The following is a 285,663-nucleotide window of genomic DNA, read 5'->3' on the forward strand; positions in this document are numbered from 1 at the left end:
GCTGAGGAGGACTTGATGCTCAGGCCACTGCATCCTCTGGACGGTTCTGGGTCTCCAAGGTGGCAGCTCGGTGACCAGTGACTCATCATGGTGGCACGGGCCACAGACATTCTCACCCTGGACGTGAAGGGTCAGTGTGAGCCCACTCTCTCCAGTGCTGTTTGGGGCGGTGGGAGTTGGAGGTGAGCTGGGGGTCCTCAGGGGTCTGCGGTGGGCACCACGCAGCAGTAAGAGGCCGCAGAGTGGACGTTGAGAGACAGACTATACAGACAATGGCCAGACCTCGTATCCAACAGGACTCTGACCCACCACCGGCAGCGACCAGCCCAGGAAGCGGCCTGTTCTGGTCAGACTTGCAGGACGTTAGCCTGCTGTCTCTGGCCACAAGCCAGGCAGCCCCACTGTGACTCCTGTGACCGCCAGCCAGGACTGGACCGGTCACTGACAGCTTCCTTGATTCCATCCTGCTTCCAACTTAGTACCAACCGGGGGAGCCAACCCCACTCCCCTAACCAGTCACCTGCGACACCCCCTCTAGTGGCCACCCAGCCCCCCCACCCCGACTCCTGGGCCCCACTTTCTCCACTGGGACCTCCCCCACCCCCTGCCTGCCTTGGGGGTCTCTGCCAGATGCAAGTGCCAGCGGCCAGCCCCCTGCTCGGCCCCCTGCTCGGCCCTCTGCTCAGCCCCCTGCTCAGCCCTCTGCTCAGCCGGCTCTGCGTAAACAGCCTTGTCCCCGTGTGGGGGTCTCTGTGTTTATTCCCACAATGCACATAGCACTGGGGACGAAGCCGTAAGAACACAGAACTTATGAAAACCATGTGAGCGGCACATCCCAACGTCGCTGGCGCGAGTTTAACTCACACGCACGTACATGTGTTCACCAAAAGCCGCCACAGCCAGGGCCTGAGAGCCCCAAACCAGATGCCACCACAGACCTCTTCCTCCCCAGGGAGGGGACCGGAGGCCGGCGGGGTGCCGGCGACGTTCGGGGTCTGGATCTGGGTGCCGACCATGCAGGTCAGTGAACCTGAGCGTCCCTGTCCCCGCACGCGGACGGTCGGCGTGCTGTTTGGCACGGGCTCTCTCGCCTGCCTATTATTCTTCCATTACGGGTTCACTCGGAACCCGTGCCCAGGAAGGATCGATGCACACTTCATAAAAGCAAAGACGCGCAGGAAACACTTAGAACGGCGGTCCCGGGAGGGACAGGAAGGGGGAGTGAGGGGGTGGGTCGGAGAGGAATAAACAAACAGACAAGAGAGGCCCCGCAGGGACCGGGAATCACAGGCCAGGGGCGGAGGGCAAAGCGGCAGACTCCAGCCGGGGTGCAGGGAGACCCGCAGCGCCGTGGCACCCCCTGGGGGCGGCCACAAGGTGGCGCTGCGCTGGGTGCAGGCGCCCTCCCTCCTCGGACTGCACGCGTGCTCACGTTCGGAGTCTCGACAGTGGGACCCTATGGGGCGGGGCCCACACGGCAGGTCTCCCGGCGACCTCCATCAAAGCTCTAGACATGTAACAACGTGGACCCAAGTGACCCCACGTCTAGGGACGCCCGGGCTGAAGGGCTCACGGGCTCGCACAAGCCTGACCTCCCTGGGACTGTCGCCGCCGCGTGGTTTGTAACGGCTGGGGATGCGGGAAACACGCGAGGACCTCTCGATGGCAGACTCCCAGTGACTTTGGTGGAGGGACTGCCACACCCAGACCGCGGAGGTGGCAGCTTCGGAAGAAAGTACCAGGACAAAAGCGCAGGACGGGCCGGCAGGAAGAGCCGGGGCCAGACGTGAGGCGTGACCGTCCCCGTTTCTGAAATGCAGACATGTTGTACTACATTCATGCGCTCACAACCAACCTGGCAGATGCCACTCCGCGGGTGGCACCAGGGCCGGGGCCGCCCCTCCACGTCCACAGGGTGGCACCAGGGCCGGGGCCGCCCCTCCACGTCCGCTGGCTAACGTGTATTTTCTTGGGACAGGCGGCCACCACTGTGGCAGTCTGCAAGGACATCTGGTGTAAGGGCGGCCCCATGTGGCAGACCTCTGCCGGGCGGGGGTCAGGTGATCCCTGTCCCCAGAGGGGCTGCAGTAGATGTCCCACAAGCCTCGGCGGTGTCAGTATTCATACATTCAGAGGAGACGCGGCTGGAAGCGGACAGAGGGGCTTTCCCCTCCCCGTCCCTGTCGCCTTGTCCCCTCCGTGTGAACCTGACCCGGCCACGTCCTCCCGCTGGCTTGCTGGCAGGTCGCAGGTCCCGGAAACGGACAGGAGCACCTCCAGCTCCCTGTCCAGAGCCTGTTTCCGCAGCTGCTCTCCCCGGCACAGCCCCAGCTCCCTCTGCAGTCACACGGGGAGGCCTGTGGCGGCACATCCATGACAGGCCATCGACCTCGGAGGGGACAGTGCAGGGTGGGAGGGGGCTGGTCTGGGAGGAACGGGCTCTTTGGTTTCTGGCGTCCGGGCCTGGCCGGGCAGCTCCGCTCTGGGTCCGGAACACACCAGGCCTACCCCCTCTCCTGCCCGGCTTAGCAGACCCCTCCTCTTCAGCACTCAGCCAGCGAGCACTGCAGGGGGCAGGAGCAGGAGCCGGCTGCCCCCAGACCCTCCCTCCAGTCCCTGTGCATCTGGCTTGGCATGGAGTCACTTGTCGGTTATGCCCACGGCCTGGGCCCACCAAGACTGGCCATGGTGCTGACTCATCTGTTACCCTGGCATTCAGATGTGGTGATTGGAGGAAAGGAGGGAGGAGGGGAGAGAAGCTGGAAGGGAGGAAGGAAAAGAGGAAGGGAGAGAAAGGAGGTGGTGAGGGAGGAGGGAGGAAGTCACCTAGCAGGTCAGGACAAGGGCAGTGACCTCTCTCCCTTCAGTCCCCACTTCCCTCTGAGACTCTGCTGGTTTGCCCCCAGTTGCCCCCCAGGACCCTCTTTCTGCCCAGCTAAGAGGGAGAGACAGCAAGAGCAGCACCCGCTGAGGCCGAGGGGGTGTGAGAGCCCGGGCACCACCCCTTCTGTCCACACATCTGGAGGCACACGTGCTCAGACAGGCCGAGGACACCGGCAGCTTCGAGTCCTGGTGGCCCTGCCTGAGCCCACGGCACAGCTGTCCTTACATCCCCCCCCCCCCCCCCCCCCCGCCAACGAGGAGGACAACCACCACACTCCATTCCGGGCGGCGGGGGGCTGCAGTGGTCGGCGTCCTCCACAGAAACACCGTGGGCTGTGACACATGGGACCACAGCCGGTGACCCGCTGGAGGGAGCACTGTGGGCCCGGAGAGGTACTATCAGCAGCTCAGCTGTCCCCGAGGAGGGTCAGAGGCAGCTCCCACGGGGAGGGACGTCTGAGTCAGGCACTGAACCCTGCAGGACCGGCAGGTGCCACCCACCAGAGAGGACAGGCTGGAGACAAGAGACCCTGGAAGGGGTACAGCTGCCCTTCGGTTTCCTCACCTGCAGAAGGGGAGTGAGGACCCCTTCCTGGAGTGCAGCGAGGCTCGCCTGCCCTTGGGGGATGGGGGGCTGCCGCCCAGGGCCTCCTGCTGCAGAGGCACAGAGCCGACCCACCCCGTGCCCTGGGTCCCACGGCCAAGGTGTGGAGGACGGGAGGGCGGGGGAGAGGCTGCACCTCTCCTCCGAGACCGGCACTGTGATGGGGTGCGCGGGGAGCCAGAAGGGTCTCCCGGAGCCAGCGATGGCCCCGGCCTCCCCCCGGGTTCAGAGCTCAGCAAAGACAGGAACAGAGGGCCGAGGACTCGGCGACGAGAGGCCGGTGGGGACGGGGTGGGCTCCAGGGAGAGGGGAGCAGGCTCTGCCCAGCAGGTCCACCCTGGCTCCAGAAGACCATGGGGGCAGGCCGGCTGATGGCGCTCTCTGCCTGTCACCGGGTTGGGCCTCAGCTCCACTTACCAGACGTGTGACCCTGGGCGAATCACTGAACTCCTCGGGGACTCCGTGTCCTCACCTGGACATGGGGACAGCAGCACTGCTTACTACTCGGGATGGCCTGTGACTCAGATGAGCTCCCACGTCGCCCACTCAGCACGCGCCTGGGCTGGGAAGGAGCGCCTCTCCCTGTGCCTCCACCAGGCTGCCGACCCCCCACCCGGGGGGCACAGTTTCTCTTTCCTTAAATTAGATCTAAAATATTATATGTGCTTTGGGAAATACCTAAATAAGGCAGTGACTAATCCCGGCGGGAGACTTCCCTGATGGTATTCTGAGCAGCGTTCTATTCCTTCTGGCTGTGTTTCCATTCACATTTTTCTCCACACACGCATCACGCAGCATGAATAATTGTGCCTTTTGCGTTTTCTTTTTCCACTTAAAATGTAACCATAAGCATTTTCTAGGTTATTAAGTTTTTTCATTACCACCATTGTTATTAAAAGGATACAAAAATTTCTAGCACGTACCTAGGTAACTCATTGATTACCCTTTATTGTATCCAGAGGTGTACTGCTGTAAATGATTCTGATAAGTAGCTTCCTGCTTATTTATTTCTTTGTTCAAATTCTTTTTCCTCCTTAATTTCCCAAAGTGGGTTCCTAAGCCAAGCAGGAAGGCTTTTTTAAAACACTAACAAATCCCTTCCCCAAAGCTTGTTTTAATTCAGCTGCCTAAAAGCTGGGTCGCGGTCACCTCCACCTGCATGGGACCCCACAATGTGCATGTTGGGGGGCTCCTCGCAGCCCTGGTCTGCATCTCTTTCCTCTGTTTTCCCTTCGCTCTGACTCCTGCAAAGTCGGGGCTGTGACGTCGTTTCCTCGCGGGCAGAGCTCAGAGGCAGACGCTGAGGCCCTCACCACTCAGAATTAGCAAGTGACGGCTTTTTCTTCAGGGTAAGAAAGTTCTTACAGGTCTCAAGCTCTTACAGTCAGCGCTGGAGATCTCTTTATTCTGAGAACTGAGACACGATGGACACCAGCCTCCTTCACACTCCTGCCCAGGGCTGCAACTCCAGGGCACAGCCACCCAGTGTTTTCACTTCTGCTCCTTAAGTGTCCATAAAAAATCAACCCCAGGCCCTGGCCGGTTGGCTCAGCGGTAGAGCGTCGGCCTGGCATGCGGGGGACCCGGGTTCGATTCCCAGCCAGGGCACATAGGAGAAGCGCCCATTTGCTTCTCCACCCCCCCCCTTCCTCTCTGTCTCTCTCTTCCCCTCCCGCAGCCAAGGCTCCATTGGAGCAAAAGATGGCCCGGGCGCTGGGGATGGCTCCTTGGCCTCTGCCCCAGGCGCTAGAGTGGCTCTGGTCGCGGCAGAGCGACGCCCCGGAGGGGCAGAGCATCGCCCCCTGGTGGGCGTGCCAGGTGGATCCCGGTTGTGCGCATGCGGGAGTCTGTCTGACTGTCTCTCCCCGTTTCTAGCTTCAGAAAAATACAAAAAAAAAAACAACAATAAAAAAGAAACAAACAAACAGAAGAAAATCCACAGAATTGCTTTGTGTTTTCAAAATGTACGTGAACAATAAAAGGCATAAATTTGCAACTTGTTCCTTCCCGACTGTTGCATTAAATCAAACTGCAACACAAAACAAAAACACCTTCTCTGTGACCCACACAAATGGCCATCCCTCCCAGCTCCTCTCTTCCCGAAAACCAGGTTCATCCCGGGCCAGGGAAGAACATATGGGTGTTTTTCATTCCTGAACCCACATGGCAATGAAAACGCCACACTTGCAGGGTGCAGCCAACGTCGTTCCCAGAGGGAAATTAGTAGTCTTCACATTTTACATCGGAAAAGGGAGACTGAAAACTAGTGAGCTACGCATTCAACTTCAGAGATGAAAATAACAACTCAACAAACCCAAAGAAAGTAGAAAGAAGAGGACAAGTGAATGAAACAGAAAACAAAAAAATGATTAAAATACTCCACAGAGCCAACATCTGTTCTTTGAGATGGTTAATGGAGTATGTACATTCGTCTCTGGCTGTAATTACCGAGAAAAAAGATAGAATATAATAAACATTTGGAATAAAAGAATGGATATCGATATACCACAGAATAAGATGCCAATAAAAATTTGATGGGAACCTTAACAAAAATACATTTAAAATTTTAAATGTGATGGATGAGTTCCAGAAAATAACCATAATAATTGAACTTTACTGAGAAAAAAAATATTAAAATTTTGAAGAGCCCCACAATTTAAAACAAGGCCTAAGGATCAATAGTTTCTTGTAAAGGAAGCTTTAAGTCTAAACCACTACCATCCTATCCAGATGTACCCATTTGGGTGACCAGTATAACACTGGGGCCAAAAGCAGAGGAGCCGCATGAGGAAGCAGCTTATCTCGCCCGTAAACAAGGATGAAAAGACCCTAAATGAAAGGCCGACAGGCAGTTTCCAGCCTCCCAGACACATCTCTGTAGAAGTAGGATGCAAACATCTCACAACCAAGACAGCTCGGTTCTGGGAAGGCAAAGATGAGTTACCTTCGTAATCCATAGGAATGATGCATCGTGCCATCAGATTAAAGAAAGATGACTGAAAACCAAACAAGGCTCTGGACAGTTGGCTCAGCGGTAGAGTGTTGGCCCAGTGTGTGGAAGTCCCGGATTCAATGCCCAGTCAGGGCACACAGGAGAAGCACCCATCGGCTTCTCCACCCCTCCCCCTCTCCTTTCTCTCTATCTCTCTCTTCCCCTCCTACAGCCAAGGCTCCATTGGAGTGAGTTGGCCCTGGGCACTGAAGATGGCTCCATGACCTCTGCCTCAGGTGCTAAGAAGAGCTCAGTTGCTGAGCAATGGAGCAATACCCCAGATGGGCAGAGCATTGCCCCTTAGTGGGCTTGCTGGGTGGATCCTGGTCAGGATACATGTGGGAGTCTGTCTCTCTGCCTTCCCTCCTCTCACCGAATAAAATTTTTAAAAAATCTTAGCAAACTAGAAATAAAAAGGCATTTTCTTAACTTGAAAGAGTATATGTAACAAAAATCCTACAACAAATGTAATCCATCCAATCCAAACTTTAAGAATTAAGACTCCCCGCTTCTATTTAACATTGTACTAGAGAGCCTACCTAATGCAATAAGGCAAGAAAAAGAAAAAAAAAGTATAAGAAAAAAAATAACCCTTATTATTCACAAGCAACATAACTACATAGAAAACCCAAAGGAGATCTACAATCAAATCAGTAGAAATACAAAGAGAATTCAAAAACACTTTTGGACTTGAGCGCTACATAGAAAAATCAATTACATTTCTTTACACCAACCACAACAACAAAAAAAGAAATGTAAGTTTAAAAAGATAACATGCATAATAGCAACACAAAAACATTAACCACCTAGAAGCAAATCCAATAGTATGTGCAAGACTTTTACGGGAAAATAATTCTCACCATGGTATGACACATGCACAGCTAAGCTCCACCTGTTGAGTACACAGCTCTCTGAAGTTTAAAAACATACACAGCCGCGTAAACACCGCCACCAACAAGGCAGAGAGCATTCCCATCACCCCAAGCTGCCCCTGTGCCCCTGAAGCTGTCACCTAGGGCCCGGCGTCCTGTGTGCCCAGTGGAATGTGTACGATACTTAGATGTAGGCCTTGTCCTACATCAAGGGCCTGAGCAGAGGGGACAGTGGTCACAGAGGCCGGGATAGATGGGGGATGTCCCACAAAAGGGACCCTACTGGATAAGAAGGACCACAGGTTCTCAGGCACCGAACAGTCTGGATGTCTTCTGTGTAGTGGGGCCAACAGCCCTCCCCACGCCCAGGGGTGTCGTCCACCTGACACCCTGATGCAGAGACAACTGACGGTATGTGCCCACGTCACAGAGCACATGGGTGACGGCACTCCCAAATGCTCCGCCCCTCCACCACAGCTGAAGATCCCCCTCTGTGCCCCCCACAGACACTTCCTCCCCCGCCCCCCACCCTGGAACTGTCCCTCCAGGTCTGTCCTTCTGTCCAGAGCCCAGCAGTACACAGAGCATACGCAGACAGGTGAGTGTAGACATCCTAGCGGCACTTAGGAACGGCTCTAAGTGGTCAGGTGGAACAAGGCCTCGACTGTAAATCTAGATTCCATCAGACGCGGTGACGGAAGGCAGACCCCCCCGCTGGTGGCTACAGCGAGCAGAGACACACACACACACACCCCCCGCCGGAGGAGGAGCTGGGGTGGGGTCATCGCAGACCTGGCTGCCTCCTGGCCTCAGTCCCAGGCTCCACCAACAAAGCACCATGTCCCCAGCAGAAGGGGTACCTGCCTCTCTAGCCCTCCCCACCTTCAAAGACCCAGGTGGCCTTCAAGGGAACGGAGGACTCCATACCCAGTGCCCCCTGTGCCTCAGCACTAGGTCATCGGGGGCCGGGCCTGCCCTTCCCGAGGCCCTGGTCCTGTGAGAGCCTCCAGAGGGAAGGGTCTACTCAGTCGTGGGATACAATACAACCTGCTTGCACCGATTTGGCAGAACCGGTACCTAAATTTTTGTTGAGTTTGGGAAACCAGCTGTTAAAATGGCCCTTGTCATCAGGGTTCTCTCTAGGGTGGGCACCTGGGCAGCCGTCCAGTGTGGAAATCAGACATTTACATTCCTGACTCTTTTTTAATATTCATTGGTGCAACAGCGTGTTCTAAGCGCCTGTAGTCATGTTCATTCCGTCCACAGGTGAAAAAATTGCCAGTGAGGACGCCAATCAAGAAGCAATATGAAAATATCTTAAATAACAGTTTTATTGTTTTTGTCAGGTATTATTTTTTTCATTAATATTTTAAAACTCTTTCTTATAACAATCTAGTCCTGTGCACCCCTTTTATTGTTCTTATTTAAGTATCAAATGCATGAAATAATATACTATCTTTTGGTATATTGTTTTCTTACGCTTAAAATGATCATGAAGGCAGAGAACCGCTCGTTAAGTTATTTGAAGCCCACCGCTGGCCGAGCCACGCACACTGTGTTCCCGGTGGCCAGCGCAGGAGAGGCGGGGTCTGGCTGCGAGGGGAGTGGGCGGCTGGCGGAGACCGGGCACCCTCAGGCCTCCGCACACGAGCTCTCTACTCTCGCTCCTCGGACGGCGGTCCCCCACGAGGCGGCCTGTTGGGCTCCCCGGTGCTCCCCTGGGGTCCTACGGCCCTGCGTGGGGACAGCAGGCTCCTCTGTCTCCCAGCTGGGTCATGACCATCTTCACGGCAGAGGACAGCTGGGCTCAGACCATCTTCCCTCTTACTCGCTGTGTGACGTTAGGCAAGTCGCTTAACGCCCCTGAGCCTGCTTCCTCGTTTGTAAAATGGGGTTAATCCCAGCACCTAACTTACATGGGTTTTACTTGAGATTCACTGAGCGGATACAAATAAAGTGTTGTTGATGGCTTTCCTGTCCGTGGCCCCCGTGCCCAGGGTCTCTCACACACTTTGCCCTGTGCTCACCTCATGTGGCCTCTCCCTGGTACTGGTGTCATTGCCAAGCGGCGAGGCAGAGGCTTCAGTGCCTGGACCCCAGAGCCAGGCTGCCTGGGTTCACATCCCAGCCGACCCCCAACTCCTCGCCTGCTGTGTGACGTCAGGTGGCCCCCTTAGCCTCTCTGTTTCTACAGTGTCGATGGGGGTGCCCGTGCGTTCTCTGCAGAACTGTTGGGGGACAAAATATCTGATGTGGAGACAGTACGTGGCAAGCCCTCCAGAAGTCACTGTCACCGCCACCGATAGAAGTAACTCCTTCCCCCCTCCCTAGTAAGGCTGGGAAGGAGGAGGGAGGTGACGGAACTGCACCAGGAAGCCAGGGGCCAGGGGGACAGGGGACAGGAGAGCGAGGGGACTCTGGTTGGCGTCAGAGACTGATGAATGGAGCTGGGTCACAGGGGTTTCCTGAGCCCTGCAGTCAGCCACAGATACGGTGCTGGGGCCGGAGGGGGTGCCGTGCAGAGCAGGATGCAGGGACAGACGGCCCGTCATCTGTCACTTCCAGCAGCGCCGCCAGCATCCCCTCCAGAGTGCCAGCGTAGCACCCGAAGGCAGCACCAAGACCGCATCTAGGGTCCTGTCTTCGAGGGACGTGGCCCACAGGGGGGCGTCTGACGGAGAGGGGCCGGCGCCAGCGGCCAGCTGCCTTTGTGCCCACATGCCAAGGTCCAAGCTCTCCAGCTCAGAAGGCAGCCAGGTGCCAGCTGTGCCTGCCCCAGCCCGGATACCACAGGCAGGCCCGCGGCCAGTTCCCGACCCACCCCGGGCAGGTTAGGTCCCAACAAGGCGGCTCCGGGAGATGACTGTGAGCTTCCTCATCCCCTCATAACAAGCCCTGAGCATGTGCCCAGCACAGGGGGCCCTGGGCACGCAGGGGGGAGAGACAGGCTTGGGCCCTGGACCCTGCTTCTTGGAACCCACGAGACACCAGTCAACGCTGCCTCCGCATGCTCTGGACGGCCTCCTAATCACGAGAAAGACGCGTGCAGCCAGCTGTGTGACGAGGGAAGGGCTGCAGCTCGCACCACGGAGCCCAGGACAACTCCCGGGGCCACACCCGGACCCTCCACCTGGAGCCCAGGATGCAGGCCCACCGGGCGAAGGCACCCCACAGTTCCCGGCCAGAACCCCCAGCTCAGGGGCTGGGCCAGCGGGCTACAGGGAGACTCAGAAACACCCACCCTCGGTGGGTGCCCCCCAATGGGGGCAGGGTGGAGCCAGGCTGGAGGGGACAAGCAGAGAGACTCACCAAACAGTGGGGGGCCCTGCACCCCAGCCCCCAAACATCCCCTAAGTACAGCTCGGGGCCAGGCTCTGAGCTGATTAGAGGCCCGCGGCTTCAGAGACACAGACCACACAGAGCCCTGGTGGCTGGTCCGCGGGCCGGGGCGCTTCCTGGGAGAGCAGGTGCACGAAGGGTGCGTCAGGCTCAAGCCACAGTGTTCCAGGCGGGGGAGGCTGGGCGGAGGGCAGGGGCTAGCGGTCCTTGACCCTGTCCGGAGTGTGAGGAGGTAGACGGCGGGAGGAGGCCGGAAGGTGGACAGGACCCAGGTCATACCTCACACATGCATTCACTCCCCTGACCTTCAAACATTCCTGTGTGTGTGGGGGGGGTCTTATCCCCATGTACAGATGAGGAAACTGAGGTCCAAAGGGGCTCAGAAACTTGCCCAAGGCCATTCAGCTAATACAATGACCAAAGCCTTGGTGCCTGTCAGGCAATGGGGAGCCACTGAAGGTTACTGAGGGAGGGCATGGCCTGGTCCCCTGCGCAGCGCTGGGTGGGGAAGGCAGGGAGGATGTGGCCGGAGGTGGAGACCTTACACCTCGCGGCATAAGGAGCAACAGCACCCGGACAGCAGAGCTGGCAACTGCGTTTCTGCAGCCACAGCACAGCTGTGCCAACCCTGAGAATGCCAGGAGGGGTCCTAGGGCCTCTGCTGCCAGACCGGCCAGTGCCCACTTCCTCCCTTCTTCTCGGAGCCACTTCCTGGTTCAAAAGCCAGGCTTTGGGGCTGCTCTGAAACACAGGTGGCATTTTCAGAAGTCCCCGTTTCACCTTTGCAGGGGGCGGCGTGCCCCGCCACCTGAGGCTCTGTCTCACCATTTACCTGCAGATAACCTTCAGTTCCGGGAATGCGGGGTCGCAGGGCAGGAGATGGAGGCCGGGGGTGTCGTCTGCTGCTGGGTCTGCGAGAAGAACAAATTACAGAATTCCTATTCATTTTCTATTTAGTCAGAATTTGAATTTCAAATCAGGCCCCGGGTGGATTCAGAGCGACTGTGGCCTGTCTCCCAGGGCCTGTCACTTGATGTCCAGTCCCCCCCCCCGCCATGGGCCCACTGGCCCCCCGCAGCATCTGAGTGGCTTTCCCGGGGGAGCCCAGCACATCAAGGCAGGACGCGGAAGCTGGGCACCGGGACAGGCAGGTGGTCACGCCCGCGCTCTGCCTTCCAGGCCTCTCCCTGGGTTTCCACACCAGTCCTCTGCCCCAGAACCTCACCGATGTTGCGTTTCTTCCAGCTTCACTGAGATATAAGTCTCTACAATGTATATCATGGGGATTGGATACGTGTATAACTTGTGAAAGGATTCCCGCCCATCTACTTAATCGACACACCCATCACCTCACGTCTTTATTACTTTTTTCTTTTGGTGAGAACATTTAAGTTTAAGTCTCCTAGCAACTTTCTGTTACACAACACAGTGTTATCGACCATAGTCTCCATGTTGTCCATTACATCCTCGGACCTCATTCATCCTACAGCTGAAGGTTTGCCCTTCGCCAGCCTCTCCCCATTGGCCCAGCCCCAGCCCCTGGCAACCTCCTGCTTCTCTGTTTCTGTGAGTCTGCCTTTCCTATAGGCTCCATGTGCAAGTGAGATCGTGCAGGATTTATCTTTCTGTATCCGGCATATCTCACTCAGCATAATGTCCTCCAGGTCCAACCATGCTGTCACAAAAAGCAGGATGTCCTTCCTCTCACGGCTGAATATATTGGGACGTGGCTTTTTTCCGATTAGTTTTGCTGAACTTTGCCGCCTGCCGCCATCTGGCTATGCACGAACCGAGAGAAGATCCACGCGTTCACTCTGTGCGTTCACCTGTTTCTGTGGCCCAGCCTAGACCTGGCCTCTGCTAACTGAAGGCTCTCCAGACACTCTGAGGCACTGAGACATCAAAGATACTGTCACCTTACAGTACGACCTGTCCCTGGCCCCTCCCACCGCTCTCACCGTTGGCAGGTGCCCTGCCCTCCCGAGCCTCATTTTCCTCTCCTGTGAAGCGGGGACTCCCGAGCATGGCAGAGACCTGGCTCAGGCCTCCTTGTGATCTGAGGAGCATCCGACTGCCTCAGCGGCACTCAGCTGGTATTAACTGAGCACCTCTCATGTGCCAACCTGTCCTTGGGGGGTGGGGGCAGCAGGGATGGACATGACAGTGAACAGACCCACCCCCCTGTCCCCGGAGCTGTCATGCCAGCATGGTGGTTCTCAAATAGAGGTGTTTTGTCCCCCAGAGGACACCTAGCAACGTCTGAAGACATTTTGGTTTTGTTTTGGTTTGGTTTTGCAGGTGGAGCTGCTGCCGGCATTACGTGGGTGGAGGGCAGGGCGGTTCTGGAATATCGAGAGGGACTCAGGGCACAGAATGGCCACCACAGAGCTCTCCAGCTCAAATGCCACAGTACCCATCCTGGGGGGGGAGAGACGGTGAGGAGGTGCCAAGCGCTAAAGGGTTTGCCCCACACAGGAAGTAAGGGCAGGGCTCCGCCTTCCCCAGCACAGCAAGAATGGGGCTCTGCAGGGAGGAATAGGCCCCAGCCTGAGACCCAAAGACAGGCTGTCCGCCTGGCATGGACCCAGGCCAGAGACAGCCCACAGCAGCTGCCCACGGGACCTGGAGATGAATGGGGCCGAGTTCCCACCATCAGGGCTCCCAGCCTGGCAGAGGAAACTCACACACTGTGGTCTGAGGCTTTGGCCACCTGTGGGCTGCGTGCTCCTTGGCAGATGGTGGCCTGGATCTCTCTCTGAGCCTCAGTTTTCCTGTATGTAAAATGGGGACCGTGGTGGAATCTACCTCCCTTCTGTGACTGTTTCAGGGTCAAATGGGACCAGGCCACAGGAAGTGTTCACTCAAGGGTCACTGGCATTATGCTTCAGTGGTGGAGGGATGTGAAAGGTTCTGGGATACTGAGAGGAGAGAACGGGGAGTGTGCCGTTGGGAGGCAGAGGAGCTCAGAGACACTTCATCGGGGAAAGGGGACCCACCTGGGGTCTCAAAGGCTGAAGTTCACCATGTGGATAACACCAACAGGGAGGGGACACAGAGTAACCTGCTAAGTGGGTGTCACAGGGCAGGGTGTGTGTGTGAAGATACTGAGAGACAGGAAGGGACAGGGCCAGCCATGACACCCGAGAGGGCTATGGGGCCCCACGGGCGCGAGTGCCGGACCTAGGACCCACCTTCATCCTCGCCTCCTAACAGCCTCACAGCCTGTTCTCAACTCAGCCGTCCAGAAGGAGGGACAGAGGTGGTCCCTGCAGATTACCTGCTGCAGCCCCGTCCATCACCTCCTGGCCTCACCACATCCTCCAAGGACTCGTCCTCCGCTGTACGGACTTGGAAGCGGCGTGCCCCACATCCGACCCGAGGGCGCCGCCTGGGGTTGGGCTGCCTCACGCCCCTGATGTCCCTCCCAGGCAGGCCTGTGTCACCAGCATGATTGCCAAAAGCTAATTTTTATTTTTAACGTGTTAGAAGGTGAGCGCGCTTCACACCTAACAGTCCTGCAACCGTACGTACCTGCTCTGCCCGTGGCACGCGGCTGAGCCTGTTTGGTGGCACAGGCCGCATAGCCCTCCACCTGTGCCCGCCCCGCTGACTCGTCCCCTCTCGGAGGACGGAACCGTCAGGAGCCCAGAGCCGCTCCCCACACAGGCCAGGGGCTCCCGCTGTGGCTGCAGCTGCGGGGTCCCCAGGCACCGAGGCCACCACCTCCAGGAGGCTGTGCAGCGCAGGTTCCAAAGTACTGGCACCGCTCGTGCCCCCACCTGCTCTGGACAAGCCAGCTGATTGGTCCACACACCTGCCACTGATTGGTCAGTGCCAAGGCATGTCATACGCACCTGGCCAATGAGAGTGAAGAGAGGCCTGCCCAGGGGCATGCTGGGAAATTCCATGGATGACTACCTCTGACCCTGACCATCCTCTGTGTCTGGAAATGAAGCTCCAGCCACCTTGTGAGCCCAGGAGAACCGGGCGCAGCAGAGAAACACCACCCCTACACTCACCAGCACGGGGCTGCGCTGCCCGGACTGCAGACCGCCACGGGGCCTGTGGGTGGCCTGGTGGGTTCAGTCCTTCCCAGTTGGCTTGGCTGTTCCCTTCATGCTGCTGTTCCCAGCCTCGCGCTCCGGCAATCGCGGGGTGACTCACTCTCCTCTTCAAATCCTCTTTCTGCTGAAGTCAGCCGGAGCCGGTTTCTGCTTCTTGCACCCGATGACCGAGGAGAGCCTGCGCAGGGGCTGTCTGCGCTAGCGCAGGTGCCCAGAAAGGAATGGGCAGGGCGGGGCTGGGGCTCCCAGACTTACCCACCACCCACCCTCTCGGGCGCGACACCGATCTGACTCTCGGCAGGGGTCAGATCCCGAGTGGCAGGGTTCGAATGCCAAGCAGAAGAATGTTGACTTTATTCTTTTTTTCAATTACAGGTTATATTCATTATTATTCTGTATTAGTTTCCGATGTACAGCATTGTAATTAGACAGTCACGTACTTTACAGAGTGGTCCCCTCTACCCCTCTCCGATATTTCCAGTACCCAACTGGCCCCGTACATAGTGATTACAGTATCTTTGACAATATTCATGGTGCTAAATGTTGACTTTATTCTTAAAGTCACGAGGTTTTGACCAAAAGAGTCATTTATGGGAATGTACCCTTTAGGGCAGGGGTTGGGAACCTATGGCTCACGAGAGCCAGATGTGGCTCTTTTGATGGCTGCATCTGGCTCGCAGACAAATCTTTAATAAAAATAATAATAACATTAAAAAACATCAAATTTTTATTGGACAATGCGTAACGTACACGGGTCGTTGTATGGCTCTCACGGAATTACATTTTAAAATATGTAGCATTCATGGCTCTCTCAGCCAAAAAGGTTCCCGACCCCTGCTTTAGGGAGTTTGCTTGGACATGGTATTTAGGGGCCCTGGAGAGGGAGTCTTGGTGTCCTCTGAGCTCCTACGGTGAGGTCCCCACCCCATCTCAGCTAAGCCACACCTACCTCCTCTGGGAGATGATGCCTTTTCCAGATGAGAGGGCCAGGACTCAAATAGCAGAAGGGACTGCCCAAGAGCCCCCAGCTGGTCAGGGGCTCAGCAGGGATTCTGACACCAAACCCAGGATTTCTCAGCCACCCCCTGCTGCCTCCCCCCTGCATCAGGAGAGGGTCAGTACCAGGGCTGCTCCTGCCAGTCATCCATGCTTCTCCGCCCAGCAGCAACGTACCTCTGCCATGCCCAGCGGCCAGCAACCAGGTCACCAGCTTTAAGGCTGGCTGGCCTCACGGCTGCTGAGGCTGCTGGGGACATTCCATCTTTTTATGCTACGTTAACTTAAATGAAGCTTTTGCCAGATGACCACCCCCATCTGTGTGTAATAAAGCATGCTGCAGGAATTTCAGAGAATTGCAGGAACAGCGAGGGAGAAAAGGCCAACTCTATCGCGTTCTCAGGCTCAGGGTCAGATCTCTGGCCCTGGCCCTGGCCCATCGGACAGCTGCACTGCTCTGCGGGGGCCACAGCAGAGGGGGTTGCAGCGGGGGGCAGCCAGGGAAGCCTGTCCTCTGGCCTGAGCAGCTTGCCCAGGGTGTGGGCATCACTAGGCTTTTGTAGAAACCCAGGGACAATGACAAAGCAGCAACAATTCCGGCGACCTGCAAGGGCCCGGCACTCTGGGGGTAGATACAGCTCCATTCTCTCAGTCACCCCCTTATGTGCATGCTGCCCTCACCGTCCCCCTGGTGCAGATGAGGCCGAGGGCAGCCCAGGGGTACTGGGGGACTTGTTCCAGCTCCCGCAATGGGCAGGGCCTGGACCTGAGCCCGGAGCTGTCTGAGTGCACGTTCCCTGCCCTGCCCCTCACCATGTGAGCACAGCATGAGGAAAAGGCTGAGGTGACCAGGGAGGCTTCCTGGAGGAGAAGATGTTTTCACCGAGTGCTGAAGGGGATTAGGAGCAGACAAAGGCCTTTTCCAGAGAGAGGAGAAGACAAACTAAGACACAGAGTTGAGCAGCCAAGAGGACAAAGCCACAGGGAAGAAGGGAATCCCTTCAAGCCCCCAGGAGTCTCCCCAGCACATCCCGAAGGGGAGCAGGAGAAAGGCTCAGTCCGAAAGGAAGAGCTCGTGTTCACTGTCCCGTGGAGGAAAGCTCTTGGGCAAAGATTTAAAAGTTCTCTTGAAAAAAACAGCTTCAGTTTCCAAGCTGCATTTTTGGCACCTTGTTCCCTGAGGCTCTGGGCACTTGGGAGAATGACGCAGCAGGAGGTGCAGGCATACGGGGGGGGGGGGGGGCAGGAGAAAGGAGGCCTGGCAGGGGTTCTCCGAGGGGCAGGCGCCACCCACAGAGGGAAGGACAGGGACACCCCGAGTGCCTGCGAGGTGTCAGCACCCTGGCACTGCAGCACATGCCCCTCAGTGGCTACTTGGACCGGGTGACACCTGAAACCCCAGGCCACCTTTTAGCTAGCCACCATGGACAAGGCACCTGCCAGGTGCATCCCAGGCACCATGCTATGTCCTGGGGGCAAAGGAGCCCAACCTCTGCAACCCGTTCCACCATCAGGATAACGCATGTGCTTCCACTCAGAAAGGAAGGTAGCTCGGAGAAACTGACGGCAATCAATAAAGCAATGGGGAAGAGGGGACATTACTCAACTAAAGCCATCCCTGCTGGGAGGAGGTCTGTGTGCACAAGCCCAGCTGCTGGCAAGGGCGAGGGCAGTAACAGGCAAACGGTGGCCCCGCGCAGTTGGTTCTGTTTGTCAAAGACTCTAGGTGCCCCCTCCTCACTGGCACTCAGACACAGGCCTGGAGGAGTTCATAGTCCCGTGGAGAAAGTGACACAGACAGCATGTGTGGAGGATACTTCTCTGTCCCCCACCCCGGCTCTGGCTTGGGGCAATGGCGTGTCAGAGGGTGGGATGTGAGCAGAGGCCCTGAGTGCGCCTGTATGTGGCCTCCTGAGCTCTGGTGATCCACCCACAGGCCTGGCCTCCAAAAGGAGACACATGAAGGAGACCAAGGCCTGCACACAAACCGTCCTGACCCACAGCCTTCACTAGGGCTGCTGCAGCCATGAGTGGAAGATAGCTACTTCCTGCAGGAAGCCACCTAATTTGGGGGGCACTTTGTTTTCCAGCATTATTGCAGCCTTGGCTGACTGATACATAGTGACAACATGGTACAATAATTGCTTGGTTGGAGGCATACCCAGCTGAACTCAGACAAAGCTCTGAGCAGTCAGGAGGGCTTCAGAGAGGAGGTGACGTGTGGACTGAGCCTTGGAGGATGAGCATGAGAAGCAAGCAAGAAGATGCTCCTGGCAGAAGGAGGAAGCACAGAGGGAACCAAGGAGGGGCAGAGCGTGAGGGTGGGGGGGAAGCTGCACTACGAGGTGCTCAGTGCCACCAGAGCCTGTGGGACACGAAAATCAGCGGCCAGAACACGGCAGAACAGGAAGCCCACGCCGTCCACGGCAACCAGGAAGCCTGACAGTAATCCTTCCAAGGTGAGTGGTCCGGCCACCGCCGCTCTGCCCTGGGAGACGGTCCATTGTCCATGGACCTCCACGGGCCCTGGCACAGTGCTCTGTGCAGAGGGAAGCTGCTGGCTCGTGAACGGCCACCTGTGAGCCGGGTAATGAAGAGACAGCAGCAGTTCATTCCTGGGGTGAACTGCCCGCCTTCCCCTGGTGCAGCTTGGGGAGCCCAGGGATGGCCTCAGGGGTTAAACTGACAAGCCCAGGGCTTCCGTTTCTGACTCCCTCGAAAGCCCAGAAAGCTTTACTCCATTCCATGTTCGTGTGTCCACAGGCGCACCCCTGTCTAAGCCTGGGCTGGAGGCCTGAAGACACCATGTTCCTGAGGGGACACCTCCCTCCGCTGGATTGATACTGGGGGGTTCCCCGGTGGGAAGGACTGGGCGGCAGAGCCCCCGCCTGCTACGCCCACTGCCCCACCATGCCGCTCACACCAGTCCCGGCGTACAGTGGGGGAGCGTGGCTTTTCACCTCTGGAAGCCCCAGGTTGTAGGAAGGGTGGTCAGCACACACTGCTGCCCGGCCCCTAATCGTGGCCGAGTTCGCCACCTGTCCGTGGTGGACGGCAGGCCCCAGCCCCAGGTCACATGCCCCCTGGGGACTTCTCTAAAGCCCCAGGGAACGAGCAGTTGTCAATACTGTATTCTGAACTACGCCCCCACTACCACAACCCCAGATGACATGTGGTCTCCGTCACCAAGTGCAGCAGGGACAGGTACATTCACCTTTCACGGCCACAGAGCGTGGGTCACCAGCTTCCCAGCCTGGGTGGGCTAATGTCACCGCCCTCCCACTTCCCACGTCCATGCTTTGGTTTCGTTACTTGAGGGGGGGGGGCGTCCTGCCTCTGGGCCACAGACCTGCTTCAGCCGGGACTTCATCCTCCTGCACGCAAAAGCAACCCCACTGTCCACCTCGGAGCCCCAGACAGGGCTCGGCCATGCCGAATGCTGCTCCCGCGATGCCCGTATGCACTCGGGACCTGCCTCGAGAGCAGGACTGGCTCACGCACACGCACACACACTCACACGCTAACGCATGCGCATGTTTGCACATATGCACTCATGAACGCCTACCCGTGTGTGTGCTTGTGAACATGTGTGTGCACACATGCACTTGCAAACGCACACACACACACACCATGGTCCCCACATGCTCCCATGTCCCTCACAGCCCATCCCACTCTGTCGGGACGTCCGGGCTCAGGCCGAGTGGCCCTGCTGAGGCCACACTGAACAGCAGCTTTCTGTCCCTCTTGTCATGCAGGGCAAGGCAGGGCAGCCCCCTCCCCTGCTGAGCCCTCTCCACGCCCCTCCCCACATAGGCGCAGAGCCCCTGGCCGGGACTCCAGCGGGCTCCCCAGGCCGTCACTCGGCCCCAGCAGGCCCAGCACAGCCACACTCGCCCTGGGGCGCTCAAGGCTGCCCAGCTCCCCTATCTCTGGCTGCAGGTCCTGGTGGTTTGGGGCTCCCACTGCACCCCCTCGTCCTCCCCCAGGGCCCTTCCCCCGCCTGGGTCGGAACGCCACCACGCCCTCCCTGTTCATGGCCCCGGGTTCAGCCTCCTGCTCTCGCCCGGCAGGGGCGAGCACTTGGGTGTCTCCCTGGTCCTAACCCAGCTGTGTCTATGGCAGGTCACTAACCTCTCCGAGCCTCAGTACCCACATCTGAGGACAGGGACACTGGGCTCTGCTCCAGTCCTGCCCTCAGCCTTGGCCCAAGCACAGCGGGCAGGGGCCCGGGGCACTCAGACCTGCCTGTCAGGGTCTTCTCCTTGCCCCGTGGCAGGGACGTCACGGCCCCTCGACTGACAGCCCCACTGGGGTCACTGGAAGGGTGGGTGAGGGCCCAAAAGTCAGGGTGCCAGACAGGCAGGAGAGGAGAACTCGTGTCTGTATCCCCGGGCAAGGAGTGTGAGGGCCGGGGTGGTGTGGGCACTGGGTCTCCTGCCTGCCGAGTGAGCCCTGAGCACCACCTTGCAGCAAGTCCACTGTTCTGAGAGCAGCCCCCCTCCCCAGAGAACAGCCCTCCCCGTGTCCTGGGCTGGCTGCTGGCGGAAAGTCTCTTGCTTTTAACCTAATCTCCAGAGGGACCGGCTCCAGGACCCGGGTCAGGAAGGAGGCATGACCACAGCAGTGGAGGGGCGTAGACAGAAGAAGCCTGCTGGTCTGCAAAGTGCAGCGGGGTCCCCAAAGCCAGAGACACCCCATAAAGTCCCATGCAGCTGTGACCACCCAATTCTCATTCATACACTCCCCATTGAGCACACACACACTGGACGTCTGCATCGCCAAGTCCCAGCAGAGGACATCCTGGGTGACCACAGCGCTCAGGAGACAAAACTCACGCTGGCTCCTCCTCCCATGCTGCCACCTTCTGACCTACACACCTCCTCACAAAGTTGAGGTGCAGGCTCGCCTCAGGGTCCACAACCCCAACTCAGAGGCCTGGAGCTTGGGGAGCCCGGGAGAGGCAGGATGGAAGGGGGGAACCCAGAAGGCTCACGGGCCCCCGGGGCAGCCCTGGAGGAGATCCCCGAATCCCCGGCTCCGCACACTCACTGATGACGAGACCAGGGACACGGGGCTGAGTGCCTGGGGAGTAACTGAAAGGTGCAATCTAGCGGAAACCCATTTCCCCGCCAGCAAGTGTTTCCTACAAAACCAGCCAGGGAAGGGGAGTTTGAAATCAATCCCATCCCCCTGGGGCCTCTCTGAGTCTACCGGGATGGCTGGCTTAAGCACACAAACGTATTGATAGTCAGTCATTCCCTTAACAGCTGGAATTGAGACAGAGGAGGGATCGAAGGGACCAGAGGAAAAGAGGACAGAGGGAAAGGGGACGATAGGATGGGATAAACCTGAAGGGAAGGGGGGAGGACACCATAGGAAGGGGGGCAAGGGAGATGTTGAGGGGAATAGGGGGGAGGGGGATGCATTCGGGGAGACCCTAGAATCTATGTAAAAACAATTAATTAAATAAAAAAAATAGCCCTGGCCAGTTGGCTCAGTGGTAGAGTGTCGGCCTGGCGTGCAGGAGTCTCGGGTTCAATTCCCGGCCAGGGCACACAGGAGAAGTGCCCATCTGCTTCTCCACCCCTCTTCCTCTCCTTCCTCTCTGTCTCTCTCTTCTCCTCCCACAGCCAAGGCTCCATTGGAGCAAAATTGGCCCGGGCACTGAGGATGGCTCCATGGCCTCTGCCTCAGGCACTAGAATGGCTCTGGTTGCAATGGAGCAACGCCCCAGATGGGTAGAGCATCGCCCCCTGGTGGGCATGCCTGGTGGATCCCTGTCGGGCACATGCGGGAGTCTGTCTGACTGCCTCCCCGTTTCCAACTTCAGAAAAATATAAATAAATAAATAAATAAATAAATAAATAAATAAATAAATAAATAAAATGTCATGACATGTCTTTTCTATTAAAAAAAAAAAACAGTCAGTGAAAGCTTACTGTCCCAACCCTGCTCCACGCACTGGCCAAACACAGGGACCGGGACACACAGGGCCCCGCGTGACAAAGGGCAGCGGGGAGGGTGCTGTGGTCTCCGCTCCCTCAGTGCCGTGGAGGGGCAGCTTGGGGCTTGTCATCTGCCATTGTGATGGCCAGGCCAGCACACAGTGTGGCCCCGGGGCGGAATCAACGCATAAACAAGTGAGACGCGAGCTGTTACTGGCACCCCGTGTGCTGTCTGCAGCCCTGAAGGGCAGGAGGGGCTGGGCTGGCGGCTGCAGGATCGGAGGAGGCCATGACGCGGTGGTCGTGGCCGCTTGCAGGGGGCAGGCTGGGGCAGACGGACTTCTCGGGGCTCACCCTTTGTGCATTTTTAATTTTGTACAGTGTACATTGAGTTAGTTATTTACTTTTTTAAATATTCTAAACACGAGACCCGATGTTGATAATTAAGGGAAGCTGACGTTCACGACTTCTGGAACTACTATAACTGAGAGAGTATCACGAGGACAGGTGCCCAGGGAGGGGCAGGCGCGGGGCTCGCCCTCCCAGCGAGTGCGGCACTAGGAAGCACTGCACACCCGCGCCTGGCTGCAGGGATCCCATTGCCAATCCACGGCCGACGCTCCCTGTTTCTCCTTCACCAGAGTGATGGAGCTAGGACGTTAACCAGAACCACAGATGGGAGCTGGGTCCTGTCTCCCCTCCGCTCAGAACGATGCCATGACCATGTGTCCGTGCGGCGACCTGCACACGCATGTCCACAGCGGCACTGTTCACAACCGGCAACGACCGGGAACGACCCAAGTGTCCACTGACAGATGGACAAATGTACAGAAGCAGGCCATCCACACGGTGGAATCTTCCACGGCTGTAAAAAGCGCTGGACCCCTGCTACGACAGAGGTGAACCCCGGGAACGGTGCCCTGGGAGAAAGGCCACAGGGAGCTGATTCCAGGCACATCAAACGTCCAGAACAGCGAAGTCTGCAGAGACAGAGCGGATTCGTGGTTTCCTGGGGGAGCGGGAGGGGGGGCACGGGAGGGATAGAAAATGATAGCTAAAGGGTGCGGGGTTTCTTTGCAACATGATAGAAATATTCTTACCTTGACTATGGTGATGGTGATGGTTCACAACTCTAAACATACTTAAATCTATTTAATCGCCTGTTAAATGTGTGAATTATATGGCATGAGAATTATAACTCAATAAAGCCATTCCTTTTTTTTTTAAGAAAGCCACATGTGCTCTGGTCTCCCCTCCTCCTTCATGTTTTCCCACCACCTGCCCGCTGCTGGAACCAGCCCCCCAAGGTCAAGTCCCACCCTTCCTTCTCCTCTGGCTCTAAGGCCCCCGGGTGAGGGCCCCCCACACTGGGATTTCATCCAGCGCCCACCGCCCCCACTTCAGGCCACTGCCTTCCTTCCCCACTGCCCCCTCCACGGGACCGGGGCCTCTAGAACCAGGCAGTCTGCTCACACTGCGTGCGCTGCTGGCCAGCACTCCCGCACCGGACTGCACGCACAGGGGTGGGACTCCCCAGCCCCTAAGACAGGCTCTGTCTTCTGGGCCCCAGGATGACTCCAGCCTGTTCCAGGGAACCACACTGGGCCTGAGCATGGCTCCAAGGGTCGGCTGCCGGCCCGCACGGGGTGGGAGCTCTCTCCTGCCCTGGGATGGTTGTTCTGAGACCACAGGGGCCTGGGTGGGGCGCCAGCTTCCCCAGCTGCATGCCCCCTGTGAGGTGCGGCCACAGCCCGTCCGAGGAAGGCAGGCCCGGAGGCAGAGAGAAGAGTGGAGACAACACCAGCCCGGGTTCAGCCAGCTGAGCCCAGAGCCAGCCCCGCACCTGGCCTTCCTAGTTACAACAGCCATTGGCTCCTGGCCGGAGCCGGTGTGAGAGGGCATCCATCACCTGCAAGGGCAGCCAGGATGGTCTGGGACGGCTGCACAGGGACTCTGAGGACAGCTCGGTGGTTGGGCTCCGTAGCCACAGTGCTGGCACCGGCTTCATGACTCACCACCCAGGGGGACCTCACCAGGCCTGGCATCTCCCCACCCATGTGACGGAGCAGATACAGCTGCCGTCAGCACATGCGAGAGAGTGAGGAAGAAACAGGTGTGAGGGAGCGTGGGAAAGTCAAAGCACTGCTCGGAGGAATGCGCTGCCCCCCCCCATGGCCATGGGCAGCGCCTGTCAACTTCCCTCTCCCCCTCCAGACAGTGGCTCCTCCAGAACCATGTCCTCCCGACCTGTCCACCTGCAGCACCTGGCACCAGGCCTGGAGCCTCAAAGGTATTTTCAAAACCAGGGTGCGTAGGCCCTGGCCGGGTAGCTCAGTGGGTTAGGGCATCATCCCAACACACCGAGGTTGCAGGTTCAATCCCCAGTCAGGGCACATACAAGGATCAACCCATGAAGCATAAATAAATGCTGGATAGCTCAGTTGATTAGAGCTTCGTCCCAAAGCAGAAAGGTTGCACGTTCGATCCCTGGTCAGGGCACAAACAGGAACAGATGGATGTTTCTGTTTTTCTTTCTCTATCTTCATTTCTCTCTTGCTAAAATCAATAAATAAAGTTTTTAAAAATAAAATTAAAAATAAAAATGCCCGGGTGGGTAAAGACCCAAGAAAGCTGAAAGCCAGCAGGGATGCGCATGTGCACTTGCACGCACGGCGGGGGCTGGGATGGACGCGTGCACACCTGCACGCACCGCGGGGGCTGGGCGGATGCGCGCACACCTGCAGGCACGCACGACGGGGGCTGGGACGGACGCGCGCACTCCTGCAGGCACTGCGGGCCTGGGACGGACGCGCGCACTCCTGCACGCACGGCGGGGCTGGGACGGAAGCGCGCACACCTGCACGCACGGCGGGGCTGGGACGGATGCGCGCACACCTGCACGCACGGCGGGGCTGGGACGGACGCGTGCACACCTGCACGCACGGCGGGGCTGGGACGGATGCGCGCACACCTGGACCATTCACAACAGCCATGCTGTGGTAGCAGCCACAGGCCCGTGGACGCTCCGTCCACACGACAGAAATGGCTCAGCCCTAACAGGGATGGAGACTCTGACACCTGCTACGACGTGGAGGAACCTGGAGGCACAGTGCTCCATGAGATGGGCCAGTCGGAGCAGGACAAACCCTGTGCAGTTCCACTGACGGGAGGTCTCTACACGGCTAGAGACAGAAAGCAGATGGCGGGTCCCAGGGGCTAGGGGAGAGAGGAGGGTTCGCGTGTCACGAGGACAGAGCTTCGATTTGGGAAGATGAGACGCCCTGGAGAGGACAGAAGGGACGACCACACAGCTGGGAACGCACTTAATACCACTGAGCTGGACACTGAGGAATGGTGGTGACGGCTCTATGTTAGGTGTATTCGCCACAACTTTTTAAACACCTGAGAAGCAGGACTGGAAGTATATTGAATGGGACACATGAAGTGACTTCAGCAAATAAACAGGGAGGCCTCGCCACAGCTTACTTGCAGTGAAAATCGCTCTTGGCAGCACAACAGAAATGGTGATTTATTTTTTATTTTTTGGCCTTTGCAAAGCACTGGCCACAAATCACACCTGCTCTGCTAAATGCTCCCCGGCTTGGAGACCAGTCACGGAACCGGCGGCCTCGCTGCCGGTCAGCTGTGCCGGTGAAGATGGCAGGGAGAGGCTGACGTGTCCTTCCCCGGGGAGAACCTGGCCAAGCTGAGGCTCCGCGCTCTGGGAGTTGCCGGCGTGTGTCCGTGGCACGGCCGGAGGGGCCGCGGGCGCGCTGAGCCCGCTCTCTGGTGCGACCTCTCGGCCCGAAGAGCTCTCTGAACTGTGCACACAGCGACAGCAGCGGTCAGCCCTGGGGTGCGGACAGTGATCCCTTCACACTTTATCTGCTTGCGGTGGCTCAGCTTTTTCCAACTCGCGTGTTTTCGTTTTGCAATTAAAAGAAAATGTTTAAAGGAGAAAATTTCATTTGCATGGGAAGGTAGGATTCCATAAATCACAAACGGTACAGGGCTTGCTATTTACAGAGTGTAACAGCCCCTGTTTGACTGGGTCTTCCAAACGCCCCCCCCCCAGGCTCGCAGCACCCCCTGCAGAGGTCGGGAAGAGGGTGTTGTGTTGCTGCGATTTAGGTCACCATCCAATTAGAAAGTGATGAACTCGGTCAACCCCGGGGCTCCAAGTCCACGCTCAGCAGAGCCCAGGGCCAGCGGAGCACCTGCACTTCCGAACTCCCCGATCCAGGCCTGTCCTGTCACCTGGTCACCTGGTCACCTCTCACCTCCTCAGCCGGCACCTCCTTTCACACCTGTGCCATCACACCACCTGTGCTGCCTGCTTTGGGGAGGACTAGAACAGCCCGTCGGTGACTCCCTCTCCCCGTAAGACCATACCATGAGGGCGGGAGCCGGAGCACCTGCCCCCCAAACCAGGGCTGACATAAATGCGGACACAGGGGTGGGGCGAGATGAGAGGGACCAGTCAGCCAGCAGTGAGCCAGGAGGGCCCAGTTCACCCTCACAACCCCCCATCAGGGTCCCCGGGGCTAGAACAGGCTCGTTTAACAGAAGCAGAAGCCCAGGAACAGGGAGGTTAAGAACCCACCAAGGTCACAAGACTGGTGCAAGGGAGCTGGGATTTGAACCTGGCCGCCCAGCTCCGAAGCCCCTGTCTCAGCCACATGCTGTCCCACCTGTCCGAGGTGCGTGGGACTCACGAGAGCCAGCGCACAGAGGGCCCTGGTCCAGCCTGGGCAGGCAGGGCTGGGGACGCACTGTGAGCCCCAAGACGGAGAGGGGGAGGGGGAGGGAAGGGAGGGGAGGTATGAGGCAAGTTTTCAGACAGAGTCTGGAGCAGGGCAGGGGAGAGCAGGGGAGAGGTGAGCTCAGAGAGAAAAACAGGCCAACCAGGCCGCGCCCTGTAACACACTGCACAGAGACAGTGTGTCCCTAAAGACAACAGTGTATCCTAAAGCAATGGGGAGGCATGGAAGGCTTCAGGCAGGTGGTTGCCAAGGTCACCTCTGGCTTGTAGAGAGATGCCTCTGACTACAGCATGAAGGGTGGGGTGGAGGAGAGAAGCAGGCGGGGGGCAGCCACCCTGGAGCACCAGGAAGGCGGCTGTGAGGCTGGGCCATCCTGGACACCTCCTGGGGACTGTACAGCTATGAGACCATAGCCCACATAGTCCCCCGGGCCCCACAGCAGGCTCCGGTGCCAATTCTCTGCCCCTCGACAATGACCAATAAAGAAAAGACCATACACACGGCATCCCACCACCAGAGGACACAAAATGAGCACGTGCAGCCAGTGAACCCACGAGAGCTGTAGGCAGGGGCAGGGCACTCAGCACTCCAGTACTGAGCCAGAAAGGAAGGGGCTGCTATGGGCTAAACACCTGTGCCCTCCCCCAAATCCCCATGCTGAACCTCGGCCCCCAGGGGGGTGGCATGTGGTGGTGGAGCTTTGGGGCGGGCAGCGATGAGGCTTGGATGACGGCCTGAGGGCGGGGCCCCCATGATGGGGTTAGCATCCTCATAAGAAAGGAAGAGACAGCATAGTGAGAAGGTGGCCGTTCTCGTGCCAGGAAGAGAACCGACCAGAACCCCGACCATGTGGTACCCTGATCTTGGACTCCTATCTCAGAACTGTGAGAAAATAAACTGGCCCTCCCCTGGCCTGGGGCACTTTGTTACAATAGCTGAGCTGACTAAGACAGTCATGGCCAGAGCAGCCTGGGACATTGGCACAGGGCTCACCTCCTCACTGTGAGATTACACAACCCTGTGAGCCCAGCCCAGCCCAGCCCAGGACTTCTGCCCCATTCACAGAAGAGAAACAGGCTCAGAGGGAAAAGGTGACATGTTCAAAGTCACACAACTACTGAGAGGCAGACACCCTGCTAGGTTACATGTCATACAGTATGAGGCCGAGGTTCAAGTCCTAAACCACCCTCTCACCCGTTGCCCTGGGATACTGACTTAGCCATAAATTGGGAATGACAGTATTTATTACCACAAAGGGCCATTTCAACATTTCAGTGAAATTACAAATGTGAAATACTGTGGTAAATTGCAAAGTCCTAGCCATCTGTGAGTTGTCCCAACGGAGTTTCACCTCGGGAGCAGGGTGAACTTCTAGCCATCCTTCAAAGCCCCAGCTCCAACATCCCTCCTCTGGGAAGAGTAGCGTGACCCTTCACTGTGGGGTCCCAGCGTACAGAACTCAGGTGCAGCCTGTCCCATTGGCTGCGAAAGTCTGCAAACAGGCTGCCCCGCCTCCAGGCGGAGCTCCGGGAAGGTGGGCTGGGGGGCTGCCTCCATGCCTGGTCCCTCAAAGGGGCTCAGAAACGGCCGCTGAATCAGTGCAAAAGAAACTTGCCTTCTCCGAGTTCCTTCGCACATTGGACCCTTAAGCTCCGTGCTGTCTCCTTGTTGTCCCGCTTCACAGAGCCCTCCGTCCCCCACGTGAGCACTGTCCTCCCTCGCTTGGCGAACTCGGGGCCAGTCCTGCCGCCCCCGCGGATGAAATGTCAGCACAAGCAGCACGGGGCACTTCCCGGCGGCAGCTTTAAAACCAGTGCCTGACTCTTGTTCTCGTGCCCTTCCTCAAGAGCACGGCCGGTCCCAGCCACCTGGGGCCCGAGCAGGGTGAAAGGGACCGGTGCCCGCCCGTGGGCACGCTGACCCTCGGGCTTCCTCCCTGAGCCCCCAGCTCTGTCTCTGGTGTGTGGCCCGGGTCTGTGCGGAGCAGGAGGAAGTTCGAGGAGCTGCCACCACCCAGGTCAGTCCCAGCCGGTGATGGACAGGACTGTCCCTGCCTCCTGGGCTGTGGCCCGTGGCCGGACGGGTGGACACCCCTGCAGGGGCCCCGGGGCACTGAGCCGTTGTCCACAGGGGTCTCCTGCTCCGTACACCGCAGCCCGCCGCCCCGCCCACTCCCTTCCTCACCCCCCAGCGCCCCTGCGTCTCCTCCGCCCTCAGCTCCACCTGAACCGCGTGCAGGCGGACTTCTGCGTCCAGGCCAGCGTTGGGGGCACCGAACCTCACACTGGGGACGGGAAAGACTTCCTGCAAGGCCCTCTGCTGGCCCGTGGGGGCCGCGGGTCTGAGCAAGAAATAGGCCTTTGCCTCCAGCCCCTGGGTTGGGGGCCCTTTGGTCACAGCAGCGTAGCTTTTCCGAGCTGGGAGCTATGATCCCGGCTGCGGTTCGGGAGTAGGTGACCCTGCAGGAGTGGCTCACAGAGCTGTCCCTCTCAGAGGGCTGCTCTCAGCCACCTACTCTGTGCCAGGAGAAGGGGACCCTGTCAGGGACCACAGCTGCAGCCCAGGGCTCCTGTCTGCACGGAGCGGCAGAGGGCTCGCCAATCTCCCCCATCATTTCCTGGGGCCTCTAGTGGCCCCTGCAGTAGAGCTGGGGGGCAGCACACATGTTGGCCCAGCGTCCGGAACAGAGGAGTTTCCTGGGGTGTCCACACCCCTCCCTCACCCACTGCAGGAGCAGCTGGCAGTCTGCAGCATGCACTGCTGAGAACGGCCTTGGTGCCCAGGCCGCCCGCCTGGCGCGGTTCTGTCTGGGAGGAGGTCTGGGAGGCAGGGCGGGCGGGATCTCCTCAGCCCCGGGCCGGGCCGGTGGGTGGCTCCGGGGCCGTTTCCAGGCTCTGCGGTTTCCTGGCACTTCCGCGGAGGCCCTGGAGACCTGCAAGGTGTTTTTGGTTAAGAATCTCTTCCAGCTTTAATGAGGGTGAGAGACAGAGCAGGGAGCGGGAGGCGTCCTGAAGGCCGTGTTGGACCTGAGTCATCCCTCACCGCTATGGAGACAAGGACAAGCCTGGGGGTGGGGACGACTGCAGACATTTCCCCCAAGAACAACCTGAGAGCTGCAGACCAGTCGGGCCCCTGCGTCGGCCAAGCCTGCGGGCCGCATGTGTCTGAGCTTTCTCTACCGGCCAGCTGGGCCAGAGCAGAAGACATTCCTGGCTTGGACTTCCAGGGTCTGTTTATTTCCCAGTCTCCGCGGGGACGGAGAGTCCTCCTAGAGCTGCCAGGCCTGGTCAGGTGGGGAGCTCCCTGTCGTGGGAGGTGTGCAAGCCAGGGATGCCACCAACGTAGACAGGTTAAGGGGCCTCCAGTGTTAGTCCGGCCGGGGTTGCCTAAGTAACTCCTCAAGGGGGACCCTCCATGCTGGACCATCTGCCAGGGGAATGGGGTCAGGTGTGGACGCAATGCTTTGGCCCACTGTGTTTCAGTTCTTGTTTTTTTTGGCTAATGACCGATTCAACAAACACACAGGAGGCTTCGAACCACAGTGGGCTCATGATGACCAATGGGATTAGCCTTAGATTCAAATTCTCTCTCGTGTCCCCCTGGCTTCTTAAAAAGCTCTCCTCCGGCTTTGAGGAGTTTGCCACTTCCTCTCCCTCCCCCGTCCTCAGTGAGTCAGGCCACCTCACACCAACGCCGTGGCAGGAGATGAACACAATGGGTGCCTGGGCCACAGCTGAGCCGTGGCTGTCCTTGGGGGCTGTCCTTTGCAATTGCTCGTTCCCTGGGCAACTGATGAGGCTCTTTTTGCAGAGTTATTTCAACTTGACGTCTGTGGCATTTTCCTTTTTCTTTCTTTTTTATTATCTTCTTGATTGATTTTAGAGAGACAGAGAGAGGAAGGAGGGAGAGAGAGAAAGAGAGAAAGAGAAACTTGATTTGGTGTTCCACTTAGTTGTACATTTACTGATCGCTCCTGTTATGTGTCCTGACCGGGGATTGAACCTACAACCTTGGTGTTTTGAGATGATGCTCTACTGAGCAACCGGCCAGGGCCTGGTGGCATTTCCTTACCAAGAACATTCTTTCTAGTTTGGAGCCCGTGGCAGTGAAGTCTGCAGCCAGGTCATCAAGTCCTTGTTCCAGGGAAGACCCTCCATCCACGAACCTCGGTTTCTTCAGGGGGTGGGGTCAGGGGTGTCCCCTGTAGCCACCCTGAAACAAAGTGGACCAAGAATGAGACACAGCAACAGGAATGGGAGCCAGGCAGAGATTAATTCATCTAATTCATCTGTGTTCTGAGATCCAAAATAATGATCCAGTAAAACTGAGGAGACAAGTCATGCCCGCCTCCTGGGGTTATCATGTGGCTGGGCGCCTGGGCTGGGGTCTCCCTCAGGATCCTATGGAATCAAGGTGCTGGTGGGCAGGGCTCTCATCTGGGGGCTCCTCAGGCCTGAGGTCCTCGTTCCCTTGCTGGGGGCCAGCTGGGGGATATGCTCATGCTCTGTTCCTACAGGGCTGCCTGCCCGCCTTCTCACTACCCGCCCACCTGCAGAGCAGCGGTCACGACCTGCGTCTTCCTCGTGCTTTGAAGTTCTGACTTCACAGGCTGGATGAAACGCTCTGCTTTTCCAGGCTCGCCAAAGTCAAGCCCGCCAGATCGGCTCCGTCGAGGTCACGTGGCATGGGACTTGCATTACATCAGCAAAGCCCTTCACGGCATCAGCTGGACCAGTGCTTGTTGAAGGAGCCAGAGGGTGGGGCTCTTGAGGACGGGCATTCGAGTCCTGCCTACCCCACCTATTAGGCCCATGTTTGTTTAATTTTCTTATTTCAGAGGTTGATGAAGAATGAAAACCCATGCCCTACCTGAGGAATAATAATAACAATGACGACAGTGATGACGGTGATGATGGTGGGGTTTGTAGCAGCAGACGGACTCTACAGGCTGCATTCTAGCTTCTGCCCTGGCAGTCACACGGGAGCAGCTGAGACTAGTCAGGAGGAACACACAAGTGCTCTCCCTTTCCCACCTGCCTCACCTTGAGCAAGTGACCCAGCCAGGTGAGTGGTCAGCCCGCACCGTGGACTGACCACTAGAGGACATCTGCTCAGAGCCCGGCACCCGCCGCTCTGCTGTTAGGTACATCACACCCGAGGCCGACATGCTGTTGGACCATCTGCACCACCTTCGCCTGAGAACGGTTTGCTTTTTAAGCGCCACCCCATCCTTGTTGGGCCCACTAGTACCATCTAGCTTGGTCTCGGGCACCCCCTGGCTAAGCCCCCTCCCATCCCTTTGCTGGAAGAGTGTGCCGCTGGCTGGCCCATGTAGGAATCATGTGTGGAGCCAGCTACAGGACACGCCCACGCCCACACCTAGAGCTTCCTCTCCACGTGATGACTGGCACTGAGGGGCTCAAGTTCTAGACCTCAGGACTACCTGAGCCGCTCCCAAGAGCAGCAGCAAAAGCACACCCCGCCCCCAGCTCCCTTTGGAGCAGTTCCCAATGCGGCCATGAGGTGGCAGCACAGGCAGGCCTCACGGTGAGGGAAATCCCCTAGTTGTAATAGGGATCCATCCAGGGCATGGCCTCCTGGCTGGCCTGGACTGACCATGTACCCAGTGTGGTACCGACGCCTGGAGTTTGCCTGTCTTCGGACACAGCGGCTGTAGCTCTACTGATTCCCTACACTGCACCATGAGCTATTTACTGCAGGATGCCCACCTGATTTCCTCTGACCCCAAAAGCAGTTAGGAAATGAATATTTGTATCGTTTTTCGACTTCAGAATAAATATAATCCCAGTTTTACAGGTCAGTACATCAAAGCTAAGAGCAAGCAAGGGACACAGCCAATGAGAAACATAACACGTTGTTTTAAATTTTATTACACTTTTTTTTCCTTCTTTTTTCAAGTGAGAGGAGGGGAGATACAGAGACAGACTCCCGCATGCAACCCAACCAGGATCCACCTGGTGAACCCTGTCTGGGGCCGATGTTCTGCCTATCTGGGGCCATGCTCAGAACCCAGCTACTTTTAGCACCTGAGGTGAAGGTTCCTCAGTGCCTGGGCCAATGCACTCGGTCCAATGGAGCCATGGCTGCAAACCGGGAAGAGAGAGAAAGAAGGGGGAGGGGGGGGGAGAAGTAGATGGTCTCTTCTTCTGTATGCTCTGACCGGAAATTGTACCCAGGACTTCCACACATTGGAGCAATACTCTACCACTGGGCCAACCAGTCAGGGCCTACACTTTTGTTTTTTTGTGTTTAATTTTTGAAAAGATTTTTTTCACTTATTTATTTTAAAGAGGAGAGAGAGAGAGATAGAGAGAGAGAGAGAGAGAGAGAGAGAGAGAGATAAGAGGCAGAGAGCAGGAAGCATCAACTCCCATATGTGCCTTGACCAGGCAAGCCTGGGGTTTCAACTGGCGATCTCAGCATTCCAAGTCGACATTTTATTCACTGTGCCACCACAGGTCAGGCTACACTTAGTTTTTACTATAATATTTATAAAGTAAATCTAGACACTGTGGCAATTCACTGTAAGTACAATTAGGACATTTTTCCTAACCACTGTGGCCATAATCTTTTCCTAACAAAAGTACAATAAGTCATTATTATCTAGTACCGTTTATACTCACATTTCCCCCCACTGTCTCACCAATGTCTGGTTTTAGCTGATTTTTTCATACAGTCTGTACCTCCAACTCAATTGTGTCCCTCAAGCTCTTTTATTCCCCAACCGTCCTAATTCCCTTTTTTCCCCCCTCCAGGCCCTTAATTAACTAACGAACAAATCAGCGCTTTTCCCACATAACATCCTAAATTCTGGATTTGGCTGTTGGCCTCCAGCCGGTGGCACAGGTTTAAGAAATAGATAATATTGAACCTGACACACAGTAGGTGCTCATTCAACATTAGGAATGCTTAAGGGGCAGCAAAGCGAAGTAACAGAGGTTCGGTCTTCACGTATGTGACAAGCAGGCAGCCCTACACTTGGTAGATGACAGGTTCCAGCCCCGGGATGCTGGGGGACACGGCTACTCCAGCCCTCCATCCTGGGGGACACCAGAGACTGCAGCCCTCAGATCTCGGCACAGGGGACGGCAGGCCAGGCAGAGTTTCCGGGGGCTCAGTGAAGGGACAGCAGCTAAGGGATGGAAGAAGGAGGGAACCTCCCTTTCCAGCACCTGCGCTTCTTCGTGACCCGTGTAGAATGGCATGACCTTTGTCGGATTAATAGAAACGTTGGATTTATGAGCTTTAGCTGCGTCTCCACAGTGTTCCCAGGTGCTGTTTCTTACCTAGTTCGTTCCGTTTTGCGTTTTGTTCTGAGAAAACGGAAGGTGGGCGCCCAGTGCAACGAAAACCAACACGCGCGCAGCCGTCCTCCAACATCGGCACTGCTGACGTCGTGTCCCACTTGCTCCCTGGGTTTTCTTGCTTTTGTTTTTTAATAAAACTCACAGATAGCGATGGAGCACTCCGACCAGAACTTGACCCTGCTCCCCTTGCACCACCGCAGAGCTGCAGCGTGAGGGCTGCAGCCTCCAGGCCGCTGTTTCTAACGTGCTTGCGGGTGCCTGTCGCCGTGCTTTGACCCTTAGCCTGACCATCTGCATTCAACCAGCAGTGGGCGCTCTGTGCCGGCCCCGGTGCCAGGCGGCTGGGGCCGCAAGGTGAACAGACAGATGCCCATTCCGCCCCCAGGTTGCCTCCAAGAGCAAAGGGCGCCCTGATGCGAAATGAACTATCTTCAGAACCGAACACCTGCGCACACTTCCGGCGCCTGCGCCCCGCCCACCCAGGCTGCCTCCCCATTGGCTCTTCCCTTGGCCACGCCCCTCAAGGGGTCTCCTCCCACTATTTCCTTCAACTTTCACCTCCTCACTTACTGGGGCTCCAAAGATCTCAGACCTCCGCCTCACCCGCCGTGACCCACGGTTATTGGTGACTATTGCCCGTCTATCAAAGAACACTCGGTCGCGAATTGGTTGAAAAGAAGTAGTAGGCACAGAGTCTGCGCAAATTGCCGGACCCCCCCCCCAAGAGGGCGGGCCAGCGGGATCTGCGCATGCCCGGTACGTGCGCTGTGCCGGCGCGGGGTGGCAGTTATGGCGGCTCAGTGCGTGAGGTTGGTGCGGCGCAGCCTCCCGGCTTTGGCGTTGTCTCTTAGGTAAGAGGCGCCCGGCTGCCTTCGGCCGAAGGGCGCGGTCCTCGGTGCCGCCCTGTCCGGGTCTGGCCCGGGAGCGGGGATCGCAGGCCGCGGACCCCCTCGTGGGCTGGAGTGGAAGGGACGGCGCGCCCCGCTCGCCCGAGGCCCGCGCTGGCCGCCGCACCTGCGTCTCGGGACCAGTGTGCGGCCCCCACGTGCGCGCGCCCGGGCACAGACGGCCGCGGCCCCGGGGGCAGCGCGAGGCCGGGTCCCCATCGGCGCTCGCCCGGAAAGTTGTAGAAGCCAGGCTCGGGTCGGCGGATCACGGGCTTTTTCCACTCGGCCCGAGTTCCTTCTGCGCCTCCGCCTTTTCCGGGGCCTGAGGTCAGAAGTGCAGCGGAGCCTGCCCGGCCCGGCGCGGGAGAGGAGCTTGTTTAGACAAGGGCGGCGACTCCGCAGGGAGGGTACACAGTGCAGGAGCTGGGCTTCCTCGCCGAGCGCACTCACGTGCTCGGGGGCCCCGGCGGGCCGGCCACGTCACTGGTTGTGGACGGGGTCACGGCGTGGTTGCTTCCCTAGTAAAGTACATAAACAGGACAGGGGAGCAGTGACCCGCCTGGAGTACCTGAGTCATGCGTGGCTTTGAATTTGGAATTCACTGCCAGGCAGAGATGCCCAGTCAGCATGAATGTCCGTGGAAAGAGGCTCAAATGGGGAGAGGGGAAGGGTCAAGAGAGCTGAATTGTGGTCATAGCTCTTAGAGGAACCGAGCAGCTCTCCGAGACTCAGTTTCCCTCTCTGCATCCACGACCTGCTGCGCTGCTGCCCTCCTTCCGCTGGCGTTGCTTACAGGAACGGCCCAGAGGCTGTGACAGGCACATCCAGAATGCAGAACCACCAGAAAACAGGTTTCACAACAGCACACTCCATTTCTTTAGACTGTGAGCTTTTTGAAGTTACAGAAGCAAAAATACAGGAAGAGAAGGAGGTTATGGCTCTCCAATCCAGAGTGACAGACTGATGGCTCCTTGGTTCCACTCTGCGGAAGATCTCACATAGACCCAGGATTGTTGGGTGGTTCTACACACGTGGGTGGGGCCGTGTTTTGTGTTGCATTTCTTGCACACTGTTCTAGATTGTGGAAGCGACAGTGGATCCCACCAGTGCTTTAGTTATGGGCCTTCTGGTCCCAGCTTGCGCCCTGCTGCACTGTCGTTCTTATCCTCCTATGTTGTGTGTGCTGACAGCTTCCCTGCGCATTGAGGCAGCTTCCTCAAATCTGGAAAGGAGAGTTGAACGGATTTATTTTCTGATTGGATTGTGCCATAGTTAAGAAAGCTCCACTGGCCCGGGGGAAGAAGTCTGGGTTTTAAGACTATTCTAACATTTATTCATGGCTCTGTGACTTTGGGCTTATTACTTCACCTTTAGGATGCGGGGATCAGATTGGATAACACGTGAAGTCACTTCCAGGATGAGTTGTAGAGTTTGATTGTATTTCCCATGTACATACCCCATGCCTTCCTGCCTCCGTGCCTTGTCCGAGCAGTTCCCTCTTCCTGAAGCGGGTCTGTCATGTCCACTGACTGCCTGTGTGGGCCAGCCTGCCCTTCCAAGCCCCTCCGCACAAAGCCGGCCATGGTCTTCATTCCCCAAGGACAGAAATGATCTGCCCTGAGGCTCCTGAGGCACTTGGCTCCTCTTTTATCACTTTAACCCCCAGTTAGAGTTCTTTGTGTATAGATTCCTTTCTTGTGTGATGGTAAGTGCCCTATGGCAGGGTCTCTGTGGTGTTCATAGCTGTGATCAGCATGGGCTCTGGCCTGGCCTCTGATGATGGCCACGCCCCTGGTGATAGCCACTCCTCAGTATGAGGTCTGGCCAGGGGACCATAACTGGGCAGAAAGAGGCGGCGGCGAACAGCGCAGCCTCGGTTCACGGGTGTACCTGCTTAGGTCTGTCCTGCAGAATTTTCATAAATGGCTTCTAAATGTCATGATTTGTCTTAAGTATATCCAAAATAAATCTTTTTCTCCCGCAACAAGTCAGTAGCAAACAGTCTTAATTATCTCAGATTACAAAAATCATACCTCTGACTGGTGTGAACTTGAATCCAGGCCCTCGCCACGGCTGCTGTGCACAGCTACGAAGCAAAAGAACAGTGGGCAGAATTTAGAAGAGGACATGGGTCAGAGTGAGCAGAAGACAGATTCTCCCGCAGAGAAGACACCCGTGGAGGACAAGGTCAAGTTAGAGGAGCAGCTGAAGGAGACGATGGTAAGACTGACAGGCCCTGTGGGGAGGGGGGTCAGCTACATGCCACACGGGTTCAGGCATTTGTCCAGGGACTAGAGCTGCGTCCTGTAGCAAGATACTGCTAAAGAAGAGACTGGAACCCAAGTCCTGTGGCTCTGGTTCTGTCATGGGGCTCATCTTTATATACGACATTGATTATATTGAATTAAGACTTAAACGGCCTTTACAAAAGAGGACTACTCACCGAAGCTGCTTAAGCTGGATGGGGAGAGGGGCAAAGGTGGGGAGGGGGAGTATTATGGACAGTTAGTGACATGGATCGTTACTCCACGTAATGCGCAGGGGGCATAAATCAGTTCTTTAAGGATTTATGAGTGGTGATCCAGACACTTCCTATGTGCTGATGGTATTCTAATATATCTACGTATATCAGTGCTCACAACCACCCTCTGTGTTAGCTGTTAATGTCCCTGTTTACAGGCGAGGGAACTGAGGCACAGAAGGGTTAGGTCAGCTTCCCATGGTCCCTGGCTGCTGAGTGCAGAGTCAGGGTGTGCGACTGGGAGACCTTGCCCTTCGGCAGGGCACTGGCAGTGCCCGGGTGAAGACTGGGCAGACGGCGTGCAGCTGCCCTCACCCCCAGCGTCATCTAGTCCACGTTAAAAATGTAAATGCTCAGGAGATGAGTGTGAGCTACAGTAAGTGGTGGGAAGTGGGGACGATGCCCTAATTTAGATGATTATTACACAATAGACGTGGGACTGAGCCATGTGGAAGTGATAGTAAAAATACCAAAGGTTCGTTGATGGGCTTTTCTCTCTTCGAAGGGATAGAGGCCTGAACTGTCCACCCAGGTTTGTGGCTGTCTTGAACCTCCTCAAAGTGTGGGAACTACAGTGTGCCAGCCCCCAACTAGGGTGCCGGGGTCCCCCCAAGCTGCAGACCGTGCCAAAGCACCGAGGGGTCCTTCCTGGAGGGGCTATGCGGCCGTCTGAATCTGGAGAGAGTCGTTTTCTCTTGTTCTCTTCACAGCTGTCCACTGAGTCAGAATGGTCCTGGGGCCACACAAATACTGTCACCTTGACGTCCTACTCCCTGCTTGCCGGACAGTGACACAGGTGTCACTGCGAAGCTGCGTTACACTGTCTAGTCCAAAAGCTCAAACATAATCGCTGTTTGTATTCTGACTTAAGAGTTTGTTGTGTCAGACTGTCTTGCTGTGAATTTGTCCGATACTTTATTCATGTAAGTTTCCTTTTTTTTTCCTTTTAGGAGAAATACAAACGAGCTCTGGCCGATACTGAGAATTTGCGGCAGAGGACACAGAAACTGGTGGAGGAGGCAAAGTTATACGGTAACTTCAGACATTATGTGGTCATTGGTCTGGAAGGCGGGGTGGGGCGTACATGGGTAGCAAACAGCAAGATCAACCAGGCGGGACTGGGGGAGCCCTGATTTTGAGCCGGGTCAGTTCTGAAGTCTGTGAAGAGCAGAGCACGGAGCTATGACTGCACGCGGTTCCCTCAGTGAGGGCGGCGTGGCTGCTGGCCCACGTGCAGGCCTCGATGGGAACTGCAGGCCGTCCTGGCCATTGGCTTCTGCTGTCCACTTCCTCAGCATTACCAGCAGTAACGTCGGCATCACCTTGCCGAAGGGCAAGGTCTCCTGAAGTGCTGTGGATTTTTGTCACTGTCCTTCCCACTTTCTGGTGGAGACCCTTGAGGCTCCAGTGCCTGAGGCCACCACGTGACTGCTGGGCCGAGCCAGGCAGGCTTGCTTCCCTCAGAGCTGAGGGGCCTGAGGCCCAGCGGCCGCGGCTGCAGCCAGGGCCCCGGCGGAAGCAGGTGCCAGTTTGGTGCTCTTGTCATCCCTGACTTCCGTTCAGCGTCGGAAGCATTCTTTCGAAACTGCAAAAATTATGCAATACATTGCCTTGAATTTCGAGTGACTTTTCTAATGTTCTGCCTTCTGTTAGATTAAAGTGAAGGCTTGGGGTGTGTCTGGGTAGCTTTTACCCCACGGTGCCTAAGAGTTGCCAACGTTCATTGAGGACTCTGAGCTCATATGACTCTGTCTCCATAACTGCACTGGTGGATACTGTTCTCATCCCTGCTTTATAACTGAGGGAGCTGAGATCCAGAGAGGTTGTCGACCAAGACCCCACGGCAGCTGAGTAAGAGCCGGGGATGTGGCCCTGGCTCTGTGCCGCCTAGCTGCTGCACAGGGGCCTCTGCCGGCTGTAGCATGCGGAGGGCAGTGTGCTCTGCTGGAGCCGAGTTGTGGGGAGATGGTTCCGCAGATGTGCAGCCACCAGTCTGCAGACCTAATTAGCTTTTGTCTAAACCCAGAAGGGGGTGTTGATTTTTTCTTTTCCAATCAAGCCAGTGAAATGACCACTGTGAGTTGCCCACTCAGTTGGTACAGATGGAATGCAAATGCTCTTCTCTTTGTTCAGGCATTCAGGCCTTCTGCAAGGACTTGCTAGAGGTGGCAGACATTTTGGAGAAGGCAACACAGAGTGTCCCCAAAGAAGAGATTACAGATGACAACCCTCACCTGAAGAACCTCTACGAAGGGCTCAAAATGACTGAAGTCCAGATCCAGAAGGTGTTCACCAAGCATGGCCTACTCAGGCTTGACCCCGTGGGAGCCAAGTTCGACCCGTACGAGCACGAGGCCTTGTTCCACACGCCGGTGGAGGGGAAGGAGCCCGGCACGGTGGCGCTGGTCAACAAAGTGGGCTACAAGCTGCACGGGCGCACCCTGCGGCCCGCCCTGGTCGGGGTGGTGAAGGGGGCCTAGCTTCCTGTGGGGGGGGGGGGGGCTGGGTTTTTGGTCATCACTTGCTGTAACTGAAAAGGCGGGTTCATCTTGTCTCACCTAGGAATACGTTTGACCTTCCCCAGGCCATGTTGGGAGCTTGAGTGATCAGCAGGTACACAGGCTGCACAGTAGTTACTGGACTCCACATCAGCCTGGGCCTGCCTGTTGACTTTCAGTACTCGTTCACTAGTTCACACACTTCCAGAGCCTGGACTGTAGCGTATCGTGAATAACCCTGTATCTGATCTGCTCCAAGCCTGGTGACATCAAGGTATTGTAAATGAATAAAAGGTCGTGGGGAGTCCTGCCGTCTGGCCGCAGCCTGGCCGGCCCCCCTGCGCCCGTCTGCCTCCCTGTGGTGTGAGCTCGGACCACTCAGCCCACCACACTGCGCTCGGTGAGGGCAAGGCGAGGGCGTGGGCGCCGTCCTCGCTCAGAACACCGTGGCCCTGGTGCCCTGGAGGAGAGCGTAGGGAGTCCACTTAGAACCACTGTCAGTGCTGACGGTGACCAGCCCCAGCTTTCTTGGGCGGTGTGAAAGGAAAACCTACCTAACACTTCTCACCACTTTGCTTCGCCAGTAATGGAATTTGCAAAATCAGTTACTTTTGCCCAGTTGTTCACCTTGTTTAAATCTTCTATTCAGAGAGGTAGATGACCTGAAGGTATTTTCCCTAGTAAGATGGACTTGCTCAAAATCTGATGTGTGCATGCTTGCTAAATTTTAAATGTTAATGTTTAGTTTAAAATTTTTATTTAAGAAGATTAAAGCCCTAATTTTATTTTCCTACTTTTTGATAACTAATTCATGCACCTTGGTGGAGCTCCTCACTAAACAACTGTGACCTCGCTCTCCTGTTCTCTGCTCAAACCACATGGCTTTGTGTTGGACGCGTGCGCGCAGACATGCACAGCAGGCTGGTGCATGGCCGGCCTGTGGCTCAGGGCGGTGTGTCTGTCTGGGGACCGTGACGGGAACCGCACTCGGGAGCTGCTGTGGCAGGAACAGTCTGCAAAGGCTGACCTGACTTGTCACGGGGCCCTCCGCATCTGTTACAAACAGCAAGTTCCTCTCTTGCTGCCTGCGCTTCCGAGGGGTCCTTCCAGGATCGAAGGGCAGGGCTGCCTAGCCCGTCACTGCATAAAGAGACAGGCAGTCGCTTTACTTTGCTTATAACTCAGAGATGTAAGTAATATTCCCATAATTAAAATGTCAATTTATACAATTTCAAAATACTTTTCTCTATTTAAATTATTTGGTCACAGGCATATCCCAGAAATAAGGCTGTGAGTATACCCCCCCCCCCCCCAGGACTCGCCTGGGTAAGGAAAGCACAAGACAGGGACATGCAGTAACTCCTCCCTCTTCATCCGCAGCCATGCTGCTGACTCCAGACCAGGGGTGGGCTTCCCCGCCGGGAGCCAGTTCTCCCAGTGCCAGTCCTCGGTCACCAGGCGTGGGACAGCACTGAACCTCTGTACAGGACCTCCTCTGTGAAACCAGTTTTGTCACAGCCTAATGGCTATAAACGAGTTGGGCTCCTTTGGCGTCTTGGCAAGATGACGTTACTGGAGGACCTGCTGTACTATTTACACTGTAATTGTTGAGTCCTTACCCATCCGGGTCTCTGGGTCTGGCTGAGTGCGGCCTGGATCCATGCCCAGTGTGGACAGTCAGCCGGTCTGCTAACGGCGGCCCGGTGCGGATGCGCCTTCCTCTGGCTGCGGGGAGGGGGGGGGGGGGCTGCCACAGAGGGTTTCCTGCTAAACAGTTTTCACTGCGGAGTTGGGGTCGGGGGGAGAAATGGTCTGATGGGAGTGCTGTCCCCACCCTGCATCGGAAAGCTGGCTCAGAAAAGTTCCGGTTCGTGGACCAGGCGCTATGATAAGCAGTCAATGACACTATGTTCTCAACTCGTTTAATAAGTGAAAGGGCAGTAAAAACAGTTTCCATTTTAACACACCTTGGAATGCTGGCCGTCCAGAGTTTAGAATAGCTGAGTTATGGAACTTGACTGAAAAGTTGGGAGTTTAAATTTTGAAAAGACCTAATTCTGTGGGACTATGGTAACTAATATATTATGAAAATTAAATATAGAAGTGTAAAGGCTCTAACAGGGTTACGGACAGCAATAGCTGGAGGGGTTGGGATAAATGCAACCAATCTGAAAATTACTCTCCCCTTATAAAAAAGTGTTAATACTTAACATAAATTAATTATACATTCATTATGGTGTTTTAAAACAGTCAAGCCTAAATAAACTCTTCATACATCAAAGATAAACATCCTAGAAACCTTACACACAAAGTTTTCATCTGACAGCTCTTGGCCTGGGCCAGTTGCAGGGGTGTTCTGCTTCTCAAGCTTAAAGTCTGAAAAATCATTTTATATAGAAAAATAAGACTAAATTTAAAACCTCACCAAACTAGGCATCTGACATAGAAAACCCAGAAAAGACAACACCAGGGTAGCTAAAGCCGGTGGTTCTCCAAGGTTGGCTTGCATCCAGGCAGCCAGGCGGCTTGTGCCCGAGCTCCGGGCCCCGCCCCCAGGGTGGGCGGGGCCTGGGCTGCACTTGGCGGGTTCCCAGGAGGCTGACGCTGCTGGTCCAGAAACTGCGTGAGGACCCCTGGCTAAGGAACTTGTAAAACCTGAGCGCTGTCTCCCTCAGTTTGGTGGCAGACAGTACTGGCTCTGTCAAAGGCAGGCATCCCGCAGGGGGGCGCCAGGAGGAACATCAGGGCTCAGTGCCATTGTCGGGAGTCCCGGGCCTGGTGGACAAGGAGAGCTTCCCCGCCAGCGTGCCGTGGACACTGAAGCCACGTACACTATATTTGAAATGTTTTATTTAATGCTGAAAAAACTTACCCTAGGGGACAAAGACAAAAAGAAAGGAAAAGGCACCGTAACTATGTCGTCCTTGGAAATGATGAGGGTCTTTTTCTTTCAAATAACTTCACTTTAATGTAACTTCAGGCCCAGCATTCTGGGAGGTAAACAGTCTCACTAACTGTGGGCCAGAGAGGCAGAGGGGTGGCTGCTGGCGGGGTGCTCTCGCGCCCGCTCTAGAGCAGGCTTCTGGACCTGAGAGCCCTGAACAGCCCGGAAGACAAACAGCTGACCCCAGTTCCAAGGGAAGACACTGCATAAGAGGGTCCCTGAAAAAACTCCTAAACAGGGCTGGGCAGGGCCCCATCTGAGTCTGGTTCATGACAGTGACCCAGAGAAGCAGCAAAAGGGCCTTGGGGCCTGGACCAGCCGTGTGAGCCACCCCATCTCCTCTGGCCCGTCTGCTGAGTGCCTGAGGCCGCCCAAAGGCAAGGTGCTCAGGCAGGCTAGCGTGGTCAGGGTTCCAGTGAAAAGGGGACTTGAACTGTGATGGAAATCCTAGATGCTAACGCCAGAACTCAGAACTCAGCCGTGAACTTCCTATCCTGCATGTGAAATGCACAGCACGTACAAAGAGCAGCTGCCCCCGGAAGAGACCCGAGTCCTGGCCCTCTGCACTCGTCCTCCTGCTGCCACGCCCCCCACAGCCAGGTTCCCACCCTAGGGGGTGGGGGCTCTGCTAGAGCACACGAGGTAAGGAGCCGTTCCTGCCCTGGGACCCGGTCACGGCTGCCCACCAGCCTCTTCCTCAAGCTCCAAGGAAAGCTCGCCCATCCTGTGGCCTCCCCGCCTCCCCACCCAGCCCCTCTAAAGTGCCACGTGTCAGGGCTGAGCGGGAACCTGTGTTGCAGGGGAAGGCGGGCCAGCACAAGCGGTGTAGCAGAGGGGGGGCTCCCATAGGAAACAATCCCACCTCCTCACATGCTCCAAACTGAACAAAGGAACGCAGATCATCTTAACGTGCTACTTCCAGGACTAATGTACATGTGTTTCTCCATGATCTCATCTAAGACTGTTACTATTGCTTCTTTCGGAGACCATGAAAAGAATTTATACCCTAAAAAAACAAAACTCAAGTTGCTTAGAAAAGAAGAGTGGGGTAAAGCGGTTCGTGTCCCCTCCCTCACCCGCAGTCATTTTGGCTCAGCGCGGTTTCAGCTTCACTCCAGCTGGGGGCTGGGCTTCAGGAGGCGTCCCTGGAAATCCAGCCGCTCTCCGTGAGGAAGTTTAGAATCCTTTTCTTCAGAACCTTGTCCAGGTAGCTGGGAAGGCGGCTCTTGGAGGGGATGCCCTGCCGCTTCTGGACATGGTCCCTGATGATGATGGTCTTGGCGGTCACGTAGCGCGCGGGGCTCAGGTTGAGCGAACTGCAGAGCGCCTTCTCGCGGTCGGACAGCAGCTCGAAGCCTGGCAGGTTCTCGATGGCGGCGAACTCGCCGTCCTTGGCGTCCTCCCGGCCGCGCTTGGCGCCCGGCGCGCTGCGGTTCTCCTTGCGCCTCTCGCGCTTGTGGCGCGCCGCCTCGTACTCCGCCGACTCCTCCAGCTTGGTGATGCCGTTGCGCCGGTAGCGCTGCAGCTCCCGGATCTTGGCGCGCAGCAGCTTCTCTTTATGCATGTTCTCAAACAGGTCATCGAACTCCTTGCAAGACATGAACTGGTAGAGCGGCCGCAGCTTCAGCCGCAGCTCCCGCTCCTCCTTGGTGACCTTGCGCTTGGTCGCCTTCTCGCGCTCCTTCTTGTCCTTGCCCAGGAAGGCCGGCACCAGGTTGTAGTCGCGCGCAATGTTCTTGCGCCGCTGCCTCTCCCTCAGCTTCCGCACGTACATGTCCACATGGGCACGCTTGAGCTCAATCTCCACGTCGTCATCGTCATAGTTGACCGAGAGCCCGCTGATGAGCGTCTCGGCGTCCTGGTCGTACTCGATCTCGTAGTCATCCCGCAGCGGCATGTAGCCCAACTGCTGCTGCTCAGCCACCGAGATGTCTAGGGGAGGCAAGGGGGTGGTGAGGCTGGGCGAGAGGGGGCCTCCACTGGGGCAGGTGTGGTCTGTCACCCGGTTGGGGATGGTGTCGGGGATGCAGGCCTTCCCCAGGTTGCCGTGGATGTACATGCTTACATAATGCTCCATCACTTCCTGGGGAGTCCGGGAAGCTCCAACGTGAGCAGCCATGTCTTCCTACAACAACAAATGTCAGGGTCATTTCCAAAGTCAGAGGGTCAGACTCGGAGTCCGCACAGATTTCCGTAACATTTCACAAAGGTTACCTGGACTACTTCCTATTGCCAGCAAGACCCCCTCCCAAAACCAAGTCAACCACACCGTCCCGGGCCAGGCTTATCGGCTGATGTCAGCACTAGAAGAGACCTTCAGGCATTCCGCACGTGACAAGGTGAAGACCCAGAGCCGTGCACACTTGCCTGGGGTCACAGTGTGAGCTGGTGGCGGAGCAGAGACAGATCTGGACTGATCTAGTTCCTGAAACAGGACCAGCAGGGCCCACCTGGGACTGGCATTGTGCCCCTTCTCTAACCCTGCATTTCTGTGGGGTGGGGGGAGCTGTTTGTGAGTGGAACAAGACACAGGTGAGCAGGGCCACAGGGCACCAGGTGCACCGCCTCCTCCCAACACAACCCCTTCGTTCCCAGACTGGAGAACAGACTTGTCCAGACTTCACAGCCCAGGGCCCCCGACGACAGGAGTGGCCCCACTCCACCACACTGTCTGCCTCGGGACAGAAAGGGCTGAGCCTCTGACTTTGATGCTTCCCTGGCTCAGAAGGGGCACACCGTCCTTTCTGAAGTGGCGGCACAGGTGAGGAAGCACACGCCTTTTAAAGGGAACAGGGGCCTCATTTATGACAGCCTCCACCCCAGGCAGCGCTCTGAAACTCGGCCCTCTCCTGCAAAAAGGTAACCATGAACACCAGAGTTATTAATGGGAGGAAATTGTACAACTCCTTCAATCTTTTCCTTCTGCCAAGAGCCCTCTTCCTTAAACTCAACCACTAAAGCCACTTGAGAAAGCAGCTGCCCAAAATGCGCACTCATCCCCCGGCAAGCACTCAGCGCCCGCCCACAGCCTCCACGCCCCTTCCTCTTCTCCTGAGACAAAGCTGCCTTCCGCCCAGCAACGCTCACACCTGCAAGATCGAGGTGGTCTCTGCACCGCCACGGGCCAAGCTGGAACCCCAGAAACCAGCGAGGCCACGTGGCTGGGCTGACAACAGTGGGCTTGGGGAGGTCCGTGCTGGTGGTGCAGTGAAAAGACCCTATACCCGAGGCTCCTGTCAGGCACCCCTACCCCTACAGGCGCTCTTCCCACGGGCACTGGGGTGCTGGGGGCAGAGCCTAAGGCACAGGAACAGAGGCGGCCACCCTGGGACCTACCACAAGAAAAGGGAAGGTCAGAGCTAAAATTAGATTCTGGTCTTATGGGGATGAAATGTTCACAGGCTTCTTTAAGAGGTCACTATGAGCCACAAATCTATTCATTATATTTTCCCAGGAAGCATCTGGTCAGAAAACAAACTCCAGCACCTACTGCCACTCTGTGTGACCCAGGTAGCCACCTGCCGTTGCTGAACACCCAGTGCTGGGGGGTGCCACAGGGTGGCCAGGCCTAACCCACCAGCTTCTCCAGTGCTGCAGCAGCTAGATTCAGTTACCGGGGAGCTCCAGGCAAGGGAGCTGGTGCCGTTAGCGGCTTCACGGTCAGGAAGCCAAGCCCCGCGAGAGGACCCGCAGGGGCACACCAGCCACTCAGAGCATCATGGTGGATAAAACTTAAATCCAGGAAGAAAAGAAGGATTCTAAGTAATAAAATATATGACCACACCAAGATGATTTATTGGAACTTTTTATTTATGTCCACCACTACCACACTCGGGGGACAGAGAGCAGAAAATGGAAGCAGCAAGGAGCCTCTGGCAGGGGCAGGGGCTGCACTGTGCATGGCCGACACCTCCGCCCCCCCCCCCCCCCCCCCCCCCCCCCGCCAAGCGTCCTGCCGCTCCACACCAGTTCACTTTCCTGGGCTGGGCAAGCCGGTCAGCTGTGGACACTGAGCCAACACCTCGCGCCGTCCAGGTCCACTCTACAACAAAGGGGACTCTGTCCTCAGTGTTTACGAAGCTACAAATCTGAGGGGCGAGGGCCTTGTCACCAGGAGCCCAGGAACACCCATCATCTGCCTCAGCCGCTGCCTAAGGACAGCTGAAAGGCCTCACTAGGAGCCAGGGCCATCAGCTACTCGTGAAGGACAACTGTCCCTCAGGGGCCACCGTGTCACTTTAATCAGAAAGGCCCAGGAAAACAAGCAAGACCCTAATTGTCAAGACCTGTGAAAATGGAGAGTGAGAGCAAAATGGAACAATGTCAGTAAGAATGACAACACAGCTCTGATTCTTACAAGAATCCACAGAAGACAGACAGGTTCAATGAAGAGAAATTATAGTAAGGGAGGTATTTTAAAAGATGATTACATGTACTGATGGTCACACAACTCACTCACCCCGCCAGGGAGAGAAGTGTCCTGTCACCGCATCACAGCGCCACAGGTGACAGCAGCACTCTGGCCGCGAGGGCAGTTCTTTCCCTCACAGGTTCCACCACGTTTCTGCCTGATCTGGATGGATGGGTGAATGAGTGGATGGTGGACGGAGGGAGGGATGAACGGACGATGGATGGAGCTGGATGGACGGACGATGGATGGACGGATGGGTGGATGGATGGATGATGGATGGATGGACAGATGGGTGGATGGATAGATGGTGGATGGATGGATAGATGGATGGATAGTGGATGAACGAATGGACGATGGATGGGTGGATGGGTGGGTGGATGGATGATGGATGGATGGACAATGGATGGATGATGGATGGACAGATGGTGGATGGATGGATGATGGATGGATGGATAGATGGATGGATGGATGGATGGATAGACGGATGATGGACGGGTGGATGATGCATGGATGGACGCATGGATGGAAAGTGGATGGACAGATGGTGGATGGATGGGTGGGTGGATGAATGGGTGGGTGGATGGATGATGGATGGATGGATGGTGGATGAATGGATGGATGGATGGATGGGTGGATGGATAGTGGATGAATGAATGGACGATGGATAGATGGATGGATGGATGGATAGACGGATGGATGGATGAATGGATGATGGATGGATAGATGGATGGTGGATGGGTGGATGATGGATGGATGGATGGATGGACGCATGGATGGATGGTGGATGGACGGATGGTGGATGGATGGGTGGATGGATGGGTGGATGAATGGATAGATGGATAGATGGATGATGAATGGGTGGATGGGTGGATGATGGATGGTGGATGGACAGATGGTGGATGGATGGATGGATGGGTGGATGGATGGATGGGTGGATGGATGGGTGGGTGGATGGGTGGGTGGGTGGATGGGTGGGTGGATGGATGGGTGGGTGGATGGATGGATGGGTAGATGGATGGAGAGACAGAAGCAGCAGACGTGTATTTGGGAGAATGAGATGTAGAGAGAAAGTTCAACTCAAGTACGAGTATAACAGAGAGCACAACTGTCCACTGAACTGAGTTTCGACACTGCAGCCTACAGGAGCAGGAGACCAAGTGTGTTTTTTCTCCATGCTCTCTATTAAAAATAAAGAGAGACAGGTGCTGCTTCTTTAAAGTCCTTTGAAAACAGGGCGACAGTATCTCTAGAGAGTGAGCTTCCTAGGGAGTGAGGACCACACCGGTCTTCCAGCTGCTCTGGCCTCTTCACGCCTTCTTGTGGCTCCCGCGTGCTGGCCTCCAGCACCCGAGCAGGGAAAGTCCGGAGAAACTGTCGTCACCACGGGTTGGCCGGCTCCCACCCATCAGCCTCACTCAGGCTTCTATCGACGCTCCGGCCAGGGTCACCCCACCATTCTGCCCTGGGGGTCTCCACACACACTCAATGGGGCCTAGCTATCCAAGGCTCCCATCAGCAAACACACTGCCTCTCACTGGGCTGGCCAGGATCAAGGGTGAAATTTAAAAATATGTATATAAGGATGACGTAGATTTTCCTGCAAGCTAAACTCTGCCATTTAAAGGACAGTCCTTCACCCCAGGATTACGTCCACTCTGGGGCGCATTAAGATCATATTTCCTTTTGAGAAATGATGACCGATAGGTAGCTGACTGGAGCTTTAAACATTTCTTTAATGTCAGCCCCGGCCAGCTGGCTCAGTGGTAGAGCGTCAGCCCAACGTATGGAAGTCCCAGGTTCAGTTCCTGACCAGAGCACACAGAAGAAGAGCCCATCTGCTTCTTCCCCCTCCCCCCTCTTCTAGCTCTCTCTTCCCCTCCTGCAGCCAAGGCTCCATTGGAGCAATGTTGGCCCTGGGCACTGAGAACGGCTCCATGGCCTCCACCTCAGGTGCTAGAATGGCTCCGGTTGCAACAGAGCAACACTCCAGATGGGCAGAGCATTGCCTCATGGTGGGCGTGCCGGGTGGATTCTGGTCAGGCATATGCAGGAGTCTGTTTCTCTGCCTCCTCACTTCTAACTTCAGAAAAATATAAAAAAGAAAAAATGAAAAAAAAACCCATTTCTTTAATGCCCTTCAAGTTGGTAATTCTACATCCTCTTTCAAAATGAACTGTCTACAAAATATGAAGGCACACAGTACTCATCCATCATACTGGCCAGACACCTCCCTGTGCTCTCCAGGGCCTTTCAGACCGCCCCTGCCCATCCCCGATGGAAAGCCTCTTTCTCCAAGTGCAGAGGATCATTTCCTGAGTAACTGGATCCATTACTTCTTTGACCTCCCTGAGTCTCAGTGACACACGACTGCTTCACAGCACGGCGAGGAGGATCATGAGGGCACCCAGCTAGACTACTGCTTTCCCTCAGTGCTGGCCACTGTTACTTCCAGGAAGCAGTGAGCTTCATGCCCACAGCCTGTGTTCATCCTTCAGAACACAAGTCACCTCCTCCAGGAAGCCATCAATGATCCCCAGAGCTGGATTCGATTCCAGCTCAATTACTTACTAGCCGTTCCTTAGCCTCTCAGAGGGCTCCGTCAAGGTGGAAGAAAGACCGTGTCGCTGTAACAGTTAACGTGAGCATGCAGCACAAAGCAATCCCACGTGCAGTGTGAGCAGTAACACACAGTTTACAGAGGAGGAGAATAAACTGAGGTGAAGCTGCTCCCAAGGGCAGCAGGCCAGTCCACACTGAGCCTGTCTGAACAGCATGCATCTCCCTGCAGACACCACCGACCCTGTCCCCACACTGCCTCGTGCTGCAGCGCCCTGCACGCACCAGTCTCGGTGCCGGACACTTGACACCTGCAGGGCGCTGCCTACCAGGGGCCCTCTGTCCAGACAAGCACGTCCCAACGAGCCACCACGCCTCTCCCTGCACTGCAGCTCAGCCCCAGGCTCCGGGACCTGGGTGAGGGCGTGTGGCACCTGCTTCTGGCTGCAGAGAACTCCGTTCTGTCTCTGAGTACAAAGCAGCACCTTGAGCAAACGGACTAGCCTGAGCTTCCGGGCACGCTCGAAGCGCCACTGCACTCGTCCTCTCACATCCCTTCTCCCCTGCGGGTCCCAACGGGGAAGCACAGGCAGTGGCCTTGGGGTGGCTTTATTCCACAGGGGCTGCGGGGCTTCAAAGGGGCAGAGGCAGCTGGAGGACCCTCCCGCATGAAGCGGAGGCTCCTGGGCAGCGGCTCTGAGGGCAACGAGACCCCCGACAGCGAGGGGCATGGGCATTGTGGTGGCAGGAGGGGCAGAGGCCAGCACAGAGCCGGCAGAGGCTGTCTCTGACGGAGGGACGTGGCGCGACCTAAAGGATGGGCAGGCACTGTCCCAGCCCAAAGGGAAGACGGAGACAGAGCCATGGGGTCCACTGTCTCTGGAGCCCGGGCAGGGGCGTTCCTGGACTGACCCCTCACCCCTGGGCTCACGTCCAGAGCCGCGGGCATGTCTGCTGACAGGACGTGCTGAGGTGCGCCTCTTTCACAAGCTGCGCGATGCAGGCCCGCGGGGCTCCCTCTCATCTGACCTGGCGCTGGCCTTGCCACCTTGCAGGCTGGCTGTGTGGAGCTAGTGAGAACATGTGAGCAGGAGACCCAGGAGGGGCCTCCTAGGAGACGGTGCTGGGACAGGCCCCACATGGCCCTCAGTCAATCCTACGCCTGTCTCCTTTCCCTACTGACTGAACACAGGCTCCACACGCAACTCCCTGCCCTCTGCTCCGTCTGCACTGCTGTCACGTCCCGCGACACCACCACCTGTGGGTACCCACTCAGTCACTGGTCTGCAAGAGCACCCAGACAGGCTCCCCTGCGAGAGCACCCACGGGGCCAGGCCCCCCCCATGAGAGCATCCACGGGGCCACCCCGCGAGAGCACCCACGGGCTCCCCCCCCACGAGAGCACCCACGGGGCCAGGCCCCCCCCACGAGAGCACCCACGGGGCCAGGCCCCCCCTGCGATAGCACCCACAGGCTCCCCCCTACGAGAGTACCCACGGGGCCAGGCCCCCCCCCTGCGATAGCACCCATGGGGTCCCCCTACGAGAGCACCCACGGGGCCAGGCCCCCCCTGCAATAGCACCCATGGGGTCCCCCTACGAGAGCACCCACGGGGCCAGGCCCCCCCTGCGATAGCACCCACAGGCTCCCCCCTACGAGAGTACCCACGGGGCCAGGCCCCCCCCCCTGCGATAGCACCCATGGGGTCCCCCTACGAGAGCACCCACGGGGCCAGGCCCCCCCTGCAATAGCACCCATGGGGTCCCCCTACGAGAGCACCCACGGGGCCAGGCCCCCCCTGCAATAGCACCCACAGGCTCCCCCTACGAGAGCACCCACGGGGCCAGGCCCCCCCTTCGATAGCACCCATGGGGTCCCCCTACGAGAGCACCCACGGGGCCAGGCCCCCCCACGAGAGCACCCACGGGGCCAGGCCCCCCCTGCAATAGCACCCACAGGCTCCCCCTACGAGAGCACCCACGGGGCCAGGCCCCCCCTGCGATAGCACCCATGGGGTCCCCCTACGAGAGCACCCACGGGGCCAGGCCCCCCCTGCGATAGCACCCACAGGCTCCCCCTATGAGAGCACCCACGGGCTCCCGCTACGAGAGCACCCACAGGGCCAGGCCCCCCACTGCGAGAGCACCCACGGGGCCAGGCCCCCCCTGCGATAGCACCCATGGGCTCCCCCTACGAGAGCACCCACAGGGCCAGGCCCCTCCTGCGATAGCACCCACAGGCTCCCCCTATGAGAGCACCCACGGGGCCAGGCCCCCCCTGCGATAGCACCCACAGGCTCCCCCTATGAGAGCACCCACGGGCTCCCGCTACGAGAGCACCCACGGGGCCAGGCCCCTCACTGCGAGAGCACCCACGGGGCCAGGCCCCTCACTGCGAGAGCACCCACGGGGCCAGGCCCCTCACTGCGAGAGCACCCACGGGGCCAGGCCCCCCCTGCGATAGCACCCATGGGCTCCCCCTACGAGAGCACCCACGGGGCCAGCCCCCCCCAACGAGAGCACCCACGGGCTCCCCCGCGAGAGCACCCACGGGGCCAGGGGAGGGGGGAGAGGGGGAGGGGAGGGGAGGGGAGGGGAAGGGAGGGGAGGGGAGGGGAGGGGAGTGAGGGTTCAGTGGGGACAGAGTTCAGTCTGGGAAGAGGGAAAAGGCCTGGAGAGGACAGTGGTGACGGCTGCACAACAATGTGAATGCACTTGATGCCACTGAGCTGTGTGTGCACTTAACAATGGTCATGACGGTATAGATTCTATGTCTTACTATTTTACCACAATAGAAATAAACTTTTAAAAGTAAAAAAGAACAACTTTAAAGTGGTAGGCTTTAGTCCACATCAGTGGTTCTTAAGGTGGGATCCTAAGCCAGCAGTATCAACACCACCTAAGACTTGTTCGGAATGCACGTTCCCAGCCCCACCCAGACCTGCTACCCAGAGGACAGGCCCGGGGAGCTGTGAGCCCTGCTGAAGAGCAAGGCACTGCTCTGCCCAGCCCTCTTCACGGGGGCTGCTTTCTCCCCCTCCCCACCCTTAATAGCAACTCCCAACCCCACTGTCAAAACACTCCCTGGAGGGGCTTCCCCAGTCCCGCAGAAGGGACTCCTGCCTCAGCGACAGGTGGCTGTTCTCAGGGTTCCTAAATGCGGTTCCATGGCCCCACCTTGTTGGAATTCCCTGGGAACCTTTCCACAACCACCACTTCCAGACCTGCTCCACAGATGTGCCAGTGCAGGAGGTCTGGGGGAGTCCCTGAGAACCCCGAATCCTCAGATGATTCTATTACACAACTGGTGAGCCAATGACAGAGAAGGTTCTAGGCACAGAGTCATTCTCTCACTGCCCACCGCTGCTCCCTCACTGGTAAGTGAGGGCCTAGGAGGTCGTGTGGCCAGGACTGTGAGTCAACATGAACGGCCCAGCTCAGAGTGGGGTGCTAGCTCGCACCCAGGGACAGCTCCGACTGAATCAGCTTCAAAACCCCATCACACCCTGGTGGCCCGGAGCTCAAGGGTTTTCAAAATGTGACCCCACACACCCTGACCTGCCTATCCCCAACCTGAAGCCTCTGCTTCAGGCCCCCTGGCTTTTGCCTGGCTCCTTAGCACACCACACGCCTGGGACGTAGAAAGCCCTTGTCCAACCACCCTTCCACCTGGAAGGCCTCCTCCTCCCCTTTGCACCAAGCGAGACCCCGAGTCCATGTAAGCAGACAGCAAGGGGACATGGCTGTCTCACTTCTCCCGTTCCCACCACAAAGCCCAGGCTGGGGGTGGCCCCTGCCTCCAGCACAGGCGCTGACATGGAATGGGCCCTCAGGGAGTGCTGCAGGACTGACAGCGAGTACGGGCCCCACGCAGGGCCTACCCACACGCCTGCCATCACCCGGCCTTCTACAAGAGGGGAAGGCGCACTCCTGACACCCTGCGTGTCTCCACCAGTCAGCCTGAACACGCACACACAGGCACAAGGCCCGGCCCGGTCTACCGTCTACCGAGAACTTCACAGACATTTTGTTTCATTTTCTACCATTTTGAAATTATGCTGCAATCTCACAAAACACCACTTCTGAGTAATTTTGTATGATTTTCATACAAACAAGGACTTTCTCCTATGTAACCACATTATCACCATCAAATTTGTGAAATTTAAAAGATGCTGCCTGAGCAGGCGGTGGTGCGGTGGACAGAGTGGACCTGGGACTTGCCAACAACTCAAGACCCCGAGGTCCCCAGCAGGAGCGTGGGGTCATAGACAAGACCCCATGTCGCTGGCTTGAGCCCAAAGGTCATCTGGCTTGAAGCCCTAGGTGGCTAACTTGAGCAAGGGGTCACTAGCTCAGCTACCGCTCCCACCCCCACCCCCACCCCCGTCAAGGCACATATGAGAAGCAATCAATGAACAACTAAAGTGTGGCAACTATGAGTCTCTCTCCCCTCTTGTCTGTCTGTCTCTCTTGCTAAAATAATAAAAATAAAAGTTGCATTATCACTATGCAAACCTCTGCTCCCACTGAAGTTTTGCCAATCTCCCTAACAACATCCTTCATTGACCAAGGACCCAACTCAGGATCCTGTATTGTGTATAGTTCCACCCTGTTTCTCAGTCTTTGATTTTCCTCACCTGCAGGGCTCTGACATTAAATTGTGGACACACACACACACACACACACACACACGTCCTCTTTACCCACTCGGCCTGTGACAACCTGCACTGGCCATCCTCCCAACCACCGCACCTTCCTCACTCCACTCCAAGGCTGACGTCCCAGCTGGGAGGCCTCCCTCACCTCCTGGGCTCCGCCCCCCTCACGGAGGCCCTGCTCATCCCAGTACTCTACTCAACACAGGGCTTCTCCCAGCTCCCAGTGTCATGTGGACGCCCCGGGTGGGCACCCCCCCCCCCCGTCAGGCCAGTGCAGCTACAGAGAACCCACATGCTTTTAAAATTCAAAATCTAGTTTCAAAGCTAGCCTGACCCTCACCCACCCCCAAAGTCCATCTGATCACGACCTGCAGAGGAACTCTGGCCTTCTTCAAACTGCTCAAATGTCTGACAACCAATCAAGAAGTCTACAGCTCACCTACTACAGGCCGGAACTGTCGTAAAATAGTTCATGTTGGCATGTAGGTCTGCGTACGCGTTCCAGCAGGACCTGCACCTCTGGAATCTGCACGGCACCCAGCACAAAAGAACTGCCTCAAGGTTCTCAAAACCCCTGGTCACGTGACTGTGGGTCCCTGGTCTCGTATTCACAAGCACCTCTCCCCGCCTGTCCCCTCTGCCGCTTGTCATCAAATGCATGCACCCCGAGTGTCAGAGCCTGGCCACACGGCTCGTCCCCAAACCCTCCGGGCCTGTTAACATCCTTCAGCCACACCTGTTCCTGGAACAAAGTGTGGGTAGATGAGACCTTGGGGTATCCTGAAATAACCCACCGCCACGAACTCCACACAACACAGGACAACCCCAAGGTCACAGGTCACCCGCCAGCTGAGAACCAGAACGCAGTCTTGCCTTCCTCTGTGTCACCGTCCCCAATATGCACAAGGCCTTGCTGCTTACTCCCCACCTGGTCCATGAAGCCGGCTCCCACACACAGCAGGCCCCCGACCCATCCCACACAGCGAGTGCCCGAGGGGGAACCAGGTCCAGACTCCACTCATCAAAAAGCCCTTCCAAGCTAGCCATGCCTTCAGCTGCACTCAGAAGCTCCCACGCCAAGTCCGACCCACATTATCTAATGCTCTTACACTGAGAGGTCAGAGCCCAGACGTCGAAATCGACAGGCCTGAATCTAAACCTTGGCTTTAGCACGGGAAAAGCCGGGCCTCCTGGACTTCAGCTGTACATGAAGGAGTCCCTCCACAGCTGCTGGGCAGAGCACGGACATGTGTGTGCAGGAGCCTGGCCCAGAACCGGCAGGTGCTGAACACAGCACCCGTGGACCGTTTCATCCGCACAGCTGCAGCTCTGCTCAGAAAGGAACCACACATCTGAGCTGCATGTGACGAGGCGAGGGTCAAGTGGGCAGCCCCATAGCGCACAGCAGACACCGGAGCCCGCTGCGCTGTGTGGCCTGTCCAGGCAAGGTTAGCACGCAGAGCTGCAGCCTCCCCTGGAACAGCCCGGAAGAAGGCCCCGGGGCCACAGGCCCAGGCACCCCCTCCTCCAGCTCCGCCTCTCCTGACAGCTGACACGCTCTGAATGAGAACCTGCACTTTCAGCGGCCCTCCAGGGGACTCATGTGCACATTAAAGTTTGAAAGGTACTGCTTTAAACAAAGCTCCCTTCCAGCCCCATGCTTCCTCCAAAACGGTATCAATGTTTTAGTCCCTCGGCTTGTTTTTCTCTATTTCTCACAGTGCTGCAGGGAAGGTAGTGTAGACAGTGCAGCTAGGAGCACAGCCTCTGAAGTAAAATACCGAGTTCAAACCTGCTGCACAGGCTGCTGGGAACACAAGAGGCATGCATAGCACCCAGGGAGGGCCCGGCACCCAGCTCAGCAAGGCCCGGGCACCCAGCTCAGCCACCGGCACTCAGCTCAGCGAGGCCCCAGCACCCAGCGAGGCCCCGGCACCCAGCGAGGCCAGGGCGCCCAGCGAGGCCTAGCACCCAGCTCAGCGAGGCCTGGGCACCCAGCAAGGCCCGGGCACCCAGCTCAGCCACCGGCAGGCACTCAGCTCAGTGAGGCCCCAGCACCCAGCGAGGCACCTGGCACCCAGCGAGGCCCGTGCGCCCAGCGAAGCCGGGGCAGCCAGCTCAGTGAGGCCGGGGCACCCAGCAAGGCCTCGGGCACCCAGTGAGGCCTGGGCAGCCAGCTCACTGAGGCCTCAGTACCCAGCGAGGCCCCGGCACCCAGTGAGGCCCTCCGGTGCCCAGCGAGGCCTCAGCACTCAGCGAGGCCCCCCGCACTCAGCGAAGGCCCCGGCCACGTCAGCTCTTCTAGGTGCTACTGCAGATATGTCCTATAAGGGTGGTGTGGGAAAGGGATGTCTCTGAGGCACTGACATGTAACAAGAAAGACCAGTCAAAAACTGTAATTTGGCAAAGAGACCTCTAAGCAAAAGAAATAAAAAACGATCCCGGGGGCAGCAGCTGAGACCCCAGACTGCAGCAGCTACTGGAAGGCCCAGCAGGCTGTGAAGTGGAAGTGGGTCTGGGAGCCACTAACGGGATGTGATGTGACATGTCTTCTAAGACCACCCTGATTATGGTGTGTGAAACAGGCCACAGGGCTCCTGGCTGAAGCAGGAGGACCAAACGAGAGGCTCCAGATGTGGCCAGGGCAGGAGAGAAACAGTCTGGACTGAGGCTGTGAGAAGCAGTGTGATTCCGGAACAATTTTTTTTTTTTTCCAGCAAGTGAGAGAGAGAGACAGGGACAGACAAGAAGGGAGAGAGATGAGAAGTATCAACTCATAGTTGCAGCACTTTAGTTGTTCATTGATTGCTTTCTCATATGTGCCTTGACTGGGGGCTCCAACCGAGCCAGTGACCCCTTGCTCAAGCCAGTGACCCTGGGCTCAAGCTAGCAACCTTGGGCTCAAGCCAGCAACCAGGGGGTCATGGCTATGATCCCACGCTCAAGCTGGCAACCCCAAGCTCAAGCTGGTGAGCCAGCACTCAAGCCAGCGACCTCAGGGTTTCGAACCTGGGTCCTTAGCATTGCAGGCTGACGCTCTACCCAATGTGCCACCGCCTGGTCAGGCCCAGAACAATTTTGAAGACAGGGCTGCTGCTGAGCTGGACCTGGAAGGAGGAGCTGAGATTCATCCAGCGTGCCCAGGAGCTAAGCAGATACGGACAAGGGGTAGTAGTCTGACAGTCTCACAATGTCGTATGTGCTTAATACACACCAGCGAACAGCATTTCAGGACAAGGTGACGGCAGTTTCTGGAGAGTGGTGATCTCAATGCTGGTGCTTAGGTGAGAATGTGCAGAGCCCTGTCTAAGGAGTTGAGAGAGAAGTAAATAATCCAGGGTGTAGAATGAGTACTGGCCCCTGAAGACTGGCTCAGTTTACGGAAAGAACAGCAAAAGGAAATAGAAGCAGGATTGGTTTGGGGACAAAGGGAGCCTTCTACAGGAAGCCCGCAGGAGGGGAGAAATTCTGGAGAAGGGGCGAGAACGAGTACTGGTTCAGGAAAGAAGGGGCCCACCATGTGGAAGGGTCTGGAAAGATTCCGGGGATGGGGTGTCTCTCCTCCCTACTCCTCATGATGTCGGGAGGCAGCCACTTACCCTTTGCGATTCTTGGCCGGAACACAACCAGAGATTTTCCTTTTCTTTTTTTTTTTTTTTTTTTAATTATTTTTGGATTTTTACTTTCTCATACAGGCAAAAGCTTCCTCTTCCAGAGCGGAGAGCGCTCCTCAGAGACCGTCTAGGGAAGAGCACGCACTTCCCTCTCAAGGAGTGCAGCACACCCGCCCGCTGGCACGAAGGAATCCAGGCCAGCTCGCACCTTCTCCCGTGGGATAAAAGCCCCTACGGAAACCTTCTCATAGAGAGCGATGCCCGGGACAAACGCCTCCTAGCCAGGCTCCTTTGTGCAGTTCCTACTGCCCACTCCGCAAACCCCGTCCCGGGTGTTGTGAGTTCCCAGGATAGACACGGCCCTGGCCAGGGACACGGGCGCGCGCACACACGTGCACAGACAGCAGCACCAAGCAGGTGGGGCCGCCGGTGCAAACTCGGTGCCACCGGACTGTGACAACCCGGGGCGTGTGCGAAGCTTGTCTGGCCTTCACCTCGCCAGGGCTCCAAACGAAACCAACTCCTTCCTCGGTGCTCCTCCTGACCTGCCTCTGTCCGCCCGTTCCCACTCAAGTAGGGAGCCGGGTCTTACCCACAGTGCGCACGCAACACCTACGAAGTATTTCCTAAAGGTCAGGAAAATGGCTCGGTTGCCAGAAAGCCCCGGTCCAAACCCCTGCTTTGCTGCTTCCTGGCTGTGTGACCTTGGGCAGGTTGCTTAACCTCTCTGCGCTCCGGCTTCCCGTGCGCACTGTGCCCGCCTCGCTGGTGGCCCAGGGCGCTGTGCATCGAACGAGCAGGTGCGCGTCGCGTCAGGAGCGACCGAGGAGGGGACGAGCCCCAGCGCCTCCCGCCCGGGGTCCGCGCAGGGCCCGCCGCTCACCCAGTTTCCGAAGCCAAACTGCTCGATGGCATCCAGCAGCAGCTGCTCCTCGCGGCTGGTCCAGCCGCCCTCGGCCTCGGGCCCCCAGAGCGTGAAGCGCCCGCCGTCCACCAGCTGGTAGCCGTGGTAGCGGCGGTGGTGGCCGATCTCGGCGCCGGCCGAGAAGCACTCGGGGCACAGCTCGATGTCCTGGCACTCGGTGCAGCGGAAGCGCAGTGGGCTCACCTCGGCCAGGCAGTACACGCAGTACTTCTTACCGAGCTCCGCCATCTTCCCCCGCCCGCCGCCCGCGCCCGCCGCCGCCGCCGCTGCTGCTGCGCCCGCCGCCGCCCTCGGCGCAGCCCGGGCCGCTGCCGTGCTCCAGCAACCGCCGCTCGCCGCTGCCGCGCCGCCCCGCCCAGGCGCCGCCGAAGCCGGCCAGCCGGGCCGCGTCCCGCCTCAGCACGCAGGCGCCCTCGGGCCCGGCCCGGCCGCCACCGCCACCGCCGTCGCCCCGCCGCATCGCGCAGGCGCCCCGCTCGCGCCACCGCGCGGAGGCCCGGCTCGCCGCTCTGCGCCTGCGCGTTCCTCGCGCCGGCCGCCCGCCCCGCCCAGCGGCTCCCGACGCCACGCCCCAACCCGGGCGCTGGGAAATGAGCGGAAAGCAAGCGCGGCGGGAACGCCACGCCCCTCTCGGCGGGAGTCTATGCCCTCTCCCAATCAACGCCGCCGTTCGTCCAGTCACGACCTTCCATTGGTTGGAGTCCGCTGAAAGGCGGGGAGAAGCGGAAAAGCGTCGGAAAGACTCCTAGCCAATCGCCGGGCCCACCGCGAGCGGCCCTGGTTGCCCCTGGAAACCTAACAGCCTGCTGCCAGGTTCAGCTGCGCTGGCGGAGGCGGAGGGAGATGGACCGCCAGCTTAAACACACCGGCGCCTCTGAGCCGGAGGGCGAAGACGTAATGAGCGTAGTCTCCCGGCTGTCTGGGATCACGGCCAGCTCTGGTCCCGAGTCCCCGGCCGAGCCCCCGAAGCCGGAAGCCGTGGAGACCTCGAAGGAAGGCGCCGCCGCGGCCGAGCCCGCCGAGCCGACCGAGCCCGCCGAGCTCAGGGAAGGGTCGGCGGCCACCGATGTTGAGGGCGAGGAGAAACCTGGAGAGCGGGAGTGGCCGGCCGAGCCAGAGGAGCCAGCCAAGCCGGGGTCCGACGGCGGGCCCGAGGAACCCGAGGAAGAGAAGAGAAAGAAGGCGCCGGAGGAGGACAACACCGTACAGCAGAAGAAGAGGAATAAAACCCTGTCGTGGGTCTCTGTGCCGCTGTCCACGACCGGCCGGGAAGAGGCTGCGCCAGCCTCGGAGGCTGAGCGGGAAGGATCGGAGGAGGAGGCAGAGAGCGAGGGCGGCGAGGGGAAGAGTGGGGAAGGAAGCCGGGCGAAAAGCAAGTTGGGAGCGAACGGTCTGGACGAGGGTGAGGATTTGGAATGGACCGAGGAGGTGCAGAAGCTGCAGAAACAGCAGCTGCGCTCTGAGCTCCTGGAACAGTACCGCTCCCTGATGGAGAAGCGGAGCCTGTATCAGCGCTACAACATCTACCTGCAGCACAGGATCTTCGAGTCGCTGCGCAAGAAGAAGGGCCTGGACGCAGCAGCCGAGGTGCCCGAGAAGGGCACGGAGCCCGACGCCCCCGAGAAAGAGCAAGCCTACCTCCGCTATCTGGCCGTGCTGGAGGAGCTAAGGAAGCAGGAAGCCGACGACCTGGAGTGGTATCACCAGGAGCTAGACCAGCTCAAGCAGCAGTGCAATGAGAAGCTCTCCAGGGTGGAGAAGGAATGGCGAAGCTTCCAGGCACTCAAGAAGCAGGTGATGATACAGGCCATGGGCAGCTGTTGGATGAGGGGCGGTCGGCAGGCCGCCCTGCAAGAGGTGGAGCAGATCCAGGCGCTGGAGGACAAGAAGGAGAAAGAGATGAGCGCCGTGAGGCTGGAGAACGTGCAACTGAAGCAAAGCCTGGTGCATTTTGCAACCAGGATGAGAACGCAGGAGGACATGGCCGAGGGCCTGCTCCTCATCGACTTCGAGCAGCTTAAGATTGAGAACCAGACCTTCAATGAGAAAGTCGAGGCGCGAAACGAGGAGCTTTTGAAATTGCGCAACAAGGTGAACAACAACGTGCAAATCATCACCCACCTGAAGGAAAAGTTATACTTCGTGGATATTGAGAACGCAAGGAAAAAGTCCCAGCTTTTGGAAATTGAAACTCAGGTGGCCCTAAGGAGGGACCTGCTGACCAAGACTAAGCAAGTTCGGGACCGTCTGCGGACTGACAACATCAAGCTGAACCAGAAGTGCGGGCTGCTGGGCAAGGAGCCGCTCCTGCGGGACATGGAGGACAAGGTGGGCAAGAAGGAACTACTCAAGGAGCGCCTGGAGTCCCTGCAGCGCCACCACGCCGGGCTGGCTCTGTCCTGCCGAGGGGTGAGGCAGAAGATCCGTGAAGCCAGAGCCTTCCTTCCCCCCTGAAACGGCAGAGGAGCAGGGCCCACCGGCAGTTTCCACCTCAGCACACGTTATTCTTCGTTAACTTTTATTCTCCCTTTTATTTTTTGGCCCTTCTTTAAAAGGCCTATGATATTTAGGCTGGAACTACATTTTTGTCTTGTAATTTTTCAGCTTCCAAACGAGTGCTGAACACAAAATTGGGTGAGAAGTCAGGTTTTGTTTTTTTTTTTGGGGGGGGGGGGTGTATGTAAAATAGGCCCAGAGAAACAAACAACAGGTAATGTACCTGACTTCTCCTAACAGCTTTCAAGCCCTGGCTCGGTAGCTCCGTGGGTTAAGTAAGCAGCACCCTGGTAACGCCAACATTGCGGATTCGATACAGGGCACACTCAGGAATCAACAAGTTAATGCATAAATAACAGGAAAAAGCAAGTCGATGTTTCCCTTCCCCTCTAAAATAAAATTTAAACAGCAAAGCCGTTTTATCTGAGCAATTTCATAATTTCAGTGAGCTGATACTAAGGAGAACTATTCCTCTTCAATATGTAAGGAGGGGTCAACCAATGGGCAGGCTATGCCCAAAATTTCTGTGCTAGTTATTAAATCCCTTTGAATTTATTAAACTTGTAGTCCCGAGTCCGTCTCAATTCAAAGCTCACTAATCCCCTTAGATGAACCTAAAATTTTGTATGTAACTAGCCTAACTTCTGGTGCATGTGTATGTCTATAGATATAGATAGAGATACACACACACACACCTCCAGGAAACGGGAGAAATAATAGGGAAGAAGCTGTTCGCTGAAGAGAGGCTCAGTCTGCTTAACTACTGATGCTTGTTTCTAGCCCAATGACTGTCTTCAATTCTAATGAAATGTTCTCCTGGATCCTCTAAAGGAAGGCATTGATCTGTACCAAGAAATGAAATCTTGTTGTCTAGTGAAGACAATGATGGTTTTTAATTTTTTTTTTAAGACTTTATTCATTTTAGAGAAGAGAGAAAGAGAAGGGGGAGGAGCAGGAAGCACCAACTCCCATATGTGCCTTGACCGGGCAAGCCCAGGGTTTCAAACGGGCGACTTCGGCATTCTAGGGCAACACTTTATCCACTGCGCCACCACAGGTCAGGCTCAATGAAGGTGGTTTTGCCAGGTGCAAAATGTATGGGGTGGTCACTACTGACTGATCATACGCCTTTTGTTTTCAGGAAGGGAACAGAACCCTCATGTGGTTCTATATCAAATATTAAAAATACCTGTTATTCCTTGTGTTACTGTAAGAAAGTTCATGATAGGTCTATCTCCTTAATGCAGCATCAGTGACTAACATTTTCAGTTTTCCTTGATGCTTCTGGAGCTAGGGGCTTGGTTTTATTCTTAATCTTAGGTTAAATTTCTAGATGGGAAGCTTTGGTATTAAAAGTATTCTCCCATCCCTAACCTTAAGTGGGTCACAGGAAGGATACTCTATTTTTTTGGTGCTAAATACCTTTTATGAATATTAGACACCCCACTCCAGGCAGGTGACTCCGCTGGTCCTGACAATGTCCCAACAACCTTATCTTTGGATGGTTTTGTTTTCTAAAGTGTTTTTCCTTTGATGCCAATAAAGGTCAATTAAAATTCCTTTTTATAAAAAAAAGAAAAAAAAAAGAAAAAAAAAGAAAATAAGTCGGCATACCATCAAAATATTTTTTAGGTCAATTTTAAAGACCAATGACTTGCGTACAACAGAATCAGAGCTTGGCTTTTGTGTAATAAGTTATCTAAAATGTAATTTATTTTACATTAAATTGACTTTCCCCTTTAAAAAAATTTTCTTTTTATAGTCCACATGTTAAATACACTTTTTATAATAATATACTTATCCTACCACACAAATGTAACCATTTGCAAAAAGCTTTGACTTCCTATTTCCATTCTCCTTATCCTCTACAATTTTTCTTTTTTCTCTACCTGTTCATCAAGGCCAAAGTAAAGTAGTAAGTCACTGGCAAATAGCCTCCAACAAAAAGCAGCACTGTTCCTCTGTGGTTGGGAGACTTCAAGGTGAAACTAACAATATGCTTGGTGAAGGCACAAAACTGTACTGTTGGGTACCCAGCCTCCTGATTCACTATCAGTGGTAGTCAACCTGGTCCCTACCGTCCACTAGTGGGCGTTCCAGCTTTCATGGTGGGCGGTAGCGGAGCAACCAAAGTATAAATAAAAAGGTTTAAGTTCTATAAAGATTTATTCTGCCAAACTTAGCAAAAATCTGACATAAAGTACTTGGTAATTATTATTATATGCTTTAACTTGCTGTAACTCTGCTTTATTAATTTTATAAAGTAAAGTTACTTCCCTACTTTATAAATCACCATTACTGTGGAACCAGTGGGCAGTTAGAAAATTTTACTACTAACAGAGATACAAAAGTGGGCGGTAGGTATAAAAAGGTTGACTACCCCTGTACTAGAGGGAGAAGAGATACCTTCAGCAGATTTTGGCCCATTGGCAATTAATTATCCAGGTCAAACTAAACATTCCCCCATTGTCCTTGACCTCAGCGGAAGCAGGTTTTTGAGAGCACAAAGATAACAAAAGAAACTGAAGAGGCAGTCATTGTTCTAAGGAGTAAAGTTACCAATGCGCTTCAATTTCACTAATGCATGCTACAGTGTTACAATTCACTAGAGGTTAATCCTGATCATAACAAGGTTCTTCCTAATTAGATTATAGGAGATCTCTTCACCATGGAATAGCAACACATTCACAGATTGTTTCAGAGGGACCACCTTGAGGAAGCCTGCCACAGACCCTAAATCAGGGGTCCCCAAACTTTTTACACAGGGGGCCAGTTCACTGTCCCTCAGACCATTGGAGGGCCGGACTATAAAAAAAAAACCATGAACAAATCCCTATGCACACTGCACATATCTTATTTTAAAGTAAAAAAAAAAAAAAAAAAAAAAAAACAGGAACAAATACAATATTTAAAATAAAGAACAAGTAAATTTAAATCAACAAACTGACCAGTATTTCAATGGGAACTATGCTCCTCTCACTGACCACCAATGAAAGAGGTGCCCCTTCCAGAAGTGCGGCGGGGGCCGGATAAATGGCCTCAGGGGGCCCCATGCGGCCCGCAGGCCATAGTTTGGGGACCCCTGCCCTAAATAGTCCTCTCCCCAGTTTTACTGACATGCTGCCTCTAGTCCCGGGCCAGCCTTCTACCAACTGCTGTGTGCCTGTCTGCTCAGCTTTCTGCACCTCAATGAGATAAAGTCCCTGGAAGGCAAGGACTTGGGGCTTATTTCCCCTAGAAACCAGCCTAGTGCCATGCGCATCATCAATGCTCAATAAATGTGTCGAATATACTATGAATATAAAGCCAGTCTCGTTTTCCTGAAAGCTAAGCATTACTTGAATGCTTAATACATGTCAGGCGTTGATAATTCCTATGTTGGATTCAAAAATAACTACAGGTAGAAAGAGGAATCCTCAAGAAGTAGAAGCATTTTATGGACAGTCCCCCCCCCCCCCCCAACCAGTGGCAAAACCTAAACTCTGGGCTGCAGATGAACTTATATATATATATAAAAAAAATGACAGGGATGCAGGCCTGTCGTCATGGAAGGATGACCCTACAGGTACAGAGCTGTCCATGCAGGATGAGAAACCTCCAAATGAAGATTAGTTTTATGAATGCTAAAATCACAGGCAAAAAATTTTTCCTCTGTCAGAAAGTGCAGGGCCTGAAAAATGCAGGCCCAGTAAAATCTGAGTGAGGGGCTACATGGAAATTAGCCTTTTGGAAATGAGTCTGAGTCCAAAGTATCCCCTTCAGTGTTACAGGAGGTGGTCTTTGTTTTAACAGCACTAGCAGGCATCTGAGGACACACTTGTTAAACATTTATTTATTGATTTTAGTGAGAGAGGAAGGGAGGGAGAGAGAGAGAAACGGGGACATCCATCTGTTCCTGTATGTGCCCCGACCAGGGATTGAACTGGCAACCTCTGTGCTCTGGGACGATGTTCTAACCACCCACGCTCTGTGGCCAGGGCGGACATTTTTTCATCGGGAAATGAGAACCATTTCTGGTGACTTAACACATTTGGGACTTTTAAATTATGTAAATTTAAATACATGCTTTCTTTTTTTCCTAAGTTCATCTAAAGCTACAATTTAGATTTTGCCACTGGTTGAGGGTGTCTGTCCACAAATTAAGAAAGTTAATGCACCCCAATTTGGTGCTTTATATGCTTCAAGCTTTCAGAAAGTCAACGTCAGAGTGATGAACGGCACCCTGAATGGAGGACATAGCAGAAGCTAGCCGGAGCCGGACCAGCAGGAAGAGCATCGCTGAAGTTCATGGCTCCTCCCTCCCATGCAACATTCCTCTCAAGGGTCCTCTACTTTTCATTTTAAAAAACAGTGATTCAATAAGTGCATGTTTAATTAATAAACCGACACCCTCCCCAACTTTTCAACTCATGTGAAGTCTTCTAATATCTCCCCCAAAGGATGAAGGCAGATGCGTAAGGAGAATACAGTGTCGTGCTTGGGGACAAAGACTCCAGTCCCAGGCTGACCTGGGTTCCATTCTCTTCCGATTGTCACCTGGGACAAACACCACAACCCTCTAAGCCTCAATGTACTCACCTGTAAAACGGGGAAAAGGTCAGGATATGATAAAAGTATCTCTTTCCTGGGTGATAAAATAAAAATTATTTTCTTTGTGCTTTTCTGTAATTTACAAATTATATACAATGAGCATTTGTGTGTGTGTGTGGGGGGGTGTCCTGAATTTTAAAAATTCGAAAGTTCAAGAAAAGTGATGAACACTGAAAGTGTGCACATTGAGAGGAGCCCAACCATTTATGGCAACGTTCCTTTTAACGACACAATTCAGCAAGTTAGTTTAATCCTCACAAACCAGGGGCTAGGTGCTGAGTGTCCTGTATAACCTGAGTTACAGAAAAGTGAGGCTTAGAGAATTTAACTTCTCTTGTTCCTAATCCTTAGCTAGACTGCACCTTAAACTGGGGTTATTTTCGACTGGAGCAGTTTAAGAAAAACTGCTGAGACTGTGGAGTCAGCCGGGGGAGCCGGCTTTGACGTGTTGTTCAGGGAGTAGGCCACTGCCCCTCCGTCCACAGGGAGCCCCGCAGGGCTCAGGCGTCCTGGGACGTGGCAGCAGGGGCCATGGTGCTCCCCGCAGTCCTGGAGTTAAACCTGTGCAGACAGTGCTGGGGCTCACACAGCGCATGGCCCACCGGAGGACTTGCTTTGGCTCCAAGGCTTCCATCTGCTGGTCCACCTGGAAGTACCCTTCCGCTGTCTGCTCCGCCCAATGACCAACAGCTCCTCTCCAGGAGACTCAAGGAGACACGAGGGGCGAACAGGAGGGCGGCAGCATCTGTGACAGTCGTGGAGGACAGGTACAGGCACCACCATGTGACCCCGAGGACTGCTTCAGCCACCGCTCATCTCCGTGCCACAGATGGGAACCGGGGCACAGGCTGGCCCAGGAAGAGCCAGGGACCCCGCCCTGGGGCAGCGGGACACAGCACCGGGCTGAGCAGGCTGGGGGCGGGTTTCCCGGGGCAGGGGGAAGAGCCAGGGACCCCGCCCTGGGGCAGCGGGACACAGCACCGGGCTGAGCAGGCTGGGGGCGGGTCTCCCGGGGCAGGGGGAAGAGCCAGGGACCCCGCCCAGGGGCAGCGGGACACAGCACCGGGCTGAGCAGGCTGGGGGCGGGTTTCCTGGGGCAGGGGGAAGAGCCAGGGACCCCGCCCTGGGGCAGCGGGACACAGCACCGGGCTGAGCAGGCTGGGGGCGGGTTTCCCGGGGCAGGGGGAAGAGCCAGGGACCCCGCCCTGGGGCAGCGGGACACAGCACCGGGCTGAGCAGGCTGGGGGCGGGTTTCCTGGGGCAGGGGGAAGAGCCCAGAGGCTGGCACGGAGGAGGCGACGACCTGCTGGGCGGGGTGGCAGGCGGGTGGCAGACGTGGGGATGGGGGGAGAAGGGGCTACAGCTAGGAGCAGAGTCTCGTCTGACAGGGGCAGCCAGTCCGGGGCTCCGCTTCGGCTCAGAAGGGATGCACTAAATGCTCAGACTCCTTGATCAAATCACCAGAAATGCACCATGTCTCATTCACCTGATCCGACTGAGACTTAAAACCCTGAAACAGCATCATGCCTGCCCGAAGTCAAGCAGCCGCCCAACTTCGAAGTGAGGACTCCCAGTTTTAAATCAAACTGCAGTGACGTAAGTAACAAGTTTACATGACTTTTATTTAATAAAACCATATATTTACAATTCAAAAAGTCCTAACTTGATACATATTACTAAATAAGATTAAAGGTTAACTGTACACGCAATTAAAACATGATATGTAGCAAGAGTTATCAGGATTTTTCTATCAGCAAACTATTCAAAATAGTCAAAACTGAGCGGTTAAAAAGTACCTTTTAAAGTGAGAGTTGTTTTTAGAGGAGATTCCAAGCCCTGGTGGGGGAGCGGCTTTGAGCAGCTGGTGGCACGTAGGCCCTGGCGGAGGCCGGAGGCCGGAGGGTTCAGACTGCAAACCTAGGGCCCCGGGGGTGGGAAGCGTGTGCTTCCAAGGGGCGTGGCCTCGCAGCTTCTTTTCCAGTTTTCTTAAAGGATGATGTCAAAGAAGCACAGCCCCATGGTCTCAAGCAACCCTCGGTGGAAAGGGCCCAGGTGGCCACGGGCGGGAACTGAGAATGTCCAGGCCGCTGAAGGGGACACAGCAAACCAGCCAGACCTCATGGGGTCACTGAATAGGTCATGAAAACCTCTTCTGAACTAGAGATTTGGTTTCATATTCCAAATGGAACCTATTTAAAAACTTAACACGGAAAGGATGCTATCCAAAGAGGTGTCAAACTGACAAAGATCGTTAAGGTCTGGGCTGGAATGCACAAATGCATTCTGAAGGGGACCGCTTTCTGTCTGTCACGACTTAAGGAGAGTCTAAGAAAATATATACATCTTTCAGAAACAGAAAGCCCCCGTCATGGAACAGAACAGGTACGTCTGCAAGGGATGGCTGAGTCCAGGTTACATTCAGCGTCGTGGTGTCAGGGACCGGCTGTGTCCGGAAGGCACCACGGCCTCGGGAGAGACAGAACGCCTCGTCCCAGAGGTCGGGCACGTCAGCGGTTAAGGGCTCAGGCGGAAAGGGCATCCATGATGCTCTGCAGCCTCCCTGGAGCGTGCAGCGAGGAGATGAGGGGCAGAGGCGGCTCCACACAGACACACAGAACAGACGGGACGGGGGGCATGAGGACGGCCACAGGCTCGGCAGGTGCTACTGCACCCGCGGCGACGCCGGCAGACGTGGCCAATGCCCGCAGCCAGGCTATACCTTCCACCCCTGGTCTCCTGGCTGCAGGCTGCACGCTCAAAGCAGAGGGTGCTTCCAGCACCAGACACGAGACCAACCCTGGGACACCCTCAAGCGGGGCACTGGGGCTGAGAAGGGCCAGACGGAGGGGCCAGGCCCCACTGCGGCAGCACGGGCGGCTGGCTGCCAGTGCCCTTGAACCTGGTCTGCCCAGCATGCCCAGAGACCAACATGCCAATAGCTTATCACGTGAGAGCTTTCTTCTTAAGAGATTAGCTAGTCCTTTGGACTACTCTGTGCAAAAACTACTCATTTCTTTGAATCTGGACAACCCAAAGTTCTCAAAACTCGTCAGAGAAAATCTAGATCAAAAAAGGGTACGAATGAGCCCCGGGGAAACCAACTAACAGGGAATGGCCGGTGGAACGGGCACTAAGAATGTGATGAGACTGCCTGGGCCGGCAGATGTGCAGCAGGCGTGCGGCTCACTTCTCAGTCCTCTCAATAGTCTACCTTCAGGCCAAATGCACAAGGAGGGGCCCAGCGGCACTCCTGGCTGATCCTGTGGTCCGGGTGACAAAGGACTGAGCAGCCTTGTCAGCCCAATGGAGCAGCCCCCCCCCCCCCCACACACACACACACAGTGCTGTCTGCAGCCTGCACGGAAACCAGGTCTAACACCCTCCTTCTCTGCCCTCTGACTTAACTGGGGGCGGTCTCCACCAGTTTAGGAGCTGTCTGCAGTCCCAGGCCTTCTGCGTGTCCAGTCCTCCCTGCACAAACCTTCCTCCACTGCTGAGCAGGTGCAGGGAGCCGCCTCCGGAACCGTGGGCTCCCCCGGCCCGCGCGCTGCGTGGTGTCAAGGCAACATGGTACGATATCACTCCGCGGCGGGCGGAGTCCGGAGCTGCTGTCGGCACCCACCCACCAGAGCCCGCCTGCCTTTAATGCATCTTTGGTAGCTGGGATTTAAAAACAACCTGTTTCTAGAAAGTTTACCTCGACAACTCAATCATCCACTTTTTTCTTATCAAAATAGGTCCCTGGGAGCCGATAACATCTCTGAGGTCTGTCTCCCAAAGCACGTCTCACGCGCCTCGGCTAAGAAAGACTGTAGTGTCCCTTCCAGTAGCTGACATAAAAGCATCGCCATTTAATTAACTTCTGCTGGAATAAAGGGAGGGAGGCAACCGCTGCCCCGTTTTTAAACCACACAGAGTGCGCGGTGGTCGCCATGTCAACATCAGGTCAACGTCCCACTGAGCTGCTTAAGGCTGAGCCTTGGTCGCGTTCTTCAAATGTTTTGCTCGTTCTGTTTAAGGCCAACTCCAGCGTCAGGAATCAGACAGGAAAACACCCCTGTTGTAAGCTGCGGGGTGTCCATCCCCAAGGACACAGGTGCGCTGGGAGCTACGCCGGCGCCTCAGTGTCTCAGAGACGGGCTGCCTTTCTCCATCTCCCGGCTGTCCCTCTGCAGCGCGGTCAGCACCTGGGAATCACAAGGAGGGCGTCATGGCGACCCGCTACCCACGCTGAGGAAGATCCCGGAAGGCTCCCACGAACCCTCTGCCTCTCCTGACGTCCACCTCCCGCTCCCAGACTCACCGACTCACGCAGGGCTGCGCCAAGCCGTCTCTGGGCGAGTGCCCCCAGCCCCTCCTGGCAGTGGCGGTGCCAATGCCCCGGTGCGGGGACTGCAGGGCTCACCCTGCGCTCACTGCCACCGCAGCTGGGCTCCCGCCCCCTCTTGGGCTCCTCCTCTCTGCTCTCTCAGCTCTTGCTTAACCTTTATTTTTAAAATATTACATCCCAGGTCCTGGCCGGTTGGCTCAGTGGTAGAGCGTCGGCCTGGCGTGCAGGAGTCCCGGGTTCGATTCCCGGCCAGGGCACACAGGAGAAGCGCCCATCTGCTTCTCCACCCCTCCCCCTCTCCTTCCTCTCTGTCTCTCTCTTCCCCTCCTGCAGCCGAGGCTCCACTGGAGCAAAGTTGGCCCAGGCGCTGAGGATGGCTCTGTGGCCTCTGCCTCAGGCGCTAGAATGGCTTTGATTGTGGCAGAGCATCGCCCCCTGGTGGGCATGCCTGGTGGATCCCAGTCGGGCGCATGCGGGAGTCTGTCTGCCTCCCCGTTTCCAGCTTCGGAAAAGAACAACAACAACAAAAAATTACATCCCACTGTGACTGCTTAAAAACAGTGGCTGCAGTTCTTGAAGGCCCCCTCGACGCCCGCGCTCCACCAGGTGCGTCACGCCCGGTGGCTGTTCACTCACCACAACAATCGTGCTCAGGAAGCTTAACACCCATCACCAGGCACCCGAGAAACGGGCACCCACAGGAGTGGCCTGCTCCAAGGCAAACAGCTCAGATGGATTCAAACTCAGATCTGCCTGGTTTCTACTCCCAGGGAACATTTGAAGCACCCATGCTAACCCACGAGGGGCCAGGCAACATGCCCCCTGGACTGAATTACAAACTACAAGGGGCCGAGCAGAAACCTTTCGTGCAGGTTACAAACAGGCTGCACAGGTCTGAGGTAGATAAAAGTGCCCCCCACCTCTAAGTAAACTGGACTGCCGACCACACCCAGCATCTACTCGTCCTGGAGAGCTCACCGGGGTCCTCACCACAAGCCCGGCATTAAGAGCCAGGTGCACAGACCACACGTCCCACGGGACCTGCAACTGTGTAAAACTAGACAATGTTCACCCCACAGCCACCATCGGGATGTGTGTGTGAATGTGGGGGAGAGGGGTGTATGTTGGGGGGCGTGGCCATGGGGAAGACCAGTGACATGGAAAGGACCCAGCAGACCAGGACTGCACACATTGCAGAGCCAAGGCAAGAGCACAGCCCAGGAAGCCGGGTGGGACCTCTGTCCCGGGCAGCCTCCCCGCTGCCCCCCCCACCCCCCCGTGTCAGTTCCCTGTGCTTTCCATCTCAGGCACCTTTATAAAGGGGAGGGGGCCTGGTTTACAAAACGCCGTCCACTGCACAGCGGGCACCATGATGACACACTGGGGGTCCTGACGCCCAGCGCCACTGCAGACTGGCTGGCAGCCCCGCCATCCGACAGCCCAGAACCCCCGGCTGAGCCCAGCCCCACACCCAGGCCTCCAGAGCAAGGGCCACTGGGGAGAGGGCTGTGGACGGTGCCTCCTGAATGTTGCTGCCGAGTCCACGGGGGAGAGGGGAGCCCAGCCCGCTCACCTGAGCCCACTTCTTGTTCCGACTGTGCATCTGGACGGTGGCTATGGAAGCAAAGAGCTCCTCCGCGGGCAGGTCGTCGGGCAGCCTGGTGAGGAACTGGGCCATGTGGATGAAGTCCATCTTGGTCAGGATGTCCTCGAACAGCCGCAGGATGCCCAGGGCCGTGCGGAACAGGAACTCCTCCCCGTCGCGGCAGAACACGTCCCATATGCGGCAGGCCAGGTCGAGGGGCAGCGACTTACTGTACAGGGTGAAGATCCTGGAGGGAGAGCGGAGCGGTTCAGGCTCTGGATGGCGAAGAGAAAGGACTGCGGACAGCGTGTGTCCATCACCAACGCCCCGAGGCAGTCCCGTCCGTACTGAGACACACACACGGGGCCTGGGGCACGAGCACGAGCCTGCGTTCAAGCCGACGGCAGGGTGAACGCTTCCAGAGACAGCACCGTCGGCTTCCACACGGAATCTCGAACTCAGCGCGACTTTGGAGTTGCTGGTACTGATGACACCGCCACGCAGCGGATACTTATCAAGCACCTACTTCACGCTTGCTTCGTGGGTAGGAGCTGGGTATGAGGTTCATAAGGCAGAGAGAGTTTAGGGCAGGGACTGGGAACCATTTTGGCTTAGAGAGCCATGAACGCCACATATTTTAAAATGTAATTCCATGAGAGCCATACAACAACCTGTGTACATTACGCATTATCCAATAAAAATTTGGTATTGTCCCGGAGGACAGCTGTGATTGGCTCCAGCCACCCGCAACCATGAACATGAGCGGTAGGAAATGAATGGATTATAATACATGAGAATGTTTTATATTTTTAACATTATTTTTTTATTAAAGATTTGTCTGCGAGCCAGATGCATCCATCAAAAGAGCCACATCTGGCTCGCGAGCCATAGGTTCCCGACCCCTGGTTTAGGGTCTGGTGGGCAACAGAAACGGTGAACAGAAGTTTACAACTCGGTGTCCACACGTGCACAGTACTTGTGGAGAGTACTATACACTCTTCTTCTGAAGGGGTCAACAAAGGAACAGTGAATTTTTCCAAATAAATTTGACCGTGGATTACAAGAAACTGATCTTATATTTAACAATGCAAGTCATCAGATGAAAAAAAAAAAAAGAAATACAAATATGTATTCCCTTAAAAAGTGGTGATAATCACAACGCACACTGCCTGACAGACACAATCCCGAGGGACCCAAGTGTTACCAGGCTTACCCGTGTCTCACTGGGCCTCCTTCACACACGGCAGGGAGAGTCCAGGCTGAACGTCGGCAAACCGATTCCCCGTGAACCATCCCCTCCTCCAGCTGGGAGATGCAGCCTGGGCACCACCCCCAGGGAGCCCCGCCCCACAGCCCAGCAGAGTGCCCCTCCCTTCCTGGGCTCCCCTCCACCCGGGTGCTGCCACAAGCATACAGGCCCTGGGCTTGCCCGTCTCCCGTGGAGACAGCACGGGAGTAGGGACCCCGCCCTGCACCTCTCCGGCCGGAGCATCCAGCACGTGGCCATCTTGCTGAAGGAGCCAGTAATGGACAGGCTCCCACACCTGCTCTGGATGTCCCAGAGTGGCGGTTCTCAGGACCTCCTCCCCAGTACTGGTACTCACTAGAAGTGGTGACTCTTAACTGGTGGGGGACAGCCCTATCACTCCTGGAAAACCACTCTTCCTCAGACTTCAGTCTTCCCTTTGTGCCTGTGCCGGTCTGGGGGACCCGCGGGACCCGTGGGGACACCGAGCTCAGGCTCACACCGTGGAGTCGCCTTGGTCAGGAGGAATGTCATCAAGTCTCCAACAGTGGGACCCTCACCTTCCTGTAGCAGACACCACCAGGAACACTACCCTGTGTTAGCAAACCTGCACACGCGTTTCATGGGCACAGGCTTCCTGGCTGCAGTGACGTCCGGGATGCAGTTCAGCCCTAGCTTTCCCTGGCTGGGCGCTCCGCTGGGAAACAGCCTCTCCCCCAGGACCCAGAGGAGCCACTGGGCCCGCAACACACCAGGCCGACAGAGCCCAACAACGCCCAAGGCTACAGCTCGTCACAGATTTACAACTCGAGAGGATTGGAGGAAGCCCTAACAATTCAGATCTCACTCAACTCAGGCGATGGGACAGGGAGACCGATGTCACAGAAAATGTGCCCAGGTCCTGCCACTAGTAAGTGGTAGCGCCAGGTTTTGAACCCGACCCCAAAGCCCGTGCCCTAATGTCCAGACCACACAAGAGTCCATCAGGCGGCTCAGGGAGAGGTCACAGCAAAGCCCCCGCCCCCGCCCCGGAGCTCTGTCCCAGTTCAGAAACTGAGCAGTTACAGAGAGGCCGGGAGGTCTTCTGCTTCTGGTCTCCACCTCCAGAACCTTCTCCATCCTGTCTAGAGCTGTGGTTTTCAACCGCTGGTCCACCAGAAATTTCCCGCTGGTCCACAGATGAACGCCACCGATCTAAGAGGATGTGGGGTTTTGTTTTGTTTTTAATTAAGTAGAACTGACTCAATCCACAGTTACAACCTCTTCCTGCCAGTTCGTTCAGAGAAATCAAGCCTTCACGTCTTCAAAGCAGAGTCCCGAGGGGAAAGGATGAGGAAACAGAGCAGCGTAAGAAATTTCCTCAACGTGAAATTCTTCAGTTTGGGGGTGGGAGGGCTCCATCAACGAGCTGTTCCGAACTTCGTACAGTCAAGCCAGCATGTGAGCGACCCGGGTGCCGCAGTCACAGCCTGAGAGTGAGCGACCTGGGTGCCGCGGTCACAGCCTGAGCGCGCGCACAGCCCCCACACACCGGGCACTGCGCCCCCGGAGCTCTGCCCAGACCTGCGCTCTCCTGGTGCCAAGTGAGCAGTCAGCCCGTTGTCTGCAGTCATGCTTTGAAGTGCTGTCTGCCTGTCACTGTTCTCCAGGGATGAGGATACATCATAGCATCGGTCAGACAGCACTGCCTCCCCTCTGGGGCGGAGGGTGTGCTGACTTAACTGCAAGCAGGGGCAGGAGACAGGGACTGCCAGACTGGGCGTGCATGCACGTGTGAGGGCGTGCACAGGCACACCCTTGGAAATAGGATCAGCAGGGAAGAACGCATCACTGAAAAGTGACATCTGTCTAAAGTTCTGAAGAGGAAGCCACAAGCCAAGAGAAAGGGTCTGGAAAGCACCCACGTTTACAGGCTCTGAGGCGGGAACGGACTGGACAGATCCCAGGAGGAGCCAGGAGGCCAGGGGGCTGCAGCCACAAGCAGCAAAGGGGAGAACACGGAGAGGCCCTGAGACCAGGGCCTGGCACGCGCGGGGCCTGACGAGCTTTCTCCTGCGTGACGTGGAAACGAGTGGAGGCCTGGCCACAGGAGGGTCCCATCCACGGAATAGACACGCGCCTGTGGGGGAACAACAGCCACAGGGCGGCCACTGGAACCAGGCCCGTCAGAGCAGCGTGGCAGTGGCGGGCTGGCCAGCAGTCAGGAGAACCTGAAGGGACCCTGCAATGGGGTCGCCTGGCAGAAGACGGAACAGGACGCACGGACGCTGGGTGCTGGCTGAGCGGTTCCAAGGAAGGCGCTGTCATTTATGGAGACGAGGGACCTCTGGTTCGGGGGCGGGTCCAGGGCTGAGGGTTAGCTGTCATTTATGGAGACGAGGGACCTCTGGTTCGGAGGGGCGGGTCCAGGGCTGAGGGTTAGCTGTCATTTATGGAGACGAGGGACCTCTGGTTCGGAGGGGCGGGTCCAGGGCTGAGGGTTAGCTGTCATTTATGGAGACGAGGGACCTCTGGTTCGGAGGGGCGGGTCCAGGGCTGAGGGTTAGCTGTCATTTATGGAGACGAGGGACCTCTGGTTTGGAGGGGCGGGTCGAGGGCTGAGGGTTTAGACGTGTGAAGTTTGAGGAGTCTGACACCAGAGGGTGCACGAATTCACCGAGGTCAGGGGCGGCTCCACGCTGGCGACAGTGTGCGTGCGGATAGCGCCCCAGAAGAGAGGGTTCCAGGTCAGAGGGCGAGTGTCCAGCGCTGCTGACCCGTGAGACAGTCGGAGAACTGGTCCCCAGGCTGTACTTCACGCAGGAAAGTGTAAGTCATGCCACGCTTGATATCATTTACCATTTTTACAGACTGACATGGAGTTATTAAGGCCTTGAATGCCTTTATGGCTTAAATAAAATGTGCTTTTTAAACAAAGTTTTTTTAAATTTCCACCTGGCCAATGTGTCCTTCTCCACATCTCAGCCGGTGCTAGGCTGTTTCCATGGCCTCAGACCTCCCCTTTCATGGGTCACCAGGCAGGGACGGCCACCCGGCCACCGCCCCTCTGCCCCCGCTGCCCCCCCAGCCCAGAAGACTCAGCGAGCCTTTCAGCACCAGGCTCCCAGTCCAGGGCCGCCCTGAGAGCCAGGACCCGGACTGCAGGGACCTCTCCGTCCCGGTCTCCAAGCAGTGAGGGAGGACCTCTCGGCTGCGTCTCCCGCTCCCTCCATCACGGAAAACCCTTCATCACCACCAGCTTTCAGACGCTTGGCTGGAAATTTTACACATTTAGATTCAAACCCCAGCTGTGAACAGGACACACAGACAACGCTCTCCCGCCTCAGGCTCAGAAGAGTGGCGAAGCAGCTAGCTCCTTGCAGCCTCTGAGGAGCCAGCCCAGCCCCACCCCGGAGCTGACACCTGACCCAGGGCTCCGTCTGGGTCCCCCAGAGCCGGCCACGGGATATAGGACAGCCCTCGGAGCGCCCCCATCCTGCCCTCGGAGCGCCCCCTGCCCCACCCCCGTGCCCTCTGGGCTTGTCCTGCTGCAGCTAGGGCCAGCTGGGAGGAACAGGATGGGCGGAGCCAGCCCTCCTGGCTTCCCTGGTGCTCCTCCCATGGAGGAGGAGAGCACTGCATATTCATGAACTGTATATAAATATGGTAATGTTGGGCAGAAATTCAACTAATGCAAATTAACGTCTTCTGTGCTGCTGAAGCAATGAGGTGGCTGTAGGTTTATCAGGACCCCAAGCGCCGGCTGTATCTGCTTCCCCCACAACGTGTGTGAGGGGTTGACAGGACAGGGGTTTTCTGGTCAGGCCTTCACCGTCCCCAGAAAGCACCGCATCTGGCGACATCTGCTCTGGCTGCCGGCCTGAGTGTGCAGCAAGCCAGGGTGCATGGAGCGGGAGGGAAGGCCAGATGGGGCAAAGGCTCCCTCTCAGACCCCCAAGTGAGGGCACTGACTTCTGCCCTGGGCCACTCCTTCCTCCCAGCCCCCAGCTCGTGTCCCAGCAGAGGGAGGGGGCACTTGCTCCCCTGGGTGGGGCTGCCCCCTGCTTCCACCTGGGCTCCTCCCACACCATGACAGAGCAGCTGCCACCTCAATTCCACAGATCGGAAAACTGCAGACACAGGGAGGGCACGGACTCCAGACTTTAGCCCGAGGGAAAGCAAGGGCAAAGGCCACATAGCAGTCTCCCCCTTGAGAAGCCACAGCCAGAGACTTGGACCTTCAGGGCCTGACCCCACCACTTTCCAGTGGAGCCCAATTTCCCCTCCAGACTGACTCCTGAGAACGAGCCCCTCCCCCATGGCGCTCCTCTAACCCGTGAACCGCGAGACAGATGCTGCCAGAAGAGAAGGGCTGGCCGCTCAGGCTCCTTAGGTTTCGTGAGGTCCCAGGTCGAACTACATTCATTAAAAATTGCAGGTAGTGATTCAGACTCAGTCTGAAGTTAGTGAACACGTCCAACCCCAGCTCCCATCCGGAAAGTTATTAAATCCTGCATTAAGTCCAGAGAGTGCCTTGTAATTTGAGCCAAGAGGCGCTGTTACCTCACGTCCCAGCACCTAGTAGGGGCCAGCAGAACCCCTGCATTAGAACGTGGGCTCCACCTTCCCCCAGACCGGGGTGGCGGGTGACCCGCAGGGTGGCTGTGTGGGCCCTTCCTGTGAGCAGGCTTCCCGCTACAGGCTTGGAGTCCTCCGCCCCACACACACTCGCACTGAACATCCGTGCACGCACGCGCGTGCACACCAGCCCCAGTATGTGACAGACACCGTTCTGAATGCTTGGGAGCTCACCAAGATAGCCCCTGCTCCGGAGAAGTTCTCAGGCAAACCTACAGTCCCCAAATTAAAAGCTGTAGCAAAAAGAGTACAAGACCCAATGGAAACAAACATCTAACAGGGGTTCCATCTTTAACCGTTCCTTTAAGGCAGAGAGAAGTTCTAGTAATGATAGATCTCCAAGCACCACTAAATATCATTACAAGAAACATTGATCATAATTGGGAATGTACTGCTGGAGTCTTGAATTCAGATCATTTCACCCTAAAACCCACTGGTACCTCCAGATAACCCTGCCCTCTGGCAGCAATGGGCAATACTTTGATAGATCAAATGACCGCATGTCAGTCCTCCTGCAAAACGCAGATATGTGACTGAAGGCTCAAAATGAGAAAGATGGACGTGTTGATGACAGCCTGCTCTGCAGCTCCACGTGAGCAGAGTGACCAGCCACGCTCACTGAGAACCGGCCACACCCACTGAGAACCGGCCACGCCCACTGAGTCAGCCACGCCCACTGAGAACCGGCCACGCCCACTGAGAACCAGCCACGCTCACTGAGAACCAGCCACTCACTGAGAATCATGCCGGGAAGGCGGTGTCGTCAGCTGCGACAGCCCTGGAACCACCAGTCAGACAACACCCAGTTTCCACAGAGCAGCGGCTACAGCCCAGGGGGCTCAGGACGGATTCTACGTATTTAAACCCAGAAAGGGGCCCCACAGGAACAGAGGTCTTCTCTGATCCAGGAATCGCGCCAAGCACGGGGTCAAACACGAGGGACACAGAGGTGACTGACGGAGCTCTGTCTATCACGGGAGCAGCACGCAACAGAGGACAACCTAAGCAGACCGGCGCTGTGACGGGGGAGCACCGGGCGTGGGTGGAGGGGGGGAACCAGGCCAGGTACCGGCGACCCTGCAGTACCCAGCAGGGCGGAGAAACCGGGGGTGAGGAAGGACGGTTCCCAGCTGGCCTCCGTGCGGACAGCGGGGCAGGGAGGGTACTGTCTTCTCACCGGAGCCCCAGCCCAGCTCACCCAGAATGCTCAGCGGCCAGCCCAGAGCACCCTCAGCCTCTGACAGGGTGGGACAGGGGTCTGCTGCCTGGGAGCGGGCTGTGGGCACCCTAGACTTCACCGTGTTCACGGGCCGCACCCAAGGACAGCCACCGTGCGCATGTGATGCAGAGGCAGGCCTGGCCGTCCAAGGTGTGGGTGTGGCTTCTGGGAGGTGAGGTGACTGGCAGAAGCGAGCAGACAGAACTGGCTCACTCACAACAGGTGTGCCCGGGCGAGGGGCCTTGGCGGCTTCCTCTGCTGAAATGCGCACCTACTCCAGACACTGTGTGATGACCCCCACTGAGGGTCGGACTGTCAGCTCCTCGGGCGGGCTCTGGGCAACACTGGCCCTGCCCTGTGCCTCCTCCCGGGGCCCACCCTGCTCTGCCCTGAGCTTTCACCCCCCTCTGAGCACCCAAGTGAGAGCCGGGACCACCGCAGGCCGCCTCTAAACGTGGGCAGGAATAAATGGTGAATGCACGGTTTCCGTGCTGCACTCAACGTCAGCGTGTACCTGGGACTCACGGTGCACCCAGCCCTGCATGGGGACTGCAGACCCAGGTGACGTATGTCCTACTTGGTCCTCTTCTAAGAAGCAGTCGAGCATGCACTTCCTTGTGCAAGAATAAGCCGACACCGGCAGAGGCCTCAGCGGAGCTCAGTGGGCAGGGATCACGAGGCGTCCAGCAGCCACATGTCGCATCATAAAGGTGTCAGCACCCCCCGCCCCAGCCTCCTCATCATTTAGACAGCCTGCACGCTGCTGCACTCGGCGCTGCAGACAGGACTGACCCATGCTTGACCCTCCCCAGTGGGGCCATCAGTGCAGTGACTCCATCTCCAGAGGCTGCGCGGGGACCCACATCACGGATATGCTGCCCTATGACGAAGTCCCTGGGAAAGGAGTGTGTGGAAGGCATGCCAGCTCCGGGGCACGAGTGCCAGCTTCGCCGTTCGGCTCGCCGTAAGACCCCGGCATGCCACTGTACCGCTCTGAGCCTCAGCTGTCTCACCTGTAAAGCAGGTTAAACGAGGTCCCGTGGGAAAGCACGGCAGCCGGGAAAGCGGGAGGCCTGGGCCTCTGCCCCACTCAGGACCAGGCCACCTTCCAACTACAGAAGACAGACAGGTAGCACTGGTCATCCTGCCCAGGTCCTCAGCGTGGTGTCCCAGATGCACCAGGACCCAGCCTGCCACCCCTCCCCTGCCCCCTCCACCCCTGACTTGAGGCCCAGCATCACCACGCCACCGCCCAGAGCCCTGCTAATTCCGGAACACCACACGCTCCCAGCGGGCCTTGGCACAGGCTCATGTGTTGCCCTGTGCCCTCTGATCCCTAAGCCCGGGTCCAGGGCCTCCGGTCTCCCCCCACCCCCGAGAGACAGCACTCATCATGCTGCACAGCTGTCCGTGAGCACGTGTCTCCCTCCAGCCAGGGCTCTCAGCAGGCAGGCTGTGTCGCTCAACACCGATCCTGGTGCCAGCAGAGCCTGTCACAAACAGACCTGGTACTGAGTGACATCTCGTTCAATAAATGGATCAATGGCACTTAAAAACAGGTCAGCCCTGGTGGGTTGGCTCAGCAGTAGAGCGTTGGCCCAGCGTGTGGATGTCCCAGGTTTGATTCCCGGCCAGGGCACACAGGAGAAGCGCCCATCTGCTTCTCCACCCCTCCCCTCTCCTTCCTCTCTGTCTCTCTCTTCCCCTCCCGCAGCCAAGGCTCCATTGGAGCAAAGTTGGCCCAGGCGCTGAGGATGGCTCCATGGCCTCCACCTCAGGCACTAGAATGACTCTGGTTGCAGCAGAGCAACAGACCAGATGGGCAGAGCATCGCCCCCTGGTGGGCATGCCGGGTGGATCCCGGTCAGGCGCAAAGCGGGAGTCTGCCCCGCCTTCTCACTTTGAAAAAATACAAAAATAAATAAATAAATAAACAAAAAAACAGGTTCAAGACACCACTTCTCCCCTGCAAGAATTTAGAAGGACCCGTTAAGAGTCACAGATAGTAACCAAAAAGCTATCCGTGCCAGCAGACAATAGGGCCGGAGCTCAGAACACAGAGGCTGCCGGCGGGCGGGGTGGTGGGGTGGGGGGTGGCCAAGCCCTGAAGGAAGGGGCCACGAGGACACTGGAAAATGGGGCAGGAGAAGAAACAAAGAAAAACACTCTGAAAACATAACAATGCAGACTTACCAATCAATTAGGTAGATGTCTGGAGTCAAATTGTTTTTCTTGAAATGAGCAAATAATTTCGGCAAATTTTCTTCAAAGAATACCTCAAATGCAGCAAAGTAAGTCAACATCTGGGGAGATAAGGAGAGACACACGAATAAACTGCTTGTTGGCACCCGGTTCCATCGACAGGACGCGTCAGCGCGCTCACACCGTAAGAACCCAGCAACCGCCTCCTCGTGGAACTGCTACCAACACGCGCTGACGCCGCTTCGCAGACACGCACCAGGGCGGGCCCAGGCACCCCTCGGTCTCCTGTCCCTCCAGACGCTGTGCTGTTCACAACGTGAGCTGGTGGCAACCCGGGGCCGGGCAAGTCTCCCGGCACCGCTGTTCCCGCAGGCCCAGAGGATGCCCAGGAACTTTTAGTAATAGTCTTTTCCTTGTTTTTTTTTTAAAGATTTTATTTATTGAATTCACGGAGGGTGAGGGAATGAGAAGTAGTTGCTTCACTCTAGCAGTTCACTGGTTGCTTGTCGTATGTGCCTTGACTGGGCAAGCCCAGGGTTTCGAACTGGGGACCTCAGTGTTCCAGGTTGGTGCTCTGTCCACTGTGCTATCACAGGTCAAGCAGGAAGTGTTCTTTAACTAAGGTGTGCACACCATTTCAGACACAATGCTGCTGCAACGTAACCAACTGTAGTACAATGTAAACATCACTCTATGTGCACAGAATCCGTGACTGGCTTTGCTGAGATGCTGCTTTATTGTGGTGGTCGGGACTAAACCACAGGATCTCCGAGCATGCCTGTGAACACAACCGCTAATCTTCACAGGGAGACCACTAGCCACCACTTATTATTTCTTCAATTTATAGATAAGAAGACTGAAACCCAGAATTGTTACATAATTTGCCCAATAAGGTAATGGCATCAGCGTGTGGCTGGGGTTGGACCCTGTGTCTGTCTCACTGCAGAGGCAGTCTCCCAGTCTCTCCTTTCCCCAAACTTTTTACACAGGGGGCCAGTTCACTGTCCCTCAGACCATTGGAGGGCTCCCACATACAGTGGTCCTCTCACTGACCACCAATGAGAGAGTTGCCCCTTCTGGAACTGCGGCGGGAGCTGGATAAATGGCCTTAGGGGAACAAATTGCGGCCAGCGGGCCGTAGTTTGGGGACGCCTGCACAGCCTAAGTGACCTGGATAAACAGGCAGGGCTCCCTCCAACCCTGGCATTTCTGGGGGGCAGCGCAGCACTGATGTCTCAGCATGGGCACCAGGGCTGCAGGACCCAGGCCGCCCCCAGGGCAGTGAGGGAGGACACAGGTCTCAGCACGGGCACCAGGGCTGCAGGACCCAGGCCGCCCCCAGGGCAGTGAGGGAGGACACAGGTCTCAGCACGGGCACAAGGGCTGCAGGACCCAGGGCAGTGAGGGAGGACACAGGTCTCAGCATGGGCACCAGGGCTGCAGGACCCAGGGCAGTGAGGGAGGACACAGGTCTCAGCACGGGCACCAGTGCTGCAGGACCCAGGGCGCCCCCAGGGCAGTGAGGGAGGACACAGGTCTCAGCACGGGCACCAGGGCTGCAGGACCCAGGACAATGAGGGAGGACACAGGTCTCAGCACGGGCACCAGGGCTGCAGGACCCAGGGCAGTGAGGGAGGACACAGGTCTCAGCATGGGCACCAGGGCTGCAGGACCCAGGGCAGTGAGGGAGGACACAGGTCTCAGCACGGGCACCAGGGCTGCAGGACCCAGGGCGCCCCCAGGGCAGTGAGGGAGGACACAGGTCTCAGCACGGGCACCAGGGCTGCAGGACCCAGGGCCGTGAGGGAGGACACAGGTCTCAGCACGGGCACCAGGGCTGCAGGACCCAGGGCCGTGAGGGAGGACACAGGTCTCAGCACGGGCACCAGTGCTGCAGGACCCAGGGCGCCCCCAGGCCAGTGAGGGAGGCACCCCCCAGGGCAGTGAGGAGCGAGCGGTCCTAGCCGGCGCCTCGGCAGTGCAGGCCTCTCGGCCTCTGCAGGAAACGAAAGGGCAGTGCAGGGGAGTGGTGCGAAGTGGCCGCTGCTGCTGGAGCAGGGGTGACACGCAAAGGGGCAGCCGGCCCGACGCTGGGCCGTCCGTCCTCCAGCTGGACGCTCGCGGGTAGACAGCAGCTCTGGGAGGCTGCCTGCCTGCTCACCTTAAAGAAGGGTCGTCCTGCAAACCAGAGGTTCCCAACAGGGGCTCTGCCTCTCAGGGGACATCTGGCAATGTCTGAGGACATTTCTGATGGTCACACTGCGGGGGGAGGTGAGAGGTGCTGTCCACTGTACAGGACAGCCCCCACCACAGCCCTCGGCCCCAAATGTCTGCAATGCGACTACTGACAGGCCCTGCTCTAAATGGAGGTCCCATGCACCATCGTGATTCTGTTATTTTCCCTTCATAATTAGGCTAAAATTCTTAAATACAGTCTTTACCCAGGTATTGCCAAAAGCAGGGGTCTTATTTTCAAAATTAAGAGATGTTTAGATATAAATCATGGTACTACACATGAAAAGTTTTTCCCTATGAAAGTGGCACCCGTACAGGCCCACTGCAGAAAACTTAAGGAAGTACAGAAACCAATAAAAACCACCCATACACGCTATTAAGGCTGTGGTGGGTTTTCTTTCAGTGTTCAATACAGAAGCCATCACGGCCCATGTTCTATTCTACATACTTTGGGGGGAAATTAGCATTTTATCTTAAACCCTTTTCTATAGTATATAGAATTCTCAGCGAACATCACTACTGCAGTGGATATGTTACTCGATTTCAATGAAGCGTTCTGTATTCCCCAAAACTCTGTTTTGTTTTGTTTATTTATTTATTTATTTGTATTTTTCTGAAGCTGGAAACGGGGAGAGACAGTCAGACAGACTCCCGCATGTGCCCGACCGGGATCCACCTGGCACGCCCACCAGGGGGCGATGCTCTGCCCCTCCAGGGCGTAGCTCTGTTGCGACCAGAGCCACTCTAGCGCCTGGGGCAGAGGCCAAGGAGCCATCCCCAGCGCCCGGGCCATCTTTGCTCCAATGGAGCCTCAGCTGCGGGAGGGGAAGAGAGAGACAGAGAGGAAGGAGAGGGGGAGGGGTGGAGAAGCAGATGGGCGCTTCTCCTGTGTGCCCTGGCCGGGAATCGAACCCGGGACTTCTGCATGCCAGGCCGACGCTCTACCATTGAGCCAACCGGCCAGGGCCCAAAACCCTGTTTTTAAAGGATTTCGCTTTCACAGTAAAATGCCATTTTAAATTATTAAATAATTATAAATAGTTGGGTGACAACTATCTTTGTGCAAAATGCGTCCACAATTTTGACTTTCTTAGATTCTTACAAGCAGAATTACATACCAACACCATTTAGTGCCACTGATACTTAATACCCAGTTTCTCCCAAAAGAATTCTGCCAATGTATGCTTTCCCAAATAGCTACCCACTTAGCAACAGTTTTTAAATACTTAAAAAAAAATGTACGTACTGCCTGAGCAAGAAATACTCAGGAGTCCTTAAGATATTATGGAGGGAACAGTCCCTCGCTGATCTAACTACCAGAGTGTTTTGGTCCTGAAGTACTTGGTGGTAATTATCAGCCAACGATCTAAAATTTATTTTAATTTGAAATGCTCATTTAAAATTGCTACTTTAAAAGCCGATGGATTTGTTAAACCGTGACTTTTGTCTGGGCCACAGACAAGACAGGGGCTTAGGAGGTGGAGTGGGTGGCCCCTGGCTCCCCCGGCTGCGCCCAGCGGAGCTCCACCCCCCAGGGCACGGGAGGGCCTCGGGGCAGCCGCACCCTCTCTGGGCCTCAGGCTTGGCACGGACTGCACTGAATGCGCGGAGCCCCTCTGTTCACCCAGTCTACAGGAGTGCTCCGAGCACACGCTCCTCTGTGCAGCGAGGGGGCTGACTCAGACGTGCCCCCGTCCCGCCTGTGAGCGCACCACCAGGCACAGCGTCCCCACGTGACAGGGAGCAGCCAGACAGGTTGTTTCCGCCGTGTCCTATGCGACAGAGCAAACCCGGAGGCTGCTCTGCACACACAGCGGGCACGTTTCACAGGGCACTACCCTCCCTCCTGTGCAGAACACATTTGCAGAAACACTTTCTGAAAGAATGTACTCAGAAACTCACACACATGGCTATTAACCTCACATGCTGTTAAAATTCAACACAATGCCTCAAGAATTCTCTACCTGCCACAGTGCTACTTATTCTAACTCTCTCATGGCACAGGGAAAGCGTATTCCTTTTCCACTGAAAAGACACGCAGTTCCTGCTGTGTGAAGACACCGTATCCAGGGCACGCGTGCGCGTACACACACACACACACACACACACACACACACACACACACACACACGGGATACTCACAAGGCCATGGTCCACTCGGAAAAACGCCATTTGACAGGGTTTATTCAAAAGATTAGAAAAAGCAATGAAGGCATCCGCAGTATCCAAGTTCAAGATCAACACGGCAGCTATGAAGGACATGCCCTGAACCTGAGGGAGGGAGAGAGGGGGTCAGACTCACGGCGGCCTGGACGGCAGAACAGCTCCCCCATTTCACGACAGGAGGACCCAAACGCCCCCACCCCCACGGCCGCCCCCACGCTGAGCTGGCAGCCTCGATTCTGAGCTGCTCGGCCCGTGAGCCGCCCCGTCTGTCTCCTCTACCCCGCCCTCACCACGGCCACACGGAGCCCGTACACAGCCCCGCCCCGGGCGCCTGCCCGCTGGGACGCCACCCCTGGAAGGTGGTTTCCGGGCGTGCGGAGAGAGGTGCGTCTAACTCCACGTGTTAGATCCGGAACCATGCACACAGCTGCTAAGCCGCGGACACAGCAGCAGCGCTTTTAAAAAATGGTTACGGCTCAAGGCATTTTCTTTTTCACTTAATGCTGAAAAAACCCCACATGCAAATAACTAAAATCAAGTCCAGCTGCAGTGTGGCCGACGCTGCAGAGCTGCCTGGTCCGCTAGGCTCTCTCCGAGGAGCCGGGTGGACACGTCGCCCGTGAGGCCCGAGTCAGCCAGGAACCAGGCTGCTCACGTCGGTACCCGCAGCTGAGATACTCCGGGCGACGTTCTAATTTTTTTTTAAGATGATTAATATTATAAATATCGAAAAAGTTCACTTACGTAGCCCACATCCGGTCGGTAACAAGTATAAGCGCCCAAAATACTGTGCAACATGTCATGATACGGGCCACCCTGAAAGGACCAACACACCAAAGGACACATGCAGAAGTCTTGTTAGTGCTCGGGCCACCCTCTGCGCCTCCGCCGCCGCGGTCACACCGCTGCGGGAGGAGGAGAACCTGATCACGCCAAGCACAGCCAGCCGCTCTGCGTGTATTAGGAACCGAATAACTCAACGACAAACCAGTTAGCACGGGGCCTGCAGCTCAACCCACCGAGCTGCTCAGAGCTGGTGGGCCAAGCACGAGCACCTCGCTAGGAAGACACCGTGATTCGGCTCCTGCTGTCTAACGGTAGTCCCCTTCCAAGTTCCCAGGCAACCAGGTCCGTGCCCCCACCCCGGGGCTTACAGAGCAGCCCTGCGCTAGCTGTTGCCCTGATGCTGCCCTCACCCCCTCTGCTGTGCCCTCACTGACCCCTGCCAGCCCACCACAGCCTTGACTCTGCTCTGTTTTTCATGCTGGCAGGTGTAGAAATACGCTCTAAATCTTGAGTCGCAACAGCCTCCACTTAGTCCCACACTGTCCCAGCTCGCCCACCCTCCCAGAAGTCCACTTGCTCCTGTAACGCCTTCTCTCTGATTGCGCACAGGAGAGCGAGGTGCCTCCCTGACGTCAGCGGTCTGTGGACACCAGACAGAGACGCAGCTGGGGCCACGTCACACACTTAAGTGTCCCCACGTTCCATATGCCCACAGCGCCTTCCACAAGGAATAGGAGGTGCTGAGGTGTGTGGCTAGGAAGTCCCTCCACAGGTGACTACGTGTGGCTCATGAAAGAATGCTGTGGCCCAAACCATCACATTTTAACATTAAAAGGAGAGACCCTTCAGAACACAGAGGGACAAAGAAGACAATGTCCAGAACTAGATGGTGAGAGAGGGGGGACAAGGAGGGGACGGGGGACCTGTGGCAGCCTCAAGTGTCTACCTGAGCTCTGGGGACCTCACTTGCTGTCACCAAGTTATATCGAGCCCACGCCAATGAGAAACACAAGAGAGCTGTCCTTAATTTTTCTTAAAGCTAAATGCTTTTGGACCCGACAGACTTCTCGCCATCGTGATATGTCCTTCCTTTGATGAAAAGATGGTGGTGGCAGACGTCAGCCCCTTACTTTAAATGCCCGTAGCCAGTCCTGGAGGGCTCACTGTCCCCCTACCCCCACCCCACCCTTTCTCTTACTATTATTGCCCATTTATGAAACCTAGCACTTTGAAAGACACACCCGGAGGAACCCAGAGGAAAAGAGAAAAGCCACCTGTCCCCAACCCCACCTGAAAGAAACCCCTAAGCTCCTCCCCTCCTCTTTCTGCTCCAAGATCACTGCCCAGTGACTCCCAGAGTCAGCGCAACTGAGCTCCCGAGAGGCTCCGCGGGGAGCCTGGGTCCCAGGCGCGGGGAAGGCTGGACCTCAGCTTCAGCGGGGTGTCAGCCCCCTTCAGGATCCAGTCCCGGTGCCCTGACCGCCCTCCTCCACCAAAGCTCGGCCCTCGTACCCTCCTCCAGAGCGGAGCTGCCCGCAGCTGGCCCCCAGCTCAGAGCAGCCAGTCAGCAGGGAGAATGCACGGAACTGAACTGCGCCATCTCTGTCCGTTCCCCTGGCGATGTTCTCGCTCCCCAAACGAACCGGGACTCCACGACCCATCCGTGGTCTGACGCCCCCATTCTAGACCTTCTGCCTGGAATGTCTTCCCATTCTCTGGCAGACTGTCATTCAAAGCTAGTCAGAGCACAGCCCAAGAGCTGCTTCCCCAGGGACGCCACTCCTGACCCCCTGGCCCCCTCCCCCTCCCCCGGGCTGGACCACCAGGAGAGTGAACCTTCCCTCCTCTGGGCTGTCCGAGTGCCTGGGACACGGACGTTTTTGCAAAGCCCAAGTGTAAACCTCTAAACCTCCGGTCCCATTCTAGGTGGCCACTTAACTAAGTCGTTCCAATTTATTCCACTATCCTTTCCTGGTCTCCTAGTGCTGTAAGGTGTGGTGGCAGAAACTCAGGCATGAGAGAGTCAGAGTGGGGACGCCAAGGTTACTTGGGAGGCCGTGGCGTGACCGGGCAGAGGGGAGGCGGTCAGGAGAGATGCGTAGAGGCCAGGCGCAGAGATCCACAGGAGATGAGGTCTGAACTAAGTGAAGGCAGTGAGAACAGAGAGGGGACAGACTCAGAGGTATTTCCAAGGCAGAGCTGGCAAAAAACGTTCTACGCTGCACAAGGGAAGGATCAAACAGGACCCCAGGTAAAAGTCTGCCGGCTGAGACAAGGTCTCCAGACACCTCTGCTCCGGCACCTAGGCTGCAGCCCTGAGCCTGCACTGCACTCAGAGGCCCATGGGAGGTGCCACTTTCTCTGTGCTGCCAGCCAGAGGAAACCTCCCGTCTTGTCTCTGCGCTGGCCTCAGGGCCCACTGGTGCACCTGCCGGCCCACCTGCTCAGAAACCCCCCCTGCCTACACTCCAAGGCTGCCGAGGCCCCTCCTCCCCTGGGCCGGCGCCCTCTCCGAGATGCACTCTGACAGGTGGGCTGTGCACGGGCTTCCTCGGGCCCTGGAAAGGCTTCTTTCTGACGCAGGGGTTTCAGAGAACAGAGCTGCCCTCAGAAGCAGGAACATGGCCACGTGAAATATTTGTTGGAAAGCATCAATTACCCTTACTCTTTTTTTTTTTTTTTTTTTTTTACAGAGACAGAGAGTAAGTCAAAGAGAGGGATGGACAGGGACAGACAGACCGGAACAGAGAGAGATGAGAAGCATCAATCATTAGTTTTTTTGTTGCGCGTTGCAGCACCTTAGTTGTTCATTGATTGCTTTCTCATATGTGCCTTGACCGGGGGGCTACAGCAGACTGAGTAACCCCTTGCTGAAGTCAGTGACCTTGGGTTCAAGCTGGTGGGCTTTTGCTCAAACCAGATGAGCCCGTGCTCAAGCTGGTGACCTTGGGGTCTCGAACCTGGATCCTCGGCATCCCAGTCCAACGCTCTATCCACTGCGCCACTGCCTGGTCAGGCCAATTACCCTTACTATTTAAAGTCTACACGTATTAACACACGGTCCACCCTCCCTCTCCCACCCCTCCCCCCAAAACCCAAGTGCTTTTCAAATTTGTTGACCAATGTATGCATTTAAACATCTGTGCATTTTAGATAAACAGACTTGAAAGAAAGAAATCACCACCACCTACTTGCTGGAAAATGCAGAGGTTGGGGAATGTTCTAGAAATGTCCAGTTTAATAAGCTCCAGACTGGCTTCTCTGTCAGCTGCTGAAAAACCAGCGTCTAGCAAAAGATGAAGAGTCATTACACTCTCAGAGGCGGCACTCAGGGTCATTAACCAGGAGGCTCCGAGGTTTTACAAGAGCGAGACAAGGGTGAGTTCTTCGGGGCCACGCAGACCTAACGACAAGCAAACCGAGTCTGCAGAGCTTCGTGCTGAGGAGCAAGTGCTGCCGGCCCCACCTAATGCTGGAGCGTCTCAGGCGGCTCCCAGCGCCTGAAACAGTCTCCTTTAATCACTGGCATCCACAGGGTCCGTGGAAGCGATGAACGAGTAAGGGAATACACAAATTCATTCCAGGCACGAAAATCAGTAGGTTCTTATTTGATCTAAAACAGCACTGGTGTAAACTCAGAACCCATGGGGGGGGGGGGGTGGCTGTGCGACACTCACATGTACTGTTTCTAACAAATACAAATAACTGGGTTTTTACTTTTGTGAATTTCAGTACCATGTAGGTACTGAAAAAAAGGTTTTTCTTTAACTTGTTTGCTCTTTAAAAATCCCTTTTTCATAAAGCTTTCTGTAAATCAGCACCAGGCATGACCTGGGCTAAGTGACTTGTCTGTCATGTGGCAGCGACGCAGACTACGGGCCAGAGCAGCCCGCCGGCCTCCGTGGCGTACGTACCTTCGCCCTCCGCTTCCGAGCCGCCCGTGCTGAAGGACCGCCACCTCTCCTTGGCCCGGGCGAGACAGATGTCGAAGAGCTCTGGAAGAAAGGACTCCAGCTGAGCATCACGTGCCGGGAGGGTGTCTCCTCAAACCCACCAGGACACACTGCCGGCCGCCCCACCGGAGCATCTCGAGTTCGACTGCAGACTGCGGACTTCTATTAAGGCTACTTAACCCCCCGACCTGGCCTGAGGTCCCTTCCCCTGCCTGAAGACAGCACCGTGTACAAAGACAGAATCACAAACACCGCCAATGGCTGTGCAAAGGGAAACAGGCCAACGTTGCAAACAAGAGGGGCTCTAGTGGCAGAAGTATCAAGACCGGTCTATCCCCAATCTCCAGATTGCCTCCGTGCTTAGGACTTCTTTTCTCAGGAACTGTCCTCTTTGGGTGGACCGGTACGACAGGCCTCCAGGTCTTGGCTGCCCCACCAGCCCGGACCCAGGGCTTCTGCTCCTCGGGCCCTGCCGCCCCCCAGCAGACGTCCTGGGCCACTCACCATCCCTCAGACTTGAACTACAGCAGGGCACACCTGCCTTCAGGAAGTGCATTTTATTTCATTAAAATGTCAATTCTTTTGTGATCCAACAAGTAAAATCTTTTTTTAAAAGTTTTATTGGTTTTAGACAGAGAGGAAGGAAGAGAGCAAGAGGGAGACACCGCCCTGTGTCCCACTTGTTTACGCATTCATCGGGCGATTCTTGTACATGCCTGACCAGGGATCAAGCCTTGCAACCTTGGAGCACTGGGATGATGCTCTAACCAAGTGAGCTACCTGGCAAGGCCAAAAGATAGAACCTTCCGCTCTATCCACTGCGCCACCGCCTGGTCAGGCCAAAAGATAGAACCTTAAGGACCTTCTCCTGGTGTTGTGCAGGCCCTAGCTTACAATCTACGCGAGTGCCAAATGGAAGAGAACTCTGGAATGCACCTGTATGTTACCACCACTGCCCAGAAGGCAGCACACATCTCACCTCAGACACCTGTGGGCGCTGGGCTGCAGGCTGCAGGGTCTGGGGGCCTGCTCCAGGAGGCGGGCTTGGCCTCGGCCGTCCCAACAGGAGAGGGGGAAACAACTGAGTGGCCCCCGAACCCTTGCAACCACTGCCCAAATGAGGTACCTGAGGTACCACACATGCTGCCGCCTCAGGGTCCGAGTTCAAGTATCTCTGGTGTGTGTTTGCGGGGCGGGTGGGGGAGGGGGAATTTTGGAGGAAAGATGTTAGAACAGCAAACACCTCCTTCCCAGAACCATTTCAAAATACAAGGCTGACTTCCCTGGGAGTGAAATTTCAATAGTGCTATTAGAGTGACTTTTAGTAAGTTTCTAATTGCAGGACCACAACAGAAGAAAAATTCTGGCGCTTCCCACGTCGGACCAGGAGCTTCTGAGTTGCCAGGGCGAGCGTGGGGACCCCCAGCGCCACAGTGCGGCAGCCAGGAGTCTGGGGCAGGCCCTCAGCTGTTCCTCAGGGCGCTCAACCTTCCTGGGGTGCACACAGTCAACAATACCTGCTGTCAACGCTCAATGAGAAACTTCAGCAAGTAACCTGACATGACGCCTCGCCTCTACAGCTGCGCTGGCTTAAATACGCAGAAAAACTGAAATTAAGTAGGACCCAAGAAGATAGCACTCATTCATTCACTCATTCATTCATTCAGCAAATTCCTCTCGAGGGCCTGCCACGTGCAGACAGCCGTGCCTGGCACGGTGACAGCGCGCAGAGCAGAGCAGGGGAGGCCCCAGCTTCCCGAGTACCGGTTACGGTGGAGGGAACTGACATCTGGCAGCTCATGGACAAGAGAGACACAGTTTAAATATGATGAGCCAACATCAGGATTTAGACACACTTTTCAGACATGGAACTGCTTCATTAGCTGTTTAGCCCAATCTTCTATGGTATGGTCCACACACATTTTAATCTAAATAAAGCCATCCCAGGCATCAGTGAGGACCAAAACTAAGCATGCACACACACACGTACACAGAAACACGTGCACGCGCACACACACGCTACTCTGCGTAACATTCAGCTGGCTTCGTTGCACAGAGCTGTTGAGAGTTTCAAGAATAAGGACTGAAATAACTGCTCAGCAATTCTCCAAACCCCTATCTCTGGGATGCTTTTTAAAAACTACGTTACGTGTTATACTTCTTCTCAAGTAAAGATGCTCAATTTTTGGTAGGCATGGAGTTCAATTTTTGGCAGGTATGGATTAGCCAAAAATGGAGCTTTGAGGAGGTCACTTTGAACAGGTCACTTTGAACAGAGGTCAGTCACACTGCCCCCAGCTAGCTGGCACTACTCAAGACGGAGACCACCAACTGGCCAGGCTGCCATCACAGGATGGATGAGCGTCTCAGGAGATGGAGACAACAATAATACAAACCCCAAGTACACAGAGAAGATAAAAATCAAATCTGTTTTAAACATGAAAGCCTTCAACTGCTACCATTGATCCCACAAGCATTTCCTGGGCACCAATAACATAAAGACCACTGACAGGAAGCAGGAGCTCCTGTCCCCTGCAGGCAGGGAGAGAAAAGCAAAAAGTAACAAATCCAAGTTATTCCGCATTTAAGTGCAGGTCTGTGAGCTCCCGGCCCGGATGTCACCGGGGCGCACAGTGCCAGGCGGAGTGGCATGAGTGCAGGGAAGGCAGATGCAGAAGGGGCATCCCAGGCTGAATGGGCACAGGGCAAGACACGCCACCCTAGGGAAGGGGCGTCCATACCTCGCCTCACTCCCCCCCCCACTGAAGCCACTGGAACCTCCAGCAGGCAGGTGGGTGCAGTGTGTCACCTCTAAAAGTGCTTATGGAGAAACCAACAGCCCCGCAACTAGGATCTGCACCTCAGACAGAAGCCCCACCCACCGCCGGGCCCCTCCCGCTTTCCACAGAGCAGGGAGGAGAGACCCCAGTGTGACTCCACCCCCTGGTGCTGTGACGATGGCGATGACGTCAGACCCGCAGGTGCTCCCCCGTCTCTCCAGGGAGCACGGCAGGTATCAGGAAGGCAGGCAACCTCTCTGAACGGGCAGGGAACCGAAGAACCTGGGAGTGAACCCAGGCCTCCCAACGGCCTCTCTCCCTAGAGCAAGGGTCCCCAAACTTTTTTGGGCCACAGACCGGTTTAATGTCAGAAAATATTTTCACGGACCGGCCTTTAGGGTGGGACGAATAAATGCACAAAATAAAATTATGCAACTGGCATAAAAACTGTAGTATTTTTAAATATAATTGTCAAACTTATGAGACAAGCGTTAAGAGTGAGTCTTAGACAGATGTAACAGGGGGAATCTGGTCATTTTTTAAAAATAAAACATCGTGGACCCTGGCCGGTTGGCTCAGTGGTGGAGCGTCGGCCTGGCGTGTGGAAGTCCCGGGTTCGATTCCCGGCCAGGGCACACAGGAGAAGCGCCCATCTGCTTCTCCACCCCTCCCCCTCTCCTTCCTCTCTGTCTCTCTCTTCCCCTCCCGCAGCCAAGGCTCCATTGGAGCAAAGATGGCCTGGGTGCTGGGGATGGCTCTGTGGCCTCTGCCTCAGGCACTAGAATGGCTCTGGTCACAACAGAGCAACTCCCAAGATGGGCAGAGCATCGCCCCCTGGTGGGCATGCCGGGTGGATCCCGGTCGGGCGCATGTGGGATTCTGTCTGACTGCCTCCCTGTTTCCAACTTCAGAAAAGAAAAAAAGAAAAATAAATAAATAAATGAAACATTGTTTAGACTTAAATATAAATAAAACGGAAATAATGTAAGTTGTTTATTCTTTCTCTGTAGACCAGTACCAAATGGCCCATGGACCAGTACCGGTCCGTGGCCCAGGGATTGGGGACCACTGCCCTAGAGAACACTGGCATCTGGTCTCTCAGAAGACACAGCTCCACAGCAATGGTTCCCTCGCCCCTGACCCTGCCGACGGGACAGGGAAGCCATGGGTCCAGAGCGTGGGTCCCGATCCCACAGTCACACAAGCACTCACCGTGGGTGATGTTTAACTCGTTGCCGATGGCCAAGCTCCAGACCTTGCCCCTCACACTGGGCGGGACGCCCTGCCACCACAGGTCCCGAGCTTTTCTGGAGCACCACCTGGGCAGAAGGGAGCACAGGAGTATGAGTTTGCGCTCGGTGAAGAAATACATCTACCTATCTGTGTGCCTGGCCCCAAACCAGAAGGGCAGGGGTGTGCTGCAGCCCCTGCCCTCAGGGGGCTTACAGTCCAGCGCGCCAGAGACCAGGAGGTCAGTGCCTATCTCCACTGGGCAGGTGCCGTGACAGGTCCCGCCAGGGCATTGCTCTGGAGCCGCAGCCTCAGCACCTGGTAGCAGCTTAGGCAGATGGAGGGAGGGAAGGACTTTCTGAGCAGAAAGGACAGCAATGAGACCCGGGCCTGCTCTACAGCCCTGCTAATCGGGGGCATGGGGCGGGGGTAGGAGCGCCTGGAGGATGGCTGCTGAGGGGTAGGGGCGGGGCAGGGGGCGGGGCTGCGGGGGTGGGGTGGGGGGAGGGTGGGGCGGGGGCGGGGCAGGGCTGCGGGGGCGGGGTGGGGGGAGAGGATGTGGCGGGGCCAGGCAGCCAGCAGCTGCGCTCCTTACTGCACAGGTGGCGCGCTCAGGGGACAGGGAACTCTGCTAACTCAGAAGTTCCCAACTGCTCAGAATCGTGGAGCCTGCTGCTCACAATGACTCACATTGCCAACAGACCCGGACGAGTTGCCAAAGCCTCCCTGGTGCTCCTCAACACAGCCCAGGAGGAGAGCACGGGCCCCGGCTGCAGAGCAGGTCTGCACCCTGATGCCCGGCTTCCCTGTTGAACCTCGAGCCCGTAACATCTCTCGGCATCGAGATGACGGGGCACCTGGCCCTCAGCCAACACAGTAAGTGAAGGACGGTGTGCAGTGGGCTCTGCAGCCACAAAGGGCAACTGGTCCTCTTGGAGAAAGTGTTTCCTGCCTGTGTCCAGCCTGCTGGAGACACTGCCTAGAAAACCTGGCTCTGGGAATGCTAGTCTTCCTAGTGGGCGTCCTCAGCGGGGCCGTCTGTCCCCTGTAATGAACCCAAGTGACACTCAGGTCAGTCCCACGTCCTGACCCATGGTGTGGGCTGAACGGGAAAAACACAGAAGGGAAACTGGCATCCAAGCTTCCTGGCAGCTCCTGCTGACGAGGGGAGGCCCGGGAGGTGCCATGAGCCTCTGGGCCTGGGCCTGCTGTCCACACACTCCCCCTGCCTGTCCTGAACCACAGGGAGACGATCGACAGCGGTCCCTCGGATGTAAAGATGACAGCAGCTGTCAGGCTCTGCTAGAACTGGTCACTGGGGGATGTCATCAGAGAAGACCCAGTCCCTGTCCTTAGAGGACAACTAGCAGTGTATCCAGGGGTGTCCTCTATGGTCACAGGGGCAGGAAATTCTTCCCAACCACGGAAGAGTGAGCTTTAAAGAACAGAGAGCTGGGGCCCTGGCCGGTTGGCTCAGTGGTAGAGCGTCGGCCTGGCGTGCAGAAGTCCCGGGTTCGATTCCCGGCCAGGGCACACAGGAGAAGCGCCCATTTGCTTCTCCACCCCTCCCCCTCTCCTTCCTCTCTCTTTCTTCCCCTCCCGCAGCGAGGCTCCAATGGAGCAAAGATGGCCCGGGCGCTGGGGATGGCTCCTTGGCCTCTGCCCCAGGTGCTAGAGTGGCTCTGGTCACAAAAGAGCGACGCCCCGGAGGGGCAGAGCATCGCCCCCTGGTGGGCAGAGCGTCGCCCCCTGGTGGGTGTGCCGGGTGGATCCCGGTCGGGCGCATGCGGGAGTCTGACAGTCTCTCCCCGTTTCCAGCTTCAGAAAAATTTAAAAAAATAAAAATAAAAATAAAAAATAAAAAAAAATAAAGAACAGAGAGCTGGGCAAGGAGTTAATGAGCCAGGGGACCCCAGGTAGAGGGAACAGAGCATGCAAAGGCCCTGAGGCTCCTTAATGAGAGGGCTCCGTCCAAGAGAAGGAGAGAGAACAGGTGAGGCTACAGAGACAGGGAAGAACTCATGGTCACAGTCACTGGCAGTCACTGAACTTTCACGTGGGGCATCGACACAGACAGGCTTTAGAGACCCCCTGGTTGCTGGGTAGATGAGCTGGGAGGAGGGTTGGGTAGGGGGGAGGGGGAACTGTCACCAGATCCAGGCAAAGGACAATGCGTCCTGAGCCCAGGCAGGGGATGGGTGACACGATGTAACCCCAGTGAGGTCACGTCGCCAAAGGCTGCACCGCGACCAACCACTGCCGCGGGGCGGAGCTTCTAGAGGAGCGCTCAGCCCGGCGCTTACATGGCGTCCCAGTTGGGCAGGATCTCGTTGTTCCAGGTCAGGACGGCGTTCCCAATGCTCTCCTCCAGCCGGCACCGCTCCTCCAGCTGCCTCTTCCTCCGCTGGGCTTCCTTCAGCTCTAGAGACCACAGTGGCACACAGGGAGACAAAAGGTCCACTAGCCGGTACCCACCACTTCCAAGCCGGGCGACTTTTCTCAGAGCCCCGCAGCCAGAACCCCTGGAGAGCGGCTCTGCAGGAGGGCGGGGAGACCCCGCCCCGCCCGGCGCCTCCTGGTGCAAGGTTTCCAGCTCTCGGAAGCTGTCCGCCTACAGTACGCTGTTGAAGTGTGCGTACACACAGACAGGTACACAAAGAAAACACGATCGACTGCTGCCCGATGACAAACCCAGGACACTGCCAGCTCGGTTCACAAGCAGAACGTGACCCGACACCAGACGCCCCCGTGCTCCCCGCCCAGCTCCCCCCGGTGTCACCGGCAGCCTCGCTTCTACGGCTTCGGCATCACTCCTGGTGTTCACCAGCAGCTGAGAAACACCACGCGTTTAACTTACAGGGACTGTTCTCTATTTTTTATGGTGGTGAAATACACAAGACATAAAATTCACCCTTTCAGCCATTTTAGGTATAAAATCCGTGGTATTAAGCACATTCACGCTGTTACACAACTATCACCAACAGCATCTCCAGAATATTCTCATCTTTCCAAAGGGAAACTCTGCACCTACTGAACCCTAACTCCCCCCAATTCCCTCCTGCTCCAGCCCCCGGCCCCCAGCATCCGACCTTCGGTCTCCATTCCGACTACTCTGAGGATCCGAGCGAGAGAAAGGAAATCACACCGTGTTTGTCCTTGACTGGCTTATGTCACTGAGCATGACATCCTCAAGTTTCACACATGTTGAGGCATGTTCTAAAATTTCCTTACCTTTTAAGCCTGAGTAATATTCCATTGTATGTACAGACCACATCATGTTCATCACATTTACTTTTTTTGAGGGAGAGAGAGGAAGTGAGAAAGTCAGGGAGAGAGAGTGAGAAGCATCAACTCGTAGCTGCTTTTAATTCAGTTGTGTATTGCTTGCTTCCTGTACGTGCCTTGACTGCGGCCAAGCCAGGGTCCCCCTGCTTCAGCCAGCGACCTTGGGCTTTTCACACCAGCAACCTTTGGGCTCCAGCTGGCGAGCTTTGGGATCATGTGGATTTCCCTGCTCAAGTCAGTGACCCCACACTGACAAGCCAGCGCTCAGAGCCAGCAACCCCCCGGCCTTCGAGCCAGTGACCCCAGCATTCTGGGTCAACGCTTTATGCCTTTTACACATCCTATAATCATCGAGTGTTTCAAGAGATTTTATTAAATCCCATCCCCTCTTTAAAATAGGGAAAACAGCCCAGAGAGAGAAGAGCGCCTGGCTGGTCACTACCGGGAGAGGCGTTCTCTCATCCAGTACCTTTACCATATAGACGGTTTCTTTTGTGGCATGTGTTCAAAGTGTTATTACCTCGAATAGCTACCAGGAATGACGTTTAGCAGGAACACACATTTTTGGTGGAAAACTATACACTTCAAAATACTAAAACAATCTACACAGTTCAGATTCTGAGGCCCCGGATGGGACATGCAATTTTGTGTCATCTTACACAAGCGAACACGTGTGAATCCCATTACCTCGTTTTTTGGCCTGAACCACCATTTCTTCATACTGCTGTCTGTGTTTCTGAGCTTCGTCAGCTGGCTTCGCCGGGAGATTTCTTGATAGACAAAAGAAAAAAAGCTTTTTCACCATAATAAATACCAAATAAAATTCTTTGGGAAACAAAACTTGAAGCATCATTTACTTAAAAAAAAAAATTAAAAGCTCAAAGATAAAAAACCCAAAAAGTTAATCAAACAAGATCATTGTAACAATGTGAAGTATAAAAGATTAGTAGGAAGAAAAAGATAATAATTCCCCATAATCCCAATAGAGACAAACACTTCAGCTTTTCCTGTGGTTTTTCACCCCGGCCTCCAAAGAACCTTTGATGTGACCACGGTACACTAATTAGAGTGCCAACAGTCTGTGAAGAAGGGGACCCAGTGACCTGTTACATATGTGTCTGCACACATTTCCAGGCCAGTCTGTAGGAGTGCAAGTTTCACAGTAGCTATGTGGTCCGCCAGCTTTGTTTTTTATACACAAATGGATATCACAGTTCTAAGCATCTGAATGTGGCGTTCAACTGCGAATTCTAAGAAAAGAAAATGCAAGCTCTCTTTCAGAAACGTGCAGCCCATCAGAGAGGAGGCCACTAGGAGAGGGGCTCGCTAAGGCCACCGTCCCCACAGATCCCCAGGAACCAGAGGCCCGCCCAGGCACTGCTCTGTACTCCGGGGTCCCTGCAAAACCCCACCTGCACTCTCGGGGTTCTCCTGCCCTTATGAGCCCGTCCACGAGTTAGAACAACAACTTCAGTATTTTTAAATGCTAAACGAAAATGAAAAGTCACAGGGACGGAAAATCCTGGGCAGAACGTCTATGTTAAAGGTTGGATTTCCAAACTGGTCATTTACTATGAGGAGAACAGGTGTTCATTAACATAGGGAATGAGAGGGACTGGACGTTCTGAGCGAGCGCGGGGCTTCTCCTTCTGCCCTGCGCTTCCCTGGTTCTTTCCCAGCGAAAAGGTAATTCATTAGCAAGTTGTGCTTCTCCACCTAAGCACACACCCTACAGACTCCTCTTAGGACTCACGCTGGTCTGTCTTCCAGGATCAGCGCAGTGGTCGAAAGTGGCTCAAAATCGAGATTCTTCCTCACATTCTGCTTCGGGGAGGGTGGCCTGCTAGGTCGTCCTGCTTTGTCTTCATATTCCTAGGACAAAGGAACCGGGGTTAACTCCAGGCCTGGTTTACGAAGACACGGTGCTGCCCTTCTGAAAGCAAGACGTGTCCTGTTAGGATGAAACCATTCAAGTTGATTTTGAAGATGATGTGCAAAAAGTATCTCTTGCTCTTCAGAAGGAAAAACTACCACGGAAAGGGGAAGGGTCCCACGACTCTGCAGGTCCAGGCACCACTTTGTGACACAGGACAGTGGACTTCCCACACTGGTGGGAAAGCCATTAAGGACTCATTGGCCCTTTCTAAGGGCCCATACACATCTTCTCAGGCATCCCCTGCTTCTCGTGGGTTAGGGGTGTGTTCTCTGGACACTGTCAATGTTAAATGATTGCTACCATGGCCACGGGAATCTCGGGGCCAGAGCAACGGCCAGTTCTAGTGCTCACCTGACCTCCCCGCCCATCTCACACACCCTCTCCCAGCCTCAAGTCCTAACCCACTTCCCTTCACCCCATGGCATCTGATGTATATTTATTTTGGTTTTTTTAGATTTTATTTATTCATTTTAGAGAGGAGAGGAGAGGAGAGAGAGGGAAAGAATGGGAGGGGGGAGCAGGAAGCATCAACTCCCATATGTGCCTTGACCAGGCAAGCCCAGGGTTTAGAACCAGCAACCTCAGCATTCCAGGTCGATGCTTTATTCACTGTGCCACCACAGGTCAGGCCTCATGTTTACTTGTTAGCCCTTTAAATCTTTTCTGAAATGAGTTACAGGTTAAAAATCATTTTTATTTTTATTTTTTAGAAAGAGAGACAGACAGGAACGAAGAGATGAGAAGCATCAATTCTTCGTTGTGGCTCCTTAGTTGTTCATTGATTGCTTTCTCATTTCTCCTTAGTCTCATTGATTGCCTTGACCAGGGGGCTCCAGCCGAGCCAGTGATCCCTTGCTCAAACCAGCGACCTTGGGCTCAAGCCAGACACCCCATACTCAAGCTGGTGAACCTGAGCTCAAGTCGGGGACCTCAGGGTTTCAAACCTGGGTCCTCAGCATCCCAGGTCAACGCTCTATCCACTGTGACATCACCTGGTCAGGCAGGAACAGGTTAAAATCTTTTACATAAATATGATTGAAGCGGTTTCATTGTCTTAAACCAGAAACATCGAAAAAGAAATCCTGAACAACTTTGTATGAAGCCCTCACCGCACGCTGTTCCATAAATAACTGCCGTGCCCTGGAAACCGAGGATCAGCCCCCATACTACCAGGTCACCAGAGCTCCGTCAAATCTGGTGACCCACATTCCGAACACCCAACCAGAAGAGCTCAGGAGAGCCAAGCAAGTTGGCACCAGAGTCTAGCTTTTGAAATTGTGTATGTGTGATTGTGTGTACTCTCTGCAAATTAAAACAAACAAAACCCACAGTCTTTTCTTGTTGCCGATTATGGACAAAGCTCATGGGACGCTCCCTTAAGAGAAGACAATCTAGCTGCAAAGAGCGGACACACAATCGAGCAGTTAACCTACGACCGGAATCACCCTCCTGAGTAACGACCGAAGCGGTATCACGAGTGGGAAGTGATTAGCTGCCAAATGAATTTTATTGACACCAGCTGCTAAGAGGGGTACTATGGGTAAAATTATTTGGCAGCCATTCTTCTCAGCCAGAAAAGCCTCCAGAGGCCTCTCCATGTGGAAAGGAGAGCTGATCTCAAACACCCAGGCTTTGGGAGGGCGCGCCCCACGGAGCCGCCGGGCGGCGCAGTTTCTGTACATCTGGATGTACGGGTTTGGGTGTCTGAACACGGCTTACCCTGACTTATGATGGTCCCATGAAAATACTAAGACCTCCACTTACCAGAAACGGAGACAACGGGCGCCCTCTGCCATCGCGTAAACGTGGGTCCGAGCACCCACATGAGCAGGTGCTCGGCTGTCACTTAACAGTGTTGGTCAGCAGGACATTCCACCCCTACCTTCCCATAAAAATTATGACTTTTATTTTTAATTTTTTTAAAATTTTTTATTTATTCATTTTAGAGAGGAGAGGGAAAGAGAGAGAGAGAGAGAGAGAGAGGAGAGACAGAGAGAGAGAAGGGGGGAGGAGCTGGAAGCATCAACTCCCATATGTGCCTTGACCAGGCAAGCCCAGGGTTTCGAATCGGTGACCTCAGCATTTCCAGGTTGACGCTTTATCCACTGCACCACCACAGGTCAGAAAAATTTTGACTTTTATAGGAAACCCACCAAAAGCTGTGTGTGGAGAATGAGTCTGAGGTACATTGCATTCAACGGTAATTAGTAATGCATGCCCCATAAGGTGCCACCTACCGGCTGACCCTTGTCTAATGAACGGTATGCCAAGCCAAAGCTGTTAGCCCCAAAGTGTGATGCCCCCAGAACCTGGGCGCCCGTTTCAATTTGCCTCTGTGTGCTTTTCAAACGCCGTCTCACTTTCCGTCAGTAACAAGCTCAATGCCAAGTGTCAGCCCATTTTACAGAACAGGGTAGCTGACCTGCCCCCAAGGACACAGTCATCAGGGGGCCGGCCTGCGGGACCAAGAACTGGGGAGAGGCTCACGAGGCCCTGAGCACAGATCCCCAGTCCCCCCCCCTTTCCCCGGTGCAGAGAAGGGTACCCTGGATGCCACAGAGGCAGAACTGATGCCCTGGGGCCAGACACCAGCCAAGGAGCCCTGCACGGTCTGCAGACAGCACGTCCAGGATAAGGAGGAAGACATGAATTCAAGGCCTGAATTAACGGTAGCTCCGGTTAGAGCTCAGAAGCTCCATCACTAACAAGAGGTGGCAGCGCTGAGGTTAACAGCAGACATTTCTCAAGGGGCTTCATACACATGGAGCTAGCTCAATTTCCCCTCACACGGGGCCGCCGAGGAGGAGCGCCATCGCGCCCAGGTCGCACGTGGGAAGGTGGAGGCCGGCGACCGTGACTCATCCGCTGAGGAGCTGGGTCAGAAGCCGAGCGCCCAGCTGTGCAGCCACACTGCTCACCGAGGGCTGCTCCCCAGAGCCCACCCAGCCAATCACAGGCGGGCTCCAGAAGCGACCTCAGCCTCCCCACTCAGTACAGAAGAGCTTCCCAACTACGACAGCAATCTGAAGTGAACTCAGGGCACGTGCAGGGCAAACACTGACGCTTTCATCACACAGAACATTACATGATTTAGAAAAACAATAAAGCAGAGGCGGCCTGCCCTGCCTTGCCCTGCCCAGACTTGAAACCCCAGGGAAAGCCTTCTCAAAAGCCCAAGCAGCATTTCAGAACATGAACAGTACCAGACGCTGCTGCAGGTCCCGTCCAAACCCAGCTCTCCCGCAGGTACCCAGAGGTCAACGGCGAGCTCATTTCCCAAACCAACTTCAGAAACAAGAAAGAGGACTATTCACCCTAAGGATCGGGTCGGGGGTAGGTCGGGTAGTGGCAGGTAAGAGTCTCTGGAAGAACAACTTGCAGTTGTGAGCCACCAACGTTGGGGTCAGCGTGGGAGGTGGCGAGAACTAGGGCTTTGGAAGCAGAGACTTAGCCCTTAGTCGTGGCTCCGACCCTTCGGCACATCTTCTTGCTTCTGTCTCAGCCTCAGTCTCCTCATCTATACAATGGCAGCAGCTGCAAGGACTCCTGTGACGCTGGCATTTTCCTGCGGCCACCCACTGAAGTCGGAGCCCTCTCTGCGAGCTGGGCAAACAGCAGGGCAGCCCCAGCCCCAATCCAACTCATCATTCCCAGGTTCCTTCTCTTTTGGGGACACTTATGGGATTGAGTTTTGAAGTCTCCTGGTTTAAACCAAGTGACAATGCCCTTCACTGTGGCACCTATCAGAAGCCCAGGGGCTCATCAGTACGAATCGCCCATTCAAGCAACTGCAACAGACTCCAGCGTCCAATGCCCAGGACGAGCATTTAGAGCAGGGGTCTGCAAAGTTCCAGTGGCCAATAGTTTTAGTGGTCAGGTCAGCATTTAAAAAAATAGAGTAAAAAGCATCAGAGTGCCTATAATAAGGCTAGTTTGTTTCAGTTCTATACCTAGTTTTACCTGTGCGCTGAGTCTCATATTGCATAACAGAGTTGGAACATGGGGGTCGGGGGGGTGTCATGTCAAAAAGGTCTGTGAGCGCCTGACCTGTGGTGGCGCAGTGGATAAAGCGTCGACCTGGAAATGCGGAGGTCGCCGGTTCGAAACCCTGGGCTTGCCTGGTCAAGGCACATATGGGAGTTGATGCTTCCAGCTCCTCCCCCCCTACTCTCTCTCTGTCTCTCCTCTCTCTCTCTCTGTCTCTCCCTCTTCTCTCTAAAAATTAATAAATAAATTAAAAATCATGAAAAAGGTCTGTGAGCCACTAACTTAGAAGCATAGTAGGCCAGGTCCCTGCCCTTAGTAGTTCACCAGGTATCCTGCTGGGAAGGGAAGACCAACACCCATGAGACAGCAGCAAATAACACGCTGCACCTAACAGAGGGCTAGGCTGTGGGGCGCGGTCTGATGACCCCGCAAAGGGACAGGGAAGAAGCAGTGAGCAGTGAGCAAGGGCCTAGGGGCAGGGCCTCGGTGCCACACAGGGGCCATGAGCAGAACCGATCCAGCAGGCAGGAGGAAGACGGAGAGGCCCTCACTTGTGAAGGGACCGCATATGGCCCAGCCCTTTTCGGGAGTCCCGTAGAACCCAGCCTCAAGGGCTCGCTCTCGTAGGGGCACGTAAGATGCCAGCGGAGGCTAGGAATCCAGGGTAGATCCCAAAAGCTGCCAGGAGAGAGCACGCCACATGCCGCGGGAGCCCCAAGGACGAGACGCCCGTGGCTACAGGAAGAGGAAAGCATCTCATCAAGGGCGTCTGAGTGGTCAAAGGACTGGGGAGAGGGAGCCATCGAGGAGAGGCATCCTGACAGCACAAGCAGAGGACAAGAGGTGCCCATGGGTGGGCTTACTCATGGTTAGCACGAGCACTTTAAATGGAGAATGATGCTGAGTCAAAGTTGTTTTTGCTCTAGATTTTAAGATCTCAGCAACAGGCTGTTTAGAGCTGGCAGACAGGTGGGTGGGGGAGAGCCGGACTCGGCACAGAGCCAGACAGCAAACCGGGAGACGTGGTTAGCCTGTCCCAGGCACCCACGCGGGGTCTCTCGCATGTCTGATCTGAGCAGAGCTAAAGGCAAGGACAAGGGCATCAGACTTCTGAATTACGTGCATAGTTTGCCAGTTGAAAAAAGAAAAGAAGGCCCACCTTAACAGATACTTGCTTTAAGAGAACAAAGAAAAGATCAAGAGCCTCCAACGATGAGATCATTCTCCTGTAGGATGACAAGAGAGACGTCCACGCCACTTACACTGGAGAGTGCTGTCAGGATGGCCAATTGTGCTAACAGCTTGCCCAGTAGAAGCCCCTAGCTTCTCAGGGCTGTCTCAGTAGAAGGAGAAAGGGTCATCAGCCAAAACCTGTGCTTCTAAGCCATTGACTCAACTGTACACAGTATCAAAATTAAAATAACCACTGAGGGTTCTGGAAGGATGTCTGGGATAAAGCATGGCGGGTCATCACACGTGGTAGCTATCTGAGACCGACACGAACCCATGTCGGTGACTGCACAGTGCCACATCGGTACCACATTGCAGGCTGGGACCCAGGCAGCCCGTGGGGGAAACACAGGGTGGGATGGCAGCCTGGCCTGGGTCTGAACCGTCACCTCCCCAGGGGACCAGCACCACCGGCAGCCTGACCTTGAGCACATTCCTCCACCTCCCAAGGCTGTCTCCCCACCTATGAAAGAGAAGGCATTGCCACAGACATGTAGCCACAGCAGGTGCCCAGGCAACGGCAGGGAGCACGGCTGTTACTGCATTACCAACAACACGACTTTTCACAGTATTTCCCACTCAGGGCACTTAACAGGGTTGAGGACAGGAGGGTGGCATCTCGGAACACTATGGCTGGTTTCACACTCTGCCATTGGTAACAGCCATTCTGGAGCAGAGAGGGGCGTTGTTTTAGAATCTGACATGAGACCTGTTTCGGTCTTGCCATTTTTAGTGGAGAAGAGCGCCCTGTGCAGAGATCTTAACAGATGCCTGGCTTTCAAAAGACAGTCCCGGCGGCCACGTTTGTTAGGAAGGGCCTCTCGGAACCCACGGGGCTCCGCTCCTGACACTTCAATTCTTTTATCTACTTACTGCGCACTATTTTCCCAGAAAGCATTCTCTGGAAATGTTGGCATTTGGGAAACCCACTCTCCAGAGACCTTGTCTCATTGTCATGGCTATGGTCCTTACAGAGCATCCAGGACACAGGAGTGACTCTGAGGACTGGACAAGGCCGCGGACTCAGAACTGAACTGGGGCTTCCAACACGCCGCCGGGCTGCTGCTGCTGCAGTCCGACCGCCTCACTCGGACCCAGGGCGAGCGGGGCACTAGAGGCCTCGCCCCCAGGACAGCCGCCAGGCCAGGCTGGCCTCTAGCAGGGATGCCCGGCCTGGACCCACCGGACTCTGGGAACAGGGTGCGATGGCACTTGGGGGCGATGGGGGTTATAGGCACCGCAGGATCTCGCACCCTCTCTCGCGATGCCCACCCGTCCCCACGGAGCCCCGTGCGACCATTACTGGGAGTCACGGACACAAAGCGCGGCCCCACGCACGCAGGCAGCTCCCGCCGGCTGGAACCGATGACGGTGACACACATGCACCGGGGCCGGCGCACACCCGCGGACGGAGCCGCCGCAGGCCGGTGACAGGCGGGCGGGCCCCACTCACCATGAACGCCGCGGGGCTCAGAGGCGCGCGGCCGGCCGCTCCATGCCCGGGGAGCAGGCGAGCAAGCGGGGCTCCGGCGGGGCCTCGGGCGGCGGCTCGGCTCGCCTCGGGCTCGGCTCCGGCTCCGCTCGGCTCGGGCGGGCGCGGGCGGGGGCGGGGGCGGCAGGCCGCTCAATCGCGCGCAGATGACGCGCCGCCGATCCGCGCGCTCGGTTTCGGCGCGTCAGGCCTGGCCAGCCGGGACCCTGGGCACTGGGCACTGGCGGGGCGCGGGCACGCGGAGCTTAGACCCTGGGTCCCCCACCAGGTAGAGGAGGTGCCAGGAGGCACGTGGCGTGCGGATGCGATGCAGCGGGCGGGTTAGATGCCAGGCGGTCACCCCGTTCCAGAGGCGGCGGCCTGACTGCTCGCAGCAGCAGCGGCGGCGGCGGCGAGGTGAGCGGCACCCTGGGCACAGACACCGCGCTGGAGGACCTGCGTTCTCGGAGCAGCAGGGACCCAGCCGCATGCGGCCAAGCTCGGCTTTGGGAAAGGAGAAGTGGACGTTACCAAGCGGAACTGCATAGGAGATAATCACACGGGGAACCTCGGGCTGGGGAGTTGGTTATGAGCAAACTTCTCTTCTTTATACGCTACCATGATTCATAGGTTTTCTATAGTAAGATGAGTGCAGTCAAGACGTTAGGGACACACACAAATACACACACATAGAAATCTGACTTGTGACTGTCTGAGAAGGGGCATTAGAAGCTGGTCCAGGAGATGATGCATACAAACGCTGCCTCCACATGCATTCATTAAAACTAATTAAACAGGGGGACGGTATGGGGGAGAGCTGGAGTAAAGAGGGACAAATGCACAGTGACCGTAAATGATATGACTTTGGGCAGTGGACACCCATCGCAATTAACAACAGTTCAAATGCCATAGAGACGTTCACCTGAAGCCTGTGTACTCTTATTGATCAAGGTCACCCCATGAAATTTAATTTCAAAATTAAAAAAAAAATTTAACTAATTAAACAGTACACTTCAGATTAGAGTATTCCATTGTTTGTAAATTATACCTCAATTTTTAAAAAGAAATATTTAAAATCTGCATAGGGTCAAAATTATTTCTGGTCCCCCTATGGGTCCAATGTCCGAGGACTGACCAAACTCAGTCTGGTTTGTTCAGACCACACAAGACCCTCCTGTGGTGGAAGCTCACAAGTCCACAGACTGTCAGTACCAGGCTACCCCCCCCCCCTCCAGCTGATTTCTGGATACAGAGCCTTACCAAATCACCACTAGACACTTCTTCACTCAGATGAAGCCTATGATATGCACCAGGCTAGAATCGGAGACAGACAATGACAAGTGGTAGCATGTGAAGAATCTGGAATTTTCCTAAGTCACTAGCAAGTCATTTTGAGAATGAGTGGCATTTTCTGATATAGTTAAATGTACACCTACCCCACTCCTACCTACCCCAGAGAAATAAAATACATACATCCACAAAGACTTGCATGCAAATATTCATAGAAGTATTATTCATAATAGCCCAACACCAAAAACAACCAGCAGCCTACTGACCTGTGAAGGAGGACAGGTACACAGCACGGACACGAGATGGAAGGGAACGCAGCGCTGATGCACGCTGCCCCGTGGTGCCCGCGGGCACGTTCTGCTAAGTCTGAGATGCCAGACAAAAGAGAGTGTGCGTGCTTCCACGTACCTGGAATCTCCTTAAAAAGGCAGCTCTCTAGTGAGAAAGCAGTGCTTCCCGGAATCCGCAGGTGGGAACAGAGAAGCCACTGCGAACAGAACAGGCATGAGGGAATGTTTTCAAGCAATGAGAATAGTCTCAAGCTGTACCGCAGTGACAGCTGCACACCTGCGTCAACTCGTAAAAAATCACTGAGCATCTACAATGAGTGGGTCTTCTGGTGTAGAAATTATTCTTCAATAAAGCCAACTTTAAAAATAGTGGGAGGCCCTGGCCGGTTGGCTCAGTGGTAGAGCGTCGGCCTGGTGTGCGGGGGACCCGGGTTCAATTCCCGGCCAGGGCACACAGGAGAAGCGCCCATTTGCTTCTCCACCCCCCTCTCCTTCCTCTCTGTCTCTCTCTTCCCCTCCCGCAGCCAAGGCTCCATTGGAGCAAAGATGGCCCGGGCGCTGGGGATGGCTCCTTGGCCTCTGCCCCAGGCGCTAGAGTGGCTCTGGTCGCGGCACAGCGACACCCCAGAGGGGCAGAGCATCGCCCACTGGTGGACAGAGCCTCGCCCCTGGTGGGCATGCCGGGTGGATCCCGGTTGGGCGCATGCGGGAGTCTGTCTGACTGTCTCTCCCCGTTTCCAGCTTCAGAAAAATACAAAAATGAATAAATAAATAAATAAAATAAAAATAAAAATAGTGGGAGAAAAGTAGAGAGGTTGATTCTGGCTGGAAGGATTAAAGAAAACATTGTTAAGAAAAATTACTCAAAATTTGAAAATATCCAGGCGGTGGCGCAGTGGATAGAGCGTCAGACTGGGATGCGGAAGACCTAGTTTCGAGACCCCAAGGTCACCAGCTTGAGTGTAGGCTCATCTGGTTTGAGCAAGGCTCACCAGCTTGAGCCCAAGGTCACTGGCTCAAGCAAGGGGTCACTCACTCAGCTGTAGCCCCATGGTCAAGGCACATATTAGAAAGCTAATTAAATGAAGAACTGATGTTTCTCATCTCTCTCCCTTCCTGTCTGTCCCCATCTGTCCCTCTCTCTGTCACAAAAAAAAATAAAATAAAAATAAAAAATTTGGAAATAAGACACAGGACAGGTTTGGGGGGAAGAGGAGAGGTAGTATTCTTTCAAGTCATACCTGGGCATTTTTAACAAATCTGCCTAAAGTTTATTTAATTCTCTAGCCGAATGTGAGCCCAGAAACTGAAGTGACATATTACTGTGGATTTATGTCCAACAGAAAAGATAACTCCAAAGATTGTTTTCTTGTCCCCATTAGTTTGTGAGTTTAAATCTAACCTAGCACTCTTATTCAAATTCTTGTTTGTTTTTATACCTATAAAAACCTAGTTTCTCAAATGCCTTTGTGATCAATGTTACCATCTTACTAATCTCCTCAATGTGTTAAGTGAATATTTGACTCCTGGTCATTTTTTTAAAAAGTAAACATCATAAAAAATGGTAGAGCAATTGTTTTCCATTAAGAGATTAAAGGGACAAAGAACTAAAAGGTCAGTGGCTACTATGGAATTAACTGAGAATTTTCTTAGGTGTGTTAACAGGTCCACGGTTATGTAGGAAAATGTTTTTACTCTGAAGAACTTTGTATGCTGACATATTTAGGAATAAGATGTCATAATATCTGCAACTTACTTTCAGATGGTTCCATTTTTAAAAACTAGAAAGAAGCAAATTGGCCCTGGCCGGTTGGCTCAGTGGTAGAGCGTTGGCCTGGCGTGCAGGAGTCCTGGGTTCGATTCCCGGCCAGGGCACACAGGAGAAGCACTCATCTGCTTCTCCACCCCTCCCCCTCTCCTTCCTCTCTGTCTCTCTCTTCCCCTCCCGCAGCCGAGGCTCCATTGGAGCAAAGTTTGCCTGGGCGCTGAGGATGGCTCTGTGGCCTCTGCCTCAGGCACTAGAATGGCTCTGATTGCGTCAGTGACACCCCAGATGGGCAGAGCATCGCTCCCTGGTGGGCATGCCGGGTGGATCCCGGTCAGGTGCGTGCGGGAGTCTGTTTGACTGCCTCCCCGTTTCCAGCTTCGGAAAAATACAAAAAAAAAAAAAAAAAAAAGAAAGAAGCAAATTAAAATGAAGAGTGCAAAATGTCCACAATTGTTCAGTCTAAGTGGAACATACACGGGTGCTCATTAAAGCATTTTTGAATGCTTCTGTGGGTCTGAGATTTTTTTTCGCAAGGGCAGAAGCTAGAAGACAGCTGGGGAAAAAATCCTCCCAGTTCGTCATACACACCTATCCCCACAGACAGCCTGGCCACGGGCGGAGCGAGGCCCTGTCAGCTTCTGTGCTAGCATCCGGCTGTTTTCTCCCAGCACTTAGCACAACTTGTAATTACACGACTGTTTGATTAACAGTTCTTTCCCTCTAGAGACCTTCAAACCTCTGAAAGCGGGGACGTCAGTGGTCTTTTCACAGCTAAAGGCTCTGTTAAGAACACAGCACATAGGAGACACTCAGCATTTGTGAACTCAATCATTCCTTCCTCCCTCCCTCCCTCCCTTGTCTCAGCATTTGTGAACTCAATCATTCCTCCCTCCCTCCCTCCCTCCTTCCTTCCTACAAGCACTGAGGGTTCTTGGCCCTAGGAATGAAGATAAACAAGGTCAATGCCCGGAGTCATTCGTAGCCCAGCACCCAAATTTCTACACTGCACAGGGGCTCTGCCCTATGGCTGAAAGAAACCTCTGAGGTTTCCAAGAGTCCCAGGAAGCAATGACCCAGCCTGAGGGATTCCTGTTGTCTTTCTGGAGACACCCCTACGGGTGGACGAGGGCCAACACCCCAAAGCTCTGGGCAGAGAGGTGCTGGTTCTCAGCCCTCCACGCCTCCTACCAACACCTAGTGCCTCCCACACCGCAGACGTCAGCCAGCCCGAGCCTAGAGCTCGCTCCCCGCACGTGGGAGACGTGTCAGGCAAGGACTAAGACGTACTCACCCAACACCTTGCTCATCTCCTCTGGCAGGCTGTAACCTGCAAGCTACTACCCTCTATTTCAGAACTGAGTACCGTTTACAAAGTTTTGACTGTATGTTATACCAGGTGATGACAGCCTGACTTTTATTTTTTATTTATTTTATTTTTTATTTATTCATTTTAGAGAGGAGAGGGAGAGACAGAGAAAGACAGAGAGAGACAGAGAGAGAGGAGAGATAGAGAGAGAGAAGGGGGGAGGAGCTGGAAGCATCAACTCCCATATGTGCCTTGACCAGGCAAGCCCAGGGTTTCAAACCGGTGACCTCAGCATTTCCAGGTCGACACTTGATCCACTGCGCCACCACAGGTCAGGCTGACAGCCTGACTTTTACTAAAGCGAATCATGGCCCCCAAATGTGCCCACGTATTAATCCCAGGACCCGTGACAGTCACCTCGCATGGCGGAAGGGCTTTTCAGATGTGATTAACGTAACGGACCTTGAGAGAGGGAGATTACCCTGGATTATCTGGGTGGGCCAAGATAAGAACCATTGTCCTTGAGAGATGGCAGCAGACGGAGCTGTGACTACAGAAGGGGCAGGCAAAGTGTCACGAGTGAGCCAGCCACAAACCAAGGAACGCCAGCAGCCTCTAGAAGCTGGAAGACAAAGAACTGATTCTCTCCCAGGGCCTCTCTCTAGAAAGGCCAGCCCAGCCAACGCCTGCCTCATAATCTGGAAGACTCAACCTGGACTTCGGACCTCCACAACTATGGCAGAATTAAACCCACAGTGTTTTAAGCCACCAGGTTGGGGGTAACTTGTTAGAGCAACAACAGGACACTAATGCAAGTGCTATCAGCATCACCTCCCCTGCCACCCCCCTGTCCCCAGATGCAACAACTAGAGGGACCCCCTCTAGGGAACAGCTAGCATGGGGGGCAGGGCCGGATTCCAGCCCCAGCAGTCTGATTCCAGAGCTTCTTACCTCAAGTCCCCTGAGGAGCTGCTGCTGAACTAAGGTTTAGTTTCCTAAAACCGAGGTCCCTTCACGGCCTCACGGCCACATTAACTGTCTGACACAGGCCAAGGGACGACCGCAACCCTTGCCCATTAATTCAGGGAATACCATGGAGTTCTTCTTGCCAATAATAAGACTCCTTCCAAAGTGCTTCCCCAGGCCGACATGACGGTTTGTAAAGTAGTATTCCAAGTTCCACTGCGACAAGTGACTTAAAGAAAAATGTAGAGAGAGCCTCACTCTCCTCAAATCCGAGGTTTCTCAAAGTCCTATGCAGTCCCTTGTGAAGAGCCCAGTGGGCCACCCCAAAATGTGCCGCTTTGGCATATGGCTGGCACAAGAAGGTCCCCCTAACCCTCTTTTGTCCCCGAGAGCAGGAGCTTAAGCTCCATGTGAAAGGTGCCCTCCCTTGACCAGGAGGGTGGACGGGGTCCTCACCACCAGAGACCAGGAATCGGGGCCAAGAAGTCTGCACAGAAAAGGGCTGTATACATTGAATACATTGTATACATAACCTTGCTGCTTCCTCGCCATTTACTACCCTAAGCTCCAACACCTCAGTCCTGTCGACTCTTCACAAACCTACCGTGTCCTTGTCTAGAAGACAGCAGAGCCTCCCGCTCGGATCCCATCTTTGCGTTCCACCCGTTTATGGGGCTGCTGTGTGCCCGAACTTAAATGTGTCTTTCTCCTGTTAATCTGTGTGACGTCAATGTAAGTATTAGATCAGCCAAAGAGCCTGGAGGGGAAGAAGGGAGACGTTTAGGCCCCTAGGCTCACTGACCGTGCCTCCTCCTGGGCGTGTGCCGGGCCCTGACCGATGCGCCAGCACCAGCCACCAGCCGCGGAACACAGGCCGGCCGGCTGGGCTGTGCCCATCGACCACTGGGAAAGGCCCAAGGCAGTAGTAGGTCCCCTGCTGCTCCCACGGAGTTGGAGAGAGTATAAAACACTTCACAGTCCGACCGTCTTCTCCTGGGAATTAGCTCGAAGTGAAGGGCGGTTTACTTTGGCCATCGCTGTGCTCTTAGGAACACAGGAAACTGCCCGAGGAAGGCAAAGGCGTTTGCGATCCCCAAGGGCCACCTCTCTGGGTCCTCCTCGGAAGCTGCCTGGATGACAGGAAACGCCCCTTTCTGGTTCCAGTGACGTAGAGCGCCACCAGGACACAGACACCAGATCGCCAAGGTCGGTCCGAGACTGGGTTCAGAACACAGACGGTCCTCTCTAATCTGCGTCTTCCCGTCGTGTCCAGCGCGCTTCCTGAGCACCTCGCGTGGACACGCGAGGGAGACTGTGCACAACTCCCGCAGCCCAGCCCGGGACGCCATCCCGTGAGTGTATTCACGTGGGTGAGATGGACACACGTGTGATCCGACTCAAAGGAAGGCCTGGGAGGGGGAGGGGAGGCACCCACCCGTCAGAGGCCCCGACAGGGAAGACCAGGAAGAGGCTCGCTGCCAGTCTCCAGGGCGGGCCTTCCGACTTCACTCCACCTACTTCTCTCTTTTAAGTATTTCACAGGTATTTTTTCAGGCACTGTTTTTTATAATATCAAAAAAAAACAAAAACCCAAAACGATCTTTTTTTTTTTTTTCTTTTTTTTTAATTTATTCATTTTAGAAAGGAGAGAGAGAGGGAGAAAGAGAGAGAAGGGGGGGAGGAGCAGGAAGCATCAACTCCCATATGTGCCTTGACCAGGCAAGCCCAGGGTTTTGAACCGGCGACCTCAGCATTTCCAGGTCGACGCATTATCCACTGCGCCACCACAGGTCAGGCCCCCAAAACGATCTTTAAGCCATTTCATGAAATCCAAGATTGATCTTGCCAAGCGCCATTTCCAAACCACACTGAATATGCTTGCAGCAATTTTGGGGTTTTTTTTTGGGGGGGGGGTTCTTAAATTTCATCCACCCACGAGAGTGAAAGGCAACAGAAACCACTGACCCTTGCTGGGCTCCCACTGGACACCACCCGCGGCTCCAGGAGTGACCGCTGTCGTCCTGCGGAAGCCTCGCAGACACCGGCAAGGGGGGCGTCACCCTTGCAGGGGGGCCTGGAGCTCAGAGACAATGTTGCCGGCCAAAGGCCATACCGCTGACTGGGGACGACAGAACCATGAGACTCGGGGCCCTCCGATCCCACAGTCAGTCCTTCCAGAAACTGGCACCTAATGACCACTGTGGCGAACTAGCCCAGCAGCCCTGTTACCCCACAGGAAAAAAAAATGAAGCATGCTAATTGGCTAAGCTAGCTATTATAGTATTTCTTTATTTAATAATACAGTTCTAAGGGAGTTCGCGTGCTCCTTGTGTAGTTTCTTAAGGTAGAAAACGAGGATTACTGATTTGAGAACTTTTTTACTATCCATTTCCTTCTCGAGCACCACACCACACCACACCACACCAATTGTGACAGCCTGTATTTTTCTTCAGTTCCAAACGCCTTCTAATGTTTCCCATGACTTCCGCGCGGTCCCGTGATTTATTCAGAAGCGGGTTGCTTGTTTAATTCCCAAGTTTAGGGAGATGTTCTTGTTATCTTTCTCACTGCTTGCGAGTGTAACTTCCAGTGTGGTTGGAGAACTTACTCTGGATAACATCAACCATTCAAACTGGTAGGTCTCTCTGACAACGCAGGTTACGTAAGGTCCACCTTGGTGAACGTTCCGTGCGCACTGGGCAAGAATGAATATGTGTTGTGTGCTTGCTGGAGGGCGGTGTGTTCTCTCAATGTCGGCTCGCGCAGCTGGCTGTCGGTCAGGTCTTCTCCCCTGGCGGACTCTGCTGACGGTCCTCTCTGTTCCAGTCTAGGGAGGGGGGCTGGGGCCCCCCTGCTGCCGCAGCTGTGGACCTGTCCGCTTGTCTAGCACCTGTTGGTGTGCTGGGCAGCTGTCACTGGGTGGGGACATTTAGAATCATTCTGTCTTCATTAGGTAACGCCCACCCACCTTCTTCCTGGCAATTTTCACTGCTGACGTCGATATTAACCTATCTGCTCCCTCTTCATTTCGATTAGGAGTTTCCTGCTATGCCTTATCCACCCTTTAACTTCTACCTGCACATTCTACAGTTGAAATTTCTTTTAGACAGCATACAGTTGGGTCATTTTTCTTTTTTTTTTTTTACCCATTGTGACAATCAGTCAGAACTGGGTATTCGGACACACACTCGGTGTGTTCAGAACAGTTAACGTAATGTAATTATGGATATGTTTCTATTTAGACCTGCCATCTGATTTCTGTTTTCCTGCCTCTACTTCCTCTTTCCAGCCTTGATTTCAGTTTGTTTGTTGTTGTTTTTTTAAACTTCTTTTAGAATCCCGTTTTAATGGATTGGGTTTTGGCTCTCGTTAGTAAGCGATTTAGAGATTACAATGTATTCAACGTTTCGCAATCTACCTAGAAACACGGCTTCGCCCCTCCGGGTGGGATGCAGGACCTTTACCCCCACATCCCCGCCATGCGGTGTTTTCTTTGTCTTCTGTGTCACGTCTACACGCACTGAAAACCAGACATCGTTTTTTCCTTTCAACCAGATATATTTTAAAGAACTCATTAAGAGCACAGTGGACTGCTACTGTATTCACCTAGACACTGGCCATTTCTGTTCCCCTTCTTTCCTGCGATTCAAGTTTCCTTCTAGCGCCACACCCCTGCAGCCCGAGAGGCTGCCTTCAGCGGTCCCTCCAGGTCTGCCGGCCACAGATGCTCTGCTTCCCTCACCTGAGAGCACCTTACCTCCCTTCCATCCCTAGGCATTTCTGCCTGCCACTGAATTTTAAGTTGATCGTTTTTTTTCCTCTCAGCACTTTAAAAACGCTGTTTCATGTCTTTCTGGCCTCTGTGGTCTCTGATGACAGAACCGGTCATTGAAATCGTTGTTCCCCAACAAGCAAGAATGCTGTTTTCTCTGACTGCTTGTCAAAATCTGTTGTCTTGGCGTTTCAACAATTTGGTCACCATGTGTCTGGGCAGGGACTTCTCTGTCTCTATGCTGTTTAGGGTTCAGGGAGCCCCCTCCCCCCAGTCTGTAGGTTTATGTCTTTTGCCAGATTTGAGACCCATGCAGCCATCATTTATTCCAAACATTTTTTTTTCTGCATCACACTGGTCTCCTCTCCTTCTGAAACTTGTTACACAAATGTTAGGCTTTAACATTGTCCTACCTGTCCCTACAGCTCTGATCCTTTTCTTTCCCAACCTTTTTTCCTGTATTATTCAGATTGGATCATTTCTACTGCTCTACCTTAAGGTTCACTCACACTTCCCTTTATTGTCTCTGTTCTGCTATTGAGCCTAACCAGATAGGCTTTTTATTTCAGTTACTGTCCTCCTCAGTGATGAAACTTCTCTGTAGTTCTTCTCTGAACTGTTTCTTCACTGACACATTCTATCTTCCCATTTCAAGAATGTCTGCAATTACTTGTTGGAACATTTTTAAAATGGCAGCTTTTCGTTTTTAGTGGATAATTCTAACACCTGTGTTATCTTGACACAGGTGTCTGTCATTGGTCTTATCCCGTGTGAGCAGAAGTTTTCCTAGCTTTTCACATGCCAAGTAATTCCGAATTGCATTCTAGACATTTTGAATAGTGTTAGGGGACTCCGGGTCCTGTCTAAACCCCGAGAGGAGTGCTGCTACTTCTGTTTGAGTAAGCAGCTGACCTGGCTAAATTCCAGACCAAGTCCCAACCAGCCTTCTGTGAGTTGTGGGGGTTTTTTTTGTTTGTTTTTTTTTGTATTTTTCTGAAGCTGGAAACGGGAAGAGACAGTCAGACAGACTCCCGCATGCGCCCGACCGGGATCCACCCGGCACGCCCACCAGGGGCGACGCTCTGCCCACCAGGGGGCGATGCTCTGCCCCTCCAGGGCGTCGCTCTGCCACGACCAGAGCCACTCTAGTGCCTGGGGCAGAGGCCAAGGAGCCATCCCCAGCGCCCGGGCCATCTTTGCTCCAATGGAGCCTTGGCTGCGGGAGGGGAAGAGAGAGACAGAGAGGAAGGAGGGGGTGGGGGTGGAGAAGCAAATGGGCGCTTCTCCTATGTGCCCTGGCCGGGAATCTAACCCGGGTCCCCCGCACGCCAGGCCGACGCTCTACCGCTGAGCCAACCGGCCAGGGCCAAGTTGTGATTTTAAAGTCAGCTGAGTTTTCAAAGCCTTTGCAGTACTGGGTGAATCTCTCCCACAGGGGCCCCACCCAGTGGCCAGTCTGCAGTGGCCAGTGGTGGTCTAGCCCCATGGTCAGCTCTCAAACTCTATCCGTGTATCCACAACTTGGGAGTAAGCCCAGGAGTTCGTAACAACTGTAAAGGGTCGCTTCCCTGAGCTCTTCCTCCCCACACTGCCCCCAGGACGTGCTGGTTCCCGTGAGCTCCCTTTTCCTGGCTCTCCAGCCACACACTTCCCACAACTACGCCTGCCTTGAGACCAAGTGGTGGGCAGAGAGAACAGAGCACCAGGGGTCTGCCCCTCCTTCTTGGGGACGAAGCTCTGCTCATCAGTGCCCATCCTGAGAGTTCTGGGCTCCTGCCAGCCCTCGTCCTGCTGACAAGAGACAGCTTGGTGGCTGGTGCAAGAACAGAGAAGACAGCAACAAAGCACGGGGCTTCTGCATCTCCTCTGCATGTAGGAGACCCCCTTCTCACGCCAGGACCACAAGGTGTCTCCCTGCGCTCTCTCCGTCCATGGTACCGCCCTGTGCCCTGTCCGGGGCGTGCGGCTACCATGAATCCACGCTGGGAGATATCGGGGGGGGGGGGGGGGGGGAAGGGTGTGGTAAACTCAATCGGTGAAGTGGTACTTCCAATTCTGGCTTTCCGCCCGAATCCACTGCTACTGGGACTTTTCAGAATCCTCAAACGGCTACTGCACGGGCTGTGTTCCAGTTTTGTAACTGCATCCATTGGAGGAGACAGGGTGGGGTGTGATCATTCCTCCTTACCCAGAACTGCGGTCTGCTTTTTCTGTAAAAACTGGTTCACACCCATTTCCCAAAGGTATATGGGATGATGGCAATAAAGGGATTTCTTATTTCAGGATCCACCTGTAGGCCCACCCGAGTTAACCTGCACTGACCGCCAAGACTTACCCTTTCTGCAGTCTGTGATGACTTATGATTTCCTAAGAACCCCCGGACTTCCCAGAACCCACAGGGGAGAGGAATGACTGTCACTTTAAGACGTCCTGGATTGGCCCTCTTCTGAGATTCTCTCTGGAACATCTAACAGCTGATGTGAAATTCCAGAAGGCCATCCAAGACATTCCGGGGAATAAAAACCCAAACACATGCGCTCATCCTGGCTCATGTGGCAGCCCTCTATCTGGGACACCGACGTCCACAGGCCTGTCCCTTCCTGCAGCTATCCTCGCCACGGTCAGCAGCTGTCTGGGCCCCGACCAGGACTCACGCTGCCTGCTCAGCCCCGTTTCCTGACAATACTGCCTATCTCTGAGGTCTGCGAACACACCGCTAAGTCTCCAAGACTTGTTCCAAGGCCTCCCCAAAAGTTTGCAGTCCCGCGCACCCCTGACATCTACTCAAACTACAAAGACTCACTTTTATTTTGTAGGTGGTTTTTTGTTTTTCATACTTTGTTGATTGATTTTACAGAGAGAGGAGGAGGAGGCCGGACAGGAGAGGTGGCTGCTTCACTCTGTCTATTCATTGGTTGCTTCTCATACATGCCTTGACTGGGCAAGGCCAGGGTTTTGAACCGGCGACCTCAGCATTCCAGGTTGGGGCTCTAGCCACTGTGCCAGGCCAGGCCAGGCATATGTAGTCTTTTCTTTTTAAAAAAAAAATTAAAAGAAAGAAAAAATACCAAAAGACAAGCTAGTTATTTTGGGGCAATAAGACTACTGGTGTTTTCTTTTTCTTAATTTGCTAACATCTTATACCTCTTCTACAAATTAATATAACCAGGATGTATGTATTGCTCTTTTAGCTGAAAATATCCACCCTCCACTTCCCAGTAACTTGAGCGAGTGGTGGACCATGAAGTCATAATCACCTCACGCCAGGCTACACCAGGAATACCCCGCTAGCACGGACTCACCCACACAACCTCACGGGGGCGTCCGAATTTCCCAGCAATCCCTGCTTCGCAAACAAGACTGCACATCAGACCCACCAACAGAGCGTAAACCCACACAGAACACCCGTAGCACTGTCAGGGGTGCGAGAAAAGAGAAGTCAAGAACGATTCTAAAGTCTTAGACCTGAAAAAGAGGCCCACGTCCGTCACTTACCAAAATGAGAAAAGATACCAAAGGGATTGGTCCAACAAAGTGACAAAAAGGAAATCCAGTTCAGGCTTACGCTTGCTGAACAGGAAAGGCCTGTCAGACACCCAGCAGGAAGCCGGGGGCCGAGGCCTGGAGCTCAGAGATGAGGGCCCGGCCGGAGACCCGGGGGGACTGTCGGCGCAGGCCCGGGACGGAAAGGCTTGAGTCCAGTTCAGACCCCCCCAGAGGGCGACCACAGGCGGAGAAGCACCCAAGAGGCACGCTAACACCGAGAGGGCACCCAGCAAAGGGAGATGCAAAGGAGGATGAGTGTGGTGGCTGAGAGCAAGGCCACCAAGCAGAGGAGCGGTCGACTGAGACAAGAACTGAGAAATGACCACTGGATCTGGCCACTGGCGGTCACTTAAAAAACCTGATTTCAGGCCCTGGCTGGTTGGCTAAGTGGTAGAGTGTCGGCCCGGCATGTGGAAGTCCCAGGTTTGATTCCCGGCCAGGGCACACGGGAGAAGCGCCCATCTGCTTCTCCACCCCTCCCCCTCTCCTTCCTCTCTGTCTCTCTCTTCCCCTCCTGCAGCCAAGGCTCCACTGGAGCAAAGTTGGTCCGGGCGCTGAGGATGGCTCCATGGCCTCCACCTCAGGTGCTAGAATGGCTCCAGCTGCAATGGAGCAACACCCCAGATGGGCAGAACATCGCCCCCTGGTGGGCATGCCGGGTGGATCCCAGTCAGGCACATGCGGGAGTCTGTCTGACTGCCTCTTCGCTTCTAACTTTGGAAAAATACAAAAAAAAAAGAAAAAGAAAAACAACAGCTTGACTTCAGCCTGACCTGTGGTGGCACAATGGACAGAACGTCAACCTGGGATGCTGAGGTCCCAGGTTCGAAACCCTGAGGTCGCCAGCTTGAAAGTGGGGTCACTGGCTTGAGCGTGGGATCATCGACATGACCCCATGGTCACTGGCTTGAACCCAAAGGGACTGGCTTGAAGTCTAAGGTCTCTGGCTCGAGCAAGGCGTCACTGGCTTGGCTGGAGCCCCTGGTCAAGGAACATATGAGAAGCAATCAAGCAACAACTCAAGCGTCCCCCCCCCTGATTTCAGAGAAGCGTGCTCAGTGGTGCAGGACCCTCTCCGGGAGGGCTGCACCCCACTTCCTCTCCGGGAGGGCTGCACCCCACTTCCCCTCCACAGCCCTTCCATGCTGCCGTCACCTGTAACGCGTGTCAACCTATCTTCTTTCCCTGATCAAGGGAAAGGCTGGAGCCAAGTACACCCGGCCCTTCATGAGAATCCTGGGAGGACCCACAGATTTGTGGAGCAAATGAGAGGGCCACAGAGCCCGAGGACGGCTCCTCTGCCATCGCCAGGCAAAGGGTGCATGCAAGACAGCACTGCCACCCGCGCCAACGCGGCCAGAGCCCCACTCCACACACACCCGCGCCAGCAGAGCTGAAGGCAGCCATCTTCACATGCAGCCTCCCGCCTTCCTTCTCAGGAGCACCTCCAGGGCTCCAGCAGCTGCTGCCGGTGTGCGTGCTGCCACTGGGCCCTTCAGGTAACGAGCTGCGGCAAAGGTGGTCACGTTCCTCTCAACGCCGACATTCCCTTCCTGCGTGACGGTGGTCTTCCACGTGGCCGCGTGTGTTCCCATCGCCTGCCGGGCCTCGGCCCCGGGGTCTGCTCGCTGTGTCCTGTCCGGGCTGGGCCTGCTAACTGGTGCTCCTCACCAACGCCCGGGGGTGACGAGAGGCGTCTGGGGACCACACTTCCAGGACACTGTTTTAGTGAGTTCATACAGCAACCTTTGACCATTTGTATATCCCCTGTTTAAGAAGATCTCTCTGAAATCATCATGTAAGCTGATAGATAATAACTTACTTTTCAAAACTTTTACAAAGTTGGAAAAAACAATTGAAAGTGACAGTCCAATGTTTCCTAAAAACAGTAGCCCGGTGCGTTATTAAGGCTCAAGCAAGGAGAATCGGCCCAGTTAGAGTGAAGTCAGCTGTGCCATCAAGGGCCCTGGGAAAACCACATACAGGCCCTAGGCCGAGTACGGGGCCTGTTTATTAACTGGAAGTCACGACAGCCACTCGTTGAGTACTAACTCGGGGCCACATGCTGGGCTAAGCACGGGGCAGAAAGATCCCGCATACATCCTCTCTGAATTTCTAAGAATCCGGTGAGTAAGAATCACAATGCCCATTTCACAGACAACACTGAGAGCTGGCCCAAGGCCACACGGATAAAAGGAGGTGACGCTCCTCAAAGCTGGAAATCAAATCCAAGCCCACGAGTCCAATGACCGTGGCGCCTGCGCACACCTGCCTCCTCAGCTGGACCCCGGGCTCCCTGGGGCACGTCGACCCAATCCCCTGTGTGCCCAGCGCCCGGCGCCGGGCGCGAGACGGGCCCACACGCGGCACTGTCTGCTGGACAGTGCAGGCAGGGACCTGAGAGGGCTGCCATGCACTCCCACACTGTTTTACCTCCCACTGTCCCTGGTAGACCTGTCACCGGACAGAAACACCAACAACAAACACTTCCTACACTTACGACACTTGGTGCTGTTCAGAGCACCTGACAGCTATCTAATCATCTAATCCTCACTTCAGAGGCAGGTACCACTGGTCTCCAAATTCCAGAGGGGAGGAAAAGGAGGTTCACAAAGGTTAAGTAACACGCCCGGAGCCACACAGCCAAACTGTGGCCGAGCTGGGGCACAAACGCGGGTGGCTGGCTCCGCAGTCCCCGCTCTTGAATCGCTGTGGAAGCCGCCTCTCTCGAGTAAGGAAAGACACCCCGAAAGACAGGGAAGAGGGAAGCCACCTCTCTCGAGTAAGGAAAGACACCCCGAAAGACAGGGAAGAGGGAAGCCACCTCTCTCGAGTAAGGAAAGACACCCCGAAAGACAGGGAAGAGGGAAGCCACCTCTCTCGAGTAAGGAAAGACACCCCGAAAGACAGGGAAGAGGGAAGCCACCTCTCTCGAGTAAGGAAAGACACCCCGAAAGACAGGGAAGAGGGAAGCCACCTCTCTCGAGTAAGGAAAGACACCCCGAAAGACAGGGAAGAGGGAAGCCACCTCTCTCGAGTAAGGAAAGACACCCCGAAAGACAGGGAAGAGGGAAGCCACCTCTCTCGAGTAAGGAAAGACACCCCGAAAGACAGGGAAGAGGGAAGCCACCTCTCTCGAGTAAGGAAAGACACCCCGAAAGACAGGGAAGAGGGAAGCCACCTCTCTCGAGTAAGGAAAGACACCCCGAAAGACAGGGAAGAGGGAAGCCACCTCTCTCGAGTAAGGAAAGACACCCTGAAAGACAGGGAAGAGGGATCTGCTTCCTGAACGTACTGCAGACGCTTTGGCTCAGAGCTGTCACCAGCACTGGGGTTCACGCGTCCAGGCACCCAGGTCCCGGTACTGCACCCTCTAAAGCAGTGGTGGTCAACCTGGTCCCCACCGCCCACTGGTGGGCGTTCCAGTTTTCATGGTGGGCGGTAGCGGAGCAACCAAAGTATAAATAAAAAGATAGATTTAACTATAGTAAGTTGTTTTATAAAGATTTATTCTGCCAAACTTAGCGAAAATCCGACATAAAGTACTTGGTAAGTAATTATTATTATATGCTTTAACTTGCTGTAACTCTGCTTTATAAATTTTATAAAGTAAAGTTACTTCCCTACTTTATAAATCACCATTACTATGGAACCGGTGGGCGGTTAGAAAATGTTACTACTAACAGAGATACAAAAGTGGGCGGCAGGTATAAAAAGGATGATTACCCCTGCTCTAAAGTGTGTGAGGTGACATGGGTGACGGCAGCCAGCTCCAGCCTGGTGTCCCGGAGTCGCCCCCCAGGGGCAGGTGCCTGGCTCTGGGTCCCTCCCAGGCCTTGCCGGCATGGGGAGCCAGGGAAGGGACGAGAGATGAGAGGGTCGGAGACACAAAGGGCACGCCCGCAGAACCCGGCGGGCCGCGTGACTCACGCAGGCATGGTTACATCCTTCATTATTGATGCCTGAAGCCAGATGGGCCTCCTCTCCGCAGTGTCCTGTTACCACAGGAGGAGCTGGCCTAGCCACTGCAGTTCACAAAAATCCTTTCATTTCAAGAACATATCCATGCTCACCTCAAAAACAAAAAAAAAGTATGAAAAAAGGGAGCAGAGAAATCTAAACAAGATGCAAATGATATTAAGAACCACAAAAAATATCTATTTTGTATGATAGATACTTTTTTGAAAGAATGGCCTTCTTTTAAAATATTTTAGCTGCTTAGCTACTTAGTTTCTTGAGAAACTCATTGCTGAGTTTTGCAAACAATGCTGTCTTAATAAGGCTACACAGTAAGTGATCCAAAATAGAGCAAAGTATAAAAAAAAAAGAATTCCAACACTGATTTATTTTGTGAGTCTCCTGGGCCCAGACAACTGCTATCGGGAATGTTAGCCCACAGTCAGAACAAACTGAACTTGACAAGGCATAAAGAAGGTGCAATCCACCCTGCTGTCCCAGCTCCCTGCCACGCCGCACCCCCCACGCCCGGATCTAACCTAATACTCAGAGGGACCGTTCTCCGCACGCCCGCGGCAGCCCCAGCACCAAGCCAGGCGCCACTTTCTCACACCCGGACTAGTCCAAGAGCCACACACCCTTGCCAGGGTGACCTCATCCCTCCATACAGAGGTCACGCTTCAGGTCTGAGCCAGGTTCCAGGACCATCCTCACAGCACACAGGCCCCACGGGGGACAGTGCCCGCCCTGCTGGCTCAGGCTGCCTCCTCCTGCAGAGGCAGAGGACCCGGGGCTGCCTGCGGGGCTGAGCCAGGTTCCAGGACCATCCTCACAGCACACAGGCCCCACGGGGGACAGTGCCCGCCCTGCTGGCTCAGGCTGCCTCCTCCTGCAGAGGCAGAGGACCCGGGGCTGCCTGCGGGGCTGAGCCAGGTTCCAGGACCATCCTCACAGCACACAGGCCCCACGGGGGACAGTGCCCGCCCTGCTGGCTCAGGCTGCCTCCTCCTGCAGAGGCAGAGGACCCGGGGCTGCCTGCGGGGCTGAGTCAGGTTCCAGGACCATCCTCACAGCACACAGGCCCCACGGGGGACAGTGCCCGCCCTGCTGGCTCAGGCTGCCTCCTCCTGCAGAGGCAGAGGACCCGGGGCTGCCTGTGGGGCTGAGCTCTAGCGCCGCCCCTCACTGGCTCTACAAGTCACTTGGCAGACGCCTCAGTGCGACTCTGGTATGATGAGGACAATGCCAGCATCTTCTTCAGCCTGGCTTGTGGGAGCACCTTGGATAAAGCGCTGACCTGGAACGCTGAGGTTGCCGGTTCGATTCCCCAGAATTGCCCGGTCAAGGCACATAGGAGAGGCAACTACTGAGTGGATGCTTCCCACTCCCCATCTTCTCTCTATCCTCTCTCTAAAATCAATCAATAAGTAAAAATTTTAAAAATATTATCTTCTTCATAAGGTTGTTGCAAGTTTTAAAGGAACTAAAAACCCAAGAGCTGACTCAATTAACATCAGCACAGAGTAACCACCCTGTACACGACCCTCCCCAGTATTACCGCCACACCTTTCCCCTCAGCCTCCTCCCACGTGGCCCTGCGGTCTGCCCCGCGCACCTGCGGCCCGCCCCCGCGCACCTGCGGCCCGCCCCGCGCACCTGCACCGCCCCCTTCAGCGCCTGCACTGGCGGCCTTTCCTCCCCAGGGGGCGCTCCTGAGCTCAGGCGCTGGGCATTCCTCCAGTCCCAGGGCAGAGCACAGGGACCCACAGGAGTAGATCCTCAGTCTTTACTGAGCAGTTAGTTACCAGGGAGACGCAGGTGGTAAAAGGCAGCCGCCCTCTGGCTTGGCTTCCTCCTTGAACAGATGAGCTCCTGCCTCCAGCTGCCGGCATCAGCCCTCCAGGGGGGCCTGGCGGTGGTGACACCACAGGCTTGGCCTCACCCTGAACCCCACCGCTCCCGGCAGATGGAGGGGGGGCGCTGCAGAGTCAGCAAGGGGAAGGGGCTCACCACAGCCTGGGAGAAGAACGGCCCTGGCCTCCCTAGCCAAAGCAGCACTAGAAGGACTCCATTCCAAGAAACCCACGGGATCAGAGGGGGAGCACGCTCTAATACCAAACACAATCAATTAAAAATGAACAATAAACACAAAAAAAGGATTAAATTACATCCGGTTAGAATGATCGAAAGCCCAGCTCCCTCAACTGAACACTCCTATGTGCATATATTACAAGCTCTAAGAAATGAAAAAGGTTCAAGTCATCAACATTCTGCAGACTTAAATTTCATAAACTTGGCATGCAAATGAATACAAAGTTTCCCTCCCAACTTCAAAGCCTCAAAAACGGTCATTTTTGCAAGGTTCATAAATATCTGCTGTACAGCATAGTTCTGTGAACGTTTTAACTGGATACCTTTTGTATTCTCTTTGACTCTTTCTGAGCATTCTCTCGGAGTGGTATTCTTCCAAACAACTTCCATCCCAGGTCATTTTGTTTGTCAAGTCTTGCGTTCTGTTTTCTAGCAAGCAAATTCCTATGGGGAGAAAATAAAAGGGTTAGGGAACCTCTGGGTGTTTACAGAAACATCAGGACGGCCGAATCACTCCCAAAAACAAGCAGACTTCCTAGCATAGAACAACGTGATGGTCACAAACCTTAATTTTTCAGACTTGATTTCCACATAGATATAGAATTATGAGGCAGGCAAAAGACCTCGAATCTCAAATAAGCTTTTTGATATTTGCTGACATGTGTACAAATTCTATCATTTAGAGTAAGGAAATGTATCCTATAACAAAGTATATCGGAAAAAGTAGACTTTGAAGTCAGACAAAAGTCAGCGGAAACTCTGGATCAACCACCCACTAGCTGGCTGACTCTGACCAGTATATTAACCTCTCTGATCCTCAGTTTCCCTATGTTTAACAAGGGTCTCTGTAAGAATTAAAATTACAGGTACATAATCCGTGCTTAAAGAACAGCAGCTTTAAAACTGAATCTCTAGTTTTTATTTAAATTATCTATCAGATAAATCTATATTACCTGTTTACATAGTCCCTACATGTCAAAAAAAGAAAGCCACGGCCCTGGCTGGTTTGCTCAGTGGTAGAGTGTCGGCCGGGCATGTGGAAGTCCCGGGTTCGGTGCCTGGTCAGGGCACACAGGAGAAGCACCCATCTGCTTCTCCCCCCTCCCCCCTCTACTTTATCTCTGTCTCTCTCTTCCCCTCCAGCAGCCAAGGCTCTACTGGAGCAAAGTTGGCCCTGGCACTGAGGATGGCTCCATAGCCTCTGCCTCAGGCTCTAGAATGGCTCCAGCCGCAGTGGAGCAACACCCCAGATGGGCAGAGCATCACCCCCTGGTGGGCATGCCGGGTAGATCCTGGTTGGGCACATGGGGGAGTCTATCTGTGGCCCCACTTTTCACTTCGGAAAAATACAAAAAAAAAAAAAAGGAAAAAGCCACCCATGAAACCATCACCACAAGGTCTTCTCTCCCAACATGTCAACTCAAGTTACAAATAACATAAATGAATCCCAAATGGCAGCACAAAATAAGGTACATTTTGGAATGCACTGTATTGGTGTATCCATTAAAAACAAGTGGTTTCCAGGGCTCACGGGAAAGGATAGATATGCAGCATCTTGTGTGCCCGAAAGTAGGGAAGTCTTCAAAGGGGCACAGGGGCATGTCTAACAGAAACAGTTGCCAGTCTGAAAGGGCTTCCACTGGCCCTGGCAGGTAGGCTAAGTTGTAGAGCAACAGCCCAGCGTGTGGATGTCCCAGGTTCAATTTCCAGTCAGGGCACAGAGGAGAAGTGACCATCTGCTTCTCCATGCCTCCCCATCCTGCTTCTCTCTCTCTGTCTCTCTCTCTCGTCACTTCCCATAGCCATAGCTCGAAATAGAGTGAGCTGGCCCCAGGCAATGAGGATGGCTCCACTGCCTCCATCCACCTCAGGTGCTAAAAAACAGCTCAGTTGCCATGCAATGGAGCAATGGTCCCAGATGGGCAGAGCATTACCCCATAGGGGGGCTTGCCAGGTAGATCCCGGTCGGGGCACACGCTGGATTCTGTCTCTCTGACCTCCCATACTCTCACTTTAAAAAAAAAAAAAAAAGAAGGGCTTACACTAGCTACACCTGAAAAAATTTAATCATTGAAACAAATAACAAGAACACCGGATTATAATCCACTGAATAACAGAAATGCATGAGCCCCTATGGATACAAATAAACAAACAGTGACAAACGGAGGAGGAAGGAGAGCATTGAAGCCACCTGATGAGGGCAGAAAGGCTGATGATGTTGTCAGGAAGTGACGGCTGGGTGCTAAACCTGGTAGGAGAAAGCTGGATGAGGAACAGGGCTTTTCACATCATCTGAAAGTATGTCCCCAGACTGCTTGTTCCTTACAAAGGCAAAAATAGTTCTCTCCCCAGTGGAGAGAGCTCCTTGACCCAGTGATCAAAGCCGGTGTCCCTAACATCGGGAGAGACAGCACACACCACCACGTTGTTGGCAGCTCCCCAAAAATGTACCCCCTGGATCTAACAAGGAAATGCAGACACACCCAAACTGAAGGGCAGTCTATGAAACGATAGATCTAGACTCTAAAAGTGTCAGTGTCACAAAAGGCAAAGGCTACGGAATTGTTCCCGGTTAAAAGGAGACTAAAGAGACCTGACAATTAAATGCGGTGGGTGATCCAGGGCCACATCCTGGACCGCCTCCGGGACCACGGGGGAAAGCTATAAAGATCATTGGGACAAGTGACAAAATCTGAATATAGAGTATAGATTAGAAAACAGCATCAGATCAATATTAAATTTCCTGATCTTGAAAACTGTAGTGTAGTTTTGTAAGAAGAGAATGCCCTTGTTGTTAGGAGATACATATTCAGGGGGAAAGGGGCGTGGCATCTCCAACTTAAACAACACATAACTACTTACACAGCACACTTACCACACTCACAGAATGGATCAAACAAATGGAGTAGATGTAAACCAGGGGTCGTCAACCTTTTTATACCTACCGCCCACTTCTGTATCTCTGTTAGTAGTAAAATTTTCTAACCGCCTACCGCTTCCACAGTAATGGTGATTTATAAAGTAGGGAAGTAACTTTACTTTATAAAATTTTAAAGCAGAGTTACAGCAAGTTAAAGCATATAATAATAATTACTTACCAAGTATATACTTTATGTCGGATTTTCGCTAACTTTGGCAGAATAAATCTTTATAAAACAACTTACTATATAGTTAAATCTATCTTTTTATTTATACTTCGGTTGCTCTGCTACTGCCCACCATGAAAGCTGAAACGCCCACTAGTGGGCGGTAGGGACCAGGTTGACTACCACTGATAAACACTGGTGAATCTGGGTGAAGGACAGTATATTTTTCTAGCAAGTTCTCAGTAAATTTGAAATTATATCAAAATAAAGTTTAAAAAACTCACAAAAAGAACACAAATGGCTTTATTGTATCCTTCCTTGCTTCTCTGTTGTGGTGACATTGGAATCCATTTCAGAAAGAGCCCTGGCCGTGAGCTCCGTCGGTTAGAGCGTCATCCCAAAACGACAAGGTTGCAGGTTCAATCCACACAATCCCAAAGCTCATCTGCTTGAGCCCAAATGTCACTACCATGAAAAGCCCAAGGCCACTGTCTTGAGCAAGGGGATGCTGGCTCCGCCCCCATCAAGGCAGGTGCGAGAAGCAATCCCTGCCCAGCTAAAGTGAAAGCAACTACCAGTTGGTGCTTCTCACTCTCTTCCTTCTGGTCTCTCTCTCTTTCTCTCTCATAAATAAATAACAGCTTCAAAGTTATTTTTAGTGTAAGAGCTTTAGCTATCCATAATAGGCCATAACTTCTGAAAGGTTTATAAGAGGTATTTTAGGATATAACCCTTTTTGTGGATGAGAGGCTAAAGCAGGGGTCAGGAACCTTTTTGGCTGAGAGAGCCATGAACGCCACGTATTTTAAAATGTAATTCCGTGAGAGCCATACAACGACCTGTGTATGTTATGCATTGTCCAATAAAAATTTGGTGTTGTCCCGGAAGATAGCTGTGATTGGCTCCAGCCACCCGCAACCATGAACATGAGCGGTAGGAAATGAATGGATTATAATACATGAGAATGTTTTATATTTTTAACATTATTATTTTTTTTTTCATTTTTCTGAAGCTGGAAACGAGGAGGCAGTCGACTCCTGCATGTACCCGACCGGGATCCACCCGGCACGCCCACCAGGGGGCAACGTTCTGCCCCTCTGGGGTGTCGCTCTGTTGCATCCAGAGCCATTCTAGCGCCTGAGGCAGAGGCCACAGAGCCATCCTCAGCGCCCGGGCCAACTTTGCTCTAGTGGAGCCTCGGCTGTGGGAGGGGGAGAGAGAGATGGAGAGGGGGAGAGGTGGAGAAGCAGATGGGCGCCTCTCCTGTGTGCCCTGGCCGGGAATCGAACCCGGGACTCCTGCATGCCAGGCCGACGCTCCACCGCTGAGCCAACCGGCCAAGGCCAACATTTTTTTTTTTTTATTAAAGATTTATCTGTGAGCCAGAAGCAGCCATCAAAAGAGCCACATCTGGCTCGCGAGCCATAGGTTTCTGACCCCTAGGCTAAAGTCACTACAGATTATCACGAGCTCTCAGCAGAGAGGATTATGTCCCTTGCGTCAGCTGTTTGTGCCGTAGGGCACCTTAGCACAGGGAGCCAGCCAGGAAAACGTTCAGGCCCACTGTCCCCGTTCAGGTCGGGGTCACCGGAAGCCTGGCCTGGAGCTGCCTGCTCGGCCCAGGTGGCCAGGCAGAGCCCAGGGACTGCCTCTGCCATCACATGACCAGCCCCATTCTGGGGGCAGGGCGAGCCCATTAGCTCAGACCTCATCCCTTTAAACTGTGCCGTCTTCCTCGCCAGGTGACCCTCAGGGCACACATGCGGGACAGCTCGCCCCAGTCCAGGAGAGCCCGCAGGGAAGCCAGCCACGGATCCGTCTGGCTGTCCCTTCATGAGCCCTGTGCCAGTGAGTTAGCCCAGCCTTGCACCCTCAGGTGCCCTACACGCTCTCGTATCGCTGGAGAAGGCAGAAGCCACTGTCACCATCTCAGACACTTCGCCAGGGGGCGGAACACAGGGACCAGTTGACTCAAACTTCCCATTTTATTTCCAATCCACCTATCCCACCGCCGGCTTCTCCGAGTCCTCCCGTCTGCCCTGTGTTCTGCAGAAACTGTGGACTTACTCTCCTCTGCCAAGCCTTCCCTGACCGTCAGCCGCCAGCCCAGCCCTGGGCCCGAGTTCCCACAGCAGCTGCTTCCCGAGAGCTCGGCGCGCTGCTCTGTGCTTGCTGGAGGTAGCCTGTCCCCCCCTCCCCCCCGCCCCAAACTGCTTTCCGCAGCGGTGGGCCTTCCCAGAATTCTATCGCACGCAGCAGGTGCTCAGTACCTGTTTGCTGGCAAATGGAGCAGCTGCCGATGTGTTTGCAGGAGAGGCAGCTGCAGAGCAATCAGGAGGCAGGACGGGACCCCCCCACCCCGAGGCCAGTGGGGTGAGCCACCTCCAACAGGCAGTGCGTGTGCGTGCATGCACACACACACACACACACACACACACGCACACACGCACACCCTGAAAGCGGGCAGAAACGCACTCCAGACGAGCCCCCTTCTTCCATGATGCCCACTGAAACCCACCCTCCTACAACCACCAGAAAGGGGGTGCGAGTGACGGCCGAGGGGGAAGCACCTAGGACTCTTCCAAAGGTGAGATGACAATCATTTCTCCTAAGAGGCTGCTACCGTGGCCTTCAACACCTCCAGGAGCCTGGCCCCAGAAGCAACCCTGCTACCGGAGAGCAGAGTGGGGATGCTCCCAACAATCCACCAGGCCTCATCCATCCATGAATTTTTTATGAGGGCCTTGACTATATTGAACAACAACAAAAAAAAAGGGGGGCAAGATGGCCCTGGCTGGTTGGCTCAGTGGTAGAGCGTCGGCCGGGCGTGTGGAAGTCCCGGGTTCGATTCCCGGCCAGGGCACACAGGAGAAGCGCCCATCTGCTTCTCCACCCCTCCCCCTCTCCTTCCTCTCTGTCTCTCTCTTCCCCTCCCGCAGCCAAGGCTCCACTGGAGCAAAGTTGGCCCGGGCACTGAGGACGGCTCTGTGGCCTCTGCCTCAGGTGCTATAAATAGCTCAGTTGCGAGCATGGCCCCAGATGGGCAGAACATCAGCCCCTGATAGGGGTGCCAGGTGGGTCCCGGTCGGGGCACATGCGGGAGTCTGTCTCGCTATCTCCCCTCCTCTCACTTAAAAAAAAAAAAGAAAAACAAAACAAAACAGTGTGTTCGTTTCTGCCTGCCAGCTCTCCTGTGAAGACAGAAGCTCACAGGTACACTGTGGAGTGCCATGTCACATGTCAACAGTGCCATCAGCATTGGGAACAAGATCACATTTCACTGGGACAGAATGGGCCACCGGAATTGTGGCCCCCACCAAAGCTCTCCTCTCCTCAGCCACCTCCATACTGTCAAGCAGGAGCGGTCCTGTCACAGGCTGTCCCCCGCACCCCCAGAGGAAGGAAGTGCAGACAGGACTGACGTCTGGAAGAGGCCAGGGGGGCTGAGTGTGACCCTGGGGAAGTGAGCAGCGTCACCTCCTAAGGCAGGCTGACACCTGCGCTGCCCGACATGGAAGCCACCCGACACGGGTGACCACTGACCCTGGGGAAGTGAGCAGCGTCACCTCCTAAGGCAGGCTGACACCTGTGCTGCCCGATACGGGTGACCCCTGACCCTGGGGAAGTGAGCAGCGTCACCTCCTAAGGCAAGCTGACACCTGCGCTGCCCGACATGGAAGCCACCCGACACGGGTGACCACTGACCCTGGGGAAGTGAGCAGCGTCACCTCCTAAGGCAGGCTGACACCTGCACTGCCCGACACGGGTGACCACTGACCCTGGGGAAGTGAGCAGCGTCACCTCCTAAGGCGTGCTGACACCTGCGCTGCCCGATACGGGTGACCACTGACCCTGGGGAAGTGAGCAGCGTCACTTCCTAAGGCAGGCTGACACCTGCGCTGCCCGACACGGGTGACCCCTGACCCTGGGGAAGTGAGCAGTGTCACCTCCTAAGGCAGGCTGACACCTGCGCTGCCTGACACGGGTGACCCCTGAGCACGTGAGATGTGTGTATGATCCGGGTGAAACACATCAGCTTTACTATGACTTTACTGAAATGTCACAGAAAGACTGAAAACGATCCCGGGGTTCGAGACACACTGAGCGCAGCATTAAGGGGGCTGGAGGGCACTTCGTGGAGGGACCACGGACAACGTGAATGCCACTGCGTCTGGAAGAAGGGGACTGACAGCGGCCACTGCTCTCGGCAGGCTCGTGGTGGCTCGAGGCACAGGCAGGAAGGAAACTTGTCACCCTCTACCCTCCTGTACTTTCTGGGCTTTGAATCATGCAAATGTTATCACCGACTGGGAATGGTTAATAAAACAAAACACCGCTGCGAAATCAGGAATTGCTGTCCATAAAAATATCAAATGCTCTCGCACCACCCCCATCCATCTTCTATATCAGTAAGGCTTCCTCTAACCCCAGAACTGTGCCCGGCCTCTGTGCACGCGCCTTGGGGCTCCAGGTGGCGGGTTCAGGGAGCACCTGTCCTCTCGGGCGGGAAGGGAACAACCGTGCTCAGCGACACACTCGGTATAAAAGACGGAGCCCTCTGGGAGAGACGGGTGGAAAGAGACGTGTTCCTCAGCCGCGTGCGTACGATCAGCCGTCTGTCAGCACGGGTCCTGGCTACGTCACTGGGCGGGGGCTGCATGGAGACCCGTGCCTGTGCAGGCGTCCCCTGCGAAGATGTCCCCTGTGCAGGCGTCCCCTGCGAAGACGTCACCTGTGCAGGCGTCCCCTGTGCAGGCGTCCCCTGTGAAGACGTCCCCTGTGCAGGCGTCCCCTGTGCAGGTGTCCCCTGCGAAGACGTCACCTGTGCAGGCGTCCCCTGTGAAGATGTCCCCTGTGCAGGCGTCCCCTGCGAAGACGTCACCTGTGCAGGCGTCCCCTGTGCAGGCGTCCCCTGTGAAGATGTCCCCTGTGCAGGCGTCCCTGTGCAGGTGTCAGGACCTTCGGCCTCTCAGCCCTGGTGGCTTACACTCGCCCACCAGCTCTGCTGAGTGAACGCCTGTCTGCCGAGTGGTAAACAGTGGCGGTGTGAGGTTAGGGACAGTGTCCCTCCCCCCAAATGACTTAGAAGTTCGGCCAGTTCTCGAGATCGCCAGAGGGACTGAAACCCGGGCCCTCCCAGGGCCCCCTGGTCCAGTGCTGATGCAGTCACGCCCCCAGAGGAGGCCCACACGACTCCCCGATGCCTCCCACACGAGGGAAGAAAGGCGCCACAGCCCCCGGAGGAGCAGAGCACAGAGCCGGCCTGGGTGAGCGGGCCCTGCGCACAGCTGTACCCGCCCCGACTCTTCCTGGGGGAGGGCCGAGCTGCGAGGACGTGGGAGGGCACGAGAGAACCGTGAGAAGGCCAGGCTGCCCGGCTCCCGCAGACGGCAGGCAGGACGGAACCGCAGTCTGCCTGCGGAGAGGCCCCGACCTAGTCCCCGCCTCCCGGCCCAGCCGCTGGGGCATCCACCTGCTCCAAGAAACCCGCCCGGTGGGAGACGGCCTTGCAGCACCCGTCCCTGCCTGACACGCATGCAGGAGGCTCTAGGGGCCCGGCCTGCTGCTCCCAGGCCAGCTCTGCCCTTCCGGAGAGAAGCAGTGCGTGCCGGGAGCAGCCAGCACGGGCCCTGTGGCAGCGACCAGGCCTCCTGTGCCTCATCTGTGGACGGGGTGACGAGAACTTCCGCCGGGGCCATCGTGAGAAGCGAGTGAGATCGGGCAAGGGGACGCGCAGGGCCACCGTGAGAAGCGAGTGAGATCGGGCAAGGGGGCGCCGGGGCCATCGTGAGAAGCGAGTGAGATCGGGCAAGGGGCGCGCAGGGCCCCCGGCAGACAGCACACTGACTGGCAGCCTGTGCCTTCTGTCTACAGGCTGATTTCCAGTCTGAAATATTTATCAACATGTTTAGTTATCAGAAAACCAGAGAAAAACGGGGTTCCCAGCTTCCTCTGTAGTACGGGACAACGTGGGCCCCTGGCCCCCACGCCCCGTTTCTGCAGGACGACAGGCCAGAGCGGGGTGGCCGCCCGGCGGGCCGTGCTCGAGTGGTCCCTCCAGTGCCCCTCGGGGTCTATAGGCCAGAGCGGGGTGGCCGCCCGGCGGGCCGTGCTCGAGTGGTCCCTCCAGTGCCCCTCGGGGTCTATAGGCCAGAGCGGGGTGGCCGCCCGGCGGGCCGTGCTCGAGTGGTCCCTCCAGTGCCCCTCGGGTCTTCACCCCGCTGCTGCAGCCTCCTGTCGCCTGTGCACAGGGGCAGGTCCAGTGTGGGGGAGCTCCCACCATCTGGGGAGTCCTCTATGAGGAAAGAAACCTCCGTTATGTTTAAGTGCGAACACAAGATTAGGTGTAAGGGCGGAGTCCTGAGGGCTAAGTCCCACTGACATGGTGAGCGCAGCTCTGTCTCCTCGGCTGCCGGAACCGGGACAAGTTCCGCAGCGGGGGCCGCGTGCTGACAGGTGATGAAACTCCAGCGAGCACGGCCGTCTGGGTTCCACCTCTGTTTTCTGACGAGAGGATGCGCCATAGGGCAACCGCCCCTCCCTCCCGGGGCTGTGGGGCTGAGGCTGTGCCTTTCCACTACGTTTCGGGTGTTACCGACGTCAAAGGTGGCTGCAGGAGTTCAACATGGTCCCTCCAGGAAGAGTTCAGGACGTGCTGGGCCTGAGCCCCGGTGCCAATGCGCCACAAAGACGCAGTGCGTGCCGGGAGCAGCCAGCGCGGGCCCCGTGGCAGGCCCTCGGTACCCCTGATGCTCCCGCCCGCTGTCCTGTCTCCACACCGATTGTCAAGTCCGCGAGGGCGCGGACAGCAGGTCCTCTCACGGTGACGTCCTTCTGCTGTAACGTCGATGACATGTCTCAGGAACTCAACTCTTAGTAAATCGGGTTTGTTATGTGTCCACTTCAAGTCGCAGAAGCTACGGACACGTTAAGTGAGGACTTACGATCCTGCCTCTCTATTGACTGTGGTGCCTCCAGTGTAGAACAGCTCCTGGCATGCAGGGAAAGTCAACGTCCTTCAGTGCGCGCTTTCTCGAGGAATCTTCACAAACGCCGCGGAGAATCATTGCTGCCCATTGGAAATGGCGGAGGCCAGGATGTGGACCGCTGGCATCCTGCCGAGACACACACGAGGCTGCTTGCCGCCCGCCCGGCAAACCCGAGGCAGAGGGAGGCGGAGGCCACAGGAGGAAGCATCCTCCCCACCTGGTGCAGCAGGTTCCACAAGCCGCCGCCTCCCCCTCTCCGCAGGGATTTCTCACAACATCTCGGAGACTTGAGAAATAAACCTCCGTGCCCTCCTGCTGTCACTCTGTCCCTCCCTGGGCCTCCTGCTGTCACTCCATCCCTCCCTGGGCCTCCTGCTGTCACTCCGTCCGTCCCTCCCTGGGCCTCCTGCTCCCGCCCTCCTTCCCCTCAGGAACAGGAGCTGCAGCGATGTGACCGGGAACAAGCAGGGACACGTCCCGTCCCGGGGACGGGTGGGCATCTCCTCACCGTTTCCCGGACTGGGGTCACCTTCTACGGAGCTCCCGGCTCTTCACACACATCCCATGGGTACAAGAGCCCTACAGGGAAGGAACTGCAGACAGGACACACGCTTGGCGGGGTGCAGACATGTACCCTAAAGGGACAGAGATGTCCTGGTACTCATCCGGGACACGAAAGACAAAAATCTTGAATGAGCCTTGTAAGAAGCCCATGTCACCGTGGTTGTTTTCTTCCCAGATCTCCGCCCCTCAGAAAAAACCGACAGGCTTCGCTGCCTCATGGATCCACACCGGCCCTCTGACCCTGCTCTGGACAGGCAAGGCGGAAGGCCGCCGCTTCATCCATCCCAGAAACATGCAAGACAAGACAGCATTCCACAAAGCAAACCACCTGTGCGATAAAATTCTACCAAATCCTTGTGCCCACAATTCCTCGTTCCACACACAATTAAAACATGACCCAAGTAGCGTCTGAGGCCAAACGGCTGACCCCTGAGAACAGAAACAGCAGTCAGCTCAGGGGAGCGGAGTGGAAACCAGACACCAAGAGCCTGCTCGCACTGCAAACCCTCGCCGAGACATAGGGCCGCACCCACTAGCCCGAGAAATACCCAAGGATCGACTCTGCCCAACGACGGGGTGGGGGTGGGAGGCTACAACCTCCCCAGACGGTGAAAGCCGCACTCCAGTTCCGTCTCCAATTACCACGAGGAAAGGCAAGACGGCGACCACAGACCTGTCCATGAACAGGAGCGTCGAGGAGACGGACATCACGTCTGCTGGGACCGCACAGCTCTGCCAGGCTGGCCGCAGGAGCGGTGACTGTCCCCTTGCCACATTCCTGGCAAGCCCGAGCCACGGTCCCAGGGGAGCGGCAGGGACGCCCTTCGGGGCCACGCTCCGCAGTCTGGGAGGCACGCAGGACAGAGCAGACCAGCCGGAAAGGCGGGGGGCGGGGCCGGCAGGGCTCTGACTCCGAACTAGTCACCGGGCGGGCGGAGGAGGAGGGCAGGCAGCCTGCCACGCAAAGCACAAAGAAGCACCAAGCGCGAGCGGCTGGTTCCAGGGCTCAGCACAGCGCCACTCCACGTCCCGGAGCCCCACAGCGACCCAGGGCCACACACGCCAGGACAGGCCAACGGTCGCACAACCCAGGACACTTCTGTCTGGGAAGCAACACAGAGCCACACCTGTGACAACGCAGCATCTCCGATGTGCCAGACACCGAGCTTTGTGAAGAGGTGAGTCACCGACAGGGTCACGGAAATTCCTGTCCAAACCCCTGCACCAAAACCACCACCGGGGCTTTCTCCTTGTTCCGGATTTCAAGTACCATGAACGACTTTCAAAGGACAAGATCTGCCTAACAACTGCAAGGTCAACAAACCTGGTCCATTCTAAACCCACGTGAAGCTACTACAGGTCGGCTCGCCCACGCTGGCGGCTGGCATCAGTCCCTCTCGGGTCCACAGCGAGCCCACGGTGAAACCACGCTCCACGCCGGGGCAGAGCATCCACTAACCAGCCCCACTGCCCCTTTAAGTAAGGGAGACCACCTGTCGGTGAGTCTGTACGTCAGCAACCGTCCAGAAAGGTCTGACGAGAGACAGTCAGCAGAATGCCATCTCTGGCAAGAGGACGTGGTAAGGGACAAAGATGGAAATTTTCATTTTATTCTACAGATTTCTGTGTTGCTAAAAAAAAAAAATCAAATGAGCATATATATATTCCTTTTGTAATTACAGAAAAGAAAGACAACCGACTATGGGAGACAACGTGGCACAGGGGTGGCACTAAGCACCTGGTCTGTGCCAGGCCCGGGGACGAGGGGACAGAACCCACGAAACCCCGCCCCAGTGCAGCTGATGCTGGGGCGTCCGGGAGCAGGTGGGGGCGCCTACTGATGCCCAGACCCCAAAGGGCAGCATCTGCACTAGAGGCAGCAGGGCCCAGGGGCTGGCTGGGAACCCTGATTCTTAAGCCCCACGCAGACCTCCCGGCCGGATCAGAGACTCTGGGGTGGGTGGGGTGGGGGGCTCTCAACCATCTCTGTCTTCAGGTACCCTCCAGGTGGCTGATGCTTGCTCCAGTCCCCAGCCAGATCAGAGACTCTGGGGTGGGGGGTCTCAACCATCTCTGTCTTCAGGCGCCCTCCAGGTGGCTGATGCTTGCTCCAGTCCCCAGCCAGATCAGAGACTCTGGGGTGGGGGGTCTCAACCATCTCTGTCTTCAGGCGCCCTCCAGGTGGCTGATGCTTGCTCCAGTCCCCAGCCAGATCAGAGACTCTGGGGTGGGGGGTCTCAACCATCTCTGTCTTCAGGCGCCCTCCAGGTGGCTGATGCTTGCTCCAGTCCCCAGTCGGATCAGAGACTCTGGGTGGGGGGTCTCAACCATCTCTGTCTTCAGGCGCCCTCCAGGTGGCTGATGCTTGCTCCAGTCCCCAGTCGGATCAGAGACTCTGGGGTGGGGGCTCTCAACCATCTCTGTCTTCAGGCGCCCTCCAGGTGGCTGATGCTTGCTCCAGGCTGAGAAGCCCCGTTCTAGTCACACCCTCAACATTCCGCCCTCTCACTGAGAACTTCAGGAGTCAAGGCCAACATTCCCTGGTCGGGCCCAGCAGCAGCGGCAGGCTGAGGGGCAGAGTGGTCACTCATTACGCCCCCACATCCTCTGTCCCTTGCTCGGAGAGCCTTGTGTTCTGTCTACCTGACAGTGCCGACGGTGTCGTGTTCCCACGCCCCTCCAAATTCTCCAGCCTGCAATACTCGTGTTTTATAATTACACCTCAGCAGAACAATTTTCAAAAATGTCTATAATTAAAAATCCACAAGGAAAACTCAGGTACAGATGGCCTCACGGGTGAATTCTTCCCTAACATTTAAGGAAGAAATACACAAACTCTCTCAGAACGAGTTTTACTCCTCGCCCCTCCCCACCCCGGAGGAAATGTATTATTAGGTCATTCAACGGGTGCATGTGTGGTCGTGACTCAGCAGGAGAACACTTATTCAGCCAGAACTTTCTGATTCCCTTTCGAGGATCATTTGACATGTGTGCGCGCACGCACACATTTTTTAAATTCCATGTGAAGGCTTTAACTATTTACTTATTTTTCATTCTTCCACTGATTTTGGGGGAGGAGGGAGGAAGGAAGGGAAAGAGAGCAAGAGAAGAATCAACTTGTTTCACTTAGTTGCTCCACTGTGTTGTGCACTCTCACTGGTTGTGGAAAAATGAAAAATGGAAAGACACAGCACACTCAGACATCGGACGTCTCCACGTAGTAAAAAATGGTCCATAAATTCAATGCAATCCTGAACGAAACCACGATTTTTTTTGTAGTAACTGCCAAACTAATTTTAAAATTTATATGAAAATGAAAAAGGACCTAGAATGGTCCAAACAAGCGCAGAGAACAAAGCAGGAGGGCTTACGCTGTCCGATGTCGAGACCTTTGAGACACCTGTAGTCGTTGTTTCAAAGGGCTATTGAAGGAGTGAGAGTAATGACAGGACGGACAGGCAGCAGGACCCGTGTGGTCACCTGATCGACCTCCAGGTTCGGCGAGAGGACGGTCTGTACCGTGAGCAAACATTAACCACGACCACACACCGCATGGAAAACCAGTGCCGACGGACGGTGGATCTGGCAGGTAATGTCAAAACAAAGCTTCCAGGAGATAACAGAATTTCTTAAACAGGACAAACAAGGCACTAACCCTGAACAGGAAAGAGACTTCATTGTTCACTGCGGGAACAGAACAGAGCGGGAGCAGAGGATGGACAGGCGAGCCCAGCGCAGGGACGCCGGCCGCGCACGCGGCTCACAGAGGGCGCTCGGCAGGAACACAGCGGGCACCTCCAGATGAGAGGCACCTCGGGACAGGTGTCCGGCGGCCGGGGCGATAAATGTGAAGAGGCATCGCATGCCTTGCATCACCAGGGAAATGCAGAGTGAAGGCCGACCCCCACCCCCGTCACCAGAGTGGCAGGAGGAGAAAACACACCAACAGTGCCACGTTCTGGGGACGGAGGCCCCGAATGCAGAAGGACGAACAGACGCCCTGGGAACCGGCTGCGCAGCGTCCACACAGCAGACTCGGCGAGGACACCCAGGGCGCACACGCAGCGAGAGACGAGGGCGAGAACGTGAGCGCCAGCACCCCTCCACACGCCACAGACAGGGAATCGAGGGACCCTCGCAGGGAACCAGGGTCTGCCAGCACCCCCTCCACACGCCACAGACAGGGAATCGAGGGACCCTCACAGGGAACCAGGGTCTGCCTGCACCCCCTCCACACGGAATCGAGGGACCCTCACAGGGAACCGGGGGTCTGCCTGCACCTCCCCCCCACATGCCACAGACAGCGAATCGAGGGACCCTCGCAGGGGAACCCCGGGAGGTCTGCCAGCACCCCCTCCACATGCCACAGACAGGGAATCGAGGGACCCTTGCAGGGAACCGGGGTCTGCCTGCACCCCCTCCACACGCCACAGACAGACAGCGAATCGAGGGACCCTCACAGGGAACCAGGGTCTGCCTGCACCCCCTCCACACGCCACAGACAGCGAATCGAGGGACCCTCGCAGGGAACCGGGGTCTGCCTGCACCCCCTCCACACGCCACAGACAGCGAATCGAGGGACCCTCGCAGGGAACCGGGGTCTGCCTGCACCCCCTCCACACGCCACAGACAGCGAATCGAGGGACCCTCGCAGGGAACCGGGGTCTGCCTGCACCCCCTCCACACGCCACACACAGCGAATCGAGGGACCCTCGCAGGGAACCGGGGTCTGCCTGCACCCCCTCCACACGCCACAGACAGCGAATCGAGGGACCCTCACAGGGGAACCGGGGTCTGCCTGCGCCCCCTCCACACGCCACAGACAGACAGCGAATCGAGGGACCCTTGCAGGGAACCCCCGGAGGTCTGCCTGCACCCCCTCCACACGCCACAGACAGCAAATCGAGGGACCCTCACAGGGGAACCGGGGTCTGCCAGCACCCCCTCCACACGCCACACACAGCGAATCGAGGGACCCTCGCAGGGAACCGGGGTCTGCCAGCACCCCCTCCACACGCCACAGACAGCGAATCGAGGGACCCTTGCAGGGAACCGGGGTCTGCCAGCACCCCTTCCACACGCCACAGACAGCAACTCGAGGGACCCTCGCAGGGAACCGGGGTCTGCCTGCGCACCGGAGAGCTAAACAGCAGGAAGGGAAGACTACTGCACCAGCCGGGAGCAGCCTGGGGGGACCTCGGGCCACGCTGAGCAGACAGCCAGACACCAAAGGATACGCTGCATGACTCCAGCCAGCTAAAAAAAAAAAAAGGGCAGAACTGCCCTGGCTGGTTAGCTCGATTGGTTAAGAGCATGGTCCAGAAACAACAAGGTTGCGGGTTCGATCCCCAGTCAGGGCACTCATGGGAAGCAACCAAAAAATGCACAAATGAATGAAACAACATGCTTCCCTCCCCCCTCCTCTCTCTCTCTCCCTTCCTCTCTCTGTCTCTCTAAAAATCAATAAAAATTAAGCCCTGGCCAGATAGCTTGCTTGGTTGGTTGGAGTGTCGTCCTGGAATGTGGAGGTTGCTAGTTTGATTCCCCGGTCAGGGCACATACAGGGGCAGCTCAATGTTCCTCTCTATCTCTCTATCAGTCTCTCTCAAAAAACAACAAAAACCAGGCAAAGAAACCTGATCTGTGGTAAGAGCAGGCAGAACAGGGGGGACCCTGGGGGAGCAGGTCCTGACAGGGAAGGGAGACTTCTCAGGCAGGGGTCCTGTGACAGTCCTACGCCCACGTGTGTGTGCTCATACTGCACACGTCCAGTACACACTGCACACACCTTGGGAAGGGAGACTTCTCAGGCAGGGGTCCTGTGACCGTCCTACGCCCACATGTGTGTGCTCATACTGCACACGTCCAGTACACACTGCACACACCTCGGGAAGGGAGACTTCTCAGGCAGGGGTCCTGTGACCGTCCTACGCCCACATGTGTGTGCTCATACTGCACACGTCCAGTACACACTGCACACACCTCGGGAAGGGAGACTTCTCAGGCAGGGGTCCTGTGACAGTCCTACGCCCACGTGTGTGTGCTCATACTGCACACGTCCAGTACACACTGCACACACCTCGGGAAGGGAGACTTCTCAGGCAGGGGTCCTGTGACCGTCCTACGCCCACATGTGTGTGCTCGCGCTGCACACGTCCAGTACACACTGCACACACCTCGGGAAGGGAGACTTCTCAGTCAGGGGTCCTGTGACCGTCCTACCGGCCCACGTGTGTGTGCTCGCGCTGCACACGTCCAGTACACACTGCACACACCTCGGGAAGGGAGACTTCTCGGGCAGGGGTCCTGTGACCGTCCTACCGGCCCACATGTGTGTGCTCGCGCTGCACACATCCAGTACACACTGCACACACCTCGGGAAGGGAGACTTCTCGGGCAGGGGTCCTGTGACCGTCCTACCGGCCCATGTGTGTGTGCTCGCGCTGCACACATCCAGTACACACTGCACACACCTCGGGAAGGGAGACTTCTCGGGCAGGGGTCCTGTGACCGTCCTACCGGCCCATGTGTGTGTGCTCGCGCTGCACACATCCAGTACACACTGCACACACCTCGGGAAGGGAGACTTCTCAGGCAGGGGTCCTGTGCAGTCCTACCGGCCCACGTGTGTGTGCTCACACTGCACACACCCAGTACACACTGCACACACCTCGGGAAACACGAGCTCAGCTCACACCGCTCTCTGGAGCTTTTCCAGCCACTGGCCCTCTGTGCCCCAGAGCACTGGACACGCATCTTTGACAGAGCGCCAGGGCCTGCACCTTAGTTATTTCCGCATCTCCTCCCACTCTACAGAGGGGGTGGTGTCCTACTTGGTCTCCGTGTCCCCAAGGCCTGGCAGGAAACCCGCCAGACAGCACTGCGCTGACGGGTCATTCATTAACTGACCCTGAAGTGCACCGAGCCTATGTGTCTCCACTGATAAGTCAGAGTCCAGAACGAGACCCAGAGCTCTGTGTCACAGCCTCCCCGAAGCCTCCTTCACACACTCCCAACACGTAAACCCAGGAGGAGGAAGCCAACCAGGGACGCACCCGCTCAGGTTTCACGAGGAGAGGGAAGGCAGGGAGAAGGTGCCTGTGTCATTTAGTGTGTCACTCTACTAAGGAAAAATCCAGACTTCCTCATCTCCAACTGGACGCTAAGAAGAGGGCAGAAGCGTTGCCGGTGGACAGTGCGTACGCATCACAAGCGCGATGGGGCCTGGGGCTCCCGACCACCACTGACAGGAGAGATGAGTGACTCCTGTTTCCGCTTCAGGAACCTTACGGGAAGTGATCTGAGGCACAAAGACTACACACCGGAGTCAGCGTCAGGCAGGCCTGGGCTCGAATCCCAGCTTCAGAACAAGCTGCCTCACTCTGGGTAAGAAACAAACCTCTCGGCTCTCTCCTCTGCCAAAGGGGGCCACCACTCAGTCACCAGGTTAGTACTGTCACGTGTGCTCATTAACAGAGCAACGGGCGGTTTACTCATTACACAGGGCCAAGCATCTCACCCCATTTAACCCTAACGCCCACACACATGCTCTTTCTATCTTTCCACACACACACAGACGGCGCACAGACGAGGTCCTAGGCAGGCACTGTGCCGAGGACGGGAACAGAGTCGTTGGTGACCAGAGACACAGGTCCCCAACCTCAAGGTATTTGCATATGAACTGCCCCATCTGGGAAATTCAGATATAACCTCACCCAAGGTTGCACGGTCAACTGACGGGCTTGGACTTGGACTTAAGTCCATACTTTCCCATTTGTGGTTCTCACCAATCCTGGCTGCAACCTAGAATCACTAGGAACTTAAAAAAAAAAAAAATCCTAATGTCCTGGTCCTGCCCCAAACCAAAGAACACTGCTCTCTGAGGATGGGGCCTAGACAGCGACGTATGTATTTAAGTTTCCTGGACAATTCTTCCGTGCAGCTAGGACTGAGAACTTCGTCCTGAACTAATAAACGCTTCCCTTTCTGTGTTCCTTCTTTGTTTTGTTTGTTTTGGTTTAGTTTTTTTGTGTGACAAAGAGAGACAGAGAGAGGGACAGACAGACAAGAAGGGAAAGAGATGAAAAGCATCAATTCTTTGTTGCGGCACCTTAGTTGTTCATTGCTTGCTTTCTCATATGTGCCTTGACCTGGGGGCTCCAGCCCAGCGAATGACCTCTTGCTCAAGCTGGTGACCTCAGGGTTTCTAACCTGGGTCCTCCGCGTCCCTGTCCTGCTCTATCCACTGCGCCACCGCCTGGCCAGGCTCCCTCACTTCTTGGACTGATGCTCTGACCCCTGTGGATGGGAGATGAGCCCCACACCAGCAGTCTCTGCGCACGATGGATTACAACCTGAGATTTTGCTTTAGACCACCCTTAACAATTCCACTCACTAAAGCGAAACAGCACAGCGCACACCTGCCTGGTCAGACACACTTCCCTGGCATTCCCACCTCCTGTCTCCACTGACTGCTACCCTAGGCGGCAACCAGAGCTCAGCCCAGGGTCCCCCACACACACTGCAGCAAATCCGGGCCGGGCCCCCAGAACCCCGCAGGCCCTTGTCCTTTCCTCCCCGACGGGAGACGGGAGACGCCTCGCCCAGAGCAGGCCCAGAGTCCTGCCCACGTGGATGAAAACAAACCCCTCCCCCGTGCAGCTCCAGGAACGAGGGTCCACACTGCTGCACAGGCGGGCAGAGCCGAGCCACGTTCTGCCAGTGTTCCAGGGCCACTCAAGAGCACTCGCTGGGCATTGAGTTGGGTATCAGGGACGACTAAGACCCAGGCTCTGTCCTTGAGGGGCTCACAGCAAGATCTAGACATGCAAAACGAAACTGCACTCGGCTGGACCAACGCGAGGCAGCAGGAGAGGGCAGGAACAGAGAGCGGCATGTTTGGGGGCGGCCGCCTCGGCCCTGGGGATGCCCGGAAGGCTTCATGGAAGAGGTGTCAGCTGGGCTGGGCCTTAAAGATGCGCAGCACTCCGACGGGGCGCACAGGGCGGAGCAGAGGGTGCATCTCAGGCAAAGGCAGGGCAGGGTGAGTGAGTGGGTCCTGCGAGCCAGAGTTATGACAAATTCTAGAAGCCCTCAGCCCTCGCTAAGTGTCCTCGTTCCTGAGACGGACGGACGGAGGCTGGGCTTTTGCTGCCGGGACGCCAGCATGAGCAGAGGGCTCCTGGGGGCTCCCGGCCGCCCCCTCGGCCGCCCCCTCGGGCGAGGGCTGCTGGGGGCTGGGACTGTGGCCGAGAAGTGGGCAGCACTTCCGGGATCCTGCCCCAGGAAGCCGCCCGCAGTGGACACGACGCCCCAGTGACGTGCACACGGTCGTTTCATCAAGCAGAACAAAACCCACTTCCTTGTCATGAGGCGAGTAAATGATTCACAGGACGGAACACCACAAAGACCTCCGTACGTGGAGACATGTTTAATTATGCAGGGAACTGTTTTCTGTAAGCAAAGAAGCAAGGTACCCAACTAGAGAAACACTATGCATTTTTATGTTAAAGATTCACAGAAAGTCTGTGAGGAAATAGAGTAAAGAGGAAAAGAAATCACTAGTAGGTATAGGAGTGGAAAGGGAAAAAACAGAATGATGACTGAAAAAGCCAACATTTTCCTGTGCGTATTTAAACAAAGAGAACCTTAAAGAAAACACGTAACAAAGAAAAGAAAGGTTCATCGTTTAAAAAAAAAAAAGTCTCAGAAGAGCGTGTCAGCTTTGCAGACAGCACAGGTGCGGGGCCACACGTGCAACCTGACACCTACACAGCTGCGTCACCCAGTGAGGGACCCGACTGCTGGGGACAGTCTTCTCCGGCAGGGTTGGCGAGGGTGTGGGTGCTGTCCCAAAAGCAGTGCAGGAACTGCGGGATCCAAAGAAGGGCTCTGGGAGGGGTGGGGGTGACCCGAGAAGGCTTCCTAGAGGAGGCGTCCCTTCAGCTCAGTCCTGAAGGATGACTCAGAGAACTCCGGAACGGCTCAGTGTTTGCGGCTGCAGCACAGACCCGAGCTGGGGTCCTGAGAGGCAGGCAGGGGCCGGGCCCACAGTGCTCCTTCCACACGCCCAGCAGTCTGGGGAGAACTGGCAGGGGGGGGGAGAACGGCCAGTTAGGCAACAGAATGACAAAGCATTCAGCTCACCGGCTCCAGGGATTTAATTCTTAGGAAGAAGTTGAGAAGGGAAGGGGGGAAAATCCAGAAAAATGACCCCAAAACATGGCCAGGGCTCCCAGCTCTCCTCCGACCCCTCCTGTGCTGCCCCAGGCACTGGTCCCATTCCGGTCTCCCTGCCAAGCAGGCGAGGCCACCACACGGCCGAGTTCGGGCCAGTGGATCGCAGGCGCGGGGCCGTGGGCTCCCGGGACAGCCTGGCCCCCACATCCCCACACCCCCACACCCCCACACCAGACAGCTCCGGGTCCTGTCCCCTTCTTGGCTCGACACGAGAGGGGCCCAGAGCCCTCATGCTGGAACCGCCAGAGCGGGAGGCGGAAGGAACTCGGGGACGGCCTGAGCTGGGGACGAGCGTCCGGGTCCGGGGCACTCATCCGCCCCAGGTCTGTCACAGCGGCTAGCCTCACCTAAATAAACACATGTTCATTCCCATTTCCCCCCCCAACTAGGACCACCACCCGAGTTCTGCTGTTTTAAAGATAACTGCTCTCAAAGGGACTTTGGAAAGGAACGGAACCGGCGCATTCCAGGCACAAGCACAGTGAGTGAGGAGCAGCCGCTCACCCGGGCGAGGGCTGACCCAGGAAGTGCTGCTCCCTGTCTGACTGGCCCTCGCCCTCTCCCTCTCCCTCCAGCTGGGCTCCCTCCCATCTCTGTAGGACGAGGATTCCGGGACAGAGCCCACACCCCCTTGACCTCTTTCCCTGAATCTCCCCTCCTGGTAGGAAATGGGTTTGACAGGCAAATCTGAAACCTAACAGCTATTAGGACTTAGATCCTCATTTTCAAACTCCTGCAACATTGACTACTCCCTGTGACAGACACCCTGTACACGGAGACAGGATTTGAAAAGCCTCGCCCGACCAGGCGGTGGTGCAGTAGAGTAGAGCATCAGCCCAGGACACTGAGGACCCAGGATCGAAACCCTGAGGTCGTCAGCTTGAGGGTGGGCTCATCTGGCTTGAGCGCGGGTTCACCATAGACATGACCCCATGGTCACTGGCTTGAGCCCGAAGGTTGCTGACTTGAAGCCCAAGGTCACTGGCTTGAGCAAGGGGTCACTGGCTCAGCTGGAGCCTCCCCCCACCCCCCATCAAGGCATGTACGAGGAAGCAATCAATGAATAACTGAAGTGCTGCAAATATGAGTTGATGCTTCTCATCTTTCTCCCTGTCTGTCTGTCTGTCTGTCTCTCTCTCTCTCTTTCTCTCTAAAAAAAGAAAGAAAAGCTTCTGGCTGAAAGCAAAGTGGAAACAACAAGAAAACTGGACTATAGTGGGGACCAAAATGGCTATTAGGCAAATCTGGATGACTCATCAGTCTCCCATATACAGAACCTTACAGGAATCCTGACAGAAACCACAACTATTCACAACAAAGAATCAGTAAAACGGGAACCGAAACAACTCTCAGTTACAAACCCAGCTCACTTAACATAAACAGGAACTCACTGACGTGACCATGGAGACCGATACGTGTGCACACAAAATTACAGAAGGCACTAATGAACTCAATGTTAGCCACACCAGAGATTCTGTGCTCTGCAAACAAAAGATGGGAACATTTTACAACAGGCACTACACGCAAAGTAGAGAACAGGATAAGAGAGTTTAAACTGTGTTATCCCATGAACAGACTTTCCTAGAGCTGCTTTGCAGGAGTGGGCTTGTCTGTGGGTTTCTCAAAACCCCACCAACGCCTATGTGCCCACAAAACACCTGCACGGCACACTGAACCAGCCCTCCGGGCGGCCCGAACCCCACCAGAGCAGGGCCAAGGCAGACTGGAAGGCAAGGCACCGGCCTCGGGGATCCGGGAGTTCCCACGAAGTCAGTGCGACTTCCGGCAGAGCCAGCACCGGGTGTTCTGAAACTCGGAAAGCCAGGGGAACCCTAGAGAACAGACACATTCTCCCTCCCCCACTCCTCACAGTGACCTGTTCTAAGCTGTGATCTTTCTTTTTTTCTTTTCTTTTCCTTTCTTTTCTTTTCTTTTCTTTCTTTCTTTCTTTCTTTCTTTCTTTTTTGGTGACAGAAACAGAGAGAGGGACAGACAGGGACAAACAGGCAGGAAGGGAGAGAGATGAGAAGCATCAATTCTTCATTGTGGCAACTTAGTTGTTCATTGATTGCTTTCTCATATGTGCCTTGACTGGGGGGGCTACAGCAGAGCAAGTAACCCCTTTCTCAAGCCAGTGACCCCGCACTCAAGCTGTTGGGCCTGCGCTCAAGCTGGTGACCTCAGAGTTTTAAACCTGGGTCCTGGCCCTGGCCAGTTGGCTCAGTGGTGGAGCGTTGGCCTGGCGTGCAGGAGTCCCGGGTTCGATTCCCAGCCAGGGCACACAGGAGAGGCGCCCATCTGCTTCTCCACTCCTCCCTCTCTACTTCCTCTCTGTCTCTCTCTTCCCCTCCCACAGCCAAGGCTCCATTGGAGCAAAGTTTGCCCGGGCGCTGAGATCGGCTCCGTGGCCTCTGCCTCAGGCGCTAGAATGGCTCTGATTGTCGCAGGGCAATGCCCCAGATGGGCAGAGCATCGCCCCCTGGTGGGCATGCCGGGTGGATCCCGGTCGGGTGCATGCGGGAGTCTGTCTGACTGCCTCCCTGTTTCCAACTTAAGAAAAATACAAAAAAAACAAACAAGAAAACCTAAACCTGGGTCCTTCACCACCCAGCCCTCTATCCACTGCGCCACTGCCTGGTCAGGCACAGCTGTGACATTTCTAAGGACGTGGACACCCTCCAGAAGCCAGGGCGTAGAGGCTGCAGAGACATCAATGAAGCCCCTGAGGTTTATCAGGAGCTCCATCTGGCTGGTGAGCAGGACACAGACATAAACACGGAGTTCTTTCCTGGTCCTGCTCACGCCACTCCTAAATGTCACTGATTCCGCAGTGAAAGCCCCACCTGAGGAGAAAGGCACCCACAGGATGGGCGGCTGAACTTCAAAAGCTTCTTTCCTAGATCAGAGAAGTTTCCGGACCCACCCAGGGGAAGGAAGCGGATCGTCCCTCCCACTGGGATACAGAACAATTCCTGCTCCCTTTCGTTCAACACCGAGCGCAGCGCACGGAGAACAGGCCAGACCACAGGAAAACCACCTGGGGCCTGCTTTTAATCAAGGTGTCCTTAACGCAGAAGAGTCCACGCAGTTCAGCCCTCGGGACTGATTAAATCCTTCCTTTCTCTGCTTTCCCTTTTCTGCTGCATCTCTCGGGCACTGAAGAGCATTCATTCAGTAAGTCACTCACTCTGTCAACCCCAAGCCGGGCGGCGAGCCCTAACAGTCCGGCGAGGGTGCGGAGTCGACCGCAGGGCTGGGCACACCACAGGCCCTGCCCGCCGTCACCGTTTCAGACGTAAGGAACCAGGTCTCAGGAAAGTAAAGTGGCCCGCCCCGCCGCCCAGCCCAGAGGGCAGAACAGAGAGTCACATCTTGACGCTACAGGTATACTCTCTGAACGCCCACCAGTCCTTTGTCCCCACACTGGACGCCTCCAGAACGCACCTCTGGGAGGTGCAGGCCCTTCCACCTCCATTGTACTCAACACCCCTGGATACGCAGACATGCTCGAGTTTCCCGGCAGGGTCCCACGGGACTTCAGGTGGCATTCTCAGCAAGGCAGCCGCTGCCCCAGCCCCAGAGGAGAAAGCGGGTCAGGCCTGTGCACTCCGCCTGCCTTACCAGAGGCCACCTTGCCTCCATTCCTGCCCCCTCCCTGCCCACCCAGGGCCCCGGCCGGTTTCCTCTGCAACCTTCCCTTGGCTCACACACCTCATAGGTGCATTTGCTTCTCAGCCACCATGCGCTGCTTCTATACATAGGAGAGGGGCAGATTAAAAATAAAGTCACAGGCTGTCATTTAAGCGCTGAACAACGGAACTCCGGCGGTAATGGAAATGTACAAATCTGAGCTGGGCAGCCACTGGCCGCCTGTGGCCACTGAGTGCTAGAGTGCAGCTAGTGTGACCGAGGGACCACACTTTCCATTCTAATGAAATTTAAATACCTACGTGTGCTTAGTGGCTAATACCCTGGACGGCACAGGTCTAGACTCGGGACATCCACAGGCCAGGCCAACATTCTATCCCAGGGGACTCCAAACTTTTTACACAGGGGGCTAGTTCACTGTCCCTCAGACCGTTGGAGGGCCAGACTATAAAAAAAACTATGGACCTGTGGTGGTGCAGTGGATAAAACGTCAACCTGGAAACACTGAGGTTGCCGGTTCAAAACCCTGGCTTGCCTGGTCAAGGCACATATGGGAGTTGATGCTTCCTGCTCCTCCCCCTTCTCTCTCTCCCCCCCTAAAATGAATAAATAAATAAATAAAAATTAAAAAAAACAAAACAAAACTATGAACAAATCCCTATGCACACTGCACATATCTTATTTTAAAGTAAAAAAACAAAATGAGAACAAATACAATATTTAAAATAAAGAACAAGTAAATTTAAATCAACAAACTGACCAGTATTTCAATGGGAACTATGCTCCTCTCACTGACCACCAATGAAAGAGGTGCCCCTTCTGGAAGTGCGGTGGGGGCCGGATAAATGGCCTCAGGGGGCCGCATGTGGCCCGTGGGCTGTAGTTTGGGGACCCCTGCTCTATCCACTGAGTGCCCCCACCTAAGACCTCAGACAACTAAAGGGCATGACTGCTGCGGTGTGCAGGACCTGCCGCGGGGCCGGGGCCACGGACACAGGTCAGTGGAGGCCGGCAGACTGTGGGAGAGCAAGGCAAGCGCCCCCAGCCCCAGAACCGCCGTGCCGCTGATCCCACCAGAACTCTCCGCCCTCCACTCGCTAGCTCACACCTCTGCTCAGACGTCCCCCCTGACCGTCTGCAGAAAGTGGAGCCTCCCCCAGCTTCCTCACTCCTCCCCGATACCCTGCTTTTACCTGTCCCAGCACTTAAAGCCCCAGCCACCGCAAGCCCCAAGGCCATCAGGTACCTTTCATATATTTGGGGGAAGGGTTTGCTGTCTCTGCATCGCCGGCCCCTCGTCCTGGGTACAGGTCACCGGGGAATTGACTGACATCTGAATTTAACTATTTACTGAATCCCAGCTAGGTCCCAGCACGGGATGAGTGAGACACAGTCCCTCGAGGGGCACCAGGCTGGGGGGACCCATCGTGGGATGGCAGCTGCCATAGCAACGGCATGAGTTGGAAGCCGTGGAGCCACTGCAAGGGGAGCCCTCCACTCTGTCCTGGGGGTCTTTGGTGGGTTCTTCTCATTTAGTGTGTGTGGCGGTGAGGGCGGCAATGGAACCTGAGCCAGGAAGGGGTCACAGAGCCTATGGGAGGCCAGGTGAGACACAGGCAGGTTCCCACGGAGGCCGCCTGGCCACTCTGCAGGGAGCACGTGCGAACAGCGAGTGCAGAGACCTGCCGCAGGTGCCGAGTCGCGGCAGAGCCAGGACAAGTCCCACTGCCGCTGTGAGGGCTTCCCTGGACTTCTACAGCCCTCCCCACACCCCACTGCTGCTGTGAGGGCTTCCACAGCCCTTCCCCACACCCCACTGCAGCTGTGAGGGCTTCTACAGCCCCTCCCCACACCCCACTGCCGCTGTGAGGGCTTCTACAGCCCCTCCCCACACCCCACTGCTGCTGTGAGGGCTTCCCTGGACTTCTACAGCCCCTCCCCACACCCCACTGCAGCTGTGAGGGCTTCTACAGCCCTTCCCCACACCCCACTGCTGCTGTGAGGGCTTCCCTGGACTTCTACAGCCCCTCCCCACACCCCACTGCAGCTGTGAGGGCTTCTACAGCCCTTCCCCACACCCCACTGCTGCTGTGAGGGCTTCCCTGGGCTTCCACAGCCCCTCCCCACACCCCACTGCTGCTGTGAGGGTTTCCCTGGGCTTCTACAGCCCCTCCCCACACCCCACTGCTGCTGTGAGGGCTTCCCTGGGCTTCTACAGCCCTCCCCACACCCCACTGCTGCTGTGAGGGCTTCCCTGGACTTCTACAGCCCCTCCCCACACCCCACTGCTGCTGTGAGGGCTTCCCTGGGCTTCTACAGCCCCTCCTCACACCCCACTGCTGCTGTGAGGGCTTCCCTGGGCTTCCACAGCCCCTCCCCACACCCCACTGCTGCTGTGAGGGCTTCCCTGGGCTTCTACAGCCCTCCTCACACCCCACTGCTGCTGTGAGGGCTTCCCTGGGCTTCCACAGCCCCTCCCCACACCCCACTGCTGCTGTGAGGGCTTCCCTGGGCTTCTACAGCCCTCCTCACACCCCACTGCTGCTGTGAGGGCTTCCCTGGGCTTCCACAGCCCCTCCCCACACCCCACTGCCGCTGTGAGGGCTTCCCTGGGGCTTCTACAGCCCTTCCCCACACCCCACTGCTGCTGTGAGGGCTTCCCTGGGCTTCTACAGCCCCTCCCCACACCCCACTGCCGCTGTGAGGGCTTCCCTGGGGCTTCTACAGCCCTTCCCCACACCCCACTGCTGCTGTGAGGGCTTCCCTGGGCTTCTACAGCCCTTCCCCACACCCCACTGCTGCTGTGAGGGCTTCCCTGGGCTTCTACAGCCCCTCCCCACACCCCACTGCTGCTGTGAGGGCTTCCCTGGGGCTTCTATAGCCCCTCCCCACACCCCACTGCTGCTGTGAGGGCTTCTACAGCCCCTCCCCACACCCCACTGCAGCTGTGAGGGCTTCTACAGCCCCTCCCCACACCCCACTGCAGCTGTGAGGGCTTCCCTGGGCTTCTACAGCCCCTCCCCACACCCCACTGCTGCTGTGAGGGCTTCTACAGCCCTTCCCCACACCCCACTGCAGCTGTGAGGGCTTCCCTGGGCTTCCACAGCTCCTCCCCACACCCCACTGCTGCTGTGAGGGCTTCCCTGGGCTTCTACAGCCCTTCCCCACACCCCACTGCTGCTGTGAGGGCTTCCCTGGGGCTTCTACAGCCCCTCCCCATACCCCACTGCTGCTGTGAGGGCTTCCCTGGGGCTTCTACAGCCCTTCCCCACACCCCACTGCCGCTGTGAGGGCTTCCCTGGGGTTTCTACAGCCCCTCCCCACACCCCACTGCTGCTGTGAGGGCTTCTACAGCCCTTCCCCACACCCCACTGCCGCTGTGAGGGCTTCCCTGGGCTTCTACAGCCCCTCCCCACACCCCACTGCTGCTGTGAGGGCTTCCCTGGGGCTTCTACAGCCCTTCCCCACACCCCACTGCCGCTGTGAGGGCTTCCCTGGGCTTCTACAGCCCCTCCCCACACCCCACTGCTGCTGTGAGGGCTTCTACAGCCCCTCCCCACACCCCACTGCCGCTGTGAGGGCTTCTACAGCCCTTCCCCACACCCCACTGCAGCTGTGAGGGCTTCCCTGGGCTTCCACAGCCCTTCCCCACACCCCACTGCTGCTGTGAGGGTTTCCCTGGGCTTCTACAGCCCTTCCCCACACCCCACTGCTGCTGTGAGGGTTTCCCTGGGCTTCTACAGCCCTTCCCCACACCCCACTGCTGCTGTGAGGGTTTCCCTGGGCTTCTACAGCCCTTCCCCACACCCCACTGCCACTGTGAGGGCTTCCCTGGGGTTTCTACAGCCCCTCCCCACACCCCACTGCCGCTGTGAGGGCTTCTACAGCCCCTCCCCACACCCCACTGCTGCTGTGAGGGCTTCCCTGGGCTTCTACAGCCCTTCCCCACACCCCACTGCCACTGTGAGGGCTTCCCTGGGGTTTCTACAGCCCCTCCCCACACCCCACTGCCGCTGTGAGGGCTTCTACAGCCCCTCCCCACACCCCACTGCCGCTGTGAGGGCTTCCCTGGGCTTCTACAGCCCCCCCCCCCCACATCCCACTGCTGCTGTGAGGGCTTCCCTGGGGCTTCTACAGCCCTTCCCCACACCCCACTGCAGCTGTGCCCACACGGCGGGGACCGGCAGCGGCTGCCACGTCTCTGCATGGGCAGGCTTTCCCTATGCAGACCCCACGCCGTCCCCGAGTGGGCTCCAGCCCTGACCAACGTGCAGAGCAGGGCTGCAGCAGGGGAGGCACCAAGGACCCAGAACGGCTCTGGCCGGATAGTTCGGTTGGTTAGAGGATCGCCCTGAAGCATTGGCTCAGTGGATAGTGTCGGCCCAGCGTCTGGATGTCCCGGGTTTGATTCCCAGTCAGGGCGCACAGGAGAAGCACCCATCTGCTTCTCTTCTCCTCCCTTTCCTCTTCTCTCTCTTCCTCTCCCACAGCCAGTAGCATGATTGGTCCAAGCGTGGCCCTGGGCCCTGAGGATGGCTCGGCTGGTACAACCATAGGCCTCGGGTACTAAAAATAGCTCAGTTGATCCAAGCAGTGACCCCAGACAGGGGTTACCAGGTGGATCCCAGTAAGGACATATGTGAAGTCTGTCTTATTGTCTCCCCTCTGCTCACTTAAAAAAAAAAAAAGAGGCCCTGGCCGGTTGGCTCAGTGGTAGAGCGTCGGCCTGGCGTGCAGAAGTCCCGGGTTCGATTCCCAGCCAGGGCACACAGGAGAAGCGCCCATCTGCTTCTCCACCCCTCCCCCTCTCCTTCCTCTCTGTCTCTCTCTTCCCCTCCCGCAGCCGAGGCTCCATTGGAGCAAAGATGGCCCGGGCGCTGGGGATGGCTCCTTGGCCTCTGCCCCAGGCGCTAGAGTGGCTCTGGTCACAACAGAGCAATGCCCTGGAGGAGCAGAGCATCGCCCCCTGGTGGGCATGCCAGGTGGATCCCGGTCGGGCGCATGCGGGAGTCTGACTGTCTCTCCCCGTTTCCAGCTTCAGAAAAATACCAAAAAAAAAAAAAAAAAAAAAAAGATAAGAAAAAAAAGAGCTGGGACCCACCAGGAGAACTACCAAAGCTACAGCCCTTGGGCAGCCACTGCGACACACACAGCTCCCCTCCCAGCCCCTCCCATGTGCCTCCTGTGTGAACATGGGCTGCGGAGCACACAGGCCTGGGCAGCTGGTCCTCACACGGGGCCTGGAAAGGACCCTCCTGGCAGTGGCTAAGCTTTGCACAAACAGGTGTGGGATGCAGGCTGTCACACAGCAGGGAGGTGTCCCGGAGTGAGTCCCCACTGTGCTGGCCTGGTCCTGGGCAGGGGAAGCCGTCCAGGTGGAACTCACTGGGGAATGCCAAAGGAACTGTTGCCACAGGCAGCCAGCTGGAGTGAGGGTGGGATCCGCCGGAGGCGCCAGGGCCTGAGGAAGTGATGCCCCGTGCCCGCCACGACGACGGTCCAGGCCTCGGAGGGTCCCTCCCGGCACGTCCTTCCCTCCTCGCCGCTCTGGCCTGGGCCCTGCAGAGGATCACGCGAGGCCGGGCCCGCTCCCGGGCACCGCGGCCCCATGCAGCCCTTTAGCAGTGGGCCCAGCGGTGAGCCCATTCAGGGCTATTTACAACAACTCTCCCCCATGCCAACCTCCTCCGAGGACAAGGTGCCGGTCACACGTATCAAGGCCAGTCCTCTAAAGCCGTGCCCGTCACAACAAGGCCCCGGACAGAACTGCTGCCCCTTCTCACGCCCCCAGTGCCAGAGGACAGGGAGGAAGGCATGGCACCCATTCTCACTCAGCCCTCCCTGCGCAGGTGCACGGGCACAGCTTGGGCGAGACCCGCTTGCCGCGGTTGAGCTCTACTGCCGGACAGACAGGCCAGGCTGGGGGGGGGGGGGGGTGCAACACCTCCAGGCTCCAACGCCAACCAGCTGTGCGACTGCCAGGGTGGATACATGTCATCATACAGCCGTCCAAACTCACACACTGCACAGCGCCAAGAGGGAATCCTCACGTCAGCTGGGGACCCTGGGTGACTCCCACCTGCCCGTACAAAGGTACCACTCTGGAGGGGAATGTTGGCAGTGGGGGAGCTCGGCTCTGTGTATGTGGGGGCAGGGGGGACATGGGACATCTCTGTACTTTCTGCTTAATTTTGCTATGAATATAAAACTGCTCCATAAAACAATGTTCGTTTTTTTTTTTGAGTGTGTTGAAATTAAAAAAAAAAAATCTATATCCACAAAAATAATAAACCAAAGTAGCCTTAAAAATAATGACTTCTATATGCACTGAGAAAAGACTTGCACCGACTCCAGCATCTCTGCCCAGCCGCCTGTGGCCCAGACGATCACCCGCTGAAGCCACGTTCTCCACCTGCGTGCATGAGGCCCGCCTCCCAGTGTCACCCAGGGAGGACGCTCTGGAAGTAATCCTCTCGTTTACGTCAAATTCCTGCTCTTCTATGTGCTAGGTTGTTCCGAACGCAAACGAAAACACGTTACAGCTCCAACGCTGAGAAAAGGAAACAATCTGACAGCACTTCCTTCTGCAGCTGTCACACCATCTCTCTGCTCCCCTGGGCAGCGCGCCCACCGGGGGGCTGTGCCCGCTGTCGCCAGCTTCTCTCCCCTCATTCACTCTTCTGTAATTCACTCGATATCCCTCCGCCTGCGTCACTCCGCTAAAGCAGCTCTGGCCAGAGTCTCCAGTGACCTACTTTCTCTAAATGGCCACTCCCGGGTCTTCATCTTGCCTGACCCATCAGCACCCTCTGCCCACGTGCCGACCCGCCTCCCTGACACCACGCTGTCTCCCACAGCACCCTGACCCCGCTGCTCGGTCTCCCTGAGGCCCCTCCTCTCCCCAGACTGCTCAGCGCTGGGTGGTCCCCTCACCCCGTTCGGAGCCGGCCATAATGCCCACAACTCCAGGCTTCTATATCCTGCCCAGACCCAACTCCCCAGCCCCCTCCATCCAAACTCCCGCGGAATCGCCCATCACACTGCACCACCTTCTCAGAAGTGACTCGCTGTCTCCGACTCGGTGTCCCGTCCTCTCGCCCACACCCGTCTGCACTGATGACAGCTCTCCTTTCCCGATGGTTCGGGCCCGAGTCCTGGACTCATCTTCAACACTTCTCTCCACGCTCCCCAGCCATTCCTCACACGGTAACCCTTTCTCCCCCCTCCCTGGCTACCGGCCAGTGCCAGCGCCTTCCGCCCTGCCCAGCAGTCTACTCCCAACACAACTGAAGCCATTCTCCGAAACCCAGATGACATCGTTCATCCTGTCCTACACGGCCCCTCCGGTCCCCTCCCCCTGGGCTCACACTCTGTAGCTTCCCCAGAGCATGGGCATAACCTAGGGATGTGACAGTCACCTGTGGTCAGGTTATGTCACATGGCACTGGTAACAGATTATGCTCAGTGAGCCTTAGCTATGCAGTGAGCCCTTAAAACAACAAGCCCTGGGGTCTTCCCGCAAAAGAGGTTCAAACTGTGAGTGGGGCTTGACACAAGGGACATTCTCTGCTGCTGGCTTTGAAGATGGAAGGGACACATGGCAAGGGGCCTCTAGAAGCTGAGTGACAGTGGCCCCACCTTACAGCTGGGAACTGAGGACTCCGTCCTGGAACCACAGGGAACTCGGTTCTGCCAACGGCCTGCTTGAGCATGGAAGCAGGTACTGAGCCAGTGATGTGTCTGAAGCCACCATGTGTGTGGTTATTTGCTACAGAGCAGCAGACAACTAGGACAGATCCTCTGCTCAAAATTCTGCCCTTGCTTTCCCTTCCCTGAGTCAAACCCAACACCTTATAGGGGCCCACAGGTCCACATGGGGCCTGACCCACTGAGCTCACCCCCCAACACCCTATAGGGGCCCATAGGTCCACACGGGACCTGACCCACTGAGCTCACCCCCCAACACCCTATAGGGGCCCATAGGTCCACACGGGACCTGACCCACTGAGCTCACCCCCCAACACCCTACAGGGGCCTACAGGTCCATACGGGACCTGTCCCACTGAGCTCACCCCTCAACACCCTACAGGGGCCTACAGGTCCACACGGGACCTGTCCCACTGAGCTCACAACCCAACACCCTACAGGGGCCTACAGGTCCACACGGGACCTGTCCCACTGAGCTCACCCCCAACACCCTATAGGGGCCCACAGGTCCACACGGGACCTGTCCCACTGAGCTCACAACCCAACACCCTACAGGGGCCTACAGGTCCACACGGGACCTGTCCCACTGAGCTCACCCCCAACACCCTATAGGGGCCTACAGGTCCACACAGGACCTGTCCCACTGAGCTCACCCCCCAACACCCTATAGGGGTCCACAGGTCCACATGGGACCTGTCCCACTGAGCTCACCCCCCAACACCCTACAGGGGCCTACAGGTCCACACGGGACCTGACCCACTGAGCTCACCCCCAACACCCTATAGGGGCCTACAGGTCCACACGGGACCTGACCCACTGAGCTCACCCCCCAACACCCTACAGGGGCCCATAGGTCCACACGGGACCTGACCCACTGAGCTCCTCCACCCCACCCCACCACTCAGCATCACAGGGGCCTGCCGTGCCCTTCCCCTGCCTGAGTCGCCCCTCCCCCAGGTACCTACCTGCTTGGTAAACTTCCTCCTCCTTCAAGTCTTTGCTTAAATCCCTCCTCCTCGTGCCCCTGACGGGCACTGCCAGGTGGGCTCCCCGACCAGCCCTCTCCTGTGTCTCCTTCTCCAGTCCTCCCAGCCCTCCTACTGCCTCTCCTCGCCCGTGACCTCCACAGCACCTCTCCCCACCAGCACACTCGCTTCACTCGCTCACTCGTGACAGTTCCTGTCCGCCTCCTCCACTAAAATACAAGCTCTTCGGGGCACGGTCTGCGGCTCACTCACAGATGAATCCCAGCAGTGCCCCGACACACGGCAGAAGCTCAGTACATACTTCTTGAGAGACGTGTTACAAGAAACATTTGAAGGACCCAGCACAGTGCTCGGCCCACTGCAGGCACTCCGTAGGTCATGACGGGGCGGCCTGCAGCAGGGCCCCGGCGCCCCTGGCTGTCCTGCCCGGGCACAGCTGCCCGCCCGCAGACAGGCTCCCCCGGCAGTGCCTGCGTGGTGACGGAACCTCCCCCCTCACGTGTGCAGCACACAGGCAGCGGGCGCCCTGTGGCTCCTGGCAGCCACATCTGCAGAGGAACACGACCCGCTGCCTCCTCGCCGAACTCCACGGACAACCTCAGAAGGAAGCTCACCCGGGGTTGGGGAGACCTCTCAGGTCATTCACCAATGACCGCCCGGTGCGGGGCCATGGCTGCTTCGAGCACAGCCGCGTGGCTCAGTGCTGGAGAAGGAGTGTGGGCATTCCACAGTCGAGGGGGCTGAGGTGCTGCTGCAAACCCACCCAGCACGAGAATTCAGAGCAGAGGAACTGAAGACCTTGGGGGGGTTCGTCAGTACAGGCTCAGAGAAGCCAGGACAAGTGCCTGCCTGTGACAACATAACACAGAAAGGACAAGATTCTGAATAACTGAGACCCTCACAGACCTTCAGTCAGTGAGAACACAACCACCCCACTCGTTGCTCTGCCTGCTAACATCTTTCCTGCTCCCGCCACGCTCCGGGCCTCCCCGGGGCAGGCCGGCGCCTAGCGCCGACTCTGCTCTGCCCGGAGTCCACCCGGCCCACCCCCTCACGGCGGCCTCAAGCCTCAGAGCGGACCAGCCCCTCCCACACTTCACCAGGCCTGGAGAGCTCCACCACTCTGGGAGAAAAGGCTTTCTCGGCCTGCTCGCCCACGGTGCCCTCTTCCCATTGAGGAACTCCCTCCTGGACCGAGGGGACCCCCGAGCTGACCTCCCTGGCCTGGTGGCGTCTCCTGACATCCTCCACCCACCCCTGTGCAGAGGCCCCATCTGCTCCTCCGCCGCCGGCCTGCAGACTCTGCACGGCACCTGGCAGCAGCCCGCCCCTCTGCCCTCCCCGGCCCTAGTGCCCCGTCCTCTCCCAGCCCGGTCCACAAGAGACCGTGCAGAGGCTTCTGCAGAAAGGGCACGGACTCTGGAGCTGGACAAGTGCGTGTTCAAGTCACAGCTCTGCCACTCAGAGGGTCTGCGCAGTTAGCCTCTCTGAGCATGTGTGCAGCGCACCTCCTCCTGGAAGCTGCTCAGAAGGCAGCTCGGAGCCCCCCCCCCTCGGGTTAAGCCCCCCTCTCATCAAGACAGATCAGCAGCTCCTGTACCTGAGCCCCACGCCCCGATCAGAGGGCTCCATGCATTCTCCCAGCCCCGTACGGTGACATCCTCAGCTCGTTCTGCAAACAAGTCCCATGAGCCCCAGAGAGGTTGAGTGTCTGCCTTACCCAAGACCACCCTCCAGCGAACAGCGAGGTCAAGAGGACAGACAGCAACAGTGCTCCCGCCCCGGCACCGTAGTGGTCCATGCACACACACCAACCCCAGCAGCTCGGCGATTCCACAGGTGTTTTCTACACAGCCCCAATGCCAGGTCGTCAGGGAGATTAGTCACCAGGACCGTGAGCACGCAGGCTGTGTAGAAAAGTTACAGTACGATCTTACACCTCAGTTCACGGATACTAACTCTAAAACAGTCCACACAGTAGAAAACCACAGTCAGTCGGGCCAAGAAGGAACAACGGAGCAGATATGAGTACACCTGCCCTGTGCTCAGGGCTTCGTGTCCAAGTACCCTGCTCCCCATTCAACCCCAACAACCTCTGACGCATGAACTAATCCGTTTCCCAGATAAGAAGCCCAAGCTGAAAGACAAGGCCCGCACCGTGCCTGTAGCCCCTGCACGCTAGGGGCCCGCCCCGCGCCTGTAACCCCTGCACGCTAGGGGCCCGCCCCGCGCCTGTAACCCCTGCACGCTAGGGGCCCGCCCCGCGCCTGTAGCCCCTGCACGCTAGGGGCCCGCCCCGCGCTCAGCGCACTCGCCTGAGCCGGAACTACTTACACGGCTTCCTGGAACCCGCCAGCGGTCTGTGCAGGACACAGAAACACTCCAGGAATTGTAAGCAGGAAGGGATTGAACCCAAGGAATCAGCTGACTTCCAAATCGCTGTAAGGGCTGAAGCAGCTGGTTCTGCCCTGGGCCCCAGGAATAGCCCCCCGAATAACAGAACCGATGCACCGGGGAGATGCCGCATCTGAGCTGCCCCAGGAACTAAGGAGCTCCAGGATGCCACAGGTCGGGGGCCGCCACGGCTGCCTCTCCTCTGGACCAGGGCACAGAATGCAACTACCTCCCCCCCCCCCCCCCCACCGCCGCTGCTAAACAGCCAGGAAATGAACATGGGAGCATCTGCAGGAACGCCTCAGTCTCCATGGCATCGCTGGATGGCAGATAATAGCCAAAGGGGAAGAGAGATGGTCTCCACCAAACTTCTGCCTCAAATCCCTCCTACGTGGGGGAATGGGATGGCACCCAGTGACCATGCAGAACCTCAGCAGCAAGAGACTCCGGGCAACGCCCCGCTTCTACCCCCGGCCTGCCCGGTGCCGGTGCCGGAGGCACCCCGAGGAGAGCAGGCCGAGCACGTACGTCCACAGGACCGGCCACACCACGCTCTCTCGCGTGCTCGCTGGAGTGCAAACACGGCGACCACCGAAGAGTCCGAGAATGGCACCTGGCAAGCGTGAGGTGTTGCCTGGTATTTCCTGTGCCGAGGGCTCTGCTGTCGCCTGTCCCTGACACGCTCCGCCCCCCGAAGCGACCTCGCCTCCCTCGAGACAAAGCAAAGAGCACATCCCTTCCTTAGCATTCGCTGCTCACAAGAAAAAATAATAATAAAATAAAGATTTACTTTTCTTAAGCCAGTGGTTTCAAACTTTTTCATCTAGCAGGACATTAAAAAAAAAAGAAAGTGAAATCTTATGTGAAACCCCAACAAAGGCAGAAAGCAGGGCCAGAAATCCATCCCGCACTCTGCCCAAAGCCCCACCGGTGCTATCTCGTTTAACCTTCACACCACCTCTTTACGAGAGGTTCAGTGACCACAAGTCACCCTGCACCCCTGGGGATCACGGAGGTTCAGTGAGTTTCCTGAGGTCACACGGTCAACAATGGCAGAACTGGGGTTCACACCTGGGTCTGAGCAACCCCCGCCTCTCAACCGCCACACTCATTGCCTCTGAATCACAACTCAACGCAAGGGTAAAGCAGACACAGACGGTGCCCCAAGGGGCTCCCGGCCAGGCCAGGAAGCAGACCGGAAAACTGCATCATTCCGGGTCTTTAAACACAGCCAGGTGCACCTCACCTCCCAGCCTCCCTCAAGCTGTTCCCTGGGCCCTAACACCTCTCTGCAGCCACGGACACTCGAGTACCTCTTCTGTCGGAGAGCTCAACACAGGGTGATACAAATGTTTACCCAAAATCGATGTGCTCTTGTTGATCAATGTCACCCCGTTATATTTAATTTTCTAAATAAAAACAAAAAACAAAAAACAAACAAAAAAAAGATGTAAGTGGTCAGAGCTAACTGCTGCTCTCCAGGCCAGTGCAGAGGAGCAGCCCTAACCCTGGGCTCCTCAGAGACAAGCGTGTCACTGAATTCCCTCACAGCTGCTGCCCGGCTCCTGGGCGAAGACCGTTAAACCATACGGGCTCGCAGGAGGGCTGGACCCCGCCCCTCTCACATTACACGACAGTAGTCAACTTCCCGCAAGGAAGCAATTAAGTTCCGATATTTCACAACCTGCTGGCTTAATCGCTCTTAAAATCCGAGTCATTTAGCAATGTCTCAGAGCAGTTTCTGTTGTCGAAACTGGGAATGCTACTGGCATCTAGTGGGCAGGGGCCAGGGACGCCGCCCCACAGCTACCGGCACCTAGTGGGCAGAGCCCAGGGACGCTGCCCGACAGCTACCGGCATCTAGTGGGCAGAGCCCAGGGATGCTGCCCGACAGCTACCGGCATCTAGTGGGCAGAGCCCAGGGACGCTGCCCGACAGCTACCGGCATCTAGTGGGCAGAGCCCAGGGACGCCGCCCGACAGCTACCGGCATCTAGTGGGCAGAGGCCAGAGATGCTGCCCGACAGCTACCGGCATCTAGTGGGCAGAGCCCAGGGACGCCGCCCCACAGCTACTGGCATCTAGTGGGCAGAGCCCAGAGACGCCGCCCGACAGCTACCGGCATCTAGTGGGCAGAGGCCAGGGACGCTGCCCGACAGCTACCAGCATCTAGTGGGCAGAGCCCAGGGACGCCGCCCGACAGCCTCCAGCACGGGAACCTCCCCTCACACAGATCCATCCACCCCAAATGTCAACAGCGCCAAAACCGAGAAATCCTGATCTAGCCTTTTCAATAATGGATTGATCGATGTCGGCACAATATCAAGGAAAGAACTAAAAAAAATTTTAGAAAAACTATTTTTTAGAAATGGCAATTATTTATATTAGAATCACAGTTAGCTATGACTAGGTATTGTCGAGAAGTGTGCTAGCTGCTGTACCTACCTGAGCTCTAGCCTTGCGCAGTGGTTTTATGCCCCGTTTAGGGCTCAGGGAGGTGAAGTGACTTGCCCGAGATCACACAGCTGTTGGGCAGGAGAGCTCACACTGCACCCAGCCCGCTGGACTCCTGCGCCAGCACCCCAGGCTCTGTCCCTCCGCCCCCACCTCACCGTGTCTGGTCCGTCTTCCCCACCTGCAGTGAGCTCCTCGGTGGCGGGGCCTCTGGGCTCAGAGTGCAGCCTGCCACGGTGACGCCTGCTCCAGGCCAGACAGAGGAAGGTCCACAGGAAAAAGGGGAGCTGCCCATCAGCTGCCACTCGGCAGGTGGTCAGGCCAGAGCCGGCCTCCCTGCTGCCTGGCTGTCTGCCCCCCTCCACCAGGCCACCCTCATCGGGCACAATCGCCACCGGTCTGCTCCCAGGCCACAGGTGCCCCGGCCACCTCCACCCCTTGCTCCCTCCCTCCAAGCCCGTGTCCCCTAGACTAGCCTCCCGCCATACTGCCCACGCCTCCCTCTACAACCTAGAACTCGACTCAGTGCGGGTCAGGAGGACAGAGGGGCACGATGGCAAAGAGAGTCACTCGGGCAGGCTCAAGGGACAAAGTGAAGAAACAGGACGACTCAGAAGCCTGGGCTGGGAACCCCAAAGGACCTGCCCTCCACAAAAACTCAGCCTGCAGTCCTCTGAGGGCCCCCTACGCGCCAGGCCCTCTCCGTAACTCCCCTATAAACTTCCCTGTACAACGTCTTGTGGGCTCCAAACACTTTCGGCACAAGAGCCCTTTCCCCTTCCAGGGAATTCCAGATTGAAACTCTTTTCTAACACTTTTTAAGATTCGAGGACCAAAATGTCACTGGACTTGGCCCATGATGTCACATCACTGATTCCTCTGTCACTGATGGTCCACGGGCTTCCCGGAAGAACCTGATGGCTCACAAGAACACCGTCGCAGCCACGAGAACAAGGGAAGGAGACAGGAACCAAGGAGTACAGCAAGGAGGGGACGTCCGATTTGCGGCACAGAGCTGAAGGGTTTTCAAGAACCGTGGCTTCAGAAACGCTCTGCAGTCACTGCTGCTGTTTCCTTTCACAGGAGAAGACGCTCTGAGATAGAGAGATAGAGACAGAGACAGAGACAGAGAGAGACAAAGGCAGCAGACGAAACAGGGAGCCGTCATGGTCATCACAACACGCAACTGGAACCTCAAAGCCTGCCCTGTCGGGTCCGCACTGAGTTCTAAGGGCGAGCCCACTTGCTCCACGTGACCACACGACGCAGGTCATCACCCCACTCCGCAGATCAGGAAGCTGAGACAGAGAGCACCAGGATGACGCAGAGGACGGGGAGGACAAAGGGAAGTGCACACCCTGCATGCACATAACAGCACCATGTGCTAGGCACTGACCGCTGCCATTTTAGAGAGGAGAGAACTAATTCAGAGCCGTGCAGCCACTTGCCGCAGGCCACACAGCGAGGACGGGGTACCGGCTCCTGAATCCTGAAGCTAAGCTCTCTCCTCTCGCCTGCTTCCCAGCCCCCCCTCATTTTGAGCAAGGTTTCTCAAATTTGCCAAGAATCCCAAGTGATTCTGAAAACCTGGTCCCCGAGCCCCTCCCCGCGACCCTGACTGTGGGGGTCAGGGAAGACCCCAGGAGCCACACTGAACGGGCACCTGGGTGGGACCCGTCACAGGAAACACGGAAAACACTGACTTGAGTCAAGGGATCGGCCCAGCCACACAACTCTGAACTGCAACAACATCAGCTCAAGCTGTGGCCTCGGCAGGGAGGGTGACAGTCTCCCCCGAGAGTTCCTGGGTCCCTCCCAGTGAGGGCAATCGCTGAGTGAGTGCATTCCGAGACCAGGAACACTACCCACGGTAGCTCCGTACCCGTCTGTCTGCACATCAGAGAAGAGGTGCCCTACAAAACACAGCCCACGTTGCAGGCTGTTTCACTCGACAGGTCTTGGACTTGTCCACCATGGTCCTCACTTTCAGCTGATGGAGCCACTGAGGCCGCCTGGTCCGGGGTGCGCAGTGGATAGAGCGTCGACCTGGAGGGTTGAGTTTGCCGGTTTGAAACCCTGGGCTTGCCCAATCAAGGCACATACGAGAAGCAACTACAACAAGTTGATGCTTCCCGCTCCTCCTCCCCTTCTCTCTCTCTCCCCTCTCTCTCAAAAAAATAAAATAATAATAATAAACAAAATAAGATAAAACGAAGCAACTGAGGCAGCAGCAGGTGAGCATGCGTGCCACAGTCACAAACGTCTCCGCTGAGGCCGGCCAGCCATCGCACCCTCTCACCGGGACACACGGTGCTGTCATGTCCAGCAGGGGCTCCACTAGGCACTCACACGGAGCGGCCAGGATCAGCGGCAGCAGGAACGCTCCCACCTGCCACGCCCGGGACCAGGGCCCTCTGAGCAGCAGCTGTGGGGCAGGCAGCCATTCCCCGCACCCCCTCTCCACAGCCCGTGCCCCCCGCACAGCCCTCCTCACGGCCCTCCACGGTCTGGGAGTTCCCATTTCCTTGTGGGCCTGACTGCTGTGCATGTCCACCACCCCCAGCCTATAAGCCCCCCAGTCACCACAATGACCACTGCTACTGCCCTGCTGCCCCCGCACTCCCTGCCCAGAGCAGAGCTGGTCACAAACACGTGCTGAAGGAAAACACGGAAGCACAGGTAAGAGGCTGGTGCTGTAGGACCTGCCCTCCCAGGGCTAGGGTGACACAGAGGGACCCCGGCAGCCCTGGTCTGGCACCTGGATGACAGGGCGCCATGGGCAGTGGGGTGCATGGCCTGGTCCCAACACAGGTGACAGCATACATCGCAGCAGCGAGGCCAAGGCCGGAACAAACACGGGCACACAGCTGCCACTCAGGAGCACAGGGAACACAGCCAGGGCCAGGGGCGCCCAGAAAGGCCAGCCCTGGGTTACGCCATCGGGGGCGGGAGTTAGAAACGTGGGTGACTAACTCCGATGTCACCCTCATCAGCACCCTCCGCTGCCGTCTACGGCCATACCACCCTGAACGCGCCCGATCTCGTCTGATCTCGGAAGCTAAGCAGGGTCGGGCCTGGTTAGTACTTGGATGGGAGAGCATCCTCCACTGGCTCAAGAACCTCAAGGCATCTGCGCAAAGGGCCCTTCAGAGAAGCAGGCTGATAGAGTAAGGCCACTGACTTGGTAACACGCACCGCTCCTGGGTCACCATCAGCCACAGCCGGTCGGAAGCCAGGAAGTGACAACAGACTGTATGAGAGAGCCAAGGACACAGACGTGACAGCGAGCAGGGAGGAATCAAAGAGCAGCGTCACCAACAGACCAGTCCCACGCAACACTCCCCAGGATTCTGGGCGCCTGGGAAGAGGCGTGGTCCCCTGCAGGACACAGGCGCGGTCCCCTGCAGGACACAGGCACGGTCCCCTGCAGGACACAGGCGCGGTCCCCTGCAGGACACAGGCACGGTCCCCTGCAGGACACAGGCGTGGTCCCCTGCAGGACACAGGCACGGTCCCCTGCAGGACACAGGCGTGGTCCCCTGCAGGACACAGGCCAGCCCAACCAGGCAGGAGACACAGCACACTTTAGACGAGAAGAACAACTCGTCTGGTCTGAGGAATTCAGCCCTGGAGCTTCTGGAGAAACAAAGACGGCATTACCTGGTAAAGAAGTTACTAAACGGTCCCAACAGTTTCGATCTACTTCCCTCCGCAAAGCCATCAGCACAGTCCCGCGGGTGCAGGTCATGCGCTTCCCTGACGGAGCTCAGGGTGACGTCAGTGAACGGCGGGTCCTCGTCATTCTCCAGGGTCACAATGGCACTGGAGCTGCTCGTGACCACGAGGTCCAGGATGTCCTCGTTACTGACCGACAGCGTGGCCGACAGCTCCGTGCCGAGACTGGACACGCTGCAGACGGAGGCATCGTCGCTGCGGCTCAGGGCGTGGGAGGTGGGGCTGTAGAGCTTCACAGAGTCGTAGCCCGTCCTGGGGAACGTGGAGGACTTCCGCACGCTCTGCTCCCGCTCGGCGCCGGCGGGAGCTGGGGGCACGCAGGACGGCAGCGGGCAGGCGCTCTGGCAGGCCCGCTCGGGCACGGGCTCCGACTCGGGCTGCTTCCTCTTCGCGTGGCCCAGCCCGCAGGGGACAGGCTCGGGGTTGCCGATCTCCAGAGTAGGGATGCCCGAGTCCACCGACTGCAGGCTGCGCTGGTCTGAAGCCCCGAGCCTCAGCTTGGGCCCATGCTCAGGCAACGAGAGGGACCCGGACGCCTTGAGGTTGAGGTGCTGCAGGTTCCGGAGGTGGTTTCCTGACCGGCTGTCTAGAATGCCCAACAAGGCAACGCCATTTGTAGAGCTGGAAAGGTTTCCATCGGTCATCTTGGTCCAGGGAGAAACTAGGAAAGACACCAAAAGGGACATTTTAAGGCAGTGGATGCAAAAGCCAAAGGTGCAACTCGAACGTTTTGACACCTATTTTAAAAGAAGGAGTCCTTGAAAGACAGTTCCACCAAGGTGTGATTCCAGACCAGAAGCTCGCGTTGTTACATAAATGATCATGATACAAAGTAACCGAAAGATGACTCCAGCGAGGGATCTGTGTAAGGTAAATATACATAAAACCACGTCTTCACCATCCTCAGCACCGCCCACCAGTCCCAGCTCCCACCTCAGGCTCAGCCCGAAGCAGCGTGAGGACCACGTTGAGCAGCCAGGTTGCTGTTTCCCGTGCTTTGTTTTGCTTTGCTTTGTTTTGTTTTACGAGAGGAGGCTACCTTTGTTGAAACTGTGAATTCACAATCCACACATAAGTCAAGGATCTACCTGCTCTGAGACAGCACAAAAATCAAGTTTTCAAGGCAGAAAACAAGATAAACGGTACATGCCGCGCGCAGTGAGATGACGCCAACCGCATCCTGGTGAGCAGTGACCCTCCACAAATATTTCAGTCACCTCACTCAGGCCTGTGAGAAAAGGCACACGATCCCCTTTACCACAGAAGAAATGGAGGCTCGGAGAGGTCAAGAGACAGGTCCAAGATCGTACCGGTACTGAGCGGCAGGGCTGGGCTCTGTGGGACCGACCCCCAAGCACGCCACACCTGGGAGACGGCCGGCCCAGTCTGGAGCTATGAAACCCAGGTCAGAAGGCCAGCTCGGTGCAGAGAAGCAATAAAGGAAAAATAAGGCCCATAACCCTACAGTGAAGACGTGAGGGGGAGGAGTCAAGGCCCCGCGGAGCCAGGACCCTGCCTGCGGTCCTCTGGCTGAGACTGCAGAGGGGAAGGGGGGGTGTGAGGTGCACCAGCCCCGCGCGCACAGTCCCCAGCGGACTGAGGACCCCAGCATCTGTTATGTCACCTTCTATTATCCTGTAAAACAGGGGTCGGGTACCTATGGCTCGCGAGCCGGGTATGGCTCTTTTGATGGCTGCATCTGGCTTGCAGCCAAATCTTTAAGAAAAAAAATAATAACGTTAAAAATATAAAACATTCTCATGTATTACAATCCATTCATTTCCTACCGCTCATGTTCATGGTTGCGGGTGGCTGGAGCCAATCACAGCTGTCCTCCGGGACAACACCAAATTTTTATTGGATAATGCGTAATGTACAGGGGTCCTTGTATGGCTCTCACAGAATTACATTTTAAAATATGTGGCGTTGCCTGACCTGTGGTGGCGCAGTGGATAAAGCGTCGACCTAGAAATGCTGAGGTCGCCGGTTTGAAACCCTGGGCTTGCCTGGTCAAGGCACATATGGGAGTTGATGCTTCCAGCTCCTCCCCCCTGTCTCTCTCTCCTCTCTTTCTCTGTCTCTCTCTCTCCCTCTCTCTCTCATCTCTAAAGTGAATAAATAAAATAAAAATTAAAAGAAAAAATATGTGGCGTTCATGGCTCTCTCAGCCAAAAAGTTTCCCGACCCCTGCTGTAAAATATCAAAACTAAAGAGATCTGGCGGGGCATTTAAATCTGATCTATGGAGCAGAACAACAGAGAGAGTGGCACTTTGGACTCTGACTTCCTGGGTTCTAATCCCAGTTCCACTATACACCGTCTCGGGAGAATTAAAAATAGATACCGTGAGAAACCGTTGAATGGGTGCCTGGCCCCCAGCAGGCACTCTGTAGAGCTGCTATTATAAACAGCAAGTAGGTGGAGGCTGTGGAGCATGGCAGACACAACGATGGCCACTGCCCTTTGGGTGTGATTTTAGCTTCTGCAAAAAGCTTCCTCCTCTCCTTTAAAAAGCCTGGCCTGGCCCTGGCAGACTGGCTCAGCGGTAGAGTGTCAGCTTGGCGTATGAATGTCCCGGGTTCGATTCCCAGTCAGGGCACACAGGAGAAGTGCCCATCTGCTTCTCCATTGTTCCCCCTCTCCATCCTCTCTGTCTCTCTCTCCCCTCCTGTAGCCAAGGCTCCATTGGAGCGAGGTGGCCCCAGGTACTGAGGATGGCTCCATGGCCTCTGCCTCAGGTGCAAAGAGGAGCTCGGCTGCTGACCAATTGAGCAACGCCCCAGATGGGCAGAGCATCGTCCCCTGGTGGGCATGCCGGGTGGATCCCGGTCAGGCACATGCGGGAGTCTGTCTCTCTGCCTCCCCTCCTCTCACTGAATAAAAAAGGAAGAAAAAGAAGAGGAGGAGGAGGAGGAGGAGGACGAGGACGAGGAGGAGGAGGACGAGGAGGAGGAGGACGAGGAGGAAGAGGACGAGGAGGAAGAAGAGGAGGAGGAGGAGGATGTCCTCCTCTCAATGTCAATACAACACAAGCAAATTCATTAAAAGCAGAAAAGGAGGCGTTCATCTCCTTCCCTTCCAGAAGCTGAAGGAACCAGTCAGCCCAGCACCAAAGCAAAGACAGCAATATGGAAGAATGAATAAAAACAGGAAAGAATTCAGAAATAGGCTGAACTACATATAAACATCTGAAATACGACCCAGTGAGGAAGGAAGGGCTATCTAAGCATGATGTTATACTAATCGGTCATCTGTTTCTCTTGGAAGGCAGACCCTCACTGTGCGACAGCAAAACAGAAATCCAGACAAAACTGCGGCTTCACACAGAAGTGAAATGACAAAGGCGCTGCAAAAAGTAAAGTGCTCTTTGACCCACAGAGCAAACTGTTCACCCTCTGAAAGGGTCTGAGCACCCCCCCCCCCAATGTGCAAACACATCTCACATGCTTCACAATACGCACTGCCCTGGCTTCCAGGGCCACCCCCCCAGACCCCGCCCGCCATGCGCTCTTCCCCAGCGAGGCCACAGCAAACTCTCTCTGGGCCCCGCTCCGGGAGACGCCCTGAGCTCAGCCCACAGGATAAGGAGCACTTTTAGCACAGAGTTCAGGACTCATGTTTGGCGACATCAAAGGTAACTAGAATTATCAAAACACCATCAACACTCCAACAGGTCATGCTGGCAAAAACTGTCAACCCAGAGGAAATCCTCAGGAGACTGACAGGCCTGGCTCAGTTCTCGGTGGGCCACTCACCAGCGGGGGCCACCCCAGGGGAGGTGCTCAGCCTCCCTGAGCCTCAGCCTCCGGCCCCCCAGCGGTAAAACGGGGCCATCGTGGAGACACCCCGGGGGCTCCGGAGGGTGAACGAGAGGACAGGTGTGATGCCCGCACGCCCTGCCCCCGACGCATGGTAGGCGCCCAGCACACGTGAACTTTCTCTACGTCAGCCACACTGAAAGCTCGTGCTCCTCCCAAACAGAGAGAGTGAACTGAAACATCAACACCAGAACGACAGGAACACGGAACCAGTGTGCTGAGGGGACCCTCTGAGTCAGCGAGACGAAGGCTCAGGAAGAACGAAGCCAGCGCGGCAAAGCCCAGAGCCACGGGCTGCGTGGCGGTGGCCCGTGCTCCGCATGCTTCTCCGCCGCGTGGCCAAGACGGGCAGCGGCCAGGGCCCCTTCTAAGGCCGACGCAGAGCTACCTGGAGGCCTCTGCCGCTTCCCAGTCCAGTTTTTAAAGTTCATTTGGGCTCAGGAACAGGGTGTCAGCCTTCAGGGAAATAAACCGAAAAGGGAAAAAGCACTTCCGCTTGCCACGCACTCGCAAACCGAACCCGCAGGGGCCAAGGCCACCTGCCCTCAAACCCTTCCGCCTGGTGCCACCAGCGCCATACACCAGAGCCACACTCCAGAGCGCCGCCTCCCACGGTGCCCTGAAGGGGGTGGTGGCCACACAAAGTGCGGGCTTCCGAGACAGGCTGCCGGGCGGACTTTGGAAGCCCGCCAGGAGGCCAGCTGCCGATGGCCCGCCTCCAAGTCACACGTTGTCTAAGGACAGAATAAGCCCAAATTCCCTGAGCTGGCGCAGGGCCCTCCTCACCCCCCTGCCAGCCTCGCCAGCCTCACCCTGTCACCGCGGCTCTCTCAGCACCCAGGATCAGTGCACCACGCCAGGGTATTCTCCCAGCTTGGCCTTCAGCGCCCCCGGGGCTCTCGCAGCAGGTGCCACGGGGAGACACAGCGTACTTCCTACGCCCCGTACTCTGAGAAGCCTTCCTACCTTTCCCATAAAGCTGCAGGCCTCCTTCCTCCTAGGCTCCTTCCCCCCCGCCCCCACACGCCTAAAACAACTCTATTTACAGCTGTTCCCGTCTCCCCGCACTGGTTTCTGGACACCAGTGCCTGGCCAAATACCTGGCATGGCCTAAGGACTCAAAAATCTATTTGCTGAATTAATTATCACTAACAACTTGTGCTCTCAGTGGGCATGTTTCAGGAACAATGCATCCAAGAAACATCTGCTGAGAGCCGGGTTATATTCCAAAAACAAGGTGAGCAGTGGAGGTAACAGGAGAAAGAAAGCCCATCCCATCGAGCTCCTGGCACGTGACGACAGACACCACCAGGAAGCGAGGGCCGCCCTGTGCATCACGCCTGCCACCAGACTACCCAGCAGAGAAAGCTGTCGGCTGTCGATGGTGTCGGAAAGTAAAAAACACAACTCCTCCCTCCGTGGCTGTTTCCCAAAGTCTAACCCACGACGGCCCAAGAACACAAGCCCTGCAGCAGTGACCGGCACAGTGCATACTCTCGGGCTCTCAGGACACAGCCGTAAAAGCCCTCGATGCGAGTCCAGCGGTGACTGGCCATCACCTCCCAGATGAGAGAAAGCACGGGAGACGTCAAGTCCGAGTGAGAAGAAGACTATTCCTCTGAGGCAGCGAGAGCATCTGAGCTTTATCTACCTGCCACACACCGAGGCCTGCGGGTCGCAGAGACTCCAGCCACCTCCCTCCGCTGGGACCCTGTCCCGGGGCTGCCAGCCACCTCCCTCCACTGGGGCTGTGTCCGAGGGCTGCCAGCCACCTCCCTCCACTGGGGCCGTGTCCGGGGCTGATACAAGTCAGAGTGGACAGAGGCTCTGCGGGGACTCCGAGTGCGGCTCTGGAAAGCAGTCCCGCCCTACACCAACAGTTTGATTCTCTCCTCTTCCAGAAGCAATGGGGCCAAGCCTTGACTAAGTCCTATTTTATTCATAAATAAGAGTCAGATTATGAAGCCAAAACCCAAATGATCTAGTTGTGGTCCCAGAGGGGAAACCGCGCTCCTGGTGGCTCCCGGGAGAGATGATGCCGCCCACCCAGGACGCCGCCCACCCAGGACGCCGCCCTCCTCCTCCCGGCTCCTCCCTGGACACTGCGGAGGACAGCCACCTCCTCAAGCCCCCGTCAGCACAGGGACATCACTGCCTCCCTGGACACTGCGGAGGACAGCCACCTCCTCAAGCCCCCGTCAGCACAGGGACATCACTGCCTCCCTGGACACTGCGGAGGGCAGCCACCTCCTCGATCCCCGTCAGCACAGGGACATCGCTGCCTCCCTGGACACTGCGGAGGACAGCCACCTCCTCGAGCCCCCGTCAGCACAGGGACATCACTGCCTCCCTGGACACTGCGGAGGACAGCCACCTCCTCGAGCCCCCGTCAGCACAGGGACATCACTGCCTCCCTGGACACTGCGGAGGACAGCCACCTCCTCAAGCCCCCGTCAGCACAGGGACATCACTGCCTCCCTGGACACTGCGGAGGACAGCCACCTCCTCGATCCCCCGTCAGCACAGGGACATCACTGCCTCCCTGGACACTGCGGAGGACAGCCACCTCCTCGATCCCCGTCAGCACAGGGACATCACTGCCTCCCTGGACACTGCGGAGGACAGCCACCTCCTCGATCCCCGTCAGCACAGGGACATCACTGCCTCCCTGGACACTGCGGAGGACAGCCACCTCCTCGAGCCCCCGTCAGCACAGGGACATCACTGCCTCCCTGGACACTGCGGAGGACAGCCACCTCCTCGAACCCCGTCAGCACAGGGACATCACTGCCTCCCTGGACACTGCGGAGGACAGCCACCTCCTCGATCCCCGTCAGCACAGGGACATCACTGCCTCCCTGGACACTGCGGAGGACAGCCACCTCCTCGAGCCCCCGTCAGCACAGGGACATCACTGCCTCCCTGGACACTGCGGAGGACAGCCACCTCCTCGATCCCCGTCAGCACAGGGACATCACTGCCTCCCTGGACACTGCGGAGGACAGCCACCTCCTCAAGCCCCCGTCAGCACAGGGACATCACTGCCTCCCTGGACACTGCGGAGGACAGGAGGACAGCCACCTCCTCGAGCCCCCGTCAGCACAGGGACATCGCTGCTCTGCCGGATGCTCCGAGGAGGCTGTGGGCACTCACTTGCGTACCTTTGGTGCCAAGCCTCCAGACAACCCAGCTCCGACACCAACTCTCGACCCTCACTCTTCAGCCAGTGCAGCCACCTCTGTGGCAGCTCGTGTGGATGGGTCCGCTCCACAGAGGCCCCCCAAGTACCAATCACCACCTTTCTCTTTCTGAAGCCAGTCCTGTCTCAGGCAGGAAGGATCCTGGAAAGACAGGCACAGGACCTCCCAGGTCTCCGGTGCCTCCGCTAGCTGTCTCTGCGCTCGCCAAGTGTGCACTGCACGTTGGGCACCGTGTTCGGCGCTCACGCCCACCACCTGTGTAAGCTCCATAACGACCCCGTCACTGCCACCTCACAGACAAGGCAGGGGCATGGAGGGCCGTGCAGCACGGTGGTTGCGCCGAGGCTAATCTGACTCTAAAGTACGTACTTGTTCTTCACTCACCCTGCTAGCACAAGGGCCTAAAACAATGGATTAATTTCCATTATCTAAAGTAGATAAGTCAACTATAAAAGTAGTTTGGTTTTTAAGTGGGTTATTCTTTAGGGTAAAAAAAAAGAAATCCTAAAAACAAGAATGTCTTAGGAGCTCAATATATTCCTCTGGAGGGTGAATGGCAACTTTTAGGAAGCTGGAACTTAACACAATGTCGTTTCAATAAGTTGTGGCCCATCAGCAAACTGGGCAGAAACTGGGGTTAAACTGTTGAGAAGACGTGTAAGTTACGCTGCCCAAAAGGTGGTCATGTTTAAAAGGCCTAGGTGGGGACACTTTAAATTAATGACATTCAATATATGGGGATTCTCTACAACCCCCAAATGTTTCAGCTACATTTAGTGATTTACCAAAACTAATCATCATAAGTAGCTATGTCATTGAGACGCAACTGACAAGTTAGAAGGGTATTCAGGTCACTTAAGGTCAACATAATTTACAACCTTAATTATTAATAAAAGAAACCATTGGCCCTGGTCGGGTGGTGCAGTGGATAAAGCATCGACCTGGGGCGCCAGAGGCTGCGGGTTCCACTTCCTGGTCAGGGCATGGCCGAAAAGCAATCAACAAGCACACCACTAAATGGAACAACTAAGTGAAACAAGTTGATGCTTTTCTCTCCCCCCCCCCACTCCCTCTTCCCACCCACTCAAATCAATAGAAAAACTTAAAAAAATGAATAAATAAGAGAAACCATTTACCGAACATGCAAGGAACAAGTACTCTGAAGAAACTGATTCAGAGGCTGAGGAACTCGCTCAAGTTCACACGGCAACAGAAACTGGATGCAAACCAGGTCTGACGTCAAAGCCCACATGTAGGTCCTGGCCGGTTGGCTCAGCGGTAGAGCATCGTCTTGGTGTGCGGGGGACCCGGGTTCGATTCCCAGCCAGGGCACATAGGAGAGGCACCCATTTGCTTCTCCAACCCCCCCCCCTTCCTCTCTGTCTCTCTCTTCCCCTCCCGCAGCCAAGGCTCCACTGGAGCAAAGATGGCCCAGGCACTGGGGATGGCTTCTTGGCCTCTGCCCCAGGCATTAGAGTGGCTCTGGTCGCGGCAGAGCGACCCCCCGGAGGGGCAGAGCATCGCCCCATGGTGGGCAGAGCGTCGCCCCTGGTGTGCGTGCCGGGTGGATCCCGGTCGGGCGCATGCGGGAGTCTGTCTGACTGTCTCTCCCCGTTTCCAGCTTCAGAAAAATACAAAAAAAAAAAAAAAAAAGCCCACATGTATGGCTTGCTGACGTACTTAAGAACACAGGCCCTTTCCCTTCTCATCTCTTTCCCTCTCACAGCCAGTGGCCTGACTGGTTGGAGTGTCCGCCCCAGGCACTAAAGATAGCTCGGTTGCTCCAAGACGGGTGAGGGGGCTGCCAGGTGGATCCCGGTGGGGGCGCTATGGGAGTCTGTGTCTCCATGTCTCCATCCCCCCTCCTCTCACTTAAAAATAGATAAATAAAAGAACACAGGCCCTAGAATTTTGTGATACTCAATAAGCCACACAGTTAACAATCTTTTTCTGTATCTATGTTAGTTTCACAGAAAAGTTTAAGAAAATAAAAAACAGGTGGGGAAATGCAGGTTCTGGAGATAGATTGTCCAGGTTCAAATCCCAGCTCCTCCATTACTGCATGACCTTGAACTGGTTTCTTCATTTTCCTGTCGCTCAATTTCTGTGTAGTCAAATAGGGCCGATAATAGACCCTTATCTCCTTAGGCAGCTGACGAGATTAGGAGAAGAAATCAACATAAAGCCGTTAGAACTGTGCCAGGCAAGAGTTCAGCTTGAGAAGAGTTGGCTGGTGTTCTTTCCTGGGCACCAGACAGGGCCAGCCGGCTCAGGCCCACTATTTTAGCACCTTATTTGCATAAGCAAGCTCCAACACAGGCAGCCTATCTGCACAGCCTCCCCGCACAGCTTCTTCCGGTCACTAACCTCCCTCCTCACGTCTGTTCTGTGGCACTGACTGAGCTCTGGGCCTCAATGTCCCCACCTGTCACATCAGATGACTAGGTCCGCTGACCTGCCCCAAGTCCTTCCTGCTTGGAAATCTAGAATTCTAAACAACCCCGGCCCTCACACAAACGTTAACAAACACCACAGTCATGTTCCTAAATTCCTTTTACCTATGCATAAATGTCTATTTTGATGACAAATCTTCTCCAAGGTCTCAAAGGTCCACCAGCAAGCACAGCAGGCAGGTAGCTGTCTCCTGTGCTGAGGCTGGGACAGGAAGGTCAGATGCTTTGACCAATGGGGGAGCCGTGCTCTGATAAGCTGGGTCCTGCCATTAGAGAGGCCTCCTACAGAGCACAAACAAGGGGAAGTGGCGGTAGGAAGGACAGGAATTCACCACTGGACAGAGAGAGCACAGCCGGGGGATGGTGCGACAGAAAAGTGGAGGGGGGAGAGGCACAGGGAGGGTCCCTGACAGAGAGAACTGCAGTGATGGGCAAAGCCAGGTGAGGCTGGGGCAGACTGTGGAAACTGCTTCTCAGACCTGAAGCAAACCCAGCCCAGTGCAAAGTGAGTGCCGAGCAGGGACCAGCCGCGACCTGCTGGAACCGTGGAGGACATCTAGGTGAGCGGAGTCAGAATCCCACCTCTGCCTCTCTCCAGTTGGGTGACTCTGAACCAGTTAGTTCCATTACCTCCCTAATGTTTCCCAAACGCTGCATTCACTCAATAACCCCTGTACCCAAGTACATGCCGGGCTCCTATTAGGGCTGGGGCCCAGGTGGAGCCCACAGTCTCAAGGAGCCAAACATACAGAACTGCAAAGAGAGCTCAGGGGCAGAGGGCCAACCCAGGTGGCGCAGGGGAGGAGATGTGGGGAGGAGTCACACCTGAACTCGAGACTGGCACACAAACAGGGCAGGAGGAAGTGTTCCAAGACCGCTGGAAGAGCCGATTGGTCCATGCAAAGCAAGTGCCCAGCCTGCGGACCTAACCACTTGCACAGCAGGACAACGACGGGGTGCTAACGCGCTGCAGATGCTGGCCCCCAGTGCAAGGCTTCCAGTGCCATCCTGGTGAAAACGGTGCCCTGTGCAATTTTTAAGACAGAAGCGGTTTCACGTGGCCACTAAAACGCCCCCGCGGAGCCTCGGGACTGGCGCGTGCATGGCCAGCCCTCCGCTCCCCGAGGAGCCGTCCTCACCAGGGGGCGGCCTCGCCTCCGCAGCTTCCAGCCGAGTCCTTCCTCCTGGCAGCGCCCTGCCCTGCCCGGCCCGGCCCGGCCCGGGGCAGCGCCCCCGCGCGCACTGCTGCGCCCACTCCGCCTGGGTCACCGAGGCGCGGGGGTCCGTGGCCGGGAAATGGGAGCCCGAGGAGGAGGGGCCCGCGACCCAGGGGCAAAGATTCCAAGAAGGAGGAAGGGGATCAAAGGCTCCACGGTGGGAGGGGGGCAACCGGGAGTCGGGACCCCGAGGTGGAAGGGTCCCGGCGGCCAGGAGCGGCGGGTCCGCGCGCCGAGCCGGCTGCACTCCCCGCCCGGGAGCCCCGCTCATCCGAGGAGGAAAACTTTTCAAGTTCCGGAAAAGGAGCGTGTCGGGGCGTGCGCCTCCCCGGGGGTCTCTGCGGTGGTCCCGGGCCCCCACGCACTCCGCGGCGCGGGAGGCGGCGGCGGCGGCTGCGCGGCGAGGGGGCGCCTGGGCAGGACCCGGCCCCGCGCCGCCCTCCGCGCCCGCCTCGGGCCGCCTGCTCGCTCCGGCCGACGCTGCAGCAGGTGGCAGCGGCCCCGCGCCTCCGGCTCCCCTCCCTCCCGCCCGTCCCGCCCGCGGCAGGCCCTCGGTACCCGGGTTAGCTCGGCTCCGATGCCATTCCGGAGCCCGCCAGCCGGCACCGCAGGTCCTGCGGGAACCGCAACTTGAGCGGCCGGAACGCCGGGAGCGACGGGGCCGGGACAGCAGGTGCGCGCGAGAGGCGCCCGGGGCCAACAGCGCAGCGCGCCTCGCCCCGCCCCGCGCGCCCTCGCCCCGCCCCCTGCCGCCGCCGGCCGCTCTTCCGCTCGCGCAGCCGCCTCGCGCAGCCGCCTCCCGCCGCCGCCGCGGCTCTGAGAGCTCGACGTTCCCTCCGCAGCCCTTTCTCCGGCCGCTCTCCCGTCTCCCGAGGGCCCTGGAGTGGCGTCGACGGCCCTTTTCTCTCCCGAGGGCCAAGGGGTGCCGCGAGCGGTGCCGGAGGAGGTCTTCGTGTCCGCAGAGCCCCTGTGGACACCTGCCGGGGACCCCCTTACCTGCTCGGCTCCACCCGCGGCCATCTTGGAAGTGGGAAGCGGCCGGGAGGGGTAGGGGCTCGAGCGGGCAAGGACCAGGCGTGGGGAGCCGAGCGGCGGAGCGCATCGATGGGCGCCCCTGCCCCAGGGCGGGTGTGCAGGAGGGACGCGGGGACCCAGCCCCCTACCTGCCCGGAGGCAGGAGCCCTGTGTCCGCGCGAACCGCGACCTCAGGCCCGGGACGGGCAGCCTCAGACCTCCTGCCCGGCCTTAGTCTCTTACTCTGTAAATGGGCTTTTCTGGTAGTTGTCCTTAATTGAGCTTTTACCCAGTGCCTGGTGCATGGGGCTCTTTGAAAATACCTAAGCCTAGGCCGGTTCATCTGGAGGTGAGATGCAGTTTTGGAAGGTGTGGAATGTGCAGACACGTTTGGGAACCGCTTGCCTAGCGTTTATGTGCATTATTTCGCGTCAGCGTTGCAGAAACGCGTGGGGATGGTCTGTGATCACAGCCGAACAGAGCAGGCAAGAAGTGACTTGCCCAAGGTCCCAGGACCCGTCAGGACTTGGGATAGGTCTGAAGGCGGATGCCCCGCCCAGACCACCCTCCAAAAAACCTTGCAAGGCTCCACCCAGCTCTTGTTAAATAGTAACTATTCAATATATAGACTTCCTGAATCAAACCTGGCTTGTCTTGTTGACTGCTCTGTTCCCTGCTCCTGGCAAATAGTAGGTCCTTAAATATTTATTAAATTATTATATTCTATAGACGTCAAGGTTAGAGGAAAGACTCCTGGGGCTGGGAGCCGGAAGGCTTTGATCCGACCAGCCAGGAGTTCTGAGCGCTGCCACAGGTGGAATTACCAGAGAGGAAACCTCAGAGGCCGAATAGCTGAGGCTAAGAAAGGACCCACGAGCAGAGTGGTCGGGACAGGAAGGGTAATCCCCATCACAGACAGCACGTGCACTGGAGCGTTGTACGTTGTCTGGGCCATGATCATACAGATTGGACCAGAGAACCCCTGACTTGTTTCTTCTGTCTCATAGCTCTGCAAACAGCGCCTATTACATAGTTATGGTGGCAAGAGGGGTGAGAACTTGAAAAAGGAAAGCTCTTAATAGAACACATTAACACCCTCCAGGGCTTGGGGCACAGAAGACACTTTTAAACGCTTTTATGTCTAAGTGCTTTCAAAGAAAAATAATACCAGGTCTTCAACTTGTGGCCTCCCCAGTTCATAAGGAAACAATGGGGACGAACACTTGCTTCAGGCCTAACTTAGCAATGTAATACATCAGATGAATAAATCTGATTTTACAGTGTTCCTTGTGACTCCACAGATCCCTTCCAGCCCTCATTCTGCGTCTTAGGGTTTTAAAACCACACAATGACAAGGAACCATTGTCCTGCATCCAGAACAACAAAAAAAGTTTGTGGTCCACAGATTTGCATTGAGCGCCCTCTGTCTGCCTTTTCCTCACTGCCCTCCCTATCCTGCTGCCCCGCCCCCCAGCCCCACGCCTTTTCCTCACTGCCCTCCCTATCCTGCTGCCCCGCCCCCCAGCCCCACGCCTTTTCCTCACTGCCCTCCCTATCCTGCTGCCCCGCCCCCCAGCCCCACGCCTTTTCCTCACTGCCCTCCCTACCCTGCTGCCCCGCCCCCCAGCCCCACACGCCCCTCCCTGGAACCCACCAGCCACTAACACCCTCAGTGTGGTCTGACCCATTTGTCACCAACACCCAGAAGTGGCCCAGATAAGTTCTCATCACAACCTGAGTCTAACAGTATTACAAGGACAGTGAGCAAAATCAGCTGTGTTGCCATGCACACTCACACTCGAGTCACTTTTTGAAACCCCCGTGCCACCGCCCCCCCCCCCCAGCCTCCATCTCTGATATGTTCAGGGGAGATAGCCACACTGAGACTGGAAAGTGTCCAAACCACCCGAGGAGCCACCGTGACGGAGCCTCTGCCTGTGCTGCAAAAAAGCAGCTCTCAGACCCTCACACCACAGCCATCGGCTTATGTTTTATTCAGTTTTAACAAGTACAGGGACCCGTCTCCAACCTGCACTAGAGTAAAATCAGGGAATTTGGGAGGCGGGACTCCTAGAAGGAGCATGTTCAGGACAGAGACGGCGTGGCCCCAGGAGAGGAGGAAGCAGAAGAGAAAACTATAGCACTCAGAATCCCTGTGCTCCAGGAAGCTCCTAAAACCATCCTGTATCCCGGTAGACCGATGTCACCAGCAGGGAACAGAGCAGTCAACAAGACAAGCCAGGTTTGATTCAGGAAGTCTATATATCAATAGTTACTACTTAACAAGAGCTGGGTGGGGCCTTGCAAGGTTTTTTGGAGGGTGGTCTGGGCGGGGCATCCGCCTTCAGACCTATCCCAAGTCCTGACGGGTCCTGGGACCTTGGGCAAGTCACTTCTTGCCCGCTCTGTACGGCTGTGATCACAGACCATCCCCACGTGTTTCTGCAACGCTGACATGAAATAATGCACATAAACGCCAGGCAAGCGGTTCCCAAACGTGTCTGCACATTCCATTCCACACCTTCCAAAACTGCATCTCACCTCCAGATGAACCGGCCTAGGCTTAGGTATTTTCAAAGAGCCCCATGCACCAGGCACTGTGTTCTTTACAACACTGACGTGGACACAATGTACAAGTCCAGCCATGAGGGAAGGTTAACTAAATGGAGCCATTTTTTAAAAAAAACCTTTAAAGAATTTATAATACAGAACAAAGGAAGTGCTTAAGTTGTAAGAGTGATACTGAATTGAAAATAGAAAATCAAAGAAGATGGACTCCGCCCTTCCCCAAACTGTGCTGGACCGGCAGGTGTGTATGTGGCAAACTGCTGACACGGGTCTCTTCCACAGCACGGGGTTTGTCCATCTTGTCAAGAATGAGGGCTACTCCAAGAGGCACCAAGTGAAATATAGAGGATGACAAGAGGGTAAAACGGACTATTGTACCCACAAACACTTGGTAGTCCAGGATCAAAATTAAATACAACAGACCCAAGTACAGGATGGTAGTTTGCATAACCAGCAGAGATAGCATTGGTCAGAGTGCTTATGCCCCTATGGGACGAGCTAGCACGGTTTGTGCAGCTCATGCTTGTGAACTCCCGAAGTACGAGTGTTGCTGGCAGGTCGGGCTGCAGCGCAGGCTGCTCGATAGGTCTGGCATGGACCAGACCTACGAAGGCTAGGTGGAGTCTGGCATGGACCAGATCTACGAAGGCTAGGTGGAGTCTGGCATGGACCAAAATCTACGAAGGCTGAGTGAACACAATGCGGAAAGCATCGATGGGCAACCTGGTACCTTCACCTGCTCTTCGGATGGAGGGCTTGCCAGAACAACAACTGAAAAGAGAGCTTTGGGGGCGACTGAAAAAGAGAGCTTTGAGGGCCCAGAAGGGAGCTGTGGACAGAGGTTTGTTCGTCCCTCGCGGTACCGAACAATGCCCTTTTATGGTCACGGTTCAGAAAGCAAGGAACTCAATGCAGAGGTTCCTCAGAAGCACAGCACAGGGGCAGAACGTTGGCGGACTGTATTCGTTCCCTGACGAAGGAGATGGAGATGCTTACAAGAAACAATGCTCTCAGTACACAGAGAACAGTGTAACTCCAGGCGAGATGGGGAGCTCTCTGAGCGAATCCAGTCTACAAGACGAAACCTAAGCAAGAAGCTAAAAAGTGGAACTGTCCCAAAATGTCTCTTGCCCAGAAGAAAGTTTGGGGAGCTCAGAAGAAGGGAAGCTCCCTCCGAGCTCAGGAACAGGCTGCTGAGGGCAAATAAACCCAAACCCCAATTTTCTATGAAGATTTTTCAGATAAAAGACAATAATAAACACATTGGCCAAGCCAAAAAAAAAAAAAAAAAAAAAAATAGAGGAATATGGAATCTGTATCATCCACAGGAATAAAAGACAGGAAGAAAACACCCAAGTGACTAGCGGAACACGTCACTATCTGCCCCTGTATGTGTGGAGACAAGTTTCCCCAGAGCAAGCATGTGCTGTCTTTACAGTGAAGATGTGCTAAGATGCTGCCTGGTGGGTAAGTCACAGACTTCGAAAAGCACAGTAACTTGGGGCCATCAGAGGAGGGCTCCGCCCCTGGCCCTTCTCACCAACCCGAGTTAAGCGAGAGTCAAATGATGTTGCCATTTTGTGAATGGGGAGAACCCAGCTCCAAGAGTTCAGATACCATGTTCCCCATGTAAGAGATGCTCCTTTAAAAAAAAATGGGGTCTAAAAACTGGGTGCATCTTATTCGGTGGTTGTAGATTTTTTACCTGCATTTCCCACTTTTTCACGCTTTTTCGCTCATTGTTGAAGAGTGATTCATCATCAGACACAGATGAGGACAAGTTAATGGGTGGGAGTTTGTGACAGTGATGAGTTGTATGAATTTTATGATAACTAAAACTTGAGTTCAATAACTTTATGTAATAAATTATTTTTCAAATGTTGGGTCCCCAAATTAAGGTGCATCCTATACATGGGGAAATACGGTAATCAATGCAAGTCCCCAGACTTGGTGTTATGGAGTGTGCCGGCTATGGAGCCACGAGTCTGCTCTCTGTGTGGTCCACCTCTGTAACAGCGTCTCTGACTGTCCCAGACCTCCATGATGCTGTATCACTGCCCCAGTTCACTGGGAACACTGAATCCAGGTGGGTCTGGCCCAAAATCAAGGGTCACTCATTCCTAGAGCATCCCAAGTAATTGGAACAAGTAAGTTACGATGAAACCAACAGATCACAACCTATGGTGGGGGGTGTGGGGACACCCCCTGCCGCCCGTGGCCTGTGGCTCACTGATTGTTAAGAGGTGCCCAGTGGTGGAGGCCTAAGGCAGTAGGCATGAAGGAAACAGAAAGAGAAAGCACTGGGGGGGAGGGGCTCCCTGTTACAGCACACCACAGTGGAATTTTCCAAATAGCCTTATTTTTGTTAAAGGCATCACCCAGTTGCCTGCTGCTGCCAACAGCAGACAGCAAAGCCTGATTTAGAGGCTGCAGGAATCAGGTCCCACGTGGGGAGCTGTGTGAGGTGGGTGCGGAAGGCAGAGGTCAGCGGGCACGCCAACACGACCCGCTGTGAGAATCGCCCCATCCAGGCGTGAGGCTCTGTCTCTGGACCTGAGGTCCCGCCAAGCTCACAGAGCTACCTGCTCCGCTCTGAGCACCGGAACCCGCTCCCGTCCTGCCTTTGCACCTACTCTGCCCTCTACCCGGACTTCTAGGAACTCCCTTCCCCTAACTCCTAGTTCCCTCCTGTGGTGACTCAAAAAGGTACCCCAGGTGCTCTGGCCCTCAGAACATCATCCCTGACTCTCACGCCACGTCCCACCTCCAGGCTGCCACGGGGCCCCTCTCAGACACCGTATTGCCCCGCAGTCTCTGTGCAGCCCCCAGGATCCTTGCAGAAGAGGGAGGAACAGCAGAGCTTTACTGAGCCCTGCCCCTGCTTCCCTGCCCTTGTGGCAGAGAGGAAATAGGCTCAGATGAGGGAACCTTTCTGACCAAGGCCCCACAGTTGCTAAGTCCACAGCAGGATTTGAATCCAGGCCTTGGAACAGCCATACACACACCCCTGATCCCAGCTCCAGGCCCTATCACACACACACACACACACACACAGCTGGTCCCAGCTCCAGGCCCTGTAACACACACACACAGACACACACACACACACACACACACACACACACACCTGGTCCCAGCTCCAGGCCCTGTAACACACACACACACACACCACACACACACACCTAGTCCCAGCTCCAGACCCTGTAACACACACACACACACACACTCACACACACACACACACACAGCTGGTCCCAGCTCCAGGCCCTGTAACACACACACACAGACACACACACACACACACACACACACACACCTGGTCCCAGCTCCAGGCCCTGTAACACACACACACACACACACACCACACACACACACCTAGTCCCAGCTCCAGACCCTGTAACACACACACACACACACACTCACACACACACACACACACACAGCTGGTCCCAGCTCCAGGCCCTATCACACACACACACACACACACACACACACACACGTGGTCCCAACTCCAGACCCTGTAACACACACACACACACACACACACACACACACACCACACACAGCTGGTCCCAGCTCCAGACCCTGTCACATACACACACACACACACACACACACACGTGGTCCCAACTCCAGACCCTGTAACACACACACACACACACACACACACACACCACACACAGCTGGTCCCAGCTCCAGACCCTGTAACACACACACACACACACACACACACACACCTGGTCCCAGCTCCAGACCCTGTCACATACACACACACACACACACACACCTGGTCCCAGCTCCAGACCCTGTAACACACACACACACACACACACACACACACACACACAGCTGGTCCCAGCTCCAGACCCTGTAACACACACACACACACACACACACACACACACAGCTGGTCCCAGCTCCAGACCCTGTAACACACACACACACACACACACACACACACACACCTGGTCCCAGCTCCAGGCCCTGTAACACACACACACACACACACACACACACACACACATACCTGGTCCCAGCTCCAGACCTTGTAACACACACACACACACATACCTGGTCCCAGCTCCAGACCCTGTAACACACACACACACACACACACACACACCTGGTCCCAGCTCCAGACCCTGTCACACACACACACACACACACACACACACACCTGGTCCCAGCTCCAGACCCTGTCACATACACACACACACACACACACGTGGTCCCAACTCCAGACCCTGTAACACACACACACACACACACACACCACACACAGCTGGTCCCAGCTCCAGACCCTGTAACACACACACACACACACACACACACACACACACACCTGGTCCCAGCTCCAGACCCTGTCACATACACACACACACACACACACACCTGGTCCCAGCTCCAGACCCTGTAACACACACACACACACACACACACACACACACACCTGGTCCCAGCTCCAGACCCTGTAACACACACACACACACACACACACACACACACCCCTGGTCCCAGCTCCAGACCCTGTCACATACACACACACACACACACACACACACCTGGTCCCAGCTCCAGACCCTGTAACACACACACACACACACACACACACACACACACACACACACACACCTGGTCCCAGCTCCCTCCCAGCCAGACACTGGCTTCCTCAATGTCCCCATACCTCAGTCCAGCCCCGTCCCTCTTTCCCTCCTCCCTCCTCCATCGGGTGTGGTGGTGGATCCTCCCAGCTCCCCTGAAAACACCACGCAGGGGCTCCTTCCTGCCTTTCTCACTGCAGAGCTGCTGTCCCCTCCTCTTTAGGAAGGGAGCTGTTCTCAGCCTCTCCACCCCTGGCTATCTGCCCTGAGGGGTCTCACTAGAGCCCCAGGCCTGAGGACCTCCCTCCCTCCTGTCATCCCCCCAGCTGTCAGGAGACCTGCCCTTCCTAGGCCTGTGAAGCCCCGCCCCCAGAGGGTTTATCAACCTCCATGAACCCGGCTTGTGCTAGGCATGGACACCCAGGTGACAATACCCAATTGAACAGTCTATCTCTGCCCTTAAAGATCTCAAAAAATTCCAGAAAAACCTTGAGATTCTGCTAATTATGCTGATCATGCCAAGTGCTTGCCAGGTTGCCTCTGCCACCTACCAGCCCTCCCCCAGTGCCCACACCTGGCAGAGCTGGACCCCCTCCGGAGGGAGCCCCAACCCCTTGCACATCCCTGTGTCCCTCTAGCTGACACGCGGCAGGGGCACTAGAACTGGGGATCGCCCAACTCCGCAGCCTGGCCCAGGAGGGGCTCAGTGGTGACCTGCTGAATGACCATGACTGAGTCTTCCTCCTCCCCCATGGGGGGAGGGGCCCACCTCTAAACTCCAGAAATGAGCCAAGAACCACATGGTGAAGGCACTGCCTGGAGCTGCAGGGAGGCCAGGCCAAGCCCCCAGCCCACTCTTCTCCCAGAGCACCCCGATCCTCCCAGGCCCCAACATGGCCTCCGTGGTCCCCATCAGGGAACTCTCAAATAGTCTGCCCACCTGTCCGCCCCGTTAGACTCAGCTTAATGATGGCACCCAGGAGGTGCTCAGGACACGTTAAGAATGGCTGTCCCAGCCCACAGGGTCCCACCGCCAGGCTCCTCCGGCTGCCCCCTCGTAGGGCTGGGAGGAGGCTGGCCCTGGAAGGGCTGCGGAGGCCCCATTCTGTGGCAGCCTCCCCACCCCAGGGAGGCGGTGCCCAGGCACCGGTTTCCGCCCCAGCTGAGGAGGAAATGACACTGTCAAGGCCAGTCTGCAGAGTCATCGGCTGGGAAAGGGTCCTCGTGTGTCCTCCCCCAAGGAAATGTGTAACTCATGCCAGGGGAGGGCCACAACCACTCTGACTGGGAGACGATGACTGCTCCTCCTTCCGCCTCCCGTCCAACCCAGAGATGCCCCGTGGCCCCGGTCAGAGCAGAGCTGTGCCTGCCGGCTTCGCCCCGCGTCAGGAGCCTGCCCACTCCCTGTGATCCCAGACTGGAGAAGGGCGAGGTGGCTGCTAGCAGGAATGTTTGGGGGCAAGAGAAGGAAGAGCCTTCTGATGAAGAGGGCTGCCTGGGCAGTCAGAGGGCTTCACGCCTTCCCGGCCAAGTCCCCGGAAAGGCAGGCTGGAGAGCCTCCCCAGGTCACCTAGGAGAGTCAAGAGGGAATGGTCATGTCTTTCTTACCAGAAAGCAAGGGCCAAGGGAGGTGTACTGATGAAGAAAAATAACACTTATGACCAGTATCTGGTACATAGTACCGGCACATAGTAGGCTCTTGCTACAAGTTGACTGAATGACTGAATGAAGGTTTACAAACCCTGCTTGCAAACAGCACCTCCTGGTTAGGCCTTGGATGCCGACATGAAGACTCCCTGGCCCTCAAAAGGCCGCACGCTGCCACCATTTCCACCGTGAGGGTTCGGTGAGGTCAGGCGGCAGCGAGGGTCCACGGCTCTGCAGCCTCCCTCGTCCAGTACCACCGTGTCCTGCCAGGTGCAGAGCCAGCGGGTTCGGGAGAAGCATTTGTGAGCAGATGTGGTATTGAAGTGAGGAAGTCACCTAGAGGCCCAGGGCTCTCCTCTTCCTCCCAGCTTGGGAAGGGGAGGCCCAGGGCTGGGGTGGGGGGCTCTGGGAAAGCAGGAGACGCTGGGAAGTGAGGAGCAAGGAGCATCATCATAAGGAGCCTGTGTTCGGGAGGGCCCCCTGGCATGCCCCGTGGGGCTCGGGGGGGGGGGCAGCCACCAGGACGACTGCAGGCAGCTGCAGGCTCCCACGCGTGGGCCTGAGGACAGGCACAGGCCACTCTGTGTGTGTGTGGGGGTGACCAGTGCAGGTATGGGGGCCCAAGACGAGCACAGTGCAGGACTGTAGCTCAGAGCCAGGGTCTGCTGCTAGAGTGCTGCCCAGCACGGTCCCTAACCGCTCTAAGCAGGTCCTGTCTGTGCGTGGGCGCCCCTCACACCCCCTGCCAGGCGGCCAGGGCCTGAGCCCCTAGACATGGGCAGCTCCATTATCTACGGCTGCAGCTCGCAGCTGGCAGGAGGACGCCGTGGGCATGCCCGGCACTGCGACCAGCAGGAAGCGGGCCCTGTGCAGACACAGGGCTGGTGCCCCAGGCCTGTCACAGTGAGAGGAGCCAGGCAGGCTGGAAGGGGGCCAGGGCCCGGCAGGCCCTCAGCAAGCCCGGGGATTACGCACGGAGTTCAGGCTTCGTGCAGCGTGGCTCCGCTTCAGCTGGGGGGACCCTGGAGCTGGCCCCCGGGCTGGGCCTGTGTGGGCGTCTGCACTGCAGCAGTCCCCAGGCCGGGACTTGGAGCCCTCCAAGAGCCTAAGCCCCCAGCTCCACAGTCAGCTCTGGTCCCTCCAGAGGCCTAAGCCCCCAGCTCCACAGTCAGCTCTGGTCCCTCCAGGGGCTAAGCCCCCAGCTCCACAGTCAGCTCCAGGGTCCTAAGCCCCCAGCTCCACAGTCAGCTCTGGTCCCTCCAGGGGCTAAGCCCCCAGCTCCACAGTCAGCTCTGGTCCCTCCAGGGGCTAAGCCCCCAGCTCCACAGTCAGCTCTGGTTCCTCCAGGGCCTAAGCCCCCAGCTCCACAGTCAGCTCTGGTTCCTCCAGGGGCTAAGCCCCCAGCTCCACAGTCAGCTCTGGTCCCTCCAGGGCCTAAGCCCCCAGCTCCACAGTCAGCTCTGGTTCCTCCAGGGGCTAAGCCCCCAGCTCCACAGTCAGCTCTGGTCCCTCCAGGGGCTAAGCCCCCAGCTCCACAGTCAGCTCTGGTTCCTCCAGGGGCTAAGCCCCCAGCTCCACAGTCAGCTCTGGTTCCTCCAGGGGCTAAGCCCCCAGCTCCACAGTCAGCTCTGGTCCCTCCAGGGGCTCTCCCTCTACCTGCGGGTCTGAAGGTGGAGGGGCAGGAGCAGCGGTGTGGCCACCCTGGTTTGGGAGTGAGGAACCAACAGCAGGCCCGGCTTGCCAGCGGCCACTGTGGGGCGGGTGTCCTGCACAAGCCCCTTGGACCTGCTGGGGGAGCACGCCTCTGCAATGGACCCCCAGACGGCCGGGAAGGACCCCAGGTGGCAGCCGAGCCAGAGCAGGGGCTCCTGGTGTGGGGGTCGCACCAGGAGGTGGCCATGCGTGGGGGCATGCGTGGGGGCAGGGGAAGCCATAGAGGGAACGGAGCAGGGCAGGGAGGGCGAGGTGCCCTCGGGATCTTGTCCGTATGCCAGTGGGGCGGTGGGAGCTTAACCTGCCCATCACCAGCTGGCCTGGCCTGGCCGTGGGAGGGAGCGGGTGGTGTGCCCCTTCCAGTCAGGGTCACACAGCTGGTGGGGGGAGGGCTCTTCCCGTCATACCTCAGGTGGGCAGCGAGAGGCTGGAGGAATGTCCAAGCTCTAGGCAGGCCTGTCACCTGGCTCCCAACACGCACCCAGGGGCACTGCCGCCTGGAAGACAGGGCAGGGAGTGTCATCCCCACCTGGCCCTAGGCTGGGCCTCTGGGAAGCCAGGGCCTGTTGGCTAGCAGGACAGGGGGTGGAGCTTCTTCAATGCCCCCACACAGGCCTCCCCAGCCTTGGGGCTCTCAAGCGATCCCCTGGACTGTGACGTGAAGTGGCAGGCCCCATGCCTGACCCCAGGGAAGACCGGGGGCTGCCAGGCCCTGGCCTGCCCCTTCACCGCAGGGTCATACCCCACGCAACTCGGCTCTGACGTGTGACAGCTCTGCTGCTGCCCCTGGCCTCTTCCCTCAGGCCTGCCAGTACTGGGAGGGGTAGTGGACCTCGCGTCAGGGTGGGAGGGTAGGACTGAGCCAGCCACGATGGCCACATGCCCATAGTCACCACCCCGCACTGCAGGCCTCCTCAGACCCAACCCCCAAGGCAAGGACCTCTGCCACCACGGGGGGGGGGGGTACCTACAGATGTGATTTTCTTGAGTTACTGGACCTGGGTGTGGCAACTTCTCCTTTGCGGTGTTTCCTGCTCTGCTCTGTTCCTGTCCAGGAACCACGGGAGGCGGGTCTTGGGGTTCAGGGCCGTGTCTCCCTGGCTCTGCACTCCCGCTAGTCTGTATGGCTGTACTTACTATTTCAACTTTCCCACCAGCCCAGAAGGGGGCCCTGTGAGGATCCCTGTGTCCAGCGGAGGGTCCGTGGCATGAAGACGAACGGGGGGGGGGGGGAGGCCAGAGTGCAGAAGCCGAGGGTGGCAGGACCCGGGTCCTCCCCTGCACCCCAGCTCAGTCCGTGGACTCCTGTCAATGACTAGAAGACCGTTCAGAGCCGTTACCCGCAGCAACCCCTACACACACTTCTCACGTGTGTGGGATGTTGGCAAGACGAAGTTTTGGAACGTATCCCCAGGGGCTCTGTCGTCCCCACCAGTCACTAGGTGGGAGACTTCCTCACGTGCTTCACTTCTCACTGGGCCTCAGCTGCCCCATCTGTGAAGTGGGGCACCATACCTACCTCACAGGCTGTGAGCTACCACCCCGTGACGCGTGGCAGCGGTGAGCGTGTTGGCTGTGCCTGTCACCAGGCACAGACCACACCGACACCACCCAAACGTCGGGGGCTGGCGTCACTCCCAGTCACTGCTGGCTTGGTCAGGTGCTACTTGGCCACCCAGGCCGGCGGCGGATTGCAAAGTGGAAGTTCCTTTCCTAGTTGTGCTTGCAACAGCGCCCAGCCTGTGATGCCACCTGCTTCGGCTGCTTTCCAGAGAAGCCGGGCTGGGCCCTCCTTTCCGTTCCTGGACCGCTGTGCAGACGCGGGCAGCCTGGGCACAGCTGCGGCCACCTGACCCATGTGCCCAGAGCCTGCGGGAGCGGCGTCTGCAGGGACAAGGGCAGCAGCAGCACAGATCCCGACCGCGCTGGCCAGAGCTCATTAGACATTTCATCTGAAGAGAGGCCTTGACACCCCTGGTGGTGCAGAAAGCACGTACATAGCTGAGATGTGAGACTTCCTGGGGACAGTGACAGCCGGAGAGCCCTGTCTCCAGATGGCTGATGTGTGCAGGGCGCCCACCCAGCTCCTGCAAGTAGGGGCGCTTGTGTGGTAGTTACGCGGGCGGCACTTACAAAGAACCGCAGCAACAGCCGCCAGGCCTCCGTGCCAGCAGTGTGCCAAACCCACGGACAGGGACCTCCCGTTGGGTGACCGGTCGCCCCCCCACAGGGGTCGCCCTGCTGTGGTTGTGGACCCCAGTCCTGCCTCTGGTACCTCCAGAAGGGCAGCATCCCACCCGGGCATAGCAGCCGTGCTGAGGAGAACTCAGTCCCCAGCAAGAGGGCAGAGCCTGGAGGGACGGTCGCCCACGACTCCGACAGAAGCTCACGCTCAGGGCTGAAGGCACGAGGCACCGCCGTGATCCCGACTCACTTTAACCTTCCCGAGTCACAACGCTGACACGCAGCCAGGCCGGGGATCCTCACTGCAGGAGCCGGACACAGCTGTCACTTCCCTCAGGGCAGGCAAGGGCTCTATACACGATTGCCAGCGCTGAGCGGGGCCCGCGGGCTGAGTCCGCAAGCCTCCCTTCCCGTACTCGGTACCTGTGCTTCCGAGACGGACTCTACATAAACCACACGGGTCCTAGAAGAGGACGGAGGGTGTCCCTGTGCTCCTAAGGCGAGAGCATCAGGACACCTGCCTGCGCCCGCAAACACCTGGGTCCCTCCACACACGCCCCAGCTCTCCTCCACCGAGAGGGAAAGCTCCCACCCACCTGAGAACAGGACCGGCCCCAGCAGGCAAAGCGACCAGGAGCGTACAGGCAGAGAAAGGGGCGCCCGCCTCAAATGCAGCCCCCCCGTGGCACAGGGCGCTGGCAACATCCGCCTACGCAGCAGCGGGCCCTGCACAGGCTGTAAACTCCCTCGGAGAGGCTGTGCCAGGAGGCCCGTGGGTAAGGAAGTCCACAGGAACGCTGCTCAGGACGCTGTAGAAGCCAGCGCTCCGCGCTGGGAAAGCTGGGAGTCCGTGTCAGGGAGTAACGCAGCTGGGAGAACCAGAGGCCTAGGACGACCCCCTGCAAAGACGTCGGAGTGAAAACCGCCTCCTGAAGTTACGGAAGAGCAGTCCCAGCGCGGCCCCTCCGGGCACGCCGCCCTCCTCTGCATGTGCAGCACGTGGGCATCGACACCCAGCTGCCGGAGTGTCCTGCACAAGCGTCAGAACTGCCCCTCAGCGTGGATGGAAGGGCAGATGCGTCTTCTTGTACATTTCTTTAAAAATGCACTGGTTTCTTGTTTTACGATGAACACTATCATGTTAATAAACACAGTATACACAGGCATTTTTTTCAGAACAAAAAGACTGAGCTTGGTCTACCACCTCGGGACAAAGGCATGGTGTGCTCTGCTCCACAGAGGTCGCAGCTGGGGGGTTGGGGAGGGCTCGTTTCTCAGCAGCCCCGCCCGCTTTCCTGCCCAGCAGAGCAGCACACCTACCTCTGCCCGCCTCTAAGTGACACCTTCACCAGGAACGAGGTGACTGGGACTTCCTGTCTCCACTGATGTGCGTCATTAGAGGGGGCAGGGGGGGTTCTTTGCTATGATAAATAAAGACAATCAACTGCTTTTTAAATTTTTTATTTTGGTGTTAACTCCACAAGAAAACAAAAAATCAGTTATTCCGGTGTACGTGAAATCAGAACAATACGACCACGGGAGAAACCTCAGCCCGGGAATGGAAACGGACATTCAGTGCTACGGATATGCAATGCGCTTCATACCACAGTGCGTCTCAGCGTTTTGCCAACTTTTTAAAGGATGCTTTTTCTTTGTGATCACCCATTCATGAAACTAAAAACCACATTTCGACTCTGCTGCTGAAAGCCTCTGTCTGGCCTTCCGCCACTTCGCCATGAAAACAAATAAATACATAATCCGTCCATCCCCCCATGTACACCCCACCCCCTGTGGAAGGCGCACCACCTTCCCATCGCCACGTTAGGAAGTCTGCACCGCGACCACCTGGAGCCACTCTTGGATCAAAGCAGCTGTCCAAGATCAACTGAGCTGAAGGTGGTGTCGGAATAGATTTGGTCTCTGCTACATAAGCAACGATTTCTAGGACAATCGTCATTGTAGTGATTTTAGGAATTTACAACATCCAATTCTTTTTTGCCTTTGCTGTCAAATTATATTTCAGTGCAGATGCTAATGAATTTTTAGGAAGCTCTGGAAGAAGGAAAAATACATAAAACCATATAAAATCTGTAAATAAATAACAGCAACATAAAATCTTACACACGTGCGCACGCACGCACACACACACAAACCCACTTTAAAGTGTCAAAAAGACGTGTTGTATCAACACAAACCCTGACATGTGGCGAGATCAGACCTAGCAGTGCCTCCGGGTCCTCACAGGGAGGGTGCAGAGGCTGGGTGATGCCACAGCCTTCGGGGGAGTATTCCATGTCATCAACTAAGAAAAAGGCAACAAAACCAATGCTCAAAGCAAACCAGACTTCTCAGCCAGTTCAGCACCCCCCCCGCCCCGGAACTAGTCCGTGTACTGCCCGCCAAAATGAGTGGCGAAGCGGTCCCGTCCACGTTAGACTTTTCTGCTGTTCCTGATGTCAGACATGCTAAACTGATTTCACACATTAAGTTTTTAAAAATAATGAGTTGGTTAAAAAAAAAAGCCACTTATAATGTTCAGGTTTTGCAAGCACCGCTCCTCCCGCTTGCACCTGTGGCACAGCGTGCGAAGCTCGAGCCGGTGGCCACGGGGAGGGCAGTGCGCCCCGAACCTCAGGCCGAGCCGGGAAGGCGAGCCCCAGGAGGCCATCGCACAAGTACGAGAGAAAGCGATACTGCGCCCGCCCCAAGCCGCCACACGGAACTGGCCCAGAACATTCTCTCAGACACAAGAGGAGAGCTAAGCTACACTAAATCACAGCCACGAGCAGCCAGCTGCAGCAGCCCAGGTTTCTCTGGGTGACGGGTGCTCTTACTGCATTTCAAATGTTTATGATTTTGAGTTCTAGGGGTTTCAATCAATGTTGGTTCCAAGAAAATCATAATTTGCGACTAAGATCCTCACCAACTATTCTAAGACTTGCCACACAGAACCCTGAAAGCTGTTTTGCCCTCTCACCTCCCTGTGCCTCATACACTAGCCCACACCCCCAAAACCGTGGCTTCTTCAGTTAGCGTAGTCACAAACCATAGTATCTTCCATGACACTTTAGGGGGAAATCCTAAGAGAAAAAATACAGTATTTGTAAGTCTCTAAAAGCACACCCTGTGGCTGCTACTTGCGAGGCCGGGAGACCTCGCCGATGAAGACCGGCTGAGCCAGCCACGCCCCCTCGCCCGCAGGAAGGCGCCGATCCACTGCGGGACGCCTTTCGGCCCAGTTCCTACAGAACAAAGCCTACGTGTTCCAAAGCTCGCTCTCTGGAGAGCGGAAGTGGTGCGGGCACTGCAACGCTAACAGGTAACAGTGGCCGGACTGCAGTCCGAGGGGAGTGGCCGCAGGGGAGATGCAAGGGGCAGCAGGACTTCCGAGACAAGCACATGCACACCCATTCTTGATTCGACAACACAATCTAGTCTATTTCAAATAGCCAAGAATTTAACAGCTTGGAAAGAAAATCTTCAACAGGACAGCTGTCCTCAACTCTAAAATAAGCAAGAAGAGAAAGATAATTACTGATCAGAATCAGTTGAGAAGAAACCTAAGTTGTTGTTTTAGATTAACAGGCCTCACAGAAGGGTAATTTTCCATCACATTTCATTTTTAGGAAATAATGTGTACTACTCTGCAGGTTTAGAGATGAGTTCGAGAGAAGAGCTGCTCCTCGCCGGGGTCCGCCCAGCCGCCGGCGCCGTCCGAGCCCGTGTCCTCCGAGCCAGAACTGGCGCTGGCGCACCGCGTCCTGCAGGGACCCTGCGGCCCCGCGCTGGGGTTCCTCTCTGCTGTACACCGCGCTTCACAAACAGAAGACACCTGCAGGAGAGGAATGCGTTCAACAGGTCACACGGGCCACATGCCTTTTTATAACTCACTGTTTTCCTGCAGAGTTAAAACATGGTTTACTGTCTAAAAGCAAAGCAACATCCCCCCCCTCCTGGTTTAGAGACAGGTGCTGGGCTGGGATTGGGACAGCGCATGTGACCACACCTTCCCAGGGCTCCCATTCCAAGAGGGAAGACCACCAAACCCCCCAACCAAACCTCCCACGGAGCACGTGGGGCCCGGCAGACAGAGCCCGGGAAGGCCGTGTCTGAGGAGCCGCGCCCACACCTGCACGCTGCAAGCAAGCAACCCGGAACCGCAGCTGAAGCTCGCGGGCCATGCACGGTGCTTTGAGACTGGAGCTCGCCCACTATCTGGTACTGTTCAGGGAAGACTGGTATGAACTGTCCCCTACACACCAGACGGTCAGTGTCTACCGCAGGACACCACATGCAAGTGGCGGCCTCTCCCCAATCAGTAACTAGCATGCTCCCCCACCCACCCCATCATAGTAAATGAACTCAACCCTCCCTCCTCAATAACTAGTAATGTTTCTCCCATCCCCCAAAGGTAGGAGAAAGCCCCCGGTCACAGCAACTAGCAACACTGCTGTCACAGTAACCAATACCCTCGCCCCATCACAGTAACTCACACCCTCCGCCCTCACAGTAACTCACACCCTCCCCGTCACAGTAACTCACCCTCCCCGTCACAGTAACTCACACCCTCCCCGTCACAGTAACTCACACCCTCCCCGTCACAGTAACTCACCCTCCCTGTCACAGTAACTCACCCTCCCCGTCACAGTAACTCACACCCTCCCCGTCACAGTAACTCACACCCTCCCTGTCACAGTAACTCACCCTCCCCGTCACAGTAACTCACCCTCCCCGTCACAGTAACTCACACCCTCCCCGTCACAGTAACTCACACCCTCCCCGTCACAGTAACTCACACCCTCCCCGTCACAGTAACTCACACCCTCCCCCTGTCACAGTAACTCACACCCTCCCCGTCACAGTAACTCACACCCTCCCCGTCACAGTAACTCACTCTCCCGTCACAGTAACTCACACCCTCCGCCCTCACAGTAACTCACACCCTTCCCGTCACAGTAACTCACTCTCCCGTCACAGTAACTCACACCCTTCCCGTCACAGTAACTCACTCTCCCATTACAGTAACTCACACCCTCCGCCCTCACAGTAACTCACACCCTCCCCGTCACAGTAACTCACTCTCCCGTCACAGTAACTCACACCCTCCCCGTCACAGTAACTCACTCTCCCGTTACAGTAACTCACACCCTCCGCCCTCACAGTAACTCACACCCTCCCCGTCACAGTAACTCACTCTCCCGTTACAGTAACTCACACCCTCCCCGTCACAGTAACTCACCCTCCCCGTCACAGTAACTCACACCCTCCCTGTCACAGTAACTCACACCCTCCCTGTCACAGTAACTCACACCCTCCCTGTCACAGTAACTCACACCCTCCCGTCACAGTAACTCACCCTCCCTGTCACAGTAACTCACACCCTCCCCTGTCACAGTAACTCACACCCTCCCCTGTCACAGTAACTCACCCTCCCCGTCACAGTAACTCACACCCTCCCCTGTCACAGTAACTCACACCCTCCCCTGTCACAGTAACTCACACCCTCCCCTGTCACAGTAACTCACACCCTCCCCTGTCACAGTAACTCACACCCTCCCTGTCACAGTAACTCACCCTCCCCTGTCACAGTAACTCACACCCTCCCCGTCACAGTAACTCACACCCTCCCGTCACAGTAACTCACTCTCCCCGTCACAGTAACTCAGCCTCCCCGTCACAGTAACTCACACCCTCCCGTCACAGTAACTCACTCTCCCGTTACAGTAACTCACACCCTCCCCGTCACAGTAACTCACACACCCTCCCTGTCACAGTAACTCACACCCTCCCCGTCACAGTAACTCAGCCTCCCCGTCACAGTAACTCACCCTCCCTGTCACAGTAACTCACAGCCTGCCCGTCACAGTAACTCACAGCCTCCCTGTCACAGTAACTCACCCTCCCCGTCACAGTAACTCACTCTCCCGTCACAGTAACTCACACCCTCCGCCCTCACAGTAACTCACACCCTTCCCGTCACAGTAACTCACTCTCCCGTCACAGTAACTCACACCCTTCCCGTCACAGTAACTCACTCTCCCGTTACAGTAACTCACACCCTCCGCCCTCACAGTAACTCACACCCTCCCCGTCACAGTAACTCACTCTCCCGTTACAGTAACTCACACCCTCCCCGTCACAGTAACTCACCCTCCCTGTCACAGTAACTCACACCCTCCCTGTCACAGTAACTCACACCCTCCCTGTCACAGTAACTCACACCCTCCCGTCACAGTAACTCACCCTCCCTGTCACAGTAACTCACACCCTCCCCTGTCACAGTAACTCACACCCTCCCCTGTCACAGTAACTCACCCTCCCCGTCACAGTAACTCACACCCTCCCCTGTCACAGTAACTCACACCCTCCCCTGTCACAGTAACTCACACCCTCCCCTGTCACAGTAACTCACACCCTCCCCTGTCACAGTAACTCACACCCTCCCCTGTCACAGTAACTCACACCCTCCCCTGTCACAGTAACTCACACCCTCCCCGTCACAGTAACTCACCCTCCCCTGTCACAGTAACTCACACCCTCCCCGTCACAGTAACTCACACCCTCCCGTCACAGTAACTCACTCTCCCCGTCACAGTAACTCAGCCTCCCCGTCACAGTAACTCACACCCTCCCGTCACAGTAACTCACTCTCCCGTTACAGTAACTCACACCCTCCCCGTCACAGTAACTCACACCCTCCCCGTCACAGTAACTCAGCCTCCCCGTCACAGTAACTCACCCTCCCTGTCACAGTAACTCACAGCCTGCCCGTCACAGTAACTCACAGCCTCCCTGTCACAGTAACTCACCCTCCCCGTCACAGTAACTCACACCCTCCCTGTCACAGTAACTCACCCTCCCCGTCACAGTAACTCACACCCTCCCCGTCACAGTAACTCAGCCTCCCCGTCACAGTAACTCACCCTCCCTGTCACAGTAACTCACAGCCTGCCCGTCACAGTAACTCACAGCCTCCCTGTCACAGTAACTCACCCTCCCCGTCACAGTAACTCACCCTCCCTGTCACAGTAACTCACCCTCCCCGTCACAGTAACTCACCCTCCCCGTCACAGTAACTCACCCTCCCTGTCACAGTAACTCACACACCCTCCCCCGTCACAGTAACTCACCCTCCCCGTCACAGTAACTCACACCCTCCCTGTCACAGTAACTCACACCCTCCCCGTCACAGTAACTCACACCCTCCCCTGTCACAGTAACTCACACCCTCCCCTGTCACAGTAACTCACACCCTCCCTGTCACAGTAACTCACCCTCCCTGTCACAGTAACTCACAGCCTCCCTGTCACAGTAACTCACCCTCCCCGTCACAGTAACTCACACCCTCCCCGTCACAGTAACTCACACCCTCCCCGTCACAGTAACTCACTCTCCCGTCACAGTAACTCACACCCTCCCTGTCACAGTAACTCACACACCCTCCCCTGTCACAGTAACTCACCCTCCCTGTCACAGTAACTCACACACCCTCCCTGTCACAGTAACTCACACCCTCCCTGTCACAGTAACTCACACCCTCCCTGTCACAGTAACTCACACACCCTCCCTGTCACAGTAACTCACAGCGTCCCCCTCACAGAACTCACACCCTCCCCGTCACAGTAACTCACACCCTCCCTGTCACAGTAACTCAGCCTCCCTGTCACAGTAACTCACACCCTCCCCTGTCACAGTAACTCACTCTCCCGTTACAGTAACTCACACCCTCCCCGTCACAGTAACTCACTCTCCCGTTACAGTAACTCACACCCTCCCTGTCACAGTAACTCACACCCTCCCCGTCACAGTAACTCACCCTCCGTCACAGTAACTCACACACCCTCCCCGTCACAGTAACTCACACCCTCCCCCGTCACAGTAACTCACACCCTCCCCCGTCACAGTAACTCACACCCTCCCCGTCACAGTAACTCACACCCTCCCCGTCACAGTAACTCACTCTCCCGTTACAGTAACTCACACACCCTCCCTGTCACAGTAACTCACACCCTCCCTGTCACAGTAACTCACTCTCCCGTTACAGTAACTCACACCCTCCCTGTCACAGTAACTCACACCCTCCCCGTCACAGTAACTCACCCTCCGTCACAGTAACTCACACACCCTCCCCGTCACAGTAACTCACACCCTCCCCCGTCACAGTAACTCACACCCTCCCTGTCACAGTAACTCACACCCTCCCCCTGTCACAGTAACTCACTCTCCCGTTACAGTAACTCACACCCTCCCCGTCACAGTAACTCACACACCCTCCCCTGTCACAGTAACTCACCCTCCCCGTCACAGTAACTCACCCTCCCTGTCACAGTAACTCACACACCCTCCCTGTCACAGTAACTCACACCCTCCCCGTCACAGTAACTCACACCCTCCCCGTCACAGTAACTCACCCTCCCGTCACAGTAACTCACCCTCCCTGTCACAGTAACTCACACACCCTCCCTGTCACAGTAACTCACACCCTCCCCGTCACAGTAACTCACCCTCCGTCACAGTAACTCACACACCCTCCCCGTCACAGTAACTCACACCCTCCCCCGTCACAGTAACTCACACCCTCCCCCTGTCACAGTAACTCACCCTCCCTGTCACAGTAACTCACACCCTCCCTGTCACAGTAACTCACCCTCCCGTCACAGTAACTCACACACCCTCCCCTGTCACAGTAACTCACACCCTCCCCGTCACAGTAACTCACCCTCCCTGTCACAGTAACTCACACCCTCCCTGTCACAGTAACTCACACCCTCCCCGTCACAGTAACTCACACACACACACCCCCGTCAAAGTAACTCACACCCTCCCTGTCACAGTAACCAGCACCCCCTCTCCAATGGCAGCACCGTCCCTGCTGAGCGCTGAGCAGGAGCACAGTAAGACCGCCTTACTGAGGGAGGGCACAGAGGGACCCGAGATCAGAGGGCACACGGGACAAAGCACACAGGGTCTCGGCACAGCAGGGAGTCCGGTTCCATCAGGGAAGGCAGAGGCCCTGTGGCTCAGTAAGGCACCAGGTCTGGGTCCGGGTCCGAGGTGAGGCTCCCACCAGCCCAGGTCTGCACTCAGCAGGCACGGGTGGACCCGAGAAACCTGGTTCTGAAGCCTCACGTGTTCCAGGGCCTCTCCCACACGGGGGTAACAGCACTGCCCACCCGTGGCCCTGCTGAGAGGCCCGCACTGGGCAGGCAGCCCGCTCACCCTCTACCTGGCTGTGCCATTAGGGGAGAGACTGAAGAGTGGCAGCAAGCGGAGGAGAAGACCAGGGACAGGCCCGCAGCTGTCCCCAGGGCCAGCGGTGCGCAGGGCGACGGAGGCGGGGCACAGGGACCTGAAAGGGCTGTGGTGGGTGCTCAGGGCCCGCACACAGGCTGCATGTGGAGGGGGGGAGAAAGGATGAATTGTGGGAGGGGACAGCCGCTGAGTGGGGACAGTGGGGCCATGGCAGGGAGTGAAGATGAGCAGCAACACCACACGGCGCTCTGGGAGAGCATTCTCACTCCCCTGCCTGACACTGACGTCACACTGGGAAGAAAAAGCAGTCTGATCCCTCGCCCGCCTGCCTGCCCGCCTAGCTGAGCAGGGCTCCCAGGCCCTGCCACCCGCCCGCCGCCCGCCTGCTCACCAGAGCTCCCGCCATCTGCGTCTGCATCCTCCACAGTGTGCATGGTGCGGGGCACAGAAAGGGCCGCTGGGCTGCACTGGGAAGGGGGGAGAGGGTGCCCACCGCAGGCTGTACGGGGAGGGGAAGCTCAGAGGGTGCCCACCACAGGCTGCACTGGGAAGGGGGGAGAGGGTGCCCACCGCAGGCTGTACGGGGAGGGGAGGCTCAGAGGGTGCCCACCGCAGGCTGTACGGGGAGGGGAGGCTCAGAGGGTGCCCACCACAGGCTGTACGGGGAGGGGAGGCTCAGAGGGTGCCCACCACAGGCTGCACTGGGAAGGGGGGAGAGGGTGCCCACCGCAGGCTGCACTGGGAAGCGGGGAGAGGGTGCCCACCACAGGCTGCACTGGGAAGGGGGGAGAGGGTGCCCACCGCAGGCTGCACTGGGAAGGGGGGAGAGGGTGCCCACCACAGGCTGCACTGGGAAGGGGGGAGAGGGTGCCCACCACAGGCTGCACTGGGAAGGGGGGAGAGGGTGCCCACCGCAGGCTGCACTGGGAAGGGGGGAGAGGGTGCCCACCGCAGGCTGCACTGGGAAGGGGGGAGAGGGTGCCCACCGCAGGCTGCACTGGGAAGGGGGGAGAGGGTGCCCACCGCAGGCTGCACTGGGAAGGGGGGAGAGGGTGCCCACCGCAGGCTGCACTGGGAAGCGGGGAGAGGGTGCCCACCGCAGGCTGCACTGGGAAGGGGGGAGAGGGTGCCCACCACAGGCTGCACTGGGAAGGGGGGAGAGAGTGCCCACCGCAGGCTGCACTGGGAAGGGGGGAGAGGGTGCCCACCACAGGCTGCACTGGGAAGGGGGGAGAGGGTGCCCACCGCAGGCTGCACTGGGAAGGGGGGAGAGGGTGCCCACCGCAGGCTGCACTGGGAAGGGGGGAGAGGGTGCCCACCGCAGGCTGCACTGGGAAGGGGGGAGAGGGTGCCCACCACAGGCTGCACTGGGAAGGGGGGAGAGGGTGCCCACCGCAGGCTGTACGGGGAGGGGGGAGAGGGTGCCCACCGCAGGCTGCACTGGGAAGGGGGGAGAGGGTGCCCACCACAGGCTGCACTGGGAAGGGGGGAGAGGGTGCCCACCGCAGGCTGCACTGGGAAGGGGGGAGAGAGTGCCCACCACAGGCTGCACTGGGAAGGGGGGAGAGAGTGCCCACCGCAGGCTGCACTGGGAAGGGGGGAGAGGGTGCCCACCGCAGGCTGTACGGGGAGGGGAGGCTCCAGCCTGCACGCAGAGACCCCTCTGGCAGCAGTCAGCGGGAGCACAGCCGGCGGGGCGGGAGAGGGAGGGGGAGGAGGAGAGGCGAGGGCCCGGGAAGCCTGTGAGGTTGAGGTGGGAGGCGACAGAACAAGCAAAGGTCCACAGGGCACAAGGTCAGGCCCCTGGAGCTGCGTGATGGCGGGCAGCGCGCAGGACTCCCAGGTTTCAGCTTGAGTGATGGGGCGGGGTGGCCATCTGTAAGTTAACAGTAAGGAGCAGGACAGTGCACTTACCCTATTAAAATCTAACAGACGCTCTTCATTACTGGGTTTGTCTTTAGCATCGGGACACTCTTCTATACCATTCTCTCCCTTGGCATTTGTAAAACATTCTTAATCATTTTGAATGGAGAAGGGAAAAAAGGGAAGGGGAAATTCCATTAAGACACAGTTATGAAACATACATTCTTGTTTCACTCTCAGCTGAAAGATCAGTTAGGTCTACCAACCCTCGGGAGATTTCAAGTACTACTAAGTAGCCAGCGGGGTGTAGGAGGAAATCACTAGACCAATTTAAAATCCTTCCAACAGACTGAGTTTTTAAAAAACTAGGCCAGCATAACCATATATTCCTGTTACCCTACATGACACACTCGTTCAATACACAGTCACACCTCACTTCACTGCGCTTCAAACTTAAATTCAAGTGAACTGAAAGCAAGACCCTCCACCAGTGGGGGTGGAGGGCCTGGGTGAAGCTGCAGTACCTCTGAGGTGCGTCTGTGTCCACACCCAGTGTGACAGGCCCTGGGGACACAGGCTGAAGACTGACAGGCCGGAGCTCCCAGAGGGCATGCTGCACAGAGGGCGAGATGGTGCATGGTGTGTACACTCCCATCACAAACAAACAAGGGGACTCAAGACAGGAGGGCGTGTAGTGAGAGAACAGAATGGGGCAGCATCCTCAACAACATACTAACGACACACCTTTCACCTAGATGAGGGCAGAGAACGAGGGCGGTGGTGTGGTGGGTAAGCGGCCCACCCCACAGAGGGGGCGAACGGGGACCTCGGCTGACCCTGGAAGGAATCAAGTGTCCACTGGCTCTCAACCTTGGTTGCACTCCAGCCACTCGGGAACTGGAAGGGGGTCTGCAAGCCCAGCCCCCGCGTGAGACTAACTGAACTGGTCTAGGAAGAGTCTAGGTATCTGCATTTTCTAAAAAGCTCCCAGGTACTTCTCTTTCCCCCCAGTTTTCAATACATATGTTTACTTTATGTTAAAGTGACAGCTGACTCTTTGCCCAGGGATCTGGAGGCACAGCCAGGCTGAGAACCCTCGGGCTCCATCTACTCCAGGGGTCGGGAACCTTTTTGGCTGAGAGAGCCATGAACACTACATATTTTAAAATGTAATTCCGTGAGAGCCATACAACGACCCGTGTACGTTACACATTATCCGATAAAAATTTGGTGTTGTCCGGGAGGACAGCTGTGATTGGCTCCAGCCACCCGCAACCATGAACATGAGTGGTAGGAAATGAATGGATTGTAATACATGAGAATGTTTTATATTTTTAACGTTATTATTTTTTTTTATTAAAGATTTGTCTGCGAGCCAGATGCAGCCATCAAAAGAGCCACATCTGGCTCGCATGCCATAGGTTCCCGGCCGACCCCTGGTCTAGACCAGCCTATTGGCCATCGGGGCGGCGCAGACTGAAGCCCTTGGGCAGGCCGCTGCCTGCACCCTGTCGTTGCTCCCCTTTCCCGGGTGGTCAGTGAGATGGTGTGCTGCCCGACAGAGAGCAGAGAAGACAGGCCGGCGCCGTGACTGCTGGGCCGAGGGAAGGCCTCTCACCCAGGCCACACGGCCACACTGGACACGCCAGAACCCGTCATCGTCTTTGCTTCAGGTCCTTCCAGTTACCAGTCTAGGTGCACGAGAACAGCCAGCTCCGAGGCTCTGGGAGAGACAGACGTCAGGTGAGCCCTGGTCATGCTCCTCACGCCATCACTGGGCAAATGGACGGAACCTAGGAGCTCAGTCCCCTCAGCTCTAACACAGGCCCACCACGTGCCCGCAGATTCCTGCACAAGTGTGAAAACGTGACGTGTGTGCCACCCCAAGGACAGTGCTGGCACACTCGGTGCCCCTGGGCATGGGGGCTGGGTGCTCTGGGACAGCGGGGTAAACACCACGTGCTCGAATGGGGCAGGACACCCTGTTCACCCACGCTAGGCGGCCACCTCCTCCTGGCTGGCCTGGCCCGGCTCCCACCACCCCCACGCCCCCCTGCTGGGGCAGCACTGGCACTAGGCTAGGTGAGGCTGGGAAGGGGGAGTTCTCTCTGACCAGGACACGCCCCCGGGCTCTGGGTCCTCCCAGCCCCTGCCCCTTCACGTCCTCCTCCTGCTCTGGGAAGTCTCTGTGTGCAAAGGGGCCGTGACACCACAGGCAGCAGGACAGGACTCTGCCTGACGGTCAGTGTGTTCATACCCCTCGTGCTGACAGCTGCCACGTGTGGATGAGGACGCTGTGTCAGGCCTGTTCTAGGCACTTCACTCCGCACAGCTATCCTCCCAGGGAGGCCTAGCTACAGCCTGTTTTCAAAGACAGACCACAGAGGCCCACCAGTAGGGAACAGAAGCGCTGAATTCCCACTCAGTTTTGTCTCCTGAGCCCTTAACTGTTATCTGCACTGTCTTCCTATAGGGCTCTCCCTTTAATGCTAGAATAATGCACACACTTCCAACGAGTGCAGAGGGAGTGCACGAGCCCGAGACCTCCACGCCGGACAGATCCCCGCACCACAGCCTGCAAGGCCCTGTGGGTCTGGCTCCCTGCTGCCTGGCTGACTGCCTCCCTCACTGCACTCCTACCCGGTCCCCCCCTTCGCCGGGCATGCGGGGGTCCAGCCAATGCGCTCCTGCTCCAGCAGGGATCCCCACTCCCACATGGTGTGCACCCTTATTTCCCCAAGGCCCTACTCAAACGTCAGCTAATCAGGACAGCAGGAACTCTGTTACCTCTGCATCCCCGGGGCCTAGAACAGTGCCTGGCACGGGCGGGCAAGAAATACTTGCTGAACGAATACACCTATAGGTGTCTGGCGAGGCGGCAGGTGGCAGCGTGCAGGTGGGCTGACCTCCGCCTCCTGCCCAGTGTAAACTGGACGACCCTGCCCTTTCCCCGGTCAGCCCAGACGTGCACATGCTCGTTGTTAATCATTAGCAACAGCAGAAGCTTCAGGAGCTGAGACCGGCTGAGCAGGTGAGGGGCTGCCTGCCTCCCTGGCTGGCCCCCTGGAGTGACAAGAGAGAAAGAACGATTCTTCTATTGTAACACCACAAGGCAGCTGCGCAGGGATTTAACTCATGCTGCGAGGTCAAGGTCATTCAAAGCCCTGGCTACTGTTATTTATCCACCAAGAGCTTGTCTGTATGCCACTTCACACACAGGAAAAGCGCCCACCAAGGGACCGCACGGAAGCCAAGGGCCTAGGACTGAGAGCTGGACCTGATTCTTCACTAATGACAGGAAACTGGACCGGGGCTGCCAAGGCCAGTCAGGACACACACACAGCATGGACTCACGTGGCTGGAAGTCACCCCCAGCCTCACAGACACTGGTCCTGCTTGAAGTCCCCGGCGCTGCCCGCTGCCCGTCCTCTCTCCCGCCTGGCCCTTCTCAGGAGGCCCTGCTGCCCTGCTCTGGGGCCCCGGCCCTCCAATCTGCTCTCCTGTGAGCTGCGCCTGCACCCTAACGCTTATCAGGACAGAGAGGAGTCGAGGCAGGTGTGTGCCCGTCACCCAAGCGTCTCCCTGGGTACCACGTGCAGACAGCTGCTGCAGGCGGCAGAGCCCCTGAACCACAGGACAGCTGGACTCAGGCCGGAGCTCAGCGACGAATGCACGATTCTGGGCAAATCTCTAGACCTGAGAATTCACTCGGCCACCTGAAAACCAGGGCAACATCACACAGGCTTGTGGGCGCCACGTAACACAGGAGGGACAGTGAGGGCATCTTGCAGACATTACGGGTAACCCAGACACGAGCTGGTGGCGGGGAGCAGGCCTTGACTGAAGGCCGTGAACGAGACAAAGACACTTCACACGAAGCCCCTGCTCTCTGCTCCCTTTATGACCCTACAGAGCTTTGGGAGGAAGAAAGGCCGGGTCTGGCAGGCCATTTCTGTGCCCATAGCACGGAGAGAAACAAAGGGTGCAGCGTCCCCTCCCCCGTCGGCGGCAGCCAGGCTGCAAGGGCAGGCAGGCCTGGTGCCCAAGTGCCTGGGCGGACGCGGCTTCCCGGGCAGGGAGTGACGGCGCTGTGTCCACGTCAGTTAGACTGGCTGGGGAGACAGGACGTGACCATGGAAACACGAGCAGACGATTTACAGTCCCTCAGCCCTCAGACCAGCTCAACCTCGTGGCTGCTGGTCCGTTGACATCGCCTCCTCAAGCGTCCACTTCTTCTAAAATGTCAACCGCGGCATTCTCCAGTGTCTCGGGGAGTGCCCCTGGAGGCCCGCAGACGAGGTCATCTTCCCCAGACCTCCTGGGCCGGCTCCCCAGCTTCCCGCCACGCGCTCCTCACAGAGGTCACTCCACAAACTCTTAATGGGGCAGGGACCCTGGACAGGGCGGCAGACAGCGGGGCTCCTCTGTGCTCCCCCGTCCTTCACCCTGCCCGTGCCCGGACCCCGAGACCACTGCAGAGCAGGGACCCTGGACAGGGCGGCAGACAGCGGGGCTCCTCTGTGCTCCCCCGTCCTTCACCCCACCCATGCCCGGACCCCGAGACCACTGCAGAGCAGGGACCCCTGACAGGGCAGCAGACAGTGGGGCTCCTCCATGCTCCCCCGTCCTTCACCCCGCCCGTGCCCGGCACCCCGAGACCACTGCAAAGCAGGGACCCTGGACAGGGCGGCAGACAGCGGGGCTCCTCTGTGCTCCCCCGTCCTTCACCCCGCCCGTGCCCGGCACCCCGAGACCACTGCAGAGCAGGGACCCTGGACAGGGCGGCAGACAGCGGGGCTCCTCTGTGCTCCCCCGTCCTTCACCCCGCCCGTGCCCGGCACCCCGAGACCACTGCAGAGCAGGGACCCTGGACAGGGCGGCAGACAGCGGGGCTCCTCCATGCTCCCCCGTCCTTCACCCCGCCCGTGCCCGGCACCCCGAGACCACTGCAGAGCCCAGGGCTCCCGCGGGCGCCCTCCGTCTGTCCACGCCACCTCTGCTCTGCCGCTGGGACCGTTCTAGAACACACCTGACACTCCGTTTGAAACCCTTCGCGCGGCCTCCCCGCCTGCGCGTTCCTCTCCTGACTGGGCAGACCCACACCTCCTGACGAGCTCCTCTCCTGCCTGTCTTTCTGGGCTCAGCAACAAGGCAGCCGGCCCGGGGACGCTGTTCCCTCAGCCTGCCTCTGCCACCTGGCCTCTGTGCAGCATGCCCTTCCTGCGCCCTGCCCACCCCCACCCCACCCCCGCGTCCCTGCCCCCACGGCCCCCTGGGAGCTGGCCTGCGCCCCTTCACACAGAGAGGCCGCACAGCAGTCACACGTGTCCACGTCTTCCCTCCACAGCAGGGGCCGGCTCTCGCTCGCTGTGTCCCCAGTGCCTGACAGAGGCTAGCCACACGGAAACTTCTGGGTCAGTGTGTTTCTGGACTGGTATTCACAGCAAAGGAGGAAGGACTGCTCTTAACGACTCAGAAACCCGGGAGCTGCGACCAGCCTCCTTACCTTCGCACTCCGACGCAGGAAAGAGAGGGGAGTACAAGGCCTTCTCCCACCAGCTCTGCTTCTCTTGACTTCCACTCACTCCTTGTACCTCAGTGTTCAGGACGGAAAACTGTTCAGATCAAACCAAATACAGAAGAGGTTTACAAACTTTCAGGATGAAAGAAAAATTCAAGCATTTAGTATGGACTACAAACTCAGGGTTTTAAATTGATGAGGTTTTTTTTGTTTTGTTTTCTACTGTTCCAGATAAGGTGAATAAAAAAAGCCAGTGTTCACAGCATACAAAAGGAGTTTTTCTTAAGAAGCACTTATATTAGAAGTGGAATGAAAATCTTAAAAGAAAACACAACAAAATCCTTATAAGGTAAAAAACATATCAGGAAATACCCCCTTGCCCCCAAGTAAGACAAATTTCTAGATTTGGGGAGCACAGAGAGATGAGGACAGTCCCGTCCTTGCTGGCGTAGGGGCTGTAAGGAAAACAGGGAGGGCCCTCTTCCTCACACACCCACCAGGCTCAAGGGAGTCAAGAAAGCAGACACGAGACAGAAGGGAGTTTGACAGGCAGTTATTGGCCTAAATGTGTTTATAAAGGAACTATCGGTTTCAGTGAGAAAGAGAAGCAAGTTGGATGGACTGAAACCCAATCATCACGCTGAGAGCAATCGAGGTTCAGACAGACACAGCCTTCAGCACGGGAGGAGGAGGGACTCCTGAGCAGGAGACGCCCACTCTGCACCCCCAGGCCCTGGCAGAAGGGCGCCCGGGCCAAGAAGGGGGACCCACATCTGACCAGGCTCCGCCCTTCACTAGTGGAACTCTCAAGCCCTGGCCAGATCCGGCCCACCTGCCTGGGCAGTGCAGCCTGGACGCAGGGTGGCCCGTGGTCAAGAGACAGCAGCTGCCATCCGTGGTCAAGGAGTGTCCTTGCGAGTGGTGACCACACAGAAGACTCGCGGCCAGCTGGGGTCACCACTCGCCCCCTGGCATGCTGGTGCTCAGGCCATCCTCCCCCAGACCCCTCCTTCACTGGGTCTGACAGGCGCCCCACAGTCCCCGACACGCCTGACAGATGTCTGCTCAGGGACAACCCTGTGACACACATCTTCACTGTTTCGGAAGACATTTCATCAGTGTTCAGATTTAAGATCTGAACTGTTTTAGCAAGTAATAATCATCAATTCTCTAACAGGATTTTGTTACTCTCTTATTTTATGGGTTTAAGACTTTGATTCAGCAATTGTGTTTTTTATTTAACCAAATGGGAAACACACTTCAAATTTTCATTTTTGCTTAAAGTAACTTTGTCCTGTCTACCCGGAGTGGTCTGTCAGCCACCAGTATTTTCTCTGGCAGTTTATTCTGACAATAAAAATGAGTACTGTGGTTAGATAAACAGAAGCCACGGCCTACAGAACTGTCACAGCTAGACTGGCTGGAAACGAGGCCAGTGACACAGTCTGCAGCTGGTCCAAGATGGCTCACTGCACCTGCTTGTAGCTCAGGGCACCGAGAGACCTTCCCAGGATGGCCTCATCTCTCCCAACGTGTCCCTATTCGATGTGACAACTCAGTGCTGCTCAGGGGCAACACGGAAGGCTCCCTGACAGACAGACCCCCTCCACACCCCACGGCTCCCTGACAGACCCCCTCCACACCCCATGGCTCCCTGACAGACCCCCTCCACACCCCACGGCTCCCTGACAGACAGACCCCTCCACACCCCACGGCTCCCTGACAGACAGACCCCTCCACACCCCACGGCTCCCTGACAGACCCCTCCACACCCCACGGCTCCCTGACAGACAGACCCCTCCACACCCCACGGCTCCCTGACAGACAGACCCCTCCACACCCCATGGCTCCCTGACAGACAGACCCCTCCACACCCCACGGCTCCCTGACAGACAGACCCCCTCCACACCCCACGGCTCCCTGACAGACAGACCCCTCCACACCCCACGGCTCCCTGACAGACAGACCCCTCCACACCCCACGGCTCCCTGACAGACCCCTCCACACCCCACGGCTCCCTGACAGACCCCTCCACACCCCACGGCTCCCTGACAGACCCCTCCACACCCCACGGCTCCCTGACAGACAGACCCCTCCACACCCCACGGCTCCCTGACAGACCCCTCCACACCCCACGGCTCCCTGACAGACAGACCCCTCCACACCCCACGGCTCCCTGACAGACAGACCCCCTCCACACCCCACGGCTCCCTGACAGACCCCTCCACACCCCACGGCTCCCTGACAGACCCCTCCACACCCCACGGCTCCCTGACAGACCCCTCCACACCCCACGGCTCCCTGACAGACAGACCCCTCCACACCCCACGGCTCCCTGACAGACAGACCCCTCCACACCCCATGGCTCCCTGACAGACAGACCCCTCCACACCCCATGGCTCCCTGACAGACAGACCCCTCCACACCCCATGGCTCCCTGACAGACAGACCCCTCCACACCCCATGGCTCCCTGACAGACAGACCCCTCCACACCCCACGGCTCCCTGACAGACAGACCCCTCCACACCCCATGGCTCCCTGACAGACAGACCCCTCCACACCCCACGGCTCCCTGACAGACAGACCCCCTCCACACCCCATGGCACAACCAAAGAAAGAAACCAGGGGAAACCAGAGCCTAGTGGAGAAGAAATGTCCTGGCCGGTTGCGAAAGGGATGGTGCTGTATCTGTGAGCGCAGTTATGCTGGAGTCCTCCAGTGAGGCTGTGAGAACGGGGAGAACGAGGGAGGGAGCAGTGACCGGGCAGGGCAGCAGGAGGCCGGGAAAGCAGGCTGAGGGGTCAAGGCAGCCAAGGGGCTGCATCAGCAGGAAGGAAGGCGGCTCAGCAGGACGGGAAGCGGAGGTGAGCCTGTAAGGGCAGGGACCACGTCTCATTTATCTTTGTGCCTCCAAGTCCAGGGCCTGGCACCACAGGGACTCCAGGTCTGCGGCCCCCCGGAACTAAGCTCCCACCTGGACCAGAGCTCCCGAGGAGCAAGCACCCCGTTCCCTCTCCTGCTGAAACCCCCACAGCGCCTGCCGGCTTCCGTGTCCTGCACACGGGGTCAGTTTCCACGTCAGGGCCTGTCTTGTCTTCTGCTGCACACAGTCAATGAACATACATTATTTTTTATGCTGTTTTGTCTCCTGATTTTTTTTTGTTTTTGTTAAAATATAGTCTGCAAAATAGTATTTGTCTCAGATGTACAACATAGTTATTCAACATTTATAAACTCAAGGAAGCAATCATCAGAATAAGTCTAGCGACCACGCGACCCTGTCAGGGTTATCAGCATGAACTATATTACCGCTGCCATGTGAACATGCATTATTCTATGACTCTTTCCACTTAGCTCTGTACAAGTTTTAGGTTGCACAGTATAGACAGCCATGCTTTGTTTCAATAATGCCTGCTTACTGTACTAATTTGACTTCTGGCCTGGCTGAGAATAAAAAGAATGAGGAGAACAGAGGAAAAACAAGAGACTGCAACCTTGAGCGAGACTAGGCACAGCCCTGCCAGGGGGCACCTGTTCCCTGCAGATGGCTCACGGCTCGCTATCTGCAGGCCTGCGCTGAGATCGCCGACCCAGGAGGCTGCCCAGACGCCAGACCGATGGTGGCCAACTCCCACAAGCACCCTCGTCGCCCACACCCGTACCCAGTGCCATGTCCCCCCATGACACTGCATCCTGGCGGACCACAGAACCCGGTGCTCCTTCCCCCTACGGCACCGCATCCTGGCAGACCACAGGACCCGGTGCTCCTGGCGGACCACAGAACTCGGTGCTCCTTCCCCCTACGCCACCGCGTCCTGGCGGACCACAGGACCCGGTGCTCCTTCCCCCTACGGCACCGCGTCCTGGCGGACCACAGGACCCGGTGCTCCTCCCCCCTACGGCACCGCGTCCTGGCGGACTACAGAACCCGGTGCTCCTGGCGGACCACAGAACCCGGTGCTCCTCCCCCCTACGGCACCGCATCCTGGCGGACACAGAACCCAGTGCTCCTCCCCCCTACGGCACCGCATCCTGGCGGACCACAGAACCCAGTGCTCCTCCCCCCTACGGCACCGCATCCTGGCGGACCACAGAACCCAGTGCTCCTCCCCCCTACGGCACCGCGTCCTGGCGGACCACAGAACCCGGTGCTCCTTCCCCCTACGGCACCGCGTCCTGGCGGACCACAGAACCCGGTGCTCCTTCCCCCTACAGCACCGCGTCCTGGCGGACCACAGAACCCGGTGCTCCTGGTGGAACGCGGAAACCAGTGCTTGTTGGGCGTAAGGCCACAGACGCGGCCCTCTTTGTCTGTTCCTTACACACAGCATCTAGAACAGCACCCGGACATAACAGGCTCTTAATGACTCTTTGGTGAACGAATGGAAAGAAAGAAGAGACATGAACTTAAGCCTGACTAGAAACACTTTTAGCAGCAGCGTGATGCTCAGTGGTTCTCTGAAGAGGGGAGCCAGGAAAAGGCCCCGTATCAGACTGTGCCACGTCCTGCCCCGACATGGAAGGCCATGCTCCGGAACTGACTGCCACAGTCAGCACCGTTGTCTGGGGCACAAAAGGGGAAGAAAACCTTCCAAATGAGTCTTATTCTCTGGGAGAAAAGAGAGGCAATGCAGATGAAGAGATACACGCAGAGAGACCAACAGCAGACAGCACACGGCTGCTTGACGGTTCCCCAACTGACCGGAAGTGCGAAACAGTGCTGAGAACTCGGGTCTGTCCCTTAGCCTGGGGTCTGGGCGGTGCTCCACTCTCTGGATACAGGTCTCTGTGGGCAGTCAGGAGGGTGATGGGGAGCAGCAGGCCTGGTCCCTGGCACGGGGGGGCTGGGTGCCACAGCTCCGGGACAGCCCCACCCCCTCCGCCCATCACGGCTCCCTGACTCCCCCGGCACACTGTCCGCCAGGCAACACAGCCTCTGCTTCCTTCCTGGGCTCCCAAGTGTGAGCCTCTAATCAGCAAGCACATGAACGCAGAACACTTTGCCGCACGCTTAGTACGGACGGCCCCCAGGCACACTCTGCTCAGCCTCAGAAGCCAGGAACTCCTGCCGGCAGCTGTCCGCACGTGAGAAGTCAACTTCAAGCTCTGCACCTTCACTTCTGCTGTTCCGCCTGCCCAATGCGCCCAGTATCCTCTCTGAACCTGCAAAACTCCCTCCTTGACTCTCAGGATCGGGGGCTTGCCTCTGGGCTCCCACGCTATCCTGTGTTCACCTCCACCACGCTGCTAACCGTGGTGCCTAAAATTACGTAAAGGGTAAGGGACTAGCTGGGTAAATCATGGTACATCCACACAATGAAATAGTGTTCCGAAAATAAAAAAGGAAGGGTGATAATAATAAAGTGCCATTTCAATAAGAAAAAATAGGAGGAAATAGATGTCAACATATATTTGCTTATACCTGCAGAAAATATCCTTGGGAGAGACACCAGAGCTCATACTTCTGGCTGATGGTGGGGAGGGGCATCTTCACTGTGCCTGTTCCCTCTTGTGAGGTCTGAACTTGACCGTCGGAATGAATTACCTACTTGAATCGAAATAAATGGTCTGTTTACAAGTTGGTCTTCTGACTAGACCTTCCTTGAGGGCAAGGTCAATGCCTTACTCATCCAGGGCACCCAATGGGTATTTGATAACATGTTTGGTGGCTTGAACTTCTGAAAAAAATCCTAATTCATGCTCCTGGGCACCAACTCTACTGAAGTTCCTACACTGTCAGTCCGCTTGCTTTGACATAGGTAGGCAACGAGTGACCTTTAAAATGGGGCTCCCAGACCACCCTCTGCAAAGATGGTCCTCACTCTGGAGAAGGGCAGAGACCCCAGCAGGGGCTGCCGAAAGGCCAGGCAGTGCGAGAGCGGAGAGGCGCAGATTCTGGTCCCAGCCTGACCCCAAACCGTCCGTCCCTTCAGGCCACTCTCCCCACCTCGCCACACCTCATGCATCTAAGAAGCAAGCTCCACGCTGGCTCTCGACGCTGGCGATGCTGCCAGGACGAGGGGTGACAGTACCGACAACAGCCAGACTGTCGGGCAACCCCACAATGTCCTGAGGACTCTGCTGGCGCCTAAAACTTTCCATGACAACCCAGAATTCTGATAACACATAAATACATCAACATACTAGAAAGCGAAGGAATATGGTAGTGGCATGATGCAGAATCGCACTTCTTCCCTCTTTTTCTTTCTTCCCAATCTGGAGCCAGGTGAGATACAAAGTACACAAAGGAATATTTAAGGATGAAAAGTGGCGCAGTAAACAAACAGACAAAGGCTAGCAACATTGTTTTTTTGTTCTCAGCAAGTTAAGAATTCAGAGTTTCAGGGCGATTCAACTCATGTCTAAGGACTTCCAGGCACGTGATCAGAGCAGTGATTGCTGTGCCTGCGGGCTTCCTACTGTCACATGTGTCCATACCAGGCCCTAACCCACCAAATGAGGAAGGCATGGTCCACACCCGCAAGGAGCTTATAATCTAACAAGAGAAAGCACATAAATGACTCATGAAAAATGGAAAATGCAATTTTAAAAAAGAGGCATGAAATGCATGAAGAATGAAGAGAAGGGAAAAACTTTCCGCTGCAAGGAGGGGAGGAGTGGGGGAGAGGAGAGGAGCCGGGCTGTGTCGGTGGGGGAGGGGCCTGAGGCAGGGTTAGAGGTGCCAGAGGAGGGCAGAGTGCGCTGGAGGCCGGATGGGAGGGCGGGGGCCCTCGTCTGCTCTGGCCACCGGTGTCCTGACTCCTAACCAACTGTCCCTGGAATACGCTGTTCCTAAAAAGGCCCGGCACTGCTCTATCGAGTAACAGCTGAAAAGGGGGCAGATCACTACTTTCTTGTGAAACAGGTCATATTGCTTTACGTATTATTTCTTGTACAATCAAGTCAACCTCAAACCACTTCTTAGGAATAGTCAAAAGGTACAATGACTCCCATGAACAAAACCACTCCTCTCACTTGTCATACTTCACAGATAGTTCACACAACTTCAGGAATGGGTACTTTGTATAAATTGAGTGTTTGCATAGGTTCTGTAGACGCTGTTTTGTTGTATGTGGATCATGGGTGGATTTTTACATGCACCACAACACATTTTAGAGCGCTCTATACAGATGCAATTGATTTCAACGTTCTGGAGGCTGTCAGACAGACTCGCTGCTTATTCTGAATGAAGAGCAAAGTGCCACCTCCTGGTTCGTCAACTTTGAAAGCTGTAACGCTTATGTACTAGACTTTGCTTTCATCGTAATACATGCATATTCAGACAATACATAAGAATCTTATATCCTGTAATTTATTCTAAAGTGGGTTTTTTTCCTGCAAAACATCTAGTTCAAGTTTATAAAGATCAAGTCCATTTTAAGTCCTTCTGTAAAATTCTAATGATAAATTTTCAGACAGTTAAGCTCACGTCCCAATAATTTAAGACCCTCTCTTTACTTACCTTTCCATGGCTGTTCTTGGATCAAATGCTTTTATCAGATACCAACAACACACAGACACGTACCTCCTCCAGCTGCCCAGGAGAAACGGGATTATCTTCATAAGCAGGGAACTGACAGCCTGCTTTGCAACTGCAAAGATTATTCACTTCTTCCTCACACTGTGCCATTATTTTACAACTGGCCTCTGAGCTTCCTAAGTGGATTTCTGGAGACTCATTCATGCTGCATTCCAAACAGGGACTCGGCTTCCCGGCTGGCAGAGCCCCGGCCGACTCCTCCTGGGAGTCCAGCGACGTCTGGGCGCTCTTCTCCATCCCAGACTTCTTCAACCTGGGCAGGAACTTTCCAGACTCAAGCTCCGACTTTCCATAGTAATGGCCCTCTTTCTCTGCATCTTCTTCCAGGGGCTTGAGGTCTGCCTGCGGGTCTTCAAAGGCACCCACCTGAGGAGGAACGGGAAGACTGGCCTCGTCTTTCTCAGACTCAAACTCCGAGTCGCTTCCTCCTCCCGGGGACAGTTCCGACGCAGAAATGGGGCGGAAGTGAGTCCTAGGAGAGATCCGGATAGCCCTGTACTGCGTTCTGTCAACGCCACAGATCCTGGGGTGAAACACTTCGCTGTCAGAGTCAGAGCAGAGGATTGATTTCGGTTTGAAACCAGGGCTGAAGGAGGCAATCGCTTCGGGTTCAAACGAACATTCTACGTGAAGAACCTGTGAAAACGGGTTGTTTAGGTCGAAGGAAGAGAATGAATATTCAAGTCCAGGGTCTTCGACTTGAAAGTTACCACATGCTCCTAGCAAGTCTTCATGGAAGACAAAAGAAAATCCCTTATTTAATCCGTTCTCCCCACTCTTCGGCTGGTCGTTCTGTTCGAAGGATACGTAGGGTTTCCACAACTGCCTGTGCCCGGGAGCGAAACTGTTTCCCGGGGTCATGAAGACGTCCGTGCCGGCTATGGTCACGACGTCAGAGGCCGCACACTGCAACAAACTTCCTTTTGTGTGGCTGGGCGGCACGACCGCCCATTCCCCGTCGTTGCTGAAGGTTTTCAGTTCTCCATAAACGCCTCCGAGAATGAAGGCGTTCTCCTTCTCCTGGGCTGCGTCCCAAGGTTTCGAGGGCGTGGTGTAATCCCCACCGTCCACCTTGGACAGCTCCCCGGACCCGAAAGCCCTCTTCTCGGGGTTCTCCTTCTGCCCCTCCCACAGGTGGTACTCTGACCGCTGCACAGCCTTGTCTGGCTCCTGGAGGGGCCCCGCCTCCACGTCCACATCCAGGCAGCAGCAATAGTTATTTACATCTGTCGAAAACAACTCATCAGCGACTCTTTCTACTTCTACCATCGCTACAGAACTTCTATCTGCTATCTTTGTCCAAATGTCTTTAATAACCCCTGAGCTGTAGCCATCTCCGCGTGGGCTTTCACGACACGCTTGCGTCGTTTCAAAGGTTTTGTTCTCCATTTTCTGCTCTAGCTGAATACCACAGACAGATTCTAGTTTAGATTTTTTTTTGAAAACTAAAGTAGAGATTTCTCCTAAAGTTCTGTTCTGCTGGCAAGTTTCGTCTTGCAAAAAATCTAGAAGTTCTTCATCTACATAATTTGACGAGACTCTAGGAACTACATAATTAATATCTTCTGTGTTAAACTGTGTGGATTCTTCAAACTGAATATTTAATGTCTCATTGTCCGAACGTGTTTCTTCTGAGTGGGACCACGGACTACAGGTTCTCGTTGAAAGATTAGAACAGTGTTCGTTTTCTTCAAAGGCACTATTTCTGGTCCATATTAACAATCTAGACTGTGTCTTCCCAAGCATATTCACGCTAGAGTCTGTATTTTCACTTCCCAAGTTGAGTGTTTCAAAAGAAAATGGTAAAACAGAATTACTGCATTGCACTTCAAACACGGAAAAACAAGAGTTTATACCAGATCCTTCATTAATATCTGAAAAGAGCTCTTGATTGCCAGCGAGCAAATGCGGGTCGAGCGCCGCGCTGTCTACGAGGGGAGACAGTCTGATTGGGGAGTCTCCCCCAAAACTCTCCCCGTCGGCGTCGCCGGAGCTGGACGAGCAGCACTCCCAGAACTGCGCCAGGTTGCCAAGGTCCTGCAGGAACAGGCCCTCGGCGCCCACAGAGCGGGTCGCATCTGTCCATATTGCACGTTCCCCTTGCAACTCCATTCCATCTAACACTATGCAACATTCTGCCTCAAAATCTGTTTTCTCTTTGCTTTTCTGTCGAATCATATTCAGAATCCGACTTTCTCCTTGCATTGTTTCTGAGGCACCAGGATCCAACATGGATTGATCAATGTCCACTTCATAGAAGTGTGTTAATTCTGAGAGATGAATATCATCTAAGTATTGGTCGTCCTTCGGGAGAGAACAGAGAGAGGTCCCAGTGAGGTCGAGCTCCTCGTTTATAACTGTGGGCATTTCTACAAAGTGGCCATCGATGAAAGTCCCCGCCGCGAGGTATGTTCTGTGAGCGTTACTGCTGCCGAGGCAGAGGCCGTGCAGGGAGTCAGACAGGCCTTCCGCCGCCTCTGCTGCCGGGTCGTGCGCAGCAGGTCTGTTCCGGTAGGTGGTCTCCAGTTTGCTCTTCCTGCTCAAGGGAACGAAGTACTCCGCCAGGGGCTCGGTGTACCACAGGGGCTCCTCCTTGTACTCCGTGTCGTTCCTGCTGTCCAGGTAGAGGTCTCTACCCGCGGTGCCCTCTGCGTCCCTCCGGCCCACCTCCTTCAGCGGCCTCTTGGCCCGTCGGCACAGCTGCCTGCCGGGGCCACCGCTGCCGCCCAGGTGGCCGCTCCTGTCGGCCCTGTCGCCGTGCTTCAGGGCGAGCCTGCTCTGCCCGCCGCGCCCTTTCTTGCTGCGGATTTCTCGTGTCTTGTGTCTCACCTTCACGCACTTCGTGGCTGCTCTCCCTTCCCCCTGGTGGCCGCTGGAACTGGAGCCCGCTTCACTAGAGCCGGACGACCAGGAGCGAGGGCGAGGCTTCCCTTCGGGTCTGTGTCGGATCTGCCTTTTGTACAGGGCGGGCTTTTCTTCCATCGCGCAGTGACTGAACCTGCTCTCCTTCTCGCTTCGGCTTCTGCCCGGGGCCTTCTCCTGCGCAGCGGCGGGCACCTCCCCGCCCCGTCCCCGCGCGGCCTCCCCCTCACTGGCGCAGTCCTTGGGCGAGGACGTGTCTGTGCTGGCCGGCGGGGCGGAGGACGACGAGGAGCTGGAGCAGGAGCCGGCTGCAGGCGTGTTCCACACGGTCACCACCTCCTGCGGGCAGACGGGCTTCTCAGAGAGGGGCGGGAACGCCTCGTAGTACCTGCAAGACAGCGGGAGGGCTCAGAAGCGGCACAGATGCACCCGACACAGGGAGGCGGCATTGCCGACCTCAGAGATGCAATTTCATTCTCACAGTCAACGCTTACGTCACCCATGAGCCATCAGCTTCTCAATAATCGGTGATACAATAAAATAGCCTTTATGTGAAGTCCTACATACCAAGCACTGAGACAAGCATTATGGGAATGTTAAGAAAATATGTAAAAAGAGTTTTTTCTTCAAAGCCTGAAGTTTATTTAAGGGGCCGCAAGTGAAAAGTACAATGTAGTGGGAAAAGTATAATCTCCTGATAAGAGATAGCTAATTTCCGTCTCAGCTCAGTCACTCACTATGCTCGTGACTTTCAGCGGATGAGTCCATGTTCTGCTCCATGCATCTGCTCCGCCATAAACTGACAGTCACCTGGCCCACCTCACAGGTCTGCGAGCGCCGGGCGGACACAGCCAGAAGGCCAGGTGGCAAAGACCTGCAAGCATGATCTGAGGCCACGCTTCCTGAACCTGAATCTTGACTGTCACCTTCTAGTTGTCACGACCTCCGGCATGTCACCTACCCTCTCTGTGGCTGGGCTTCCTGGCCTACAAAAGGGGGTGATAACAGCACTGACCTCACAGCTGTGAGGAGTAAAGGAATTAAGAATGGGAATGAGTGGTAGCAGCACCTTTGTAAGGGACTACTGTCGCTGTCACCTCTTTCCTCAGGAGGCGAGCCCAATGCCGGGCACTAGGGAGACCCCCAGAGTTAGTAGGGATGCTGGTATTCAGGGTTCAGGAAAGAGGATGCTGGCGGGGCCCAGAACAGTTAGTGACAATGGACCGTAAGTGAGCTGACGGTCCCGAGAGGCAGCAGGCGGTGAGCAATGACTGAGGGGCAGGAATCTGGCGTGGGCCTGACCACGTCCGACGCCTGATCAGACCAGCGGCCGCTGGAAATGCAGAGCAGGGAAGTCGGGAGGCTGGTTTCAGAGGGCTTAAAAGCAAGGAAAAAGTTTTTACTTTGCTAGGAAACTGGTAGCCACTGGAGATCTCACGGTGAGACAGACTGCTGCCGGAAGCACCTCGAGTCAGGCTGGCTACCAGGGGACTGCCGCTCCGGATGCCCGCTCCGGATGCAACCACCATCAGGGTCGCCCATGCAGTGAGAAAGGCCTGTATCTGGCTGTCCTTTTCGGTTTGACTATAGCTGTCTAACAGAAACAGACTGAGTGCCTCATACGTAATTTTTAATGTACTAGGAGTCACATTAAATGTCTAAGAAAGAGGTGAAATTAATTTCAAAAACATACTGTATTTAACCAAATAGAACCTGAAGATCATTTCAATATGTAATCGATATTAAAAGATGTTAATGAACTAGTTACATTCTTTTTATACTAAGTGTTTGAAACCTGGTGAGAATTTACACTCACAGTACATCCCACCTGAAGGAGCCACACGCGGCTCACACCTACCAGGCCAGACAGCGCAGGTTCACGGAAACCAACCAAATGCTATTTTCCCCTTAAGTTTGAGAAGTTCAGAAAAGTCAAATAAAATGTATAATAAAAACTCTGCTTAGCCTGGCCTGTGGTGGCACAGTGGATAAAGTGTCGACCTGGAACACTGAGGTTGCCGGTTAGAAACCCTGGGCTTGCCTGGTCAAGGCACGTATGGGAGTTGATGCTTCCTGCTCCTCCCCCCTTCTCTCTCTCTACCTCTTTCTCTCTCTCTCTCTCCCCTCTCTAAATGAATAAATTAATTAATAAAAAAAAAAGAAGTCTGCTTATAATGCAGGTGATTTTAACACTAACCATTTATAAAGAAAGAACTGAAAGCGTCTTTAGCAAACACAGTCGACAGAGTCAATGACATGCCCATGTTCCCTTTGGAATCAGCGGTGGGAAACTGGTTTCCGGTGTGTGAAACAAGGATAAGCATAATTTCTTCCAGCTGTCCCAAAGGACTGGCCTGAAGTTCAAAGGTAACAGGACATGAACTGACTGTAAAAACCTTGTTTGTTTCACTCATTCATTGCACAACTACTGATTCAATATGAATATTAAAGACAGAACCATCGTATTCACCTTTGAATTGTGCCAAGTATACAAGTGCTCAATTAATGTCTCATGAACTATAAAATATGAAACTACATGCAAGATGATGACCAAAAACTGTAAACCATGTAACAATTAATAGCCTGACTTTAACAAATGCACAGTTCAATACTGAATACAGTCGTACATACATTTCCACTTGATCCTTTGCTGTAGGGGATAGTTCTGCATCTGGAGAAGGAGACCCCTCTAACTTTTTGTGAATCTTCTCTTCTGTTATGAAACAAAAATTCAGAAAGATCTGTCATGTTTTTTAAAATTTCTCGAGTAACTGTAATAGAAATTATACAGGTTTCTGTGACTTAAAAAGAACTGTATAGCAGTTTGTCTTTTTAATCAACATCTACTTCTTCAGGGTGCCCGAGCAAATTCTCTAAGCCACAGAAACACAGGCCAAGAGGGGAGGCCGGTTCACCTTATCCTGAGCCAGTGCTCTAGGGGCACTTACTCACAGATTAACTCCCCTGTGTACTCGTTAATTACACCAGAAGGAGACAACATCTGTTTAGATTACAAAAATAGTTTCTCACAAAATTTTGTACTCATGGATTTTTATACTGACTCACTTTAACTAATGCTAATCTGCCAAGAAAATTTTTAATCACAATTCACAATCCGTCACTTAACACCTAAGTGTCCAAGGGCTGTGTTTCAACTAACATGGAATCAAGGGGCTATCCCCTCAGCTGCCTGGGAATTAAAACAAGCCACATCCATAACTGAAGGCCCGCCTTGGTGGGCAGCGACGGCCGCGACAGGCAGGGACAGGGGCACCAAGAGGGCAGGAAAGCCAAGGCTCCCAATCTCTGTGCAGCTCTCCCTCCAAGGGCTACAGAAAAGTTGAGGAAAGGAGTTGTGAGGGTTCCTGAGAGCAGATGACTTACTGAGGTTGTCAAGCCTGCTTCCTCAAAACTCCAAGAGCCGAGGCAGAAGGTCCTTCTAAACCTGAGAGAGCTGAGGCCAGCACCTCTGGAGGCCCGGTGTCTTAGCAGACGCCCAGGGCAGTGGCTGAGAGCAGTCCAGTGCTGCTCTCCGTCTCTGGGCTTCAGGAATCGGCCCTGGCCCTCCCCAGGCGGCACCGGGGGGCCTGTCTCCCAATGACTGAGAGGCTGCCTCCGAGCACAAGGGACTTGTCCCTTGTTCTTGTTTTGCTCAATTCTAAGCTTTCCCTCCCCCCATTCTGCGCTGACCTCGTCCATCCGCCCGCCCCGTGTGAACAGCCCGTGGGGAGTGCGCTCACCTTGCTTACTCTGCAGGTCTTTCAGCCGGGAGCAGAGCTCCTCCACTAACATCTCGATGCCGGAGCTCTGCGTGAGAACACACACACCACTGGTTACCGCCGGGAGTAAAGTTCAGTATTTGTATGCTTTTGTTTTAATATAAAGGTTTTACAAATAAATTCATTTTCCATGTTCCAAAAGAAATACAGTACTGATATTTTAATAAACAGAAGAGTTTGAAAATTATATGTTTGTAGATCCAATTTAGTGTCAATATTTTACCAATTAAGTACACTGCTCACAAAAACTAGGGGATCAGGGAACAGGCAGACACTCTACTTACAGCCTTTGGTCAAGTGCATTTTCACCAATGAAATAAAAGTTGGTTTTGCATCTCATTTGCATAATCAAACTTTCCTTGACTTGTCGTTTGCTTTTCTGATGTTCTTGTTAAATAAAAAAAACCCCACCAGATGCTTCTTTTTTTTATTGCTTCATATTCATTTGGAAATATCCCTTATTTTTTGTGAGCAGTATATATATATTCAGTAGCAATTACTAAAAAAAAAAGACTTCTGTCTTGCCAGAATAGTATAGCATGACCTCTCGCTGATGGGGCAGCCTACGGACCTGAATGCCCACCGTACGACTGAAGAGTCACCCTCTATTCCCCACCTATGCCAGTGAGGTCTTATACCAAACTCAACACAAAGAAAAACCACAGAAAGTTCATCTGAGTCCTCAAGAAGCTCCTGGTCTAAGAAAACAAAATGATTTTTCTCTCTTAAAGTGAACACTCACGACTGCAACAAGGAGCAGTCTGGAAAGCTGCCGACCTGGCAGTGTTGTCCCTTTAAGCCCACGGGAAGGGTGCAGCCTCTGTGCAGAACCAGGGCACAACTGAAGGAGTGCCCGGGAGAGTCTGAAGTTGGGAGGACAAGACTATAGCCGACCTCTAAGGAAAAATGAATGTTATAAATAGGCACAAACAACCTTTTACTCATGTAGACTTTTAAACTTGAACACTTTTCCATTTCTCACAATAGGAAAGAAAAATCTTTTACAATGTACAAAAAAGTGAATGCGTTTCCTAGCAACCTTGTCCTTCTTCAGCGACCGAAAGTATTTAAAAGAGAACTGAGTCCCTCTAGGTGGGCACCGCCGAACAGGTGCACATGACTCTGTTCACCCTTTGCCCTCCTGGGCCTTGAGAAGCTAAAAATAGAACTTTGCCCTACTCACTTAACTCAGAATGACTCAGCACAAGTAGTCCAGCTATCCTAAACGAGAAACCAGGTCCCCGCCACAGTGTGAGGCAAAAGATTACAATGAAAAGGGTTAATTGTAAACAATGACAGTTACATTTTATCCACATCAGATCGCAGCTTTTACTAGGGACACAGGACAGAGGGAGACAGGGAAGTGGGCCAAAAGAGAACTGCTCTTTCCTCAAAAACACTCTTCACAACCACGGCAGCCATTAGTCACAAACACTGCTCCGACCACACAATTCCATCAGGGAGACTGCTTACCATAGTGCTCAAGCTGGGCTGAGTAGGGCCGTTTTATTCCACTTCCTCCAGATCCTGAACCTAACACCAGTGTCAGCTGACGCGCGCCTGCTGCACGCTGCTCTGTACACAAGCCTATGTCACTGTTTCTGAAGCCAGGCCAGTCCCAGTGCAGAACAGTGAGCCTCGGATCCGCTCCCCCTCTCCTTCAGCACTAAGGCAGCTGGCCACTGCAGTCCACGGGCTAGAACCTCACACAACCAAGGGACTCGATACTCTTTCTTCTGCTTTGTCTTGGAACTCGATGCAACTGTAAAATCTAGTAGTCCTGGAGACTGATACGACTCAGAAGTACATCATCTGCTCTTACACACACACGACAAAGAAACTGAACTTACACCTCAACTCTGCATAGAGCAAGTTCTCCCCACCAGGCTCCTCTTCTTTCCCTGACTGCAGCATCCTACACGCGTGCATTTCTGTATGTTTTTAATCTAAATATATTTATGTGTATTCAGACCCCTGGGTCATCCTAATAACACACTGAGAAGGAAAAGGGGCTGTAAGCAGCAGCCACCGCGCTGTCTTCACCTGGCAGGTACTCCAAATTACTTACTGGGAGCTGTGAATGAGAAACTGTTTGTTTCCCCAACTATAATGTAAACTATTAGATAATCTTAACAATCATATTTTAATAGTATACCATATCCACAGCTTTCAAGACTATTGAGAGCCTGTAGTATCTTAAGAAATAAAATAAATTATACCCATATTTTAGTGAGAACATGCTGTAAGTGGGGGAAAAAATGCTAACATTATACCACTTGGCTCAACCACCGCTTTTTTAACTATGACAAGGACACTCAGCAGCCAGTACCAGACAAACGGCTGGGTGCTCTGCACACGGTAAGAGCACTCCAAGGTTCAGACGGCAGCACTCCGAGTCTGAGCACTGCGCAGCCGCACGGCAGAGCAGCACGGCTCAGGTCCGTCCGTCCGTGCACAGCCTTCCAGACCACCACCACGGTCCCCCACCCGCTCACTCGTGCAGTCAGAAAATAGCCAGGAGCACCCCAATGCGGTGGGCAGGGCACAGGGACAAGGGTCCTGTCCTAATGGCATTTATGTTGTAGTAACTCTTACTTCTCAGAGAAAACGGCCAAGTGGAATGTGTTTGGATCCCACAGACCAGGGTCTGAATTCCTACACTGCCCCAGGCCCACTGGGCAGCAAGGGTGTGTGGTCTCCGGACGAGATGGGCCTCTGCTTGGCGGCTGACCACAGGCCTCCCCTCTCCCTACTGTCTTAATCACTTAGCTTCCTGCTGGGCCCTACCAAGCCCTGTGAGAGGGCCAGTTCTGGGTGAGATAAACGAACAAGCAAACAGTCTGTCCTTTACCTCTTCCCCTGTGACCGGCCCCACACATGCACATCTAACTGCCTTTTCACAATCTCCACTTGGTGCTGGCACAGGCCTCTCACATCCAAATCTGTCTCCACACCCCCTGCCCACGCAGCCACCACGAGTCCGTGTTCCTCCCTCATTTCCTTTTCCCCAATAAATGAAAATGCCATTCCTACAGCTGCTCAGATAAAAAACCTTGGCTATTTTCCTTGACTCCTCCATTCCCCCCCCACACGTCCAATCCTGTCAGCCCTACCCTCAAAATACAAGATATGTACACGTGGACCCCCCCCCCCACGGGGACCCCCCGCGGCCCTCCCCAGCCCTGCCTGCCTGGCTGCCTCCACTGCTCCGTCACCCGCCCCACCTGGCCGGGCCAGTCTCAGAGCACGGCAGCCTCTTACAAGCATGGGGCCCAGTTACATGACCCTCTGCTCCAAACTCTCCAACCCGCAGGCTCCTCAGAGGAAAAGCCTGAGTCCTTGTAATGGCCGACAGGCCCAGCTGCAGCTACACCCAAGGAGACAGGGCCAGGCTACCCCGCAGGCTGGTGTGACCACGCAGTGCTGAGCACAGGCGACCTCAGCACAGCCGTGTCTCAGGCGCTGACCTGCAGAGGGAGCACTGGGCACACAGCACCAGATGGCGCACATGTCCACTTCAGCACTCAAGGAGTGATACCTATCATTGTTATGATGCTTTTATTAGCCAGAATGAGTCAAATTTAAACATCGGCTTGCAAAGGGACAATGAATATACACGGTCAAAGCTAATCTTGGAAGTAGACTGCTCTGAAATACCTTGCATGGCTTTTGCACAGACAACCCTGCACAGCATATAAACACGCGTGCGAACTGGTAAGAGGCTGTGTCTCTGACTGGGCTTGGCTGGGTGAGAACAGGGGAAACTGCAGGAGGACTGACCACACCCAGGGCACAGACCCTCTGTGAGGCTCGGTCCAGGAGAGACTGCAGGAGGACTGACCACACCCAGGGCACAGACCCTCTGTGAGGCTCGGTCCAGGAGAGACTGCAGGAGGACTGACCACACCCAGGGCACAGACCCTCTGTGAGGCTCGGTCCAGGAGAGACTGCAGGAGGACTGACCACACCCAGGGCACAGACCTCTGTGAGGCTCGGTCCAGGAGGAACTGCAGGAGGACTGACCACACCCAGGGCACAGACCTCTGTGAGGCTCGGTCCAGGAGGAACTGCAGGAGGACTGACCACACCCAGGGCACAGACCCTCTGTGAGGCTCGGTCCAGGAGAGACTGCAGGAGGACTGACCACACCCAGGGCACAGACCCTCTGTGAGGCTCGGTCCAGGAGAGACTGCAGGAGGACTGACCACACCCAGGGCACAGACCCTCTGTGAGGCTCGGTCCAGGAGAGACTGCAGGAGGACTGACCACACCCAGGGCACAGACCCTCTGTGAGGCTCGGTCCAGGAGAGACTGCAGGAGGACTGACCACACCCAGGGCACAGACCTCTGTGAGGCTCGGTCCAGGAGGAACTGCAGGAGGACTGACCACACCCAGGGCACAGACCTCTGTGAGGCTCGGTCCAGGAGGAACTGCAGGAGGACTGACCACACCCAGGGCACAGACCCTCTGTGAGGCTCGGTCCAGGAGAGACTGCAGGAGGACTGACCACACCCAGGGCACAGACCCTCTGTGAGGCTCGTTCCAGGAGAGACTGCAGGAGGACTGACCACACCCAGGGCACAGACCCTCTGTGAGGCTCGTTCCAGGAGGAACTGCAGGAGGACTGACCACACCCAGGGCACAGACCTCTGTGAGGCTCAGTCCAGGAGGAACTGCAGGAGGACTGACCACACCCAGGGCACAGACCCTCTGTGAGGCTCGTTCCAGGAGGAACTGCAGGAGGACTGACCACACCCAGGGCACAGACCCTCTGTGAGGCTCGCTCCACAACCACAGACCCGGGCGCTGCCCCAGCCTGGCAGCAGCGCCATTCCTCGCAAAACGAGCTTCACTGAAGTTCGCATTCATTCTACCTTTACTCGCTCCCCAAACAGAACACGCAGAGCTGCTGATCAAACCATTCCCAAAATGGGAGCCAAAATCATAGTTTGGATTTTGTTTTAAGTAGCACAATAAAAACAATAGAAATATAACTAATTATTAAAAACAAACAAAACAAGAGCTCTAATTCTGAAGAGAGAACAAAACCAAAACAATAAGTGCTGTCACATTTCAATATTCTGTTTCGTGTATTTTTAAACAGAGAAAGAGAGGTCTGGGGACATTTAACAATATTGCACACGTACCATGTCCACTGAGAACAAACAAGAGCGACAGCTCAGGAAAACACCACTGAATACAAACCACCGCTCTGGGGCTGAGCTGCCCATCGCCGCGTCACACCACAGCACACATCCCTTTCCGGGCCAGCACTGATGCAGCTGAAATAAATGCAAACAGCCTGACTAGCGGTGGTACAGTGGTTAGTCTCGACCTGGGACTCTGAGGACCCAAGTGCGAGACCCTGAGGTCACTGGCATGAGTGTGGGCTCATCATCATGATCTCAAGGTCGCTGGCTTGAGCAAGGGGTCACCGGCCTGGCTGGAGTCCCTGGTCAAGGAATGTATGAGAAGTAATCAATGAATAACTAAAGTAAAGCAACAAGTTGATGCTGCTCATTTCTTTCCCTTCCCCTCTTTCTCTCTCACTCTCTCTCAAAAAAAAAAAAAAATGCAAACGTTATAGAAAATGAATTTTCCATCTGGAAGTGCAGAGATTGCCGGTTCGATCCCGTCAGGGCACCAGGGGAAGCAGACAACAGAGTGGAGCAAGAAATGAGTGCTTCCCTTCCTCCTACCCTCTCTCTCCCTTCCTCTCTCTGTGTCTCTGAAAATAAAAAAATTTTAAAAAAAAAGAAACCCTGGCCGAGAAGCGTCACCCCGCAGCACAGAGGTTGCTGGCTCGACTCCCCAGGCGGGCACACACTGGAGCAGCTCCACGTTCCCGACTCTCTCTCCCGTCTCTCTCAAAAAAAGAAAAAAACCCCAAAAACCCACTGTTGGGCAGATGAGTTCGTACAATTTGTGTTGTTTGGTTCCGCTCACTTTTATTAAAAATGGCCCTCCCCATGTGGGGTGGCTGATTGCCTTCCTGCTTGGGAAGGGGCTTGGTTATGCTAATGTGTGCTGGGGGAGGACTTTCCCACAAAAAGTTTTAAGAGCTAGGCGGCCATTTGGGGAGAGGAGAAGACCACATGGTTGCAGGGAAGGAGGCAGCCAAGATGGAGGCATGCGGAAGGGACTGAGTGAGACTACTGGGCCTTTGATTCTAGGAAAACACCAGAGAAAGTCAGTGGCTCTGGGAGCCCTGAATGGAAAGGGAAGTGTTTTCCCGCTGTGTGTATTTCTCGCCCGCTGGTTGCGAGCAGGAATAAAGGTAATGCCCGCCAGTTCTTGGCTGGGTTGTTTCATTACTGCCCAAACTGAACGGGAACCTGCACGGGCCAGGCGGCTGTGATGGTGGCCGCAGCTACTGGCTTTACACCCATGGCGCAGGGAAGTGTCTGATAATCATGGATGGTCCTGTAGAAACCGTCAGCTCTGCACCTGTAACAGTCACACCTGCACACGCAATAATGAGAACAGAACTCACCTTGCATGTAGCAGTTAGCACCACCCCTACCTGCCACTTAACCTCAGCATCACCTGTTTACTGTCTTGTGTAAGAGACTGCAAGCCGACAGAGTCCTTGCAGTGTAGATCTGGGGGGGACAATGGTGTGAGGACTGGCAGAAAGCCGACAGAGTCCTTGCAGTGTAGATCTGGGGGGGACAATGGTGTGAGGACTGGCAGAAAGCCGACAGAGTCCTTGCAGTGTAGATCTGGGGGGGACAATGGTGTGAGGACTGGCAGAAAGCCGACAGAGTCCTTGCAGTGTAGATCTGGGGGGGACAATGGTGTGAGGACTGGCAGAAAGCCGACAGAGTCCTTGCAGTGTAGATCTGGGGGGGACAATGGTGTGAGGACTGGCAGAAAGCCGACAGAGTCCTTGCAGTGTAGATCTGGGGGGGACAATGGTGTGAGGACTGGCAGAAAGCCGACAGAGTCCTTGCAGTGTAGATCTGGGGGGGACAATGGTGTGAGGACTGGCAGAAAGCCGACAGAGTCCTTGCAGTGTAGATCTGGGGGGGACAATGGTGTGAGGACTGGCAGAAAGCCGACAGAGTCCTTGCAGTGTAGATCTGGGGGGGACAATGGTGTGAGGACTGGCAGAAAGCCGACAGAGTCCTTGCAGTGTAGATCTGGGGGGGACAATGGTGTGAGGACTGGCAGAAAGCCGACAGAGTCCTTGCAGTGTAGATCTGGGGGGGACAATGGTGTGAGGACTGGCAGAAAGCCGACAGAGTCCTTGCAGTGTAGATCTGGGGGGGACAATGGTGTGAGGACTGGCAGAAAGCCGACAGGGGCCTTGCAGTGTAGATCTGGGGGGGACAATGGTGTGAGGACTGGCAGAAAGCTGACAGGGGCCTTGCAGTGTAGATCTGGGGGGGACAATGGTGTGAGGACTGGCAGAAAGCTGACAGGGGCCTTGCAGTGTAGATCTGGGGGGGACAATGGTGTGAGGACTGGCAGAAAGCTGACCGGGGCCTTGCTGCTCATCCCCCATCTCCCTTGCTTGATTAAGCTGCTAAAGGCTAAGCTCTTCCCCATAACTCGATTGTTTGATTAAGTTGGTGAAGGCCATTTACACGCCCTTCCCCACAGCTCCATGTTAGCTGTGATCCTGACGGTTGGTTTCTGCTAGTCCCATCCCCCGTGTCCCTGAAGAGACTGGAGGCCGTTTTCTTTTTACCCTTTGTTTTGTGAAATTAAGATGTTATGCACAGTGGGGGGGTTTCTGCACTTGGGAGAATTCTTGATTTGCCTCAGAGATGTGACTTTGTATCTGAGCTCTCTTTGTTTTGCAAATGACTTTGCTTTACACTATAAAAATAAAGCCTTTGGGAGTGCAGGTGCTTCTGGTAGGTCATCAGCCACCAGAAGACCTCCTGATCCCACCCTTTTTCTGTTTATTTTCTAATCCTCCACTGTTCCCACTGGAGACCTGCAAAGTAAGAGTTGGGTTGGGTAGCAACAGTCTTGTAATTACATCGTTGATATTCTAATCAACTAGAGTGTAGACTTGTTAGTGGCGTCTGATTTTGACCAGTTGGTAGTGACTGTAAACAGTCAGCATCTAGACTTGCTGGGAAAACTCAGCACAGAACCTGAACATTACCATCCTCAGTAGGGCACCAACAACGTACCCACTGTGGCCAAAACATAAACTAAAACTTTAGCATAATAACCTCCTATGTAGGGCCTCTTTGCTCTTTTTTTTTTTTTTTTTTTGTATTTTTCTGAAGTGAGAAGCAGGGAGGCAGACAGACTTCAGCATGCACCCGACCAGGATCCACCTGGCATACCCACCAGGGGGCAATGCTCTGCCCATCTGGGGCGTCGCACTGTTGTGACCAGAGCCATTCTAGCACCTGAGGCAGAGGCCATAGAGCCATCCTCAGCGCCGGGGCCAACTTTGCTCCAATGGAGCCTTGGCTGCAGGAGGGGAAGAGAGAGACAGAGAGGAAGGAGAGGGAGAGGGGTGGAGAAGCAGATGGGCGCCTCTCCTGTGTGCCCTGGCCGGGAATTGAACCCGGGACATCCACACGCTGGGCCAATGCTCTACTATTGAGCCAACCGGCCAGGGCCGCCTCTTTGCTCCTTTCTATTCATTGAAGCCACCAGGCAGATTCTAGAGAAAAAAGCCAGGAACACACAGCCTACAACTCATAACCACCCAGTGATTGCTTTCTATTGTTTTAGATCATAACTGAAGAGGCCTTCCTCAAATTCTTTCTCCTGGGTCCTCAAGAACCAGGAGAGTGACTGGAGGAGTCTGTGCACGGCACACCCCACAGCAGGCCACCCAGGAGTAGGGCACGGGGCCCGAGGGGTCTGTGCGGGACGCCCCGGAGCAGGGCACCGGGCCCGAGGGGTCTGTGCGGGACGCCCCGGAGCAGGGCACGGGGCCCGAGGGGTCTGTGCGGGACGCCCCGGAGCAGGGCACCGGGCCCGTGGGGTCTGTGCGGGACGCCCCGGAGCAGGGCACGGGGCCCGAGGGGTCTGTGCGGGACGCCCCGGAGCAGGGCACCGGGCCCGTGGGGTCTGTGCGGGACGCCCCGGAGCAGGGCACGGGGCCCGAGGGGTCTGTGCGGGACGCCCCGGAGCAGGGCACGGGGCCCGAGGGGTCTGTGCGGGACGCCCCGGAGCAGGGCACCGGGCCCGAGGGGTCTGTGCGGGACGCCCCGGAGCAGGGCACCGGGCCCGTGGGGTCTGTGCGGGACGCCCCGGAGCAGGGCACGGGGCCCGAGGGGTCTGTGCGGAACGCCCCGGAGCAGGGCACGGGGCCCGAGGGGTCTGTGCGGGATGCCCTGGAGCAGGGCACGGGGCCCGAGGGCTCCCTCTTCACTCCCAGGCACTCACCATGCTCTGGGTATATGCCTGGCACATTCATCTCCTCAGCTGATTCTAATAAGATTTTTAAAATAATGCAACTTTTTTTCTTTTTAATAAATTGGGAAGGAAAGAATAGGAGGACAAATATGCCTCATTGGGTTTGAAAGCACACACCCCACCTTGAGAGCCAGGTAACAACGTAGACTCACAAGACCTTCCCCAGCCACTGCCCTGGTTGTGCAGTGTCTTCACCTTGCCTTGCGCCGGCCAGCAACCATGGACGACACGCAAGCTCAACACAGGCGTGGGCCTCGTGTGACCATGACAAAATGTCCACGTGCCTCACTCTCATGGCCGGCCAACAGCAGCGGCCTGGCTTTCCACGGCTGCACCACGGGGCTGGACTCATTTCCCAGCGACAGGGGTTCAAGGCAGAAATCAGATCCTTCCCAGACTGGACCTTCCTCCTATCTTCCTTCCAGTCATGACTCAGCAGCTTCTTTGGATTTGCTTGAAGAATTTACCTGAACTAACCTCTCACTTTTAAAACCCACCTGCACTCTGTGAATTCCTTTAAAAGCTCCAAATTATTTTACCAATCTACTCCCCGCAGTGCCATGTAGAAAACACCTCTGGGCAATTGTCCAACTGCCCCGCTGTGGGCCTGGACCTGCAGGCACCGCTGTCCCTCTCCACAGCTTCTCACACCAGGGTGGCCTCCTGCCCGTGCCTAGCCAGGCAAGTGTTCACAAGTGCACATGCACGGACACCAGCTTCCAGCAGCCACGTGGGCTGGCGTGGTCCTTTCTCCACCGTACGTGTACTGAAGCTGAGAAAGCCAGGCTTCAGGTAGAGGGGGAAGGACCCAGGAGCAGAGAGAGAAGCAGGAGTGACTATGGGTCTCCAAAGAAAAGGGCTTTGGGGCCCGCCCACTGAGTTCCCCGCTCCGCAGTTCCTGCGGCCGCAGTGTCCCTGCACTTGGTTTCAGTGAGATATCCCTGCACCCCATCCGTGCAGCCCCACTGTTTCTTACACTAGGTCAGTGGTCGGGAACCTATGGCTCATGAGCCAGATGTGGCTCTTTAGATGGCTGCATCTGGCTCGCAGACAAATCTTTAATAAAGAAAATAGTAACGTTAAAAATATAAAACATTCTCATGTATTACAATCCATTCATTTCCTACCGTTCATGTTCATGGTTGCGGGCGGCTGGAGCCAATCACAGCTGTCCTCCGGGACAACACCAAATTTTTATTGGATAATGCATAACGTACACAGGTCGTTGTATGGGTCTCACGGAATTATATTTTAAAATATGTGGCGTTCATGGCTCTCTCAGCCAAAAAGGTTCCCGACCCCTGGTGTAGGTTATTATGTTCCTACTCTTTGTAATAAAACAGTAACTGATTAGACAGTCACAGGAGCAATAACTTCCAAATTCCTATCCTATAGTCCAGAAGTCACAAGTTAGCCCGGCCGGTGGTGGCGCAGTAGATAGAGCATCAATCTGGAAAACTGAAGTCCCAGGTGTGAAATCCCTGGGTCACTGGCTTGAGCAAGGGGTTGCTGGCTCAGTACATATGAGAGGCAATCAATAAACAACCAAAGTGAAGCAACTACTGTTGATACTTCTCACTCTTTCTCTTTCTCCTCTTTCTCTCTCTTCTTGTCTCTTTCTCTCTCCTCTCCAAAAAAAAGAAAAAAATCAATTAAATAAAAAGAAATCAGAAATTTAAAAAATCAAGGGGGTGGAGACAGGAAAAAGGGGAACTTTAAAAACCAATCATTCCATTCAGTTGAAGAGAGATTCAGTACTGTCTGTGTGATGGGAGCTCAATCCCTTAGTCACCAGGAGATGTGAAGATGGGCGACTCACAGTCCTGGCCCCCAGGGCAACCATAAAGGGAAGACAGCAGTGCACAGCTGCAGCTTTGGCCGTGAGGGCCCTAATGCTAGAGGCGTCCCTGAGGTCTCAGGCACACTCCCTTCTAGACAGTTCTGAGCAGGATGAGCACCTGCGGCTGGGAAGCACTGAATGAGCTTTAACAGGCGAGTGTGGTAGGTGGTAGCCGGACAGAGTAACTTCCAGATTGTCAAGTGTATCAAAGCTGGTTATTCCAACATCAGACCATTAGATAACATAGATCAGGAAGAAGTTTCTGCAATAGGAAACCTCTCTGCATACCGTGTATGAATCCTCTCAGTATAACTTTACGTTATAAAGGTACTTAAACTACACTATCTCAAGTAGAATGGTAAAAACAAAATCATTTTTGGCCCTAGCCAGTTAGCTCAGTGGTAGAGCATCGGCTCGGCATGTGGACATCCCAGGTTCAATTCCCAATCAGGGCACACAGGAGAAGTGTCCATCTGTTTGTCCACCCCTCTCCCTTTCCCTCCCTTCCTCCCTTCCTTCCTTCCTTTTCTTTCTCTCTCTCTCTCTCTCTCTCTCTCTCTCTCTCTCTCTCAATCCTTCTTGCAGCCATGGCTCGACTGAAGTGAGTTGGCCCCAGGCACTGAGGACGGCTCCATGGCCTCCACCTCAGGCGCTAAGAGGAGCTCAGTTGCTGAGCAACAGAGCAACACTCCAAATGGGCAGAGCATCGCCTCCTATTGGACTTGCCAGGTGGATCCCAGTCAAGTCACTACAGGAGGTCTTTCTGCCTCTCCTCCTCTCATTGAATAAAAAATAAATAAATAGGCCCTGGCCGGTTGGCTCAGCGGTAGAGCGTCGGCCTGGCGTGCAGGGGACCCAGGTTCGATTCCCGGCCAGGGCACATAGGAGAAGCGCCCATTTGCTTCTCCACCCCCCCCCCTCCTTCCTCTCTGTCTGTCTCTTCCCCTCCTGCAGCCAAGGCTCCATTGGAGCAAAGATGGCCCGGGCGCTGGGGATGGCTCCTTGGCCTCTGCCCCAGGCGCTAGAGTGGCTCTGGTCGCGGCAGAGACGCCCCGGAGGGGCAGAGCATCGCCCCCTGGTGGGCAGAGCGTTGCCCCTGGTGGGCGTGCCGGGTGGATCCCGGTCGGGCGCATGCGGGAGTCTATCTGACTGTCTCTCCCTGTTTCCAGCTTCAGAAAAATACAAAAAATAAATAAATAAATAATAAATAAATAAATAAATCTTTTTTTCAGTAATGAACTCAGAGATTGCATCTTTGGTGGCGAGAGGGGGAGACAGGGACAGACAGACAGGAAGGGAAAGAAATGAGAAGTATCAATTCATAGTTGCAGCACCTTAGTTGTTCATTGACTGCTTTCTAATATGTGCCTTGACTGGGGGCTCCAGTTGAGCCAGTGACCCCTTGCTCAAGCCAGCGACCTTGGGCTCAAACCAGCAACCTTGGGCTTCAAGCCAGCGACTAGGGGGTCATATCTACTATACCACGCTGAAGCTGGTGAACCTGCGGGCAAGCCAGCAACCTCAGGGTTTCGAACCTGGGTCTTGACGCTCTATCTGCTGTGCCACCACCTGGTCAGGCAGAGATGGCATCATTTTTTTTTCTTTTTTAAAGATTTTACTTATTGATTTTACAGAGCGGGGTGGACAGGATGTGGTTGCTTTACTCTAGCTCAGGGGTCAGGAACCTTTTTGGCTGAGAGAGCCATGAACACCACATATTTTAAAATGTAATTCCTTGAGAGCCATACAACGACCCGTGTATGTTATCCAATAAAAATTTGATGTTGTCCCAGAGGACAGCTGTGATTGGCTCCAGCCACCCGCAACCAAGAACATGAAGGTAGGAAATGAATGGATTGTAATACATGAGAATGTTTTATATTTTTAATGTTATTACTTTTTTTATTAAAGATTTGTCTGCGAGCCAGATGCAGCCATCAAAAGAGCCACATCTGGCTCGCGAGCCATGGGTTCCCGACCCCTGCTCTGCTCTAGCTGTTCACTGGTTGCGTGTTGTTTGTGCCCTGACCAGGCAGCCCAGGGTTTCAAATTGGCAACTTCAGCATTCTAGGTCGGTGCTCTATCCACTGCGCCACCACAGGTCAGGCATCAGAGATTACATCTTATAGTAATAAAATAAGACTTTATAGTACCAACTTAAATAGATGATTATATTCTAAAATTATTTTATTTCTTGATGTTAAAGAACATGAGAAATATATTATATGAAATGTTACAAGATTAATAAAATAATAACATTTTCTATTAAAAACAAAAAATTATAAATCAGAAGCAAATACACTGTTCTTAAAAAGTGTTAGATCTATTATCTCAATTCTAAAGATGTATTCCAAAGAAATAATGGAGACCATGAAAAAGCCACATGATATATAACACAATATCCTGTGTTGCACAACAAGAAATACCCAGTAACATGAAGCACATTATGTTGTGGTCAGAATATCTGATAAAGTATCACTTAACCACTGAAAAGAATAAAGATAATATAGTAACAAGATCAAATATATGTGAAATGGAATAAGAGGATATAAAATTTTGCATATACTCTAATTACAATGATACATAGAATATATAAAAAATATAAATAAAATACAAAGAAGGAAAAAAGTGATAATGTATATTTTACCATGGGAATATAATGAGTAACTAATTTTTCTAAGGTTTTTTTTCTTTTTTTCTTTTTGGGTCAAGATGGTATAATTGTAAACTTTTTAAATATTCCCCTTTTCTCCTCTTAAGTATTAAAAGTAAAATGTAAACTCACTTCATCAGAAGCAGATCGGAGACACTGGACAGCAGCCTGTTTTTTCATTTCTTCTAGAGTGAGATCTGAGCACTTTTTCTTACTTTTTCCCCATTTCTTATAAGCTCCTTTGTCCCAGCCCAGGAAGATGTCATTCTCCTAAAATAAGATTGGGTAAGTTTCAATGACCAAGCGTATTTAACAGGTTTCAAACACTGTTAATGCCCCCATACTTATGTATACATCCCCTACCAAACATAGTAATTCGTAAAATGGTACACAGTAATAACTTAAGGGACCACAGAGCACTGTCAATCAGAGCACTTCAGGATAATCCATTTGTTTGGTATCTACTACTGAGATACTGATTACTTACAATTCATTACTTACGGTCTTAATAAATACTACCCACTTATATGAATAGGAAGTGCTAATAAACAACTCAGGGCCCTGGCCAGTTGGCTCAGTGGTAGACCGTCGGCCTGGCGTGCAGGAGTCCCGGGTTCAATTCCCGGCCAGAGCACACAGGAGAAGTACCCATCTGCTTCTCCACCCCTCCCCCTCTCCTTCCTCTCTGTCTCTCTCTTCCCCTCCCAGAGCTGAGGCTCCATTGGAGCAAAGTTGGCCCGGGCGCTGAGGATGGCTCTATGGCCTCTGCCTCAGGCGCTAGAATGGCCCTGGTTGCAACAGAGCAATGCCCCAGATGGGCAGAGCATCGCCCCCTGGTGGGCATGCCGGGTGTATCCCGGTCGTGCACATGCGGGACTCTGGCTGCCTCCTCGTTTCCAACTTCAGAAAAATACAAAAAAAAAAACCCAAAGAAACCCAACTAAGACATTTGTATGTAAATTCAAGTACTACTTAAATTTCAGTATAAGTCCAAAACTATATACTAATTAAATGCCCTCTCTTCTAAACTTCTCATTCTTCAATGGTGAGTGTTCAGGATTTAACAGTTAATTGGTTAAATCCCTATTGCTATAACTCATAATCTAAAAACAACAGATATAAAATATTTTTGTTAGTATTTAATGTCAATTTTTCCCCTTGATTTTATATGCCCATTTAAAAAATCTGAAGAAAATTCGAAAAGCAGGAAGCAAGCAAGCAAGTCACCCGTGCCCCCCCCCCCCCCAGCTGGGAGACAAAAGCTCCGCTGGCCTCGCGTGGACTTCCTCTTGTGCTTTAAAACACAGCGTCCAATTTACACCACTTGTATAATTTTGTATTTGATTTAACTTATTACATTGTGAACATTAACCCCATGTTAATACAAACTCTTTGACTATAATATTCCAAAATGTGAGGTTTACTCCGCTATTTCTGTAGACTGGGACTTTTAAAAATTAATATTTTTGATTGCTTTGCTACTTTGTCTTTTAAAAAACCTTTATTTGATAAATTATGATTAAAACCAGTGGACAGACAAGAGAAAAAAAGATTAGAAAGACAGACAATGGCTAAATTGCGAACATTACTTAAGAAGAGTGTTGGCCTCTTGTGGGCCCTCAGGAAACAGATATGAACCAGACGGAATGAAGACGGAAAAGCATAATAATTCACTCAAAAGATCTTTAAGATGAAATCACGTAACATCAACTGTCTAATTCCATTTTTTACTTCAACCCAATACATAAAAGTCACTTTTCTGCCACCAGGTAAGAGTGCAGGCAGGAACAGGCCCTGCCCCCAATACTCACCACAACAGTTTGACTCTCTCTCTTAGACCTGGTCTGTGACTCTAACGCACCTGAAAAACATATTTCCTGGCTGAGTGGTGTCAGTTCCATTTTCCAAGGGAAAATGTGTTCATGGCCAAGTAGGAACTATCAGTGTATCTCCACTGATCTAGTGTGTTTGGCTGGACAACACCTGAACCTGACATTTCTTATCTATGGTATCTTCTGGAGAGAGGGCTTGTCCTCTCTAACAGGAACCCAGGACAGAACCATGACAATGCAGAGTCAAAGCTTCTGGAGGCAGAGAAAAATGTTGTAACTGCATCTATTGTCCAGTATAAAAAACAAGGTAGACGCCCTGGCAGGGTAGCTCAGTCGGTTAGAGCATCATCCCAACGTGCTGAAGTTGCAGGTTTCACCCCCCCAATCAGGGCCTTTGTAAGAATCAACCAGCCTGACCAGGCGGTGGCGCAGTGGATACAGTGCTGACCTGGGATGCTGAGGACCCAGGTTCGAAACCCTGAGGTTACCAGCTTGAGCATGGGATCATAGACACAACCCCATGATCGCTGGCTTGAGCCCAAAGGTCACTGGCTTGAGCAAGGAGTCACTGACTCGGCTAGAGCCCCTATTCAAGGCGCATATGAGAAGTAGTCAATGAGCAACTAAAGTGCTGCAACTACGAGCTAATCTCATCTCTGTCTCCATCTCTCGCCAAAAAAAAAAAAAAAAAAATCAACCAATGAATGCATTAAATAAGAACAAATTTATGTCTCTCTCTCTTCCTCTCTCTTAAATCAAAAAAACTTTTAAGGTGGAAAAATTATTTGTGTAATTAGTGATAACATGACTCCTTGTTTGAGCTGCGGAGACCGGCTCTTTCTCTTTACTGAGCACTATGAACACATTTCTCTACTGAAGCTATTATATATGATAACGCAGCAGAGGTCACAGACATTCTAAGGTCCTACTGCAGTTTTATCACACAGACAGAAGGGACTTTCAAAATTCACATGCAGTCTGTCCTGTAGGGCAGTTTGACAATACATACCAGACATCTTAAACATGTACCGGTACCTTCCACCCACTAATTCTACTTCTGGGAACTTATCCTAAGGAAACAGTCACTGAGGTGCACAGCTCTCGCTAGTGATGGCAAATGGGCAGGAGCAACCTAAGTGTCAAGGACGAGGACTTGGTTCAGTAACCTAGGATTCACCCAGGAGGGGAATTTCCGGGCAGAAACAAGCGGAAGCAAGGGGTATCAAACTTCTTCTGTAAGGGCAAAATAAATAAACTTTATAGGTCATGCAGATAAATTAATGTAATGTAGGTACTTTTATCAAGAAAAGAGAAGAAGTAAATTTTTCACAATTATTTATTGATGGAATTCAAAATATAATTCAGTACAATTTTTTTTTGTAATACAGGTCAACTAATGAAAAGAAAGAAACCTGGAGGGAGCGAGACAACACTGCTTAGTCAGGGCTCAAAGTAAGTGCTCTCCACATCAAAATCAATTATAAATGTTCGGCTGTTAATGCTCACTTTTAAAATAATAGCTTTATTGACATATAACTCATGTACTATAAGATGGCCTCTTTAAAATGTACCATTCGGTGGTTTTCAGAGTAATTCGCAGGGCTGTGCAGCAATCCCACTATCTAAGCTTCCAGTGCTTCCATCACCCAAAGGAACCCCTGCGCGCTTGCAGCAGCTCCCCTCTCCTCTGAATCACTGGTGGCTACTAATCTGCAGTCTCCACGGGTCTGCCTGTTCCGGACACTTCATATGAAGGGATCACGCAGTATCTGTCCTGTGGTGTCTGACCTCTCTCCCTCAGTGAGACGTTCTGAAGGCTCATCCCTGCCGTGGCACGTGTCAGCACTGCACTTCCCTTTATGACTGCACTGAAACGCACTCCATCGCCTAGCAGACCACATTTTGTTTATCCATTCGTCCACGGACGGACATTTGCTTGTTTCCTCCTTCTGGCTATCATGAATACTACTGCTATAAATATCCACATACACGTTTTTATACAGACATATGTTTTCAATTCTCTTGTTATATATTCTAGGAGTAGAATTGCTGGGTCACATGGTAACTCTATGTTCAACTTTCTGAAGAAACATCAGGCTAGTTTTCAAAGCACCAACTCCATTTTACAATTCCACCAAGAAGGTATGAGGGTTCCAGTTTCTCTACAGTCTCACCAACATTTGTTACTATCTGTGTTTTACATTTCAGCCATCCTAGTAGGTGTGAAGTGGTATCTTATCCTGGTTTTGATTTCCCTTAATGACTAACGATGCTATCTTTTTGTCATCTTATTGGCCTGCTGGACAAATTCCTATTCAAATCTTTTGCCCATTTTTTTTCCTTTTTTTTTTTGTATTTTTCTGAAGCTGGAAACAGGGAGGCAGTCAGACAGACTCCTGCATGCGCCCGACCGGGATCCACCTGGCACGCTCACCAGGGGGCGATGCTCTGTTGCAACCAGAGCCATTCTAGCGCCTGAGGCAGAGGCCATGGAGCCATCCTCAGCGCCTGGGCCAATTTTGCTCCAATGGAACCTCAGCTGTGGGAGGGGAAGAGAGAGACAGAGAGGAAGGAGAGGGGGAGGGGTGGAGAAGCAGATGGGCGCTTCTCCTGTGTGCCCTGACCAGGAATCAAACCCGGGACTCCTGCACGCCAGGCTGACGCTCTACCACTGAGCCAACTGGCCAGGGCCCCTTTTGCCCATTTTTAAATGATCTATTCTGAATAAACATCTCTTATCAGCTATATGATTTGAAAATATTTTCTCCAATTCTATGGGTTGTCTCCTCACTTTCTTGATGGTGTCCTTTGACACACAGTTTTTCATTATGATCAAGTCTAACTTATTAATGTCCTCTTTGGTTGCTTGTGTTTTTTAGGGTCGTACCTAAGAAACCATTGCCTAATCCAAGCCACGCAGACGAACTCTGGTGTTTCCTTCTAAGTTGTATAGTTTTAGCTCTTACTTAGGCCTAAATCCATTATGAGTCAGTATTTGTATGTGGCAGGAGGTAGGAGTCCAACTTCCTTCTCTTGCATGCAGCCACCCTTTTGTCTCAGCACCTTGTGTTGAAAGGACTGTTTTTCCCCAATCGAATGGTCTCGTTGGAAAACAAGTAACCATAACTAAAAGGCTTATTTCTAGACTCTCAGTACTAAAATGTCTTGGTTATTGGGAGTCTTGTAGTAAGTTTTGAAACTGGGAATTGCTGAGTCCTCCACCTCTGTCCTTTTTCAAGATTTTTTTTTTGGCTATTCTGGATTCCCTGCATTTCCAGATGAATTCTGGGATCAGCCGGCAGTTTCCACAACAAAGGCAGCTGGAATCATGACAGACTGTGGTGCGTCTTCAGATCAGTTGGGAAAGTACTACTGTCTTAATATTGTCTTCTGATCAGGAACCTGGGATGTCTTTCTACTTGTTATGTCTTCTTTGCTTTCTTTCAATGACATTTCATATTTGTAGTGTAGTAGTCTTACACTTCTTTTGTTAAATTTATTCCTAAGTACTTTAATTCTTTATGACACTACTGTAAATGGAATTTTCTTAACTTCATTCCTTAGGATTTTCTATATATAATACCATGTCATGTCAATAGAGGCATTTTTAGTCTTCCTTTCCAATCTGGATGTCTTTTTTTTTCCTTCTTATCTAACTGCCTTGTTAATGCTGATTTGTAAGATTTTACGTATTTCATCTTTGAAAATGTCTTCACACAAAGGTACTACCAAATACTGATATTAATCCCAGGCATGAATTTAACGGAGCATATTAATTCTTAGAAGGCGTGTATATAATTCTGCTGGATTCTTCTCTTGATGTGTGCCTGTCATTACTCTGCACATTCGTCACTACCAAGTGAGAGAGGTGGAAGTGTCTCAGCGGAACAGCTCAACAGGTCCTGAGACACAGACGCTGCCTCCGCACCGTGCCGGGTGGAGAAGCTGCTGGAACTGCAACGTCAGCCTGAACAGCACGCCCGCCGGGCTCTGCATGGGAGCGCACGCTTCCTTCTTCACTTGTGACAGGAGAAAAGCGCATATGCCACTCGACATTATTTGTGATTCAAACAATGTTAGCTGTTACAATGACTTGGCTCCATTAGAAATCTTGCACATAAGTGCTATTTTACTTATAATTTTAAGTTGACTTCATTAAGAAATATCAAGTCTATAGCAAAAGCTATACAAAAATTAAGTATGTTTTTCTGCATTCTGCTCTTTCCACTTATTATATTGGAGGGCTCCTTTATTATACTTTTTCCTTGCTTCATGGGCTATGTGAATGTATTATGAATTATTTAACCAACAGCACTGAACTAATAATCAGACCTAAAAAAACATAATATGAAAGTCAAGTTCAAGGGATTTCTCTTTTCTTCCTGTTTTCGGTCTCCTGTGCTGTACTAATTAAAAGCCACACAGAGATAAAATAAAACAATAGACACACACCAAACACCATTCATTAAAATCAAGTATGACTTTTCAAAGTCATCATCCTGAAAACGGCACAATTACCAAGTACCAAAAAGAAGATACGGCTCCAGACCTCAGCACTTTCCTCAGATTCTACTGTAAGGTAACGTAAGGTCTCATTCTGAATGACTTTCCCTGTCTTCTATCAGAAAGACAATTAGGAACTGGAGGAAGAACAAGAACACAACCTTCTGAAATACAGCTGGTACCAGTGACGTCTGCACCCTGGCCGCTCAGCACCCACCCCTGCCTCCCACGCTGTCCCGCTAAGAGTGTCCCCAAACACCCACAGCCACAATGTGTCTGAATGAGACTCGTGCACTCCATCTTCGGGCCCTAACTGGCCTAATCCAGGTCACCGTGTTTCATCCCTGTGACCCAAGACTGGCTCCGAGAGAGGCATGTGACCAGTTAGAGATGAGAAAGAAAAGGTTTGTACTGGGAATGCAGGAAACACATCCTCCAGATAGTGTAAGATAAATGCCGTGCTCACTGTCATGTGCCCTTATCACCACGGAGCTGGCTGCCAGACCCAGCTCACGGAGGGAGGCAGGCCAGGTGGCAGGGCACACGCCCCTGCTGTCCCTGGGAAGCTCTGAACCGAACCAGGCTGGGGCTGGCCCGACTTCAGAACAGTTAGTTATATGAGACTTTCTTAAGCCAATTTTTGGCTGCTTGTAAATGAAAGCCATAGCTAGAATCTGAGGAAAGGACTCAGTAATAAATCTACTTCTCATTGCTCAAAAGAACTGTGGTTTGCCTCCAATTACACAAGAACAATTTCAGTTTAACTACATCCATGTTTTCCCCACAAGGTCTTCAGTCACCAGTGACAGCTTCCTCACTGGCCTCCCTACCCTCAGCTGCCCAGCCGGGTCACCCACCAGCACATGCTATTTGTACTGTTGGCTAAAAATAGTAACGGGTCTTTTGTCTCGGGCACTAAAATAAAACACAAGTCCCCAAGCACAGCACAGAGGGTTCTTCCAGCTCCCCTTCCCAGTCTCACCCTCCCTCTCTCTCTCACCACACTGTCCTGGCCTCACACACTCGGCCCCTTCCTTGTTTCTGTGACCCTGTGTGCATTCCTCCTTTCTTCTTCCTTCAGGACAGGTCAAGTGTTATCTCCTGTTGTCCCCGCTGCCACCGTCCCCATGCAAAGGGCCCCGTGTTCTGCACAGCCAGGGACCGCCACCAATCAGCTGTCTCCCAGGGACCGCCACCGATCAACTGTCTCCCAGGGACCGCCACCGATCAGCTGTCTCCCAGGGACCGCCACCGATCAGCTGTCTCCCAGGAACCGCCACGGGGCAGCTGTCTCCCAGGGACCGCCACCGATCAGCTGTTTCCCAGGAACCGCCACGGGGCAGCTGTCTCCCAGGGACCGCCACCAATCAGCTGTCTCCCAGGGACCACCACCGATCAGCTGTCTCCCAGGGACTGCCACCGATCAGCTGTCTCCCAGGAACCGCCACCGATCAGCTGTCTCCCAGGGACCGCCACCGATCAGCTGTCTCCCAGGGACCGCCACCGATCAGCTGTCTCCCAGGGACCATCACTGGTCAGCTCTGCATTCCTGGTGCCTGCCTCCACGTCCACATGTCATGGGCATCCATGTGGTGAGTAAACCAACAGAAATGTGCATTTTATACAGTATTTGTATTCAAAACATTTTCTCTCTTTCAAGAAAAGGTTTTACCAGAAAGCCCACACTGTATTATGATATCTCACAGAAATCATGGACATGACTCTATGTTCCCGCATTAGCACCAATTTCTACTCTGAAGTTATTCTCATATTCTTATGTGTAAAGTTAATTCAGTGGTTCTCAAACTTTTTAAAGTCAGGGCGCATTTAAAATCCTACAAATAATTGTAGGCACACTACATACAAATTTCTGAGAAACATATTATAATAATTAAGTCAAATATTAAAGAAAAAAACCTGACCAGGTGGTGGCACAGTGGATAGAGCATCGGACTGGGATTTGGAGGACCCAGGTTCGAGACCCCGAAGTCACCAGCTTGAGCGCGAGCTCATCTGGTTTGAGCAAAGCTCACCAGCTTGAGCCCAAGGTCACTGGCTCGAGCAAGGGGTCACTTGGTCTGCTGTAGCCCCCCACCCCCCATCAAGGCACAAATGAGAAAGCAATCAATGAACAACTAAGGGACAGCAACAAAGAATTGATGTTTCTCATCTCTCTCCCTTCCTGTCTGTCCGTATCTGTCCCTCTCTCTGACTCTTTCTCCCACAAAAAATAAATATATATATTTATATATATATATTCCTAGTGTGCTTTTATGGTAATTAAATGAAATAAATACGACAAAATTAAATTTATTCTGACATTAAAAAACATTTTTATGTTACAATTTTTGTTATGCTTTTTAGAATTCGTAAAAAAAAGGGGTTAAAAAATTAAAAAACGACAAAAACATTATCTTTTTAGATACATAGATACATTCTTAGTAAGATTTAGTAAATTCGGCAGGTCCCAGTGCAAATGTGTTAAGTTTTTTCATTCTTGTGCTGATGAGAAACATGAGCCTGATGTGTCCTAGCGATTTCTTCAATGTTTGGGTGTATATTTGAAAGGCAAACTCTCATTTCCTCATCAACACAGTGAAGAATTCCTCTCTTTCTACTCTTCATTGTGTTGAGGGTAGAAAATCCTAATTCACATAAATAGGATGTTGAAAATTGTAGCAAAACGTTCAAAGCATCTTTAAATATTGCCACATATTCTTCTTTTATAGAAATCCAAAAGGCTTCAAGAGACAATTCCTTATGTTTAATCATCAATCCATGATCAGTGAATATAGCTACCAGTTCTTCTTCTGTTAATGTTAAACCAAAATCACTTGAAGTTTCCATGAATGGGTTTCTAATCCAATTGTATTGTTCAGTGTTAAGTGATGGAAAACACTATAAATTAAATTCTGCCCATCAGCCTTCAAGTCCTATTTTATTTACACTTAACTTCTGCTCACTTCCAGAATCGGATTCTTCAATACCACGCTTCTTTTTGAGAAATCTATCTATTTTATTTGGGTGTATTTATCTAAAAATAATGTAATGACATGTTAATAATAAATATAATAATGATGTGTTAACAAAAAGAGCGGTATTTCCATAATGAAATGGTATAATAGAGTAACTATATTTATTTTTATATCTAGGCACATAGTGCAAACCAGCGCAGCTAGTAATTCTAGGTCCCGAGTGGGAATGGTGCGGAATTAAGAAAATACGGGTCAGGAGGGCCCTATAATTGCTGCTGGCAAGAACAAAGCATGCCCAAAAATCGCATCTTGCTTTATTTATAAGGCAAAGTGAGGCCATTAACAAATCTTAACTTTACACCAAACAAAGGACAGAAGAAACCTGCCTCCGGTCTTTCCAGGGAACATGGGGAGTAGTGTAAACAATCCAGCACCACAGCTTAACAGCCTCTGCAACCTAATCAGGCAAGTGAGGTGGGGGGTTGGGCAGACTGTCAGCTTACAGCCAATTCCCCACACCTCTATCCCCAAAAATCTAAATTCTAAAAACCCTGTTGGATTTTTGGTCCCCAACAGGCACATATTTCTCTGGAATACCATAGGGTGCACCTGGAAATCTTCTAGGGTGTACCAGTGGGCCCTGGTGCACACTTTGAGAACCACTGAGTTAATGTTTGCTGAGTGACTATTTGTTAAAATACAGTATATCCAGTGAGATACCTTAAGAACTTAGGATGGATCAGACTTTTATAGTTGTAATTGTTAAAAGATTATACTAACCTATAACGGAAAAAAGTGCAGGTGCTAGTCTTTCCAAGCAGTGATGCACTCAACCAGGGGTCCCCAAACTTTTTACACAGGAGGCCAGTTCACTGTCCCTCAGACCATTGGAGGGCTGGACTATTAAAAAAACTATGAACAAATTCCTATGCACACTGCACATATCTTAAAGTAAAAAAAAGGGAACAAATATAATATTTAAAATAAAGAACAAGTAAATTTAAATCAACAAACTGACCAGTATTTCAATGGGAACTATGCTCCTCTCACTGACCACCAATGAAAGAGGTGCCCCTTCCAGAAGTGCGGCAGGGGCCGGATAAATGGCCTCAGGGGGCTGCACGCAGCCCGCAGACTGTAGTTTGGGGACCCCTGCACTCAAAAAATGGGGTGCCCCACAGGAGCACGTCCCAGTGGGCTGAAGACAGATGTGCTCGATTCCCAGTTCGATTCCCAGCCTGGGCACACAGGAGAAGCGCCCATCTGCTTCTCCACCCTTCCCCCTCTCTCTTTCCTCTCACTCTCTCTTCCCCTCTCGCAGCCAAGGCTCCACTGGAGCAAAGTTGACCTGGGCACTGAGGATGGCTCCATGGCCTCCACCTCAGGTGCTAGAATGGCTCCGGCTGCAATGAAGCAGCACCCCAGATGGGCAGAGCATTGCCCCCTGGTGGGCATGCCGGGTGGACCCCGGTCGGGCGCATGCCGGAGTCTGTCTCTCTGCCTCCCAGCTTCTCATTTCAGAAAAAAAAGTAGTAATAATCCAGCTATATTTGCATAATGATGGACTCTGAGCTAAAAGATACAATTAGAGGAGTCAGAAGAAATCACAACAAAGCACAGTCATCAAAACAGTGTGTTAATGGTATACGACACACAGACCAATGGGCAGAACAGAGGGGGCAGAAGCAGACGCTCGCATATACGGTCAAATGATTTTCAGCAAGGTGTCAAAAACACTCAATGAGGAAAGGACAATCTTTTCAACAAATGGTGGCAAAAGAATAAAGCTGTACCTCTACTTCATACCATGTACAAAAATTACCTCAAAATGGAACAAAGGTTTATATGTAAGAGCTAAAATATAAGTCTTGGAAGAAACATAGGGCAAAGCTTCATGACACTGCATTTAGCAATGAGTTCTTGGATATGACACCAAAGGCACAGGCAACTAAAGAAAAAAATCTGTGCATTAAAAGACCCCATATTAGCCTGACCAGGCTGTGGCACAGTGGATAGAGCGTCGGACTGGGATGCAGAGGACCCGGGTTCGAGACCCCGAGGTCGCCAGCTTAAGCGCGGGCTCATCTGGTTTGAGGAAAAGCCCACCAGCTTGAACCCAAGATCGCAGGCTCCAGCAAGGGGTTACTTGGTCTGCTGAAGGCCCGCGGTCAAGGCACGTATGAGAGAGCAATCAATGAACAACTAAGGTGTTGCAATGCGCAATGAAAAACTAATGATTGATGCTTCTCATCTCTCTCCATTCCTGTCTGTCTGTCCCTGTCTATCCCTCTCTCTGACTCTCTGTCTCTGTAAAAAAAAAAAAAAAAAAAAGACCCTATAATAGTCAAAAGGCAACCCACAAAATGGGAGAAAATATTTGCATATCATATCTGATAAGGGGTTAATATCCAGAATATACAGAAAACTACTTAAAACTCAACAACAACAAAAACAACCAACCAACCAGATTCAAAACAGGCAAAGGACTGAGACATTTTCCAAAGAAGATAAACAAAGGCCAATAAACACATGAAAAGATGCTTAACATCACCAATCATTAGAGAAAATGCAAAACAAAATTACAAGCCCTGGCCAGTTGGCTAAGTGGTAGAGCATCGGCAGATGGGCAGAGTGTCGCCCCCTGGTGGGTATGCCAGGTGGATCCCGGTCACAGGCACATACAAGAAGCAACCAATGAATACACAACTAAGTGGAACAACTATGTGGGATGAGTTGATGCTTCTTTCTCTCTGCTTCCCCCACTCCTTCCTGTGATGGTGCAGTGACTTTGACAGGCATTTTCGTGGTTTCTAACAAAACTACACATGCCTTACCACACAACCAACAATCATTCTCTTTGGTATTTACCCAAAGGAGATGAACTCACTAAAACCTGCATACGACTGTTTATAGCAGCTTTATTCACAACTGTCAAAACCTGGAAGTAGCCCTGGCAGGTTGGCTCAGCAGTAGAGCGTCGGCCTGGCGTGCAGGAGTCCCGGGTTCGATTCCTGGCCAGGGCACACAGAAGTGCCCATCTGCTTCTCCACCCCTCCCCCTCTCTGTCTCTCTCTTCCCCTTCTGCAGCCAAAGCTCCATTGGAGCAAAGTTGGCCCGGGCACTGAGGATGGCTCTGTGGCCTCTGCCTCAGGCGCTAGAATGGCTCTGATTGTGGCAGAGCGACCCCCCCAGAGGGGCAGAGCATCGCCCCCTGGTGGGCATGCCAGGTGGATCCTGGTTGGGCGCATGCGGGAGTCTGACTGCCTCCCCATTTCCAACTTCAGAAAAATACAAAAAAAAAAAAAAACCAACCTGGAAGTAATGAAGATATCCTTCAGTAGTTGACTCTACAGATAAAATGTGGCCCGTCCAGACAATGGATTATTATATTACTTCAGTGCTAAAAAGAGATGAGCTATCAAGCATGAAAAGCCATGGGGGAACTATAAATACATATTACTAAGTAGCAAAAGCCAATCTGAGAAGGCTACATACTCTATGATGCCAACTACATGACTCTCTGGAGAGGACAGAACCATGGAGACAGTGAGAACTCAGCTGTCAGGGGCTGGGGGGGAGGGAGGAGAGGTGGAGCACAGGCAGGGACACGAGCCTGGACACGCTGGCACGGTGGATACATGTCAGTTGTCAAGCCCACAGAGTGATCCCCGTGGTGAACGGCAAACTCCTGGTGATCACGGGTCAATGCAGGTTCACCAGTCGTCACAAAGGTGCCGCTCTGGGAGGAACACTGCTACCGGGGTAACTATGGGTGTGTGAGGCCAGGAGGTGTGGGGGGCTTTGTATACTACTCTGAATTGTACTGTGACCCTAAGATTGCTCTAAAATTAAGTCTGTGATTATAACAGAACCCCCAGCTTGGCCTGGCTTAAACAGAAGTAATAGTAATTTACTATTATTACTTTCTAAAAATTAAAGTCTTGGATGGCAGTTGTAATCAGTGACAAAGGAAAACTGAGAAAGGCAACCCCGTCTCCCTAAAATAACTCTTCCCACCTGTGACCCACGACGCTGCTGGCCATCAGCCTAACACAACCTCAGGACGGGGCAAGTTAACCTTCTCCTCTGTTTCCTGTTCTACTACAGCTTCCCTTTCAGCCATTTTTAAATAATACTATAAAATTTTTGCAAATAACGTAACACAAACCTATTTTCAGAGTCCCGGGGCTCAGCTCCCGCCCATCTCCTGGAGACACACACCGCCATGCTGCCTTCTCCCTCCACAGGGACTCAGTGCAGAACTTGGCCGTGGGCTGGGAAGACCAGTGAGTTTCCCAGCTCTAACACAAGTGCATTAACAACAGTGACCAACCCCACACGCTTCTTTCTAAAGCTAGCCTTTACAAGTGTTTATATGCCATTCAACAATTATTTGTTATATATGAAAACAAAGACAAAATTTTCTAGTGTAAAAAATGGGCACATGATTTGGGTATGACAGGCATGAGCTTAAATCCTGACTCATCACTAACCGTGTGGCCTCAGACTGATCAGCTAACTTCTCTGAGCATACATTTCCACATGAGTAGACACAGGGACAGTCACACTTACCTTCACGGTGTGCCATGGGGACCAAATATGGCAATCCCTATATATGTGTGGCCAGCACTGCACAGAGCATGCCATCGTGGTCCCTACATGACAGGGCACCTGATTTTAAAAGGATGAAGGCATTGCAGGAGAATGCGCTAACTGTCGAGTGTAGAGGGGATAACTGTGTTAGAAAAGCCACCGTTTTGCAGTCATCAAAGCAATAACTGACTCAGGTGGAGCTGCCTATGGATGACAAAACCCTCACAGCCTCTCCTCACAGGTCACCTGACGATTACTGAGAAGAGTGCCACCGGGTCTATGGGGAGACCTGGCCAGCCCCGTCTGGACAGTGAGCACCGCCGACAACGAGACAGCCGGACGTCACGTGCTGTGGTGCACGGAGGAACAGGAAACTCCGCTTACGTGTGCTGCTGCCATAAACACGTAAGCTGACTCCAAACAGGAGGAAACATTAGACAGAGTGAGGGCTGTTCCACACAACTGACCCTCCGAACGTGTCAGTGTCCTGAGAGACAGAGGGAAGATGACCAACTATGCCAGACTGCAGGAAGTTAGAGACGAGACCACAGAAGCTAACATGTGACCTCAAACTGGGTCCCGGACGAGGGGAAACCACAACGAAGGACATCACCTGGGACAACTGATAAACACTGAACACGGATGGTATGTTAGATAGTAATGTGTTGATGTTAGTTTTCCTGAATTTTATAACTGTGCTATAGCTAAGAGGAAGTACGATTTTAAGAAAAATATGCTTATTTATGATAAGTGGGCATCAAAAGGAAAGGAGAGAAACATAACAAAAGAGGGAAAATGTCAGCAACTGGTGACTGAGTGAAGAGGACCCGCGAGTCCTTTGTACTCTTCTATTCTTCTGATGTTTCAAATTATTTGCCAGATGCCTGACCAGGCAGGCGGTGGCACAGTGGCTAGAGCATCGGCCTGGGATGCTGTGGACCCAGGTTTGAAACCCAAAGGTCGCCGGCTTGAGCACAGGCTCACGAGCTTGAGCGTGGGGTTAGACATGACCCCACAGTCACTGGCTTAAAGCCCAAGGTCGCTGGCTTGAGCAAGGGGTCACTCGCTCTGCTGTAGCCCCCAGTCAAGGCACATATGAGAAAGCAATCTATGAACAACTACAGTGACACAACTACGAGTTGATGCTTCTCATCTCTCTCCCTTCTAGTTTCTCTCTCTCTCTCTCTCTCTCTAAATTAAATTATTTCTTAAGAAGTTTAATTTTTTAAAAAGGAGTATTTGATTTCTGTCCATAAGAATCTTATCTCCTGGAAAAGATAACACATTCTAAGGACTATAATGAAGAGCTCCACAGCAGAAATACTGTATGATCAAGTCTGGAAGAGATGACATTGTTTTCATTGGGAATTATCAGATAAGAATTCAGAGAGAAAGGTGACCTGGGCCTTAAAGAACGTGTCAGAAAAGTAGTTGACATTTTAAAATGATAGTCAATTGCTGATTATCTGAGAGTACTTTTACCAGAGCATGGAAATTATAACCAAAAGGAAGAGAAAAAGAAGAGAAAGAAAACTCTGGAAATAAAACTGCTGAGATGCATTAGAAGGTAGTGTTCTGTAGAATCCGAGTCATCAGCTGATGTCCCCACTACTGTGCCCACAACCCTGTCAATCAGAGCCTCACACAGGACTGCCTGTGATGCAGCCTCAACCGAGGCCAGGGTCTGGGCAGCTGGGAGCCAAGTCCTGTACACGGGCTGAGAACTCAAGAGCTCTTTGAGGGCTTGCTTCACCTGATTGGGGAAACAACGGATCAAACATGGCACAGCAGATAAGGTTAGTAGTTGAAGTAACGGCCTTAAAACTGGCCATTTTCAAGTCCAGGTTCAACTAATTCAAGAACGGGGGCGGTGCAGAGAAAAGATGTGATGAACACCCGAAAGCGGAGTTGACTGCCCGCCAACCGAGGGGCCAGGAGACCGTCGTTCTGGCCCAGGGGTCGGGAAAGGTGGCACGCCTCCTGGCCGACAGCAGCTGAGGGGCGTGCCTGGCAGCTGGAGTCTGACACGGGGTAGGCTAAGGCCCCTGGCAGGCTCCTCCCTCCCTCAGAGGGGAGTTCCCCTCGGTTCTCCGCCCTGATTCTCTTTGTGAAGATACAGTGAGCACACGTTTCTCTCCAGTCATGGAAAAGCAATGCAGGTGCTAACTGACCCTCAGGTCAGCTCTTATAAAACAAGGGTCATTTTCATTTGACCTTCCCTATCAGCATGGGACCCAACACTCCCACCTGGGCTAAGGTGAGGAACAACCGAGGGGCCTTTAATTTCCTTGTGGGGTCTCCTCGTAACTGTAGATGCTGTTCTCACTAACCTTCACCTGTCCTGTTGCCTAAAAGATGAACAGAGCTCTGGAGGGAGGAGTGAACACAGCTGCCCGACCTCGGGCTCCAAGCCCCACTAGTGAGAAAACGAGGAATTCACAAACACATCTCATCAGAGACCTGTTCAACTATAATCTTAAGAGTAGGCCTGTTTTATGCCCTTTTCAATGCCCTGTGGCACCTAGCACATAAATTCTTTGTGCTAATAAATTTACTGGTGTTAACTAAATATTTTAGGCTAATATTGTTAACAGACAATTCTAAGAGTACATGATTTTTGAATTTAGGGAAATAGCTTCCTCATTTCTGAAAATAAAAATTCTTCCATGTTTATAGATATGACATTTCACTTGCCCCTAAAGAAGCATATTTTACATCTACTGGAAAGATAATAGAAAACAATAGAACCTCAGCAAGGAAATTATACAGACTATTGACCAAAATAACCTGTTTCTAATCATCAGGTTATAAGCCAATGCCCGGAAGACTTTATCTGACCTAATTCTCACCAGCCAGGGCCATCAGCAACCTGGAAGCAGGGAGAAAGCAGTGTGTCCAGGTGGAGAGGACGAGAAATGTGGGGCTGAGACACCCTCTCCAGACACTGCCACGTGACAAATGGTGAGCACACAGCTGACACCCTCCGTATGCACGGGGCTCCGAGGCCCTTCTGCCGTCAAGGAGGGCAAAGCCCGCTGCTCCGGACACCGGCCCTGCTCTCAGGCCGTCGGAGAGGGCAAAGCCCGCTGCTCCGGACACCGGCCCTGCTCTCAGGCCGTCGGAGAGGGCAAAGCCCGCTGCTCCGGACACCGGCCCTGCTCTCAGGGTTAGCAACAGCGGTTCCAAACAACAGAAACTGCCCACAAAACACTGTTTTATTTGTGGAATTTGTACACGGAAGTCACCCAGGGCCCGTTTGTTTGCTGGTGATAACTCCACTTCCCTTTCAGTTGAGTTTTTTTTCCCTAAGAACCTAGATTTGGTAGCTTTCTCACTTTTTTCTTTTTGAACCAAGGGCAGGGAGAGAGAGACGTGGGAACATCGAGCTGCTCCTGTATGTGTCCTGACCAGGGAACTGAACCAGCAACCTTGGTACTCTGGGACGACACTTGAATCAACTGAGCTATCTGGCCAGGACTTAATTTTTATTGATTTTTAGAGAGACAGTGAGAGGTAAGGAGATGGGGGGGAAAAGGGGAGCATTTGTTGTTCCACTCAGTCGTGCATTCTTTGATCTCTTTCCGTGTATGCCCTGACCAGGGATTGATCCCACAACCTTGGTGTTTTAGGATGACACTCTTAACCGACTGAGCTCACTGGCCAGGGCCACTTTCTCACTTTAAATTTAGCACTTAACTCAAATAAAACCTTGTAGTTGCTGACTTACCTGGTGATATACAATAACTTTTGGCGAAGTTATGTGCTTTGCCAAACTTTTAGTCTACTTATTTGTCACGCACAATGGATCAATAAGCAGCTGGGGCCCTGGCCAGGTAGCCCAGGTGGTTGGAGTGTCATCCCCATACAGCACGGTTGCGGGTTGGATCCCTGGTCTGGGCACATGTACAAGAATCAACCGATGAATATACAACTAAGTGGGACAACAAATCAGTGTTTCTCTCTCACATCAATAAATAAAAGGAATATCACTCCTGCAGATAAAACACTATTAAACCCTGGCATGTAAAGAAGTAAGCCTGACACATTATCAGAATGACCTGTCATCAGATGGGACAGTCCTACAGAAGGGAAACCAACACTTGGGAGCAGTGCTGCTCAGAGGCGGCAGGTGGTCAGCCTGGTACCAGCCTGTGACAGGCCCCAGAGTCCGCGCCGGGATGTAACCAGCACTGAGAAAGCCCGAGTGTGAAGATCCGAACTAGGGTGCTCTGTGCCACGCTCATTACCGCTCACCGACAGGGCAAAGTTCAGGGACCACGGCGGTCCACAGCCCTGTTCCCGAGTAGGAAAGCACTCTTTGAAGAGAAACACTAACATGAAAACACAGCCGTGAATTTTCACAAGGGCAGTTCAAGCCTGTGAATACCTGTTCCTGCAGGTCGTAGTCATAGCTGTCATGCAGCAGAAGACTGAGGACGTATCGAGTGTAGATCATGGCATCGATGCCACATTTCTCCAGCTCTTGTCCCAGCCAGGTCTGCACTGGGCCCAGCGCATGCAGCAGAGACATCTCAGAGACAGGGGCAGGGCCTGGGCAAGAGCTGCGGGGCTGTCAGGGGGGACCGTCCACAAGAGCCGTGCAGACAGGGCGCATGGATCTAGGTTGCTGACATCCTTACAACGCGAAGCATCTTCTGGAGCTGATGCTGTGTGGGAATCTGGAGGGGGTTTCACTCCAGGAACAAGGAGAGAAGCTTGACATCTAGGATAAGTGCTGCTGTTTGCCGGCAGTCAGCTGTCTAGAACAGGGTCTCCCTCTTCACGCATGACCATGAGTCAGCGTCCCGGTAGCAACACACGTGCAGGTGTGACTTTCTGCTTTAATTTCACATCGAGGCCAAATGTAAGTCTCTGGCAGAATCTACAAAGAAAGAGAGAGAGAGGTATGTGTTACATACACAGATGTAAACTACTGGTCCACTTTATTAAAATACCTTTGCTTCTTAGAACACTTTCTTTTTTTTTTCTTTGTTATAATTTTTGACATTTTAACTAAGTGATATTTTAAACTTTTAAAGGTTTAATATCTTTTAAAAGAAAGGAAACTCAGAAACGTGTATTGTTGGGCTTGTGCTACCTTATCTCCATGTTTATTTTGCTCTCCCAAGAGATGTGAGGAGTGAAACTCTGTTTGCCTGCGATGCTGAAATAACGGATCTGGTAACAAAGCCCTAGTCAGTGTTTCATCTGTAACTGATTTCAGTGAAAGAGGAGAGAGAAAGAGACAGGAGAATCGATCTGTCCCTGTGTGTGCCCAGACCGGGGATCGAACCAGCCACCTCTGTGCTTCAGGATGATGCTCCAGTCAACCGAGTCACCCACCAGGGCAAAGCCCTGGCCATTTTTAAGGATAACAGAAAACAAGCAGCTGAAGAGTAATTCACTGAAACACTGATAAAAATAATGAGTCCTTTAAATCTAAGCTTTACCATAAACAATCAATTATTTTCTATGGCTAAATATCTGGGACTTGCTCATCACCTGTTTCATAAAGATTCAAGTGCGACATGGGTGTGTCTGAGAGCCACGCCAGGCTGTGCTGCCACGTCTGCTGTCACCTGCCATCCACCTCGACAGGCCTTTCTGATTACTTGTGATAGATGCCACTCTTTAATAGTTTTCCCCTTAAATTAACATACTTTCAATATGTCAGATTAATCTAACAATGGCCTTATTAAATCATGACAGTCTTTATGTTAGAGTTCTGAGTATGCCACTAGAAATGAAAACTAACAATCCTGACAGGTGAATCTCATCGGCTCAGCTTTCCCATGAACTAGCAGGTAATGAAAGGACCACCAAAAGCACCAGCATCGGCTCAGGCACAGACTCCTTCTCAGAGACTTAACAGTCTCTCGCACTCACCTATAATCACAAAGCAAATGTTACATACGGTAGATATAAAGGAAAATGTTTAATCCTACCACAGGACTAAGTTACTACTAATGTATATCCTGCTACTTTTTAAAATCCTCTCTACCAAACTATCTTTTGTGAATTGTAAAAACCAGATAAAGCAAAGATTTTCTGTAATTTTCAATCTGCTGAAATTTCCGAGCTGACTCTCAAAATTAAAACCATCAATTCTTTCATATGTTTGGATCTCAGGGTGCCAAACAGACCATCAGCTAAGTAATCAATTCTGGGGACATAACTTGGGGCAAGCTGACGAGTGGGTCCCATGCAGTGAAGACCAGGCGAGACAGCGAGGCGCCTTGAGCGGTGGCTGGAAGGCGAGGGAGACTGAGGCAGCCGGAGACCACAGGGAAAGGACGAGGAGAGAGCTGCAGAGAAAGCACCAGAATTGGCAGAGGGTCGCCCTTGCACGCTCAGTCTACTCAGGGCACACATGTGAGGAGCTGCCCGAGATAGCAGGAAAGGACCACCACGAGGATGGGAGGAAACAGGACCCACGCTCAGGGTGCTAGCGATGGTGTCTGCTGCGCACCAGCCAGGCTGGAAAAGCTCCTATCCTAATGCAGGGACGCCTGGTAGAGCACTCAGGGGACCGTGCCTTAGCAGGGGGGGATAATTAGCCCTAAACTAAACTCCGCTCTGGTCCTAACAAGTCTAAAAAACAAGACCCGAAATGACCAAACTTATTTCCAACTAATTTCACCGTGGTCCAAGAACAAAGCTCAAGAAATTTAGAGGAACACAAAAATATCCAGCATTCAAGAAGATAAAATTTACAATGTATAGCATCCATTCAAAAATGAGCAGGCCCTGGCTGGGTAGATCAGGTGGTCAGAGCATCGTCCCAACACGCGGAGGTCTGCGGGCTCGATGCTAGTCAGGGCACAGGCGAGCCTGAACTAAGGACGGCATGAGTTAAGTGGAGAGCAAATTGATATCCCTCCTTCCCTCCCTCCTCCCTCTCCCTCCTCCTTCTGTTCTCTCTAAAAATCAATAAATATAGAAAGCTTTTAAATGAACAGGCATGCAAAGAAGCAGAGACAAAAGGACTGGATATGAAGAGAAAAATGAACTGAAACCGACGAGAACCAACATAAAAGTTACAATCAGCAGAGGCAGCACAGGTGGCTTCTGCCTGCACCACAACCACTCGCAGCTCAAGTGTCCGTTCTCCTGACTTGGAAACCAATGAAACAGAACATGGAAAAATAATAAAACCAGCTTTATTTATTTTTGTTGTTGAACTGCACTTTATTAATGAGGAGGCTAAAGCTCAGAGGACAATGTATTTTTGCTTTGCTTAGTTTACCTTATTATTTTCTGGGACCTGATTTTTTACTTTTGGTGGAATTTGTCTTTTTTAAATTTCCCTTTTTATTGAATTTATTGGGGTGACACTGGTTAACAAAATTACACAGGCTTCAGGTGCACAATTCCACACACATCACCTATATACTATGCTGTGCTCACCACCCAAGGCAAGTCGCCCTCCACCATTTGTCCTCCAACGCCTGCTCCAGCCATCAGCGCACTGTTGTCCATGCCCGTGAGTTTTTCTCTTTTCTTTTATGCTCAATCCCTCCACCTCCCCCCTCCAACCTCCCAACCCCTCTCACAGCTGTCAGCTTGCTCTCCATTATGAACTTGTCTCTCTTGTTTGTTAGCTCATGTTGTTCATACAGTCCACATGAGTGAAATCGTATGGTACTTGTCTTTCTCTGACTGGCTTATTTCACTTAGCACAGTGCCAAAGCTGGTTCTTTCAGACAACAAACTTTACAAACCTCTAGCCAGACTATTCAAGAAAGAGGCATAAATCAACAATTTCAGGAATGAGAGAGGGGAGATCTCTACAGATTCTATAGGTATAAAAAGGAAAATAAGGAGGTATGAGAAAAAACTTTACACCAATAAATTTACAACTTAGATGAAATAGACAAATTCGTTGAAAACACAATTACCACAATTCACTCAAGAAGAAATAGAATGAATGTCTCTGTATCTATAAAATGAACTGAACTTATAGTTTAAAACTTTCCCACAAAGAAATCTCCAGGCACAGCCTGACCAACTGGAGGCATAGTGGATAGTAAGTTGCCCTGGGACGCTGAGGACGCAGGTTCGAAACCCCAAGGTCACCGGCTTGAGCGTGGGATCATAGACATGACCCCATGGTCGCTGGTTTGAGCCCAAGGTCACTGGCTCAGCTGAAGCCCCCAGTCAAGGCACATGAGAGCATTCAGTGAACAACTAAAGTGCTGCAAATATGAATTGATGCTTCTCATCTCTCTCCCTTCTTGTCTCTCTCTCCCTCTTTAAAAAAAAATAATCTCCAGGCCCAAATGGCTTCAAAGCCGAATTCTACAAATATTTAAGGAAAACATAATGTCAATTCTATACAAACTCTTCCAAGAGGAGCAAATACGGCCCTGGCTGGTTGGCTCTGTAGTAGAGCGTTGGCCAGGTGTGTGGAAGTCCTGGGTTTGATTCCTGGTCAGGGCACACAGGAGAAGCGCCCATCTGCTTCTCCACCCCTCCCCCTCTCCTTCCTCTCTGTCTCTCTCTTCCCCTCCCGCAGCCAAGGCTCCACTGGAGCAAAGTTGACCCGGGCACTGAGGATGGCTCCATGGCCTCTGCCTCAGGCGCTAGAGTGGCCCCAGCCATGGCGGAGTAAGCCCCGGATGGGCAGAGCATCGCCCCCTGGTGGGCATGCCGGGTGGATCCCGGTTGGGTACATGTGGGAGTCTGTCTGACTGCCTCCCCACTTCTAACTTTGGAAAAATACAAAAAAAAAAAAAAGAGAGAAGCAAATACTTCTCAAATCACGTTATGAGTACAGCATTATCCTGACATCAAAACCAGATAAAGAATATATTACAAGAAGAGAAAATTAAAGGCTGATATTCCTCACAAACACACATGTAAAATGTCTAAACAAAACTTAGGAAATTGAATCCAACAATATACATCAGACCTAGACAGTACAGGAGATATTAGAAGAATATTGTAAGCAAAATCTACAAAATTGTCTTTGCCATGGAACCTGTAAAATACTAGTTTTACTGTAAACAACTTAGTATAAGGCTCTCTCCATTATTTAAATACACAAAGGCCTTCATTCACGTAACGACTGACTTGACAAACTGTCAAGACCAATATAGAAATGCTTTAGTTTTTTTTAGTTTTTACTTGAAAACATGGTATGAACCCAACCATAAGATTCCCACTGTTGTCATTAAGAGATTTCCAGTTTCTTTAGGAAGAATTGGAGAAGTAGGCGAGAATGGCATACAAATGCGAAATAAAGCAAAGTGCACAGAACACCTCATCAAAACGCTGGCTAAGACCTTCACTTGCACTGCTGCCCCTACGAGAACTCTTCCTGCACCTGCTCCGTGGCTGGCCCAGCCCTGGAGTCAGTAGCAGTCCCAGTGTGTCTCTCTTCTCTCTCCGGAACAGACTGCAGAAGACCCAGGAGCGGGGAGAGAGGCGGGCAGGCCTGGGAGCACTGACTCCCCGGCACTCATCTGTGCCGCACTTCTAAGCAGACACCAACCACAGGGTCTGAGACGGAGGCCCCACAATCACTCGGCACTAAAGAGTGCCCATCCTCTTTACTTTGAACCCCAGACTGTCAGCAGACACCCAGGTATAGAAATTGGGTCATAACTAAGCTCCCTCTCCCTCCCTCAGCAGCAAACCTTTGGTAGAGGGGCAAACACTTGACAAATGAGAGACTGTTTCTAGTTCGGGACCAAAAGGAAGAGAGCCTAGGTCTGCTGGCTCATGGTTATCTACTTCATTAAAACTGATTTTACATGGAATCCACCACGTGGCCCACACAGCAGGGGGACCTGACAAGCGCGGCAAAACCACCGAACATCTGCCTGGCAAGTTCAAGAACACAGCTGGCAACCCCCACACTTCAGACCGTCGACTCCTTTCCACGCTCATTCTGGATGTGGCATGTAGTCACTATGAAGTTAAAAGTCATCACTTCAGTCTATTATTTTAAATTGTCTAAAAAAAGTTAAAGAAAAAGCATCTGAAGGTTTTTTGTTGTTTTTTTCAACATTCTCTTTTCCAAAGGTTTACACTAAAAAAAAAGGACCTTTAAATCATCTTGAGACTCTTTTTCTCATGCAATATTAACCCAAATCATCCCAAAATTAGGTTGTATAAATGATCATTTATAAGTCCCAAAAAACTAAATACACTTACTTTAGAATTTCTTTGAATTTTTTACTTTAAATTTTAAATGGTTTTAAAAGGTTGTATGTACACACACATGTATGCACATAGATATATAATCTACTAGCTATGAAGTGCCCACGGAAGCTGGTAAGCCACTTGAGTCCTCTCTGACTCCCAAGGTGAAGGGGAAGTGTGGAAGGTGCGCAGCAGTAAGAATCCCTAGGCTCTTGTAGTCGGTCCCACCCAGCTCTGCCACTTAGTTGCTGCATTTTGTATCCACAACTTCTTGGGGCCTTTGTTTTCTGGTCAGTACAATAAAATAGTGAAGGCTTGCTCTCCCTACATTTCTCAGCCACTCACCCGTGCTGAAATGAGCGAATGAGGGCATCTGCATTTCGTGGCCTTTGCATTTCACAAAATGTCATACAAATGGAAGGTACCATAAACTACCCTCCCAATTGTTAACTATTTGCTTCATCTTCCAGGTTCCTTCACTAGTATGAGTAAGTGAAGAACAGTAATTATGTGAAATAAACTAAGTTTTAAAAATAATTTCCTTACTATTCTTTTTTATTTTTTTATTTTTATTTTTTTTTGTATTTTTCTGAAGTTGGAACCGGGGAGGCAGTCACACAGACTCCCGCATGCGCCCAACCAGGATCCACCCGGCATGCCCACCAGGGGGCGATGCTCTGCCCGTCTGGGCCGTTGCTCTGTTGCAACCAGAGCCATTCTAGCGCCTGAGGCAGAGGCCATGGAGCCATCCTCAGCGCCTGGGCCAACTTTGCTCCAGGAGGGGAAGAGAGAGACAGAGAGGAAGGAGAGGGGGAGGGGTGGAGAAGCAGATTGGCACTTCTCCTGTGTGCCCTGGCCGGAAATCAAATCCGGGACTCCTGCACGCCAGGCCGACGTTCTACCACTGAGCCAACCGGCCAGGGCCATCTTACTATTCTTTAATAAACTAAAATTTGCCTTCACTTAAAATAATCCAGTTCAAATCTTATCATATGGTTAAGTAACATTTTTGTTCTCTGCTGCAAATTCAAAGGAGACATGTGGAGAACTCGGTACTAAGTGCAGAGGATGAGCCCGGGGAACACAAGAGACTCCTCCGCTGCCCTGGGCTGCGTGTGCCCGTCTGCAGAGCAACCTCCGCGTGTGCACGCCACACCATCCGCTGCCCTGGGCTGTGTGTGCCCGTCTGCAGAGCAACCTCCACGTGTGTACTCCGCACCATCCGCTGCCCTGGGCTGCGTGTGCCCGTCTGCAGAGCAACCTCCGCGTGTGCACTCCACACCATCCACTGCCCTGGGCTGCGTGTGCCCGTCTGCAGAGCAACCTCCGCGTGTGTACTCCACACCATCCACTGCCCTGGGCTGCGTGTGCCCATCTGCAGAGCAACCTCCGCGTGTGCACGCCACACCATCCACTGCCCTGGGCTGCGTGTGCCCGTCTGCAGAGCAACCTCCGCGTGTGCACGCCACACCATCCACTGCCCTGGGCTGCGTGTGCCCGTCTGCAGAGCAACCTCCGCGTGTGCACGCCACACCACCCCCACCCAGCACAATCAGGGAAGCTCAGCACACACTGGGCTCTTTCTGCTGCCTAATGTATGATTTCTAGCCATTTTAAGGACTCAAGAATTAAAAGCAACCCCAGTGGTGAATAAAAATCAGCCTCCAAAGACTGGGGCGACTCTACACAGGTTTGTGGAACCATTTACAGACTTGGGACCTAACACACTAACGTGAGCCTGGCAGTGAGGGTGGCAGAGTGAGGGGAGCACCAGTCAAGCCCTCTCCTCCCTGACACTGCCCAGGACACCCCCTGCCACCCAGGGCCCTGTGCCATTTATGACCGAATATGGGACTAGAATAAACTAAATTTTCAAAATAAAAGCATTTAGGCCCTGGCTGGTTGGCTCAGTGGTAGAGCATCGGCCCAGCGTGCAGGAGTCCCGGGTTCGATTCCCGGCCAGGGCACACAGGAGAAGCGCCCATCTGCTTCTCCACCCCTTCCCTCTCCTTCCTCTCTGTCTCTCTCTTTCCCTCCCACAGCCAAGGCTCCATTGGAGCAAAGATGGCCTGGGCGCTGAGGATGGCTCTGTGGCCTCTGCCTCAGGCGCTAGAATGGCTCTGGTTGCAACAGGGCAACGCCCCAGACGGGCAGAGCATCGCTCCCTGGTGGGCATGCCAGGTGGATCCCGGTCAGGCGCATGCAGGAGTCTGACTGCCTCCCCATTCCCAACTTCAGAAAAATACAAAAAAATAAATAAATAAGTAAATAAATAAATAAATAAATAAGCATTTAGCTCTTTATCTAGTCTGCATGTTTTCAGAATGATAGAATCAACAAATGATTTGTCAATTAAGGAAGAAAGAAAACAGAATTAGATATTTAAGTGATTTCATTAGTAAATACTTTTCTAAAAGACAGGTTTGCTAAAAACTCACACAAGTTATTTAAAAAGCATAACCTCTTTCTGACGTGATACATACATATCACTTGCAGAATGTCTTCTCAGTTTACTTGTGTGACATCACAGCTAATCAAAGAGCACCAGACAGTAAACATAAACTGGGCTTTTCTGGCCAAAATGTAAAATGTGGAATGTGTCCATTGAAACCTGAGCGCCTGTGTACCCAACATATTCATCTGCCGAAATGTTCTCTGGGTCTGAGAGCTCTCCTTCTCTGCTCAAGTCTGTCATATATACTTTCAACTATAAAAATTTGCGGTACTTTTTTAACATGAAAAAAGAAGGGTACCGCATGTAACTTCCTCGCCCTAACACACTCACTGTTAGTACTGTGGTGTGGGTGTTATCCGTGTTCTTTCCTTTGTATAGAACTTAAACATTTTTATTATTTCAACATGTATAATAATAGTATTTTATATTCTGCTTTTCGCACCTAACGTTATGCCATCCCGACGTTGTTCTAGGGTCCTGCTGCACTGTACTGTGACAGCCACTAGTCACATGGTGCTATCTGAATTAAAAATCAGTTCCTCTGGCACACTAGCCGTAGCCCAGGTGCTGACAGCTCCATGGAGCTCCTGTGCAAACACAGGACACTGCCACTGAGGCAGAAGTCCTGCTGGACAACGCTGGCTTGGACTGTCCAGCCAACGACCATGCTGGGCTGAGCAGACTCACCAGCTCTGTCAACAGCATTCCTTGCCCCTCCTCATGTGCCTGTGGACTGTACAAGACACCCATCCTGACACTCAGAAGACACTCGGAAGACAGGTGCTGGTCACAGCTCTTCTGAGAAACAATGTGTCCAAGAGGAACTGTATAGGAGAACTGGGAAACATCTACCTTTATGTTTGATAGGTCTCAAGTTTCAACAGGTCAAATCTCATTACAGAATGCAATCATGGCAGGTTCAATGGCAAAGTCAGACTGGATAAAAAAGCCAAGAACAGATGAAATCTCTACAAAGCTAAAAGAAAATTGAGACTTATTAGGATGGAGACCAAAGGACAAAGTTTGGAAAGATCAGTCAAAACAGAGTAGGTGATTCTCAGATCACAGCTTCACACAATGTCTGTATCTTGCTCATGCTACATGTCCATCTTGGGTGAGCAGGAATGCTCAGTGTAATCACTCTAGGAGACAAGATGACAGTGTGGCCCCAACCTTGAACCCTGCTGATCCAGGAGCCAAAGAAAAAGATCTGTGCCAACGCGTGTGCTGGGGCTTTGCGAGCTTTCTCCTGGAGGGGAATCACTCACATCTCATCAGATCAAGTCTCATGGCCTCACTCCACTCAGAGGGGTGGGGAAATGAACTCCTCATAGCCAGGGAGAAAAGGGAAGAGCTGTTAACAGCTGAAGTTCTTCTAATAGCTACTTCCTTGAGAGAAAACAACTCTGAAGTTTTGTTGAAACCAGCATTCTGGCAAACTTAGATGGACTATTTGAGGCACAGGAGAATTAAAACAATGCAAAAGAAAAAAATAATGCAGGCCCTGGTCGGTTGGCTCAGTGGTCGAGTGTCGGCCCGGCGTGTGGATGCCCGGGGTTCAATTCCCAGACAGGACACACAGGAGAGGCAACCATCTGCTTCTCCACCCCTCCCCCTCCCCCTTCTCTCTCTCCCTCTGTCTGTCTGTCTGTCTCTCTCTCTCTTTTCCTCTCCCACAGCCATGGCTCCGATAGGTTTGAACGTATCAGCCCCGGGAGCTGAGGATGGCTCCATGGCCTCTGCCTCAGGCGCTAAAAATACCTTGGTTGCGAGCATGGCCCCAGATGGGCAGAGCATCAGCCCCAGATAGGGGTTGCTGCGTGGATCCCGGTTGGGTGCATACGGGAGTCTATCTCCCCTCCTCTCACTTGGAAAAGAAGAAAAAATAATAATCCATATAAAAGACCTTACAGCAACAAGCTCAGAAAGGTTTCAGGAGGCACGAACACTGCTGAAACATTCAGACCTAGACAGTAATGCAGTTCTCTCCTGCCCTCCCGCCCCTACTCTAATTACTTAAGGCCACACTGCTCTGTCCCCATCCCCCTCTGCCTTTGATGACATTCATTCACACTGTTCTACTACTGCCTCCTGCATGTAGGTTCCCTCACACGAGGCAGAGAGTTCTTCAGGGCCAAACTGTGACATATTCCATGCACTATTTAGGAGAATGCTTAGGCCTTGGCTGGTGATCAAAACTGTCAAACTCAATACTTCCCAAGTCTAAAATGTGGGGAATAAATTATAAAAAAGAGAGCTTTGGGAAATAAAACAACACTCATAATATTAGCACGTGGAGGAAAAACCTCCCCTCTCATCACCCACACTCACTGGAGGGCCGTGGCCCAGGCACTGGACACTTGGTGGTGACACACAGACGACGACTTCAGGCGTTTTCCTTCTGTGCTGACCATCCTGTACTAGTGGGCGCCGATCTTCATTCTTAGGTAACCACCTTGTACTTCTTTCTACTGAAACCCATGCCTTCCTTTGACCTGGTACCATACTTCTGCAAATCATGCCTTTTATCATACAGGCAGTCCCTGGGTTACAAACAAGATCGGTTCTATAGGTTCGTTCTTAGGTTGAGTTGCACGTAAGTTGAAACAGGTATATTTACCTATATATTAAATGCAACTTAGATGTTTGTCTTAACAGTCTTTTTCACCTTCCTGTGCATATAAACACTTAAACATTTTCAATCCTACAGAACCTATCTCATTCGTAACCCAGGGAAGGACTGCCTGTATATTTTTATATAGATATATATTTTATAGATGTATTCATTTCACAATAAACTTGTTAAAGTGCTCAATATTCAAGAATATGCATTACCTTTCATAATTCTTCAATTTGGAAAATTCCCCAGAATTTTCACAAGAAGAAAGCCTTGGAAGGGGAAAGGTAAAGGATATAAAATATGAATAGAAGAACATAGAAAAGAGAACCAGAAAAATGGGTGCCTGAAATACTAAGATTCTATGACTTTTCACCAAGATGGTAAGTAATATTTGCCTGGCAAACCAGAGATCCACTCACAACACAAGGTGGTTTTATATAATCTTCGCCTATTATTCTTTTCTTTTTTCTCTTTTTTTTTTTTTTTTTTTTTTAATTTTTCTGAAGTTGGAAACCGGGAAGGCAATCAGACAGACTCCCGCATGCGCCCGACCAGGATCCACCCGGCATGCCCACCAGGGGGCGATGCTCTGCCCATTTGGAGCAATGCTCTGTTGAGACCAGAGCCATTCTAGTGCCTGAGGCAGAGGCCATAGAGCCATCCTCAGCGCCTGGGCCAACTTTGCTCCAATGGAGCCCTGGCTGCAGGAGGGGAAGAGAGAGATAGAGAGGAAGGAGAGGGGGAGAGGTGGAGAAGCAGATGGGTGCTTCTCCTGTGTGCCCTGGCCGGGAATCGAACCCCGGACTCCCGCACGCCAGGCCGACGTTCTACCACTTGAGCCAACCGGCCAGGCCCAATTTTCTGATCTCAGCCCATTAATGTGGAACCAAGGTACTGCTTATGCTTTTTGGAAGCCAGCCTGGCTTAGAGAATCTGCAGCCTATACTGAAACTCTATCACAGAAGGTAGGGCCAGGGGCTAAGAGCTGATCACGGACACATGCTTAGCCTAGGTATCTGGCATGGACAATCAGAGCTACAGCCTCTTCCCCACCTAGAAGTGTGTAAAGCCCTAGGAAATGAATGCAAGGCCTCTTTTTAAGACACTGTCATCAATGAAACTAGTACTTTCACCTGGCGCAGAGGACAGAGCGTTGGACTGGGATGCTAATAATAATAATCTACTTGATAATAACAAGAATTAGCAAACCTCTTAAATTACAGGGAAAAACCAGACCTGGTTAATCTATGTGTAAAAGATAAGGAAGAAGAGATAAGGAAAAACCAACCAACTACAGAATGACAAAATCTAGGTGAAAGCGCTCGGTTCTACATAGAATCATAAGCACTAAGTACGTCAGCATCCCCAAGTCTGTGTGCTCACGCTGCAATGCTTAGAAAGGTCTACTGGTCCAAGAGGCACCGACTGGGAAAACGGAAGAGCTGATCTTTAAATCCAGAAGTCCAGTACAGACTTCAGGCTTCTTTTATGTCAAAGGAATGGGAAATGGGAGAGGCAAGCGGTGACTGGCAACAGAAGCCACCAGCAGGGAGGAAGACCGTTCTTAGTCTGCTGACTCTAGCTGATGTGGGTCCGGTCACGAGGTTCATGCAGATCTCTGACAAACAAGACATGGGTCAAAGGAGGCCCGGACAAGACCGAGTCAGAGAGGCCAAGTGTTTCACTGTCACAGACTTCCATTAAAGCAAAGCAAACGAACTCGAGAACAGTGTGCGATGAGACTCGGGAAGAGGGAAGAGCTCTCTGTCCGACCTGAGCAGCCCTCCTCGGAGGCACACAGAGCTGAGAGTCTGGATCAGCCCAAGTTCTTGTCATTTTACCTGGGCTATTATTATGGAGACAACCAGTTTATGTAAAGTAACATTATTCTATTTCTAATTTTGACTTGACTGGCAGTTATTTGATAGTTCATACTCATGTTAATATTTGTGGTTTGAAAAGCTCGACCACATTTCACTGACTAAAATTTCTTTGCAGGCTATCACATTACAATAACCAATGAGGTGTTTACTTCCTTCAGATCTATTAGATGTCATAAATCTGTAACAGGGCCTGACCAGGCGGTGGCAAAGTGGATAGAGCGTCGGACTGGGATGCTGAAGGACCCAGGTTCGAGACCCTGAGGTCTCCAGCTTTGAGCGCGGGCTCAACTGGTTTGAGCAAAGCTCACCAGCTTGGACCCAAGGTCGCTGGCTTGAGCAAGGGGTTACTCGGTCTGCTGAAGGCCCGCGGTCAAGGCACATATGAGAAAGCAATCAATCAACAACTAAGGTGTTGCAACGTAAAACTGATGATTGATGCTTCTCATCTCTCTCTGTTCCTGTCTGTCCCTATCTCTCTCTCTCTCTCTCTCTCTCTCTCTCTCTCTCTCTGTAAAAAAAAAAAAAATCTGTACCAGGGCTACAAAATCAGCGGTTTTTCATGCCTTCATAAGTCCTTATAGATCTACAAAAATGCTTTTTTTCCCCTAAAAGGGGCAGACTTTGAGACAGCTGTGGATGAAAAGGGGCCACATACTAAACCTGACAGGCTCAGGAGAGGCCCACGTGGAAAGTCTTACAAACTCAGAAACCAGAAGTAACCATGCAGATGGTCTGGATGTAAAAGTTTCTAACTAAAAGTGGTTCCTGGTGAGTAGTCATGATCTAGACGTGTAGCTTCCTGTACAAAAACCAATCTTTTTTTTCTTCAAGATTTCATTCATTGATTTTAGAAAAAAGAGGGAGAGAAAGGAAGGGAGAGGGGAGAAAAGGGAGGGAGAGGGGGAAAGAGGGGGGAAGGGGGAGAAAGGGGAAGGGAGGAAGAGAAAAGTGGGAGGAGGAGCAGAATGAACGCAGTAGTTGCCTCTCCTATGTGCCTTGACCAGGCGAGCCTCAGATTTTGAACTGGCAATCCCAGCATTCCAGGTCAACACTTTACCTACTGCACCACCACAGGTCAGGCAACAAAGGTCAGTCTTCAACTTCGAAGTTGTCTACTGCCTTGTGTACCTGTCTCACAAGGTTCCTCGGAGGTGTCACAGGGACCGTGCCCGGACCCCTGGAGACACAGCCCTGCACCAGAGCAGGGCCCATGTGACCTTGTTGCCCACACACCATCCCAGTTCTGTCCATGTTAACTACCCTGCACCGACCAATGTAACATTTTACTTTCCATCAGAACCCAGAGAGTGCCCCCATTGCTCCTGCTTCCTGAATCTACCACCAAGGATTTCATGTAGCCCCTTCCCTATCCTCCTTGATCCTAATGTATCCAGTCTACCAGAAAGTTCTGCCCGTTTTTGGAATAAAACAAAATACAAATTTTTCTTACCGTCAATAAACTTTATTAAATAATATAACTGTCATTATTATTAATGATTTCTTGCCAGTGTGAGGGCAATTTGTATATCCCATTTTTGAAAAATGTTTTATCTTTTGATGTGAAAAATTGAACCAGTTCTTGTTTGATATCTTCTTCATTTTTGAATTTTTTGCCCTTCAAAAAATTTTGTAAGGACAAAAACAAGTGATAGTAGGAGGGTGCTAAGTCCGGGGAATATGGTGGATGCGACAGAATTTCCCAGCCTAGTTCTGCAATTTTTTGACGAGTCCCCAAAGCAGCATGTGGCCTGGCATTATCATGATGCAGTATGATGTTGTTCCTATTGAACATCGCATCGCTGGCCTCTTTTCTTGGACTGCTGTCTTTAAATTATCCAGTTGCTGACAATACTTCTCCAAATTGAGCTTTTCGTTCAGTTTTAAAAGCTCATGATGTACTGGTTCTCAAATGTCCCACCATATACACAACATTCTCTTATTCAGAGTCAAATTTGGTTTAGAGGTGGAAGGGCTAGGTTTTCCGGGTTCACAAGATGCCCTTTTCCTTACGATGTTTTTGTAGGTAATCCACTTTTCATCCCCAGTTATCATCCGGTTCAAGAAGAGCTCAATTTTGTTCCGAGCAAGTAGAGATGTGCATATGACGACTCGATCATCCAAATTCTTCTGACTTAATTCATGTGGCACCCATCTTGAATATTTCCACACCAATCCTATCTTCCGAATATGGTCCGAAATGGTTTGCTGAGCTGAATTAAGCCTTTCTGCGATCTCCGATGTTATCAGAAAAGGATCTTGCTCCAAAACGGTCTTAACAACAACGTCATCATCAAAGATGGTCGCCCAGAACGTGGCTTAACAGAAAGGTCGAAATCACCTGTTTTGAACTTTTCAAACCATCTTCTGCATGTCCTATCAGAAACTGTACCTTCACCAAACACTTTCAATAAATTTCTACATGCTTCTGTAGCATTTCTTCCTTGTTGAAATTCGTATAAAATACAGTGGTGTAAATGAACTTTATCAGTAGCCATGGGTACACTATCGCTTCACACATAAAACTAACGTGACTCAACTTTTAGTTAATTTGCTACGTCAGTATGTATACATTAAGTGATAAAAATAGAGAGGCACACATGCACCAAATAAACGTGCTTACGTGTCGAAACTTGTGATAGAAACAGACAGAACTTTTCGGCAGACCTGATATATACAATAAGCTGCAAAACTCCCATTCTCTAGAACATTTTCTCAATCTGCTGAGACTTTACTTCCTGGGAACTGTGGGCATTTTGGATCAAATAAGCTCTTACAAGACTTTTTTCTTAGGCTGGAAGTCCTTTTATTGACACAGTTTACAGCAGGGGTCCCCAAACTTTGTTCACTGTCCCTCAGATCGTTGGAGGGCCAGACTATAAAAAAACTATGAACAAATCCCTATGAACACTGCACATATCTTATTTTAAAGTAAAAAAAAACAAAACAGGAACAAATACAATATTTAAAATAAAGAACAAGTAAATTTAAATCAACAAACTGACCAGTATTTCAATGGGAACTATGCTCCTCTCACTGACCACCAATGAAAGAGGTGCCCCTTCCAGAAGTATGGCGGGGGCTGGATAAATGGCCTCAGGGGGCCGCATGCGGCCCGCGGGCCATAGTTTGGGGACCCCTGGTTTACAGGGTGTAAAAAAATAGAAAAGGCCCTGGCCGGTTGGCTCAGCAGTAGACCGTCCGCCCGGCGTGTGGAAGTCCCGGATTCGATTTCTGGCCAAGGCACACAGGAGAACCCATCTGCTTCTCCACCCTTCCCTCCTCCTTTCTCTCTGTTTCTCTCTTTCCCTCCCACAGCCAAGGCTCCACTGAAGCAGAGTTGGCTCAGGCACTGAGGACAGCTCCATGACTGGAGTCTGTCTCTCTGCTTCTCTGCTTCTCACTTCAGAAAAATACAAAAAAATTAAAAAGTGCATAAAGCCCTTTAAGGGATCAATGGGAAGGAGAGATATATTCAATATATAACTTATATCCTCTTGCAAAAGATAGCAAAATAGCTACCAAAATCCAAAAATCAGGTGCTTTTCTTTATGCAAGAGCTTTCAGAAAAGTTACTGGACAAGTGATAAAACAACTAAATTTTAGAAGTTTTAAAACTTCAAGCCCTGGCCAGATAGCTTAGTTGGTCCGAGCATCATCCAGAAGCACAGAGGTTGCCGGTTCGATCCCCAGTCAGGGCACATACAGGAACAGCTTGATGTTCCTGTCTCTTTCTCTCTCCTCTTTCTCTCTTACTGAAACCAAAAATTAAAAAAAAAAAAAAAAATTAAATAAGACTAAAACTTCAATTATAAGAAACTGAAAATGATCTTCACTCTAAGAAACATGGATTTCTAAAACCCTGAGCAAGTTTATTTAGAAACAAAAAATTAAAGCAAGTACCATTTTTAGAATTTTTGAAAATGCAGAAGCTCTAACATGATAAAACCCACTTTGTCCAGCAAATAAAATAGTGTGTCCGTAAAGTCATGGTGCACTTTTGACCAGTCACAGGAAAACAACAAAAGATGATAGAAATGTGAAATCTGCACCAAATAAAAGAAAAATTCTCCCAGTTTCATACCTATTCAGTGCAGTTCAATGTGGGCTCATGCACAGATTTTTCAGGGCTCCTTAGGTAGCTATCCCGTATAGCCTCTACAGACTCGTCACTGACTGATGGCCTATCAGAACGGGGTTTCTCCACCAAACTGCTGGTTTCCTTCAACTGGTCACAGATTCGAATTTAGCGAGCCACAGAACACACTGAACTTTCCTCTGTACCGTCCACATCTTGACTGGCATGGCTGTGGGCTGCTCCGCTGTATACACGGTGCTACGTCATCATCTGCGCATGCGCACATGCTGCCACATCATCCTACAGAAACTGGGAGGGTTCTCCTTTTATTTGGTGCAGATTTCACATCTCTATCATCTTTTGTTGCTTTCCTGTGACCGGTCAAAAGTGCACCATGACTTTACGAACACACTGTACTAGATCATTGTGAACTAAAATAATTTTTCAAAATGATACTGTTGTTGCCTGTCAAAATGTCTGTGCATAAAAATTCAACAGCTTTCAGCCCTGGCCAGGTACTCAGAGCATCACTTCGAAACACCAAGGTTGAGGGTTCAATCCCTGGTCAGGGCGCTTACGGCGAGTGACCAATGAAGGCACAACTAAGTGGAACATCAAATGAATGCTCCCCTCTCTCTCCCTTCCTCTCACTGTCTCTCTAAAATCAGTCAATCAAAAAAAAATCTACAGCTTTCAATTACTAATATCAAAAATACAAAGATATCTATCTTCTGAGTCTCAATGAGTGGAGGGAAAAGGGCCTGAAATTCTGCAGCTCACTGGTAAGACTGGGTCAAGTTCTACTTCAGTTACTAAACTACATATAAAAAGCCATAAGCTAACTGATACATTTTACAGTTGTCCAAAATAAAATTAGGTAATAAGCAATACTTTGGTAATGTTTTAACATCTGTCATAACATATCTTAGTCAATATAAAAATTAAAATGGATTAACTGACTCATATCCTACTAATTAGAAATTATAAAGTATCAGAATAAAATTGTTTGATTTTGCAAAGATATACCTTTGAGAACTCAATATAGGTTCAAAGTATATACTTGTTTTCATTATTCATCCATTAGTTATCTAACAAAGATTAAATCATGTCATTAGATGTGACTCTTAAGATAACTAAGTACATAAAGCTATTCAAATGAACCGTGTTATCATTTAAAAGATACCCTGCTCATTTCCCCAAAGTACACAGTGGATGATACAAAATACTGTTTTTGCTATAGAACTTATTTTTTGCAAAACTTAGGGAAATTCCAGAGCTGAAACATCAGCAGGTTTGTTTATTTTAGGACATCTTAAAACTTGTAACATGGTAATGTGCATCTGGAACCTCCAGGAAGGAAATGGAGATAGCATTTTCCATCCTTCTTTAATTATAAACCCCTTCTGTGTTCTTCGGCACACACTTGGGGAAACATGACCCTCTAACCAGGAAGAATGAACATCTATCTTCCCTCAGGTCCAAGTTGTTAAGAAGACATAGCTCATCTAGAGTCCTTATGTCCTAAATTTCCTGGGACTGGAAAGTTAAACTTAAGATACATGTTAGGAATAAGATCATTAAGTAATTCTTCTTTTCTTTCCTTTAAATAGTCTGCATAAGTTTACTAGTCTTCACAGTAAACCCACCAGTACTCCCTTTTCTATGGTGTCAGACACTTCCCGATCCCTTCCCCTGGGCATGCCTCAGCCCCCGTTTACTAGTCTTCACAGTAAACCCACCAGTACTCCCTTTTCTATGGTGTCAGACACTTCCCGATCCCCTTCCCCTGGGCATGCCTCAGCCCTCGTTTACTATCTCTGATGACACTCACTCAGGGTGTTCTCTGCAACACTGCGCGGGCAGGGCCCACGACACTCACCGGCCAGTGACCACCACATGCACAGCAGTGAGGCCAGCACCTGAGCATCGAGAAGCTGCTTACAGCCACTGAAATGATCCTGGGTTTGTCTCCACTTCACAAACCACCAAGCTGTGTGTTCTGGGGGGTTTTGTTGTTGTTGTTGTTGTTTTTTGGTTTTTTTCTTTCCTCCTTTTTGTATTTTTCTGAAGTTGGAAACGGGGAGGCAGTCACACAGACTCCCGCATGCGCCCGACCGGGAGCCACCCGGCATGCCCACCAGGGGGCGATGCTCTGCCCATCTGGGGCGTCGCTCTGTTGCAACCAGAGCCCTTCCAGCTCCTGAGACAGAGGCCATAGAGCGATCCTCAGAGCCCGGGCCAACTTTGCTCCAATGGAGCCTTGGTTGTGGGAGGGGAAGAGAGAGACAGAGAGGAAGGAGAGAGGGAGGGGTGGAGAAGCAGATGGGCGCTTCTCCTGTGTGCCCTGGCCAGGAATCGAACCCAGGACTCCTGCACAGCAGGCTGACACTCTACCACTGAGCCAACAGGCCAAGGCCTGTTCTGGGGGTTTTTTAGACGTGTGACAGACATGTGACAACAGGACGTTAATGGCAGAGTCCCCGCTAGGAGTGAACCCACCAGTGGTGGCTCCGCAAGGCTGGCAAGCAGAGTGTGGTGCTCTGAGGGCCCCTCCAGGCGCTGCCGGGACCCCAAGCTAAAGGAGAAGCGCCTACACATAACAAACATTTGCAGGGTGTCAGGCAGGCTTACCAAACAGAAGTGCTACCTAATGTAAGTGAACTCTCAGGCACCCCTAAGTCTGGGAAACAGGCCAGAGACCTGCTGCACTTTGAGCATTCATGTGCCTCTATCTACAGGGGTCTCCTTACATCTCGGAAATAGACCTATTCTGCAAAACCCAAAATGTAAATAAATACTTTAAAGATTAACAATGCAAAATTCTCAAAAATATTTAAGATATCTGCAAAGGATGATCCTCTACAGAAGTGACACATTTTAGATTGGAATTGTTACACTAATTGAGACTCTTCTCAAAAACTACCCGGAAAGGACTATCTACAGAGCCTGATACACATCCAAATTCCACACTGCACTGACATGCTCAACTCAAATAGTATTACATTACAAGGGTAAGTGCAAAGGGGAAAAAAAGTAGCAGAAATATGCACTACAAGGCTCAGAAAAACATCCAAAGGTGGAAGAAAGTTTAACTATCTAAACACTAAATATAAAACTCAACTTTTGAATGACTCATGTTAAACATAAAATTGATCATTCCATTCTTACAGATTCTGGTCAAGTTTTCTATCATGAGAAATATCTGATTTGGGGTTAATAATAAGTATTCTGCTCAAGTGAATATGAAATTAGACAATTCTGGAATTATCCTTTAAAATATAAATTAATCTTATCCAAATGTATCTTCCAGGTGTTACTTAACTACCAGTAACTATAACTGCTAAAGTGAATTTTGCCTAGAGTTGTTACAGAGCCAAGAACATTCATGTTTCAATGTCAAAGATCTGTGTAATTCATGCGTCACTATTCACAAATCAAATCTCCTACCTTGACCTCAGTCTAAGCTAGCTGAGCCTCACTCTGTACAAGTCGCACATGTGCACTCATATTTAACGGTCCCCTTTCTTCAATGTTGTCACTCCTTTCCCTCCCAGAGACAACCTTACACCAATTAATTTCACCATTCTTTGCTCCCTACATCACCGATGCCTTGTTCCCTACCTGAGTCACCACTGTGTTATCTGTCCTTTGTGTCCTACGTCCTGGGGGGAGGGAAAGAGGAAGCATTCCGGTTTGATCCAACTTCCACGGCAGTGCACAAGCCTGACCGGCCAGCAGGAGGTGCTGGGACAGGTGCAGGAGTCCCGGAACTCGGGAAAAGGGGTGAGATGCGAGGGCCCCCACCGCAAGCTCTGAGAGCTTCACTGGAGAAGGCCTTACTGAGGAGTCACTGTGGGGTTCATTCCCTGTGCCAGATGACCAGGCCACGGTGGCCGGAGATGTGGCTGAACACGGTGCCGGGAGTGTCTGTGAGGGTGTTTCTGGGTGACACTAACATCTAAATCCGGAGCCGGATAAGGCAGACTGCCCTCCTTGGGGCAGGCCCGCCAGCCTAGAGGCCAGGACAGAACAAAAGGCTGGATGAGCAAGGCTTCTCTACTGCGCCCACGCTGCGTGGAACCCCAGGTCCGCCTGGGGCTCTCCTGTGGGCGCACCGGAGCAGCCCGTCCAGGACCACCCATCTAACTGCTGGTCCTGCGCATGAAGCCTGGGGACTCTCCAGCAGGGTCTCCCTGTTCTCAGCCTTTGCTCTTTCTCATACTTTTAGAATCAGTCGTTACAGCTATGAGAAACCCTGTCAGGATTCTGGCTGAAAATGTGTTAACTACAATACATAGATCCACTTGAGAACTGACTGGTTTACGGTATCAAGCCTTCCTGTTTATGAACAAGGGCCATTTCTCCATTTATTTAGGTCTCCTTTTATGTCTTTCAAGTAAGTTTTAATGTTTGACACACAAGCCTTGGCTGCTAGATTTACTTCTAGACAGTATGTTATAGATTCTCTTAGATTTTTCTACAGTCAGCACCTGCAAATGACAACAGCTCTCTCTCTCTGGCATTCCAGCCCTCAGGCTGTGAGTGCCGCCCTGTGCGGTGCTGGCTGGCCCCACAGGACAGGGAGGAGAGGTCAGCGCGCGCCCTGTCTCACACCAGGTCACCCAGGAAACGCTCCCATCCTTCCTCATCCAGATGGGCACTCTCTTCCGGTTTTCTGCAGACAGTCCTGACTGATTACGAACACTTCCTTCCACTGGAAGTTTGCTAAGATGAAGGGGTCGCTCAGTCACCAGTACCCAGAATCAGCGGACTGGGACCCTTTCCGCCTCGCAGTAAGTGTGCTCAGTGGCTACCGACGCCCTGTGCTCTCCATGCAGTTACATTTCACTCTAACAACCCTATGAGGTTGATACTGTTGTTACTCCTTTTTTAGATAATGAAACTGAAACTTAGAATAGAAAATTAATTTCCACAGAGCACGGAAGAGGAAGAGTTGGGATTTGAAAGCAGGCTGACCTAACTGTAGGGCCAGCTCTTCACCACTGCAGAGCCCGTGATGACAGCCCACACTACCCAGCAGGAGGACCCTTCGGGCCCCAAAAGGGTGACCTTAGCAGCCTCGGTCTGCATCTACCTTCGGCTTTCTGAGAATTATACTCCACTTAAAGGTGGTCCAATTTAACCATAGACTCCTAAAGAACTTCAAATCATCAGAGCAGGACAAATTAAACAGGGGGAAAAAAGAGAGGTAGGAATAAGTGAACTGAGAATTTTCAATTCAAATAGGTTCCAAAACATTGAGAATGACCTACTGCTCCAAGGACCTTAATATTAATAGCACTGGTATGTGAAGACGCACAGATAGACCGCTGAAGGCAGGCACGGTGGGCAGAGATGCTACGTGAAATAACATAACTGTAAAGAAATCAGCATGCTTACTCTGAGAAAGAAAAGCTCCACGCACACCGACCTGCACAGGCGCGCGCACGCACGCAGCCCATACACAGTGGGGCGGGGGGTGGAGGGAGTCTCACAGAAAGGAACACAGACTTAACACTGGATTTTTCCAGAAGACCAACCATGAATCCAAAAATAATTTTTAAGAGAATGTTGTTCCAACTGCAACCTTGGCAGACACTGTGATGGACAACCCAAACCCAACTGATGGACGTGTTGCTGGCTGCGGGGAGTCACGTGTCAGGGACTGCCGGACCTGCAGAGAGCTGCCCTACTCACTCCCCTACCCTTTCCCAGGAGTACGCCACATCCAACGACTGACTCATGAGAGCATCCAGGTCCTGTCCCCTGGTCCACCTTGGGGCTGTTCTAGCTGCACAGCTCCCCCCGTGTCAGCCGGTCAGCGCTAACGAGGCCTGCAAGGCAGTCCAACTGCTCTCTCCCTCCTATGGGTGTGGACCCCAGGAATACCTATTAGTCAGCGTTCTACACGCTAAACCGTCCACAGCTGCTTTCCAGAGGACCCAAGTCCCCAAAAACCAATAAAGGAACTGACTGCCCCGTCAGATTCACACTCCCCTGAACTGTCATTGCCTACCACTATTTGGTGTGTGTCTGCTATGAGCAAGACACAGTGGGAGACACAACACAGCCTAGCCTGGGGGCAGTGGCCGCACGCTGTCCAGCAATTGTAAAGCAGAGAGCATGTTTCGGCACATGCACAAACGGTCACCCTCCATGGCCAGCATCGCTGTCTGTCCTGCAGACAAACCCGAGTCCAGGTTCCCACTCTGCTCCCCATCTGAGAACACGACGTGCTAACCACAGTCCTAGGCACTCCGGTCACCTTCAGTTAGTGGCCCATGTTCATCCTCTTACCACCACTACTCACTCTCAGTCCACCTCTGTTCAGACCCAAATTCAATAGCAGATGTCCTTATAAGAAAAGGGCAATGTGGAGCCCGGGCCGCGTAGCTCAGCTGGTTAGAGCACCATCTCAACATGCCAAGGTTACAGGTTTGATCCTCAGTCAGAGCACACATGAGACAACCAATGCATGCCCAACTAAATGGAGCAACAAATCAATGTTTCTCTCCCTCTCTCTCTCTAAATGGAGAAGGGGGGACAGAAGGGGGGAGGGAAAGGGGGAGGGGGAGGGGGGAGGAAAGGGGGGAGGGGAGGGGGAGGGGGGAGGGGGAGGGGAGGAGAGAGGAAGAGGGGGAGGAAGAGGTGGAGGAGGAGCCTGACCTGTGGTGGCACAGTGAATAAAACATCAACCTGGAATGCTGTGGTCGTGGGTTTGAAACCCTGGGCTTGCCTGGTCAAGGCACATGTGACAATTACCAATGAACAAATAAAGTGAAGCAACTACGAGCTGATACTTCTTGCTCCCCTCCCCCTCTCTCCTCTTTCTGTAAAATAAATAGAATCTTTTTAAAAAAGAGAGGGAAATGTGGACACAGACTCACAGAGAAGGCCACATGAAGACAGAGGCCGAGACGGAAGCGTGTACCTACAAGCCAAGACATGCCCAAGATTTCTGTCCAAGCCAGAAGCCGGGAGACGGGCAAGCACAGGTGCTCCCTCAGAGCCTCCAAGGAACCAGCCCTGCGGACACCTGGGTTTCTGACTTCTGGCCTTCAGACCTGGGAGGAAGAGCCTCTGCTGTTCTGAGCCAGCCAGGCTGTGGTACTTTGTCCCAGTAGCCCCAGGACATTAGCACAGCTCCTCTGCAGCACTACTACCCTACAGCGGCCTGAAACTGCATTTGTTTTCTGTAATGTCCTGTAATACCAGTAAAAAGTACATGGCAGAGATTTTCGACCAGTGTCCACATGAAGCACACCGAGTGCTACAAGACTGTTGAAAGCATGTGATGCTGACAATTCATCAGGGCCCTGTCCTCTCTTCCCTTAGGCTGTCACATTAAAAAACGACAGCAGCCACAGCCGTCTGCTGTGAATGAATCCAAATTATACCTTCTTTTTTGTCAAAAAATGTATTTTTTGCTGTGCCATAGAACTGTAAGTAGTTCATGTGTGCCGTGAGATGAGAAAGGTTAACAGCTGCTGTCTACGGGATGTGAAGTGATGGGAAAGAGTGGGCTGGCTGGGTGGGCATCAGGAGCAGGCCACCTTCACGCCCAGAGGGCCTAACCCAGAGCTCCCCAAACTGCGGCCCCCTAAGGCCATTTACCCGGCCCCCACCGCACTTCCGGAGGGCCACCTCTGTCATTGGTGGTCAGTGAGAGGTGCATAGTTCCCATTGAAATACTGGTCAGTGCCTGACCGGGCGGTGGCACAGTGGATAGAGCGTCGGACTGGGATGCGGAAGACCCAGGTTCAAGACCCCGAGGTCACCAGCTTGAGCGCAGGCTCATCTGGTTTGAGCAAAAGCCCACCAGCGTGAACCCAAGGTCGCTGGCTCCAGCGGGGGGTTACTCGGTCTGCTGAAGGCCAACAGTCAAGGCACATATGAGAAAGCAATCAACGAACAACTAAGGTGTTGCAACGCGCAATGAAAAACTAATGATTGATGCTTCTCATCTCTCTTCGTTCCTGTCTGTCTGTCCCTGTCTATCCCTCTCTCTGACTCACTCTCTGTCTCTGTAAAAAAAAATAATAATAATAATAATGAAATACTGGTCAGTTTGTTGATTGAAATTTACTTGTCCTTTATTTTAAATATTGTATTTGTTCTTGTTTTGTTTTTTTACTTTAAAATAAGATATGTGCAGTGTATAGGGATTTGTTCATAGTTTTTTTATAGTTCGGCCCTCCAATGGTCTGAGGAACAGTGAACTGGCCCCCTGTGTAAAAAGTTTGGGGACCCCTGGCCTAACCCATGGCTGATCAAACAGTTTTCAAAGCTGAACCCAGTACTATGCCTGAGGTGGGTTAGAGCGGCACAGGGGAGGAGAGGGAGCTGCCCACACACCCCTCTCCCACCCGCCTTAAGTATCTCGACTCTCTAGATCTCTCCTTCATTCCTTCCTTCATTCATTCAACCTGCATCTGAACAACCACTCTGTGCCCAACGCTGCTTCCACAGCGTGGAAAAGCACGGAGCTGAGCCCAACCTTCCTCACGTTATGAATTCAGAAACATAAACTGGCCTTCAGGGTCCTACCGCAAGTCAGGACCAGGCCACTATGGGTCTTGCTCCAAGCCGGCGCCTCTGCCATCCTGCCTGCTGACTTGCAGCCTTGGCATCGCACAATTTTGAAGGATAAAAGCAGTAAGCAGATCCTTCTTAACCAAAGTTTCTGGAACGGGCGTGACTGTTCACGGGCCCGACCGGCCCGGAGGCCCTCTGAGAAGCTGGGGTCCTGAACCCCAAGCCTGAGAGAAAGCGAGGCCAGCTGTGCCCTGCTCCAGCCGAAGGCGAACGGCAGGTGCTACCTGATCTTCTCCCTTTCAAGGTCATCTTTTCCTGCCCTGGCAATGCCCGAGCAAGTCCCAGTTTCCATGACAGTGTCTGCCACTGGTGAGGGAAGAGACTGTTATTAATATTGTTCTTGAATGTGTACGTGTTTTCCCAGAATGGCAGAATAAAATGGGGGGGAGTAACGTCTAAGGAGGAAAAACAACTACCGGATGCTACGGACACGGCTACCGACACCGTGACAAGAAGCCCATGAGTGGCCCCCGAAGTCCTCAGACCTGTCGTCAGCGAAGGGCCTGACTCCGTCCCCAGCTCTGGATCTCCAGAGATGATCGGAACTGAAGGTGGACTGGGGTACCAGATCACGGCGACAAAGCCTCCCCCTCACACACACAGCTAGGCTCATTCAAGGGGCCTAACTGATCATTAAAAGGGGCCGTACAAGCTTGGCAGTAAAAAAATGAAGGTCAGATTACGGTAGTTTCATCACGTGATGTTGCAAGCTGAAAGCGGACAGGCTTTGGGTGGTCAGTCAGCCTGCACTGAGAGCCCTGGGCCCTCTAAGCGTGTCCCTGCCACTGCCTGAGTCCTGCGGGAGGGCGGTGACAGCTCCTGGCACACCAGCTGCAGGCCTGTCCTCACGGCACCCACTTCTGGAAGAACCGCACTGGGAACGATTCATCCCATCCTGCAGACTAGCTCCAAGGCGTGGTCACTTCTCAAGAGGCGAGCCCACCACCGCCTAGGGGTCAGGGCCCCCTGTCCTGCCACGTTTCCTCTACACAAACTGCAGGGCAACGTCCGTGCCACTCACCTGCCCAAACACCAGGCCATCAGCACTGGGTCGCCCCAGTTCCCACCTCCCCGGTGGCCCTGCAGCTGCCTCCGGCAGCACCATCCCAGAGCAAAGCTGAACCAGACTACGTAAGTTAACACTTCGGAGCAGCCATATTAAAAAAGAAAGATAAGTGAAATTAACTTTAATGCATTTTACTTCACTCAATATATCCAAAATATTATCACTCTGAATATAGTATAATCCAGGTAAAAAGATTATAAATGATACTTTACATTCTTTTTTCCTATACTAAGTCTTCGGAATCTGGTGTCTATCTGACACAAGACAGCTCAAGTCAAACTACTGTAGCCACATTTCAAGTGCTCAAAAGCCACATGTGGCTCATGGCTACCCCACTGACAGCACTGTCCTAACCGATCTCAGCCCCATGATTTCAAATACTGTCCACGCAGCAATCACTGCACACTCATCTCCACTCAGCCGCTCCCGTGAACCCAGCATTCTAGAGCCCTCAGCTACTAGACAAGTAGGTGTCTAACTGGCCCCTCAACTTACAGCATGTCTTTAAAAAACAACAAAAAGTTCTGAGTTCTCACCACCACCATCCTTGTCATGGACCTTCCCAATGTCATCACAGGCACCCCATGATTCCACAACTTAAACCGAAAGCTCCGGCCCCATACCAACTCCCCCTCTCCTCTCACACCCTATCTAGTCCGCCAGCACAGCCTCTCAGTGCTGCTTCCCCAAGCACCCTGGAACCAGCGTCTTGCACTAGTCCTGCCCTCCCGAGATGTGCTCACATCTCTCCCAGTTCCCTCAGGTTTCAGCTCAGCTGTCATCTCATCAGCACCCTTCCCTGTTCACCCTACACAGCACACACTCCACCTTCTGTCCTGCTCTAGGGTTCTTCTCAGCACGAAGCTGCACTGGATTTGCCCACTGCTCACTGGTACTGTCAGCCTCTCCCAGCCCCACCAGGACAGAACCACACTGCGTGTGGGGGCTGTGTGGATGTCTCACTTAGACGGCCCTGCAGGAGGACCTGCTGTGGGGGCCCAGCCGACCAACAGCTTCTGGCTGCTGCACATCCCGAATCGCCACAGAAAGGCCATCAGGCCACAGACCTCCCAATGCCCCCAGCAATGCTGATCAGAGGAGGGTACCAGACCCAAGTGTCCCTACCAGAGGCGGACCTCCTTCTCAAGCTGGCCAAGACTTCCTCAAAACATCCTGGCCGAAGGCTGCTCCCACCCAGGACCTCCTCCCTCTCCGTTGTCACATCTTCTGCACTCCTGCCCTCCCCTCCCTCCCTGCCCCCTCTCCCTCCCCTTTCTCCCCTTTCCTCCCTCCCCCCTCTCCCTTCCCTCCCTCCCTGCCCCCTCTCCCTCCCCTTTCTCCCCTTCCCTCCCTCCCCCCTGTCCCTTCCCTCCCTCCCCCCCTCCCTCCCCCCTCTCCCTTCCCTCCCTCCCCCCTCTCCCTCCCCTCCCTCCCTGCCCTCTCCCTCCCTTCTCCCCTTCCCTCCCTCCCCCCTCTCCCTCCCCTTTCTCCCCTTCCCTCCCTCCCTGCCCCCTCTCCCTCCCCTTTCTCCCCTTCCCTCCCTCCCCCCTCTCCCTTCCCTCCCTCCCTGCCCCCTCTCCCTCCCCTTTCTCCCCTTCCCTCCCTCCCCCCTCTCCCTTCTCTCCCTCCCTGCCCCCTCTCCCTTCCCTTTCTCCTTTCCCTCTCTCTCCTCCCTCTCCCCCTTCCCTCTCCCCCTGCCCAGGCAGTTCCTTCAGTAAGCCTCCTACACATCTGATCACCCTGGCATCAGCGCCTAGGACGAAGCGGGCAGTCAACCAGTATGACGAGATTTAATACACCTCCATTTGTAAAACAGAGATAACACCCCCTCTTTCCGGGCTGTCAGGAAGATGAAATGTCCCAGTTTACCTAAGGTCCCTCATACGTGGTCTGACACATAGGAACTGTTTCAACAAGTGTGAGTGCATTCTGACCACTTTTCAATGAAATAAAGCCCCAAATAATCCTATATACCCACTAGGGAATCTCCTGTTCAATTGAGCCTGACAAATAAACTTTATTTTCATTCCTACTGATGGACTTCAAGTTTACGTACTAGATTCTAGAAAGTGAAATCTTGCCTGACCTGTGGTAGCTCAGTGGATAGAGCGTCAACCTGGGATGCTAAGGTCGCCAGTTCAAAGCCCTGGGTTTGCCCGGTCAAGGCACATATGCACATACAAGAAGCGGCTATGAGTTGATGCTTCCTACTCTTTCCCCACACACACCCTGCTGCTCTCTCTAAAATCAATAAATAAAACCTCTTTTAAAAAGAGAAAGTAAAATCTCATCAGAGACATTTATCATAACATTCTGTAACTTAAGCTGTTTCCCTAAAGCTTCAAGAAAGTACACTAAAAAAAACCCCCACAAAATCTAAAAATGTGGTTCAGCACCAACTTCTTATGGCTAAGATTTTTAAAGCCCCCTCAAAAGAATGTTTAAGTTTATAGCATTCTAGATTACTATGGAGTTTTTCAAGAAACTATACACTGACTGTGTGGATTTCAATTTAGCAGTTTAAAAAAAAAACTCTCAAGAATGACGTATGTGTGTGCACTTACAACATTCTAAAAAGCCTCCAGCGTGCACATTAAACAGTGAGAGTCATGGGAGCTAGGTTGAGGAGTGTGAGGGTAAGAGAATAAAATCACTTATATATGCTTTCTAAAAAAGTCTTTACATGACTGGCTACATAATTTGTGGGGTCCAATGCACAATTATTAAGCATATCAAGCCCGTGACAGCAGAGCACTGAACCGAGTGAGGGCCCCGTGTGACCACACAGGCTGCTGGTTCATGAGACAGACCGGGGGTCTTTATCATGTTTATTAATCTAATATTCAATCTGCAATACAAAAAGTTGTTGGCCTTAATAATACAATATTATATTCTAGGACCACATCCAAAAAAAGTATCTAGCTCCGTATCTAAAATTATTAAAGTATAGACACTCAAAAATAAATGTAACATGGCCCTGGCCGGTTGGCTCAGTGGTAGAGTGTTGGCCTGGCGTGTGGGAGTCCCGGGTTCGATTCCCAGCCAGGGCACACAGAAGAAGCGACCATCTGCTTCTCCACTCCTCCCCCTCTCCTTCCTCTCTGTCTCTCTCTTCCCCGCCAGCAGCCAAGGCTCCATTGGAGCAAAGTTTGCCCAGGCGCTGAGGATGGCTCTGTGGCCTCTGCCTCAGGCGCTAGAACGGTTCTGGTTGCAACAGAGCAACGCCCCAGATGGGCAGAGCATCGCCCCGGGTGGATCCAGGTCATGTGGGAGTCTGTCTGACTGCCTCCCCATTTCCAACTTAAGAAAAAGGGAAAAAAAAATGTAACGTGACCAATGACAATTCAGAGAAGTTAGAAACCTGCTGGTCAGTGTTTCTGCAGGCCGTGCAGAGTAAGGAGGTTACAGCATTCAGGAAAGCTCCCCAAGACCTATGCGTGGGAATGCTTCTCTGCAGCCCTGCGCTCTGCAACGGCCGCCTGGGGGCCCACCCCACGAGCTAGTTATAAAACCTCTGGCCCGTTCCTACAATGGAACTCTGGGACCATAAAAGCAGCAGTGACGTAGATCTGTCTGTACCTGAAGCAGATGTGCGTGTGCTGATAAGAAAAGCACCCCAGACACAAGGTTTAGTGTTTACTTAAGCACGGAACACTCTCCACCTGACCCCACTTTGTACAAGCACAGGCATACTTGTTTTTCTATGACACCAAGGACACTTACCAGTGGTTTTTTCAAGAGGAGTACAGGGTTGGAAGATAGGTGAAGGTGATAAACTTTTTCATCTTATAATTTACTTTTTTGTATTTTTGTAGCACGTATTTTTGTAAAAGTAGGCTTTACAATTATTTATATTCAAAACGTTTTAATAATACAAAGTATACTTTAACAGACTTAAATTAAGCTTTACATTTTATAAAAACAAGAAACTCCTTAGGTGATACTAGCAAAAAATGATTAACAAAGCTCCAATCAATACTCAATTATTTAAGGTGGTAACCAAAGAAAGCAGCGGCAAGTCACCACCATCACCAAAAACAAAGGGTCTAAAATGTGTCAATCCGACGTCAACTTCCTCTCAATTAAAATCTTCAGGGAAGATGCAAACAAGAAGCAAAATGTTAATCAGACACTGGAGAAAAAGCTAGTAACTAAAGAAAAATAGCAAAAAGCTTGAGAAAAATCCCCCAAACTGGACAATTTTGTAATACTAGTTATATACTGGCTATTAAGATTCCAAAGGTGCTCTCAGATCATTTACAGCAAAATGGTGGGATCTTGATAACATGATACGAAGCGAAATAAGTAAATCAGAAAAAACCAGGAACTGCATTATTCCATACGTAGGTGGGACATAAAAGTGAAACTAAGAGACATTGATAAGAGTGTGGTGGTTGGGGGGGAGGGAGGGAGAGGGAAAGGGGGAGGGGGAGGGGCACAAAGAAAACTAGATAGAAGGTGACAGAGGACAATCTGACTTTGGGTGATGGGTATGCAACAACTGAACGACAAGATAACCTGGACTTGTTATCTTTGAATATATGTATCCTGATTTATTGATGTTGCCCCATTAAAAAAATAAAACTAAAAAAAAAAAAAAAAAAGATTCCAAAGGTGCTCAAGAAAATGTAATTGAGCGAGAAATAAACTCCTGGTTGAAAGGGCAGATGAACCCCTCCCCACGTTCTACCTGCCCCCCTATTATTGAGGTAACAGCCATTCCCCCCACCGCACCGGGCCCACCCCACCAAAAACATTCTGGAATCACACTGGGACACATCTCTTTACACTTATTTACCTCCGGTATTTCTTCTCCACAGGGGCCGACTCATCTTTCCACAGGGGCCGACTCATCTTCCGGTCTGCACTGA

At 54.2% G+C, this 285,663-nt stretch overlaps 5 protein-coding genes, 1 long non-coding RNA gene, 1 other non-coding gene and 1 pseudogene across 11 annotated transcripts in view; 4 read left to right on the top strand and 4 right to left on the bottom strand.

The window, feature by feature from the left end:
- Positions 1-34,482: 34,482 nt before the first annotated feature.
- GRPEL1 (GrpE like 1, mitochondrial) lies at positions 34,483-39,996 on the top strand. The gene is made up of 4 exons (XM_066387632.1): positions 34,483-34,637; positions 36,734-36,893; positions 38,145-38,226; positions 39,328-39,996. The coding sequence occupies exons 1-4, from the start codon at positions 34,576-34,578 to the stop codon at positions 39,672-39,674; spliced, it is 651 nt and encodes a 216-aa protein (XP_066243729.1). The 5' UTR covers positions 34,483-34,575; the 3' UTR covers positions 39,675-39,996.
- Positions 39,997-40,311: 315 nt separating this feature from the next.
- Positions 40,312-59,283, bottom strand: TADA2B (transcriptional adaptor 2B). Its single transcript, XM_066387630.1, has 2 exons — positions 58,758-59,283; positions 40,312-44,761 (listed from the first exon to the last, which is right to left on the bottom strand). Exons 1-2 carry the CDS (start codon positions 59,025-59,027, stop codon positions 43,769-43,771), a joined length of 1,263 nt encoding a protein of 420 aa, XP_066243727.1. The 5' UTR covers positions 59,028-59,283; the 3' UTR covers positions 40,312-43,768.
- A 217-nt stretch (positions 59,284-59,500) lies between these two features.
- CFAP184 (cilia and flagella associated protein 184) lies at positions 59,501-62,826 on the top strand. The gene has a single exon (XM_066386117.1). It carries the CDS (start codon positions 59,643-59,645, stop codon positions 61,251-61,253), a length of 1,611 nt encoding a protein of 536 aa, XP_066242214.1. The 5' UTR covers positions 59,501-59,642; the 3' UTR covers positions 61,254-62,826.
- Positions 62,827-67,488: 4,662 nt separating this feature from the next.
- Positions 67,489-178,330, bottom strand: TBC1D14 (TBC1 domain family member 14). 4 transcript variants are annotated; one of them, XM_066387841.1, is made up of 14 exons: positions 178,176-178,330; positions 166,856-167,591; positions 125,453-125,573; positions 99,273-99,391; positions 98,207-98,289; positions 96,538-96,655; positions 94,217-94,323; positions 90,186-90,266; positions 89,463-89,557; positions 86,230-86,301; positions 85,462-85,590; positions 81,076-81,185; positions 71,789-72,047; positions 67,489-70,072 (listed from the first exon to the last, which is right to left on the bottom strand). In XM_066387841.1, the coding sequence occupies exons 2-14, from the start codon at positions 167,572-167,574 to the stop codon at positions 70,007-70,009; spliced, it is 2,079 nt and encodes a 692-aa protein (XP_066243938.1). In that variant the 5' UTR covers positions 167,575-167,591; positions 178,176-178,330; the 3' UTR covers positions 67,489-70,006. The 4 variants fall into 4 exon arrangements, with proteins under 4 accessions (XP_066243938.1, XP_066243939.1, XP_066243937.1 ...); XM_066387842.1 differs by lacking the exons at positions 166,856-167,591; positions 178,176-178,330 and adding an exon at positions 136,442-136,625; XM_066387840.1 differs by lacking the exons at positions 86,230-86,301; positions 178,176-178,330.
- A 3,028-nt stretch (positions 178,331-181,358) lies between these two features.
- Positions 181,359-182,409, top strand: LOC136405933 (large ribosomal subunit protein uL18-like; annotated as a pseudogene).
- A 10,380-nt stretch (positions 182,410-192,789) lies between these two features.
- KIAA0232 (KIAA0232 ortholog) overlaps positions 192,790-285,663 on the bottom strand; it is a 98,524-nt gene continuing 5,650 nt past the window's right edge. The window contains exons 2-9 of one of the 2 annotated variants that reach the window (XM_066387366.1): positions 254,340-254,834; positions 236,182-236,319; positions 222,124-222,190; positions 221,015-221,096; positions 215,507-218,771; positions 207,966-208,074; positions 202,511-202,608; positions 192,790-195,176 (exon numbers count right to left, since the gene is read on the bottom strand). In XM_066387366.1, the coding sequence (XP_066243463.1) occupies positions 194,997-195,176; positions 202,511-202,608; positions 207,966-208,074; positions 215,507-218,771; positions 221,015-221,096; positions 222,124-222,190; positions 236,182-236,319; positions 254,340-254,483 (4,083 nt within the window). In that variant the 5' untranslated portion in view covers positions 254,484-254,834 and the 3' untranslated portion in view covers positions 192,790-194,996. The remainder of the gene's footprint in view (positions 195,177-202,510; positions 202,609-207,965; positions 208,075-215,506; positions 218,772-221,014; positions 221,097-222,123; positions 222,191-236,181; positions 236,320-254,339; positions 254,835-285,663) is intronic. The other variant, XM_066387367.1, reaches the window with a different exon arrangement.
- LOC136406959 (uncharacterized) lies at positions 243,769-254,429 on the top strand. Its single transcript, XR_010751747.1, has 3 exons — positions 243,769-243,976; positions 252,757-252,913; positions 253,308-254,429. It is a non-coding gene; the product is annotated as an uncharacterized lncRNA (long non-coding RNA).
- Positions 273,472-273,547, bottom strand: TRNAS-GCU (transfer RNA serine (anticodon GCU)). Its single transcript has one exon. It is a non-coding gene; the product is annotated as a tRNA-Ser (tRNA).

The sequence above is a fragment of the Saccopteryx leptura genome, chromosome 5, assembly GCF_036850995.1.
Source record: "Saccopteryx leptura isolate mSacLep1 chromosome 5, mSacLep1_pri_phased_curated, whole genome shotgun sequence".
NCBI classification, from domain to species: Eukaryota; Metazoa; Chordata; class Mammalia; order Chiroptera; family Emballonuridae; genus Saccopteryx; species Saccopteryx leptura.

Coding starts and splice junctions, on each gene's coding strand:
- GRPEL1 (XM_066387632.1), top strand. CDS start 34,576: ATGGCGGCTCAGTGCGTGAGGTTGGTGCGGCGCAGCCTCCCGGCTTTG. Junction 34,638..36,733: donor GCTTTGGCGTTGTCTCTTAG/GTAAGAGGCGCC, acceptor ACTTGAATCCAG/GCCCTCGCCACGGCTGCTGT. Junction 38,227..39,327: donor GGAGGAGGCAAAGTTATACG/GTAACTTCAGAC, acceptor CTCTTTGTTCAG/GCATTCAGGCCTTCTGCAAG.
- TADA2B (XM_066387630.1), bottom strand. CDS start 59,027: ATGGCGGAGCTCGGTAAGAAGTACTGCGTGTACTGCCTGGCCGAGGTG. Junction 44,762..58,757: donor AGTTTGGCTTCGGAAACTGG/GTGAGCGGCGGG, acceptor TTGTTGTTGTAG/GAAGACATGGCTGCTCACGT.
- CFAP184 (XM_066386117.1), top strand. CDS start 59,643: ATGGACCGCCAGCTTAAACACACCGGCGCCTCTGAGCCGGAGGGCGAA.
- TBC1D14 (XM_066387841.1), bottom strand. CDS start 167,574: ATGACCGATGGAAACCTTTCCAGCTCTACAAATGGCGTTGCCTTGTTG. Junction 125,574..166,855: donor TTTAGTAACTTCTTTACCAG/GTAATGCCGTCT, acceptor TTCTCCCCATAG/GAATTTGCTTGCTAGAAAAC. Junction 72,048..81,075: donor GACATCTACCTAATTGATTG/GTAAGTCTGCAT, acceptor CTCTCCCTCCAG/GATCTTCACCCTGTACAGTA.